This window comes from Amblyomma americanum, chromosome 11 (genome assembly GCF_052857255.1).
Source record: "Amblyomma americanum isolate KBUSLIRL-KWMA chromosome 11, ASM5285725v1, whole genome shotgun sequence".
Lineage (NCBI taxonomy): Eukaryota > Metazoa > Arthropoda > Arachnida > Ixodida > Ixodidae > Amblyomma > Amblyomma americanum.
This window is the reverse complement of record NC_135507.1, coordinates 53,784,684-54,051,344: the sequence shown is the minus strand read 5'-3', so window position 1 is coordinate 54,051,344 and position 266,661 is coordinate 53,784,684. Positions and strand designations below refer to the sequence as shown.

Genomic DNA, 266,661 nt, shown 5'->3' with positions numbered 1-266,661 from the left:
TTTTTTTCGGCGACATACTGCTGCCTTCCTGTGAGGTCAAAGAACACTTCCAGTTTATTATAGCTTTCTCAGCTTCAGGATCTCGTTTACCAACATTACTGCATCGATGATAGTTCATCATAATCACCATCATCATCATCATCATCATCAGCCTGACTGCACCCACTGCAGGGCGAAGGCCTCCCACACGTCTCTCCAATTAACCATGTCATTTGACAGCTGCGCGCACCTTATGCCTGCAAACTTCCTAATCTCATCCGCCCACCTAACCTTCTGCCACCCCCTGCTACGCTTGCCTTCTCTTGGAATCCACTCCGCTATCCTTAAGGACCAGCGGTTATCATGCCTTCGCATTACATGCCCTGCCCAAGCCCATTTCTTCCTCCTAATTTCGACTAGGATGTCATTAACCCGTGTTTGTTCCCTCACCCGCTCTGCCCGCTTCCGGTCTCTTAACGTTACACCTATCATTTTTCTTTCCACGGCTCGTTGCGTTGTCCTTAACTTAACCTGAATACTTTTCGTTAGCCCCCACGCTTCCGCCCCGTAGGTGTGTACCGGTAACTTTTCTCTTGAGCGATACAGACAAACTGCTATTCTTGATCTGAGAGAACCTGCCATATGCGCTTCACCCCATTCTTATCCTTCTAGTTATTTCCCTGTCATGATCCGGATCAGCTGTCACTGCCTGCCTCAAGTAGACGTATTCCCTTTCCACTTCCAGCACCTCACTGCCAATTGCGAGAGGCTGTTACTGGTAAAACACACAGAGCTGTGCTTAGGGAAGGATATACTATGGGCATTAAAAAGATAGCGGGACTGAAATTAGGAAACCGTCAGAAAAAGACAAAAACACAAATGGAGGTTCATTTCTAAAGGATGCGTTCCCGTTTGAGTTTTTTTTTTTTCGAAATAAGACGTTCTCAGAAAACTAAACTAAGTCAGGTTTTGCTGCAGCGCAAAGCTAATCCGAGAACTGAGAACGAAAAGTGCCCCGTAACGCCGAAAAGACCCGCGCGCTGATGCTGTGTCAAAGAATAAATGAGCCAGATTCCGCTGATGTACGGATCGCAATTAGGCAAGTCTACTTGTGAGAACCTTGTTTGTCAGTTTGTGCCTTATAGATTGGGCATAGCGTGGTTTCATTTATTTCTACCCCTGCGCTAGTTTCTTATGTACTGGGAATGATATAAAGAGATCGGCTGAAGATCTGAACTCAGAAGACGACAATAATGATGCGATTATTAGTCCCGTCGCCAATGAAGCTTGCTTGTTGTTGTTGCTCTCCAACAGAGGGCAGCAACAACAATCAAGGATACGTTTCTTCTAGCGTGAAACTTGAAAGCGTGTAGTTTTTTTTTTTTAAGCAGGAATTACATACCCAGAAGTCCATTCCCGCATTAAAAACCGGCTTTATTATAGCGGTGCCCAGTGTGGGATGTCTTCGCTTTTTGCGACGCCATCATAGTTGACATTCAAAACTAGACCACTCAGCAATAACTTGAAGCGCGTACCGTCGGCAGACAAGATATTGTCGTGTCCCGAATGTGCACATGGGCTATGAATGACGCAGTACATTCTAAACAGAACGGAGCAAGAATAGAGAGTGCGCTAAAAATAATTAAAATGATAAAAAGGTTAAGAGGGAGGAAGGGAATAAAGGGGAAGGGAGAGGGTAAATGAGGATAAAAGGGAGTGCCCTAAAGGACATCTTACTTCCTTTACTTCCATTTAAGCGTATTCATGGAGTCGAATGTGAAGACCCGGGTGCGCGTTTCGCCAGCGTGGTCAGCCTTTGCACTCTGTAAGCAGAAAAGAGTAAAAAAATGGCTGTGGTTTAGCTCTGGTTAAGCGTGGAGTGACGCGATAGCCACAGCTGGCCAAGTGGAACTCGCTCAGTCGAATTGCAAAGCCAGTCTTTCGCCGCTCCGTTTCGCTGGGCGTTCCTTCTTCAGCTTCGTCCCTGGACGTGGATTCACGCTCTCCCGCCCCCCCCCCCCTCTCTACACCCCGCCCCCCCCACCCCACTCGGTTTCACCGGCGCTTTGGGCTTTCCGCCCAGTGATCAAGGCTTCCGTATGGAAGCCGAAACGTCTTTGTTTTTAAACAACAATCTTTTGGTCGGCGTTCCTTTTTCTTCAGTCACGCGCCGCCGGTAGCTGCTGCGCACCGCGTGGCCAATCACGCACCACGTGACCACTTGGCGGCGCCGCCACGCTGAAGGCTCAAAATGCTAGCGCAATGTAGCTATCGCTACAAAAGGGAGTAAACTGTCCACTATAGCGCACACCCTTTTATGAAAGAGAGAGTGCTAGAGGACAGCGTACACCCCTTTATACTCCCATATAGGTAGGTGTATTCGTGTTTATAGTGAAGCCAGTGCCGCTGTGTTGGCCTCTGTTCACCGCGATGCGTCAGCACACGCATGGAGTATTGTCAGGTCGGCTTGCTGGGTGGTGCTCTCGCATGATGCTCGGGTCGTCCGTTGCGCAGCGTGCCGCTGGCGCTGCGCCTTGGCACGTGCCGTCCGCTGCTCAGTCATCAGTACATCCTCCCACTCATGAATGTGCTTGTGGATCGTGACACAATCCAGGGCTTAACCGTCCTCTGTCAGGAGGTTTCATCCTCGTGCCATGAGCTCGAGATCGTCCGGCGCGTCCACCATGTGGACCCTATCGTTTATTCCAGAAAAAAAAAGGGGGGGGGGGGGGGTCCCTGCGCACCGGTAGAGCTTCTCCACTTTCGTATGACATGGGAGCCCCGTGATAATGCGCAGGGCTGCTTACTTCAACCCTTCCAGTTGCTGCGTCGGACGCTTCGTTAGATGGGAGCAAAGTGCCCCTTAGGTCACCTAGGCCACTTACCACTCAAATGACCAGGCTGATTGCCAGGTCTTCCAGTGTGCCGACGATCGATAGGCCTCAGCCCGTGAATAACGAAACGAATTAGGGCAGAGATTTCTACTCGCACGATGCCTTTAGCCAGAAAGCGTCGCATCCAGATGAAGCACTCAATCCATTGGATAATTAGTTAGCCGACAGCAGTGCCTAGCTTGTGGTGACTCTTTGTCTATCGTGTGACTCAAGCGCATAGAATGATCATTGCCATCGCTGCAGCATTATTATAAGCTCCTGACCGACACCTCCCAGATAAACACCACCAGGCATGCTTGAGAGGCGCTGTCAGGACAGGGCATTGGAAAAGAGAGGAACAAATAAATATTAGAGAGGACACTTGAGCTCCACCTTAAGGGTATGACGCGGTAGCGTAGCGGGTTAATTAGGCTTTCCATTCTGAACACTCGACACCTTTGAGCGCATTTTTCATTTTCTTCAATTGTTTCAATTAATTGATCAAGCTTTGGCTTTCCATTCTGAGCACTTTGACACCACTGAACCCCTTTTTTAATTTTTAAAAATTTATTTAATTGCTCAATTAATTACAATGATTTCATGAACTACTCATTGCCTATCACACACCAATCATCAATGACTAGAACAACAACTACCACGATAAGATTTTTTTACGCAGCCCCCGATTATTTCCGACACGCGGTGCCGACGACGCCGACGGCTTTACGATCGAACAAGCTCTATACGCTGTAGCGTAATATATGCAATCAAGAACAACAGACAACTGGGCGAGTTGATGGTGATTCATGTTCACGAACTGCAAAAAGCACGTAAAAGAGGCAGAGACGTACACAACAGAGCTCTTGTGTTATAGCAGTGCTTTTTACTTTGTACGCGCCTTTATGCCTTGCGTCTTGTCCGTGTTTTTTCGCACCGCATGAACATAAATACCTGACCAACAGAACCCAATGAAAATAAAAAGAATCCAAAGGACAGAATATCTGCGTCAATTTTATCTCGCTGCCAATTCAAGCAGTATAAAGATAACGTAATAACATACAAAATCGGATGTTTAGAAATTAAATAAAACAAAAGCACGAGGAAATGACGAGGTTGTGACAGCTTTCGGATGAACTTCAGATAGCGGAACTAAGCTGTCGCTCTTGCTGTTCCATAATAAGCACTCCTTTCGCGGAAGGCAGATCGAAGGTCACCTGGAACCACAGGTGCAGATTCCAGTTTCCGGATGCGTCGAGCAGGTTCCAGCGGGACGTCGTGCCCCATGGCATGTGGTGAGCGGCCAAGAAGCCCTTTGAGTAGACCAGGACGTCTTTTTCGTGCCAAACCGAAAAAGACGCGACTGCAGCCCCATTGTGGCTGCAGGCCAACGGCGTTGCGGGCTCGCTGTTGTAGTCATAAGCAGGCCACTCTTTGGAATTAAGGGCGAAACCACACAATTCATCTTCGGCGGCAGGGAGAAATGAGGGCTCATGGTGGTTCCAGCGGTCGCAGACGCCCCGGTGAACGATGACGCATGGGTCTTGGGACCGGTTGACGTAGGATTCTGTAGAAGCCATGCATGTTGGGCAGGCCACTTTGTTGCGGTCGGTAAACAACGGCCGGTGGGCACGATGAGCTTCGGAGCTCCATGAGATGAAGAGCGCACAGTGATGCCAGACGCAAGCCCACAGTTCCCAGTCAAGGTAGAGGAACAGGGCGACGGCGCAGACGAATGTCACCGCGGGTACAGGAGCCTCGAATCTCGGATGCCGTGTTGGCAGCTGGATTACCACGTGGGCCGGGTTGAGATCCTGCGTATGTGGAACATAAAGGGCCACAGTCACCACCCTTAAGCGAGCAGATATGTCCACTATTTTCCAATTAAGACGACAAGACCTGAACCGGAAGGAAATGCCAGGAACGTTTTGCGCCCCCCTCTCCCGCTGAGGAGAAACCTGTGCACTACTGTGCTTATGCGATCAGTATTTTCATAAAGGTCGTTAGTCACTGACGAATTGTCTCAGAGAACTTCATCTGCGCTAGTTGTTGCGCTTCTACAATTTGCGAAGCGCCACACAACAAAATTGAAACAAGAAGACACGCATGAACAAGAATTGCATTAGTCCCATCCATATGTGGCTTCTGTCATGACTTGTTTGACAAGGCATGGAAGGAAATCTCTTTTACCGCTGCAAAGACTTTGGAAGCAGGTGTTTTATTTTCAGACTATGGCTTCAAAAACCCCGTCTTTTACCCGCTTTCAAAAGGTGCCGAGCACGACTACTGACCCTATCCTCACCTGTGCGTCAGCCTCCGGCTTCCAGTGCAGTTGGGTCCAGGAAGAAACCGAAGCAGTGTTCCTAGCCATGAGGTCACCTCGGGCGCCACAGTCGTGCATCGGTAGAGCAGTACGGCACATTTCGCTCAGCTGCACACCAGGCTGCGGCTTCCTCAGCTGGCTGGTAGAGCCTCTGCTGGCCCCAGCATCCATGCATCTGTCGGAGCTGCTGGCCGTGTTGGTGAGCGAGGTCCTCGGCCTGGCGTCCACCTCGGCGATGCTCTGCAGATTGTCGTCGCTTCTCCCGGGCGTCCTTCTTCTGGGCCTTGAACTTCAGGGGCTCATGGAACTAGTCGTTCCTCGGTGTCTTCAGCTGCGTGTGTACGCTATCACAGCTTGTGCTTGCTCACGCGAGCCGCACCCTACGTTCAGCGCGTGGCTATTCTGTCCTTCGTATCAACTTCTTCACCATCGACTGGGCTGCTGAAAAAGAGGGGCTTGGAGGCGAAACGCAAAAGGCTCCCGTGTGCTGTGCGAAGTCAGTGCACATTAAAGATCCCCACGTGGCCGAAATTGTTCCGGAGCCCTCCACTATGGAACTTTTTCTTTCCTTCTTTCTTTCTTTCTTGCACACCCTCATCTATCCCTTCCCTTACGACTCGGTTTTTTTGGGGTGCCCATCGAGATATGTGAGACAGCTACTGTGTCATTTCCTTTCCTCAAAAGCCGCCGCGGTGGCTGAGTGGTTATGGCGCTCGGCTGCTGGCCCGAAAGACGCGGGTTCGATCCCGGCCGCGGCGGTCGAATTTCGACGGAGGCGAAATTCTCGAGGCCCGTGTACTGTGCGATGTCAGTGCACGTTAAAGAACCCCAGGCGGTCGAAATTTCCGGAGCCCTTCACTACGGCGTCTCTCATAGCCTGAGTTGCTTTGGGACGTTAAACCCTCATAAACCACAAACCTTTCCTCAAAAACCAATTTTGCAATTTTTATTTCTTTTATTGCGCTTTTATGGAGGCAAAACGCTAAGGCGCCTGTGTGCTGTGCGATGTCAGTGCACGTTAAAGATCCCCAGGTGGTCAAAATTATTCCTGAGCCCTCCACTACGGCACTTTTTCTTTCTTTCTTTCATTCATTCTGTCTTTCCTTCTTTCACACCCTCATCTATCCCTTCCCTTACGGCTCGGTTTGGTTCTGGTGTCCACCGAGATATGTGAGACAGCTACTGCGTCATTTCCTTTCCTCAAAAACCAATTTTGTCATTTCCTTTCCTCAAAAACCAATTTTACAATTTTTATTGCTTGGTTCAGGTGTCCAACGATATATGAGACAGATACTGCGCCATTTCCTTTCCCCCCAAAAAACCAATTATTATTATTATTATTGCTTTTATTGCGTTTTTATGGAGGCAAAACGCTAAGGCGCCCCTGTGCTTTGCGATGTCAGTGCACGTTAAAGATCCCCAGGTGGTCGAAATTATTCCGGAGCCCTCCACTACGGCACCTTTCTTCCTTTCTTCTTTCACTCCCTCCTTTATCCCTCTCCTTACGGCGCGGTTAAGGTGCCCGCCGATATATGAGACAGATACTGCACCATTTCCTTTCCCCCAGAACCAATTATTATTATTTATTATTGTTACTATTATTATTTATTTCTTGTTAAACTTCAGAACAGGTAGGCTTTGGGGGCCTTGGGCACCTGCAGGCGGCACTATAATAATAATAATTGGTTTTTGGGGAAAGGAAATGGCGCAGTATCTGTCTCATATCTTTGGACACCTGAACCGCGCCGTAAGGGAAGGGATAAAGGAGGGAGTGAAAGAAGAAAGGAAGAATGAGGTGCCGTAGTGGAGGGCTCCGGAATAATTTCGACCACCTGGGGATCTTTAACGTGCACTGACATCGCACAGCACACGGGCGCCTTAGCGTTTTTCCTCCATAAAAACGCAGCCGCCGCGGTCAGGGCCGTGAAACCTTTTGACAGTGTGAACGTGGGGTGTTCCCGGGTAGGTCCTTCGGTTTCTTGCTGTAATTTTCCACTTCACGTCGCTGTCATGCGGTTAAGCCAACTTATAACTAGCTAAAACCTATCGGCAGCGTCCGTTTGTGGCGTCCTTCCCTCGCTTTGCCGCCGAAGGCGTTACCAGAACAGTATTTGACATCTCATGAAAGGCAGTGGCTAGTTTTAACTGCATCTTGTGACAGCCTCAGTTTATTTGCAACCAGTGGATGGAAGGAATTTAATGAATGTAAGGCTACTAAGATACAATTATTTTAATTACATTTCATTCGACTGTTTACAACCTGCCCGCCTGTCTGACTATCTTTAGGGGCAAACAAACTGCAAAAAGGAATCGCAATGAACTGGAGTTCAAAATAAATTATTAATCAACTCACCGCTCTTCTCCGTGGATAACAAAGCACGATAAAACAATTCACGCAAGCCGTAAAAAGGCCTTCAATTACAGAGACAGCCACGCACTAAACTCTTCCTGCTTTAAATGCAGCGGTTAGTCATTTGTGCTCAACGAAGTTCTTAACAAACAGCGTATCGTATTTGCAGACCTTCCTCCTTAAACGCCACTGGTACTTACCGCTTGGTGTCCCGCAGGCAGCTGTATATGCATATAAGATGACAATACTAATACGCAACGTCGTATGCAGTTTCGGCATCGCCAGCCAGTGACACACCAGCCACACCTGTTCACATTCACATACGTTCTTTTCAATTCATTCGCAAGAGCGACTGCGTGCAACTTTATATGTAAAGTACCGATCCGGTGTAGCATTACGAATAGTATAATCTCATGGCTAGCTCCGGTAGTAACGAGTCTTTGGAATACCTGGTAGAAGTCCCGAGTGTTCTGAGACTCGCCGTGGTGGCTCAGTGGTTAGAGCGCTCGGCTACTGATCCGGCTCCGAGTTCCCGGGTTCGAACCCGACCGCGGCGGCTGCGTTTCTATGGAGGCAAAACGCTAAGGCGCCCGTGTGCTGTGCGCTGTCAGTGCACGTTAAAGATCCCCAGGTGGTCGAAATTATTCCGGAGCCCTCCACTACGGCACCTCTTTCTTCCTTTCTTATTTCACTCCATCCTTTATCTCTTCCCTTACGGCCCGGTCCAGGTGTCCAACGATATATGGGACAGATACTGCGCCATTTCCTCCCCCCCCCCCAAAAAAAAGAAAACAAACAACCAAATCAAGTCCCGAGTGTAATGCGCTGAGGTGAGCGCAAGCCAGATCAGGAGGACGGCGAAGAGATAGAGGCTTCGTGGTGGGTCTTGTGCCGAGGTACCGAAAGGCTCTAAGACGCGCTGTGTACTCGGGAGTCGTCCAGCTCAGCTATATAGGCCGGACAAGTGTTTGAAGCAAGCAATTACCGCTTACCTCATTCGCTGATGGCAACTCGTTACACGTGCGGTCGCTATGTGTGTAATTGGGCCGTCGGCTTCCCCACAGTCGTATTTCACTCACAGTTGTCGTAATACGCGTCCAGTACGAAGACAAGATTTTCCGCGGAGCAATTTTTTTTCGGGGATTCCTCTCCTGACCACGACATCCGACACTTGTGCCATCATGCCGCCATTATTTCTTTTGTTGCTAAATATTCGAACAAAAAAAAGCAGAGGGAAAGAAAGTAGCTTCTAAGACGGGTGGGGAGAGAGTGCGAAGGGAGAATATTGTTGGCAGCCACCTAGCGCAAATTTAGAACAAAAAATGTTCGTGTAGAGACGCGTGCCGTATCAGACGCTTCGACGGTAAGTGCGTACGGGGTATGGAGCAGTTTTATGGCCGGGAAGTCGACCAGTCAAGTGGGACGTTGTGTCACTCGCGAGAATTATCCATTGTTGATTAACTACCTTAGAGGTGGCACGGTGCCTACATTTAAGCCGAAGGTCTTCTTCTTAGCTTGGGCAGGTTTTGCAGTGTTTCGAATTTAACGCAAGACGCAGGCCTTGCTAATACTCGTCATATCAATTTTGTGACAGGGAAAATGCGCGCCTTTGTTCTTGTACTTTGGCAGTTGTCGCGAAGAGATATCAATGCATGAACATTGCATTCGATAAAAAAAAAGAAACGGCGATTCACCCATGACATCCGATAAAGATTACGCAAAGAAAGACGCAGCCAATGCGGAGTGTCGCAGATGCCCTGCATCACTCCCCTGGGTCCATGCTCGGCTGCGTGGGACGAAACATGGAGGAAGGAAAACTCAGGAGGGACCCTTGCTATAGTATTCTAGAGCACTATGCCCTCGCTATCCGAGGTGCACGCGAGAAAGTGTGCCGGAAGTCACGTGCTTTCGCAAGGACTACTGGGAGTCTTTGGCCGACCGTATTAACGCTGGGCGCAGCGGCAGCCGCCGCGGTGGCTCAGTGGTTAGGGCGCTCGACTACTGATCCGGAGTTCCCGGGTTCGAACCCGACCGCGGCGGCTGCGTTTTTATGGAGGAAAAACGCCAAGGCGCCCGTGTGCTGTGCGATGTCAGTGCACGTTAAAGATCCCCAGGTGGTCGAAATTATTCCGGAGCCCTCCACTACGGCACCTCTCTCTTCCTTTCTTCTTTCATTCCCTCCTTTATCCCATCCCTTACGGCGCGGTTCAGGTGTCCAACGATATATGAGACAGATACTGCGCCATTTCCTTTCCCCAAAAACCAATTAATAATAATAATGAAATGCCTGCTGCGCGTGCGCAGGCGCTCCGAGACTGTAGTTAAGGGTGGGGGGGGGGGAGCCGGATTAAAAAAAAAATGTGAGTAACCGCCTCTCCTGAGTTCTTTAATTTCCTTCCTCCTTGGGACCCGCCGCGGTGGCTCAGTGGTTAGGGCGCTCGACTACTGATCCGGAGTTCCTGGGTTCGAACCCGACCGCGGCGGCTGCGTTTTTATGGAGGAAAAACGCTAAGGCGCCCGTGTGCTGTGCGATGTCAGTGCACGTTAAAGATCCCCAGGTGGTCGAAATTATTCCGGAGCCCTCCACTACGGCACCTCTTCTTCCTTTCTTCTTTCACTCCCTCCTTTACCCTTCCCCTACGGCGCGGTTCAGGTGTCCAACGATATATGAGACAGATACTGCGCCATTTCCTTTCCCCCAAAACCAATTATTATTATTCTTCCTCCTTGGGGCGAAATGACCATGGGAGACATACACATGCCTTTCCCGGGAACCTTCGCTTTGTTGTGCGAAAGTCAACGCGACGCCCAAGGAATGGGCTATGTGTGCGGGGTGGTCACTTGATAGGGCCCCCATGGAGTGGCATCCGTGCGGGGTAACCCTGCCACCTTGTTCTATAGACCTCTTTATGGCCGGCTTCAGGGACGCTGCTTAACTAGTACTACTACAAGGCGACTACGACGATAAATATGCTTTGCACACGACGTCGAGTTTCTCATACATACCTAGAGGGAAAACTCCGATGCTGCCGGTCATCCACCATAGGCATGCCGGGAAGATGTGGTTTCATATTTGGCTTGGCTATAGTTGTCCCGAGAATGTGGATTCACCCGTAAAATTAAAACTCTTTCCGAGGAAAACTTTGAAGGAAGGCTGAAGGAATGAAGGAATGAAAGGGGATCGGGGGTATGATAATACATCGCACCACCGGAAACGGCGCAGACAGTGGAGCGCACAGCCTGCAGTACGCCATTTCAAGAACTTTAATGCATGTACAAACTACGCTTAAACAATGCACCCAGGGACAGTAATACTTTCGCGTTCCCACACGTAAGCAGTTTTAAATGTCTCTGCCTAATTTTTTTATTGCCCTCGATCATGGCTTATTCTTTGGCTTTACCCATTGAATTCGTGAAAACGACCCACTGTTCTTTTTGAGTGAAAACGAAGAAGCCGATAGAAATTTTGTCGTAATCTCCTATGGAAATTTCTTTGTTTATTTTTTCTTTATTGTCCGGCTTTGGACCATAACATTTAACCAAAAACACTCAACAAAAAACGCACAAAACGCTATGTACATACGACACTTGTTTATGCCACTATACCTCGATTCTTGGCCGATCCCCCAGTGTGGGTATGTGCCATCTTTTGATAGGCTAACAACAACAACAACCTTGGCCAATCCCCCCATGTGCTTATGTGCTATGCCTTAAGAGGACGAAGAAGAAGAAAAACCGACGCGTGCCACGCGCAAACGCATGAAGTGTTCCATCGGGGCGAGAAGCCACCGTGACCTGTATTCCAGCGTTAAGATGGACAACTCCTCTGCGACCACCCCTGCTCCTGCTGAGAACCTAGCCAGCGCAGCAACTTCGAAAGCATCAAGGTTCCTGGACGCTGTCATCCTGCAAGAGCAGCCGCCTCAAGCACCACCGCCCGATCGGCTGGCGTCCACCTTGCCAGAGAACAGGAGGCAGCAGCCTGGACAAAAGCTCCGAAGTGACTGGATCGTACCTGAAGGAGGCGACACACGAGGTAGTGAGGCTGAATTCGTACCAACGTCCGCATCAGCAAGTGGCCTTCCTTTTCACTGTGCCTCAAGCAACCTGCACCAGGAAAGACAAGTCGCGGGACAGGCTCTAGACCCTGCTGCGAGCGCCGATGCGTTCTGCGGACCATCAGTGGTCGCCTTACCGACTTCAGCGCCTTCTCCCACTGTCACAGTCCATCCAGCCACATCTAGCACTGATGCCAGCTCGTCGGCCATGACGCCAACTGATGGTCGGGCCTTCTCTGAGCCATCATTAGTTCTTAGCCAGCCGAGTGGCAATGCCAACAAAGTCGAGTACCCTTTCGAAGAAGCTTCAGCCATCAGCACACGCAACCTCGGTCCTTCTGCTGAACAGCTCCTGGTAGAGGACACTTCGGCCGCTGGACTTCCCACGGAGCGGGGCACCAGCGACGAAAAGGCGCACCAGGTACATCTTGACAGCCCTTTGGGCTCTTCGATGGAGTCCGTGGCAGGCGGTGCTACCACGTCGCCCACTAGGGAAGAAGACAGCTCGCTGCGGCTTCCGGTGATACGCAGCGCTCGTTTACGAAGAAAAGTCCGGGCACAAGCTCAAGGACAAAACACCCTATCCGAAGGTGACGGCGCCGACATCGAAGCGCTGATAAAAACACTCAGACGCGAATCCGCTTCCAGGCCTACATCGGGCCGGCGTGTTTCCGAGTCTCGCACTCAGATGTCCTCTCCAGGGACAGAGGTTCCCAGAGGCCCGAACGAAAGCTCAAACAGTGGGGCTACAGGCCAGACAGCTGGACAATGTACCGCTACTGAAAAGGTCAAAGCGCTAACAAACAAGCTTAGCAATGCAACTGCTCCAGAGCCTACGCAGAGCCGACGTGATGAAAAGTATGACGCTGAGACTTCCTCGGAAGGGACACAGATCCCCACAGGGCCGGACGAAAGCTCGACTAGTGGGACTGCAAGACTGAGAGCTGGAAAGCCTGCCATTGCTTTAACACCGGACGAGGCACGTACAGCAGGTCATGCAATATCCCAGGTGAGCAAGTTGAATATGGGACATGCTGTTGGAAAGGACCAGGCCTCACTCAAGACGACAAAGCAGGACTTGGAGGAACAGAATGGCTTGCCTGGTTCGATGGCTTGTTCCAAGCTCCGTACGCCGGTACCGAAGTTACCAGGACCAATGGTCCGTACCGAAGAACCCGTGGAGCAAGACAGCGACGAGGATGGAGGAAGCGATGGTAGTGACAGTAGCACGTCTACCTCCAGTTCCTGGATCACCGTCGAGGACTCTGACGACGAATGGATATGCGAAAAGTGCCGAGGTGACGAAACTTGCGGGGCGGGGTGCTCTACAGCGGAGCGAGGAACCCTTGGGAGCCACATGAGTGATCAGCGGACGCAGTGTCTGGAGTCTTCATGTCCATTTGGTGGGAACAGGCCTTGCCGAAGTGCTCCGATGCCACAGCATTACTGTAGCCAAATGGGCCCAGTGGATCGAGCCTTCGACCAAAGTGTGAAGCTGTCGTCCAAGCAGCGGCTCGAACGAGCCTCAAAGTTTGACAAAACTGAACCACCTCCGATGCTTGCTATCGCCTTACTGATTTCCGCCTCCTGCTTCCTTTTTCTGCTGAGGTAAACATCTCTGGTTTTTCTGGCAGCAGTGATAAATAAAAAGCGTTTGTCATCTTCGTCAACATGTCTAAGTGACCTTTGTTCTCACTTGGCTTACTTATTTGTTAATTTCAGTGACAATTCCTATTTCAGCTGAATGATCATCTCACTCAAGTGTAGCCGCATATATCTTCGAAGTAGCTAAATTTGGCTGCCACTGCTCTTATTTCTGCACCTCATTTATTATTCACGTATCGGAACTTTCACACAGCAGTGCCTAGCGATAGAAAAAATTCCAAATTATCATGTGCGGTACGATGTAAGCGCACGTTAAGGAACCCCAGTTGATCAGAATTAGTCCAGAGTCAATTCGCGACGGCGTTTTTCAGTCTTTGCACACATTTGGGTCGCTAAAACTCCCACGCAATACCAAAACTTTGAAATTTGAAAAGTGGTTTTTGAGGAAAGGAAATGGCGCAGTGTCTCTCTCACATCTCGGCGGACCCCTGAACCTCGCTGTAAGGGAAGGGATAAAGGAGGGGGTGAGAAAAGAAAGGAAGAAATAGGTGCGTAGTGGAGCGCTCACTCCAAAACTTCCAAATTTTCCTTTTTTTTTGTCACGGACATAAGTCAGCACAGAAAAAAGTCGCCACCTGCCATATGACTACAGCAGTTTCTCTCACGTCCCCATAAGCCCATATGTTGAGCCAGAGAGAGAGAGAAAAACATTTATTGAAATCTCATTGAGATTAGCGGTGGGCCGTCGTCTTCATCGTTGACGTCTGGCCTCTTCGCAAGGTCGGACCCCTATTCCAGGGCTTCGCTGAGTCTTGCTGCTTCGCATGCGTGCTGCACAAGGGCCCTTTTGGCTGTGAGCTCGCTGCTGGTTAGCAGACCCTGCCATTGCTACGCACTCGGGCTTTTGAGTTTGTGGAATGCATAATTGCGTTTGCACTCCCATGTAATGTGGTATAGCGTGGGGGTTGCCCCGCACCACGGGCATGTGACCCTGAATTGTGTAGGGTACATTTTGTGTAGAATGTATAGGTTGAAGAATGTTCCTGTTTGCAGTCTCCGCCAGTTCACTGCTTCTTGTTGTGTTAATGAGTTGTGTGGCGGAGGGTACTTGAGCCTCTGTCCTCTGTAGCAATTTAGCAGCTCCGCATATACTGGCTCCACTATGGTAGGGTTCTCTAGGGTCTCCAACAGCTCAGCTCGGAACGTGATCTCGCAAACTAATCTGTCCACCTGTGAGTTTCCCTCTATCCCCGTGTGTGCCGGTATCCAGAGTATCTTGTGGGTTACTTTTTGGCTAGGGGGCCCTGTTTCGAGGAGGATTCTTAGGGCCGCCTTGCAGACTCTACCTTGCGCGTAGTTCCTGCATGTGGATTTCGAGTCTGTTAATATGATCAGTGATTTGTTTCTCCGATAGCCTTCGGCCGCCGCTAGTGCAACGGCGACTTCCTCCCCCTCTGATCCAACGTTCACAAGGGTAGAAACTTGGGCGAGTCGGTAACGGTGATCCATGGAAAGTGAGAGTAGCGCAAAACGGGACAAAGGGACAGAGAAAGACAGACACAACACAGGCGCTGTGTTGTGTCTGTCTTTCTCTGTCCCTTTGTCCCGTTTTGCGCTACTCTCACTTTCCATGGACCAACGTTCATTTCACGGTGCCAATAGGCCTGCTTTGCCTCAGTCGTGTCACAATCAGTTGTGCGAACAAATTGGCACTTTGGAATTTTTTATGGCCCCGCCGCGGTGGCTCAGTGGTTAGGGCGCTCGACTACTGATCCGGAGTTCCCGGGTTCGAACCCGACCGCGGCGGCTGCGTTTTTATGGAGGAAAAACGCTAAGGCGCCCGTGTGCTGTGCGATGTCAGTGCACCTTAAAGATCCCTAGGTGGTCGAAATTATTCCGGAGCCCTCCACTACGGCACCTTTCTTCTTTCACTCCATCCCTTATCCCTTCCCTTACTGCGCGGTTCAGGTGTCCAACGATGTATGAGACAGATACTGCGCCATTTCCTTTCCCCCCAAAACCAATTATTATTATTTTTTATGGCGGTCATGATTAAAAAATTGGCGGTGGTTTAGCTCTGGTTAAACCTGGAGTGACACGATAGCTACAGCTGTCTGAGTGGTACTTGGTCACGTGACCAACCACGCGACGAAACACGTGATCAGCCACTGCGACGCGCCTCCGGCAGCTGCTCCACACCACGTGACCAACCACGTGACAGCGTGGCGGCGCCGCCACGCTGAAGGCTCGAAATGCTACAGTAATGTAGCTATCGCTACAAAATGCAGCAAATGAAAGCCCACACTGGCCAAAGCTCCCGCGACGCGAAACGTAGAGGCGTCTTTCTTAACACAATGAGCGCGGCACGCCACAGGACACGATGCTCTTGCCTCGTCTCTTCACACCTGGCAATGGCGTGTCTGCCTGCCACTCTCAGTAGCATCGGCCGCATAAAAGGCATGCCGTTTACGATGACGGGCTCGGATGGAGACGTACTTACTCGTACATGCTTCTCTGGATGGTCTTCTTGTTGTGGCTGTGTCGGTCGAGCCATTGTAGGGCGCTTTAGTGGTTGTGGTGGCTGTGGTCCTGGGCCCTGGCTTGGATGTCGTGTCGGCTGTGCCTGATTTTGCACTGAGGTCTGCGTTACTCTTGCAAGGTCACCCCGTGACAGTCAGCTCATCCAACCAGTGCATCGAACAGCACATCCTAACAGCGTAATTCCGCCACGAGCCGGCATAACTGGAATGGCCTTCTGGCGCTCATCGGTGATCCTGCACGCTTCAGGTAGGTATAAGAACTTTATCGGTGAACTAAGTAAGCGAGAGCGTTACGGGAGGTTTGGTTGGCTTCGTACTCAATCCCGGTTGGCGGCCATCAGTCCATGACTTCTGGCGACCTTTTCCGTCCATTCCACCAGCCTCTTCTATGAGGCCGGCTCTGAGCTAGAGACCGCGATCCCCCAACCTTCCAGGTCTGTGAGGTTCCAGCAAGATGCTCGTTGGAGTTCTCGGCATACGAAGAGTATACTGCCATCGAAGAAGCTGTCTCAACATAGCCATGTTTACCACAAGCCTGTTACCGTTTACTGCTGCGCACACGCACAACCCTAATGTAATGCCCTTCATCACGACCTTATAGATGTATCTATAGATGAATAAATTGTGCGGACTGGGAGTAATGCAGGTGAGCCGTGCGTTGCTTGGATTCTTTTACGGAGGTGCTTTCTGCGCAAATAAGCGTTCCTGATAATTTGTTGGAGTCACTGTTGTTGGACTGTCATTGTTCACTAAAGGGAGGGGTGCACCTCGTCACAGTGTAACCAGTACGGACAGAAACGATGCAAGGAGTTCATGACGGCGATTTGAATTGAACATGTGGGACATCTCCTGGGCCGATTATGGTACTGCCGGCATCGCAGATACTCCAAAGCGAGCGGCTGCTCCGGTCGGCATCTGTAGATGGCTCGACGATACAACAAGAATCGGGGAACGTGGACTCCGGCGAAGGTGCCCGGGACCGACGACAAGTGGTCAGTCATCCGTGCTGTGAGAATATCCGTATGGAAATGTTCAAGTATTGTCCATGAGGGTTTCTTGCGAATGTCCGGGTTCAGTGCCATGTAATACCCCGTGGCAGGAAGCGTGGGCGCCGTAATACGGATTAATTCACAGCAGGCATCGCGTATCCGGAGCGAATTCACGGCACGTTCCCTTCTCTTCTGGCCACCTGCAAGCCCGTCCGAGGATCTTGGGCACGCTGGATCCAACCGTGTTTCTTTTCCTCCTTCTTAATTGTTAATCCTTTCGGGGCCTCTCTGCCCTACTAACCACCTTTGTCCAGCCGTCATTTGTGCCTTTTTTCTTCTTCTAATTGGTGTTTCCTTAATTTTCTCTTGGACGTTGAACCCTTTCATTTTACTTTCAATTGGTTTTGCCTTCGATAACATCTAGTTCTGTGCAAGCGTCCTCTAATATTTATATATTTTTTTGTTTTTTTTAGTGCATGTCTTGAGAGTTTTACAATAAGGGGCTGAGAGGCTATGGGCTGCAGTTTCAAAGGGGTCGGTTATGGAGGTGTTCTGTCTGTATATGATGCAGAGGGTGAGCGAAACGGCTTCTTGGGAAGCGAGGTTCGCTGTCATCACTATCGCGGATGGAAGTGCGGGCGAGTTGGTTGCTCTTAGTAGCGTGGTCACACAGCACCAAAACGACATCACAAAAGGGAGATCACAGCGCTGTGTGTATCCCGTTTTCTCCCTTTAGTGATGTCGTTTTAGCGCTGTGACTATGTTAGCTCTAACGCCTTGACCAGTTCACACGAGCGGGCCACCACCACCAGTGTCCTACCACGACGGGTAGGGCACTGGTGTTCGTCTTGTGGGATTGCGCTCTCGTCCTACGCTTCTAGGTAATCCCCGCGGTCCATGTTTTCAAGGTATTCATCACTCACTTCGGCTTCCCTACCAGCGATCACCAGACATGCCACACACTACTGTAATCGAATCCAACTTTAAAAAAAAGCAGTTGGTAACAATAGGCAACGAGAGTCTAACCGGCTGCCTTGCTAACAATTTATTATTATTTTTAATTTATTTTCTTAATCACTCGAATACAAACCCCACAGTGTCCATCTCGTGCGTGCGTTATGTTAAGGATTTCATTTGGGCTAGTTGGTTGTAGCAGTGAAACATATTGACTAGCGCAAACACAGACAGGGACCAAAGTAAGAGTAAGAGACAGGAAACACGTTGCAAGTATAGCGTGTGTCCTGTCTCTTACTTTGGTCCGTCTGTGTTTGCGCTAGTCAATATGTTTAAGTGCGTTATGCATTTGCCGTTTTATTCCAGTGTTTCTTAGTTTTGTTTTCTTGTCTCTTCCCCAGCAATAATTTCATTTTCGTCCATGAAAAAATTCCCCTGAAAAACTCGCTGTGCGCCCCAATTCTTGACCTATCTCCCTGTGTGGGCATGTGCCATTGTATGAGAATAACAACAACAACAACGGTCCGCAACATCCTGTATTACTGCGCTGTCCAATCACAACTGTGAACAAAGTCAGCTCTTTAATATTTAACTCCATCAAACAAGCCAGAAGCTTTAAAATTCTGAAACTAATAATTTCGTCTCCTCGTTAGCTTCCTGTTTAGTTAACCAGAAAAGGCTTGAAGAACTGCCTAATTTTATCACCGAGAAATCCTGTTCGGAGGACCTGAATGTGGGCGAACTTCACTGCGGTCTTGGTATGCATTCTAATATAAAAGAAAGTGACAGGTCCCAGTACGGTCCTATATCCGGCAAGTCGGGGAAGAGGACGAAGCGGTCGTTCTTGTGCCATATTACTTGAGGAGAAGAAGAAGAAGAAAGAGAAAGAAGTGGCTGATCATGCAAGCCGAGGCACGCGCTAGCGCCTGAGCTGGCAGTAATAGTGTTCCATCGAGGCAGGAAGCGACGACGACCTGCAGCTCGGCGTACCGACGGCTGTTCAGCTTCCGCAATTACGGACATGGAGGCGGGACCCTACCGCGGCGTTCCCCAAGGTTTTCCTGATTATGGTTCAACACCAGCATGCGACCGTACCGCCCGCCCGACTCCTGATCAACTCCATAGTCCTCGGAAATATTCCCAAGATCCAGAAGGTGCGGACACAGCTCGACCGCTGGTCTGTTGTAGTGCGGTCGGCAGTCTCCAGCAGCTCGAGTCGTCCCAGAGTTCCATCATCAGCCTATACTCTGGTTACACTCCTGAAACTACGCTGGACTATCTGTCGACCACAAGCAACGAATGCATCGAAATGGGAGACCCTGAAGATGAAAGCTGCTCAGGCGATGCGATGCAGTCGGCTTCCCAGGTCAACTCAAGCTTGGAGTACCCTGTAGAAGCACACAGCGTCCATCGGGACACTAGTCTTTACACGGCCGCCCCTTCCAGTCTTCAGACCAGCTGGCGGAATCAGCAAGGCGGGATGCCCTGGAACGACGCGGTACCCCCTCTGACCGAACGCAACGCCACAGCCGGGCACGCGACGAACCCGCCACTGGCGGCGCAAAGAAGTGACACTGCAGCTTCCTTCCACCAGGGCTGCTCCGATCGCAGTGGCGCAAATCGGCGACACCACTGTGAGCCGTGGCGCTTAGAAGAGCTTCCTGGCTATGAAGAACGTGTCCTCACGGATGCCGAGAACTGGAGCCATATCCTGCCGGAGGATTGGGAGCACCGACGGAAGGCGTGGCTGTTCCGGCAGCGACTGTTGGAAGAGATGGGGCTTCCCAAAGAGGTCAAGTTGAACGAGATGACCCGACTTCTGCACGCGCGGCACGATGACGTGGCGCTGCACCTTGCGTTCGAGCAGGAGAGGGAGCAGAAGGCGATAGCCAAGGCCGTAGACGTCATGCAGTGGCTCGCCGATGTGAAACCTCCAGATGTGGCCAATGCAGGGGCCCAGGTACGCGCACCGTAATGCACCTGTTGACTGCCACACCTCTAACGATAAGCAGAGTTCTGCTGTTGCTAAATTTATTCACCATGCTTTGTCTTGAAAGTTCACTTCCATGACTCTGGAGCACTGCAGAAGACCAGCAGTCATTACTAATTATGCCCAAGCGTGTAGGTCTTACTACAGTTTGTTGCACGCTAGTTTGCACAATGATCCAGGGCGGGTAGCAATTCCGTAGGCGTACACAGATGAAAGATGTCAGTCGTAAAACATTTTTCTTTCGCATGCGTCTGCTAGCGCTGTTACCGCTCATCTCGTAAGTGTTTGCCCGGACATGCAATGTCCACCAAATTAGTCATCAGGAACCGATCCCTGAGCGCCGCCGTGTGGCGCTATTAAAACTAACAAGCACTTGTCTCACATTTCTGAGGTCCCTATCCTGGGCCAGCCTTCGTAGAAGAACGGGTAGCTAACAACGCCATATATCTGCACAGAACTCGACAATATTGGTCACTCAAATATAGATATACGGGAAAAACAAGGCTCTAGATTTACGCGCAAAGAATATCATGACTCCACTGTTTTCTCTGCACCTATACAGGGCCCCAACAGGATCAGATCCCGAAGAAGACATGGCTTTCGCTGCAGATGACGATGCTGAGGTTCCACCAATTCCGCCTCCCAGGCTTCGGCGGTACAAGAAGGCGCCGGTTACCGACTCCGGCTTAAACCAGAAGAAATCGCAGCGATGGACTGATAGGCGCCAAGCCTCCTGGAGCAAAGTCCTACCATGGCTTGAGGCGTTGTTACCGCCGGAGACTGGCAGTGACCCGCTCTCCGGCAGTTTCATACCGCAGTGAGCGGGCCGCTGCATGTACTGCAGACTTAAACTAATCTGCAGCGGCATTGGGCATCCAGGACTGCGCACTGTTCAAGTACGACGCCCACACAAACGTAGTGGGAGTGCTGCAGAGCTGCACTCCAGGCTACGCTCCCGTGGGGTGCTCTTGCGATAAATCATCTTGGTACCACGTCTTTCCTTTGGATTGTTGTCAGTGCGTGCCGCGCCGTATGCAGCGATGAGAGGAGGATGCAGCTTCAGCGCATTCATGACTGAACAGAACATGAGGATGGTGGAAGTGGTGCATGGGGATTGACTTTCCAGGACACTGCACCAGGTGCCGCTGACCTTATGTAGCGACGCCTGTGCATGTTATTGGCATAGTGTTTGGGTGATTGTTGTGTGCGTGTGTTGTGTCTATTATTTGTCGCATTTTTTTCCTTTTCTATTTTGTAGTAATTGTCCGCAATTCTTGGGCCGCCAAGAATAATAAAAGTGGTAGTTTTAGCGCTGTCAGTGTTTAGTATTACCTCGATTAAGTGAAGCAAGGGCACGCGGGGGTGCTTTTTAAAAACCGAATCGAATTCGAATGGTGTAGTTAAAAACAGTGGAATACGGATCGAATAGTAAAAGAACCGAATCGAATATTAATAGCATATTCGACTATTCGCTACATATTAATACAAAACTGCAAAGTGCTAGTGCCGTGCTATGAAATAAAGCTGTAGGTGATGATAGGCGCAACACTGATGTTCACTAGGGGGCACCCAACAGTATGCTGTGTTTTTCATTCAAGACTGCTTGCAAATTTTGAAAACAGGCTTTTTGATTTAGAAGAGCGCTCTCTTCGGCACTGCACTGAAAGCCGTCGTGTGCATCAGACTAAACCTAATACGAACTATCAGGCCGGTTAACTAATATTCAAGGAGTGTAGACACCTTTAAACGTTGTATGCGTGGTTTCTGCTTTGTAATGAGGCGTAAGGCTTTAACACACCAGTCCAAAATCCGATTTTCCAGTTTGTTTACAGAATAGAACCACATTAATTCAAAATTTCGGCGTAGAAAGTTGGTTCGTATCAACAGCAGTTTGCATTGAGGTGGTGACGTTCTCCACGGATTAACATACGGTTTTTGGACACATGATCTTGAGTTCGTGCCGTTGCCGGATGTCTTCCGCCACACAAATTAGAATTATACTTACGGTGCGAGGAAATGAGAAACGAGTCGTCTCTTCATCGCGAACAGAATGAGCGAAGCACGTGGGAAGCACTCGGCAACACCCACGCGCAGCCCTAAAAAGTATTTGCGCTGCAGCGACGACAGGAATGTCATTCGAAAAATCTGTAAATCTGATATATACGTTACTTATGGGGAGGGGGACGGTACAAACTTCTGAATGGTTGAGAAGACTAACTCTAGTAGTTAAAAGACAACCTATTTAAAGGAGTCACCATAATCATCATCAGCCTGACTACGCCCATTGCAGGACAAAAGCCTCTCCCGTATCTCTCCAATTAACCCTGTCCTATGCCAGCTGCACTCACCCTATGCCCGCAAACTTCTCAATCTAATCCGCTCACCTAACTTTCTGCCATCTCCTGCTACGGTTCCCTTCCCTTGGAATCCAGTCTGTTACCCTTAAGGACCATCGGTTATCTTGCCTTCGCATTACACATGCCCTGCCCAAGCCTATTTCTTGTTCCATTCAACACTAGGATGTAATTTGCCCGTGTTCGATCCCTGGCCCACTCTGCCCACTTCCTGTCTCTTAAACTTACGCTTATCATTAATCTTTCCATAGCTCGCTGCGTTGTCCTTAAGTTGAACCCTATTCGTTACCCTCCACGTTTCTGCTGCCCCATAGGTAAATGCCGGTAAGATACAGCTGTTCATGCTTTTCTTTTGAGAGAGAGAGTAAAAAATATTTATTTATACGGCACATGCCCGTGTCCCTGTTCTTGTGCGAGAGGGACTTAAGGTTCCTCCCCCAAGGCGGTGAGCAGGTGCTGCAGTAGGTTTCCCCATGAAGAGGCCGCTTTGCCGAGGCGGGCAACCCAGCGCTGCTACCTTGGTGTGTTGGAGAGAGTCGGCGACGTCGCGTGGTGTTGGCTCTTGGGCAGTTCCAGTATGCGTGATGCTTCGATGCTAGCAAAATGTAAAAAAGCCCGCGTGCCACGCCATCTCGGTGCACGTTAAAGAAACACTGGAGGTCGAAAATGGTTCGAAGGCCTCCGCTACAGCGCCTCTCTCTGCTTTCCAGCCAGCTCCCTCCATCATCTCTTCGTTCGTGGCACAGTTGAGCTGTCCACCGAACAGTGAGACAGTCGCTGTGACTTTCCTCGAAACAATGCATCACATTTATTTTGGCATGCGTCGCTGAACGAATGCGTGCACCTTTAAGTGCAGATGCGGGAAAGTTGCATATATACATACGAAAATAATGTGGTTATTTGTAGGTATTATTTAAAACGTCATATAGACCCTGTTCCTTTTGGAGGCGAGTATCTTGCCGTCTGATGCGCTGATCGGGCGGTATTATTTTCTGAATGCGTGTATTGGCTGGCTAAAAAAAAAGGAACTCCAGCGCACCGATCATCCCAGCGATACAAATCCGTTTATAACAGTAATGCATTCGAACATATCGATACCTCCAAACACAACGCGAAATTTTAGGCCTGGCTATACACAGTACCATAAGCTCCCAACCAACGATTGACAGACTTGCCACACACTACTTTAATAGAATCCAACTTCGAAAAAAAAAAACAGCAGTTGCTAACAGTAGGCAACGGGAATCTAATCGGCTGACTTGCTAACATATATATTTTCATTATTTATATTATTTATTACCACCAGACTACAAACCCCACAGTGTCTGTCATCTGCATGCATTATAGACATGTCCCGTTTTATTTCGGAGTTTCTTATTTTTGTTTACTTTCCTCTTCCCCAGCCATCATTTTCATCCATGAAAAAAATTCATCTGATAAGCTCGCTGTGCACTCCAATTCTTGGGCGACTCCCTGTGTGGGTATGAGTCATTTTGTGACGATAACAACGGTCCGCTTTATCCTGTGTTACTGCTCTGGCCAATCACAACTGAGAATAAAACCAGTTCTTTATATATTTTACTGTATCAAACATGCCAAAAGCTTCGAAATCCTGAAACTGATAATTTCTTCTCGTGATTAGCTTCCTGTATAGTTAACAAGAAAACCTTGAGCAACTGTCTATTTTTTGCCACCGAGAAATTCTATTCGGCGGTCCTGAAAGAAAGTGATAGGTCCCTATACCTGAGTCCTGGCCTATCGGGCAAGTCGGTGAAGACGACGAAGCGGTCGTTCTGAAAAAGAAAGAAGTGCCTGATCATCCAAGCTGCGGCGCGCGCTGGCATCTGAGCTGGCACCGTCGCGTTCCATCGAGGCAGGAAGCGACGACGACCTGCAGCTCGGCGTACCGACTGCTGTGCAGCTTCCGCAACTCCGGACATGGAGGCGGGACCCTACTGCGGCGCTTCCCAAGATTTTCCTTATTTTGATTCAATACCAGCATGGGAGCGTAGCGCTCGCCCGACTCCTGTTCAACTCCATAGTCCTTGGAAATATTCCCAACAACCAGAAGGTGCGGACACAGCTCGTCCGCTGGTCTGTTCTAGTGCGGTCAGCAGTTTCCAGCAGCTCGAGTCGTCTCACAGTTCCATCCCCAGCCTCTACTCTGGTTACACTCCTGAAACTACGCTGGACTATCTGTCGACCACAAGCAACCATCGAAATGGGAAACCCTGATGATGAAAGCTGCTCAGGCGATGCGATGCAGTCGGCTTCCCAGGTCAACTCAAGCTTCGAGTACCCTGTAGAAGCACACAGCGTCCATCGGGACACTAGTCTTTACACGGCCGCCCCTTCCAGTCTCCAGACCAGCTGGCGGAATCAGCAAAGCGGGATGCCCTGGAATGACGCGGTACCCCCTCTGACCGAACACAACGCCACAGCCGGGCACGCGACGAACCCGCCACTGGCGGAGCAAAGAAGTGGCACTGCAGCTTTCTTCCACCAGGGCTGCTCCGATCGCAGTGGCGCAAATCGGCGACACCACTGTGAGCCGTGGCGCTTGGAAAAGCTTCCTGGCTATGAAGAACGTGTCCTCACGGATGCCGAGAACTGGAGCCACATCCTGCCGGAGGATTGGCAGCACTGACGGAAGGAGTGGCTGTTCCGGCAGCAACTGCTGGAACAGATGTGGCTTCCCAAAGAGGTCAAGTTGGACGAGATGACCCGGCTTCTGCACGCGCGGCACGATGACGAGGCGCTGCACCTTGCGTTCGAGCAGAAGAGGGGGCAGAAGGCGACAGCCAAGGCCGTAGACGTTGTGCAGTGGCTCGCCGACGTGAAACCTCCAGATGTGGCCAATGCAGAGGCACAGGTATACGCGCGCCGTAATGCACCTATTGACTGCCACACCTCTAACGATAAGCAGAGAGTTCTGCTGTTGCTAAATTCCTTCACCATGCTTTGTCTTCAAAGTACACTTCCATGACTCTGGAGCACTGCAGAAGACCAGCAGTCATTACTAATTATGCCCAAGCGTGTAGGTCTTACTACAGTTTGTTGCACGCTAGTTTGCACAATGATGCAGGGCGGGTAGCAATTCCGTAGGCGTACAGATGGAAGATGTCAGTCGTAAAACATTTTTCTTTCGTCTGCAAGCGCTGTTACTGCTCATCTCGTAAGTGCTTGCCCAGACACGCAACATCCTCCAAATTAGTCATCAGGAACTGATCCCTGAGCGCTGCCGTGTGGCGCTATTAAAACTAACAAGCACTTGTCTCACATTTGTGAGGTCACTTTCCTGGCCCAGCCTTCGTAGAAGAATGGGTTCCTAACAACGCCCTATCTGCACAGAGCTCGAGAATATTTGTCACTCAAATACAGATATAAGGAAAGAACAATGGTCTAGTTCTACGCCTAAAGAATATCATAACTCCACTGTTTTCTCTACTTATACAGACCCCAACGGGATCGGATCCCGAAGAAAACATGGATTTCGCTGCAGATGACGAGGCTGAGCTTCCACCAATTCCACCTCCCAGACTTCGGCGCTACAAGAAGGCGCCGGTTGCCGACTCCGGCTTAGACCAGAAGCAATCGCAGCGGTGGACTGATCGGCGCCAGGCCTCTCGGAGCAAAGTCCTGCCATGGCTTGAGGCGTTGTTACCGCCGGAAACTGGCAGTGACCCCCGCTACAGCGGTTCCCGTCTGCAATGAACAGGCCGCTGCATGTGCAGCAGACTCAGACTAATGGGCAGCGGCGCGGGCATCCAGGACTGCGCACTGTTCAAGCACGACGCCCACACAAACACAGCGGGAGTGCTGCAGAGCTGCACGCCATGCTACGGTTCCGTGCGGTGCTCTTGAGGTACATTCGGCTCTGCACCACGTTTTGCCGTTGGACTCATCAGTGCGGACCGCGCCGTGTGCAGCGATGAGAGGAGGATGCAGTTTCAGCGCATTCAGATGAAATCAGAACATGAGGATGGTGGAAGTGGTGCATGGGGATTGACTTTCCAGGCCACTGCACCAGGTGCTGCTGACCCTATTGTTTCACCTCTTAGTGGCAGTGTTTGGGTGGTTGCAGTGTGGCTGTTGTTTGTCGTATAGTTTTTTATCTTCTCTATTTTGTAGTAACTGCCCCGAATTCTTGGGCGGTAAAGATTAATAAAAGTAGTAGTTTAAGCATAGTCAGTGCTTTGTATTACGTCGATTAGGTGAAGCAAGGGCACACGAGGTGTGCTTTTTAAGAACCGAATCGAATACGAATGGTGTAGTTAAGAAATGTGCAATACGGATCGAACAGTGGAAGAACCGAATTGAATCTGAAGAGAATATATGATTATTCTCTACATATTAATGGAAAACTGCAAAGTGCTAGTGTCGTGCTATAAATTAAAGCTGTAGGTGACTGCAGACACAACACTGATGTCCACTAGGGGACACCCAATAGTATACTGGGTATTTCATTTAAGACTGCATGCAAATTTTGGAAATAGGCTTTTTCAATTTGAAGAGTGCTCTCTACGGCATAGCACTGAAAGCCGTGGTGTGCATCAGACTAATCCTAATACGAATTAACAGGCCAGTTAACTAATATTAAAGGAGTATAGACACCTATCCTTCAGGTACATGCTGTTTTTTTTAATGAGGCGTATAAGGCTAACACACCTGTCAACATTAATTTGTGGCAGTATGTTTAATTCAATACAGCGCAGGTTGGCTCAATTGGCACACCATCCCCACCACTTACTAGAATTGACAAATGCTTTCAATTTAATTTTCGCTTTGCACGTGTTCCCAGGACTTTGTGCCAGAGGTCCAAACCTGAGGATAGCTGCAGAAATGATCTGTTGCTGGATGTTTGTAGAGGCAAGCTTGGAAAAGCAGTTGCCCTTCAAGACTATAGAAGGATACAACTTAAAAAAACAGCGGTTTATAACACTGTGCCACGATCCGCAGAGTACTGTATTACTTGACAAGCCAGTCACAAAAGCAAACGAAATTGGCTTTTTGCTTGACTTTATTAAACAAGCCAGGTATCAAAATTCTAGATCTTATAACTTTTTTTTCTCGTGATTAGCATCTTGTTTAGGTGAGAAAAGAGGTTTAACAATGGACATTTTTGTCGTGGAGGAATTCTGTGCGCCCGTCCTAAATGTGGGTGGAGCTTCACTGCAGGCTTAAGTTGTGTCCGACTATAAAGGTAAATATCTACGGTGTCTCAATCTTATTCCTTCCTTTCATAGCGTGGTCATGCCAGGAAAAGCGAGAGCTTTTCGTTCGAGAATGAACATGCACCTACAAAGCTGGCATTAAAGCTCACTGCAAGCACGCAGCCGTGGTGTGCCTTGATGTAAATGGTCACGAAGCTGCTTCCATAACTACAACAGTCGACTGTGCACCTAGTCGTCTGCTAGCCTTGGCGTCACCATCAAATTACAGCCTGCTGCTTGCTGCCGACACCAACGGCCGCCAAAATCTCGAACCGCTTTAAGAATTTTCAAACAGAAAATCTCAATAATTGTTGCCATGAACCAGCCCTAGAAAATCGTCGTTTTACATGTCGAAAAATAGTCGTTGCACATATATGAACAGATGATTTATGAATATGTGCTGAAAGGCTGCTCATAGAGCTTGCCTCTACCGCTTCAGATTAAAGTTGTGGCGCCACTAAGTTAGCCACCTCCTCCTTTCAAGAATGAACAGTCATCATTTCATTTAAACTATTGTCAAATATCTCAGACCTACAGAGGGGGGCTGCCATATTTCTGCATTACAGCTGCACTTCCAATTCTGAGAGTGCAAGCCAAGAACTCATGCGGCACTAGGCTGGCACTTATGCAAATGAAGAAGCGAGTGCAGCAGGCACATGCTGCACTGGCAAGACGAATGCGAAAGTGCTCCACTCCTTGAACTGGTGCAGTTAGTGCTGCCACATCGATTAAAAAAATTATAAATATCAATGCGATTGACGCCACAGAGTATGCTTTAGCACTAGTATTACACAGAGCTGACGCTATCGCTGATGCATTTAGACCGCACGACCACCATGTCTTCCCTCTCTCCACGTTCCGAGGCTTTAGATGGACGAACAGATTTTTCCAACATGCTAATGCATTAAAATTTTGAATATTTGCACATTGCTAGTTACAGCTCCTTATATATATATATGACTGAAGCCTCTTGATTTGCTGTTACTGTTATGCCACTGTTGTAAGATTTTATTGGAGATTTTTAGTCTGCTGGTGCACGGCAGTTGCTATGGCATAAAGACCGCGGGATAAAATCCGTGCAGGTCCAATTTCGATCTATGCGTTATGCAGGAGCGCTTGTGTGCTGTTTGCTGCCAAAAATTCCTTAAGACTCATTGGGGACAGCGGTTATGTTGCAAAAGGATCCGCTGCTGCTTTGCGGGTACGGTGTACCCTCCCGTCGCTGCCTTGGGAAACTATTTCTCCGCCTGGTCAAAGCAGAGAGTGGCCGCTATGGGCTTGCAGCGCATGCAGTATGGCAGCTAAGACTAATCTTGGTTTCGGGCATGCTTCGAAATATAACCCTTTGTATTGCCTTTCAGTGCCGGCAGACAAGCACGGGGCACATTTCAACCCAGTTTGTACGTGTGCTGCTAGCTCTGGAGTTGTCATTTGATGAGAGCTGGATCAAGGAACAGTTTGGGTTAGCACTGCTCACAGTTCGGCTCGTGCAAGTTGTTGCCTGGACGCCTAGGTGCTTCTCCTCAATACTTGTATGCATATTGCAACCATGCGAACGACAAGTGACAAAGAAAGAAAGACAGGATGGAGCTACGCTTCTCAGACATGCCTGAAATATTCATTTTTGACATAAATACGTCCAGGTTCTAGAGAACAAAATGAGTGCTACATGTTCACCTGCATCGACATAATAGGCTTACGTGTGAATCAATGCGCACCTGCAGACAATCCGCACGTGGTTTCAACATATTTGGCCCAATTTCTCTAGCACCATGTGTAAAGTTGAGAATTGTTCTAGAATTATTACCTTGCTCTTTCTAAGCCACGGGGCCACAATTTCTAACAATTTTTACGCAAAACTTACATACACCACTTTTCAAAGGGTTAACCAGCAGGTTACACAAAGCTGCTTGCTGATGGCCCTTTCTTTGCTCTTGAAGGCCACATTTCAATATATACGAATTTCATCACGAGAACTATTAGAGATAAGTGGTGACAAATATGCTGCACCTATTTAAGGCTATTGCGAGGCATGAAAATCATTTGCCTTTACTGACATTTCGAAGCATGAGAGTTTCGAGTTAACGAGCACTTCCAGTATGTGCATGTGTCTTACTGTGCTTGTGTTCTTTCTTCTTCGGCCAGGAAGCCTCATGCAAAAATCAAAACATGTTGAAACATTACTTTTTATTTAAAATGCTCTCACACACTGTAATACACCACATATGCATCCAACACTCAGTCCGTGCTGAAAACACAACGTTGAAAGATGTGACTAAGGAAAGAATGGTGAGGGTTCACAAATGGGCACATGAACAAATGTAAAGGAATGTCATGAGAACTCTAATAAAATGAAAGTGAGAGGAAAAGATCAGACTTCTTTACGAACTGGCTCAGACTACCGGGTCAGCACAAAATATCAGTGCACTAAATGCATGATGGGAGTCCTTTAATCACGCCATTATGGTTTTTGATTGCAGGATGTATGCTTCCCTGCAGGGTTGAATGTAGTCATGCCTATAATGCCCATGTTATCTGAACCAACTTTTCTTACTGAAGATACTTGGCAAAGGAATGTCCATATCACTTGTAGAAGTATTCTGTCAAGGTGGTAGAATGAAAACATTCTCTATTCTCTTAAAAACATAACTTAAAGAAAAGAAAGGTTTGATGAAAAAAATTCAGTTCAGGATTTCAGGACTCCTCGAGTGACAAATTATAAAAAAAAAGGTGCATGCTACACCTGAGGCACCCACTCACGACTGGCAGTGGTTTAGGATGTCATGTAAGTCTCGGTTAACAGCAACTAAGCATAGAAAGATTCTCTCAGGAACTTAGGCAGTGGTCACATTTACTGCTGGTGCCTAACAACAATACTAAGAGTCAAATGAGTTTTATGACCACTGTATGCACACAGCCTGGGTGTCCAAACAAGACAATTTTCTTTGCAAAGTGCAACAACAACAAATGTGTGTGCTGCAAGAGAGATTGAACCACATGAAATGTTTAGTCTTCCTTCAAGCCACTGCTGAGGAACCAAATTTAACGGCATTTCACTAATTGCTACAACAATGACGAGGCCTACCGATGATTGGAAACAACTTTTGGATGACAAAATGAAGCAAGTATGTTATGCGAATAACTTATTTGGTAACTGACTCACTGAATCATTCACAGCATGTTTGCTCTAATAAGAGCAGTACCAAACATGATATGAATGATTCAGTTTGGCCTCAAAAATGCCAGTCAAGGCATTGCAAAACCAGTGCCAAACTAAAGCTAGCATTTTCTTGTAGGGCATACTTTAGTCTACATGCACATACACACACACACGCATGCAACAAAAAAAACTACTTGGCTCGTGGATTGCCATTCTGTATGGCTTTCCGTAAGCTTTTGAATCTGGTGGTGAAGCATAAAAGTTTAAAGAAAATGACCTTAGAAATCGTCTTTTCAGCCAAAAGCATCTAATATCACTAAGTCTGCTATTATGGCAATACCTGAATGTGGTTACAAAGCAAGAGTTATAACTGCGTGCAATGCTGGGAGTTATAGTGCACTGTTGAGGCATCTTAATAAAACGAGGTATAAGGCAAGCTGGTGCATAGCTGGAACAAAATAAAATGCTAGAAGACTGCGCACAGTCAAGAAAACATTGCAGGTAATGCATTTCCTGTTGTTTTCTTGACTGTATACCATCTTTTAGCACTTCATCTTGATCTAACAATGTTGAGGCACTTTGACATTTCCATATGATGCTAAGCCAAGCAGGGTGAGGCACAAATGGTTTGTGCTGAAAAAAGCATGCACTCTGCAGTTGCCCTCCCAAGTGGTGACTGGAGTGGCCGCTGGAGTGACCACTTCAATGCAACACAGCAGTCAGAATCGCATAACAGCGTCACTGAGATACCTCATACTTGGCCCTGCTAGTACACGCAGTAACAGTGCAGAAATGCGCTCTGAATTCATTCAGATCCAGTAGGCTAGTGGCGAAACCTCTTTAAGCTGTTCACAACCAGTGCAAAACCTTATTCAAACCGTAATGATAACCATTCCTGCTCTGCAGCCTGAACAGCAGGTGTAAACTCTGCACTCAGAACAGGGTCAACTGAAACATGTGACTGGGATGTTTGTGATTATAGTCAAGACATTTTGGGAGCAACTTGTTCACTTGTCACCTTAAAGGTAGCAAGTGCCCATGTTAGTGTTTTCTGTGCTTAGAAAAAAGAAAAAAAGCAGCTCTCTCAAAAAACTATCCTTCAAGCCTGCCATTCAAGCAGGGTCTTTGTGCTAAAGGAGAGCAAAACTTGCAGGTGAGATGCAGTTAAGCGTCCAACCTTTCCACTTTGTTCTGCAGTGTAATGGACAATTCTTTTTTAGCGTTCGGAATCAAACATTGATGTGACAACGTCGAAACTGTTGACAGAGTCCACTCAGCTAAATGCTACAGCAAGAGAGATGGCATTTCATAGAAAAAAAAGAGGAGCAGGTTAATGTAAGGTATGAAAGTGAGCATGCACACTCGTACTAGTGATGGTCGCAGGAACAGATAACACACCACAGCTATGATCATTCAAACTTAAATTCTACACTCCTTTCCAAACATCAGTAGTTACTTGAAACTTTGCAGGGAAAAAAATCTCTTCAAGGTAACAGTCTTACTCTCCGTGAACATGAAACAAATACTACGCTGATGCAGGAACTAAGTAAGCTCTCTTTAATGTGCACAAAAACAAACACACTTCTGTGTCCGCAGGGGTCCTGGAGAACATGACTTCACTTAACAGTGAACTACGCCTATAATAGCAAGCAGCAGAACAGGAGCTGAACAGTCTTTCATATGTCTCTCATTTGCATCAGCTCAGAATACAAAATCATTACAAATGTGGTGCTGGGCTCCAACTAAACATGATAATGCAAGTAATGCGTGAACACCTTCTGAGCCCCTTCATTCTATGAGAAAGGCAAGGAATCTGCAGACATCTTGTGCGGGACAATTTGGCAAAATCCGGCAAAAAAAAAAGCTACATCTTAAATGTTCCAGCGGAGTCAGTTCCTCCCCAGAATATAAAGCAAGAGATCGCTACTCTTGTGGCAGTGGTTTTTGTATATGGCACAAAAATGAAACCAGAGTTTCTTGAACATCTCTGACGGTGAAAGTTGCGAGCATGTGACTACGGGAAAAAGTATGTGAGCAATAATCTCCAGGAGAGGCGTACAGTACCATTACTGAGATCAGTGGTCATTTAAGCACTTGCGCTGTGTCCTCATAAGAGTTATCGGATAGGATAAAAGAATAAATCGGTGCAGTCTCGGACAGCTGGAAAATACAGGGCACTCTCTTCATGGAAACGGTGTATGTTATGTTAAATTCTTAAGATAAGCTGAACAGGTTAGAGCAAAGTCTATTGCTTGGCTTTTCCCACTCACAAATGGAAATGAAAAATGGGTACAAGCCAGCAAACTTGCACATATCGCTGGCGTGAACTCTCATTGTGCGCCAGCAGCATAACTGAACGAGTTTCGACATGCAGATGTATTGGCAACTTAGTGAAGCAATGGCAGCCTTGGATACAGCATACACCGAGGAAAATTAGCTTCTTCAACAAAACGGGCAGGAACGTGAAGTCTGTGAGTAGCAGTCCGCAAACATTGGACAGATAGCCCCACACCCAATGTGACAAAAAAAGGCGCAGTCACAGAAAAGCTTAAAAACCCACAAAAGCTGACCACACCTGGTCACTGAGAAATTCATACAAATAATTTTGTCCTGGAGTACTTTACATACATTTGTGTTAGCCTAATTACTGAATTAATAATAACCTCTTTGTGCTTTCACAGATTCAATTATGCTGAGCACTCTGATGAACTCTGGTAAGCACTGATGAGCTGAACAGATTGACACCATTTCATTTTTCAATGGGGAGTACTGTATGCTTCGTGCATAGAGTACACTTCGTGTTGAGATGAAAACGCAGCGATGCTGCTGTCTGATGAGAAGGCAATGCCGCTTTTGTACCACGTTCCATGCTAGCTGGATGGCGGACAATGAACAGCCTCAGAGTGTTGCAAAATTCTTTACTAATACCAATATTTCTGCATAAGCAAGTGCCATGGAAGTGAAAAGACTGCTGTCCTAGTCTGAACCGTATAAAAACACCACAAAAGAAAGGGTAGGCCTGTAAAACAAAAGAAGATGCAACGTATTTTAGAGCACGGGTTGCCGAATACCACTTTCTATTGCGACACCTTGCAGACAAGGTATAGTCTTTGAGCATGCACTTGAGACTGCCCCAACATGAGAAAGATGTTGCAGTAACCTGTGGGAGACACAAAGTGGCAACTCTGGCGCAGGCACACAAACTTTCAGTCTGTACTGCCAGAAGCTAAGAGCGGGTGGCGTCAGTCGCGAACCTTGATGCCCCAGATGCTGGTCCGCCGAATGCCAGTTGTCGGGCGAGCAACGGTCGAGAAGAGCTGCTTGTTGATGTCCAGCTGTGGTAGCCTCTTGCGGACTGCCTGGAGTGCGTTGTCACCCAACACGCCAAAGAGCTCGAGCTGCTGGAGCGACTCCATTTTGGACAGCGCGCTGCAGGGCAAGTAATGGGGTCAGGTACAGTGTACCCTTGAGCAGAATTTTGGGTGACTACAGTCGACCAAAACTCTAGAACGAAGCGGCAGACACTCCTCAAAGGAGGCCCTCTACCCAGTGGCACTGACCTGCTTTCGGGACGCTGCAGTCCACTACTTGTTACTATACTGGACCCTATGCAAAAGGTGCAATGGGCACACACCACGGTAATTCAATCCCAAGAACGGCAAACACCCAAAAGCCCAAAGTGAGCTTTCTGACAGCCATCTGCATGACAAAGTGGCAGATGTAACTCTGCATCAAGAAGCGTGCTCGTAGGTTCCAAAAAAGGCCTAGTGACTCACGCAAAAGCCCTTTTGACGCATCGCATTCCAAGGAATATATTTTTAAACTGCCTCCAATAAAAGAATGGCGCTAAAAGTGTATAAGATACCTGTCTTCGGAAGAAATAAAAATACAGCTGACTGTCAATAATTTCAACTTGAAGAGAACTGACAACTGTTGTGAATACAGGGACTTCAAATCAACGGGAGCCTTTCTAATACGCTTGGTGTTGACAGGACCAAAGTGCCAGTTTCAGTGAGCCAGCTTTTCAAATCAAGTGAGCATAAAATCGATAGTAGTGAAGTCCATAGTATGTTTGATAAATTTTTAATATAATATCTTGTGGCAGAATGTAGTCTTAATATATCATGTTTTCACACATCACAGAGAGCCAAAATTTGAAATAATGCTGACTATTCTTTCTCTGTACACAAAGAAAAAAAACTTCGAAAGTATGGATTTCTGAAAACAGAGCAGTGATCCAGCATTATTTATCCCTTCTGGTGCTAAAGAGTATCCAATAAGAGAAATATTTCTGAATTTTCAGGTTACTGTAAGGAGTATGCCAAGAATTTACAGCAAAAATTCCCCACCTGCTCCATGAATTCAGCATGTGTTTTCTGGCACTCTGTGTCCCATTTAAGGTAAGCAAGGCTCATGGAAAATTTTTTTTTTTGCGTGCAAACAGATGGCAACATAGATACTAAATGACCATTTTGGTAAGTTTCAGAAAAAAATGGGTACTCATATATCTGCACAGCGACTTTATTCCTGTAATAGGAAGTCATTATGCAAGGAAATTGGCACATTTTATTACCTTTAAAGCATTCGTGCTTGCAAAACAAACAAACAAAACAAGCACTCACTGAAGCCATATCAGAGCTATCATAAATATGCGAAGTTGTCTGCATTAAACACCACTTTATGTGTGTTTCGCACGCCTGGTCTTAACACATTTTATTACATCCACATCAGAGAAGAGTGTCCCTTGTACACGAGGATTTCAAGTGTCAAGGTCACATCCACAAACATGGACACAAAACCAGAACGGTTGTATGCAAATTTTGACAAAGCTGCAAGAGTCAAAATAAAGAATGCCACAGCCAAGCCCATGCTAATACTGGACTACATACTACTACAGGAATGCATTGAATGCGGCGAGACACAGTGACTACGTCCACATTTTTCTCTGAGGGGGCTCTGATACAAGTCCAAGTATTTTATCGAGGCTATCTTCTATCATCTATTACTTTCCTTTTATTCCTTCCAATCTCAGCTCTGTGCCCACCAGATTGTGAGAAAACAGACCACCACGGCAGGTGGCAGTTCAAATTAACAATTGGTCACAAGCAGTAGCTTGGGAAGAGCAACCTAGGCCACACAAGCCCCATCGTTGGCAGCATTTGCCATCGCAAGGCGCTAGCGCATTACTTAAAGGTATATGTACTAGTTGAGTGTTCTGCAAAACTTTTCTTTTTGGGAGGGGGGTTCCATGAACAAATAGCTTAAGTCACAAACATAGCCTCAAATTAAGCCCACGGAAATAAAAATACCCAAGGACTCTGCTGCCGCGGTATGAAGCGCCCCTACCACCTGCTCCGGTGGAAGCGCACGCTTCACTTCTTTCCTTGTGGTGTGTCGGTGACCACACTTCCCCTTTCTTGAAGGTCTTGTGTATGCCCCACTCCCCAGGTTTGCAATCCCGCGACATCCACGAACCTACACTTTTACATGTGATCTGCGGGACGCCATCGTGCTTTGCTGCAAGTGTTGTTCGGTTCGAGAGCAAACCACACATTTTCGAAGATCACTCCGAGTATTGCTACGTATTACTCCGCTGATGGTTGACCCCTCCTCTCTGCACTCAGTTAAAAAACAACCAACGCGAGAAATGCCTGTCAGCCAGTCGCGTGGCGAGAGCTCCCTTCATCCGGCAACGGTGTGTCGATGCCACCGAGCTCTGGCCCGTGTAACCATTCGCCCGTAATTAAACTGGTGGGTCAGACATCCTTGACTCTTTAGAGTGGCCTTCCGAGGAACATCTCTGTTGTTGTGTTGAGTTTAGTGGTGCATAAGCAACTAAGGCTATCATGCGCCAAGCTCAAGGTATAAGAAATTGTTTTCTGTAAATTTTTACAAAGGTATAAAAAATACTGGGGTGTAGAAAGCCTAAAAGGTTATACCCTTCCGCCCAGTATTGAGAGAAAAACAAGATTCACAAATGGCCAATATTAAAGGTTTCAAAGGAGGCTGGGTAACCTCATCAGCCGCCCTTGGCTGGGCAAGGACTGGAGGCCCCCAACCAAACAAAATAAAAAACCTCCGCCCTTCTCTCAGGAATGAGAAAGTGGCTGAGATGCATCAGGCAAAGTACTGGGTCATGTTTTACATGTTTTTAAGAACACCAGCTTCTGTTAAAAATCTAAAAACGCAGGACATGTCCACAATTGCATTTTCACCTAAGAGCAGTGATGGATGAAAAGAGATGCATTGGTTATAAAACGAAGAAAAACACTGTTTCCGTAGCTTTTGCAGTTTCGAACATGAAATTAAAATGTGACTGACTAAGTTCATCTCCACATGTACAAACTGGTTTGTCTTCTTTTGTTAGCAGGAAGTTGTGAGTAATGTGTGTGTGGCCTATACGGAGGCGGCAGATAATGACTTCGTTGAAACGTTTCTGATGCACACATGACTTCCATTCACCGAGCACTGGTTTTATTAAGTATAGCTTGTTATTTACTTCGCTGTCCCAAGTGGACTGCCAAATTTTCCTTGCCTTACATTGTAGTAATTTCATGCAGTCTTTATAGGGCACATCTGCATTCTTTATTTGCTTGCCACAAGCTTGAGCAGCACACAAACCTGCTCTTTCATTGCCCTTTATGCCGACGTGACTTGGTACCCAGCAGTCTTATGTTTTGTCCTTGAGCTAGGGCTGTTTCAATGTTGTGCATGAGGTCGCCAAGCAACGAAGTTATTGCATTTCTAGAATGAAGGGCTGTGAGCACACTTAGCAAGTCTGTGTAAATAATACTGTCGCTGAGGTTCTCATTCACTATTTTTTCTATGGCTACACAGATAGCGTAACATTCTGCAGTGCAGATGGAAGCACACTGTGGAAGTTTTACTATTTTATTCCAATTCCCCTGTACCACTGCACTTCCAACGTAAGCGTCTGTTTTTGAACCGTCTGTATAAAAAGCTGCGTAATTACTGTACTTTTAAGTGCGAGGAATTCTTGTATTATATGTTCTTGCAGAATTTGTTTTTTTTTACGCAAGTGTGTAAGAGTGAGATCACAGATGTCCGGAAAGTTGTACCATGACGGAAGTGGGCCTCGCCTTGGAGCAATGCTTGGCAATATCTCTAGTACGCCGAGATTCTGGCACATGTCTTCAAATCGTAAGAGCAGTGGACGGGTAGCTTGCGGTTTATTGTTAAAGAGTACTCTAGATGGGCACTCTGTAGTGATGGGGTAACAAATATGTTTGAGCAGTGAATGGATTTTCAAAATGCACGAGCATGTGAGCATGGCTCTTCTGTCTGTAAGTGACAGCTCGTTGGTTTCAACATAAAGACTGTTTATAGGTGACGTCCTGTAAGCACCAGTTGAAAGGCGTAAACCTAAATTGTGCACTGAGTCGAGTCGTTTCAAATACGATGGTCTTGCTGAAACATATACTATACTGCCATAGTCTAAGCAGGATCGTACCACAGAGCAATAAATTTTTAGAAGGCTTGCCCTGTCAGAACCCCAGTGTTTATGTGAAAGGACTTTGAGTATTTTCAGTGATCGGGAAGTTTTTTTTTTTTTTTAATGCATTAATATGAGGCAGGAAAGTGAGCTTTTTGTCAAATGTTATGCCTAAAAATTTGTGCTCATTTTTTACGGGCAACTCGGTGTCGTTCAGATGTAGGGTCGGATCTCCCTGTAATCCTCATTTTAATGAGAACAGAATTGCCACTGATTTCTGTGGGGAAAACCGGAAACCATTTTTATCTGCCCATGCTGCTAGTTTATTTATTGTCAATTGTATTTGTCTTTCACACGTTGATACATTGGAGGATGTGCAAGCTTCTGCAGGTCATCTACATAAGGTGAATACATAACAGACCTCGGTATTATTTTGCTAAGAGAATTCACTTTTACAATAAAAAGAGTTGTGCATACACCCTTGAGGTACTCCATTTTCTTGAATAAAATTCCCCAAGAAGGCTGAGCCTAGGCGGACATTAAATGAACGGTTAGACAAAAAGTCTTTAATGGAGTGCAGCATTCTGCCACGGATGCCGAGCTAAGCTAAGTCCTGAAGAATACCGAACCTCCAGGTGTATCGTATGCTTTTTTGTAAATCGAAAAAAACGGCAAGACAGTGTTGTTTGTGGATAAAAGGTTCTCTGACAGTATCCCTTTTTAAAACCACATTGATGGATATCAAAAAGTTCGCAGGATTGCAGGACAAAAGTTAATCTTATATTCAGGACACTTTCAAAAGATTTGGCGAGGCAACTGGTAAGGGCTATGGGTCTATAACTGCTAGGAGACGTTGGGGGTTTATTTGGTTTAAGAAACGGTACAATTATTGCTTTTTTCCAGGCTTCAGGTAGTTTTCCTGATATCCAAACTGCGTTAAAGAATCTTAAAAGTGCTTCTACGGCAGGCTCAGAAAGATGGGCAAGCATTGCATAGTGTATTTGGTAAGGTCCTGGAACGTCCCCCCCCCTCCCCCCCGCCCCCGGACTGTGTTAAGGGATCGGTGGGGAGTCATGGAGACAGTGATGTCCCCTGTGGAAGCAATGCTGGACAGTTTCGAGCGCTGGATGCTCTCGTGCAATTCAAGGAGTAGGTCGCCGCTGGCCATTTTTGATACCTTGTAGCCAGGGCCCAAGGTATCTGTTAAGCATTTGGACACAAGAAATGGCGATATTATTCGGGCTTGCTTTTGTTCGCATTCACTGTGGATAACAAGAAACTTTGAAAATGTTTTTTTCTTTTTAAGGAAAAAATCTGCTTCGTTCCGCCCTCTTTTTAGAGAGTGATCAGGTTTGGAAAAGGGGGGAGCCATAAAAAAATGTAGTTATTTGGTCATGGTGCCAGCCACCCACCATGGAGTCCAACAAGGGGACAGGACAGGAACTTGAACGCAAGTTCTGCCCACGCCAGCTGTACACCTCAACTATAACGAAATATGGCTCAACTCAGGGTGGTCGGCCACACAAGGTTAACCCTCGCCACCAGGAAAAAAGGAAAAACCAAGAAGTGAGTAGGAGATAGGAGAGTTGTGAGAAAGAGGTAGGAAAGCGAAAGATGGAGGGGAGCACAAGAGAAGGCGACTGTCGATTTCCTCTGGTCGGGTCAGGCCGGAGGTGCCGTCTACAGGAAGCTGGGCCATAAGTGGTGTGTTGCCTCCGCCGAGGGGCCTTAAAGGTCCAAACGCTCGGCATCGGCTCAACCAACAGGATCCCCTTTTCCCTGGACACGGCGATGCCACGCATGGCAAGGCGTAGGTGCTTGGGTCCGTGGTGATGCACTGTTCACCATCATCCCCCTGAGGGGATGCCCCTGCGGATGCTCGGGAACCCATGGTGTCGCCACCCACCAACGCCCGTAAGTTGCAGACGCCCCCCTACGGGGACCTCGTTTGTTGCTAACTGGCGTTTATTGTTTCTGTAGCAATAAATGCCGCTTGTGTCAGCACATCAGCACACTGTCGTATTCCTTTGTTCTCAAGGGCATGGCCTGCGCGCTGTGGCACTAGCGATCGTGGGGTGGGGCGGGGGCCTGACTGTCAGGTGCAGATGAGCAGATACATACATATCCCTCCCGCCAATTTGAAAACCCCGCAGCACTTAAGACTGCCTCATTCACTGCTGCCTTGCTATGGCATAAACTGACATCAAAACTAAAAACATCTAAAAAATCACAGTGTTTATTCAAGGATTTCATGAAGGGCTAAAGCCTATCACATTCTCCTGCATAGACAAAACCCTTGCAGCTTTTGCTGGGCAATGCTAAGTAAACGTGCATATGGATCATGCAGCAGTAAAGACTATGAAGAGGACAACTTGTGGATGACGTCCAATTGAATTGATCAGCAGATGATGTAAGATGAGATCACAGCTTCGGCCAAATGGGCACGCAGAAGCCAGCTGGACAGGCTGCCTACACATTCCAACACCCAGGCTCAAGGCAGAATTCCACTGGGTGTCGTGGAGCGGCTGTTTTCTTGAGGAAGTACCTTCGAGACCTCCTATGTGGTGGGAAAGACAGATCAGCGAGCATCTCTGAAAAATCTCCACGGTTTGTTGAAATTAAGTTCTTCAAAATGCTGATAGGTGGCTTCGCCTCTGAAGAATGAACCTCTCTAAAGAGCTGTGGCGTGACAGTTTACACAAGTTCAAATTGAAACCAACATAGTCCGACTGTACAGGGTCCCTTAAAAGGGCAACTGAAGCGGTTTTAGAAGTCGATGAGTTTAATAGGGCCGAACATGTGAAAAATGCTGGTAAAGCCTGCGAAACCGTATTGCGCTAGCATTTGAAATGGTGGCGTAATCACCAAATAAAGCGGCATCAGCGTTCAGGCTTCTCTGAGGTGCACAGCGACAGGCAGAGGCCCTGCTAATGACGTCACGTACGACGGCGCTAGGCTTCCAGCGAAGAAACAATTGTTTGATGAAAGAAAACCAATGCCATGAAAAGTGAAGCTCACGAAGGATTGTTTGGCGGCTTCGGACGACGCACAGCAGTGTGCAGGCGAAGACAGGAGACAACTGAAATTCCGGCGACAATGACGTCACTATGAGTTTCCCCGCATCCTTTAACGCACTATTTTAAATACTAGCGCAAAAACACTTTGCACGCTTTACCTAGAAGCTTCCTAGATTCAAATTTTTCAATAACCTTGAATTCTCAAAAAAACCATTTTCAGCTTTAAGCCTGGACTCCATGTACGCGAAGGCGACGGCGGCAAGCGACGAGCGACGCCATCGCGCAAAACAAAATGCATGCGTCGCTTGCCGTGTCGCTCGGATCTGCACTCACAGAAAAGTTCGCTCGTCGCCCGGAAGTCCCCGACGCGACTGGCCAATCAGAGCCCCCCAAAGCCGTTTCCGGTTTGTCTACGGTTTTACACGGGTACATCTCATGAAACCAGCCCGTCGTCTTGGTCATCGCCACCGTCGAGAAAATATTTGGTTTTGTAGCTGAGAGGCAGACCCGCATGATTTAAATAATTAAAACAATCTACTTGTTGGGTGTGGAGGGCTAACAGCATTCGGAGTGGGCTACGCGAGTGGGCGTACTGCAGGGAGAGATGCGTGTCGAGCCACGGGTACCGGCGTTCGATCCACCGTGCCCGCTGCGCTCCAACTGTGCAGAAACAATCAGGGCGCACATTCTCACTGGTAAATTATAGTTTGCTCACTTACAACCAGATTGCGGTGACAGTTTATGGGAGTGTTTTTACTAAGCCGGAGTGCACAGGCATCGAACGAAAGCACACCTCCCCCGTGAACCCGTGATGCGACTTCGTCTTCGCAAGCACGCCGTTGGTTATCTCCACTGCCGCTACATCGCTGCCGTAGAGGAAATATTCCTTTGGCCCTGACTATGAGGCGCACTCACAAAATTTTAAGAGAGAGAACAGGTTACGGGCGTGTTTCTAAGCCTCAGTGCGCAAAGCACGGAGTCTGCTGCGCACGTCGCGGGTTTGCGTCGCCTGCCGCCTTCGCTTGCATGGAGGTTGCCCACAAGCGACGGATCGAGCGTAGCCGTGCCGCCTTGTCGCGTCGCTCGCTCTTTCACGCACATGGAGTCCAGGCTTTAAGGGGAGATGCGGGGCTTGAAATGAACATTCTTAAAATTCAAGATATCGCAATGAAATTAGGTGCGTATGTGCATTTCTTTTTCCTGTTTTCAAAACTATAATTAGTTTTAGTACATCTCAAATAGTTCCCATATTATAGAAAATAACTTGTCTAATTAGTTTAATTCTTACGGGTCCTTAGGACCCTTCCTACATTTTTTTGGTTTTGCTTGAAAGAAGGCTGTAGCCAAATACCTGCTATCTGGAGCTATGCTAACTATATTGTTGTTGAAGCACATCATCATATGAAAATAATAAATTTTGTCCAAGCACCATAATTCTGAAGCATACCGTATTTACAAGATTGTAAGTTGACTCGAATACAAGTCGACCCCCCACATCACATTTCTGAAAAAAAAAAAAAAAAAAAACTTGGAGGTACTTTACCCTTGGCCTTTATTAACACAACGCGATAGCACTATCCTGTGGTCTCCGCTTATTGCCAGCTGCTATCGGTTGCCGCACGCGGGAGTGCCCGTGGGCACATTCCAAAACGAAAATGTATTAGTCAAACCTGAATATAACGAAATTGAAAAAAGTTCGCAATTTTTCGTTATATCCAGGTTTTCGTTACATGCAGTTTTGGGTTAAGACTGGTAAGGATAAGGCCAGAACGAAATAAAAATGCGATAGATATCAATTCAAGTGAACTCACCATTCAAAGAATTTATTTAATAGGCAAAAACTGCGTAATTTTCGCTTGCTGTTTTTGTCCGATCGAAGCCACTACTTGGCGCTCCAATAAAACTAAGGCATCCAGGGCTGCTTCATCGTCATGCGAGCCGACGAAACACCGCAGAACGTCCACCACGTCCATCAGTTCCCTCGCGATGGGCATAGCGCAAAACGTATCAGGCTCTGACAAACTGTCACCTTTAACGGTTTCAACAAGTGCCGCATCGGTCATCTCTTCCGTAGCCATGGCGCCGTTGTCCACGAACAAAAAGTCGCACAGGTCGACACCGTCGGGCACCCCACCGTTCATGCGTAGTTCATCCCACGCTTCTGCGACCTCGGGTGGGCTTGAAGGTTTGTCTTCAGTGACTGTAGCTTGAATGGCCTTATTTACCTGAGCTTTGGCGATCACTTGTGATCCGATCTCTTGCCACGACGAAGCAAGAATTTTGACTGCTTGGTAGATATCCACTTTCGTCGGCCGTTCAAGGCATATGTCCAGGAGCATCTTTTGTATCAATCGACGGCGGTAACAGCATTTAAAGCTGTTAATAACCCCTTTGTCTAAGGGTTGTACTAGAGAAGTGCAGTTAAGTGGCGAATACTGCAGCTCGACGTTCGAAAGCTGTAGGCCTTCCACATGGTGCGTGGAGCAGTTGTCAAGCAGCACACAAATACTGCGACCTTGTCGCTTGACATCTTGGTTGAGCTCCTTCAGCCAGTCGGAAAAAATTGCCCGCAACGTCCAAGCTTTGGAGTTTGCCACATATTTTACTGGCATCCGCCTTGTTCCTTTAAAACATCTGGGCCGGGCATTGCGGCCAATAACCAATGGGATTCGCTTGTCGCTGCCATCAGTGTTGGAGCAAAGCAAAACTGTCACGCGCAGTTTACTTTGCTTTCCACTGCGGCAGTCTTCTCCTTTTAGTGACAATGTGCGGCTTGGTAACAGTTGATAAAACACGGCCGTCTCATCAGTATTATAAATGTCGGCAGCTTCATAGCGGCTGAAAATGCCGGTAAGCTTCTCGGCAACCCACGAGGCAGCAGCATCGCTGTCTGCGGAGGCAGGCTCGCCAGATACCGCTTTTCCGACGACACTGTGCCGGCTTTTAAATCCTTGTAGCCAGCCGTTACTCGCTTTGAAGTCGTCGTGGCCCAGGATGCAAGCAAAATCTATGGCTTTCTGCTGCAAAATCGCGTACGTTTTGTGCTCGTCTGTCCAAAAACCATGCGAACATGGCGTTGTCCACATCAGCATACGTCGACGTCTTCGGTCTTTTCTTCTGGGCACTTGTGCCCGACTCCATCACACTGCGGATGCTTTGTTCTGCAGCTGGCTGGTATACTGAAGCGGGCAGCGACATCCTTCTTTTTTTCGCCGGCGGTAACCGCATTCAAAATCGAGAGCTTATCTTCAAGCGACAAAACTTTGTGTTTCCTCACAGCGGAACTCATCGTAACGAACCGACACCGTAAACACACACCAGCACATGCACGTCAACACGCTGACGAAGAAGGCTTACCATAAATGCGCCGCAACACCACGAAGAATTTGTCACAGTAGTGCCGCCTAGTGTCAAGCTACAAAATGAAAGCTTAAAAGTTGCTTCATGTAAACGCCGGCTACAGACGATACCCTCCCAGAATACAGGGGCCTATATGGGGGGCGCCGTTCAAGCGCCATCCAATTTTTGTTCCCGGTAAGAACGATTCACTCATCCTTGCTGGAAACCTTGATGCGTTTGTCCAGCAGCAAATTACGAGTTCATTTCCAGGCACACGCTCGATTCAAATTCGTGACTACATCGAAACGAACTCCGTGATCGCCGTCTTATACCCCTGTCACACGGCGAATTTCAATGGCCATCGAGTCGAGGGTCTTTGAAATTCTCAATCGCCATCGTACTCGAAGGAGTTGTGTCGCTGCTACACGGCAAATCTCAATGGCCACTGAAATGGTTCTCGTGTCTCACGCCAAGCTTATATGGCGCCACAATCGCTACTTTGGATTTTGCAAAAATAAAAATATTTGATGAATGTATACTAAATGCTGAAATACACGCATACGCGCATTGCAAGTACGCACGTACGCGACGGACAGATGCAGACACTGCTGCAATCATTCAAATACAAGAGGAGCCAAAACCAAGCCAGTCCAACTGCGTCGCAGCGCTGCTTCGTCAGGCCTAAGACCTGGGAAATAGCCTTGATATCCGAAAAACAATAGCTATTTGTCTCTTTAAACTTTATGCGAGGGTAAGAATGGGCAAATCGAAGGCGAATACAACAGCTTAGAACACGATATTGTTTTGAGGGATTAGCGACGAAGCTGTTATCGTTGTGAAGCGGGCGGGCAGGGCGCCGCCATGCTTTCAACGCTATGTATGCAAGCAACGCAAAGACCGCAACGCAAAATTAATGCGCGTAATGCGCTTAAAACCAGTCTGATACAATTTTATAATTATTGTACAGACTGCTTGCGTTAAAGTTTAGGCGAATAATGTTTGTTCATGCTTTTGTACCCTGAATGTGTCGTGTACGAAAGTGCGCTTGGCGCCGCACGAAGCAATGCTAGCAACCTTGGGCAGTGCTCCAAGGCCCCCGAAATCTCGATGGAGTTCCGCGCTGCTCCGTTGACTCAATAGACTATTGATTCGATGCCCATTGAAACTGCCCGTGTAGCAGCGCTCGATCGCCTTTGAGTCAATAGACTATCGGTTCGAGGGGCTTTGAAATGCCCGTGTGACAGGGGCATAGCACGAGGCGTGTTCGGCTATGGCGATAGCCTAGGGGTCTCGTGCAACATCCTGTGAAGCTGATCAGTTCGCGCCGCCGTGGGTTCGACTTCCAGTTGTGGATGTGATTCCTTTTCCGAATCTTATTTTCTACTAGGCACATTTTGACCTTGGCTAGGCCGAAGGTCAAATTCAGACAGCGTGGTGTTGAGTGCATCCAGTAGAACTATCACTCTAAAAGAGCACAAAGGCATGCAGTGCCCCCTGGAAAAGACCAAATTCAATAAACAATGACTGGCCGTATAGTGAAGCAGTTGGGTGCAGCATGCTTGGTCTCAAAATGAAGCGGGTGAAGGAAAGGTGGGCGCTGGAGCATGCATGGATTTAGGATCTCAGGGAACCCAAAAAGAACTTCAAGAAGCTCAATGATTATGTGGAACCCAATTTGAAGGTCTACGCATCAGAATGGGAGTTGTACTCCATGCTGTATGTATACTACACCAAGTCTCCAAATTTAAAATTTTTTTCCTGAAGCAGCATGCCAGCAACTCCAGTTAAGAAATAGCTAATGTTAGTGACGTGCACCAGCACTTTCAAACCAGAGCACATGAAAACAAATGGAGGAACTTGGCTTCTGCAGCATAACGCAACATTTGTTTGCAACTTGCGATTCACTGCCTCATGAAAGCTGTGGGAACTTTCGTTTGTGCTACTCAGTCAAAACATGGCAATCACCAAAGCAACACTCACAGGAAGGTGGTGGGCACGATGTTGTAGCAACGGCTGAGGCCCAGGTGTTGGAGGTCAGGGAGGCCTTTGATGATGGCGTGTATGGCCTCGCAACTGATCTCAGCGGCATCGCTAAGGTCCAGCTCGACAAGCTGTGGACACCGCTTCACGAGTGCCAACACGTCTGAAAGCACGGAAAAAAATAAATAATTAAGGAGGGCACTTAAAACTACTTACGTACTTTGGATGCGAAAGCATTGTTTTTGTTATATTTTATTTAATTTTTTATCTTCCTTCCTCATGATGCACATACTCATTATCATACAGTCATTAGGCACCACATACAATAGGTTCCGCTTTGTTCACCAAGAACCAACGCAGTTCTATGACCTGTGGGTAGCATGCTCGCCTCGCAGTCTTAAAGTCCTGGGTTCAATTCCCCGCACCTTAGGAAAAAATTTCTTTTCTTTGACTTCACGGTGAAGTTATCCGAGATTTTTCATGACACTTTCGTGGTCAATGATGACAACACCGATTTTCGTTCTCAATGAGACATAAAAACGTTTTGCATTAATAAAAGGAGGGGCATGATTAAGACATGAATACTGCATGGCTATGTAAAAAAAGAAAAGCATTGTATCTCCAATAAATCTTGCAATTTTTCTTATTTTTTCGACACGTTAACCCCGTTGTCGTTGGCGGAAATCCTCTGAACACTTCTAGCGGACACTTTTTTAGTGAATTTATACTGAAGCTAAATGAAGTGCAGCTGCTTAAATCTGAATTTATTTATGTGAGGGCATGACATGTTCCCAAGAACAAACTCTTGCAAACTACTATAGGCCATTTATCAAAATCCAGAAAATTAAGCCCCGCACCAAAATGCATGTTTTCCAAGGTATAAAATAAATTAGTCTTCATTTAAACCAGCACTTGCATGATTACGGCTGGAATAACGAATACAGCAGTTTCACACGACCAAGGTTTCTGCAGGTTGCACGCGCAACTTCCCTCCAACTATTTTGTAGCGATAGCTACATTACGGTAGCATTCCGAGCCTTCGGCGTGGCTGCGGCCGCCACGCTGTCACGTGACGCGGAGCAGCTGCCGGCGCCGTGGCTGATTGCATGGTTCGTCACATGATCAAGTTCCACTCGGCCAGCTGTAGCTATCGCGTCACTCCAGGTTTAAGCAGAGCTAAACCACCGCCAATTTTTCCCCCTTCAGCTACCCTTAAAGTTTGACCACAATCCCTAAAGCCTGATGAATCTGCATGAGGATGGGTAAAACTCACGATCATTCCGCAGTTGCGTCGAGCATCCAGCAATGTTGAGCTCACGGAGTTTGGGCGTCACTGTGCGCACGAAGGCATCTAGACACGCTTTGGTCATTCCAGCCCACGAGAGGTTCCAGGAGGTCAGACTGGCAAAAAGTAAAAAAAAAAAAAGGTTTTAACAGCCAACACTTTGTCCAGTATTATGGCAGCTGTGATCGTTACTGTAACTTCTACTAGAAAGGAAAAGAATAAAAAAATTGGCTGACGACTGTACGTTTCTCAGTAGTGGAAATTTTGAGCGCAGCTGCTGCAGGATTTGAACCGCAGGCGGTGCAACCAAATGATGGTGCGCGCCATTCTGGCGCCATCTCTGAGTGAGCAGTGCCACAACAGGCACTCCTCGCGACACGCTCAGTGGAGGATACCGTGCCGATGGTGTCACTGGCAAGCAGACAACGACGCATGCTACTTTAGTGCCGTGGGTCGCCGCTGTGCGAATTGCCTTCATGCTACTGCCGTACTTCCCTGCTCCACTTTCTTCCTTGCACTCCGCATTTGGTTACGCCACTAAACCAGGAAACGACCGCCTCAGAGCTGTGCTCCAAAATGCAAGCAAAAGCATCTTGGACAGCACAACTCTATAACCAGCAGCTTAGGACAGCTGAATGCAAATCCACTGTGTATGCTACCGTGTATGCTACCGAGTTAAAGAAGGATGCAGGTTTGGAGCTGAAAGTACTTATTTTTTGGGTACAGAGCAATGAAATTTGACGTGTTTATTGGGAAGTCCACTGAACACCTAAATACAGTAGCAGACCGATAATTCAGACTCGTGCGATATTTCGGACCTTGCTGAGGAACCGTCACGCACCTCATATGAACGTGTACCTTTTCACGATCAATATTTCGGACTTTGTGGAGTCCAAAAGTTCCATTCTTCGGACTAAGATAGTCACCAGCAGTATTGTGGAGATCGTTTTTCAACTGAAGATTCGTTTTTTTTTGTTTACGTGAGCAGGCATCGGTGTAGCAACTAACCGTTTCTCCGCCGCTGTTATAGAGGTCATACGCTTTACCCCCCTGGCTATTGTCAAAGGCGCCATCTTGGATTTAAACAGAGTCAATCAGACGGGCTGGCTCGGATAGGCTTGGCTGTTTGTCCTTCATGGCAGTCACATGAGACAATGGCACGTCCATCATTGCCATTGAGATTGCCTTAATAACGTGCGCAATCGCGTTGAAAACGGGGCAGCTGCAGCATCCGTCGTGGCTTGGACGGCGTAACCCATGGTGCTGGGGAGGTGGGGCGGGAACCAGCTTGAATGCGGACCAGGTATTTATTTATCTCTGTACCCTCAAGGCCCGAGGGCATCGCAGAGGAGGGGCATACAAAATCGCAGGTGCATTTCTTGAAGGTGTCAGCATTAGTTACGGTGGCGATGAATGCAGGGAGGTGGTTCCACTCGTTGCAGGTGTGGAGAATAAACTAATTCAGATGCGTACTGATGCTGCATGGCGGGACCCCTACGTTAAACTGATTATTGATCCGGGATGATACATAGGATGGTGTCACCCCTAGGGTGGGTGGCAGGTAGGCAAGCAATTGGTGTGTAAGAGATGTTATTGTAAATTTTATGGAACAGAAAAAACCGGAAGACCTTGCTTTGGGGAACAAGGTCAGGAAAATTAAGGACGATTTTCACAGAAGATGTATCGGCAGTTCTTGAGTAGTTCGGCAGAATAAAGCGGGCGGCATGGTTCTGAGTGGATTCAATACCCAGTGTGCTAATCAGGCAATGACAAACCTTTCGAAAAGATCGCATGATTCTAACAGGTGGCAGCTATTTCCACGAAACTGACTTACAGGCACAATCCCGCAGCATTTTCCAGATCAAGGTGCTTACAGAAACGAAAATTCTCTCTTTGCAGAAATTTAACTTGCACTGAAGCAGCGAGTCAATTTTCTACCCGCTTTTGTACATGCGCTCTTGGCAGCACCGCAACGGCACTGAGGAGGGCTACCACAACCATCGTAGCTGACAAGGTGTGCAGGCAAGAGGTAACAGTACCTGGTGCATCCCTTGCAGATGTGTGCAATGCCTGTGGGTGTGATTCCCATCGTCACGCACATGTTGAGGGTCTCTAGGTCCCGGTTGGCACCAATAAACCTGAAACGAGGAGACGTTCGCCGCACTTTACTCTCCCTGCATGCCTGTGTAAGGCGGCAGCACCACTAACATAAAAAAAATGTGCTGTAACAATAAGCATGCAGAGAAAAAAAAAAGCGAAATGAAAGAAAGCTTTCCAGTTACTTAAACAGCATTGAAAAAAGACAGAAAGTAAGGTTTACTGAAACGACCTGAATATGGCGCAAATTGCAGTGACTCCCACATATGCACACAAAATTCGTGCTACAGTATAGTTTGATGGCAGCAACCTAAACTTCACAAAGGCTCTCCCAGTACTGCAGTCACTGCAAGACAAGATTAAGGGGGGACCCTGGTCTTTGAATAAAGAAATTTTTTTTTGTGCAGATTCTAAATATGTCATTTAATTTCATGTGGAACAAGTCACTGTGCACTTGAGCAATATGTTGGGCAAGTCTTCTGGAGAGAGCTGACTTGCTGAAATGCATGCCATTTGTTTGTGTTGACATCAAGGAATGCAATATGGGTAAAATTATCATCCTGCCTATCGTAGAAGTTGAGTTGTAGGGGTTTTGAGGTGCCCACTTCAGAAATAGAAAGAAAAAATTGGAGGGGCACATAAGCTCCGCGTCAAGGGTATGATGTGATAGTGTAGTGGGTTAATTCCCATATAGTACCCAGAATTCGTCATTCTCTCCTAAACATTCATAGAGCCCTGGGAGTCCTCACACCACTCCTGGTGCAGTGGTTAAGCGATGCGCCACTGCCCTGCGATGGCAGGTGTTGTCACCGCTGGGCTTGTGTGACCCAGGCTGCATTTCCCATGTGAACAATCATTAACTTGACTGCCACGGTCGGCAGGTTGTGATGACGCCACAAAGTCACATAACCTAGGTGGCCCACCTGCCTCCTAGGTTGCTTCTCTGGGGATTTTTCGTGAATTTTTCACTCACAGTCAACGACGCCAACGATGCTGGATTTTCTGTGACATGAGCTGCTTAATGCTATTGTATTAAAAGCTTGTATCCCTGTTTCCTGAGTGGCAACTTTACAAATTTATAACTCAAGTTCTACGATGGGCAGGATGATAATTTTACCGTTACTACATTCCTTGATGTCACGCAAATATAATGCCATGCATTTGAGCAAGCTTCCTGCAGCAAAATTTCTTAAAAGCTCTCTCCAAAAGATTGCATAAAATATTGCGTAACTGCATAAGGACTTGTTTTACATGACATTAAATGACTTTCGAAACAGCACAAAAAAATACATGGTCCCAAAACTTTGCATAACTGAGACTTCATTATTAATTTTTCAATGACCATTGTCCCCGTTAAACCGTTCAACTGCAGCTTCACCATGACTGAACAGAACTTTCCACACTACAGACCACTACAATTTTTAAGCACTAAAATATATATAAAAAAACAAAACAAAAGGGAGATCAAAGCAGTATAGAGCCAGCCAGGTCCACCGGTTACCTGCAGATGTAGTCATCCAGTGCGCACTGCTCGAGGCTGAGTTTCTTGAGCTGGGTGCACTGTGCGAACAGCTGACACAGGGAAGGCTTGCTGATGTTGGCCATGCTGAGGTCTAGGTATTGAAGCTTGCACACGACCGAGCTGTAAAAGAAGCAAGGTTTATGGGGGTTTAACGTCCCAAAGCGACTCGGGCTATGAGGGACGCCGTAGTGAAGGGCTCCGGGAATTTCGACCCCCTGGGGTTCTTTAGCGCGCACTGACATCGCACAGTACACGGGCCTCTAGAGTTTCGCCTCCACTGAATTTAGACTGCCAAAGAAAGAAGGGAGGCTAGGGTCACAAACAAAACGAAAGGCATGGCAACTGTCCCACTATGGGCTCACAAGTGGCAGAGATGGGTCAATAAAGCTTTGTAGGGGGCTAATTGGTCGTACATATTGAGGCTGGGGAGCGCTACAACCAAGACAAGGGGACAACACCACATAAGAACACAACGCATTTATGCGCTCGTGTCTCGTGGTGTTCTTAAGTGGTGTTGTCCCCTTGTCTTGGTTGTAGCGCTCCCCAGTCTCAGTAGGTAGAGGTGGGAGACTGCTCTCAAGGACCAGCAAGGGCTAAGAAGCTTGCAACATGACTCGCACCAATGTTCATAGAAATGCCGGGGCACAGCAATGACTCCATTCGTGGGCATGCTTTTCCTTGTAGTTGACGAGAACAGAGCATTTGCACATTTAGAGTTTGCCTTCAAACGTGCCTAAAAAAAAGAGAGAGAAAGGAAAGGAAACCACACACTGTTCCCCGTCGCCAGTATCTTGGACTTTTAAGGATGCTCTCACTGTAACTGCGGCCTGTTTGACACCCTTTTTGAAGATACTGCCATAACGATTACTAAGACCAAATGCAGATTATCAAGCCTACCACTGAATGCTTCAAACACCTTGCATTTGACAGAACATGGCAGCAGAGACGTGGCAACTTATACAAATGCCCAAGCCTACAGCAAAACCATGTTGCTTCGTGCAAAAGTCTGGGTACTGCTAAGAGAGATGGTCTGAACACATTATCGGAACAAGCGCAAAGAGGTTCCGACAATGTTGAACCAACTCACCTAAGCTTCCACATTGCCCAGAAAACACTGTCCTGTTTGGTTAATTAAACAAACCTTCAGGTATATTTCATGCAAGGAACATGTTAGAGAATGTGCATCCTGATCAGTATGCAAAAGAAACATTTGAGTTGCCAGTATTACCTCTTATCAGCTGGACAGGACATCAGTGGTGTATCACTGAAGATGGGACTTTTGACCTGAAAGTATCACACAACCACACTACATTAAGCTACCACTACATCACTGCTCAAGTCTGCAGACAACGAGGCTGACACTTTGTAAAGCAGACATGATATCACTGATGTCATACTGCAGATTCTGAGAATGCTCAGTCAGGTACTGCTTGCCCTGTACCCTGAACTTTTAAGAACTCCGCGCTCTAGAAGTCCTAAAGCAACTCTGACCCCCCAGGGAAGTAATTTATCGCTGGCATCAGGTCTGTCCCAGGCCATCCCGCTATCTGCCTTTGTCGAGCACAAAGATCTGAGCCTCCTTTGATCTCCCTTGATCTGCTCAAACCAGTTAGCTTCTAAGGCTGCTAAGGGGGACAGGGGTCTTTGGGCCTGAGAAATTGTGAAAAAATATATTTTTAGGAAATAGTAACTTCAAAATCTGTAACCCATATTCTGCCTATGAATAAGTTTTTCATTAGCTGGATGAAGTACTGTAATTCAATTTTTAACTACAGTTTATACCTCAACTCTTTATTTCTCCTCATTTTATCAAAACAAATTTTTTGCTTTTTGCAAGTTCACAAGGAAAATAACGACATCTAGAGCAGCGAATGCTGTGAGCATATTCTCAATTTATGCTAGCAAATTTTTTTGTCCACTCTAATTTAGAGTGTGTCAACCAGTCCTATCAACAGTGAACTTCAATGAGCTGCAAAATACCTAATATTGGCTTAATCTGAAAGTACTTCCAACAATACATTCCTTGCACTTCATTCTATCTGTAGTCAGATACAGCTCAAGAATGAAGTTGCAAGCATTTCTCAAAAGAAGTCCTCCAGCTAATGGTGTAGGATGATTGTCATGACGTCGCAGTTTACCTGCTATCATGAAATCGTGGGTGCCCGACAGGTGCATCCATGAAATGGGATTATAACCACGATGTCATGACAAGCATTTCATGCCATTGGCTGAACAGCCTCCTTTCAGGAATACTTGCTGCTTCATTCTTGAGCCATAGGAGACTATAGTCACATGTTAATAGTAGTTTTCCTGTGTTTTTTCCCTTTTGCCTTTGCAAACAATGGAATGCACATGTGTAATGACCTGAGAAATAACTGATGTAGTGAAAAAGTGATTGCACATCTTAAATCAGCACAGGAAACTGAATAAGCCTGTACAGTTTCATTATATTTTGCCTCAAAAATAACAAATATAGTTCCAAGACCCCATCCGACCTTAATAGTGCACATCATTTATAGAGTGCAGGGCATGCATGTTTCACTGGCGAATTGAGAACAGGTGTTCTTGAATCCACCAAGTGTGCACTGAGTCAACAAGGCAGATGTGCGCTCACTCAGAACGCAAAAAAAAAAAAATCTACGAGCCACTGACTAATGTAACTATGCCGATACAGCCTGCTCTATAAACATTGCTTTATACAGTAAAAGCTCGTTAATTCGAACTCGAAGGTGACCAGAAAATTGTTATAATTAAGCGAAGTTCGAATTACCGAATGGGCGCTAGAGTGAGTGGTTATAGCGACCCGCTGCACGGGCAGAATCGAAAGCAGTCACATCTAGACGCGCTATCGCGAACTAGGCGCTACTACACGTTTGTGGCGGGTGATTCTGAGAATTAAATTCATGTTGTTCTATTGGCAAATGAAATAAATTGATCGGCCAGTTATGCGCCAGGAACAAGTACTGGAATGCATCGGCGTGAGCAGCGAGCTTCAGTGCTAGAATATAGGATGCTATTTATGCTCCAAAACATGTTTAATAACGGGGAAGTGTTGTCAAAAATAAAAAGTAATCAGTGGTGTGCATTCGCTTCCGTTTCTTCTGCCGAGATTCCATCAGCATCATCTGCAGCTTGCCCAAGAGCTCCAGCACAACGTCCAAATCCTCAATAGCAGAGAAGTAGCGCGCCGCAACATCGAGCACCGATGCTACTTGACATGCACTTGGCGGTGGCATAGGCTTGTCGCCGCAGTCGGACTCATCCCTGTCGGCTGTGCTCACCGCACGTGAGCCCGGTGTTGTCTGCGGACAGCATGTAGCTTCAATTATATTGGCGTCACTTAAGGGCTGTAACGTCTCTACACTGCTGTCCATGTAGCTCACGGCACCAACAAAACGCATCATGGCGCCCGAACCGCCATACTGCGTTGTGTACACCATGAGATCGCGACCCAGCGACCGCGGCACAACGAAAACCAGGAACAACTTGCGCTGAAGCATCGGTGGTGCGGGTTTGGAAACCTGCTTCAGCATACACCAGAGCACGGGCTCCGCCAGCCTCATGTGCTCAGCTTTTTTCCTTTCCATTATTTTACATCTGTAGTAAATTCGCAGCACGTTGTACTCGCTATGGGTCAATTTCTATTTACGACGAACGGTGTCAGCCAGGCACTCCTAGTTCGAATTATCAGGAGTTTTCCCCGATTGAAATACCCAGGGCTGTGCCGGGACCCGGGCGTTTGTTCGAATTAACCGAGTTCGCATTAACGAGCTTTTACTGTATCACCACCTGCACATGCCTTATGCTATCAGAAATGACAGCTGAAGGCAAAGAAACTTAGCTCGGAAGCTGCTGTGCAAAGTCAATGCAACCGAAGAGTAGACAACCCTAATAGGTGTCATTTCTGCTGAGTGAATCTGCAAGCATGCTCCCAAACACATGACACAACAGCAGCACTCACATCAGCTGTGGCTAGCCTGAGGACAGTCACTCCTCGCCTAAGCACGGTTCCGAGCACACCGGGGCCCAAGTGTTTCTTGCCAAGGTCAAGCCGCCGCCAGAGGCTTTCGTCGAACCTACATTTCAAGAGACAGGGCATGGTGCTTGGTAGAAACCCAGGTGACCCAAGCTACAAGACATCACATTTGTCCCTGCTCTCGTGTGCCCCTAAAAGGTGTCTTAAGTTAAGAATAGCCACTTTGAAAGGAGTCCTCAAATGTATTCCTTCTATGCTATGGTATCTTGATGGCTTTGCCTCTGCTGTGAGCAATGCTGGCATGTGTGCTCCATGGCTCACTTCCAAGACGTTGCAAACACAGTCAGCCACTGGAATCCCTGTGGTCTGCAGGCCGTAGCTAGAACATTCAGGTGTCATTTGTTAGTTAAAGGTGTATTTACACTTGCGAGTTGTGGAGGGCGAGTGACCAGCTGCGATTTGCGACCAAGGAGAGGCTCAGCAGTACTGATGATGTTCACATTAGAAAGTGTGGCCTGTGGGTTGCTTTCCCAAACGACCTCGTTTGGAGTGAGAGTTGCTGGTGCTGACATTGCTGGCAATGGGAAGCTGAATGTACGACAAGCTCCGCGTCACTTCTAAGGAGTCACTGATTGGGTTAGCATCTTGGCGATTCAATCGCAAGGCTCGAAAACTGAGCCCAGTGTGACATTCAGCAAACTTCACTTTTTGACCAAGCCAACCACTTCCAACTGTCATTTCTCAGCCAAAACGATCACGCAACCTCTATGACTCGTAAGAGCACTCAGCGTTCGCTCTGAAGTGGCGCTCACGCTAGCTCCATCCATCGGCGGCAGACACGGCCACAGTTGACAAGCACCGACTTGGGCAGCCACTTGAACACCTCCAGAATGGTTTCATCCGATAAATCCATGAACGGGTCTGCAAGTACCACGGAGACAAAAAGGCTCAATCGGCGCCCACAGAGCTTGTTAAATTCCTTGTTCTTAAGAGCTTGTTAGGCCTCCGAAACCCCTTCCACTACATCTGAGGTCTGCAAGTGTGCTTTCAGACCTCAGACGAAGAAGTCGCAGGTTTGTCATCGATCGCATGCCATCCAATTCCTGGTACTAGTTAAAAAAAACTAGGGACCCTGAAGACAGTGAAGTTCTGTGAAATAAGCTGCGACATGAAGCAAGAATTTAATCACAGTAACATAGCAAGCATGCACTACTTTTACCACACTTCATGAAGTTAAAAGCAAGACATACAAGCTGCCATGTTTAATAACTGTTCTATGGGAGTTTTCTAATTCACTCATTCAGAGTACAGCTGAAACAAGGCCTCATATCAACACCTAAGCAACCCCACTCATGTAAAGGACATGAGGCTTGACAACCTGCAAGAAGTATATATTTTATCATGCGGGCAAATTTTTCCGTGTTTGCAACATTATGTAATGGATGCCAGTGCAAAAGACATAACATACACATCTTGGCTGTATATTCGTGCAATACTCAGTGCTCAAAGCTAAGCTGAGGACTTGTATCAAGTTTCAAAGCAAACAGGCTGTGATGAGCAGACAAAACATTTGAACTGCAGTGTGGCTGCCATGAGATGAACTGCACAGCTGTGTTCCATTGTGACAACGGGTTTCACTGAACAAGCATAGACATCGTTTCACCCACCTTCACCATCGCTGTTTTCCTGCTTGCGGCGCTTATGTAGTGTGAAGTCATCTGCGCCTGTCCTTGATAGTGGCGTGCCTGACAACACAGATGGCATATCCTGCTTCTGTCCCTGAAAGAGGAACAATACGGTGAGTGTGCAGAGACTTGCAGGGCGTTGATAATTTTCTGTAAATAACAATTAAATATAATTAAATAATAGGGCCATTGAAGAACTGCAGTAAAAGTAAAAATTCAATAATTTGAAAAGTAGAGGCAGTAGCATGATGCAGTTTTTCACAAAAATTCAAGACAATTTTTTAAAAACAAATTTTTTCATGTTAAATGTTTGCTAATTTGAACTTAAAGGGACCTCGAAATGATTTCGTTGGGCATATTATAGTGCAACAGACCTGTAGAAGTTACCTATGCAGGTACTCGAGTTAAACTTAAAACTCTGCATAGACCCCATAATTTAGAAAATTTTTTTAGAAAATTGCTGCTCGCAATAGCTCACAACAAATTAGGTAGATACCTCACTGCCATGTCACCACCCCAGTGATGTCAGTAGGCACGGTAAATTTATTTGGTGAAAGACTGCACAATGGTTGTCTGGTTTTGAGATGGAAACAGCGCAACAGCGACTGTTTTTCACATTTCCATCAACGCTCTGTTGTGCGCACATTGTCAGGTGTGTCTGAGCAGAGTAGCTCCAAAATGATAAGGGCCTCCATGGCATCCTTCAGGGTGTGACACAGCAGTGGTGGAGTCCCCTCGCAAGCAGCTGGATCGCATATGAGGAAGTTCCATCGCACAAAGAACGAACAGCATGTGACGAGCACGCAGCTTTAACGCACTAGAAGAATCGTGCTGATGGAATCTGGAGAAATGTGCAATGACACCAATCAGCGTCCTAAACGAAGCGCAGCTGGGCTCGGTGGGCTGGCCGACGTAAAGCCGATAGCTGCTGTTGCCGTGGGTTGGCGCGAAGACCTGGAAAGTGAAATCGAAACTCAGCGGTCATTAATATTCTCCGAGGAGGCCGTAATTTTTCGTCACGCCCGCCGTGGCGCACACGTCAGCAGTGTGTGGGGCTATTTTCACAATCGCTTGCCATGCCAGTCGTACCTGCACATGGTCTGCTCTCTGGAAGCTGTTCGGATTAACCAGTATGGGATGTGTAGTGTCCAAATTGGCGAGCATCCTAGGCTATAAACTTACATGAACATTAGCAGAAACAGCACCAGCAGCTCGAATTATCCTGATTTCCGAATTATCTGGATTTCTGAATTACCGAGGGTCAAATTAACAAGCTTTGACTGTACCACATTTTTCACTGACAGGCAGCATTTAATGCTACTGCACAAACTACCGACAGAGCTGAAGCGGCACATTTCGGTGGAAGATGTAACCATTTTGGCAGTCAAATTTTTGGTTATTAAAAAAAACTCCCAAGTTTTTTTGTGCATTTGTGCGAGCACTGCATCACGCTAGTGTCTGTACTTTTCCAACCGTCGATTTTTACTTTGTTTCTTGATTTTGGATAACCCTGTATTCTTAACACTGACTATATACCTGAACTTGAGGTTATAAATTCAGCCATGGCCATGGCATGCTATGCACAAACACCACATGTGTGTAGACATTTGTGATATGCATGACAGACCTGCAACTGTAGGCCAAACAGGATTGCATGAAGACCAACCACTATGGATACTGCATGTGACTAGCCATGCCAAACCTGACCTGACAGTAGCAATGACAAAACATCCAATGCATTGAGTTCTGCATCACATATTGGCAGTTCTTACACCTCTGAACCTCCTCTCACAAGTCACCAATTTTAATGGCTGCGAGAAGAACATAAATTTTAGCGCGGAATTTGCTTCAGTTCTGTTACATCGGCCCTTGAGAACCAATCTCCGAGTCTTAAGCCTTAACGTGCTGGACTAGAAAGGACGGTGGAAAACTGCCCAGCTCCCTTCAAGAACTAACACAGCTGAGATCCTTGGCATGCCTTCGTGCTTTGCAGTGTAAACAGAGCCAAAAACAGAGAAGTATGACAAGTTTGATGAAAACGTCAGAGCACAAAGGGAACACAATCCAGAGTTTGCCGTAACTGCCAACACATAACCAAGATAAAAAATTCATTAATTACCAAAAATTCTGAAACTTATCAACTGAAAGAAACCCCACGGCCACAGGATGATGAAGATGAATGACAAAGGCCGGTGCGGTCACACGGCGACTGTGTCGTTCACCTTCATCGTCCCGTGTCTCATGTGTTTCCTTCTGTCATGTCAAACCAATTAGCCCATAGCAGTACCTTAACGAACTGAAGTTTATTGTCCTCGACTTGAGGTCCTAAGAGGCCGCACACTGCACATTTCTCCGTACTGAGCCAGTTAAAGTAACCTGCTTTCTCACTATGCCATAATGATCGATGTGCACCATTACATTACAGCAGAAAAATGCCTCCCCATGTAGCTGCAGAGCAGCCCGAGCATAACGAAACCTACCAAACTGCTCTTTACTAAGCCTTGAGTGCTCAGAGGTTTTTTTTGATGAAGTATTTATAAAGTGTGTTATTATAAAATGACGTTTAAAAGCCCACAGACAGACTTCTTAACTAGCTACCCACACGAATGGCCAGGACAGCAAACTACATATGGATACAACTCGCGAACGATGTGGTAAATGCCCCTCAAATGAGGCCTTCTAACCAGCGGCATCAATCTATTGGCATGACATAGCAGCACTTGCTAGCATAGCAGATGGTTAGCAGGTGCAGGGTATTGAACTTGACGTCACGATAATGAGTTAATGCCATGGGTTTGATTGAGGGGCACTTGGCACTTCAGTCGCACCCCACTGTAAATGCGCATTGTATAGAACACTATTCTCTCCCAAGAACCAAACATCATCATCAGCCAAACTACATCCTCTGCAGGACAAAGGTGGATCCTTATTCCCATATCCCCTCGAATTAACCGTTCCGTGCGAGTTATGGCCACCTTATCCCCATAAACTTCCCAGCCTCATCCGCCCACCTGACTTGACTGCCCCTGCTACGCTTGCCTTCTCTTGAAATCTAGTCAGTTACCCTTAACAACTATTGGTTATCTTTACATTACATGCCCTGCCCATGCCCATTCCTTCTTGAGTTCAACTAGGATATCAATAACCCAAGTTTGTTCCCTAACCCACTCTGCTCTCTTCGTCTCTTAATGTTACACCTATCATCTTCCTTTACATAGCTTGCTGCATTGTCTTCATTAAGTTCAACCATTTTTGACAGTTCAATAGCCACCCCATTTCCACGCCATAGGTGAGTACCTATAATATATACTTTTCTTTTAAGGGATCACTGACCACCCAAGCGTATGTGACAAATGCACTCCATCCCATTCTTCATTTCCTGTTATTTCACTCACATGGTCCGAATCTGCGGTCACTAGGTGCACTTAGCCGATTTATCCCTTTCCACTCCTAATGCTTTCAATGCCTATTGTTTTAGATCCAACATTCTGCTTTGCATGTCCAGGTCCTTGAGTGATCATTATTTGCAATTTGGCCCCTGCGTTAATTAGCAAGGGAATGTCACCAGCAAGTCAGAGATTGCTAAAGTATTCTCCATTAACTTTTCTCCCGAACTCTTCACAATCAAGTTCTGTGGATTGAACCAAACATGGGCCAATTAAATTGGCAAACCGAGCTAAATTTAATTTTTCAAGGGTATAGCTACGGGTTAGACTTTAAATTCCTTATTTGGCTGACTTCTTTCGGCGTGTCTTACTTTTTATGAATGAATTAGTTTTTTTTCTCAACAATAAAATGTGGCACTCCTGCGTGGTCAAAAGTTGCCGACCATTTCTCTAGACCCATTTGTCAGCCTGATCGTTTGATTTACCAATTGAAGTAAAAATGGTTGTACTTAGAGCTGTGCTTGTAGAAAGAAATGCTATTGCCATCCATTTAAAGAAAGGAACGCAAGTTATATGGTGGAACCATAAGGCAAAAACATAAGTGGAAGTTCACTTCTAAAAGCAATGTTTTCATGCGAATGTTGGTAAACTTTGGTGAAAGTGATGAAACTGCAACCGTCAAGGTGGACAGCCCACAACACTTTTTGTAGGCGTTTGTGCATGTTTTCGCGTCAGTGTTCTTATATGCAGTGAAGGATCTTACTCAACTAAGCAACTGCCCTAAGCAGGTGATGGCAGTTAACAGGGCTTCGCCAGCAGGCAAAGTTTCGTAAGGAGGTGAAGTTATTTTCTGGTCGATGATGATTGATGGTGTTATGCTCGATGTTCCAGTGGAGTTCCCTGACGATTCGGTGACCCAACAACACAATGTAGGAATGGACTTCTTCAGACAAAGTACAGTACAGTGTGGTTCCTCGTTCTCTGGACAGGCGCCAGTGTCAAGCTTGACCCTGTCCACTCCCTCCTCTGTCATTCCAGCACGAGCAGAGTCGAGTCTTCCTTTTTGGCACCAAAAAGCCCCCATGCCAGTAGAACGCCAGTACCCACAAGGTTGTCACGCGATGTGCTACTGTGTTGCCACATTTCACACCCCTCTCCAAACCCGAGGGGTCTGCATGTCTGCTCTGCCTCGCGAGAAGGGAGCAACCTTGCAAGGCCATGACTTTTCGCAGTCCGCTAACAGTCATTCCTGCAGTTTACAGCCATTGTTTTCAAACAAACACATTCTAATTGCACCGAGGGGGGGGGGGGGGGGGGGGGTTGTACAACAGCTCCTAGCAAAACTGTGAAAGAAAGCACTGAGCTAACGGTGGCCCGGGCCCAAGCTGCTTTATGACCCTCAGCACAAGGGCTGGTAAACTTGAGTGCTGGAGCTTCCTGGTCTACAGGGACATGTAATTAAGCGAAGTAATACCTGAAAATGCACAACTGTGCTACTTAATCCATGGGTGCCACTGTCTCTCCCTGCCCGCATCTTCTGTAATCTTAACTTTCTCTTGTCTGAGTGCCACTCCTATCAACAGCCAGCTAGGTGTGGCACATGTAGTAATAAATACTATCCTTTTCAGTTAAAACCAAAGAGTCCAACTCTTAGGTAGAGCCTGTATTTATAAAGATATACAACAGCGATGGAAAGCTTCCTGGCTTTGACTATTAATTAAAGAGTAATACCCCTGTCACACGGGACTTCTTCTCGGCCTTTGCCGTAAAGTTGTCTTATTGCACTAAAGGAGGAAAACCGAAAAGGAGCAGCGACGCTGCTACACGGCAAATCCAAAGGAGCTAGAACGCGGCCTCCGTGAATGCCAAAAGTCACCGCTGTGTATGAAGCGGCGCTAGTAACATTATTAAATTAAAGCAGACGGTAGCACTTCAGCTAAGAGTGCATTCGTTTATGTTGGAAAAAGTAGCTATCACGATAATAAACGAGCGTTCTGACGGTGAGAAACGGATATTTTGAAACAAAGTTTTTTTTTTTTCCATCGTTCTCGGTCCGACCACGGTAGGCGCACTTTTCCGTTCGGCTCCTCGTGTTCGAGAAGCGTGCTTTGTTGCTTGTGACTTTGTGCACACAAGCAAACTCAAAACACGCACACAACAAAGAGCAAACGAAGAAAAAACAGCAAAGCGAGATGTGCAAGCACGTGTGTCGATGCGGCTGCTGAAAAGCGTTCAAGTCCATTCTTAGCAGTGTGGATGTCTTTAGTCATAGCCTCCTCTACGGTTAAGTGCACTGTAACGCAAAATTAACCATTGAATAAGATAAATTAGATATTGTTTACGGTTTCAAAACTAAAAATTGCGTCAATTTTTTATTCTTTGAGGTCACTAGCTGGCGCTGCCGTCTGGGTTGCTCCTTTAAGCAACTTTAAGGCCGCTGACGGCCGCCTTTATTGCTACGGAACTTTATTGCAAAGGTATCGACGCTTTGCCGTGTAGATGTGCGTCACGCGCCTTTGGGGCAAAGGACCTTAATTTCTAAGGCCTTACAAGTGCCCGTGTGACAGGGGTATAACACTGGCAAAGAATCAGCATTATCCCATAAGCCAAAGCATGTGGACTGAATGTCAGTGGGAAAATTTAGGCCACTTGCCACTGGTCAAGGCATGAAAAAAGAAGTGAATTTGACTGGCGGTACACAAACAACTGAAAGACTGCATACACGGGGCTGAAAGCATGCATAACTTTATGATCAATGTGCAAGCCATTGCATATCTGAATGGAACGGCTCTGCGTCGATGAAGTTTGCTCTCTTAATGAAGTTATGGGGATTAAAAACAACACGCAGGCATTTATACCTAGATGTGGAGCACAGAAAATTACGATTTTGCTACAAGAAGCTCTATGATGCGTTGGTGCAGAATAGTTTGTCATGTCAGAAGGCTATCGTGTATAAAAATTACAGAACCTGAGACTGTCGCCACTGCTGCCGACACCAAATGGAACTGCAAATGCAATGAACATGTAGACTGAACATGAAAATGCTTTGAACATGTACTCTCGTCAGCTTCATGAAAGGGAATGCACGAGCGCATGGCAGATAGCCTTGTGGCGATATGTGGCTACTGCTTTAAGAAGCAAAGCATAAAGGGAGATGCAAATCTCTGTATGCTAGAAGCAGACAGAACTTTTCTAGTATGTTGAAAAAAAACAAGAAAAAACATCTGTGTTTTGCCACAAAGAAGGGTCTAAAACAGTCTGCCATGCACTTGTGCGTACCCTTTCATAAAGCTAATGACAGTAAAGTATTGCAAAAATTATTGAGCTGAAGGGGTCTTCTCAGTGAAACTCAGTAGCACCCCCGGGAGTCAGAGTTTTGAAGGACTGAAAACAAGGATTCCCCTCGCATTTGGGAGATATTTAAAACACTGGTGATGCAGAATGAACCAGCCAACACAGCCCAGAAATAAACCCAATGGGCTGTGGTATTTTTGCATGTTGTGTCTTATACAGGTGGCAAAACTGTCATTAGTGGCATTGCCGTGAAGGCCACTTCCAAGACTGCAGGTGATCACAGAGAATTGTGCACAGTCAGACATCTCAGCTACTGAGCCAACTGCACAGTGCACCTACCTTGCTACACATGCGTGATACTCGTGGTGGCGATGGCGGACTCTCAGGGGCCAAGCTAGGCTGTGGAGATTCATCATCCAGGTAAGCAATACCCATGTCCTCAAGGACGTCACTTGGGACGCGACAGTCAACGCCCCACTTATCACGTGACGAGCCGTCATCACTGTCGTCTATGACAATTGCATTCTCAATGTCCGTCTCGGCACTTGCTGCGGTTTCAGAGTGCTTGGTGTTGCGTCGGAGCCGCTTGCCAGGTGGCTGGTTCGTTGAGATGTCCTGCAGTGGGCTGCGCTTTTTGCTGTTTTAAATGCAGAAAACAAAACAAAGAAAAACTTGGGAAGGGAAAGTGAGTGAAAAAAAAAAAGCAGGAAACACCAAGAGAGAATGATGAGCAACAAGACAACATGCACACCTTGTTTGAGTCTTGTTTAATGAGAATGCGATATGGAGCATGATTAGGCCTATTAAAAGCAAGTATAAATAAAAGCAGACAGATATGATAGTGGCACACGCCATAAGCCCTTAAATTAAAGTCGAGATGTGCGTGACCAAGAAAAAAATTGCACAGTTAACAATTAAAAACCGGTTAGAGAGTTGGGCGAACAATGTCTTTTGCAGCTCGCTCAGAAGTACTCTGGCACCTTTACGTCTGCGAAGTTTTGTAGTACGATGCTACAGAACCTGACGCATGCGCACTTGCGGAACATACGACCTACGAAACATCGCAAGAAGAAAAGAGCACTAGAGTGCAACGCACTTGGAAACCCGACATTACAACGGACAGTTAGCCCTTACATTGAAAACAAAGACCGTCTTCTGGAAAACTTTATTCTTTCATACAAAGATAAAAACAGCCCACAGTTGAGCCACTACAAAGTCGCTTGCTTGCAGCGCGCGTTTTTTTTTTAAGGAAAAAAAAAAGACGGCGAGTTAAAACTTGCGCCAGCAACGCAAAATGCACGAACGATGCAGCAGGCATGTTCGAGTGACGACCGTTGCTGTTATTTTTCCCTGGAAGGAAGCACTCATGGTGGCTACGATGTGAGAAACAAACAAACAAGGAAAATATAACTGAAGTGCATGCCACAGAAGGCCAGAAAATTTTTAAGGATGGGCTCTGACCAGAGGTGCGCACGAAACGGTTGAAGCAGCGCCCGGATCCGGCACGGATTTTGTAAGTTTTTCGCCGAGGTAAAACGGGCTTAGCGACAGAACTGCGCCACGATAATAAGTGCTACAGACGCATGAAATGACCACTGTTTGATTCTTTACCAAGCACTCACGATGGAAAAAAAAAATCTTATATGAAAAATTCCGTCCAGCTGGGCACAAACGGTGCCAACGTTGCGAGGGTGTTCAAAGTGCGTTTGGGCTAACAATATTGGCACTACGTCCATCGGATGGCAGTTTGGGCTCTGACAGATGTATAAATGCATGGTTAATTCACTACACTACGTGCGATGCGCACATATGGCGGCAAAAATTAATTTCTGATAAATTGGCGCCCGGCGTTATTGGCGCGCTTGGGAGTTTTGGCGGGGTGATAAGCGGTGCACAGATTCGGCAGCACACTACATAAAAACTGATGTTGAGGCAAGAATAACTCTCCCTGAAAAATATTTAGCGCCTCGAGCAAAGATTTGACTGCCAGTGCAAAATACAAAATAAAATAAGGGGGTCAAAGAATCAGTGTGCAATGCATAGGGGTACTGCACCTCAACGGCAGCAGCTCGGACCCTCGGCATCGACTGACATAAGGTCCGAGCACCGGTAGGACGAATTTGAGCGTCCTTAGGAGAAAATTATTAAGTGTGCGAAGTGTCGTGTGGGAATAATAACTCAACCACACGTGAAACATGCACTCAGCGGAATGCCGTGCCCTGCAAAGCACGGATTCGACCCAGAAGGAAAATATTGAAGCCAAATGCTACGTCGAACATTAAGTGCACATAAATTCTACTTACCTGCCCTTAATGGAGAAATCCAAGGGAACCACTTTGTGATCCATATTGAGCGCGCCTAAGTAAGAAATTTATTTTTGCCGCCACCACCACGATAATGCAAGCAACGAGCGCACACCAAGCTGCACCTGCCTACACTGCCGGTCTACCCACCGCCCGGTCGGCCCCGTGCCCCGTGAACAAAAACGAGGGACCGTTATGCTGGCAACGCTGAACCGAATCGAAGCACGCGATTGGTCGTTCAGGAGGCTACTGCACTAAATGGATAAATAAGTACAGTACTTATGTTTCAAAATGTTTGAATTGGAGCCATCAAGTGAGTAAAAATTCAATAATTATGTATAATTTTAAACGCGGTCTTCTACATTTATTTCAACACGAGCTGTGTAAACAAAAATCAAAATAAATACACGTAAAGCCTAAATTGTTCAAGGTTTTGCTGGGCCCTTGCCTGGTTCCGGTAAAGTGAACTTTAGTTCCGGTTCATGCGACGCACATGCTGGCGCCGCTGGCGCATGGCGGTGCGGTAGCTGCTGCGCGGTGCTTGCGTGCGCTTGCTATCTTCATCTTCGGTACAAGTGTTTCGTGCATTACTTGCGTTGAAGCTTTCGATCGCTGAGTCTGAGAAAGTGTTGTGACCTCATCTGAGTATTTTTAATAGCAAGACTGAGCTAGGTGAGCTATTTTTGGCATCGCGTGCGGATTCTGCGCGGCGTGCCCGGGTCGTTCACTTGCGGTGCCCTTTCGCTGAACAGCATCGATACTAGAAGTCTCTCACGCACGCTCCTTAGTCGATCACTGTGCGTGTGTGTCATTTTTTATTTGTCTAGTGAATGGCATGTAGGCAGTGCCAGGACGTAGCAGTGGTTTGCAATGGCCTTATTAACGCTCGTGACCAACACTTCACCTTCAGGAAGGAGAGCGTGCGTTTTCGGATGCTCCGCGTGATACACAGCTACCTGAACTTTGTGGAAAACGGTTTTGCTGGTTCTCCTTATGCCACTGCCAGCCAAGGACGCATCGTGACTAGCTACTGATCTCTTCGCAGTTGTGAACGTTCTTTTTTTTTTTTTTTGCTGTGTTGCGTCGACCTTGTTTCATTTGTGAAGTTTCAAGCTGACGCTGAGAGCGCAAGTCAGCCTCTCGCGCATGCAGGTAACGTTACCGTTGAGGTAACCTGCGCTCGTGCTTTAGTTTGTAGTACGCCCTCTTCAGTCACTAACTGCATCATTGGCGGATGGGAAGCTTTTCCAAGATTTTTACATTTTTGGAAGGAGATTGCCCAAGAAAAATTTTCATTTTCATCCTCAGTTGATGAAACATGCCGTTTCGATCGAGATCTCATTTGCATACCTCGGCAAATTCACGAGTGCTCACTCAGACTCACTCACAACTTTTGTCAGCCTACGGGCGCACTCAAACTCATGCTTACAGAGGCTCGGGCTCACTCGAACTCTTGAACTTAAACTCATTTAGGTTCACAACTCACTTGGGCTCTCAGACTCATCGCTCATCCGGGGTCAGCTTCTCATGGCGACTCATGTCTCAGTCAGACCCACGACTCAACTAGGTTCACTCACTCATTTCACCTGACGACTCATCTAGGCTCACTCACTCATTTCATCTCACGACTCACCTGAGTGCTCATTTCAACTCATCTGGGCTCACTCATTTTGACTCAACTCATCCGCGCTCAGTTATTCGAGCTCAGTCGCATCTTTCAACTCATGACTCACTCGGGCTCATTTTGGCTCTGTACTCCTATGCGCTCACACATCGGACAGATGAAGCAATTTATGCCCAACGGCCCATGTTACATGCCTAAAATGTCATAAAGTCGTTAAAAACTAGGTGATGCAATTAACATTTAACTGCAGCTAGCCTGTAGTCAGGCCTAACTGAGAGGCCTAGAGACCTCTAGCTGCTGCTCGCGGGACGTAATGATGTGAGGCCGCTGCATGTGTTCGCCAACCAATTAAACAGTAAAGGAGGAAGTAGGACAACTGCGACACAGCAAGCCACAGCTAATATCCAATGCGACTAGGCATGGCGACTAACCAACTTTTGTGCTTTTTAGTAATATTCTGGAGACAGAAATCACATTGCATGAAATAATGAAAATTTCTCTATATCATCAACTCCACCATAAGCATATTCAGTATTACGCTTGTGCAGAAAACTAGTTTATGAATGCTACAAACTTGTGCCCGATCGCCATCATGGATTCACTTGGGATCATGGGATTGTTGAACCTCACATCATGAACTTGTTTGGCTTGATAGTCCCACACTGTACAGGGCTGACCAGAAGGACTCGGATCACAACCTCACTGTGAGCCCACTCTCACCACTACTACATCATGATCTGAATGTGAGCCCGGACTCACTCACGACTCGGATCATGATCTGAAATGAGCCGGCGTGAGTCAGCTCATTTGACCATACCAATGCTCAGCGCTGATCTCAGGGTCCCATGTTATACTACCTTTGATTTAGTTTGGTCCCATGAAGTCGTTATTTAAACAAGTCAGCACATTTTAGCAATCTTAAAGAGCTCATGCTTGTAAAACAAGTGAACAAAAACGCACTCACTAAGTCATACAAGAAGGACCTGGAAATTCAGAGGTGCCTTCATAACGATCATCTCTGGTCATTTAAAATACCCAGTTTTAGATGGTTTTGTGCAAGACTTAGATTTTATTGCATTGAAATTTGTGGTCCTTGTACCTGTTCAGAGTGGGTCTATAAATGTAGGCGCAGCGCTTGCGCAGGGTATCGGCGTATAATCTTTTAGAAGCCAGAAATTAGTTTGGTACCTCTTAATTTCATATTGGGAAAGTAGTGTTTTGGAGCTACACATTAATAAAAATGCTGCACAAGCACGCACAGTGCTCATTATGCAGGGCTTATTGAAAAGGCTGAACATTACCGAACACTCTGTGTATTCTTGTGATTTAGTTAAGCCATCGCATGTGAGGTGTGAGGCCTTGTAATTGCATTACAGTCACCAGCTGTAAATGGATGAATCATTTCATGGTCTTATTAACTGGTTCAGAGCAATTTGTGCACATTATGACCCTTATGGCCGAGAAAAAAAAAGTAAATGGGTGATTCTCCTTGACCATAGATCACAGCACACCTGGGTACAGTGCCACAAGCTCAGTGCCTGGATAATTGTGCGCGAGCGTTGCAAATGTGTTTGTGTTTTTTAAGTAGTGTGCTTAGCTCTTCCGTGTCCTCCTTTCTCTCTATCGCTACCCTCTATACTTCACCTCACCATCCTCTCCCTTTCCCTTTTATTTCTGCCAGCCGCAGCTGAAGTTATTAAGATATTAGATAGCAATAGCTGCAGCCGGCAGCATCACTTCCTTTCGTTATGTTTGCTTTAATAAACGACTGCTACGTATTGTCACGTAGTGGTGATGGCAGTCGAAGCAGCGATGAAGACGGACAAAAGGGTCTTCTAAAAGAAAACTGTTTATTGGGCTGACTTGCACCCAAAATGGACTGAATCACTCGGCGGCGGCAAAGCGACAAGCGTGCTCGGCCGTCGTCGAACAGAATGCCCACCGCTGTCGGCCATGCTCAATTTAAAGCTGATAGCGAACTTTCGAGATAAAGTGTGCAAAGTTACTAGAACATTCCGGAACAACGTACAATCAGCTCTGCCTGGCTGCGATCAGTTGAGATAAATCTAGTCGCGTCTTTCGTTGCAAACAAAGCGATAAAGTGGTGTGGCGGCAGATTTGAAAAACGAACAAACACTGCAAATATTCGCGGCACTATACAACTACCACTAGTAGCTGCCAATTTTTGTTGATGCAGGCTTGGTTGCCGCTTGCTCTGTGACAGCTACACCAAGATGGGCGCCTCTGCATCACACCCGAGAGAAGTGACCGGGCCACTGGGGACGGTGACAGTCCACACGCGGTCCGAATCGCAGCAGCAGCAGTCGCCACCATCCGAGTGCCCCATGCATGGCCTGTGCAACGAAATCACTGGCCAGCCTTCGAAAGAGCAGCCGCAGCAGCCGCCATACCAGACCGAGTGTCCCATGAGTGTGGCAGCATCTGGTGAAGAGATCAACCCGGCCAACATGGTTGGTAGAAATGTTCCTCGTGTGCACCTGCCGCTGATGTTGTGTTCTGGATGCTGGTTTTTCTCCACTGTGCATTTTTCGTGTTCTGCTGATGAACGACTATGCTGATTAGGAGGAATGTTGAAAGGAATGTTGACTTGATAGCTCATGCCAGAGTTGAACTGAAAATTGTTCCAGTGGGCTCCAAGTGTAGCAGTTGTGTTTTGTCATTGTTTGTATGAGGCTCTGTGTTGTTCATGTAGTGCCAGTTTTTGTCTGCACCAGCCTTGTATTTTTGTTGTGGCAGGTGTACTATGTTATCATTCTGCCTCTTGCGACGCAGATGCAGTATCTCGTGTTTGTTCACTCAATACAGCTAGTGTGCTTCTGAAGCGTAATGTTCATGTGCAAGGAATGAGCTACAGTGCTCGGGAATGCTTGTAGCCAATGGATATGGTGTTCTTGGCTAGCATATCGCAGGTGCAGTTGTAGATCACAGGGAGAGCCTTACACTGGACCTAATTTGAGGGGTGATGAGGGTGAACTATTCTTTGGCAAGGCTCAGTCTAAAGGGGCTATGAAACGTAATTTGAGGGCCATGAATAAACCCTGCCATTGATTAGATAACGTGCCGGCAAACTTCTCAACCAAATCGCATAGCGGGTGGCCCTCATTTTTGCTCCCAAAATTTTTATAATTTACCGTGCCTTTTCAAAAGCTTGCCCTCATTTTAGCCCTCTATGATCGCATTTTCACTCCTGCCACGTTATGACAGAGGAATGGTAGTTGTTGTTAGCTAAGCAGGATACATTAAGCGTCATGTATGGTAGGTACCAACTCAAGTTGGGCCGCAAAGATAGCACATACATCAAGCCCGGTGAGCTGTACACTGAAACTCACAGTAATAAGATTACTTGCACTAGAGAAGACGATATAAAACTTGTACAAAAAGAGGACCCTGGGCGCCGCCAAATTGGGCACTGGGCTGTGCTCGTAGCACAGGAAAGGGTTGGGGATGAAGCTCCCCCACGTTCTCCGCACAACCCAGAAACCTGGCTTTCCTGAAGGTCATGAAAAGGTCTATATTTAAAGTACAATCTCCTGGTGGAGTTTCATGAGCGCCCGGAGATGCTGGCAGCAATGCTTGGCCTGCTAGTGCATTTGGAAAGACAAGGGAAAAAGGAAATTTTTGAAAACTGGGAGAGGAATTTTTTTATTGCTGGTAAGTCTGAGGACACATAATTTCTCTCCAAAAATTATTGTGGGATAGGTGGTTCCACAAGAACTTGCGCACAACATTGCACTTATTTTGATGCTGTTTAAATGTGTCCCGTGGTCCCTTTTAAAAGTGCTTGCTAACTCCTATAATAGTTGGTGTGTAAGAGATAACGTTATAGAACAGCTTTACAATTGCGTCATCATGGGGAGCGTTCAAAATGTGGTAGTGTGATGTAGACCTCATTTCTTTAGCCACTCATGAAATCTTTTGCAAGCTGTGCTATAATTTCAGTCAGTGCTGCACAGATCTTTTTTTTTTAAATAACTGCACAGAACAAGGTGATTACATGCTAATTGGAGTTGCTGGGGAAACAGTACAGCTTAGTGTTGTAAATTCTGGTTCTTAAAAATCTTTCCTTTTAATTTCTATATTCTGATGCCTACAAGAAATTGACTTATCTGTAGAGCCTAAAGCATTCGAGCCTAAAAGCTCGAATGACCCTACGTCATTAGGCTGAGTGCTTCTGATCATTAAAGCATGATCAAGAAGAGGTGGCGCGAATGTTTATCTCTTGGGCTGATTGAGAGAGTTCCACCGCGGTGGATCACAACACAGGTGTCAGTGTGATGTAGTAATCGGGTACACGTCGCACTAATCCACCCATGCTGAGAGTGGGCATAATTCGTGCCGAGTCACTTAAAATCAGGTGCAAAGATGGGTTGTGCAAAAGGAACATTCACATGAGAGAAGACGGGACATGTGAATCCTTACGCTACAATGAACCAACTTGCCCAACAACTCATCTTGATGAATTAAAATCAGGCGATTTTAATGCTCTGTTTTATTTTTTTTTGCAACAAAGCATGTAGTCCTTTTTTAGTGACTGATGATGTATACTGCTATCATTATCAGCCTCAGGAAGTAAACTGTTGTTTACTTCAAACACCGCAGTTGTGGCCTAGTGGTTGAGCATCTGCCCCTCATGCGGAAGGTGTGGGGTTCGATCCCTAGTGCCGCCATGTGCCCATTGGTGATCCGATGGGTACAAGCTTCCCCCTGGCCTGGTGCTCGGCATCTTTAGGGTAAAATGCTTGGAAAATGGGTCTTTGACCCCACCTTGAGCAAACGAAAAACACCTTGTGCCATGGCACTCTTTGGCCACAGATGCCCTTGCACCATAAAAATTCACCATCATCATACTTCAAAGATGAACTGAACCAAATGCATTGCTAGGCTGTGTTATCTTCTTTGATTGTAGCATTTGTTACAAGAGAGGCATTAGTCATTTCATGATGTAAACTGTCTTTGATTGGAGCACTTGCTATGAGAGTGCAATTAGTTGTTTGATGATGTTTTCACATAACAAAGTAATTCCTTTAATTTTTTTTGCTATCCTCTATATTTACGCCTTTCATTACTTTCATATGAAAAGAAAGCATAGACTTTTCACCCTTCTGTGGGATGAAGCAGTGACATTCATAGGTGTACATCGCCTTGTTCCCCTTTCTGTCCGTAAGTACCCCCTTGGAACACATGAATGCTGATGGCTTGTTCTCTAGATCCTAGTCCAAATATGTCTGGCCCATGTGGATGGCGGTCTTTCTGACCAACAGGAAAGCGCATAAGTCTTCATTTACAACTTACTAGGCGAATGGCACTCCTCTAACTCCAGAGAAAATCCATTGTAGAGTCACGTAGGTAAGAACCACTTAAGAAATTAAAGCAAACATATTACGAGAGGGCTGTCTGTGCCCTTGCATGTTCAGTCTTTTGGTGCTTTGATATGTATTTAAAAGCTTGGTGTTGTAATACTCAGCTGTGGTCATTAAAAATTTCTGCCACTTTCTTCCCGGCTGATAGATGCCCAGCCCCAACCAGCAGCCCGCACCCGACCAGCCGTTCCCGCTGCCAACGGACCGGCAGCGGTCGCGCATCCCCAAGGCAGGGGGTGCTGAGGGCGAGACGTGGGAGTACCCGTCGCAGCAGATGTTCTGGAATGCCATGCTGCGCAAGGGCTGGAAGTGGCGTGAGGCCGACCTGCGGCCCGAGGATATGGCGCACATCATCCGCATCCACAATGCCAACAATGACTACGCCTGGGAGGAAGTGCTCAAGTGGGAGGCACTGCATGCAAAGTAAGGAGTGGCCTCTCTGGTAATGTGCAGGTCTGGTGAGGGAAGGTTTTGAGGTTTAGGCTTGTTTATGCCGAAAGGGGTTGTAAGGTACACCTGCTTTCCAAGGTGTAGTGCCTGAAATGACAAGGGACTCTCGTTCACCGTCCATTTCCTTTTTCAACATTATTACAACTGCTTGCTCACCTTTCTATTTATTTTATTGCATCACCATCCTTTGTAATCTGTCTATTTATTCAGGGCCTTAATCTTTGGGTGGAGAATTTTAAAAATTTCCTCAACTACAGCATCCCTCATAGCCTGAGTCGCTTTGGGACATTTAACTCCACAAAACCAATTCAAGCCTCTTTGCAAACACTACCCTTTTTGTGACCAGATATTCACTTCACTTCACTTCACTTTATTACCTTGAAGGCCCCCGGGATTGGGGGTGTTACATAAGGGGTGGGTTACATGTATAAAACATATTTAATAAACAAAGAAAACACGTAAGGTACATAAATTATTCACTGTTAAATATAGTCTCTAAACAATTCACAAATGTTGTTGGACAGGTGATTGCGGCGATGTCGTGTGGAAGGCTGTTCCAGTCCGTGGCTGAACGTGGAAAGAATGACGATGCAAATGTAGTAGTGCGCGTACGAGGCCGGGCAACTTGAAGAGGATGACCAATGCGGGGGGAAATACGTGCCGGCGGATTGATGTAGGGCGGATGGTCTATGTTAATTGAGAAATTATTTTCATTGGGCTACTACTAAATGGATTGTTCAGAAAAATGAAAAAACTGGTGACCACTGCAGGTGTTGTTCATAGAAATACGAGCCAGGCAGCTAATTTGACAGGTAGGGCCACCTGCCGGCATCAGCCTTGCAACTTACCCACCTGCTGAATCGAGGGCTCTTTGTGTCAGTGGCTCCATTACTTGTCAAATTCGCCGATTATGAAAGTGTTGCATGCCAAGTGTTGTGCCAGGACTTGAATATCTTTGAACTTCTGATATGTGGCTCACTAAGTGTTCATGAAGCAGAACAGATTGCACATGTGTGTGTACAGTCGAGCCCACATATAACAAACTTTCACTTATAACGAACGAGACCTACGCGACCATCAAAATATACATTGTTTCAGTGGCACAAAATCACACGTATAACGAACGTCATTAAGCCCTGCTGATCGGTTACAGCGAACGGACGGCGTAAACCCGGCGCCGCGATGCGAGATAACCTGACTCCGACCCCTTTGTGTGCCCGGCGCGCGGCATGTTTCCTTGAGCCTCATCCCAGGCAAACTGCCCGCCGCTCTGAAGCGAGCTACCCTTTCCGCGCCGACACACCTTCCCCGCCCCTCCTCGCAACTCCGCTCCCCTCTCCTCACTCTCTTGCAAATCCGTGCGTGGCCTCCGCGATCAGCCGCGCCGCAGCATGTGCCGATCACGGAGGCCACGCTCCGTGAAGCAGGCTTTCCGTGAGAGCCAAGAGGTGGCTGTACTGACGCTGACGGACGGCCCTCATTGGTCTCTCCGCTGGCCCTGTGCATCTGTATCTTTAGCTTGATTGGCTTGATTGGCGCCTGTGCACATTGCATGTCTGCCACGTCATGCGCTTTTGTCAATCTTGTTGTCTATCATGTTGCGGTGCGGTCGTTTCGTTGGCTTCGTTCAAATCTCGGGCCCTGGTTGTAATTCGGGATGGCGGACGGGAACACCGTGCCCATTTGCCATTGTAATCAGCGGTAGAGGTGATGAAAGCGGCCAGGGCGAAGGTGATGGCCACTGGAGTGTGGAACTGCTTCCGCAACACCGGTTTCGTCCACACGGTGTCTGATGCCGAGCCTGATGCTTCGGAAGATGACCTGCCCGGCGGCGGTTTATGGCAGCGCATCGTCGACTTCGACATACGTAGTCATGTCATTGGTTGTAATGATTTTATTTCTGTCGTTGACGACACTGATACCGCGGAACCGTGCACGGACGAGGGCATCGTTTCTGAATTGCATGACGAGAGTGACGTGGAGGAATCGGATGAGGGTGAAACTTCGGAGCCAGCACCCATAAGCGCGCCTGTAGCAATGGGCTACATAGAGAGCCTCAGACAACTTGTCCATGCCAAGGGCCTCGGCGATAGCACGCTTCTGCTTTAAATAAACTGGAAACCTCCCTCATCGGATCTGCGCCGCAAAAACAGACATCCATCACGGACTTTTTCTAAAAAAAAAAAAAAATTGTGTTTTGACAAGCAGTTGCCTTTTAAAGCTTTGGTCCACTTACTACGAACTTCGGGATATAACGAACGGATGCCGCGTGACACTCATGTTCGTTATAAGTGGGCTCGACTGTTTTTGAGCTAAAAGCTGCTAGCTTTCTGAGGAAGGACCTCTGAGCTTTTCCTCATATGAAGCAAAGACGCGCCACTTGTGTTAGTTAAGGAAAACTGGCGCCTGTGGCATGCAGTGCTCTGTCAACTGCTTTACAGTGGTCATGGGTGTGGATCCATCATAAGAAAACTTACTTTTCTCTATGCTTTCTATTGCTTTTGGTGACTGTTGACTTCTTTCCCATTCGCATCCTAATGAGTTTCTTGTCTCCTTACTCTTGTATGCTAAGTCGATGTGAGGCACTGTGCAGATGCATTCAGACAGCTGATAAATGTGCCCAGAAGTACAGGACATGCACCATGTTGCTTGACACATTGGCTGTGTCATGGGTCACTAGTGGGCCACATTGTGTATGAAGCTGTACAGACAGAAATACTGAGTTGGGCGGTGAAGCTATGGAAAAGTTCAATAAGACGTCCCTAATTCTGTGGCAGCTTTGAAGACAGTCAGTCACTTCTGTTTGGTGAAGTAAATTACTAACAATTGCTCAGTCTGGTGTAGGAACTTGCTTACATACCTAATGGTTTAACCCCTTACATGCTGTCACCACTTCGCGCACTTCAGCGTGCGCTCCCAGACACCCTTAGAGCGTTGGGGGGTAGCGGTCTCGGTCACAAAGGAGATGCCCTCAACTCAGTGTTGCAAGCTCAGCCGGAGACCAGCTACCAAGTAACAAGGGGGTTGGTAGTTTGGTGCCCAGCTTTCGCCGGTCGCAAGCCAGAGAATGGGTCGGAGCCAAAGGTTCACAAAACAAAAGAATGTTTATACAGCGAATAGACAATACAGAGGATTTCACAATCACTCGAAGGAGCACATATGAAGTGATTTACAAATACAATGCAACTCGTGCAAAGTAACAATAGAGAGAGATAACAATTCAACAAAATCTTTGCACCTAAAGTGCACTAACACTGAGAGAGACAAACAAGCAAAGCACAATTTGTTCACCGGGCACTGCGACAGTCCGATGACCTGATGAGCACGACAGGGCCGATCCGCAGACTGGTGCACGTAGCCTCGCCGGTCCGTGGCTGGGCGAGTGGTGTTCTCCCGGGAGTCGAGTTGGCGCGCTTCTTGGAAGCTTAAACGGTGGCTCGGGCTAACAGACAGCGTTTGAAGCCCCTAATTTATAGGCGCAGTCTGCGTCTGTTTGTTCATCGTGTCAAGGCAGGCGCGCACATACACGCAGTTTCAACTCCGCAAGCTCCTTCTCCTTCTCGCGCCGGGCGCGTGACCCCACTGGTCGAGCACGGAGACCACCTTCGAGAAATTTCTGGTTCCTTCTTCGATGCGAATACGCCAGCGCGAGAGCGAATGGGAGAGGGTATCACATTAGTGCTGTCAAGGTCGTGCCCTCTCCTTCGACGATGAGTAGAAACTACTCAGACATTCTAGAGAAATCGACGCCGCAGGTGGCTATGTTTACTTTGGTGCTGCGCTGCCGAGCTGAGTGGAAAGGGCAGCAGCACAGGCAAAGTTACGCGCTCTCCAGGGTTCCTTCCTTTCTGTTTCTTTTTCTTGTTTTATTTTACAGTGCGCGGGCGCGATTGCTTACGCACAGCGTCGTCTTTTTTTTTTAAAATGCGCCGAATTTTGTGACACTGCCCCTTCCTTTAAGAATATTGTGTAACAATAATCACAAAACACAAAATTCGTGCGCACATGCTTGCGCTCACAAAGTCAATGGTGAATGCCAAAATACATCACTACAATGATGTCTGCCCGCACATCACACTTGACAACCATCAAGATTCACTTCAATGCATGCCGCAACTCAGCAACACATTAACACAACACTTCAAGTTCGAGGCATGCTTGCGCCTATACTTCCAGATTCGGCCTACATGGGCTCGGAACAAGACTGTTTCCTTCAAGCTTTTTGTCGCATTTTTGTTTCTCTTTCGCACGCGACTCTGGCTTTTTCTTTTGTCGTGAGCTCTGCTCTTCTTTCGCCTTTTACGGAGGCTTCTCTTCCGAACGCGGTTCTGACTCTGCTGCCTGCTCGTACCCCTGTGAGTGTTTCTGCTCGGACTTGAGCTCTTCCTCTTTTCCTGCGGTTAGCGCGTCTGTTGCGAACAGATTTTACGGCAGTTCACTCATGACGGCTTCGCTTCTCGTTGTTTCCTTCCCGGATTGCGCTCTTGGGTTTGCGCTTGCGCCTCCGGAGCGAGCCCTTGCTAAACGCTGGGCTGGTTCATCTGAACTTTTTTCTCACTTTGTTGCGATGTTCGTGCAGCTCTCTTGCAACCGACTGTGCTGTCTTCAGCTTGGTTCGCTTTTGTCCTGGTTTCTTCCTGACCTTTCTCTGAGGTCTGTCCTGTTCGACTTCGACTGCATCTGTGTCGTCTGTGCACGATTCATTTCTCTTGCTTTTTACTTTCTTCCAAGATGTACTATGGGGCACGCCCGGTTCATTTTCATTTTCATCGTCCGAGATGGGGTCTTGCGATGAAGCCACTGGTTCAGCTCCTTTTAGTTCTTTGAGCACTGAACTTTCTTCCTGAGTTCCTCTTTTGAGCTCGTCACTTTCAGTGCACTTGTGCTTCATTCCTCGCACTGCACTTTCACCTTTCTCACAGGCCAAATTTTCATGACCTTCCTCAATGGGACGTCTCCTCGCTGCTTGAGGGTTGACTCGGAGCAGATTCTGGTTCTTCACTGAGGGTGCTCTCCTCAGCGGCAAGTGCACCGGAGCTTTCGCCCTCTTTGACATTCGACCACTCTGCCTCATGATCGCTACGTGCAGCACTCTCACTTCTCGGTGAAGCTCCTGCTGTCTTCCTCAACGTCAGGTGCCTTCCTTGAGGTCCCCTCTGACTCAAGTGTCAGGTTGGCCTGCTGCTCCCTGCCTACTTCCTCGGTGTCAGCTGCACTCTCAATTCTTTGAGGAAGCGACACTCCGGTCTGATCGTCACTCTCTTTAATCTCAGCTGTAGGAACCCGCTGTTCCACAACAACACTCTCACTAGTGGAGCTAGTTGCAACCTCTTCCGTGGTTGCCGACAAATCAGATTCGTTTGTGTTCCACCCGGCCGCGCCGGAGATAATCTCCACTGGCTCTCTGACGTTGTTCAAACGCCGAACCTCAGCAAGCTTCCTCGCAAGGATTGCATACTCTCTTTGAAACTCCCTTTCTCGCTCCAAGGCGAGCCTCGCCGCTTCTTCTCGTCTCCTCTGCCATTCTCTCTCTCTTCCTTCTCGTTCCCTTTGTCTCTCTTTCTCAGCGGCTTCTCTAGCATGCTGCCTTTCTCTCTCGCTTTCCTTTTCAGCCCTCTCTCCCTCCTTTTCGGCTTCTTCGCGAGCCTTCTGTCTTCCTTTTTCAGCCTTCTCTCTCTCCTGGTTCACCCACTTCCGTAGTTCAGCCCCGGACATCCCCATCTGGATTCCAACCTCAACTAGCTCCTTCAAGTTCATTTTCGGATACTGAACTTCTCAAGGCAAGGACTACCTCAACACGGTGAACCTCAATAACCGCTTCAGCGCGGCTCCTCACAATATCGCTCTGCTCTGAGACATGGCTCGCGCGTTTGTATCATCTGCAGTGAAAAGGGGGGTTGGTCATAACATCCGAATTTCTGCCCATTGCAAACAGTGCACTCAGGCCAGGGCATTATACGAATTCACATCTCGAATTGTTATCAACTAGGATCATATCGTAGAGATTCTACTGTAGTATCGAGGAATGCCTTGCTCTGAAAGCTAGCTGAATCTCAAGGAGTACCTTTCAGGCCTTTGGTTTCCAGAGTTGTAGGGTATGCTTGCTGAGCTGTTGTATGAATGCTCTGAGCTTTGTGTTTGGAATGCAGGGAGTGCTGCACGCCCCGGCTGAAGAAGTTCGGAGGCAAGGCCACCGACTACTCTCCTCGGGCACGGATACGCAGTTGGCTCGGGTGAGTCTGGTTTCAGGGGATATTTGAGCGGGCCTCGGCAATGCAGATGCTTCAGAGGTGGAAGACGTACAGTCGGGGACAAAAGTCTTCGGACTATGTGATCCGCAAACGAAGCCAATAGCTATATTATTAGCCGCTGGGTGGAGTCCACGTTTGTGGAGATGATAAAGGAGGATTTCAGATTTCATCTTCACAAGTGTGGTCTTCAACTGGCTGCTAATAATTGAGCTGTCGGCTTCATTTGTGGATCACATGTTGCAGAGATTTTTGCCTCTGACTGCACTATGAGCTGTGCCACATAAGGCCCATACTGTGTTGAACATGTTTCATAAACGTGCTTCTTTTGCTGTTTCGTCTTTTGGGAAAGAGATTTCTGCTGAAAGTTGCATTCACACATCAGTTAAAGTGAGAGCCTTTAATTAAGAAAGGGACAATGTCCCTCTGTTAGGTTCAGTGGGATCTCTTAACCATCTACCTTTGTTTGTTTTACCTGCTGCATGCATACCTCTGCAAAATATCGAGCACTCACTCAGGCTCACTCACAAAAGTTCGGTCAACCTATGGGCTCACTCAAACTCAGGCTTACACAGTCTCGGGCTCACTTGAACTCATGAAGTCAGACTCATTTAGGCTGTCAGCTTATGTGGACTCATCCTGACTCGTGACTCATCCGTGGGCAGCCATTTTGTTATGACTCACAACTCATTTTGGCTCGCTCACTCATTTAGACTCGCTACTCACCCAGACTCACCCACTCCTTCCAACTCAGGACTCGTTTGGGCCCACTCCGTCATTTCGACTCGAAACATACATTTGCTCACTGAGGTGTCCAAGTAGCATGTGCCTGAGAAGACCGAGATGCGCAACGAAGGACCCTCGCCCCCTTTTCAGCGCCATGGTGAAACTCTGACAAGGCTGCCGACATATTCCCAAATGGCTGATTACTGCACCCGCATGAACTAGCAATAGGGAAGAGACAAAACGCCATCTTTTCACTCCTGTGGCGTCCTCTTCGGTCCCCCACCGACGTTGCCAAGGTGCCTCACCTTCAAGCATGCTTGGTTGTGCCAGTAAATCGTTCCTTCGCTTTGGTGCCAGCAAACATACAAAAAAAACTAGGCGCACGCCATTGTCCCGAAAACACAGACCGTGATCTGTTCCTGAGCCCAGATACACTCACAACACGGATCATGATCTGAATGTTAGTCCTAACTTACCTCTCAGATAATGATCTGAATATGAGCCTGAGTAAGCTCTAGTGATGACTCATGAGTGAATTTGCTGACCTAGCCTGCATGAGGCCATTTCAGGCAAAACTTCGGTGTTCTGCTTGTGGGGTTTTCTGCACAGGTCGTCCTGAGTATTTCTAGTACTTTTGAGCTGAAAAAACAAGTTTTGCGGAGTGGGGAGTTTACTTACTTGCAGAAAGAACTTCGTGCTGGCTAGTTTATTTTTTGTTTTAAATAGTTTTTGGACTAGACTCTTTTAACAAATACCTCATCAGTTATTTCATGGCTCTGTGCACTGCTTATTAGCCTCAAAGCTAATAACGGGGCCATTTGGCTCATCGTTATGCGAACGTATGCGCTAAAAGCGACACAAGAAGACGATACACACACGACACAAGCGCAAACTAACAACTGTTTATTCCTTACGGAAGACGCGTTTATATACGCAGCGTCAGATGTTATGAAATGCAACCTTCCCGCCATCAAACACGTGACCATCACCACGACCCAGCGTCTGCATTTATCATATCAGTTTCATTTTTTGTAAGTGCAATAGAAGGAGTTGTTAGCCTCAGCCTTTTTTGAGGACAGCAACGAAATTTCTGCCGCCAGCTGTGTTCTCTCTGCCTTTGTAATGCATGGTTTTGTGAACACCATTGAAGCACGGTTGCTCCATGTCCTGTCAGCATCAGATGAAACGCCAACAAGACAGTTGAAAGAGGAACAGTAAAACGAGAAGGTTTTTGGTCATGGAGACTGAATAGTAGCGCACTTTATTTTCACTTTGATGTTGTGAAGACTACTGTGTGCAAGTGTTACTGGAACCTGCCTGTGTCTCTGCTTCAGGATCTAATATCTTTAAATTTATACTGTCGTGTCACAGCTATCTTGCTTGCATTTCATTTGTTGCTGACAGCACAACCAAAAATATTTTCAATGTATGGTTCGCTTCCAAAGTCCCCCTTTTTGTTTGCTTCTCGAGGTTTCATTCGATGGAGAGCAGTTGTTTCATACTGGGTGTCATTGTCTTGTGCGTAGCGGTACACAGTATATGAGGGCAGTTGAAAGAAAGGCAAGTAGGTTGCGTACCCATTGGGTACTTTTTGAAAATACATAATTATGTAGCCAGGACACTACGTTCAGTGCCCTTTACTCAGTTTTGAAGTGAGGTTCAGGCTTGTGTAAAAACACCTTCAGCAACACCTTCGGAAGTGGCCTCAGTACCGAGAATTGTTTCCTCGGCCAGGGTGTCCGATATGTAAACACGAGGACATTGAGGCCGACATCCATCACTTGCTGTGGGACTGCCCAGCTCTCAAGCCTACTAGGATCCGGCACCTGATGGTAGCAGGCCTTTCACCAAGCAACTCTGCTTCATACATTGCCTGGACGCAAGGACCATACCATCGCTCTCTACTGGACTTCATCAAATCAGCTAGCATTTTTTCATTCATTTAATCTATACTACATCGTTCATCACACCTTCACCCATCATTGATGCCCTGGGGCAATAAATTTCGCTTAAAAAAAAACACACACACATTCGTCCTCGTGGCTCTGAATAGCACCATGGTTTGGGCAGACATTTAGAAGGTGCACAAAACAGCACTTTGTAATTCTGCTCAATCTGGTGGAAATGTTTAAGGGAAACTGATGACAGCTCGATTTAATTTCTGTTCTTGGCATATAAATAAATTTTGTGGCTCTTTCTGGCTGTGTTGCTGTAGGTCTTGAAGCAAAAATGCATTTAGTATTGGTGAGAAAATTTAATTTAAAAATTTTCTTAACACTAGATCCAACTGGCATCTACACTGAAAAGGACTCCATGATCATGGTTTTGAAGTGGATGGTGGTGTAGCCCAACCTTTGGGGCACGCTCAACAAAAAAAAAAAAAGTTTTCGCCCTTTTCTCATAGAAAATTTCTTGCTGACGGGAAGCAGTCACCTCAAAAATATATCCACCCCTGCCCCGAGGCTGAAAATTTCTGGAGTGCGTAGGGGAGTCTCATTCTTAGCCCCGTGTGCCTTGGTAGGTGCTTAGTACTTTAAAGTGCCCAACTATACCGCTCAAAAGTAGACCCTGTGGCCTGGGAACTTTTGACCGACCGTGTACACATTCTAGGCCTGCAGAGTTGTTGCAGTCCGAGGATGTCTTTCTTACTTACAGGTCATAAAGTGCTCCAGCTGCACCAGCCGCAAATAAAGGAGTGCACTTTCCTCAAAGACTGTACCTGTGTGTTTCGGTGATACATTTTTGCAACTTCGGTTCCATTCAGCTCACGTTTTGTAATGTTCATTTCATTGTTTCGCAGATACGAGCTGCCATTTGACAGGCACGACTGGATCGTTGACCGGTGTGGCAAGGAGGTCCGCTACATCATCGACTACTATGATGGTGGCCTAGTCGACGCTGAATCCAGTCGTTTTGCGCTCCTCGATGTGCGGCCCGCCTTCGACTCCTTTGAGAACGTCTGGGACCGCATGAAGGTTGCATGGTGGCGGTGGACTGTAGCAAGCAAGCAGGAATCCAGTTCTGAGCCGACTACAAGCCAACAGGGTGCTGCGGCTAGCCAATAGGACTGTTAATGTAGGGGAGACACAGGCAATCTTGTATCTGGCAGTGATAGTTATGCAAGTCTGGTGAAGCTATATGAACGAATTTCAACCCATATCCGAACAGATTCAATTAATTTGTGCTGATAAGGCAGTTCTGCTTCAGTATTAGACATGGCTTGTTGCATCTTGGACCTGCTTATGTTATCAACAATAACTTGTGTCATTTTGTCGTAAGTCATGTGCATAGGGATGTGCTCAGCAGTGCACACTAATTGTGGAATGCTAAATTAATTCGATAGAAAGATTCTTGTTCGTGCTTGTATAGGTTTTCACCTAGTCTGCTTCTTCACTTGATATAGTCATTGTGAGCCTTGCGTTTTCAAGCTCGGCACTAACCTGGCTTCCCAGTTTTTGCTTTGCTGAAACATCATTGTGGCAGGGAATGACACATATGCAGTCGCTGGCCCTGTGTGTTATTGCAAAACTTGCGAAATTTCGTGGTAGAAATCTGTGAGATGCTTGTTGGCAGAGAAATCAAATGCGAAGGGTGGGTTGACTACATAAGCGGCATTAACCGGTGTGACATGGTTTTGCTTTCAGTTCAATACTTAGCAGTGACTGATTTTTGATGTCTGCCTGTCCTCGAAAACCATTGTTATAAGGAGAAAGCGATGATAGGTGTATGCTGAAACACCTTTAATGGCCATTGGATGTCCATGTTGTAAACGCTTTACTGTATACATGCAACCATGGCCTTCACCATGTTGCATTCATGGCGTTGGGCCTCTGGAAGGCAAAGCTAATGGCTTACATGATGTAGCCTACGTACACATGCACCAACCATGTTGAAAACTTTGCATTGGAAGGAGGTACACATTCTTGCAACCTGTCATGCTGGACAGCCTGTGCTGTGTAATGATCAGAAGGTGTGCGCACCCTGATGTAGGAAGTGGTAATGGGCAAAGCAAGAACCAAAAATATATGCAGGAAACTGAACAAAAACTTGAGCTCGAGCTCTTCTCTTTTCTTTTTAACCATTTACATGAGAAGCCACGTCTTCGTCGCTGCATGATTGATGAGACCTGTGAATTTTGCTTGCGGAAAATTGTGTTAAAACTACACGGTAAAGTCTAGATGTGTTCATATCCAATGCTTCATTCTGAAATCCTATTGCGAGCATGTTTCCTGTTGTCATTACTCTGCACTGGCTATTGTCATTGTCTAAGGCAACTTTGAGCAATCCATTTTGACCTCTAAAGGAAGCTTGGAGAGCTAGCTTGCATTATATTTTTAAAAAATTATTCTCTTGTGTTAAATTTTTTACTGTGTCACATTTATTCTGACTTGGCAGCATCTCACTCTAATACTAAGTTGTATGCTATTCAAGCAGCTGTGCAAGTTTCTGAGGTTTCGAAGTTGCCGTGATGACTGCCTTGCATGCACAGTTTGCCCTTGCTTAAGCTTGCACAACGGTAATAAAACAGACATTTGAACTGACTGACTCAAGTTCCTACCTTACTGCCCTTGCTTGGTTGCCTTATCGTGAAGATCAGCATTTTGTAGCCATGTAGACGTATGCTTCATGTGAGGCTGTATATATATCAACATGTAGTTGGATTGCTGCTTTTGTCACATTTTTGCTGATACTCTTTCAATATGGCCATTTTCAGAGAAGTGCATCTTGTTAGAAAATGTGCTGCATTCATGTCGACTGCACTATTATTATCAGGAACATTATTGGACATCTGCATTGAGATCTGGAATGTTATTGGACACTTGTTTCTAGTCGGCAATGATTGTGTTCTGCTCAATGTCAGGAAAATTAAAGAACAGTTCAAGATAATCAGTCTTGTGTTGTGTGTTCATGCATGATTTTCTCAGCTTTGATGTGTGCATTGTAACCTTCGTTCAGTGGTTCACGGCAAGAAATGCTTTGCTGATGTTGTGTGCACTGGTGAATGTGGTGTCAGTGATCGGAGGCGTTAGGGGTGCAGAGGTGGTTGGAATATGGGCTAGGAAAGGGCTCAAGCTGTAGGTGTTGCAACCAATTGCAGATTGTGTGTTGCTTTATTAATATGCACAGGTGATCACTGGGAAATGTTGCATCATGTGATTGCAGTAGTTGATTCATGTGTGCTGCTGATGCTTCTGCAGCATGGTTTTCTCGAAGAGCAGTGTTGAAATTTTCATGTTTGGAAATGTCAAGCTGAATCCATATTGGGGACGTGAGTTTTACCCGTGGTGTTCTCTCTGGTCTTGCAGAGATGCCCGTTCTTTCTTTATATGGATTGTAGATGGCTGCAGTGAACAATGTGAGCTGCATAGATTCAGGGACGAATTGAAGGGGGGTATTAAAGTTAGAAAATTTAACATAGGAAATCTGTGCTGAACCTAATTTTTTGGATGAAAAAGTCCAAGAAATATATGGTTAAATGGACCTCCCCCCTCCCCAACCACCCACTTCAAGAGTGACCCGTAAATCTGTCCCTGTTAAGATTTGATGCTCATAACTGCCAAGTAACAAAATTGGTTAATCATTTCGTTAACTGTCGTGCATATCTTTGTCTACTTGGCTGTGATCCAAACTGCCAGCAAAAGGTATGCGCTCAAATACTCGGCTATTGTATTTTGATGTGACTACCCCCAATTCGCTTTAATGGGCGAAAAAACAGCATTTATAGGAGAAAATTGAAATCTACCTTACAGTGATGGTTTACAAGCTATGCATGGTTGTGCATCTTAGCTTGGCTTTAGATTCGCGACTTCATAACTTCCCAATGGGCATTGAATCTCCCTTGGACGTCCTGAGGACGTTCAGGATGTCTGCAGGACGTCGAAGGGACGTGTAGTGCCTATAGGGTTCACTTCCAGTGTGCATTTCCTACATGAGGCTTGAGTTATGAACCCCGGCTTCAAAACTAATTGGTGCTCGCATTATCTGTGGTGATGGGGATACACGCTTCAGCTAGATTTATACAGGACTAATTTAGCGTTAATCCCCCTGGGGTGGTGTACCAAAATCCTTTTTTTCTTGTGGTTAAGTGCTTTATTCAAAGCTCGGCTGGACAGTAAGGGATAAAAAGAAAAATGCCTAGTCTTTGCCAACCTTTCATTATGAAGAGTGACACATGTTCCTTGTCATGTCCCGCGGTTGCGTCAAGGTATGAGCGGTAATGGCTGGAAAGAGCCAAAGCGAACTGTAATGCAGACCGCGCCGCTGATAGTGCACTGCGGCAAGACCAGTTTCCGCGCCGCCCTTCAGTTTTCTCGTGTTTTTTTTTCATCCCCGCGATCGGCGTAACGGCGACACGCCCGCGGACACGCTCGTTCCGTTCGGACGGACCCGGAATCGTACTCGCTTCTGGCGCGCGGGCGTGAGGTTGATCACCTGCCGGAGCGCGCGCGGGGCTGGCGGCTGTAGCGCGCCCTGAACGCCAGGGGTCGCCACCGTTTGTTTAGTCACGCATCGCACGCCCGGCCGCCTACCGCTGCCTCCTCTCTTGTTTTCACGGCAACGCCAGCAACGCGCTCGCTGTAGTACGTCGTGCCTGTTTCGCGAGTGACAACGCCCGTTTAGCGCCTCAAACCGCTGTTCGCACGAGCTGCAAGCCGCAACGCCGCTTTCCGACAGCTGCTCCACTCGCCGACAGCGCGTCCGCGGCAGTCAGCGACTCTAGCAGCGGTACTCTCTCGCTCCGTGCAGTGGTGTCCGCCATATTGTGTGACGGGTTGACCGACGACCGAAAAAATAGAGAAGCCATTCGCCCCCTCCTCTCCCGCGCGCCGCAGCAACCACTTGCTGCATGCCATCCGAGTGCGACATACGACGTCGGCCGAAGTTTTAAATGAATTGTGTCGCTATTATGAACGGGTGAGTACTGCTTCAGCATTCATTACGGGGTCCGTATTGACGCCGCGACCAGTGTCTCCGTGCGCCTGAGCGGTGACAACCCGCCTCTGGCCAGCTTGCTTGACCGGAGGGTGGAAAAAGGCCTAGCTGGAACGCGTAGTGGGTGCCCCGAGTATTGGTTTCTTTCTTTTTGTTTCGCTGTGTGGCCGCTTGTCGCGACGGTCAAGGGGCAACAACACGCACACGTTTGCCGGACCGCGACGTAGGCGCCTGGCGAGTGTGTCCGACCAGCGCGTGCGACGGCCCGAGGACGCGCGCGGACAGAGCTGCCGAAGAGAACGGCACTTGTCTCGTGAGGCGCGCGTTCCGTAGCACAAGCGCTGTAGCCTGGGGCTGTCCGTCGTTCGGGCTCTCGGGAGTGCATGAACCCCGTCTGTGACACCCTTTTCTGTATTTTTCCGTCGAAGCTAGAGTTGCGGCGGATGTCGGGTTCCCGGCGTGGTTGCTGAACGAAGTGGCACCTTTCAGATTCGAGGAAAATGCTGGTTCGCGCCAGCGAACGCTGGTACCCGTGTGACTGCGGGCCTCGGGATTTCAGCGCTTCGCACATTTAAAAAGCCAATTCTCTGCAGTCGACTGTTATCAGCGAACCGTTCATGTCACAAGCATACGTGGATTAACTCTGCCGCAGCTTTAATCGTTTAATGACGTGGCTGCGCTAACCTCTACACAAGTAGATCGTCAAGCGAGGAGCGTAGGAAATGGATGGCTTTCAGTCGCGCCGCCGTTGATTCATCGCTTTTCTTTTTGGCCGCACGTGTGCTTTCTCCCCGCGGGGCACCTTTTATTCATTTTCATCGTTTCGGGCAGAAAATGCCGCCACTCGCATCGACTCAACGCCGCAGAAAAAGCGCCGAGACTGCTCCAGTAACGTTGAAATGGGAGCACACGTTGCGGCTTCGATCATTGCGCGCCGCTTGGCGACCAACAGGTGGTTGAGAAACTCGGCGTGCGACGCTTGAAACGCGGCGCAGTGGCGCGCGGCCTCGCGGATTTTTTATACACGTCGTCTTCAGTGTTTTAATTGTTCCGAACGCACGCGCTCAGTGTGGCGTTTTTGTTTTTAAACTTCGTCTGTGCGGCGTCCATGTTGTGCTCTCGAAACCTTGCAGCGACGCTGCGCCTAGGTCTCGTGTCTTGAAGACGTTTGTTTGCAGAGTTCGTCGTCGTTTTTTGGGGGTTAGCAAATTTGGGTGCCGCGTTCTCAGGTTCTTCGGGTGGGGGAATTGTTTCTCGCCGCGCTTTCCCGGGTGTATGGCTCACTGCCGAGCCGAGCCTGTCGTGACGCCGGGCTTCGGCGTGACCGTGCGCCGTCCCACTTATTGATCGTGGGGAAGGAACTGCCGATATGTCGGACACGCCAAGTGGCACTGCGTGCTGGTGACGACGGGGCAAGCCGGGAACTCCGTGGCGAGTAAGTTTGGCCGGCTGGAGTGTCACAACCGCCGAGCGAGGCCAAATGCCACGCTCTCACGGCATGCGTTGTATCATAAAAGCGAGGCCTCTCGGTCAGGCATAAGCGTGTGTGGCAGCCGAATGTTGCATAAGGGCTGCACTTTTTGGCATTGCAGCTCCGCGTCAAGTGCTGTCTTTTTTTTTTCATTTATGTTCTTTCCCGGCGAGCGCTTCGGCACAATCAGGCAGCCGCACGTTTTTGCCGCTTGTGAGCGAATTGTGCGCCCTTGGTCAAAAGTCGTGTGACGACATGGCTAGCTTTTGAGCAGTGTCATGGAACACAAATGGCACCTCTCAAGCTTTTAATCTATTTGATGTGAAAGGGGCCGGTCAGCCTCATTTTTCAAGGCCTAGATCTTAGGGGGTTTCATTACGGTTCCACTACATGACAGAGGAAACCGTATGGGCCGTGGACTTTTCAGGGAGAGTGTACAATTGTCCACAGACCTGTCTAAAGTGCTCGAGCCGCACGCTGGGGAATACACCTGCGTCATTGGCAAGTGGCCTAGAGCTTGAAGCGAGATCTTTATCGTGCACGAACATTCACATGGATTGTGTTTAGCTCCTTACGTCTTCAAATGCTATATTTGGCCTGCCAGGCTGCGGTGCTTGTCATAAATGCCTAACAGAGAATGCCGCTTATGAGATTACTTCAGGTGGACCCATCTTTGAAATTATGCAGAGGATTGATTCAGCGGAAGGGGCAGTGCAAGTGGTAGTTTGAGCATCCATGCGAATGCCAGTCGTTTGAAACTGTGCACTTAGCTATCACAGTCATGAATGGCGTAGTTCACAAATTGGGGACATCAAAAGTAGAATAGACTGAGGAAGTTGTTTCTTGCCTACCCTCCTTTCACTGACTCGGAACAGTCATTAAATGACTGACTGGTAGGATGTATGTGTGAACTGTGTATTATGACATTGTCCTGCAAGTGCAAATGGAAAACTTAATATACCTGGGTAAAAGTCACCAGTCCCATCATGCCCTACTGCATCTGTGAACTAATATCTTGCACACAAAAACATATCGTTCAAGCTAGGGCTGACTCGGAATGGCTACCATTGATCTGTCATTGTGCATTCCCAAGCGCAAACCAATGGGCCGAACAATGTTCATTTGTAATGTTGGAATGGGCAAGTGAATGTAAACTCTCGTTGCAGCTGTTTTGGGCTATCCTATTTTTCGTTCATATCCAGAACATCATGTTTCAGCTGCCTACGGTGCGTAACGTATCGGAGCCAAATGTATGGAATTTAGTTATTTTTTCCCACTGTTATTTGAGGCTTGGTGGCACAGATGTGCAGTGCTGTTGTTTCTGAGGATGCATGCCACATTCAGTTAAACTACCAGGAATTGGGTGTGGCCGCTACTACCAAAAAAAAAGTAAAGTATACAACAGCTGTAACTTACCGCTGCTCACTTATGCGGCAGAAACGAGGAGGATAACGAAAAGGGCTCAACTTAAGGACAATGCAGCAAGCTATGGAAAGGAAACAAACGTCGGTTAATGACATCCTAGTCTAAATCAAGAGGAGGAAATGGGCTTGGGCAGGGCGTGTAATGCGAAGGCAAGGTAACTGCTCGTCCCTAAGGGTAACGGACTGGATTGCGAGAGAAGGCAAGCATAGCAGGGGGCAGCAGAAAGTTAGGTGGCCAGAAGAGGTTTAATAGGATTTCGGGGATAGGGTGGCCGCAGCTGGCACAGGACAGGGTTAATTGGAAAGATATGGGAGAGGACTACAAAAGTGCAATTGTGGCAAGCTTAGGCTTGGTGTAGTGCCTGTTATATTATGCAAAGGCTAGAATTAGAATGTCTCATCATAAAGCAAAGTTATGCCTGCGGTTGCGGGCGCAGTTGGAATGTCAGTGAAGACCTTCACTTTTCTGAGACTTCAGAATTCATCTTTACTTTGGCTTGGGTTGGATTTCTTTCTCTGCTTCTGAATACTTTGCTGAGCGGGTAATCTTCGTCTCTCAGTTCTATAAAAGAACCTTTTCGAAAAGGAAGCTTGCATTCTATGTCTGTGTTAAGATTCTCTTTCACAATGGTTGACGACCGGCTTCCCTTGCATCTACTCATAGTAGCTGCATGTTTTGAGATGCGCTTAATGTTTAATGGCTTGGTGTCGGCATCGAAGTAACAACATTCAGTAACTGCAGTGACAGCCAAATGGCTTGAGAGTCCACTTTGTGTGTGGGTTATGCCCAGTGCTGCTGGATACCCCACTGGTTTTCAACTCGCTACAAGCTTTCTCTTGGCCTAGTGCTCAGCTTGTGGAAATGATTTAATTACCTTGTGCGGAATGACATGTTAGCCGTTGTGTGTCACGTTACTGCAGACTTTACTCAAATTAGAAGTCTGCAATTTGTACAGGTACCACGCCAGGTTCCGTCCATAGTCACTGCGTGCCATCTCTTCCAGAGACTACGGCACAAAGCCGATCCTATGTGCATGCAGGAGGCCCCTGCTCAGTGCGTAGAAATGACTTTGGAAGGGAAAGCCCTGGCACTTTTTGGCCAAGCCGCCATTGTGCGGTTGAAATTAGATTATCAAATCTCTTCGTGGGTAGTGCAACTACTCAGTGACATAGCCACTTGTCTGCAGAGCTAGAACTTTTCGCAGAGATAGTCACAACTGCTTCAATACCTTGCAGAATGCCTTGTGGGTTAGCTTGGCTGAGTGTGCCGCATCTTTTTTGCTATGTTTTTCAAAATGTATTGCTAACCTGGCCGCAAGGGGTCGACACTCACTTGCAGTGGGACGAACGAAATTGCTACTTTGGCGACACTGCATGCTAGCTTGTTGTAGTTAATTTCTGTCATGTGCTTAACACCTTTTGGGCCTCGGACAAGCCTCTTCACTAGTGCAGGGTTTAACAGCAGTGGATTATTGGAGAGGTCAAGGGACTCGCAATGCTTTGCTATTTGAAGATTAGATTTTCCTGCAGTTCAGTTGTTAGCAGAAGCCTAGCGGCTTTTTGCCAATGCATTTTGCCCTCTTAAAATCTGCTCACTTCATCTTGGTTAGTGTTATTTGACGGTTGCCAAATTTCTCCGAGTGCAAGTGGTTTTCAAAGAAATATTCAGTTGGTGCGTAGGGTTTCTTCAAGCTTTTACCTTGGTGTCTATCCAAGTGCATGGGTTTATAGAGCAGATTGAATAAATACGAGACTCAAATGGCGAAACTGTGGAGCTGGCGTGCAGAAGAGAGTGCAAACATCACTTTCGTCTGCTTTCCCACACACTCTAGTGAGGTAAACAGCTTGGCAAAGGTCATGCTGCTGCACATTAAGAGCTCCTACTGCCTTATCGCATGGTGCTAAAAGCAGGCACACGAGGGGGACATGAAACACTCACATTAAGACACGACCCAGCCATGTGTGCTACCATGATATCATTTTGGCAGGGCTGGTTTTATACCATGAGGCACTGGCTGAGCCTGAGGGAATAAAGAATGGAAAGGATCGACAAAGGGGGAACAGGTGCAATACCTAATCGAAGGCAGGAAGGTTGAAATTTGCTGTAAACTAACGGTGGAGGAGAGGAAAAGGAGGAGTCTTTTGTGCACACTCCAGCATCCTCCTGCATACAGTCTTTGTCAAAAAAGTACCATCAGCATCAAGTGAAACGTGAACTTCAGAATGGGGATATAATATCAGGGAGGAGTAATACTAGAGCAGTTGATTTTCTAGTCGGAAGGCGTAGAGACTGCTCTCTGTGAGTGTTACTAGGCCACGTCACTAGTTCCTCTCCAACTGCTAATATTTTTAGTGGGCTCGTGTTTTACTTGTTTTGTTGGTGCTGATGGTGCTCCCAGTCTGTGAATGCTAGCAATGCAAAGCAGACCCCACTGGACGACTCGCAAGCCAAAAACTCAGTGGGGTGTCTGTCTAACATAAGGTGTAGAGAATAGAGATTAATGCTTCCTGCTCCAGCTACTGTGCATAGTGCGGAGGAATTAAAAGAAGGGTTGGTAATCTCAACTTCAGTTCACTGCTTATTCAGCACACAAGCATATTGTGTTTGAGCAGGCCAAGTCTGAGTGTTACATAAGGCGTAGAGCATGGCGATTAATGCTTCCTGCTGCAGGTACTAGAGAAATTGAAAGGAGGGTTGGTAATCTCTTCTTCAGTTCACTGCTTATTCAGCACATATTTTGTTTCTGCAGGTAAACTTCTCTGTAGAGTGGCTGCACTGAACTTTGGACCTATGTGTGCAGCACATTGTATAAAATCGTCAGCTTGCATCTCCAGTCTGTTCTCCTGTCGCTTTCGTTTTTCCCCTACTGTGCATTATTAGCAGGCCTGTGGCCAACATCTTCACCTTATCTACTGTTCAAACTTCATGCTGAAAAAGAAAGTTTGAGGTGTGTTGATGAGGCACCTCTACATTCAAAACTTCCACTTTGCTTGGCTTATCTCACTCAAATTTTATGTCACTGTTTTCTTCATTGTAGTTTCCACTTACACATAGAATATTGAGTATTTTCTATTCACTTGCTGTTATTACAAGCTGTAGCTGCTCTCGAATTGAGGGACTTAAGCTGGGCAGTAGCCTACCTGTTCCTGGACAGCCTTTTGAGTAGGAGTACAAGCATTTAAACTGCGGATTTATTTCTGCTGAGCATGACCTGGTGGAACAACATTTTTGTAGTCAGTGTTTGTAGTGTAAAAGCATGCAGGGGCAGATTGTGGATGTGCGCTGTCCCGTGTGTCATTGTGCTTGGGACACGTTATTTTGGTGTTGGGGAAGCCCATTGTTCCCTGGCTTGCTGGGCACACAATACCGGACGCCTTTTGTGCGCTCTTGTCATATCCGCGTTTGGCAACATTTGTCATTGGCATGGTTGGCCGACTCTGTTCATGTGGTGCTCAGATGCACCACTACGGATCCTTCACGCCTGCCCGGCTATATGTGTCATTGCATTCGATTTGTTTTTCTTGGGGTGACAGCGTCGCCATTGTTCAGTCGCACGCATTTGTGCAGGGTTTGTGTAGTGGAACCAGCTGTGTTGTCAGATGTGTTTGTAAGCTATTTGTCAGCTGATCTCTTGTCCCGGAAGTACGAAAGTTTGGGGTTTTACTGCACGTGCCCAGCTGCTTCCAGGTGGCATTCTGCCTTAATTGCTGTTTTTACGTACAAACTTTCGTGATGTTCAAGATTTATTCAAAGTACATGAAATGCTGCTTAGGTTAATGAAGAGACATTGGTGTATAAAGACCCCGAAGTTAGTGCTGCAGTTGGGACCTTTTGGAACGAACTGCAAAGAAAAAGAAAACCATCTGTGCATATCAGCACAGAAATGCTACAGCTTGAAATAGCTAAACAAAGTGCAAAGAGATAACAGGGTTCCCAGCATATCAATGAAAACAGCAGTATTTGTAGATTAAGGGAAGAAAAAACAAAATATGGCAGGACCAAAAAAAATTAATAGCATGTCACTGTTAGAACTAAACAAGAGAATCTCATGACAGGGAGTGAATGTCAGGTGAAGTTTGTGGGGCATGAGTGAATCGTTGTGCACAAGACTGAAGGCAGCATGGCATGCTGCATGCGTTCCCAAACATGGCACTCTTCTTCATGTGTCAGAAATGCTGTGGCAGCTGCAGTCGTTGCGACCACTTGGTTCGCGGCCGTATCTGCGGCATAGAGATAGGTTTCCAATGTACACTGAGGCCAGCCATAGATTGTGTGTTTCTGTAGCACTTTCTGCTTTTTGCTAAACCTATGCTTCTGCCCATTAAAATCTTTTCATGGGATTTCAGTCCATCGGCATGGAAATTTTCTTCTTGAAAAACTCGCTCCTTAAAGACACTGTACTGACCATTTTTTACGTCATTGGTATGCGGGCTAGTTGTGTGCCAGACAACTAGGCAAGAAAAGCACATTTATGACGTGCTTGTGTGTTCCAAGAGAGGAAGTTAAAGATGCAGCATTCCATCATGGGACGGGTTTAATGTTCAGTACCACTGACATGTGCGTCCTGCTTTCCAAATGGAATGCTTTCAAGATCCTCTTAGCTTTGCTGAACTTGAAAGGAGTTTCTGCTAGTCGGTAGTTTGGTCACCATTGGAAGATTCAATAATGGTACACTAAACATTTGTGGTGCTACCATTTTTACAGACGTCGTTTTGTGAAAGTGCCTGGGTCACAAATTAACCTGCTGCTTTAATTTAAGATGAAAAAAAAATTTCGGTTTAGTTTTTTCTTAAGTAGTCTTAATTACTTTTAAAGCTAACTTTATATTTTCGACAAGTTGTAGGTGTGCCGGTACTCCTCTAAGCAAGCAAATATTGGGGGTTTCTTTTCGCTGAGGCACAGTTTTGCTAGTGGCACTGGTTTTGTGTCCAGGTTATATTGTCATGTAGTGGTCACGGCACTAAGAGGCACCTTGAAATTTATTTTGCGGGTCCAACATAATTTAGAATTTAGTCATTTGTTTGCAGCTGCACAGATTTATCATACGGCAGCAGGAATGCTCATGTCACTTCGGATATAAATAGTACTGTCATGCCCTGTTATTATGGCCCTCGTTACTATGGATGACTCGAATTATGGACAGTTTTGCTGTGGACCAAACTTTTGCGATGTACTTACACCTCGTTAATATGGAACGCTGTCCGGACAATGGGCAGGAGGAACATGCATGAAGCCCATTGGGGACAATGCATCTTTGTCCCTTTAATGGGGAAAGCGATGAGAACAAATCCCAAGCGCCTGTGCGAGATGTTCCGGCCCTTGTATTTTGAGTCCAGAACAGCAGCGGAAGATAGTGCGAAAGTGCAAATGCCATAGTAAGGGCCTTTTTGTGTGTGTGGTTTCAAGCCTTACAGCGGCAAGGTACCTGGTCGATGCAACCTTATACCGTTTGCAGTGTTGCATCAAAGGCTGCGAAAAAAAATTATTTTTGTTCGCTGCGTTGAAAACCGCATTCATACAGCTATCAGCCAAGTGGGTACAGGGTTCTTGGGATGTGAACAGTCGCAGTAGGAGATACTTCATCATACCAATAGGCTCCGTAATGCATCTCCGTATCACTAGGCACTCCAAATGTGCAAAAACCTGGACCACATGATTTTAAATATAATGGCGACCCGAACAGTCTCCTGTAGCTTCTATTATTCCCCGATTTCCACTTCACTGCCTGTCAGTGAGCAGGAAGCAGTCTGTAATCATTTCTTTTTTGTTTTTCTTGATGATTCGTTATTGCGAACGACTCTTTATGGGGATTTTTGCACGGGAAACAAAGCGTCCATATTGACGAGACACGGCTGTTGCATCGGAGAAATGGAACGCGCCAGTGGTAACAGAAGAGGGAGTGGCAGCCTTGTAGGCAACATTAGGCCAAAACGTGGGCAAGTGAGCGTCAAGGAGCTGAGGAGAGCTCACGGCTCTACCTTGAGTCGATGATTATTCAAACCACAGTGCATACTATCAATCGCAATGGCGGGAATTTTCCGCCTATATATGTGAGATTCCTGGGATCGTATATACGCCGTATATAAGAGGCACCGCCACAACGTTTTGCCTCATTGTGAACAGGGCTCCCGTGTGGGAGCCAAAACGTCATTCCATCATTATTTTTGGTCAGTGCGACTTACTATCATGTACCATCCCGACCCGACGGGATTCCGTCAGAGCCTTGACTACAATCCATTCAGTTGTTGTTCTCTAAAAATTAGTTTTTTGGCTCTCTCTGGGTACATTTGTCTGGGGTCTGGAAGGGAAAGACCCATTTATGGCTGAGAAAAGTTAATTTAAAAATTTTTCCGTCACTCAATTCAGGACATCAGCCGATGGTGGCGACATGTGTATTTCATTTCTTTTTGTCCGTTTCTAGCTTGTAAAAGCTTAGTTTCCATTGATTGGTATCTGTTGTTAGATTGCTGTGATCTGTTGATACAGGCCAACTTCAGTGTCCCTTTAAAGGACGGTGGAGATAAGCTAGAGGAACTTGCAGGCCTGTGTACTTGATGTCTGATCACCTCAAGTGCACGATAAGCATGAAACAGTGCAAGTACAATAATCCACAAGAAAAGCAACGTTGGAGGCTTGCAGAATTGTAGACCAGTCAGCTTTGTGTCTTAGTGCAATTAGGAAGATTATTGCGAATAGACTAAGCAATATCAGTCCTTTAGGCTATACGAACAGTTTGAGTACAAGGTTACTTTCATGTGAAATTTTTAGCTGGTTTACTGCTACATCCACACTGCCTTTTGTGCAGCGTAGCCTGTCATGACAACTTGCGAATATAATCTATTTAGCCATTTCGGTCTCATTTATATTGACTGAACAGTGTTAGCAATTTTGAAGGTGTTTTGCCTCTTTATTGTTGCACTGTGTGAAGTGCAGCTGTGGCATAACAGACTTTGAAACAGCTCTCGGAGAAGCCATCTGTTTCATTGGTGTGGCTGTCTTTTGTTGGATTGCTAGCTCTATCGAAGCTGTGGCGCGTCTCCATCATTTGAATGTCTCCATTTTGTGGGCTCCCTTATCTACTCTCCTTATGTCGGCCACTTGTGCCATAGAGCTCTCATTCGAATTTGCTGCGGTGTAGGAGATAACCTCTGATAATTACTTTTTTTTTTTCCTGTGGATTTGTTGGACTTACCGTGGGCTGACAAAGGCTTTGCATAAGGCTCCAGGCAACCTGCTCATTGCAGATAGTGTGCGCTGGAAGTGCGGAAACAGGTGGTTATCTTCACACAAGAGAGTCCGCTTATTGCGTTTGGCCTGGATTGCGATAATGTGCTAGGTGATAAGACTCTTCCGGCACTCTTGTGCTTGCCGACAAGTGCTGCCATCTCGGGGAGGCGTCGCTCGTACTGGCTGTAGCAGGCGTTGCAGTTGTTAAAATGCAGCACCACAGCGTGCATAATGAGGCTCTTGAGGTCTGCAGGTGGCTTGCTTAGAGTGCCGTTCGGCTCTGGAGTGGGTGCATATTGTGCCCCATGTACGGTTTTGTCTTCTCGTGGCTGTGTGGTGTGAGTCTCACCCTCCTTTGCCATTCACTGTGAAAGTATTTTACTGGTGGTCATCTACTTGTAGGGACTGGTGTTGCAGTTCAATAAATTCGCCAGTGCCTTAACGTCTCGGTAACATATTTACTACTATGTGGAATTTGTCAGTTGCTTTGGCTTTGTCGGTCATTGCAAATATTTTTGAAAGGCTGCCAACCTTTTTAAGTAAATACGCATGATTTCTAGTTGCTTGAGAGCAAATACTCATTCTGGAGCTGGCTTTCATTGCAATCCGTGGCCACATGAACAAGTGATACACTGTTGAAGTGTAGCATTTTCTTGTAAAAGCTAACAAAACTTTTATGAGCAGTTGCCCACTGTTCTCATGCAGTTGCTTTTGCTCAGGATAAAATTAGTTAATAATGTTACGGGAGGTTTTCTTGTGGCTGTTTGCTTTGAGGGGTGACAGGTGTCTGACGCTTGGTTGCGGGCCTTGAGAATCCTTTTTTTTTGTGCTTTCATTGTCTTCAGAACTATTTCTTTGCATTTTCCTGTCACAAGAAATAATCCTCTCCTTTTCTGTGCACCCTTGCCCCCGTCATCTGTTGCATACTTGCCTCTGCATTGTTGGTCGGCTTTGGCTTGTGCTTGTCTTGACTAATCTTTTTCCCTTTTTCTCTCTTTTCTTTGCAGTGAAGTCAGCAAGGACTTATTACGAGTGAGTAGACTCTTTTTTTCCCCTTCTTGCTTGCGTGCCTGGCTCTGCAAAGTCTGCTTTGGGTGGGGAAGGTTCTCTGATCTGCGTTTTCAGTTGACGGCCCAGCAGACCCTCGATGAGGCCATAATCATAGCAGTTACAGGGGCTACAAGCTCTTTTCCTGAGAATTTAATTTCTTTATTGCAGCCAAGTAGTTGGGCCTCTCCATCACCTCGCCATTTGTTTGGTACGGAAAGCAGTTTTTTTTAAACTGTGGAATGCGCTGTCCAAGAAACAAGGTTTCGCACAGACTCTCGTTTCATGACTGGGTCGGCGGCGTGTGACAAGACCACTCGGGTTTCTTTTCAGTCATTTTGGTGTTCCTTGTGCTTTGTTCTTCATTCTATGTTTTTCTTCCAGCCGCAAAATATTTTGTTTTATTATGGTGCGAAGGTTTTTTTTTTGGTCTACAAGGCCTGGCCATTCGTGTTGCTTCCCCTAAAGTCATCACTTGTAGTGTGGAAAGTACATTCTGTGTAAGCATGGGTTTTTCACATCTGTGATACTTACACCAAAAAATGTTCAGGTTTTGGTGCAATCTGTGCAGTTGACTTCATTGCTGGGTAATCTCCTCATCTAGATTCACACCATGTTAAGGTTTATTGTGCCGTTAATACCTTTCTGAGCACTACCAGAGGCCACAAAGAGTATCTGTTTTGTTTACTTCTTGAGGTGACCTTTATTGTCGGACTACTGTAGAGGGCGCTGTTTGCGAGAGGTCTGGAAAACAGGGATGCTGACGAAATCGGCACTGTGAACATACAGGATCTTTAACCAGGAAATTGCCAAAGAAAATATCTATGATAATTGTAGGGGAAGCTCTTTGTTGTTTGAAGCCAGGACGGGAGTTTTGCGGACTGAGACATATAGAGTCAAGTACCACGAGATAGACACGTGCGTTGCGTGCGGAGAGGAGGAGGAAACGGCTGAACACTGGATACTTTCATGTAAAGGGTTTCACCCTACAGTGAAAAGCAGCGGGGCTGGTTTATCCAAGGCATTGGGGTTTAAGGACAGTGAAGGGAAAGTAGACTTTAAGCGGGTAGAAGTAACCAAGCAAAGGTTATCTGATTGGTGGCTAAAATCAGGCCAAGAGTAAAATTTTATAAGTCATGGCTAGGTGGCTTGAGCCACAGTCCGATTTTAAGGGTTCAGTCTTATCCATCCATTCAGATCAATTACTGGTGTTTTCAAAGATTAAATGTCCTTGATAATTGTTCCAACCTTGTGGTCATTCCCACTTTGTTCTCCCGGTGACCACTGAGTAGGTGTTTTTGTTCGGAGTGCCGGAAAAAAGAATTTAAGCTGTCAAGTTCAAGGAAACTTGTATGGCTGTACCTGGGGGGGGGGGGGGGGGGGGCGCTATTCATAGCAAGTATTTTCTTGAATGAAGCCTGCAGTTCCCTGGGTAAATTGTCGCCACACACTGAGCAGCAAATAACTCTCACAGTAGTTCCTGCACTTGTGAGCTTGTTATGTTAGAAACTTCCTGGAAATAATTCCTCCAGCAAAGAACAAAAAATCTTTTTTTTTTGCTGGATGGTATGGAAATATTATTGCCACTCTGTACTGTACTCGAGGAACAGTCTCAAGAGATAACTGTGTTATGACGAGCCTTGTACGTCTTATGCGTTAATTTCCATTTTTATGCGTTGAAAAGTTGTCTCGTTCTAAGCAGAAACTTTTACCAGAGGGAAGCACGAGTCCCTGATCATAGGTGTGTATTGATGTTTTCATTGAGCGTAAAGGAAAGTCATGTTGTCTACAGGCGGGAAAAAATATTATGGCAGAGACGCTGAATAGAGTTGCATAGCCTGGATTAAGCTGTGGATCTGTTGACAAAATAGCAAGTTCTTTAATTTACTGTGAGGGTTCTTCCTTGCCTATAGTTGTAGTCATATGTGAACACAGTTTGCCGGAGTTGCGTTCTCAACCTGGCTGCTGGACAGGCCTGTGTACAGCAAGTGTTTGCGAACATTCATGAAACATTCATCATCACTTCGTTTCGTCTGCAGTCAGAACTGTTATACTGCTTGGGAAGCACTGCTGTTTGGTGGCCTTTCTTGTGGTCCGTATTCTGATGTGCTGAGGGTGGAAGCTTACTGGGTTGGTTGCATGCGGCCATGCTGGAAGGTGTTTTGCATAGGTTTGAGCACAGCTTGTGGGGTACAGTATCGTACTTCTCACGTGTATAAAATGGAAGGAGAAAGTTTATTGTTTGTGCCGTCTGTGCACTTGGAAGAACGGCTAATGATGGCATGCATCTCATTTGATCAGGTTACAGGAGAGAGGGGGGGGGGGGGGGGGGGCAGTTAGTGTGTGGTTCTGGCCGATGTCCGGCATGGTCATCACTAACCTACTTCTCTGTGAGGGGCAGTTCTCGAGCTCACCTTTCTTTTTTTTTTTTTGCCATTGTTACCATCACTGTTGATGCAGGAGACATTCTATGCCGGTACTGTATACAGGTGAGGGTGGATATCTTGTTGGACACGGGTGTTCCGGGACCGTTTTGCTGCAATGATTTTATTTTTATTAATGAATGATTTGCGGGCAACTCTCTAGGTGTTATAGACTGGCGAACTTAGGTCTCCTGTGTATTGTTTGTGAGTAGTGTCGTTCCTTGCTTGAAAGTGAACGTCTGGTGGAAACTTCGCCATTAGTTGACCACGAAGGGTGGCTCTGCTGGTACTGCCAGAGGGAATGTATGGCTTGATGTTGGTGTTAAGCGAAGAAAAAAAAAGTAGGCTTCACGTGGAGGGTGTTCAAGTTTGTCTAGAATGAGGGAAATGGCTTTACGTGAAAGCTTGGTAGCGACATTTCTCGATTTTTCGAAGATTCCGCTAAAACCGGTGTTTGATGTCACACCGATCTGGCGCCGCCAAGGTTGGCCAGGCTGGCTGCCTTTCTGCGCTGGGCTGTGTTGATGCGCTACCTTGTTTCACTTTCATCCCCTCTGTTTCACGAGGACCTAGGTGTCGTCCACCTTTCCCCGAGTGCATCAACAATGGAACACGGTCCCTTGCCGGGAGTGAATTTGGCAATACGGTCAATGTGGAAAAGTTGTCAAGTTTTGAGGATGCATGTGTGTCTCTCACAAGTCTGGGCGAGTAGATGCGGCATTGCTCTGGCACTGTGCCGAAGCGGTCCTTTGCAGGGAGTGAATGCCGCTGAAGCTTTGGACGTGGCGACCCGATGGTGGGTTAGTTGTAAAATTTTGAGGACGCGTGTGACAGTCTTGGTGAGTTGATGCGATCGGATTTGAAAACTGTTGCGCAACAAAGGACACGTACGTGAGGACCCTGACTTACTTCCTTGGGCAGCTGTAGCATGGTCTGTGGCAGCCTTTGCCGGAGCTCGACGATGCGCGGTGATTAGAGAGTTTTAGTTTCACGTAGGTAGAGCACTTACGGGTGACTAGTGCGCATGCGCAGAACGCAAAGGGTATGCGCGAGTCTCATATAAAAAGAGTAAAATTTCATAAGTCGTGCCTAGGTGGCTTGAGCCACCGCCCGATTTAAACGGTTCAGCCGTATCCATCCATCCACCCATCCATCCGGCGTCTGTCGCGCGATTATTTGCAACTAAAAGGGTTAGGAATGACATGTGCGTATGCTACGTAGACTTCTCACGTTTGCGTACGTGAACTCTGTATGTACGGGAAACTAAAACTCTCTATTGAAGGGCGGGCAACAAGCGGGACTAGTTTACTGCCGGGCCGCTGTCTGCGGCGACCTTGAGAGAGCGCGGTCACCGTAGCCTGGGGTTTTGAAACGAGCAGTAGGCCACTGGGAGAGCGGCGGCTTCCGTGCCCGCCCGCCCCCTTGTCGATGAAGACGTAACGGGAAAAGTGCACGGGGCTCCGGGGGCGCCCTACCCCGGGTAGACGTTAACATGGAGCACGGGCGGGCACACGTCGGAACACACGCTCTCTGGACTGTTGCGGACAGGTGCAGAGAACTTGAGCTGCGGATTCTTGCACCGTGCCTTGCGCCAGGTTCTGCCAGGTTCGGGAGCAGCGAGAGAGAAGGGGGGGGGGGAGGGGGAAGTACCCAGAGATCACTGGACTTCGCCACGTTGCTTGCTGACCTGTTGCGGGCCACTGAACCTGGAGCAAGGCGCGGTGCCGAGAAGCGGCAGCTCTCTGCACCTCTCCGCAACCGTCCAGAGAGCGTGTGTTCCGACGTGTGACCGCATTGCACTGTAGACCATGTACGAGAGCGCACGAACCAAGACATATGCAGAAAACTCAAGCACTCCGCGTCCCTGTCTTCGTTCGTGTGCGCCCGTGCGTGGTCTGCAATGCCTCGCCTGTTCTTCGACACCCCCGCCGGACTTGACTTGCGGTTGAGCTTTGATCGCCAAGAACCTCCTTGGCCCGACGGCAAAGGCAGGCGCTGGGCAAGGCTCCCCTCCTCCTCCTCCTGGGAAGCGGTAGTCTTAGCGCCCTGCGCAATTACGCAACACAAATTGTGCGCCCCGCGCAACACGCTTCCTCCTCCCGTGGGCCCGCGCGATGCTCTGCTGCCTCTTGGGCGGCGAGAAGGCCTCGCCTGGCGGGGGGGCGCACGTGCTGCTTGGGCGAAAATGGCGGCGGGAGGGCGCCGACCCCTGCAGTCTCGGGGTGCGGCTATTCGAGTGGCGCTGCTGCTCCGGCGATGGCCTTAACGGGTACTTCGTTGGGTGTCGTAACCTGACTCCCTGAAACCTCGGGGCCAGGGCAGTTCTGGTCCTTTGCCGACATGTGCGCCCAAGGAGTGGTCGCTTTATCTGGAGGATCTCTCTGGTCACGTGCTCCTTGTAGTTGGCGTTAGTGACGCAGGCAGCAACATAGCCGACTGTTTGCCACACACACTGCTGTCCGGATAGACATCCCGCGTGCGATGAAATGCTACGGCCACCTTCGGTCATCTTTTCGATCGACCGCAGGGGGGAGGCGAGTATTTGGGTAAATGTATTCGTTTCCGCGATCTCAGCGTGAGAAGCGACGATGTCATATGTGCTGCGGGCCCCGACTGGTTAGCTCGCAGCTCCGAGCAGCGGCTGCAGTGGCTGCAGCTTGAGGCGGTAGCGTGCGCACTCGCCGTTAGCCTACTGGCAGCAAAGAACTCCAACCGTATCGGGGAAGTCCTTGATTGCGTGGCTAGCCGTCGGCGCCTTTGGTGCCGTCGCTGGTGTGCCTGTGTCGTCGTGCGCCTACCTTTACCGCGCTATCGTATAGGACACGCCAGCCGGCCGCTTGTGTGACGCATCTTCCGTCGTTCGGTCTCAGAACTAATGTTTATGAGGAAGGGGGAGACACGGTAACCTGCCTCAGTCGGGATGGGCATCCGCGAAGGCCGGAAAGGAGGCAGATAATTTCGATAGCGCGGGGTTCCTTTAGTCAGACCAAGCGTCTCGCAGCGAACAGAGTTGTCTCCGAGTAGAGTGCCGGTACATTCGAGGCACTGTGCCTCGAGTACAGTGCCGGCCCGATGGCCCATGGAGCGCACGCGAGTAGTACACCTACCTGCACGCTCGCTGCCTTCGCAGGCAGGTGCGTGCGGCGGCATCATCGCCCCACCGCCGTCGTATACGTATGGCCCGGTTTGATTCGCATCCTGTGCGCGTTTCCGCTCGGCGCCCGATCGACGGCCTGTTCGGTGCCCGATCGCTGCCTCCCATTTCGCTTGCCAAGCCGGCGGTGACGCCAACTGCGTCGCGTTCTCCCCCCGCCCCCGCGCTTCCTTCCCAACTGCGCTACGGTTTTCCCAGTCTTTTACCTCCCTTCTTCGTTGTCGCCAGCCATTCTGAGCACGGCACGTGGCTGCCCGTTAGACGCTCCGGAGATGCCCTTGGACGCTTCGTCGAGCGTCTCTTTCGCGAAGTGCCAAGCACGAGTGCAGAGCCGCAAGCCTGTGAGGGTCATAGCGGATTGCATGTTGTATAGTGTGTGGGCGTTCATATTCGAAGTTAATAGAGAGAGAAATATTTATTGTCACCAGTCAGAACCGCGCCGCAGAAGTCTTCGTCCGCAGCGTGTCTGTCCGTCGGCCGGGACCCCGAAGGTCACGGCACCAGACAGAGCTTGACTGATGATTTCACTTGGCACTGTACTGTTGGGGTGGTGTAGTGAGGCCTCCCAGGTTTCTATCGTGTGTGTGTGTGTGCCGTCGTACAATGCTTCGCAAGTCCACGCCCTGTGTACCATATGCGCTAGCTTATTGCAAAAACATTGCGGCTTGGAAAACTTTCCGGCGTATACCTTATTAAAGAGAGTGAAGGTTTTCATCTCGGTTCGTACGCGCCCACTCCTGTAACACGCCTCGCCCTGTTTCGAGCTTTCCAGTTCCACTGTTTAGTTGGCTCAATTCGGTGTTATCCGGGAGCGTGTACCGCTAGCCTTTGGGAGGTCTGTGTGTAGCTCTGCGTTCCTGTTGATGTGGCGTCTACTGTGTGCCACCCTCCCGTTGCGGCAACGGGACTGTCGTAACCGGCCCTTACGGCTTCTCCGTAATTGATGCTCAGGCAACGCTGTGCTGCCGTTGAAGGAGACGGCGCCAGTGCTTCCTTCTCTTGTCCGCGAAGTGTATGACGTCATCTTGGCCAGGTGATGCACCCAACTAAGCGCGGAGCTCGCGTGCTCTCTCTCTCTCCGTCGTGACTGGACTAATGCTACGTTTCTGACCTCCACCATTAATAGCCAGCAGGACGGGGCTAGTTGCCGCTGCTCCGTGCAACAGCGTGCCCGCGGTGTGCTCAAGACGTTCATTGGTGCTTGTCTTGAGCCTTTAGCCTCGCTGGTTCGCCCTTACATCCGGCTCCGTCGAATCTACGCGCGACATGACGGTGTGGTTTGCTCTAAACTTCGCACGTGTCCGGCAACTTGCTAAGGTGTAGTGGTTGAAGCTGCGAGGAAGGCGGTGGCTTCCACTGCTGTGCCCTCCCCCCTTGCACGTGGGTCGCAGGTCTGTCTGGAAGCCTACGGCTCGCGATCTCAGCTTCGCCACTCCGCTGCGAAAGAGCTGCCTGCGGGACGGTGGGTAGCGTTTTGTAATCTTATTTCCCCCCCTTTTTTTTCCTCCTTGGTGCATACACAACGGAGACTTCCTCTGGGGGGAAAAACCGGCTGCCTGCCTGCGAGCGCCGTTACTCGCAGGCGGATGCAAGCAGGCGCGGCGTTTCCGGTGCATTTGATGGGCTCACTGGCCTTGCCGGCCACGCCGGCTGTAGTGGGGGTGTTCCACCTCGAGGCCAACGTCGTAAGCTTTCTGCGTGCAGTAGCGTCGCTCACCCGCGCACGTTGCCTCCTGTAGCGGCAGTTAGCGCCTGCTGGTCTTGAGCGCCCCAACCTGGGTTGTATTCTCGGTGGCGAAAACGGAAATTGGTTGTGACGAAAAGGAAGTCTCCGGTTCCTTACAGACGTTTCTTTAGTCAGTCTATAGGTTGTCTATAGACTTACGTATACAGTCTGTAGACTCTTTCGACACACCCTATAGAACAGTCTGTATGCAATACAAAACCTGTAGACAGTCTACAGGCAATCGCTAGATTTATGGCCATACACTTTTAGTAGACCTTTGTCTATAGACTACGAGTAGACAAACGTAATTATCTATAGGAAGCCAGCACTATTAGAGGTCTGTAGACCATTTTTGTATGGGGTAACTGGCTCGCTCCCTCGATGGGCACCTGAACCCGCGTCGTGGGGGAAGGGCGGCGAATGAAAGGAGAACGAGAGAAAAAGAGGGGCCGTAGCGGCATCCGTTGAAAGGCGCCTCCGGGGCCCGGATTTTATACCACGCGCGGCGGGCGCAGGAGCCGAACGCCGCAACCACCGAGCCAACGCGGCTAGTCTTGACTGACAGGCAGGCGAACGCCGCCGACGGCGGAACCGAAATGGCCGCTGCGGGACTGCGGCTCCTTTCATTCCGTGGTGCCGTGAGTGGGCATCGTTGGCCAAGCGCTTTAGCGGCCTGAGTGAGACGACCACCAAAAGCAGGCCTGCTGAGGGCCACCCTGCCGCGCCTAGTGGACGGGCGAAATGGACGTCGTGCGCCGGCAGCGGAGCGTCGACGAGGTCGGCTTTGGTGGAAGCGTAAACCGTGCTCCTCCATGTGCACGCGACCAGGAGTCGTGCCGCGGCTGCCGCTTTCATGTGCCCGCAGCACGCGAGGCGCAGTTTGTGTGTGTGTGTGTGTGTGTGTGCGTGTGTGTGTGTGTGATAGAGCGCGATTGCCACCGACTGCCATTCCTCCTCCCCCGCTCTCGTCTTCCCTGTGTGCTTGCATTGTGTCATTGCTCCTCCCCGCGGCGTCCCTGGCGCCATCCATCGACGCGGGCCCTCCTCCGTGCCGGTGGCGTCCGCCTGGCTCGCCCGGAATCCAATTGTGCGTCGCGTGGCCTTGATTGGCAGCGGCGCCTGCGAGTCGCGACGGGCGGCTCGCGCTCCGCGGCGGACTGTTGGCTGCGGGTCACTTTGGACGGCCAGCTGTCGAGCGGAGGGGGAAAGGATGGCTAGCTATTCCGTGCTGCGATGCCTGGATTAGCGGATTCATTCGTGGGGGCGTTGTATCGTTGCGATTCCCCTTGAAGGGAAATTTTAAGTTTGCCTGTGTCGATGATTTCTCGCGTTTCAGCGACAAGGGCGCCACCATCGCAGAAGGCTGAGCTTGTATAATACCTCTGTCACACGGGCATTTCGAAGGCCCTCGAACCGATAGCCCATCGACTCAAAGGCGATCGAGTCAACGGAGCAGCGCGGAACTCCATCGAGATTTCGAGCGCTGCCCAAGGTTGCTGGCGTTGCTTCGAGCGGCGCCAAGCGCACTTTCGTACACGACACATTCACGGTACAAAAGCACTAAGAAACATTATTCGCCTAAACATTTAATGCAAGCAGTCTGGCACAATTTTAAAATTATTTTACAGACTGGTTTTAAGCGCATTAATTTTGCGTTGCGGTCTTTGTGTTGCTTGCGTACTTAGCGTTGACATGGCGGCGCCCTGCCCGCCCGATTCACAGCGATAACAGCTTCGTCGCTAATCCTCAAAGCAATATCGTGTTCTAAGCTGTTGTATTCGCCTTCGATTTGGCCATTCTTACCCTCGCACAAAGTTTCAAGAGACAACTAGCTATTGTTTTTCAGATATCAAGGCGATTTCCCAGGTCTTAGGCCTGACGAAGCAGCGCTCCGACGCAGTTGGACCGGCTTGGTTTTGGCTCGTCTTGTATTAGAGTGGCCACAGCAGTGTCTGCATCTGTCTGTCGCGTACGTGCAATTAAAAAGGTTTTAAACGACATGCGCATATGCGTGTATTTCAGCATTTAGTATACATTTATCAAATATTTTTGTTATTTCTGCAAAATCCAAAGTAGCGATTGTGGCGCCACACATCCGTGGCGTAAGACACGAGAACCATTTCAATGGGCATTGAGATTTGCCGTGCAGCAGCGACACAAGTCCTTCGAGTTCGATGGCTATTGAGAATTTCGAAGACCCACGACTCGATGGCCATTGAAACTCGCCGTGTGACAGGGGTATAAGACGGCGATCACGGAGTCCGTTTCGATGTAGTCGTCACGAATTTGAATCGAGCGTGTGCCTGTAAATGAACTCTTAATTTGCTGCTGGACAAACGCATCAAGGTTTCCAGCAAGGATGAGTGAATCGTTTTTACCGGGTACAAAAATTGGAGGGCGCTTTAACGGAGCTCCCATATAGGCCCCTGTATTCTGGGAGGGTATCGTCTGTAGCCGCGTTTACACGCACGCGACAGAAGTCGACTCCAGTCCGCTTTTTGAGGGAAAGAGCAGGCTCTGAGAAGGTAAGGCTTGACTCGTCCTCGATCTACTCTTCTTCCTCGACGTTTCTGCACTTTCCCACAAAAAGGGGATTGGAGTCGACTTCTGTCGCATTCGTGTAAACGCGGCCTATGCTTGTAAACGTATGGGGTTGGACTCCCGCTGGGGCCCAGCCTCCTGTTTGTCCAAGTTGGGCGCCCGCGCAGGATGTTAGAACAGGCGTAGGGACTGACATTTGACCTCGTGCGCATCTGTGCCACACGAAGTACGAAGAGTAATGAGCGGACACTGGAAAATCGGAGAAAAAAAGTAGCGGCGAAATTGATTTCGCGCGTTAATAAAAAACGACAATAAAAGGCCCAGTGAGGCGACCAGAGTGCGCCGACCCGCTGGTCTTTGCCGAGAGCACGTCTGGCGGCAGGCTGAGCTGTTGTGTTCGGCGGCTGCAGGAATTCGGCCCAGCCACGGGCCCAGCACCCTGCACCGACGGCCCACACAAGCGAACGGGGCCGCCGGTGGACGTATACTGGAGCTGAACTGCGATCACGTGTTCTTTACCGTATATAGTGGACAGGAGAGCGGTGGAGGTTGCTCATTAGCAGCAGCCGATGTCCTATACAGCCGTACGACTACGGCGGAAAGCTATGCGACTTTCGCACCAACCTCCGCTTTTGAAATTTCGTCTTGTTCCGGGAATCCCACTTACAAAGGTTTCTTTAGACAGTCTATAGACCGTTTATACACTCCCGTCTATAAAGTCTATAGACTCTCTATAGAGAAACCCTAGAGAACAGTCTATAGGCAATGCAAATCATATAGACTGTCTATCGACAATCTATAGATTTATCGCCATTCACCTTTAGTTCTCTTTTTTTCTATAGACTATGAATAGACAAATTTCTATAGGAAGGCGAAGAGTCTACAAGAAGTCTATGGACTGTCTATAGACCATTTTCATAAGGGCTAACCCGGGACCACCGGTCTTTCTGGGGGGCAAGAAAAGTGGGCCCCGCCCTCGCCGCTTGGATTAGCGCCGCGGGGCGGCTCGTCCGTGGCGTGGCCAGAGGCCGAACTGGACTCGTCGGTCGTCCGCGGTATCTTTTCGTCGACGCAGCTCGCGTGCATAGTGAATATACGCGGCGACAGCGAGTGAGCGCGATGATGAGTTCGTCTCGCGTATTCGGGCCGCGTTAATTAAATGGGTCGCCATGCATGGTCCCCGAGATTGGGCGCCTGTTGCGGGTGGCTGGGCGTTTATATGAGCCGCGCACGCGTTAGCTGCGGCATGAAGCGGCGCCCCTTGTGTCTCGGTCGCGTGCGCGGGGGGGTTTGACAGAGGGAGTCGTGCCGGCCGCGAACGCCAACGTCGCGCATAACTCGGGTAGGGAGGGCCCCGGTCTGATTTCACTCGATTTATGCACACACGCACACACACACTGTGGATAATAGCCGGCGAATCCCCGCGGGCAATTCATTGAGCGAGCCGCCTTAACGCGTGTGTATGAGAAAAGACCGGCGCGGCCTGTCTTTACGCTCAATCTCGGTGGGCGGTGTCCCGGTTTCCATATATGCGCCTGCAGTAAGGGGGGGGGGGGGGGGGGTTGTAAGATGCGTGCTGCGTGTGAGCCGACTGGTGCTTTATGTCGGGCTCCGCTGTCACCAGTCCAGCAAGGTCCGCTGGGGAACAGAGGTGACGGAGTCCTCTCCCCAGTGCCCCTGATAGTTCTTTGCCCGCTGCGCCTACCTTATCACCGCCGATGACCTGATATCATCTGCCCACGTGACTGTCTCGCCCACTGCTACGCGTTGCCGTAACTAGTTAGGCAGAAACATATTTTCTAGCGCTTAGTGAACACAAGGGACAAGAACACAAATACACAGGACGTACGCTAGCGTACGTCCTGTGTATTTGTGTTCTTGTCCCTTGTGTTCACTAAGCGCTAGCTAGCGTACGTCCTGTGTATTTGTGTTCTTGTCCCTTGTGTTCACTAAGCGCTAGAAAATATGTGTTACCGTAACTGTTAGGAACCACCGGTTGCTTGTCCTCTCTCTGCATTACGTCGAACTGCCCATCTCGGTTCGGATTCCCGCTCTGCTATCTTCCTGTTCCTCTGTGGTACACCTGTTTTCCTTTCCGTAGGTTACGGCGCTGTGCTCAGTGGAATGCCGAGCCAAGTGCGTACCCGTGGCCTTATGTTGCAGGTAGCCGGTGTTATTGCATGGACGCACTTAATTCACCCATGACGTCGCCGTTTCGTTGTTGAGTCGACAGAGGATCTGAATCTTTTCGTCCCCAGATGGAGCCGGGACGGTGACTCTGCCCGTGTTTTTCAGGAGAGGGATGCCACGCGTTCGCCATCTTTCTATGGCGCGAGCGCGCACTTTCCGTGTTTTGTTTCTGCATTGCCGGCGCGAAGCGGTTGTTCGACTTCATTCGCATTAGCGCGACATAAGGTTTTTTTTTTTTTAAACTCTCCTCGTCGAAGAAGTGAGGACAAGTGTGGTTTTTCGATACAAAATAGTTCGTTTGCGGCGGGGCGCCGTCGATTTCCCCCCTTCCTTTTTTTCATTATACCCTCGTTCCACGTATGCGTACCAGCCAACCCAACGGACCCAGCCTTCTAGCCCCGTGTTGATGATGCGCTGCCTGCGGCGGATCGGATACCACTGTATGTATAACCGCGGCCAGGACTCCGGGGGCGGGGAGCTGCTCCGTGCGAGGCCCGGATCGGTGCCTGAGAACAGCGTCTGTCGTCGGTGTACACTCAGCTCGTTTCCTGCTTATTTTCCCTTTCCCACCGCGCAGCGACGTAAACTGAAAAGACTAGACAACGGTTCTCAGAGGAGGACGTTGACGTCGCTTCTCTGCTCTTCGTTTCCGCCGAGTTCTGGAATCGACTCGTATCGGTTTTAAACTTGGCAGATTCGCCGGAGGCGTCCCCTATCTCCGCCGATAGCAATCCGGAGCGAGTGGCTAGGTAATTTTTCCTTCTCTCTTCCTTTTCTTTGCTTCTCGGCCCCAATAAAGTGGAGTGCGCACAGTTGTCGCCAACACAACTTCTCGAGGCATGCCCAGAGTTCCGGCGTTGGCGGTGTGGTCCTGTCGAGCCCATTCGCAATCTCTCGCTTGAGCCCCGTGGTGGAGGAAGCAGGAAAGGCGGTCGAAAGAAGCCCCGCCGTGTTTCAATCGATTACCGAAACGTCTCTCTCTCGTCACGGCGTCTTCAGCGGCCGCCGCTTTCTACCAGCCGCCTCGAGCTTTTGACTCTTTTTTTTCTCTCTCTCTCCTACGACGAACAGGGAAGAGACTGGCACTCGCTGTGAAGCGCCCGTCCACGAGGAGAGGCGAAAAAAGCGCGCACACAAATAGACGCAGATTTTAGGCGCATACGAGGCGGTCATCATCGTGGCTCCGTCCGTGTAATCGAGCTCCCGACGTGGCCTGATATGCGTGCGGCGGCCGCCTCTTTGTGGATGCTGGCCGTCGGCTGTTTTGTTTCCCTGTTGTGCGCCTCGGCTCTGTGGATTTCATCCTTGAGCGGCGTTGTAGCGCTAGAGCGGTGACAGCTCCGTAGCCGGCTGTGCAAATGGGCATTCCTCCACTTTCTGTCAGCGCCCCGTGTTTGTGGGATATCGTGTGGGTTGGCCTCGGCAGTGAGCACCGGGACAGACTGCACTAGGGCGCGCCAGTGGCCCAGTCTTAAGTGCAAACTCCCAAGGACCCTTCCTGGTCGCTCTTGGCGTAGGCCAGAACGGGCGTCGGAAAGGATCATGCATCTCCATGTTCCTGGTGCTGGCTCGCTTCCCCCTCTTGAGCCGACGGAGAGAATTTCAAGCCGTGGAGAGAACGGGTTGGGGGGGGGGGGGGGGGGGGTGCTGAAAGGACAGCTTAAACCGCGAAGTTCGGGGAATCTGAAAGAGCTGGAAGCCATGAAGAAGAGTCACCGAGAGCCCCGCGATTCTCCGATTGTTTGAAAACCGGACCCCCTTTTCCAACGCGAGCGCTCGCGCTCGCGCCCGTGCGCCGGCGCCGATGTCTAGCACGGACAGATATCGGCGCCTCGCCGAGGTTCGCTGGCGTCTCTTGCAGTGCGCATGCGCCGAACGGTGTCCAGCGTACGCCAAGGGCGCCGACCCTGGGTCCTTGGAGTTGGCGCTTTAACGCCTCCCTGAGTGTTGCTGCACCGGCATAGCAACCCCCTTTACGCGGCTCGAGTTTCCGAGTGTTACCACGTGCTCTGTCTGCATTCGCGCGTGCCCAACCGAGAACTGAGAAGCGCCTACGGCGCGCGCGATTATGCCTTCCTGGGGCCTGTTTCGGTCGGAGGCGCAGCGGCGTGCCGAGTTTTGGCTTCCCTTCATGTACAGCCTACCCCGCCGCCGACGCGCACTGCCTATGCGGACGCTGCCGAGATTGCGCAGTGCACACCGCGCGGGTTGTGGCGGCATGCGCGGATCCTCATGTCCTCGTCCTCAAGTTTCTCCGAGCGGTGGAGTGACTGCGGTGTTTGCCTTGCTTTGCGAGGCCGCAGTTCTCCAGGAAGAGAAGCGCAGAGGGAGCGAGGATGGCGACTTGAGACAAAGTAGAACTTGTACGCAGAATGTGTTTAGACTTCCCGAACAGGTGAGGAAACCTGACGGCTGGAAGGAGGCCCAGGGTGAGCCGGTTCCTCCTGCCTCGCCGATGGCTGGCGGCGACAGGTCGGCGGTGTCGTTCACCTCTCTGGGTGACCGGCTCTAGAAAGGTTGCTGGATAGGACTCGCAGGTGGGGCCGTGGGCTAAGCTGGGCGTTCGTGACGAATGAACTGATTAGGGAAACGATTTCACGAGTGTCAGGTGCAGGTGCATATCTGGCCTGTGATCTTGCCCGCATTGCCTCGCGGACTGCTTTGTTGGAAATTAGGTACCCTGGCGCAACACTCCAGCTCTGAAGATTGCAGGCGTGAGGCCCCGCTAGCCTCTTTCAGGCGACCAGGACCGTGGTGTTGGACTAAAGTTTCCCGTTTTCACCCCCAAAGTTTTCGTAGGGCGCCTTAACTGCGCTCAGAGCACAGAGGTCTTTGCCTCGACATTCCTCGCCTCCCCCCACCCCCGCCGGCATCCATTGGCCGCCACTCGTGGGGCGCGTGTGCCTAGTTGCGGCTTCTTTCTATGCGCGGGTCTCGCCGGATGCGCCTTGTGAACTCCGCCGATACCCTCCTTTTGTGCGCCCCGGAGAAGAAGCTCGCGCGCGCGCTCAGAGGCTTTCGCCTAGGAAGGGGGACTCCCCCCCCCCCTCCCTCTTTTTCTTCTTTCATTCCTTTCTGTCCCGCTGCTGCTGGCTTTGTTCCTCACGTCGGCCCTCTCTTGTTGCACCCGTGCGCGGTTCTCGGATTGCTTCTCTGTCGTTCGTAGTCGTCGCTGTCTGCTGCTGCGTCCGCACCGCGCATTCAGTGGGGACGCGTCGGCCGGCCGACCGTGTGCGTGCTACCAGGCGGACTCCGGGACGTCGCGGACGACAGGGAGATGTACCTGCCGTCGGCCAAGTTCGCCGTCACGGCCTCGGGCGCCCTCGTGCCCGTTGTCCCTCGCCGCACCGTCTGTCCCTCGGTAACCGTGCCTTGCTTTTTCTGTGTTTTCAGTGCCGCTTCGAAGGAGGAGGCGCCCTCCAACCAGTGTCGTTGGTGGTCAGTTGCTTTGTACATACCTGCTGGCCACGTGCAGTACCACGCTAGCAGGTGCGCAAGTCGTCCGACCGCAAAGCCATCGGTTGGAGGATCCTCCTTGGAAGCGGCGTTTGCCGTTTCGTTCTCGAAGTTGTGTCCCACTGTACGGTCTCACTGCCTGGGGCCTGCGTGAGCGCCTTGTTGACCCTGACCTGGTTAACTCTGCCCCTCTCCGTCCCAGGACTTTCCTCGTCATTGGTTTGTATGTAGGTGCGTGCGCACGAATCGGCTCGCAGGGCACGTACTGTTTCCAAGCATTGCGCACGTGCCGCAGGTGCACTGGTCTCTGCGGGACGTCGTTCTTTCCGTGGCGGTTGCCCTCCTGGAACCGCTGCGGTCGAGCTTGTCGGTTGGCTTCCTTGTTTGCTGTTGGGCCGAGTTTGCCAGCCCGCCCCCCGCTTGCGCAATATGGCGTTCTTCCTCAGACCTAAGTGCCCCTCGGTCTAGAAAGCGTAATCGGTTCGACGGAAGTGTAGGGTCTTGGACGCACAAAAATGCACCTTTGTACACAATAGACGGAGCAGTGCGCCGTTATGACCCTCTGATGCATACGGGCCTCTATGAGGATACGCCCTACTACAAAATTCGTCTGATGATACATTTTTTAGGGCAACTGCGCGAGAGGCGTGGTCGAAATGGAGGGAAACGGGACGAAGGCTGCCCTTTCGTCCACGTGTTTCGTGCTGTTTTCCCCACTTTCGCAATCGCTTGTTGCGTGCCACTGGCCGCATGGATCATCATTCATTGGTAGTTCCATTCATAAAATCTTTATTGACAAGGATGGCTCAAGGCCTACGCGGGGGAAAAGGGGAAGGGTAGACACGTCACCTCATATCAGCAGAGGCCCGCGTGCATGAGAGTTTAGATAGATCGGTGCACGCTTGTGGTCGTTGAACGGCGTGGTCTCGGAAGCGTCATTGATTGGGGCTCGAAACTTCCCCTGCCGCGCAAAAAAAAAAGACGCAGGCGGTAACGTGTGAGGACTGTTTTGGGCGGCACGCTCAAAGGCCACCAAGCAAAGCTATCTCTTTGTCATTGAGAGTGGCTGACGGTTTGCTAACACACCTCGGCTCATGACTGATGTGGAAAGCTTCCATTACTTTTCGCGTGGTCTGATCGCAGTGCGTGTAAAGGCGCTTTTGTGCTACGCCATGCAGCTGTGATTTTTTCTTTTTTCATTACTTCACACTTTTCGCAGTGGCTTACCAAGTATGAAAGTTCCTTTTTATTGTGTAGATTATGTCTGTGCTCCTGCCACCTTTTATTTAAGCAGCGTCCCGTCTGCCCGATCCACCGGGCTCCGCAGGAGAGTGCAGTTTGGTATACAACCCCTTTGCGACAAGCTTGTCTCTGTGCCTTTTTTTTTTCGATGGTTCCCTCTCCCTTTGGATCGCCGGGCATAACTGCTTTAGTTTGATGGGAGCTGATATAGCTACATTTACTCCATATTGCCCAGTCCAGAGTTGTTGCCTGTCGTCGCAGTCATTCCGCTGGGTGAGGGAGTGGGTGGGCCTTTCTCCAGTTGCGTTCTGCGCATGCGCACATCATCGTCCGCCACTCTGGAGGGCCGGCCTTGCAGAATGGCGAACGAGAGAGCACGCGGACTGCTTCTCGGGCGTCCTTGAGTAACGCTGTCAACGTACTTCCCTACAGGCGTGTACGGATCGGCCACCTACTCTGGCTTGGCGAAGCCAGCACTGCTCCCAGCTATTCCCGAAAGTAAAAGCAAGAGATGAAGGGATTTTTTTCCCCATCGTGTTCGTTTTCCGGAAGGCAAATTTGAAGTTGCCGCTGGCAACCGCTGCAGGGGCGCGCTGCTCGAAAGAGGTCGGGCTATGTCTTATCGGGTGTCCACCCGTTGTAAAGGGTCTGGCCACGACGTCATCATCATCGTCGTAAGAAAAGGGTAGTCACTTGAAAAAGTAGCCTATGCAAATCTTGTCCAATGTCTCTAAAAGAAAGTAGTCGCTGGAAAAGAAATCCAGTGGCTCCAGAAAAAGGCCCATTCCTTGGCCCAAGTTCTTGACCACGTGTCACTCTGTTGCCAGGGTCCACTTTTTCCAGCGTAAGCACTGCGAGTTCGGGGCAACTACCGCCACTCAGCGACCCTCCTCGCCTTGACAAAGCAAAAAAGGGGGGGGGGGGGGCGGTGCGTCATGGTCTAGGCCTCCACCTGCCCATCAGCTTCACCTGAGCACGTGCTTCGGTTGACGTCGGCTGTCCGATGGGGGAGAAGAAAGAAGAAAAAAGAAAGTGTTCCTCCGCAGGCAGGATGTGATGCGCGTGTATCCGTGACGGATGGGGAATTTCCCCGGTCGCAGGAGAAGAGAGCTGATCGGCAGAAGCGGACGGGGTCCTCGCGTTTCGGGATGGTGGTGTCTGGTGGCATCCGTTCGTGTCCATACCTGGCATTCCATCCGCTCTGTTCCCTCCTCCTGAGGCCGCTCCGTTTTCCGCCGCGCGAGCCCTTTGTTTCCCATGGGAGGCGGCGCCGTTACCAGAGATGTCCGCGTAGTAGTATGAGTGAGGGAGAGGAGGTGCGAATGTACGTGCGAACCCGCTCGTTTCGCGTTGCTCGGCCCCGAAGTCTCACACGTGTCTGCATTGTCTGTGGGGAGCAGTATAATTTTAGTGTAGCGTTACTGCTTAGCGCTGGGGCGTACTGCTACCGCCGGCGACGCACGCGCTGTTCGTGGGCGGTGGTAGCGGTGCGCGGTGACGCTATGCTAAATGGCTAGTATTCCCAACCATCGGGAGAAACCGCTCTCATGAATGTCTCCTCCGGACAGCGGCGGACTACGGAGAAAATTGGGAGGAGGTCACTTGCTTGTGGCTGTGCTTCGGTGTTTCCCCTGCTCGAAAGGCTGCTGTGACGGATTTGAAAAAAAAAAAGTGCATTCGAACGGGGCGAAGCAGGTGAAATCGCCAAGGTCAAGGCGGTTGATAACACAGAACGCGGCTCTTTGAAAATTGAAAAGAACGCGCGCAGTAGGTTTTTTTTTATGCGTGCGCGTGTGTGTGTGGATAACACGTTGGCAAAGACAGCCCACGCTGTCCGCACAGAACCTTTCCTCGGTCGTGTTTTCTGCAGTGCTGGCTGTCAGCAGCGGCTGTCTACACGGAAGTCGATTCGCTTGGCGTTTTGCGGGCGGTGGCCTCCTTCCAGGCGACGCACCAATGGCATCGCCATAAGCCTATAGGTTCACTGGATAACAAGCCGTATCCCCGTACCATTCCTTAACCTCATCCGCCCACACGTCTTTCTGATGCGCCCTGCTAGGCTTGCCTTTTCGTGGTTTCCAGTCCGTTACCGTTAACCTAAAAAAAAAAAGATTCAAATTGCGAGAAATCACTGCGTCGCCTAATTGTCATCACGCGATGAGTGCGCGTTAGCGTTACGTCTCTTCACCTTTCCTGATGAGCTACGGCTGCCAGCAGCGTATCGCAATTAATGAGCGAAAGCTGATTGGCCTCTCCACCCTTGCACGGTAGGCGCCCGCCGGGCAGCTCTCGTTGGCAAGTATGTTGCACTGGCCTTGGATATCCGTACTGGTGGTTTCTTTGCGAAAACTACCCGCGGTAGCAATGGCCGCAATTTCAGTTGTTTTGCACGTGATCAGGCTCATAACAGCCTCGTTTGCATTGGTGCGAGTGGCCTCTTCGTCATTAGTGGAGGAGCATCCGCAGCCGCCGAAGGCAGAGCGTGTACGCGCAGCACCGGCGGCGGCGCTGCTCCAATTAGCGGGGCCGGGCACGGCCCGACGAGGCATTGTCGTGCGCTATCGTGCGCCGGTCGGAGAGCGATCCGCGTGTCGTCCGCGGCCTTCGCGAGCCGGGCGTCTGATCGAGGGCGACCCGTCTGTCACGCGCCGACGCCGCCGCCCGGCCCGATGCGCGTGGAGACAGGGTCCCCTTCTAGGCCCGGGCCTGGCGATGGTCAGCTTGGACAGGATAAGAAGTGCGTCGTTGTCTTGACGGCGCGCAAGGCGTCTGGAGGTTGTGTTCTGTCTCCGAGAGGGCCGGCGAGGGTGGCCTGGTTTCAGCTGCGCGAGCGGCCTTCTCTGCTCTGAACGGTGTCGTCGTTGTATTGAGGCGGGAAGTTCCTTTTGGCCCTAGTTGGAGTCTCATTCCCGGTTAAAGGGAGAAAAGCGATGGCGAAAATAGTGGAACGAGAAATATCCTGTACCTGCGGAGCATCACCAGGCTGAAACCAATCAAAGAATGAACAGGGCGCATTCGGCCAAAATGGAATTTGGTAGAAAGAGCAAATTGGAAAAATAAAATGATGGGCACGGTAACTGAAACGGTGTTCTAAGGGCGCAGCGAGCGCAGAGCGGTCGAATTTCGATGGAGGCGAAATTCTAGAGGCCCGTGTACTGTGCGATGTCTGAGCACGTTAAAGAACCCCAGGTGGTCGAAATTTACGGAGCCCTCCACGACGGCGTCCCTCATAGCCTGAGTCGCTTTGGGACGTTAAGCACCCATAAACCGAACCAAACATGCTCATCTAATGCTTCCCATGGGTACCCTCACCGCATCGGTGGCCTAGTCATAGCTGCGCGGTTCGATGCCCAGTGCCGCCGGGTACCCACGGGTGATGGTGCAAGCTTCCCCATGGCCTGGTGCTCGGTTTATTCTGGGTGAAATGCTTGGATAAATGGGTCTCTGACCCCACCTTGAGCAGTCGGAAACACCTTGTGCCATGGCGCTCTTCGGCCGCAGAGGCCCTTGCGCCATAAAAATCCGTCACCACCAATGGTACCCTCCCTGCCCATAGGAGAAGCGTGGAAAGGGCGCGTGGACATGCGGAGGGCTGCGCCAACCGCGATTGCGTTATTCACGTAGGTCTCACAGAGGGGGCGATTAGTTTCAGTAGTCGGCTAGTGGGGTTGCATTCCGGGAATACTCTGACAAGATAATTTTACGGGGTTTCGGGGAATTTAAGAACGGAAATTGTCGCGCGTTTTTTTTCTCTCCAATTAACTCGGCGGAGTTTTGAAGCTGTTGCATGAAAAAAAAAGGGGGGGGGGGGGAGGGGGCTGAAATTGGAATTTTGGACCTATTTAGCGAATTTTCGGTTACAAGATGCACCATCGTTCTACGTGCCCACCGCTGCCACTTTCCCGCCCCGGGCGTGGGATTTCCTTAGCGACATGTAAATACCGGAGTGACTGCTTGGGATGATGTCGTTTGTGTCTTCCGGACGCAAGTGGGAAGCGCTTTGCTTGCCCCTCGTGTCGTCGCGGTTCGCCTCGGACCGTGTTTCCCCAGCACGGTGGCCCGTCCCATTTCGTAGCCGTGTCCGATCTCCTTCGGAAGAGGGCGAACCCAAGCAAGGCGCCCACTTCCGGGATGATGTTCGCTGCCCGTTTTCGTTCGACGCGTCTTCGGTCGGTGGAGACGGCTTCCTCCTCAGTTTCCTCGTTCGCGATGCGCGGTGGTGGCCACGTATAATAAGTAGTCGCACTCTCTCGAGTCCCGCATGTCGAAAGCCTGCGCAGGTTGGGTTTGGCCGGCTTTCTCTCGTGGTTTTTTTTTTCTTTTTTCAGTACGGTGCGGCCGTTAATGGAGATGCTTGTAAGGTAACCCGCGTCGCGCACCGGCGCCCACGTCGGTGGAATTAGGGGGTGGGGGGCGAGAATGCACGGGCGTTCTGGCCAGTTGGGAAGACGTGAGGTGTGTGCCCGAACTGGACGTGGCGCAGTGGCAACCACACACCTCCCTGTATCGGTTGACTTTTCTTCTTCTTTTCTCTCTCTATTGTGCGGGTTTTTCGACGGTTACACGCGCCCGGCAGCGTAACCGGGTGCTGCCGCGTTCGCGTGGGAGAACCCTTTCCAGGGCTCGGCGTACCGCATGCATGCCAATGTGGCCTGGCCGCAGCGTGCTCTACGGGGGTTGTCCGTCACGGCATCGCGATGAGTCGCCTGTGTGCCCTTTGTGTTTTTTTTTGCGCGCGCGTTCGGCTCTTGGTTCCCTATTTCGTCCGTCCCGCACTGCTCCCCCCTCGCCTTTGTTTCTCCCGCGTCGCATCGAGCGTCCATTGGAGCGTGCCTCCCGGCGCGTGCGCTGCGTCCCCAATTGATGTGCGCCCGTGCATCGTAGTGGTCCCGCGTTCCCGTGCCTTTTCCCCTGAATGGTATCCCCTATATCTGTCCCCATACGTCGGCGCCCTATCTCTGTCCTCGACCGGCGAGCCGTTTGATTTCTCCCCCCCCCCCCCCTCCCTTGTTTATCCTTATCTCTGTCGGGCGGTCGCTCTTAGCTGTCCTTATCGCTAGGCCTTGCCGCTGCGCGTCCCCTGCCTGTTCGCGCTTGCTCGCTCGCAACAGAGCAGTGTCTTGTGTTGGCTGGCAGCCCAATCCGACCTCGCGCCGGCTCTCTGGCGTCCCGGGTGGTGCGCTCGTCGTAGGTGCACCACAGCGGGGTGCCTCTCTCTGTGGGCCCACGCGCCGGTTGAGAGAAGGCGCCGCCGGAACGTGCCTCCGTGGCCGCGGGAGTCTTCTTGGTCTCCTCGTAGTCCGGCTCGCGTGTCTGTCTCCCCCGACTCGCAAGGGTGAGCAGGCCGGCGCGGGTGGTTCTGCGGACGTAGGAGGCGGGCGTACGCGCGCGGGGTGTATTGCAGCCTGTGAACTCGGCAGGCGTTGACTCAGCCGGGAGTCGTTCGGCCGCAGTCTCTGCAGATCGTGGGATCGGTCCGGGCGGGGATGGTTTCTTCACTCGCGTCTTGCATACCGCGAATCGAGGATGGTGACTTTCAGCATTCGTTTCAGCCACGAGTAGAAGAGAGGAGTAAGGAACGTGTTGGTCTGCAGCTGTCTCAAGACAGAAACTTGCCCACGAGAAAGAGCTAGGTGGGGAGGAGGATAGGGCTGTTCCATAGTTCCTAGCAAATTCGCTGAAAGTGTGCATATGCTGACCCAACATTGAACACGCCTCCCTACGAGCCCCTGTTTCTTTGTCCATTCTCTCCGTCCGCTCGCTCGTTTGGCTGCCGCCTGGCCGATTCGGGCGAATCGGCCGATCCGAGCTATGTCGTTATGTCCCTGCTGGTTTTTTTTTGTTTTTTTTTCTCCCGCGGGGATCGGGCTTGTTCCCCGAGTGGTATGCAGCTGGTTTGACTCTTCGTCCCCTTTCTATTTTCGGCGCTCGCTTATCCCGCGACAGCGGTTGTATCTGTCCTGCGCATGCGCGAGTCTTCCCCCCCCCCCCCCCGCGTCATTTTTTTGCCTGGAATTCCTGTCGAAAATTCCCGTCGAATGCCTTGCAGGTGCTCTTCCAGGAACAGGTTTTGTGCGACCGAGGGCAGCCCTGATAGAGGCCCCCTCCGGCCAATGCTGTCGACCGATTCTCCGCCTTGACATCTTTCTCCCTTGACCGATCCCCTCGGACCTGCTAGCGTGAAATCGTGAGGGGGAGGGGGATGTGGATTGATGTGGAGATGAATGTGGATTAAGCAGGGCTTGATCTGTGTACAACAGCTGTATCTTGCCGGTGCTCACCTACGGGGCAGAAACGCGGAGGCTAATGAAAAGGGTTCAACTCAAGTTAAGGACAACGCAGGGAGCCATGGCAAGAAAAAGGATAGGTGTAACGTTAAGAGACCTGAAGCGAGCAGAGTGGCCGAGGGAACAAACGCGGGTTAATGACACCCTAGTCGAAATCAAGAGGAAGAAGTGGGCTTGGGCAGGGCATGTGATGCAAAGGCAAGACAACCGCTTGTGCTTAAGAGTAACGGAGTAGATTCCAAGAGAAGGCAAGCGTAGCAGGGGGCGGCAGATAGGTTAGGTGAGCGGACGAAATTAGGAAGTTCGGAGGCATAGGGAGGGGGCAGCTGGCAAAGGATGGGGCTAATTGGAGAGACATGGGAGAGGCCTTTGCACTGCAGTGGGGGGGGGGGGGGGGGTCAGGATCATGATGATGATCGGATTAACACCAGCGGCATGAAAAACTGGTCGGCTCCATTGGCTGGAAGGGCCTCCGTTTAGAAGCATGTGCGGCTTTGTTCTTGAATTGTATCCGACTGTAGTATCATCAGACCCACGCAGATGGCGCGCGCGCTGTCCTCGCAGGCACCGGCGACAACAGAGAAGACGCGATCTGGTTCGACTGCGGCTTTTGAGCTCGGGTTAAAGGGATTACATGCAGCCGCGGCAGTGTACGGCGCGGTAGGGATGTCCAACGATGACGCACGCCTGTCTGCCCTGGCTACACGAAGCCACTACGGCTCCTGTGGGCGAAAAAACCCGTTGTAAAGGAGCTTTCTCAAAGGGTGGGATCGGAGCGTGGCGGCCTGGTCCTGCAGGCGTATTTCGCTCGTGTCGCAGGAAATGCGCTGTCCGCGTTGTAACACGATAATTTCGAAATAAAAAAAAAAGTTGTGAAGATATTGGGAATCGGAATTCAGGTCTTTCATATAGAGACGCGAGCACGCGCAGAACACGCCAAGGTGGCTCGTTGGTTCCAACTGAATAAAAGGTGGACCTATTGAATGCGTTTTGGTCTGCGATTTCGTGAAGTGTCTTTGTGTACTGATGATTGATTAACGACTTCATTTATCCCAAAGGGAAGGGGGCAGTGGGGGAGGGGGAGAGGTCCTAGGCTGGGTAGGCCTCTGCTACCCTCTTGGCCCAACCTAGGATCTTGTCCTGGAGATAGGCCCACATGATGTGATTGAGGTTGGCCGAGGGCGTTCCGTGGACTCCCTGGCAGCGCTGCGACACGCTATCGCGTTCCACTCTTAAAGGTGAAGCTTAAGCGTCCTCCATTTTTCTGGTTACCTGTTTCCTTCCTTCCAAAGGTGTGCGAGACATTAGTACACGCCGATCCCCACGTGTCAGTCGTGTGTACGTTTGGTGACTGATTGATATTTGAATTTCTTTTCTCGTGTTCAGTCACCGAAACCTAGGTCGCCTAGGGGAATGTGCTCAATCAAAGGGTAATTAGCGTAATTGTTTTATCACGGAAATAAAATTGGTTAGAAGGCGTGCTTGAAAAACAAATGCGGTCGGATCCGAACTGAAGACCTCCGAATTTCGCCTTTATTTCCTGTCTTTATAATATTGTCTTTATTTCCTGTCCATTGTTTTCTCATGCTGTTTTGGTTTGAATAGCCGAACGATTTCTGTTGCGTCTAAGGTCGCTATAGGTGGTTACACGGCGAACTAAAAAAAAAAAAACGCGACGTGGTAGGCTGCGTCTTCGCTCCTCGTAATTCCAGCTCGTGAGACACACGGTGGCGTTGCAAGGAGTTAAGACGACGAAACGGCGATTCTTTTATATCTCCCTTTGCCTCATGGCCGTCCTCGATTCGGAGAAGTTCCTCCAGGCTTGCGGTCAGCGTTGTAGCCGGCCTGCACTCTTTTGCCGTCAGTTTTTTTCTTCTTCCTTTTATTCGACACCACTGGGTCGCCTTTTATCCGGTAGGGCATAGTCCGTCAGAACGCGGCCCGTATTCCGTTCTCTGTGCGCGTTCTTCCGGGAGTTCCCCCCCTTTTGTAGTTTGCGGCCGCTTCCTCCTCCCGGAAGCAGCATCGTCGCCGACCTTGCTCCTCCGCGTGGCGTGTGTCAGCCCCTCGTCCGCCTGCCCTGTTGCTGCTGGACACTGAATGGTGCCTCCCGATCTGTGCCCTACTACTCTGTGGTGTACTTCCCTTTGTCTCCCCTCGTTTGATGACGAGCCCCCTACTTCCTTCCGGCCGTTCTCGACACCGCTGTCCCTTTCGGCAGGGCCGGAAGGATGAGCAGACCCGCGCCTCATTTTGTCTCTGCTCTTCCTCTCCGTCAGCCGGGGCGCCTGTGGTAAATGGACAAAGCCCGGCTACCGTGGTGTCTGCCTGCATTCCAGGTGCCCCCCCCCCCCCCCCCTTCTCGATTGGGTGCAGGGTTTCATCCCACCACTCATCGTTCGGCCCCAGCACTGCTGTGTCCACATCCGAGAAAATAGGACTGGAGAGGGGGGAAGTATGTAGCTGCGAACTGCTGCACCCCTTTTGTGCGCATTTTTTTTTTCTCCCCTGGGACTCTCGCGTCATTCCATCATTATCCACACTCGCTTTTGAGAAGCGCGCGCACCACGTTGATTTGCGCCGGTGCTCTGCGCTTAATCCCTCCGGGCAGGTGTTCTGCACCTGACTCTGCCGACGGCCCGAGGGTTTTTTTCCGCGCTCTCGTGTCTGTGTTTGTCCGCGTGCGCGCGCGTGGTGTATCCGGACGACGCGCGACCGGCGGACGGGGGTGACACGTGATCGCCCCCTGTGTGTGTGTGTCGTGTGTGCAGCCTTCCTTTCCTTCCTTCCTTCCTCCCCCGCATTGTTTGTTGGCGCCCTTCGTTGGCGCGCTGGTGTGCCATTCGCTCCCGTGGCGGCGATCGTCCCGCAGTCAGTCGTGTTTATTCCGCGCCGTCACCGGTTCGACGCCGATCAGGAAGCCGTGCAGGAGTACGACGACGTCATGGCGACGGAAACGGGCGACGCTGTCGACGTTGATGTTCGCCCGGATGGGACCCTCAACGTGGAGGAGGAGGAAAGGGCGCTCGATTTCTCCATCACGGCGGTTGGTGCAAGTCTTTTCTTTCCCTTATTCCGTGCACGTTGTCATCTTTTCTCTTTGCGCTACGTATGTTGCCCCTGCGCCCTATAAAAATGGTCTATTAGGCGTCTGTAGACTTCTTGTAGACTCTGCTGCCTTCCGATAGATCTACTAAAGTGTATGGCCATAAATGTATAGATTGTCTATAGACTGTCTATAGCATTTGTATTGCCTATAGACTGTTCTCTAGGATTTGTCAATGGGGAGTCTGTAGTCTTTATTCTATGGGGACTGCGGAAAATTTTTCTGTAAGTGCGTCGCCTCTACCGGTTGTCGTGCTTTGTCGCCGATTGTCTAGATCACCTGTTGTAGCATAGTAAATGTCATTTACAACTGCGCGCGTATTCTACGCTCGTCAAGACTCGCAGCGCAGAATTGGGGGTGCTCTATGCGCGCGTGAGTACAAATGGCGCGGCGCGAGGCCAGCCGTCGGCTCCCGCTTTCGAGGCATTGCCCGAGAAACGCTTCTGAATCGCGGCTGCGCACTGCATTTGTTCTACGCGGTCAGCTGTTGACCGCCCTTTTGTTTTTCGCGCGTCCATTTGCCGCGTGCCAGCTGTGCGGGTTCGCCGCACGCGCAGCTGTCTTCAGCCGCGGGAGTGCTGCTGCGCGCTCAAAACTCCCTCTCGGGTGGGTGGAAAAACGGAGAGCCGCGGGACGGGTCAGGCTTAGCACCGCTCCCAAGTCTGTGTCCACTACTACTACTACTCAGCTGCTGGCTGATGAGATCCGCCGACGCCATAGGCTGGAAGAGGGTCCTTTGACGGTGAAAAACCAGATTTTCTCCAACCAAAAACCTCTCTCACGGACCACGTGTTCACATTCTGCTCTGACAGAAGTGGTTAGCGCGAGAGGAGATTGAGTCAGTCCCCTCCATTGTATCCGTTTTGCAGGATGTGAGAAGATGGGCATGCCGCACGCCCCGTCATCTGTCTGAGGGCGCGTTCACACTTGTCAAAAAATCCTGCGAGCGAGGCGGAACCGCCGCGCCGCTGCTGTTTCTCGCTTTTCCACACACTTCCCGGCCACCACGTGACCGTTCGCGGCGTACACAGGTATGGTTAGAAGAGAGCATAAATCGATGCTATCTGTGTACCATAACCGTATGCACGCTTGCGTACGTAAACGCAGGCACATTCCCATTTTAGTTAAGCATATGCAGACTCGCAACGAAACGCCCAGCCTAGTGGCGCCATCTTGTCAGGACGGGAACTAGCACTGAACAAAACCGGCGCTCATCTTAAGCCTAGCAGCGGCAGAATAGTCACTCTAAATAAAAAACAAAGTAAATTTATCACAGGTGAGACGAAGCGATGTACCGGCGTCCGATTTCTGGCCAGTGAACGCGCTGAACAAGGCCGCAACAACGACAAATTCATTTCGAGGCGAGGAGTCCTGCGTCGAAGGGCGCCGCCATGTTTTGCCGCGGCGGCGGCGAATGCGAACAGTTTGGGTCCAGCCCGACCGCCCTCGCCGCGCCGCTTTCCGCCTCGCTCGGCGTCAAAAGCGGCCGAATCCGCTTCGCTCGCCGGGTTTTTGGACAAGTGTGAACGGGCCCTGAAGCCCGCCACGGTTTCGCCAGCTTTACAGATCGAATCGAGTGTAAAGTCAGAAGGATAGGATGGTGCATTTCGCTGGAAAGCTTTCTTGGGCGCTGTTGTCTTGAGAACTCTGTAGGCAACTTCCCTTTCATACAAAGGAGCTCTTCCCCCCTTCCTTTTCTGAGTACTTGGGGGCAACGTTTCTTGGCAGTGCAGTAGAAGCTATAGGTAGGAAAGGGAAGGAGAGGGGCTTTGGCCCCATGCCATTTCATTTATTTATTTGTCCCTAAAGGCCCGAAGGCATTACATAAGGGGGGGGGGGGGCGTACATACAGGTTGGAGGGTAGTAGCAGAGAACACAAAAGAAAGAAAGGGGGAAAAATACACGGGGTACCAAAAAAGTGTTCATTGTTCATTGTTCTGCTCCATAGCTTCCCCCCTTTCACCCCTCATGTCAGGGGGACAAAAAAAACCTGTTTGCTGCCCTTTCCTCCCTAGCCTCTGCTGCATTGCCAAGAAGAGTTGTCCTCGAGTATAACCGGTTTCGCGTGTGTTCCCCCACCGCCTTCTCCCGATTAGGGACGCCTCGGGCTCGCAGCCTTTTCTCGGTAAATTCGAGATGGTTCGTTACCTTTCTTCGGAGGGTCTCTCACCTCTCCAAATGTGGTGAATTGGCAGTGATGAGGCGGGAGGTGATGATGAAGAAATATGTTTGCAGAAGTATAAAAAAAGCGGCGGCCCGCGAAGATGCGCGCGCCAGCTCTGGCGACCACCGCTCTTGCCAATATTTCGTCTGCCGCATTTCGCTGAGTGGCGTTGAGCTCGCGCGCTGTTTTGACAAGCTGCACTGCGTTCGTTACCATGACAGAGCGATCGACTCGGCTAGCAAGACGGCCCAGGCCATTGAAGAATTGGACAAAGGGCCGCACCTGCACCATTCCATCGCAGTCATGGGTCGGGAGGAAAAACCAGTTTGACCAGCGTTGCCAAACACTTTAAAATAATCTGGCAACAGTGGTACACCTAGCGCGTCGTCTGCTCTTTTGGCCCGTCGCATCCGCTTGACGTCATCGGATCGCAGGCCAGTTTTTAGTCGCGCATGAACACGTGATGCGCGGGCAGCGGGTGAACGGACCGTCGTGTGAATCGGCCATAATTCAATGCTCGTGAATGGAGGACCTCCAGCCGATCGCGTCGGCCCCATTGGCGCCTTGCAACTTCTCCGACCGTGCTAGCAGGTGCAGACAGGTGACAATAGGTGCACACCATAGTGGTGAGGGGACCTCCTTTGTGGAGCATTTGTCGCGGCGCTTGTGGAGCATTTGTCGCTCGCCTTGTTTCTGTCCTGTCAACGTTCGCAGTGCTAGCGGCCGGCTCCCGTAGGTGGGGGCTCTGATCAGGCTACCGGATAATGATTGAATATGAGAAAGGGAAAGGCTCGGTAACTGTCGCTACCGCCTTGAGGGAAGAAGGGAGTGAAGTTGGAGAGAAGACATAGGCGCCGTGGTGGAGGCCCGCCGAGCTTGTTCAAAGCGACACTGGGCACAGCTCTGTGCAGTGTTCCTGGTAAAAAAAAAAAAGACTGCCTGGCTGTTTGTAGCTGTGCCAATGTTTGTTCGGTGCGGAGAGACGCATTTGCCAAGGGCACATTTCTGCACCTTTTTACCCGGTTCGAACTGGCGACAGCAGCACCCAAAGGAACTCCCGTTTTGGGGTAAACTCTGGTGGCGTATGCAGGCTTCGGAGATCTGGTTTAGATATCTTTGTCTCCTGTTGTCGCGGTTTTCTTGCACCGCAGTTCTGTTTTTTGTCCGTTTCTAGCTTGCCAAACCTCCGTTTTCAGCGACAGTATAAACTCTTGGCGATCGGTACATGGTGGTCCTTCGATCCAGGTCATCGAAACGCGGTCTCGGGATTTGATCCTGTGTGCTCCCTCATGTTCAGCACTAGAACGCCATGACCATGGGGCTTCAGGACCATTGAGCTGCCCGTTTAAGCAATCCGCCTCGCATGCGGGAGGTGCGGGGTTCGATCCCCTGGGCCTCCGGGCGCCCACCGGTGATACACTGGGTGCAAGCTTTCCCCGGCCCGGTGCTGGTCTTTAGGGTGAAATGCCTGGGAAATGGGTCTTTGACCTCAGCTTGAGTAGAGGAAAAAACCTTGTGCCATGGCGCTCTTTGAATGCCACAGATGCTCTTGAACCGTAATTCGTCATCATTATCACTATTGGGCTGCCGTTGTAAGGAGTTCTCTTATTTATTTTAGTGCCGCAGAGGGGAAATCAGTTTCCGGCGTCATTAGACACTTTTAGTTGGGGCGTATGCAGTAAGCTTGCGTACGCATCTCTTACTGCGTTGCGTGCGCTGTGAATAGTGTAAACACGGCACTTTTAGTTGGCCGTGCCGTAGCGTCCCTCATGAGCACGCGTAGACAGTAGCGCCATCTAGTCGCAAGACGTCAAAACACATCAACGCTCGGTTGAAGAAATTTTGATCTGTGATTACTGATAACTAGGGCGAGTGCATTGGGAGCATTTTTTTTGTTCCAAGAAGAAAAACTATACAAACCGAAGAAAACGGGAGAACTGACTAAAAGCTAGAAAACTGCTTCGCCAGGTGTCATTGCTGCGAGGAAAACTTACGCATTTAGTTAGGCCTAGGAGCTTGCAAATCGCCAAGTTATCGGAAAAACCGGGGCTTGTTATCGGTTATACCGGCACCTGTGGGCGAGAGTAGGCGAAATAAAAGCGAACCGCTATCATTTGAGCGAGCTATTGCGTAAGAGCACCCAGTGGCCACATGTATTTATTCCGAAGCGGGCGAGATTGTCGCCGCCATGTTCTCTGCGCAGCACGTAGCGTCCCACGTTGCGTACTCTACGCTATGCTTTATAGCGGACGCCTGCGCATTTGTTACCCGCAGTGTCGTTGCGTGCGCAAGCTCACTGCGTACGTCCAGCTAAAAGTGTCTATTGCCAGAGAAGGGGCTGCGCTTTCGCGAAGTCTATCTGACACACGCACGACCCACGTCGACAGGAGGCACTGGCGGTTCCGGTCGGCCGGGGGGGAACGGCGGTTGTGGGAATATCCTGCGGTTGTGGCCCGTTCCGACGTCACTGCAGCGTCCGGATGTTTACGTTCTCTGTCGTCCTCGAGCCAGCGTCTGGCTGATTTCGTTGCCACTGCGGGGCTGCTGCTGAGACTCCTAGCGAAGAAGCGTACAAACAGGAGATTGAGTCGCACTGCGTAGTGGTTTTAGTGCCTATTCAACAATAAAAATCAAAGGGCAGGAAAACATTTTCGCTAGCCCCGGCACCTGCCATCACTACGGAGGCACCTGAACTGGGGCATCGGAAATGAAGGATAGCAGGCAGAAGTGAGAAATGAAACTAAAGAGGTGAAGTGACAGTGAGAAAGGGTAGGGGGAGAGGTAACGTACACAAACACACTATTTACACAATGCATATACCCAGCACTGCGTAGCCTGCCATATTCTTTCTCCCCCTTCACGGCAATGGTGCGGCAGCGGTAGGTATATACCGCTTCATTTGTTTTCCAATTATATTCTACTTCTGTTTTTCGTGATCTTCGATACTGGCTGAAGCGGTGCCCCTCAATAGCGGGAACTGTGGCGACGAAATGAAAGGGGACTAGCTTCGTCCGCGTTTTGTCGGTGTTTACCATCTATTCGCATTCGGCACGGCGTCGGAGCCAGGTTGAGTGCCCCCGCTACTCCAAGACCATCCTTGGCCGTCTTTTTCAAGAGGCCACCCGTGACAGGCGTCTGTGACGGAGTTTGCATGCTGACAGAGTAAGAAAGCGTTACGCTACCGCTCTCTGCACGCGTAGTAGTGGTGGCGGCGTTATCGACTCCGACTCACGCGTTAGTGCAGCTCCGAATAGCGCGGCGGCAGCTGTGTCGTCTCCAGCTGCGCGCTAAGAGAATGGGGAGGGGGGGGGGGGGGGAAGGCTGTGCTCGATGCACAATGCGGTGGCTGGCCGTTGAACTCCCCCCCGGCGATTTCTGTCCGGGAAACCTGGATCCCGCGATGTCGACCCCGTTCCGTATTGCCGGAAGCGCCGGTGGGCCCGCAACTGTGCGCATCTTTCCTCTCCGGTGCGGGCATTGTGTGGTGGTGGTGGTGCTTTGAAGCACACGGTGTCCCGCTAGTCGAGGGCACAGTTCGGGCGGACGTTTGGAATGTCCTCAAAACAGCTCGTAACGCTCGATAGGTGTTTAGCGTGGGTAGCGCTCCCAACTTTGTTTTTTTTTTTTTTGGCCGTAGGAAGCTCAATCAAGTACTTGGTTATAAAACCTCAAACTTGCGCAGATCAAAGAGCACCGCTTCGCTGGAAAAAGCTAACATTTTATAGTTAGATTTCTTTTTTTAAACGCTGTTCGTGGCGCAGTTGGTGTCCGTGCCAGTAGGCGAAAACTAACCTCGTCGTGTCTGGTGAAAAGCGCGAGCGACCACGCAAAAGGAAGCCTGTGACCGCATGTGCACCAATGTTTGGGCGTCACTGGCGTTGAGCCACAGTGGCGGACCGGGTGCATCGGGGATGTGCGTATAACAATTAGTTGCCATATATACGATGTCACCGTCGGCCAACTTGCCCGGAAAATCTTTGACTGTTCATTGTGCAAGTCTGACCTTATCCCCACAGAGCTTCCTAATCGCGTCTGGCTGTACGGCTGCGCGCCCTCTGCTCCGGCTTACCTTCTCATCAGGATCCACTCTGCTCTCTCTCTCTCCTGCTCATTACGTGCCTCATGCGGGTTTTGTTTTTCTCGTTTTGATGTGCTGTGCCCCCGCCGCGTTGGCTCAGTGGTTAGGGCGCTCGGCTACTGATCCGGAGTTCCCGGGTTCGAACCGGACCGCGGCGGCTGCGTTTCTATGGAGGCAAAACGCCAAGACACCCGTGTGCTGCGCGATGTCAGTGCACATCAAAGATTTCCGGGTGGTCGAAATTATTCCGAAGCCTTCCGCTGCGGCACCTCTTTCTTCCTTTCTTCTTTCACTCCCTCCTTTATCCCTTCCCTTACGGCGCGGTTCAGGTGTCCAACGATATATGAGACAGATGCTGCGCCATTTCCTCTCCCCCCCCCCCCCCAAAAAAATTATAAGTGCTGTGCGATGCATTGCCTTGCCTCGTAATGGCTTGCTCGTGACGGCACGGGCACCAAGATGTGCTGTGTATGGAGCCAAGGTGACACACTATAGTCGGATACAGCTCAAGAACCAAGCGGCTTTTCCCCCTCAAAGGGGGACCGCCTTCCAGCCAACGGCGTCGACCGATTCTCATGACCCTGCTATAGGGTGTCAATGCAGGGAGCGGAATATCCCCTTTCATCTGCCACTCCCTGCATTGTCAGCCTACTGCTAGCTCATGAGAATCGGCCGACGCCGCTGGCTGGAAGGATGCCCTTCGGAGGGGGGGGGGGGGGAAAGGCCGCTCGGTCGTTGGGTTGTACCCGACTGTAGTGTTCCTCTCGTTATGTGTTCTGTCGCGGCCGCGTTGCCCGATGTAAAGGTCGAAAACACGAGCTCCCAGAAGGTGAGCTTGTTTTTCTCCCCGGAACAAAAAGGGCGCGCGCATTGTTCCGGAGGGGTGTAATGCTGTCTCCCACATGTACTTTGGTCGGTCGTTCTCTCGTCGAGCCGCCAGGTCGGGCCACGCTCGGCTGCCAACGGATGGCCTTGTGTGAGAACCTCCCGGCTCTTTTAAAGTCACCCTTTCGGTATTCAAGGGACGCATTCGCAAGCACAATTCGCCGCGTGGAAAGGATGCCGTCGTTTTGTTCTTCGTCCTTCGGCCTCTCGAGGCATTGCAGAACACGTATACGAGCGCACACGAACCAAGATGCAGCGCTACACGAGCGCCCTGTGTTGTCTGCGTCTTTCTCCGTCTACTGTATTGTACGTGGTCTGCAATGCAACACGAACTCGCTCATCAGCATGTGCTCTTGACGCAGCCTGCGAAGCGCCGATTTTTTTTTTTATGCCCCGAGTGACCTGTGGTCAGCAGCGCACCAGGTGTTTTAGGGAAGTAATTTTCAAAAAACGGGGTGTTTTGAGGTAAAAATATGGCGTTTTCGGCACAGTATTACCAGTGTTGGCGGACACCGGACAACCGGTGAGTCGTTTTATGCAAGCTGGTTAACTAATTCTTAATAATTAACATTTTAAGTATTGCATCTAGGCGCCTAGTTGCAATTAGAATTGTAGCCGGTCGTTAGTAATAGCCATGTCAGCTTTTAGAATTTCGAAAACGCGATTACCCTTTGCGCTGTGGCTGGACGAAATTTGGCTTTTTTTTTTTTTACTGGTTACGTGCGCTGGAAAGGTTGCTTCGCCTGCATGCTTTTCGAAAGCGCGTGTATTTTGGCGCGATGTGCCCAGATTTTTGCCGAGCCACAGCGTCGAGGGTAATCGAGTTTCCGAAGTTGTAAAACCTGATATGGCTATTACTAACGACCGGCTACAAATCTCTAATGGCAGCCAGTTGCCTAGCTGTGATAGCCACCGGAAGTCCCACCAGATTTCCGGTGTCCGCCAACACTGGTAATACTGTGCCGGAAAAGCCATATTTTTACTCTAAGACGCCTGTTTTTAAAAATTTCTGAGCTTTCGCTGAAACACCCGGTATATCTGCCGTTTGGCTTTTGCCAGGGAACCTAGACTGCATTGAAGATGTGTTTATCGAGCCTTTGCCGGACAAAGGCTATAGTCGTAACCCTAACCAATAAATTTGTGCCGTAGTCCTTCACGGGCGGCGGAAGAGACCTCGATCCGCGAAGTGGCAAATAAAGGATGGAGCCCGTGGCTTTGAATGGTCCTTTTTATGCTGTGTTTAAGCAACGAGCCATTACTTTAGGCGTGAACTTCTTGTGAGGCCGACTGCGCCGCGCCTTTGGGATGCCAGCAGCTATGCCAGTAGTGGGCTGACCTGCTATATCACAAGCATTGTCCGCCTGTCTTTACTTGGTCCGTCGTTGCTTGACAGGTTGGTTTTAAGGCTTGGCCTTCATTTTGAGAAATCACGAATGTCGTCATCGCATACGCTCGCTTAGCCATTCAGGTTGGCGAGGAAATTTTTTTTTTCTGGTTCTTGTCACATCACTTTCTCTCGCGAAATGCAGCCTTCGTGTTTTTGTTCGTTTCGTTTGCTGTTGTCGCTGTTTTAACGTTACTTTATCGGCTTCCTGAGAAAAGTACAGATAATATTTAATCATCAGCTCCGAATCCTAAAAACATATTAAAATTGCCTTCGAAGGCAGCAGTAGCTTGCGCCGTAGTTTGAAGCGAAAATACTATTACTATTAGGGGAAACGCTCAAGTTGAAGACTAATTGTGTAGCGCTTAGTACTGAAGTTTTGTAGCGAACTGTGTGAGTCTTATCAAACGCTGTCTGTATGCCTTGACTTTGAGTCGCCTTTTTTGTGTTTATTGCCCTAGTACGCTGACAAGTTGTCTGAAAACTTATCGCGTTCAGTGATTTCCGCCGATTTCACATAGGAGCTAGGCTAAGCCCCGTAGGTCACTGCAAGTAATAAGCTTGTGGAGTTTCATTCTTGTCACAGTCGCGACGCTGTGCGTTAGTCGGCGGCCTCAGTTTTTCATTCCCACCCACTGGTAGCGACGCAAACCAGTGCCGCCATCTATGTCCGCGGACGCACAAGGTTGCGTCATGGAGAACGCGTTCGGTGCTCTCCACGTCTGTCAGTGCACGCCAGTGCTCCTAGATGGCAGCACAGTATTGTGGTCTAGTTTGGAACTCTGCTGCACACCTGCCGGGCCGGGGTGCTGGGGAATGCCGGTAAACCGGGTCGGCAGTGGGGAGACGTGGTGTCTACCAGTTTTCGCGCCCTCTTATTATTATGTTCGTTTGTTTGTTTGATTTTTTGCCCGTTTGCATGCGCGACCTTGGTTCGTTCGTTTTTCGTTTCACATTCCTTGTTTTTTCTCTCTCTCCCCCCTTGTCTTTTCCAGAACGACTACAACCACGCGTTAGCGCTCAAGAGAAAGCTGGACGACGTGAGTCACTTTTTTGGAGCAGCATGCTTGCTTTCGTAGTTTGTTTACTTTCTCGCTCTTGTTTTTTCTTGCATGCGCTGCGCGGCGTTTTTGTTTTCGTTCGCGTAATAGTCGTTCACGGCTGTACTGTGCCATGCCGTGGTCAAACGGGTGCCGCGTCCGAAAAATTCGTCTGCACCACGCCACGGTGGTTACTGATTTTTGCTTCCTAGTTTCTTGCTCACACAATGGGAAACGAACAATAGGACAGCCCTTTTACGGCCTACCTTTCTGCCTCAAGGCCTCCGGAGAAGGCCTATTTATATGAAAGGCCAATCGGTGTGTTGATTGATGCCTGAGGAGCGACTACTGGTTTTTTCCTAAAATGCTAGGAATGCTAGGTGGAGCTCGCAGTCTGCGTGACTTTGGAATTTTAGCGAATCGCACTGTGCAGGCGCTCTGCAGCTGGGGACAACTCGCGAAACAAGCGGAAGGTGTGCCCCTCGAAGGAGGCCCACTTGTGGCGTCGACCGATTTTCAGGACGCCATGGTTAATCCGATTACAGCGTGGTTAAAACCCCCTTTCTTCGGCTTTTCCCTGCAACGTCGCGTTAGCAGGTAACCACGATGTCACGAGAATCGAGAAATATGGTACGTTGGAATGGGGAAAGGCCTGAGAGACGCGGGTTCGATCCCGGCCGCGGCGGTCGAATTTCGGTAGAGCCGAAATTCTAGAAGCCCGTGTATACTGTGCGATGTCAGTGCACTTTAAAAGAACCCCAGGAGGTCGAAATTTCCGGAGCCCGTCACTACTGCGTCCCCCATGACCGAGTCGCTTTGGGACGGGAAACCCCCCCCCCCCCCCCCCCCCCCATAAACCACTGTTCTGGCCTTGACTGGAGATGGCAGAACCTGCTTTGGGCGGCTAAGGGGGAGGGGAACGTGGGGATCAAATCGCGAAAATTTCAGAAAAAAAAGAAAGACATTATGGAACACCAGATTTGGTATCTTATCTGTCCTTTTAATTATATCCGGATCACGGCCCAGAAGTGAGTTTAAAACAGTTTTTGTCACTGTGTCCTTACACCTGAAAGCTCCCGGGGTGTCACGTTAGAGCGTGCAAGGGTATTAAGTAGGGCACCATGAGTCGGTCGACGCCATTGACTGGAGTTGCTCCTTGTTTCTTGAGTTGTATCCGACTATAGTATTCTTATTGCAATGGCGGGACGCTAAACCTGCAGTTTGGAGGCTACTTAGTACACGGGCAAACTTGGGTTATGAACAGGCGTATGGTATGGAGTGAGCCGAAGAAGTCTCGCCCACGTCATTCCGCCCTTGTGCAGTGTGCGGCGCACTTAATCTGGAACGGTTGAGCGCGTGGCGACACATTGCGCTCGAAGCGGCATTACCCTTTGTTGACATTCGATTTAGACGATTTAGACCTTTGGCCTCTTTGGAACACCAATCGGGGTTTGGCCAACCGTCCTTCTCATAGACCTGTTCGGGACGCTAACCATCTTTGTGTTCTCAGCGCTCATTCATTCATTCATACACCGGAGTGTACAGGAAGCCAAGGTAAAAGCCGTTCTACGACGGCCTGACGGGCCCCTGGTCCCTCACTCGCTTTTTTTCCCCCTCATTCACAGCCGAGTTTCTGCGATGTGATCGGCGACTGGTGCTTTTGCTCTGCCCTTGTGGAGCACGTAACAATAGTAATCGTCTACGTCCGGCGACCGTTACAGGGTGGTGGTTGCCGGTGCGTGCGTCTCGTGGTCGCATCGAACTCATTTCTATGCCTGAAAAGGTTGCTCGCGGCCACTTGTTCTTGGCCACGAAGCTCTTGAACATCGAAGTGTCGTCCGTGTGTGCGCACGACTGGAAAGTAATCGAAAGTAACGATAACGTTGAGTGCGGTCGCCGTGTCTCGTACTCGATGTCCGTTCCTCGTTGCGCCGTTGGTCCAGGCGACGAAACCGCAGCGGCCGATCTAGGCCTGCCTATCGATCGTTCGCAATCGAGCACGTTTCAGTGTTGAGCTCGCGTGCCCCCTTATCTCGCCCTTATCGCGTATCGAACTGTGCAGTCCTAAAGGTCGCGCCTCTCTCTCGGGCCGCGCGCTTTGGGATTCCCTCCTCGCTCACGGCCGTTGCCTCCTCCGACGTTCGTCCGTGTTCTCGTCTTCTTCGAAGTCGTGCCAGTTTCCGCGTAAAAGCTACCGTTCGAGGGAGGCGTTTACACCGGCCTGGTTGCTCGCCGGGGAATGAAGGTGCGGAGGTCGTTGACGTCACCTCGATAGCGTGGTACGGGTGTAATTGGTTGACGCGCGGGTTCCCGGAACCAGCGCTGGGCCTGCTTTCCTGGCGCTGTAGCAAGCTATCGCTGCTTTCGTACCAGCGCAGATTTGAGTTGATCGCCACCGGCGATAAACGGTCACGCGTCGTTGTTGAAATTTTCAGTTGTCTGTGGCGTATCGCGTTTTGACCATGTGAGAATGTGAAGTATCGTTTCTGTTGGCTAGCGGGTCGTGTTGGTGGGAGTCGGAAGTTATTCATGGTCTGCCAGAAGCGCGGGAAGTTCGCTCTTAACAGGATGCTCGGGACGCAGTTCCTGCCGCTTCGAATCTGCCCGCTCTTGGAAGCGCGATCGAAGCGCCCTCCGCTTCCGGTGCGCCGTGTTTCGCGCCGCTGCCACCAGGTGGAGGTAGGCGTCTCGCGATGTGCTTTGCGTTTTGCTGCTGTCGGGAACTGGGTTGTGCTACCCCGGGCATGGGTGTTACCCGCGTGGTGTGTGTCACGGGGCGCGCTTTAGTAATCACGGTGCGTTTGCGCTTTCTTGCTATCGTGAGCGCATATCCGATTATGGGGCTTTGGTTTTTTCCCTGTCGCTGCGACCGGACGTGTTGCACGGAAGGGGTTCTGTGTTGGTGCTCCGATAGTGATAACCGGCGAGGCTGTGCATGAGGCACTTGCAAGCGGTAGCAGGTATGGCGTCGAATTCAGCATGGTCAATTGAAGTGGGTCGTTATTCGTGAAGTCCACGCCCAAAACACGCGGTCCAGAAGCAGGTTGCCAGCGGGCTCAGCCTAGACCGAGTGGAGCTCGATTAGGAGATGGAGCCAGACAGTCATACTAGGAAATGATTAAACTTTGGTTGTATTAAATTTGCAAAATATAAAGCAAATTAAACATTAGGAGCCTTTTCTGCACACATTGGGAGTGTTAATGAAGAGCCTGTCGTGGTTGCCGGATGTTGGTCTTATCCGCTAAAAAAAGGGGCGAATAAGATTCTTGCGTCACTAAATGTGCCGGTCGCGAAGCACTAACCTCGTTGTCGGGTCAGTGCTTTGTTCCACCTTCGAACAATCCTAAATCCGCCTAGTGCGGTAAATCCCGATCGAGGTCCTTTTTTCTTAAGTGCCTGTTCCAGTGGTTGGATTTGAAGGTGCAGGCTCCTGTCACAAACCATCCAACCCCGGGAGGCCGAGCACCAGGTCGTGGGATGGCTTGGGTCCATTTTAGGAAACCTGTGGGCGCCAGGGCCGGCAGTGGGAGTCGAACCCACCACCTTCCGAGCCGAGGCGGGTGCTCCACCTTTTTTGCTTCTAAGACGTTGCAGCTTCCTAGCTCTGCCATTGCTAGTTTTGTTCTGGTGTAACTTTTCTGTCGTCTACTTGTCCCACGTGGCAACTCTCGGCCCTGTTGGGGCCTGGGCAGCACCAAGTGACAGTGGTGGTGGTAGTAAATACTTTACTGGATGCACTGGGGTGGGTTTTAGGGGAGAGCGGAGGGTTTCACCGCTCCCTTGCCTCGGTGGTAGTCCTTATTCCGGGACACCATTGGCGGTAGCTGCTGCCCGCACTCTTTGAACCTGAGCCGTCTGGGACTCCCATCCCTCTCTCGTTGGCTGATTTACTCTCTTTATTTGCGGATTTTTCTGGCCCATACCATATGATATGCGTCTGCCCACGTGTCACAAATTGCAGCACCCCGAAGAAATTGAGTCTGTTTTAAAATATCCTCAGTTGTATACAGGCCCTTGGCGGGCTCTGGGAACGCCTGCCTACTGAGGCACAGATGTGCTGTAATGTCCGCATATCTGGTAGGCGGATTCGGTACTTAAGTCCCGACAGAGTCTGGGAATTAAGTCGGAACTCCGGGGGAGAGACGCTCGGGCGGCTGTGTGAGCACCCTCGCTTTCTTCTATTCCCGGGTGTCCTGGCACCCATACCGATTGTTTTGTGCTCTGGATTGAGCTATATTGCGCGCCGCTTGCCAGCAAAATTTTGACAAGTGACAGTTATGGTTATCCTTAGGGAAATGCTGTTACCTCAGCTCAGTGTACTGCGCAAAAGTGCCGGCAATCGCTGAATGGCAGAGGTGCGAAAGTTGAAGTTGAAGCTGTAAGCACAACGCCTTAAGCGTGTGTGCTGAGTTGCTTCTGATCGTTGAAGGAAGTCAGATTTACGTTTTTTTCAAAATTTACCATTATCAGAGTCAGTGGGAGCGATCGTCTGCGCCGTTAGGATCGCCTTTCTATTGGGCGGCTCCTATGCTGTTGCCTGTGCGTCTGATTTTGGTCCTTTTCAAGCAAGCCATGCAAGGCGGCGTGTGCTAACACGCGTGCTGTCAACTGCATGCGATGTAGCTGCACTCCCGGTTTGAATTGTTGGGTCGCCTTGCGTCATGCGTTAGTGTTTACTTCTCACTTTGATAGCTACTAAATAGTGGTCCTCCAAAATCATTGCCGCTGTTTCGAGCACGCCGACGGTGGCGCACTCTAGCGGATCATTCATGAAATGAGTGAATCGCGAGATCCGCGGCGACGCGGCGCAGCTCTCGGAGACGGCGTTCGTTCTGTCGTTTTCTCCTTGCCCGACAGGTGGCGCTACGGGTACCGCTGAGAGGCGCGACTTCGGACGTGCCTGCAGTCGGTGTACGAGCGTAAGAAATAGAAAGCACCCATTGCGCACCACGAGGCTGATAGGAACGTCGGGATCCCGAGCCTCCGGACTAATTTGGATCCCTCGGGTAATCTCTCGCGCAGGCGCGCGTTTTTTGCATTTAGGCTCCACCGCGGGGTACAGGTGCTGACGCTATTGCGGAATGAAGGCCACTTGTTTGCTGCGATTAGATTTCGGGAGTGCAGTTCTTCCACCTTATAACGAAGAACTCGTTGTAAAGAAAGGCAAGGCAGTGCATGCTTCCCTCGGGTTTCGTACTGCGGCGTTCGCACGGGCGGGCAGCCTCGCCTCCTCCTTCCTCGAGTGAGTGCCGGGCCCGGGCGCCTGGCTTTTGTCTGTCGGGTGGCGTGACGTCAGCCGGCGGCGGTTTTGTGTTCTCCGCCGCATCGTCCCGGAATGTGCCAGCAGCCGCGCGACTCTCTCCCCCCTCCCAGTCACTCAGGCGGCGCGGCCACGGGACGGGCATTCGTGCGATGAGAGCTATCTGCTGTGCAGCTCGTCAAGCTTGAGCTGACTCGCGCAGAGAACTCGCCTCACCGGGACTTAAAAGTGTTGCGCGAGTTCATGAGTGTGTCTTAAGTGCGATTAGTCGAACGAGCTTTTGAGCGGGTTTGTTTGATACTTCAGACGTGACTACAGCTCTAGAACCGCGCTCGCGTCAGGAAAACACGCATATACCGGTGACTACTGCACTGACGACGGGCGATATCAAGAAAGCGTGCTGAATACGAGCCGTCTCACATTGCGCGCACAAAGGCGAACACAGACGGGACACACGAGCAAACTCAAAAAGAATAGGGCGTATTCGGGTCTGGATTGAAGCATCGCTCGCGCAGTTAGTGCCCCCTATTCCTTACGTAGCAAGCTTCCAGCAGTCCACGTGCGGCTAGGTCGTTTGGGTCCAGAGTGCTTGCACTGTCGCAATGCGGTGCACACTTCTTGCAAGGCCATCTCTGTTCAGCTTAGTGTTTGGCGTTCGTTGTTTGGATGCGTGCCTGCTTACAGCGGCGTGCGAGCTATTGCTTGGTTGCATCGTTTTTTTAAGGCGTCGTCGCCCATCTCAGTATCGTCAAGAGCGCGCTGCTGGCCACGTGAGCCACGCCACCTTGCGAGACTTGCGAGGCCTCTGCGCACCGGTGCGACGTCACGTGAACAATGGGGCGCTGGAAGAGCCCGTCCGAGAAGCCTCGTGCAGGCACATAGTCTCTAGATAAACGATCCAATGACTCTCTACGGGCACATCACGGTGGCTCCCATCTGGCGGTAGTGGTGTAGGGGCTAGAGTAGAGGCGTGGTGTGTGAGAGGGTTCTTCTCCGTCTTTAAGCTGGTGCTGCACCTTGCCAGGCTGGACGTGGCGTTGTGCGCGCTTGTTAACCTCTCCGTACGGGGAACGTGTGCAGCCCCAGTGGTGGTGAGAAAAGTGGGTCTCCTTTTTTCTTCAGTCAGTCCCGGGCGTCCCGCCTTTTCTCGGCCTTTGGAACTGGACTCCGTTCTGTCCCGTACTTCCTCTGCCCTCGGCAGTGTTGTGTGTTGGTTCTCATCGCGCGAGACCCTGACGGCGGTTCTGCGTGACCACACGTCGCGTGTCGTGCGCTTGCGGCCGTCTCGGGGTGGAAGAACGCACTGTTTCTTTTTCGCCCGTGGAGAGCTAGACCCTTCGCGAATCGAGCGGCTGTGCTGACGCCGTAGCGGCCACAGCGCCTGGCGCTATTCAGCTGCGCACCTTTCCCACCGCCCCGCTGGGTCGTGCACTGTCACGGCGCACTCTTCAGTGTTCGGATCGGCGCGGCAACATTATGCTGGCAGCAAAAATGTCTGGTGAGAGGGATGCAGCGCTAGCGCAGCAGCTAGCGTCGTGTGTCCTCCCCCTCCTTATGCCGCTGTGGTCCCGCGCGCACTTTTTCTCTCCCCCCTCCCCCAGCCGCCGTTCTCGTCCGACGCTGTCCTCTCGCAGCCCCTGATGGACTCCCACGGCACGGCGCCGTGTCACGGTCCGCCTTGGCCGAGGTCAATGTCAGGGCGGCCATTGTTCTTTCTGCCCCGCACGTGGCCGGCCCGCAGGGCTGCCTTTCTTCTTCTTGTGCCCTTTTCATTTCTGAGTACTTTTTTCTCCCTATCGTTCGCTTTGTAAATTTTTCCCCTTAAATCTCCGCTGGAATCTCGCTCACGCGTGGACGACGACGACGCCGCAGTGAGTCGTCGCTGCCCGCGCCAGATTGCGCCACGATCGTTTCCTCGCTTTTCTGCTTCCCCTTGTCTTTCTCGGGCTCTCTCCGTGTCGACGCATTGTGCGTGTGCGCGCGCGTCGGCCGCCGTGCTGTAGCTGCGTTCCGCTTCTTCCTTTGAGCGTCCCTTCCTCGCCGTTGTGCCCGCGACGACGACGTCGAAGCTCCCCCTCCGGATCCTCTCGCCGTTCGCTCTAGCTGGCCGCTCATTGTCTGGCCGCGCTCATTACGCTGCTTTTCTTTTTTTCTTTTCCTTCGCTCCTTCCATCGCTGGAGGAGCCGTCCCGTAGATGCGCTCGCTAGCGGCGTTCTGGGCGCCGGTAATGTTCGCTTCCCTCTCTGGGCTGCGCCCGTCCTTGCGCAGTCGTTGCTTCTCTCCTCATTCTGCACGGGTCATCCATTTGTTTGTTTTTGTCTCCGGTTGTCTTTATGGTCCTGCGCCCTTGCGTGTGTATACCTCGGGGTCGCATCGCTGGTGAGATTTTGCCGGTTCCGCCAGGGTTGCGTTGCCGGCTTTCCTGCGCTTGTTATAGTAGGGCTGGGCGCTCGAAGATTGCCCGCTCCCCGACCATTCTCACGTTTCACGGAGCGAAACGAGGGAAGAATGGCTGGCGTCTATCTCTAGTTGGGAAGCCCTGGGCCAGGGTTCGAGCCGCGCGCTTTACCGTCCGAGGTAATCGGGCGCTGGTAATCTGCCCGAAGTAATGGAACTCTCCTACCTTGCGGTCTGCGCGAGGTAATGGAAGCCCACCTGGAGTAGAGGAAAATACCTTGCGCCATGGCGTTCTTCGATCACAGATGCCCTTGCGCCATTAGAATCGGTGATCATCGAGGGCCGGTATCACAAATACAGGAGCAGCGATTACATTGCAGTTTTATTCGTGCATCACGCGACCTATATTGACCCCTGACGTCGTGGCCGTCGGTCGGCTGTCGAAACCAAAACAGGTGAGAGATGAAGTTCGATTATGTTTTTTTTAGCGCTCGCAGCCGAATACCACGTGGGGATCCGTGCATAGTAATGTGCTGCGCATCGTTACACGGACGAAAACGTAATCAGAAATTTGCTGTCCGTGCTTGTTAGTTGGGTAACCGGTAGGTTACCCAATTAACAATTTTCGCACTTTTCGTGGCAAGATGTGTGACCCACCCAACTGGCCCGCTTATCCACGGTGGTGTAGAGTGCGGTGATCGCGGTTCGATTCCATACCGACGGCGCGCAATCGGTTTCTAAAATTGCGCGCCAGCTCGGGAGCGCACTTCGACCGCCGCCGCCGCCGTTGGCTGGTTGCAGGCGTGTTTGCACAGGAAGCGGAGCCGCCTGCTCGCCTTTCCCGTGAAGGCCAGCCATCGTCGACGCCACCTGGACGCCACGTGTGGCTGCTCGGCCGCCGTATATCTCGGAATCGTCCGCGTCTGGGTGCCCCGCAAGAAAAAACTTCAAAACAAGAGGGAAGCAGGGGGGTGGGTGGTGTTTCAGCTGTCTCGCGTATGTTGAAATAACGGCTGTATTTAAGCAAAGCAGCGACTGGGTGGTGGATTCTGTTTATTTGGCGCGCTTAAACTATATAGCGTCGCAAGAAGCTGCTCAGTGCGTGCTCTGTCTTTGTGGTGTAAGCTTACTGCCCCCCTACCCCCACCCCCCGGTTAGTGTCATGTAGCATCGCCTTGTCGCAGCGCGCGAATTGATTGAAACGGTTTCCACCGTGAATGCAGATCCGTGAGCCCCTGCCGTTCCGCTTCCTCGCCCGCTGTTTCTTATTTTGGGTGGCGGGGGGGGGGGGGGGGGGTTAGTGCCCATGTAGGATCCTTCGATATCCCTGCGTATTTAAACCCATCACTGATCTCTCTAGCGAGCGTTCCCTGGCCATTGTCATGTTCCTTGCTGGGCCGTTGTATCCACCCCCCACGCTAGTACGGTTGAAGAAACGGTAGCGCGAGCTGCCCGCACCTGCTCGCAGCAGTGCAAAGGGCGGGTGTTACGACATTTCACCGTACTCGAAGTCAGCCTGGTCGCCAGGCCCGACGGCTGGCGGCCTGGCGTGTGGAGGAAGCCTTTGGAGGAGGGCAAGCGAGCTTGTGCCGGCACCTCGCCGGGCGTCGGAAGCCGGGTGCAAGCTGTGTGGGGGGTAGCATTCCGGTTGTTGTAAAAACGCGCCCTCGCAGCAGCTACTCTTCGTCGTCTCACGGTGTATACCGTGCTTGCCTCCCTGGAGCGAGGCGACGAAGCACGTAGGCAGCCAGGAGGCGCGGGTGGTCGTCCCGGGAAACCTGGAAACTTTCGTGCCCGGGACCTTGTCCGGCGATGTCTTTTCTGGCTGTACGACGGCGGGTTGTAGTGTCTTCGGGTGACTCCTCGATGCAACTGACGGAGTTCTCCGCGCAGACTCGATTCCATACGTCGCTCGCGGTGTCGGGATAATTGATAACTTGCGTGATACTAAACGCCGCGCGTAGGAAGACGCGAAGCACATCGCTCAACTCCCAGCGTAAGTTGAAGTAAACCTTTGAAGAAGCCGCTGCGGTGGCTCAGTGGTTACGGCGCTCGGCTGCTGGCCCGAAAGACGCCGGTTCGATCCCGACCGCGGCGGTCGTATTTCGATGGAGAAATTCTAGAGGCCCGTTTACTGTGCGATGTCAGTGCACGTTAAAGAACCACAGGTGGTCGAAATTCCCGGAGCCCGTCTCATCGGCGTCCCTCACAGCCTGAATGAGTTGCTTTGGGACGCTGAACCCCCATAAACCAAAGCGAACCTTTGATGTCGTTCATTGTCAGCCTTTTCCCGCTAAATTTTGATTGCGATTCTAGCGCTGTCCTGTGTGTGTGCTGCTTTCGTCATTGGTCACTTCGTGCCTGCGTTTACTTTGCCTTGCCTCTATTGGGCGTGGCGGCGTTTGGGGAACCCGGTGTCGACAGGAAGTGCGCGTTATAACCCCGGAACTAACCTTCGAACCCTCGGATGTTTATACCTCGGCATTTTACTAACTAGTCTCGAGTGAATATACAGTTGAGCCTCGTCATAAAGAAGTTGGAGGGTCGCGGCGATAACTTCGTTATGGCCCGTATTGACCCTGCTTCCGAGGGGAAATCGTTGTTTCTTCGTTATATCCGTTATTGCGTTATAACGAGGTTCGACTATAGCCGTGCCGCATTTTACGCTTTATGGGCCGGCCGGCTAGCCTCTGCGCCGCTAACCCGCACGCACAGTCGAACCTCGTTATAACGAAACTGCTTATAACGAAATAACTGATATAACGAAGGGACGCCGATTCCCCTTGTAAGCAGGGTCAATGCGGGCTATAACGAAGCTACGTCTGTACTAACTAAGGGTTTCCACAAGAGAAGCGCCACCGCCCTCGTGACGGTTCGTTGACACCGCGTCATCTCGCTGGTGTGTCTGCCCTTTGGCAGCCAGCCTGCCCGCGTTGCTCCGCGGCCGCCTCGGCTCTTGGCGAGTTGTCCGCGTACAGCACCGGCTTGCCGCCTTCTCCGACGGCGGGAGGCTGCTGCTTCTTCGGGGAACCGGTTTTTCTCCCCCGTTTTCTGCTCCGATGCTCGGCGGCGGCGTGTGGGCGGCCCGTCTGGCCAAGATGGGTGTGCATGAAACTGGCCCATTGTTTTCGGCCGAGCGAAGCGGACCAGGCGAAGGGCAATGGTGGTCGTCTCCAAGCGCCCCTCCGACGTGGCGGCGGCGCAGTCCTGCTGCGGGACCGTCGTCTCCGGGGGTTCCGCTTTTTTTCTCTCCGCCTGTTGTTCCCGGTGTTTCAACCCTCGGAGGAAACGCCGTCCCGGACCTGCGTCGATTGATAGGGCGCCCCTTATGCGCTGCAGTAACTGCGTTGCAGGTCGCTGTCTTGCGAGAGAGGGAAGGGATGCGGGGTTTCTGGCTCAGCGCTTGGCCATCGCAACGCTTTGTGAACTGGCGCGCCGTCAGTCGGTCGGTGACGTCCTTGGTCTGTCTGCGGAAGTGCGTGCCGGTTTGAACCGTGTCCTGTCATAGGGCGCAGCCCTCCCCGACAATTCTTTCCGTGCTAGAGCCGGCGGATCTCCTTTGCTGGTCAGCTGACGGCACATAAGCCGTGGCGTAACAACACGTTAGGTGGTGTTCGGGGCAGCGAGCGCGGAGCGCTTGTCTCCAATTGCCTATGTCTGATCTCCCAGTTGTTTTGAGGGCGCCCCCTTTTTTGGTTGAAGTCAGCGGATAAGTCGAGCCCAAGCTTTAGCCCCCTCACCCCCCCCCCCCCCCCCCTAGTAATCAGCTTTTTCTAAAGGCTAGGAGAGCCGTCCCTGCCGTTCTCAGCTCCCGATGGTAGTCTCGCTGCCGGTCTCCGACGTGGACTCCTGAGGCGCAGCTAGTAGTCGCGTTTACATGAGTGCGACAGAAGTCGACTCCAGTCCATTTTTTTAGGGACAGTGCGAAAACGTCGGAAAGGAGAGTAGAGGACGAGTCCCACCGTTCCTTCTCAAAACCTGCTCTTTATCTGGGAAAGCCGACTCTAGACGCATTCTGTCGCATACGTGTAAACGCGGCCAGTGTTGACCATGGTGCGTGCCCCCACCTAGTGGCCGGGCTCGTTTCGAAAGGCGCGCCTTGCAGCATAAGCCGCGTTTACATGGATGCGACAGAAGTCGACTCCAGTCCCCCTTTTGAGGGAAATAGCAGGTGTTGAGAAGGAAAGGTCTAGGCTCGTCCTACTCTACTCTCTTCCTCGGCGTTTTTGGCACTTTCGCTCAAAAAGTGTCACTGGAGTCGACTTCTGTCGCATCCATGTAAACGCGGCTATAGACGTTTCTTTCAAATACCGAGCCACGGCCGAGAGAGGGCGCGTGTTGCGCGATGGACTGCGGCGTCGTCATCCCGCAGCTTCATCCCGAGGCCCGCTGACGCGCGTCTGCCCCGTCCCGCCGTGCGTCGGGGGCCGTTGGCGCGCCGGTAACGAGTCGTGATGTGCGCGTGACACTCGGACGACGACTGCGGGAGGGGTGAAGCGGTGCGTGGAAAAGGAGGAGGAGAGCGAGAGACGGCGAGAAAAGTGGTTCCCCCCACCCCCCGTCACGCTCGGCTCGCGCTGCTGCCGCCGTCGGTTGCAGCGGCGTGCGCGGGACGCTTCTGCCTGCGACGGCCTTCGCGTTGCCCACCCGCGCTGCTGCAAAACAGCGCAGGACGGACGGAGAGAATTCGTCTCTGCGCGTCGGCGTCACGCTATGCGAACCGAATGGCGCGTTAGGGTGCACACTTTGCTCGAGCTTCGGTGCTACCCCTTACACATACGGTCGGTAGACAGTCTATACACTTCTTGTGGACTGCATTCCCTTCTTATAGATATTTGTTTTTGTCTATTCATTGTCTATATATGTACAAAGGTCTACTAAAAGTATGTAGCCATAAATCTAGAGATTGTCTATATATAGACTGTCATAGGATTTGTATTGCCTGTAGACTATTCTCTAGGGTGTGTCTATACACTCTATAGAATGTTCTCTAGGGTATGTCTATACACTTTATAGACGGAACTCTATGGACAGTCTATAGAGTTTAAGGAAATTTTGTAAGGGACCACCCCTTTTATGTATCAGGCCACGAGTCGGTGGCTCATTCCGCAGTGGTGTTCCGTTGCCATGTTCGGTAGCGGCATGCAGTGCTTGACTTTCGGACGCCGGCGTAGTCGCTCCGCTGAGGAAGGCGCGATGCGTTCGCTGAATCTGGAGGCAGGTGCATCCCTCATTGCGGATGTCGACTTGGCGTTCAACCTTACGCGAGGGAATCGGGTCGAAGTCTGAGCTTGAAACGGCTGGCAGCGTTTGTATCCGCTTAACTCGTTCCTGGAAGGGCGCGAATCGCTACGGACCCCGATGCCGAGGAGGCGACTCGACTCTACGGGTGAACCGAGCTTTGGTTCTCCTGCTGGCATTCGGACGAGTCCCTACGGGCTGCCGACCAGCGCCCGAGTCGCGTGCGGGTTTGTCTTTCGGTCTGTGTCAGCAGCCTTACCTGGCGCGAACTCAACCCGACTGGCTATCGTTTCTTTTTCTTTATGTTCACGAGCTGTGGGAACGAATTCGTGTCTTGCAAGCCAGGTCGACCCACTTTTGCCGTGTGAACCTCCCGGGATGACGGAAAATAAAATCTGAGCTTTTCGGCCTACGCTGCAGTACGGCATCGTGATGTTCCTACAGCGTTGGACGTGTCCTCGACGACGTGTTCATATATAGCTGGCCAGCGCCGCCTGTTTGCGCGTGCCTGTACACTGCTCTGGCCTCCACGTCCGGCCAGGCGGCGACTGCTGCCTGGCTCAGGTCTTCTTTTTCATATGTGTGTATTTTTTCCGGTGCTAGTGTGCGAAGAATGCGCCGTGTCCACCGGCCGTGGCTAACGATGCGCGTCCATGTTGGGCCTCTGGTGGAGCGTGTCGTCTCCCGGGCGCCTCCTCTTTTTCTCACCGTGATGAGCCTCCTCGCTCCCCCCGAGGAAGTCGTCTCCGCTCCGCTGGCCGCTGCCTCCCTCGGGGGCCATCGTGCGAAATTCGGCCGCGCTTGCGTTGCTTTGCCGCCGCCGCGTTCTCAGGTTTTGCCGTGGGACGCTGTCACCACCGCCCAGCACGTGTTCAGTCCTCCGCGAAGATGGCGCGGTCTCCTGTCGTATCGGACGGGCGAATTGAGCGGCGCGTCTGTCTTGCGCGCAGTGCTGCCACCGTGGCTTACCTTAACACAGCCGTGATTTGACTTGATTTAGGGGGTTTAACGTCCCAAAGCGACTCCGGCTATGAGGGACGTTGTAGTGGAGGGCTCCTCAGATTTCGACTGACCTGGGGTTCTTTAACGTGCACTGACATCGCGCAGTACACGGGCCTCCGGAATTTCGCCTCCATCGAAATTCGACCGCCGTGGCCGGGATCGAACCCGCGTCTTTCGGGTCGGCAGCCGAATGCCATAACCACTCAGCCACCGCGGCGCTTCGGCAGTGCGCTTTCCCAGCGCGAGCGTTTTGGTTCGAGCTTCCCAAACCTCTCACCTCGCCCGACTGGTTCGCACCTATGCAAACCCCGACGAACGAAGCGGGAGCACTGTCCAGAAAGAGTCGGTCGCGTGGACTGTGAACTTTTGACGCGCGCTGCGTTTCCGTAGCCCGTGTTACCTGCGATGCATTCCCTGGGCTTTCGCGCCCCGCCCAATTTGCCGGACGCAGCGGTCGCCGTGGATAGCACTCATGGCAGTGCGTCGTTGCGCGCGCGAGCAGGGAGAGAGGGGGGAGAGGGAGAGACCTTGACCACGACCGTTCACCCTTCTCGTCGGGCGTTTTTTCCCAGCCCTTTCTCACCGCGCTATCGGGCGCGCGCTTTGTTTCGGACGGACTGCTTGCTGCCTCCCCCGTCCTCCCCCTGACCGTATCGCCAGTGGGCATCGGGCACTCGCTGGCTTCTCCGCGCGCATCGCGAACTCCTCTCCGGCGCGCTGTTGGAAGGCAGGCAGTTCTGGATTTTTCTTTTTACGCTAGGCACTGCTCCGCCCAGTTCCACGTTGAAGCTGCGAATTTGCTCGCGGGCAACAACGTGGTTTGAGCCATCCGTCGTCGCGCGCACGTGAGCGTCGGGTCTCCTTGTCCTCTGAAGATCGGAACGTGTCCGGTGATTATGAGCGGGTTTATTAACAAGAAAAAAAGAAGGAAAAGGTGGTGTTAGCCGCGTTATGTGCCGTCGAAACCGGAAGTACGTGACCTGCGCCTAGCGGAAATGAGACAGGGAGGGGTAAAATAGAGATGAGGGATATAAAGAAAGGAGTAGGCTGGTACTATATAGACTACAGAAAGAATACGGGACAAGCGCCTGTCCCGTCTTCTTTTTTTGTCCCTGTTCCTGCGCTGTTTTTGTTCAAGTGTGTACAAACTCGCCGTTTTACCGATGTACAAAATATGAAAACCTACGTAGGGTATGGTGCATGGTTCATTCCCGCAGTGCTCCCTTGCAATTGGGTAGGCAGTCCGTAGAGAGTCTAAACATGATTGGCCGAGTGGCTAGGGTGCTGTGCTGCTGTCCCCGGGGACGCAGGTTCGAACCTCGGTTGTGTTGGCTACACGTGCACGTCGGAGGACCCCAGATGGTTGAAGGGAATTTCAAGCCCTCCGCTACGGCGTCACTCATGGCTGACGACCCGTACAGGATCTCGTGAGGCGAACGCACATGCCAAGCGAACTGGCTAACCGCGCGTTGAGTTCTTAAAAGGATGCCGTTCGAGATGCGTGGTACAGTGTGTGTGGGTGTGCTCGCCGCAGTATACCCTCGCGGAGATGGCGGGCGGGACCGCACGCTGCGTGGGAGTCGGCAGCAGCTGTGACGTTCCCACCTGTCGGGGGTCAGTCACAAAATCTACGGGTCCTGCTGAAGCGAGGAGAAATGAGCCAACAAGGCGGTAACCCGGCAAAACATTATTTATTCTTCTCTGCCTGAAGGCGAAACTGGTGGTCCGCTCACCGCTGGCTTTCAGGAGCCTCTGGTTGTAGTTCCGGCAGATCGGGGCTCCACTCCAATCGTCTCGCGTCGGCGGGCCGCGGCTGCTTCGGCTCTCCCGGGCTCTGCCTCTCTTCCCGGCGTCTCTCGGCTGGCGGTGCTGTGACGGGTCGAGGCCATAGGACTCTTGGGCGGTTCGGCTGGCGGTCAGTTTGCTACGGACGCTTTAGTCCGGCTTCGCTGACTATAGACCAGCGCGACATCTTGCGTCCGTTCGCCTCGCCCGTCTCTGCTCGACTTCCTTCCTTTGTCTCCCTGGCCCCGCCGCGTCTCTCCGGAGATTCCCTTTCTCTCTCTCTCTCTCTCTAGGTAATCCTCGCCCAACGGTTTTTCGTCGTCGCTGCTCACACTGCGGATCAAAGGCACCCGCCAAACTTCTAGGAATCCGCGGCTGTTACAACGCGAAGGCCGATGGCGCCGTTGGGGATGGGTCGAAGGGGATCAGGTGTCCCTCGGAGGGCGAAGCTTCTCTGCAGTCAGTCCGTCCGGCGCCAGCCGCCGACCTCCTCCGCCACCTCGAACCATTACGCAGCCCGTCGTGTCCGCTGCTAGTAAGGTCGCCTGTCGGCCTGCACACACAAACGCTCAAACGAACCCGTCTTCGCGCGCCGGTGGGAAGTCTGCGGCTGCGTAGGGCACCGCGCGCAGCCTCTCCTCTTTAGCCGTCTGGCGGTCTTTGCACATCTGTCTTCTGCATCGCCCGCCGCCGTCTTCGCTGACATGTCTGGGTCGATAAATTTGAAGGCAGGGAAAATGTCTTGGGCACTGGTCGCCGGGTTAGTTCTTTTCAGCAATGCCGGGGCCTCCCTTATGCGGCCCTTCACAACCCCCTCTTCTTACAAAGAAATTTTCTACGAAAATTTTACATTCACGTCACTCTCACAGCACACTGTTCGTAACAGAGTTCTCAACACCATCTTTCATAGCACCACGTTATGAATGGGCCAGTAACTCCATCAGGCAGATCAAATTAATATGACCAAACAAAACAACAAATCCAGGTCCGCTCTTATTGTAAATCACCAGTCATTCACGCATGACAGCTCAGGGACAAAATTTTGCTACTAAGACGAGAATGTGTAGCCAGTCAGTCATTCTCATTGTTCAATGGTCGCAGCAACTCACAGACCCCCCCTAACGTCATGCTGCTCACGAAAATGTTACGTAAGATCAGGAGGTGGTCCATGCAATTCTTTCACCCTCGGTGTCTTTCTCCACTGGCAGTTTCTACAGTGTTCTGCCACATCCTGTCTCAGTCCATGCCAGAAATAGCCTTTGCTAACTGCCCGACGGGTCTTTTGAAAGCCTAAATGTCCTCCGCCTTCCATATCATGGCATAACCTCACAACTTCCCTTCTCATTTGCAAAGGGACAACAGCTCTGTCTGCGGCCCCGTGCACTTTGTCTCTGTAACGGAGTACACCACAAGAGTCCAAATGATAAAAACCCGACTCTTTCCCTTCTGAGCTGTTGCACACGTGTATCAATTTTAGGACAGACGGATCTTTCCTTTGCTCCTTGTACAGTCGGGTTCGCTCACTCGCAGGGGGAACATCGATTACTCTGGCGTCCGCCGCGCTGCTAAGCGCATCTGCATGGCGATTGCTCTCCCTTGCCTCGCTCAGCCGTTCTGCTTTGCCCGCGCATAGGCTCACTACCGCTTCTGAACGCCCTCGCTCGTGATGGCCGTCAGTAGAGGTTCTATTTCTTTCCTCAACAGCTTCACGGCTGCCCTCGCCTTCTTCCGTACGCCGCCCATAACAGGCCGTGTGATCTGGAATGCGCCCGCGCGATACCTGACGCATACGACAACAACGTGAGGTATGCCCGGACCTACCGCACGAGAAGCACACGCCTGATTCGACGCGTCGATTGAATTTTCCCGTCTGCCTGGATGGAGGCTCTTCACGTATCCTAATGCTCTTTACGAGCAGCTTCTCCAGCCGATCTAGACGTTCACTAAGCTCACTCATCTCTTCCCCGCTTTCTACACGTCGGACAATAGCGGTGTTCGTGCGGGTCGCTACCTCTAACAGCTCTTCTCTAGACGCTACCTCCACAGCCTCTTCGAATGTCTTGGGATCATGTGACAGAGCAAATCTCCTCACCGGATCGCGGAGCCCATTCAGAAAAATAGAGGTCAGCTGTTCCTTAAGGATTTCGCGTCTCACTTCACTTTTCGACGCCTCATCACCATCAACGTCCCCGAAGGCCTCCACACCGAGCTTACGCAGTCGGCTCGCGAACGAGCGCACATTCTCACCCGCGTTCTGCCTTCCGCTCAGAAACTTCTCAAACTTCTTGTACGCCGGCTCAGTATCAAATCGTTTCAGCGCGAGCGCTTTAAACGATCTATACGAAGTCACGCCGGCCACCTCCTCATCCAACCACGCAAAGTCTAGAGCCGCCCCGACCATCTTACACCGCGCCATCCCGATTAACTGTTTCTCCTGCCATCCGCCCAGATTACCAACCTGCTCTAAAATTTGGAGAAAATCTCTTAATTTGGGACCATTGTCGTCCCCCGTGTATGATGGAATGACAGCTCCCAACAGAATCTGATTTGCTCCTATCACCCCTTCGTGAAGGATCAGTGATTCCTGTAGCGACATGTTGGCCCCTTTCTCCTCGGGTACGAGGGTGAATGGTCTCGCACCACAACTTCAGCAAAATCCCACCGCTGCCACCACTTGTGACGTTCCCACCTGTCGGGGGTCAGTCTCAAAATCTACGGGTCCTGCTGAAGCGAGGAGAAATGAGCCAACAAGGCGGTAACCCGGCAAAACATTATTTATTCTTCTCTGCCTGAAGGCGAAACTGGTGGTCCGCTCACCGCTGGCTTTCAGGAGCCTCTGGTTGTAGTTCCGGCAGATCGGGGCTCCACTCCAATCGTCTCGCGTCGGCGGGCCGCGGCTGCTTCGGCTCTCCCGGGCTCTGCCTCTCTTCCCGGCGTCTCTCGGCTGGCGGTGCTGTGACGGGTCGAGGCCATAGGACTCTTGGGCGGTTCGGCTGGCGGTCAGTTTGCTACGGACGCTGAAGTCCGGCTTCGCTGACTATAGACCAGCGCGACATCTTGCGTCCGTTCGCCTCGCCCGTCTCTGCTCGACTTCCTTCCTTTGTCTCCCTGGCCCCGCCGCGTCTCTCCGGAGATTCCCTTTCTCTCTCTCTCTCTCTCTCTCTCTAGGTAATCCTCGCCCAACGGTTTTTCGTCGTCGCTGCTCACACTGCGGATCAAAGGCACCCGCCAAACTTCTAGGAATCCGCGGCTGTTACAACGCGAAGGCCGATGGCGCCGTTGGGGATGGGTCGAAGGGGATCAGGTGTCCCTCGGAGGGCGAAGCTTCTCTGCAGTCAGTCCGTCCGGCGCCAGCCGCCGACCTCCTCCGCCACCTCGAACCATTACGCAGCCCGTCGTGTCCGCTGCTAGTAAGGTCGCCTGTCGGCCTGCACACACAAACGCTCAAACGAACCCGTCTTCGCGCGCCGGTGGGAAGTCTGCGGCTGCGTAGGGCACCGCGCGCAGCCTCTCCTCTTTAGCCGTCTGGCGGTCTTTGCACATCTGTCTTCTGCATCGCCCGCCGCCGTCTTCGCTGACATGTCTGGGTCGATAAATTTGAAGGCAGGGAAAATGTCTTGGGCACTGGTCGCCGGGTTAGTTCTTTTCAGCAATGCCGGGGCCTCCCTTATGCGGCCCTTCACACAGCGTCGGCGCACTGCACGGCCCCGTGTCGGCATCTCGTAGTCCTGCTCAGTATGCGTGCGCTGCTGCTGGAAGGATTAGAGGGGCGATGTGGCCGTGACTGGACTGTTGTGAACGGGGCCCGATGATGTCGTGCTGTGGGCAGCAGCGCCGACAGATAACTGCATGGCCTCTCATTGAGTCTCTGTTGCAGCTGCTGTGTTTTGTGTTCGTACTACCCTTAAGGTAATTAATAAAGGAGGTCCCAGTACAGTGTTTGCTTTGATAGTGGGACCTCTGTATGCGTAGTTTTAACGCGATAGCGTTCAAGGCCCAGTTACCCGGAAAATCTCTCATCGGCGTGGTGAGGGAAAAAGTCACGGGCGTGACTCTGGCAGGTGGGGCCCAGAGAGCAACCCAGGAGGCAGGTGAGTCACGTAGGTGACGAGACCTTGCGGCGTCATCACAACCTGCCCACCGCCGCAGGTGGCAGTTAAGTTGATGGCTGGTCGCTCGGGAAGAGCAACCAGGACCGCACAAGGCCCACCACTGGGAGCACCCGCCATATCAGGGCAGATGGCGCATCGCTGCGTCAGGGAGGGGTACGAGGACTCCCAGGGATCTATGAATGCAAAGTAGAGAATGACCTTCAGCATTTATGGGAATTAACGCATTACGCTAACGCGTCATACCCGTTAGGCGGAGCTTAAGTGTTCCCTCCAGTTTTTTTTTTTTTTTACCCTGTTGTGTAACACGAAGCCTGATTTCTGACGAGGCGATTCGAAGACACGGGCTCTGTAGATCTCTGTGCGCACAATCGGGGGCGCACGTTGTGGGACTTCTCAGCCTGGCGGCGTGGCAGTTCGCGCATCGACATGGCAGCCAGGGTCGGATATGGATGTAATAGTCGGCGGTGAAGCTGTCCGCCAGGCGGGATGATTCCTCCGTCACAATAAGCAGTCCGCTGTTAACGGGGCACTGAGAGCGACGCCATCCTGGCATAGTTGATTGTTCACAGTGAAAATTGGTTCCCCTGGCACTCTCTGGGTGGGCAGCTGAACGTTTTGTCCGGCAGCAGTAGCAAATCGCTCTGCTGATACAACAGGCCCAACGTCAGTCGTTCCTCAGTGTCTCCTTTGTGAAGGTTTTCTCACTGCTTGCGTCCTCCGCGCGGTTTCTCTGGGACGGGTACAAACATGGCGGCAAAGCGTTGTCCGAGCTGCGTCGCCTTGTGCAGCATTGCACGTGTAGTAGGGGTACGGGCTGACCAGCCAATTTGATAGCACCCCCTTCTTCCTCTGTTCAGCCCCTGCATGCCTTTGACGTCCTCGGACAAGGCCCCGTTTGGCGAAGTGGGGGGGAGGAATTTCCCTGCCATTTTGCAAAAAAATGCCGGCCCATGTGTCGACCGCGGCCCGCAGCTGGGCGCCAGTATCGTGCCTCGCCCATGCGGTGCCCTGGAGCTGTTCCTCCGCCGTTTTGTTTACCCTGAGGCTCGCCCTTCAATCTCCTCTCTCGGTGTGCTCGGTTGGGCGCAACCGATCTCCGCCGCCGCGTATGGCCGGGGCCGTGGTCCGATCGGGGTATTTCGGGGCTTTCCCAAAAGGGCGGGGGATGGAGCCCAACTCTTGGTCCCTGTCTATCGCTTATATTTTGTTGCCTCTGTCGTTAGCCCAGACGCGTGTCTCGAGATCCCTTTCCGGCCCAAGCATAAAAGCGCGCCTGCCGGGGCCGTGCCGGCGGCCAGGCCCAGGGGCCGCCTGGCTTTCGTCTTCCCCGTGGCGGGGTGTTCTTGTAGTGGAGGGCCACGTGGCTTTGCGCTGGCCGCTGTTCCCCCCTCGGCCGTTTCCTCTGGGCTGGTTGTTTGTCCTGAAGCTAACCGAGGTTTGTCGGGAGAAAAAAACATCGTGGCGTATGCCTCGTGTGTTGGTGTGGTCTGCTTAGGGACCGTGGATTGACCTCCGAACTGCCTGTGATGGCTTGCTTGCACAAATCGCGTGAATGCGCCCCATAGCGGTTTCATAGACGACTAGGATGCGGCCGGCCAATGATATCCGGATATTTTCAAGCAATGGGAGGGGAATTTCGCCTCACTTTGATGACTATAGCTCAGAGCGAGGTCGCCCGGGAAGCTTTTCGACGGAGGCCCGAGTGAAATAACTGCGTATACCCTTATATGCGGGGTACGTCGGAGACTTAATGCCGAAAGTTGGACGAAGTGGCTAACGTTAGTGATGTGAAATACAACGCGAAGGAATAGTGTAGCGCTTGTATGCGTCGTCTTGTCCGTCTTTCGTGCTTCCTTTTGCGCTATATCTTGCATCATGTAGTCTTTGCAAAAAGTATGCATGCAGCCCCCGGAGCCTGCTTCTGAGCCCTGCAGTGCGGCGGCTGTTGCATACTCGGGGACGCTATTCTCACGTAGGCGGGAAGAACTCAAGTTCTCAACCCTGTCAAGCTTTGGACTGCCACAAGTGCTTAGAGCCTCGCTGCACGGCTTGGAAGCAAACGTATATTTTTGACAAAGACTGTACTTTGGAGGACCCCGCGTGATGGAAATCAGTCCGAAGCTCCAGACTGTACGGCGTGGCTCAGGGGTCCAGTCGTCCCGCCGCGTTCCTTCCCCCGCTGCTGCACTGCGCGCCTACTGTGTTTGTTTTGACTGCCGACACCGGCGGCGCTGGTTTTGGTGCCTGGACCCGTGCTCACTGCGTTTTTTTTTTGTTGCGAGGGCGCGTGCTCGCCGTGCACGACCCTCCCCCCCCTCATCTGGTTCGGAGCCCGTGACGTGTGTTTACACGGCGGGGCCCCCTCGGGGCAGATGAGGGCGGTTTGTTTTTCCACCCCTCCCTGCGTTGCCAACGGGGAACACTGCGGCGCGCAAGCTTAAAAGGGCTGCCCAGCGGGCGCCAGATTGGCCCGCCGTTGCTTCTTCTTTCTTGACGTGGCTGGCACGCGGAGCGGACCCCAGTGCGGTCTTTTGTCTCGTCGCCACGGTTTATTCTCCGCGGGGCCGACGGAGTCGCGCTTTCTCACCGCGCTGTGGGCGCACGTGCGCCGTCTGGAGCCAGATTCGTGTAGCCGGGGCGGCGGCAGTCTTCGACATGTTGGAAATCTAGATGTTTTATTTTAATAGTAGGGTACACATTAAGGAAACAGCAGTTGGTAAGTCACACTGGCCACGATCAACGGCCGTCAGCCGGGCCGCATGCGTCGTGGACCAACACCACAGTAGCGTTTGGATCGTGAGTAGGGTCGTGCGGAGACCCGGGAGGCCTGCGGGCCTCGAATTCTCTTGTGGAATAAAGTTTTTCCATCCATCCGCTGACCGGTTAAACAGTGAAGAAAATCGACTTTTTGGTGTTTGCCTCTATCAGACAAGCGAGAGGCAGCAAGTCTCGAGCTTGTAATTTCGTCTCGTGGTTGCCTTCTTGTTTAGACAACTCGAAAAGCTTTAACAACGGTTTACTTTCCGTCACGGGGTGATTCTGTGGCGCTGGTGCTAATGTCCCCATGCGAGCAAGGTCAGTGTGATAGCAGTGCTGCAGGCAGTCGTTTGCGCCTTTGCCTCGGATTTCTCGACCGGAGACAGCGAAGTTGTAGATTGTTGTCATCGTGTTTCAAAGGGAAGGAAATGTTTTGAGCAAACTTTATAACAGTGGGAATCTTTGTTTTCAACACAGGGTGCAGATTTTTAAAACCTATAGCGTTGGACCCGCGGTAGCCCGAGCCGTCTGGTGCGCCCCGAAACCAAGAAAACCCGAACGACGCTGTGCAGCTGTGACACACCTTCACGGCGCGAAAGATTGGTCGCGTTCAAATTCCCCTGGCTCGCATTCGTGTTCATCGTTCGAACAGGAATTACTGGATCCCGTGTGCCTCGAGCGCCGGCACCTTATCAGCTTTCGTGTTTAATTTAGTCACTACGGGTCCTAGTGTCCAGGGAGTCGAGTAATCTTCGCACAAACTTTTTTTCTTTTACTTAAAGGTGACGCCACGTCTTTTTCAAACCGGTCGCAGCAGTATTCTTACAACGTAGTCGGGACACCGATGTGAGGAGTTGGCGGTCAGGAGTAAAAAGGACGCCAGAGTTGCGTTTTTGGCTGATCTGTGTGCGCTCAGCGCTGCAAGGTGCCCCCGAGTAACGAACCAAGCTCTCCCAAGGAGGCTTTCCGTGCGGCGGCGAAAGAAGCCTGTTGCTACCGAGAACGCTGACTTACGGTCGCGTCCCGCTGGTAATGCGCAGGCGACTTGCGCTGAATTTCAGCCCTGTATATAAAAAAAGCGTTGCAGAGGGAATCCCTGCTAGCGCGCAGTTGGCGAAGCCCATTGTGACCGGAAACCGCGGTCGTGTCGCCCGGACTTCTACGTAGCACTGATAATCAGCCTCCGCCGCTTGGAGCATGTGTGTTCCGTGCACGGGAAAGGGGAAATTTTGAGGCGAAACCGTGTCCTGCCCTGCGGATGAGAGGAATATTACCTCCAAAGGGAGCCGCTCAATCGCTGATTACGTGTGACAGTGTGCAGCATAGCGGCTCCCCATGGACTCTCACCCATGCCCTAAATATCCTTGCATGCATGCACTGGCTCGCGGTTCGACTCCCGGCCGATGGCTGGCGCAGGTTGTCACTAGCTGTTTGAAAAATGGTTCACTAGCTGTTTGAAAAATGGTTTTTGGAGGGAAGGAAATGACGCAGTGACTGTCTCGCATATCTCGGTGGACATCCGAACCGCGCCGCAAGGGAAGGGACGGACGGACGAACCGTGCCGTAAGGAAAGGGACGGGCGGAAAAACCATTTGAGAGTCAATCAATTGGAGGGTCGCAGGACTTTGTCCTCTTCCCTCTCGCTAGGCCTCATTCCAAAGCTTGGTTGACGATGTTTCTTTGGACTTCTGGGTCTGGGTTGTGCATCAGAGCCTCCCACGAGTCTGATGTGCGTGTGTTGTCTTTGTAACGTGGGCACGTACACACCATCTGTACCATGGTCGCACATCCGTCACAGTGTGTACATCTAGCACTGAATTGCCCTGGATATGCTTTGCTATAAATCCATGGGCTTGGAAATACCCCGACCTGGAGTTTCCGCCAAGCTGTCTCCTCCTTTTTACCAAGTTTGCTGCCAGCGTGCGGATATTCCTTTCTACTCAATCTGCACTACTGCGCGATTTCACGATAGGCGAGCATCCTATCATTCTCTGTTGGGGATAAAGCAGGGAGTGGGTATCTGGGTATCTATAACATGCACTGACGTCGCACAGTACACGGGCGCCCTTTTTTCCCCCCGTTTCGCCCCAATCGAAACGCGGGCCGCCGCGGTCGGGCTCGAGCCCGGGTACTCCGGCTCAGTTAGCCGAGCGCACTAACCACTGAGCCACCGCGGCGTGTTCACTAGCAGTTCTGCGCTAGATATGACGCAGAGTCGAACGCGATCTGTCACGCATTAGTACTGCGACAATTCAGGGGCCTACAGTCTTTCTTGTCCCCCAGAAATCGCCGCCTCACCGAGTGTCAGCGACGCAACAACGCCGGGAAAACACCGCAATGGTCTCCATTTGCTTTCGCGTAAAAATTTAGAGGTTAAGAGTCAGTAGCTTTCCTTGCCGTGTAGTGTCGTCGGTGGGAGGAGGGACGCTTGTTTCAGGAAGGCTAAATATAAGTGTGGCGTTTCTGTCCGTTGCCTTTCGACAAAGGGGGGAAAAAAAGAAAAAAAAACGGATGAATGAAGCGCGCTCACGTGCCCTCCGCGGAGATTTCGTCCAGGAAATGAAAGCGCGGTCACTGACTTGGCTATTCGCGTTTGTGCTCTTTTTTCAATTTTTTATTCGGGGTGTCTTCTTCGGAAAAGGGCTCCGCGGACGGATAGATGCTTTTTTTTTTCCTTTTTTCCTCGGCGGTTCTTGGCTCATTCTCAAAAAGCGGCGGGTCGCGTTAAAAGGGCGTGCTGTGGAGAGAGCCGTTTCTCGAGAAGTTATCTGACAAGGGCGCCGCGGTTCGTTCCGTCAATCTCTGGCGCCTACGCCTTCCTGAGATTAATCGGTCGCGCCGGTGGCGAAGTTGCCTCCTCTTTGGAGGGTTCCGAAGGTTTCCATATGAGGAGTCCCATAAGTCTGTACGCTACCATATGTATTATATACAGTCGATATAGGCTATATGGAAAGCACGTATGGAATCTTACGGACTGTACATGACCTAGTCATGTACATTGTACGGAAATTGTATGGAGTTATGTTGAATGCATATCGACTCCGTACAAAAAAAAAACGAATTTCTATATATTATGGACTCTATATTCCCATAATTTCATACGAGCGGCTCATATGGAACGTTTCTATAGGGGAAATATCTGGTCTGTTCAGACAAGGTGGGGGAGCTGACTTTCACGCTGGTCAGGATTTCTCAAGATGTGGTTATTGAAGAAAGGGGTGCCCTGAGCTCCGACCTGTGACTGACGTGGTTTGCTAAGTGAGTAATTAGTAAGACGAACGGTATTGCAATGGTTCATTTTTGATTGGTTTGTATGGGTTATCGTGAGTCCGGTCGGCTTTTGCAGGCTTTATTTTATTGCGAATTTGAGTGACGTAAGTAAGCCTGTTGAGGTGCGTCAGCAGCCTTCTTAAGATAGCGGTTGACTCGGTGACTGCTTTATAAAAGAGGCTATAGCAAGCTTAGTATGGCGGTGCCAGCTTGCGAAGAGTCGTGATATGCATCAGTCCTGGCGTCACTATGTGTAACACTGTCGTCAGCATGTGGTATCTATTTCAAGATGAAATACATTGCCTGTAGCACGGCCCACTCTGTGTCCTAACATTCAGCCGAAAATCTCAAATGGGCTCTGCGGTGTTTCTTAGCGTTACCGGTGGCGTCCGACGAGCCGGGAGATCCTCTTCCATTTTATTTTGGTACCTGCGGTGGGCTTAGTTCTTCGTTGGACATTTTGTTGTTCGCTTTCACCTTCGTCGACGGTAATTTTTCGAAGCTGGTCTTACTCCTTGCAGCTTGCGGTTTTAAACGGGCGAAGTGACCGGTGATGGTTCCGTGCTGTAAGGAGTACTTGCCGTGCTACCGTTTTCTCGTGCAACCAGTCTCCTGAAGTGTTATCTTTTGTCACTCGTCACAGAGTGCGTTTCACACAGCGCGATCCCGAAAGATCTCTTTGGCGGCTGCTGAAAGCAAGACTGATTATGAGCCAATATCTATTTCTCCAATGATTCTCTCGGCCTTGAACGCGAGGAGATGAAGGAACGAAAGTCAAGCTCGATCCGAGAAGGATCCCGAAGCGGATCGCGGGTCCCTTTAAAAGCGACTGCGCAAAAGAACGCTTCAAGAGAAAAAGAAAGGGTGGCGAACAATGATTGCTACGTGAAAACGCCTTCCAGACGCGGAGAGACGCCGAACGATAAAACGAAGGGAGATCTGTGGAAAGGGGGCGGGAATCCATAGCCCCCTCCCCAGTGCTGGAATGGCCCTTGTAATTAGGGCTGCTCCGTTGGGGGAAAGGGGGGGGGGGCGGTAGCCGCGCTTTTGTTGGCTCCAGATGCGACTGTCTCGTCACGCACGCGGGCGCAAAACACGACTGGACGCATCATCGTGTCGAGGCGTCTCCGTGACTCGTCGGCGCTGATGGAAGAATGACCGACCGGGCCGCACTGTCGCTCGCCTGCCACGCCGCTCCGACGGCAACAAGTGCCATTGGAGACCGAGCGCGGTTTCTCCTCCGGAGCGCTGCCGGCGAAACAGGCTTGCCCCCTCTCCGCACTGATGGTGCTCTCTTCGCATTCCTGGACCCGGCTTGTTTGGTTTCTTTGGGAGCCAGTGGCAGCGTGTGGAGCGGAACGGGACGAGTCTGCCGAGCTGAGGAAGCAGAAGAAAAAAAAGAAACCCCGGCGCGAAGAAGCAAAGAGCGCCGCTGCCAGCCCGGCGAAGGGGGGGGAAGGAGGGAGGCATCGTCGAGAGAAGCCGTCATTTCGCGGCGGCTTCAAGGTTGTGCGCCCCTCCGCCGAGCCATTGCGGCCTTTGAATGGCGGCGGCTGAGGAGGAGGAGGGGAACGCAGCCGCCGACGCCATGCAACGCGGCTTCGCCGCTCGAGAGAAGGCGGCGGTCCCGCGCCGCGATAACGACGGCAAGAAAAAGAATCGGTCGTCCCCTCTTGGCCGGCACGAAGTAATCGACGCTGGCGCGCATAGTTCCGCGCCGGACGCCGCCGCATCGTGCCCCTCTCGCGCGCGCGCGCGCTTGTTGCAGCAGCAGCAGCGCTCGCGGCCGCCATTTTTTTTTTTGCTTTCGTTTCTGGCGAATAGTCTGCGCGTCACGTGACGGCCGATGCGCTCGACGCTCGTCCAATGGCGCGGCTCGCCGGAGCGTGTTCCTGCGTGCGCTGCTCTTCTCCCGTGATGGAGAAAGCGTGACTCTCTTCGAGATGCGAGGAGGAGGCGGAAGAAGAGGGTGAGGCTGTTCCGAGGAAGGGGCGCGAGGCACCTGTCGTCGAGGCTAGTGGAGCGCCATTTCGCCCCTCTTTTGCGTTACCCCCGCGTCATTCCTTTCCTCTTTCTTGTTTATTTCGTCGGGGGGAAGGGGAGCTCGGCGAGTCCTCGCCACGCGGCGCTCGCGCCGCAGCTACCCTCTAGACCGGACGCGCTCCGCGCGGGCGCACACTTTCGTCTGCTCGGCTCCGTTCCTCCTGCCGCGCGCCAGCCAAGCACTTAGCTGCTCTGGCGGCTCTTTTTTTTTCCACCCCCTTCTGTCGCTGTCACACTTGTTTCTCCTAGGTCACCCCCACTCCTTTAAGCCAACCTCTCTCGGTCACAAGCTCAGTCCGACACCTTCGGACTCCTTTCTTTCCTGTCCCTGTCCGCCGCCATTTCTTTTTCTATCCGCGGTCGTTTCCTCGGCGCCGGTTGTCACTCCCCGACCCTGCACAGCCCTGGAACTCGGGCGGGAGCCCTCCCCTCCTCAGTGGTCCCTGGCGCGTGGTTCCTTCACGTGTTGCGGCTTGTCAAGTGTGCGTTGCCTTCGGCAGCTACGTCGGTGTTTCCACCCTTTTTTCCCCGCCGTCCTACACCTTCGTGAGATTTCGCACCGCACTCGTCGTGAGGACCGACGTTGGACTTGCACCCCCGCGGCCTGAAGCGAACAAGCTTTTTTTCTCCACTCAAGGTTCGGATTATCTACTTCAGAGCAGCGAACACTCCCGTCACCCACCGACGTTTTTATCGTATACCTCGTCGAGCAGAGAGAGCGCCTTCGACTCCGTCCACCCATTTTCGAGTCGACGGTGTGCGACCTCGCTGCAATAAGTGATCCCGGTGTTTCTCCTGTTGTCCGCGTGTGGTGTGTGTTTTGTCTGTGTTTTTTGTGGTATTTATTGGCATCGCGAGAGTGAGATACTTTTTTTGTCACAAGGTGCGGTCTACTTGCAGACTCCAGTCAGTTCTGCGTCCGGAACGTTCCGACGTGTTGTTGTGAAAAGGAGCTCCGATCCACTCCCCTGCCTTGAGGTGCTCGAAGTTGAAGAAAAAGGGTCCACCCCCGGTGACCTTGAACGCTCCAGGTGTGCCGAGACGCTTATTCGGAGCTCAAGTTCCCCGCCTTTCAATTCCCGCATACCTCGTTCCAGCTTGCTTGTGTGCACTCCAGGTCCCTGCGTTTAGGGCGAAAGGAAAGTTTGCTCCAGAAAAAGAGCTAAGCAGATTCGTTGGCTGGCTGTTTCGCTGTTGTCGAGGTCTGTCTGCGGAAAGAATCGTCCCGCCCTCACTCAACCCTTTGGCTCGGAGGAAGAGCCCTAAAGCAGCTGAAGACACTCATCGGGAGGATTGAACGGAGCAGACGTGTGGGCGTCTATGTGCCTGCACCCGCTGTGGATTCTGGTCTTCTGAGAACGACTGCGACAGATCGGAGGGCGACTTTTTTCCGCGAGTGCTGCGCGGGTGTGTGCGTGAGCGTGCGGCGCCGGTGGTGGTGCTGGTGAATACGTATAGCAAATAGAAACGGAGTTGGTAGGTGAGGGGGCATTCCCTTTCTGGTGCAACTACCTTGCTGCCAACCCTTCTGCGAAAGTGTGGAGAGAGTGGGAACGCAAAGTTAGCAGCAAAAATGGTGAGTTCCACGGGGCTTTTTTCTTTTTCTTATCGTGGCTGGTGGAGCTCCTTCACCTGCCCTCTCCCTTTGTCTTGTGCCTGCCGTCGTCTCGCTTCTGTTATGTTGCGTTTGCCCTTTTGCTCGACACCGCGTGGCTGTTGACCGGGTTTGCTTGATCGCGTGCTGCTGCTGCCCGCACCATCACCTGCTGCGTGCGGCGGCGACTCTCTCTCTCTCTCTCTCCCTAGGCTGTTCCTCCCCCCCCCCCCCCCCTCCACGCCGCCTGGAAAAGGCGGTCATTGTGCTGTCTGCCGTCCCGTCGTTGCGTTTCCCGCCGGCCTCCCGTGTCATTACGCTATCGCGTCATTTCTGGCGGAACGTGGTGGCCGTGTCGTCGCCGGTGTTGTACCTTTCTTGAGAGAATTCTTGGGGTTTGGTTTGGCCGGGTTTATCGCTGTCGACGAGAGCTTCCGTACCCTCTCTAGTGCATTGTGAATTCCTATTGTTAGCAAACGAAGTTATCGCATCCTGTCGACTGCGCCATGTTAGCATCCTGTCGACTGCGCCATGTTAGCTCTGACATTTTTTATGTTTCTAATTATTTATTGGTAAAGTGCCGGTGGCTATTAGTAGCCTTGCGATTCCTGGAGGGCGGGTGGCTTCCTGTCGTCGTTGCGTATTTCTCCTGTCCGCCGCCGTGACCCTCGGGAACTGCTCTCACGAGAGATCGGGAGCGGCGTCGCTGCGATAAGCCGAGGAGGAAAAGAATGCGTGCCGTTTGGCGCCGGTCGTTGGCGCGCTTGCGGGGGCTTTTCACCGCCAAAGGGAGGGGAGGGGGGGGGGGGGGGGGGAGCGGCAGTCTGACTTTCGTACGTAACACGCCGCGGTTTCTCGAGGTCGTGGGATCGAGCCGACCGCGTAGCGCAACCCTGAAAGCAAACTGGGTACGAAACTGGGGGGACGGTACGGTACGGAAGCCTACGATGGCCGAAGTCTCACTCGGATGCTGCCACAGTGTGGTAATCGCGTTGTTGATTCCGAGACTCGTGTCTCGGGACTCGCAATGAGATGTCTGCTTTTCGGCGTGTGTTCCCTGGTGCAAAGCTCGCTTTCTGCTGTAGGACGGGTGCTCTATGAAACTGGACATGCAATGCAGCATTGTAAAGGTGCTGTTGGCTTATGGCCCAAGCCGCTGGGGCATTACTAAGGGAAATAAAGTTGTCGTCTAGACAAAGCGTTACTATTCAACCGGACCAAAGTAGTCCTCCTCCAAAGACCTCTTCGGACGGAAGACGAAAACGTTCCAAGCGTGGTCCAGGAAGCGAGTGCGGCTCACTACCAGTCGTTCCTACTGAGAAAATTTGCCGTGGGGCTGCCTTGTCTGCGTCTTTTTCCACGCTTGTTCCATAATCATGATGTCCTAGAGCCTGTGGTAAGCAAGAGGCGCAAACGGTGTATCGTGCTGGTTTTGCGTGAGCCCAGTTCACCGCCGTGTCTGACACCGCGGGCTTCCGGATAGGTTGCTTAATGACAGGGAAACCGCGAAACCCCACACGCACAACACCACAGCGTGCAGCGAGTTGTAATGATGCGCGCGGCGTTATATATTATGCGTGTCCGGAGCGGTGGGAATTGCGACGCCGACAGTTCATTAGCATGCTCCGGCCGCAGAATCCTCGCGTCCGGTTTGCTGCCCAGGATCCTGCTCTTTGCTTTTTCCAGGGGGAGGAGGGGTGCTTCTGCTGTTTGCGTTCGCACGGATCGCATTCATTCTTGGGAGTCTGTTTTCCCGGAGGCGGTTGATGTCGGAAGGACGCGATCTGTGTCCGTCGAGCGCCGTGCGTGCTCTGCTGTTGCTCGTACGATTGCGGGTCGCTGCTGTTGCCCAAAAGCACCTCGTAGACTGTTACCATTGGATCGCTGTTGAACCATTGAACAGCTAGCTACCAGTGGATCGATTGAAAACTGTGCCGCCAGATTTATCTTTTCCGTTTACCCCCCGCGATACAAGCGTCACTAATCTGGAAGTTAAAGCCGGTCTTTCAAGTTATCTTGAGACTGCGTGTTTCGCGTTCAATCATGCCTTATGACCTAGCAGTACAGCCATAGCGCGAATTCATCGGACCTCCAAGCCACATCACCCACCCATGCCGTTTATCCGGCACATGCCCGAACAACTTTTTTTTTTTTTGTAAAGGCTACCGTCGAGTGTTACGATCTTCCCACAGACTTCATGCTTCACTCTGGCCCCAGCCACTTCAGAACTTTCATGGAGCGACTTTTCTGTTAATTCATGTCGAACCCACCCCTCATGTAAAACCTCACCTCCATGGGGGGGTCTTTAAGGTATTGGGAATAAACGCTTTGGAGTACATGCGGGGTGTTGAGGCAGGGACATGGATAGCCTCGGGTATGTGAAGCAGGGCCGGATCCTTGCCTGTGTGAAAAGCGGCAGGCTGGGTCGAAATGTGGGAAAAAGGTTTTCATCGCTGGAAAAAGCGCAGATCGGCGCTACGGAAACGAGCAGTCTTGGAACGTGGCCGGTTCGAACACTTGTGACGGTATTTGCGCGGGGTGATGGCGGCGCAGCTTCGACGAATGTCAATCTTCTATAACGTGAACCTAGCGCTGTGTGTTTGTCATTCGGAGGCGCTCCTGCGCACGCGGCTTATGTATAACCGGGGTGAAGACCGGGAAAACCCGGCCGGGGAGGAGAGGGATCGGGGGAGTACCTGTTTCGCTAGTACGCGCTGGCTCGGCGTGGTCGTTACCCCAGGGAGATGCCTGTCGGTTGTTGGGCGACGTTAGACGCTGCCGCGCGTTTGGATCGGCTCAGTGGGCAGCACCGTGCCTCAGAGGATGCTTTGCAGCGCACCGCCGAATGATGTGGCGGGAGTTGGCGCTTTCGACGTTGTTGCGAGGAGGGGTGTTGTGCGCCGCTGGTTGGAAGGAAGCCGAGCAGTGTTTGTTCAGAATGGGGACGCCGGAATTACTGCCTGGTGGTGGAAAGACAAAAGCTCAGTAGTCGACTGCAACTCAAGAACTAAGCGGCAGGTGCCCCTCGAAGGAGGCCCTCCAGCCAATGGCGCCGACCGAGTTTCATGGCGCCGCGGTTAATCCGATGAAGCCGTGGTAACCCCATTCAGCCGGCGCCCCCTGCGATTTCACGCGAAAATGGGATTGGGCATGGGGGTGATGGTGGGGAGTGTTGGTCGACGCCACTTGCTGGAGGGTTCCTTTGTGGGGCATTTGTCGATTCGTTCTTGTCCTTTTTCCGATTGACAGTGTCAAATTGTACTACCAAAGGTATCTAGCACAACTTGGTGTAGCTCGCGTGGAATATTGGGGACAGCAATGGAAGAAGGGACGGCTGGATACGAAAGAACGCGGTGCCTGTATTTCTTCAGTAATCTCCGATGTCTGGACCATTGTTCTGTTTTGCGGAATATTCGACTCGATCATCACACAGACGGTATATCGGCCTTCTGAACTCATCGGTCATCAGTCACCCGGGGCCCTTCATTACGCTTACCCACATGGCCCCACGTGACGTGCACCTTCGCAGTATCTGATCGTGTCAAGCTTAGGAAGTTTCCCGAGGCTTGACGCGTGACAGCAACAGTTGGAGATCGCCCGGAGGCCTTTGTCTTTCAGCGGACTCCAGCACTGCCGGTGTCGGCGTGTGCCCATTGCCTCCGAGCGGAGGCTGCAGGCAACGGCCGACTTTTGAAGCGCGCCCGTGTGTCGCTACATGCAGCTGCTGCCTTGTTTTCCAGAATTGTCGCGGCGGCGCCCGCGTGTGTAATCTGTTCCGCGAACCTCCCTCGTTGGCCTATTCGAATTCCGCCCTCGTGGCCGCCTTGCGTGTCATTCTGCCTGCCGTCTCGCCTCGCCGACGGCGGCCGCCATCTTGGACGCTTTCTTTCTCCCTCGCCGCCGATTCGGCGAATCTCTCCCTCCTGGGGAGAGGAGGGATGGAGGAGGGGTTGACTTGGCTCCCTGGCGGGCAGGAGGGCGCGGCTGCTTTTATTTTCACTTTTCTTCTTGGCTGCTTTGAAAAGTGCATCGCACCGCGGGCCTGTGCCGAGGTGGCGGCGGGGCGGAGGAGGGGGAAAGGCGGCTGACGTTGAGTGGCCTTGGCCGAGGTTAAAGTGCTTTCCTGTCTGTGCTGCGCCGAGGCGCGGCCGCCCGCGAACCGAGGCGAGCGGAGCCATAGCTGGCCTTCTCTCCGTGTACCCTCCCCCCCCCCGGTTCTGTACCTTTTTCTGTTTGGTTGTTTTCCTTTCCGCGGCGGCCCATCGTTCTGCTCCGCGGGCGGGGGCCGAGCCGAGCGACCTGCCTGCAGGCGGCCCGTGCGCGCTCTCGTCGTGGTCTGTTGCGCCATCTCTCCCCCTCCCCCGTCTGCCGCGGCGTCTTATACCTCCTCGCTCGTTCCTTTAATTGGCCCTATTCTTGTCCCTGCCGCGTGCATTCTTCTGTACTGTTTAATTCAACGCTCGTCGGACGTCGCCCATTCACGGGACGCCGCATCGTTCGGTCGGTTGTGCGTTGGCCGGGACTGGTCGCACGCGCGTCATCAGGTTGTCCGGATGGTCCTGCCCGATTTTCTCGATGCTAGCGATTTGTTAGGAGCGGCCGTTTTTAGGTAGCGTCTTGCAGGTGCGGGCGAACGTCGTTCGTCGGTGGCAGCGCGGTGGTTTCCTGCTTTGGGTGGGCGCTGTGGGACGACTCCCCGCGGGGCGATGTGTTAGTGCTTTCTCCCGGTCGACTGGTGAGGAGAGTACGCGTCCGACTGCGAACCATCGGGAGCTAATTGAAGCTTACACGCCTCGCTCGAATGTTGGTCCACGGGTGCGCGTTAACGTGGTACCAACCGTGGTACTTGTTGCTCATCTCATAACGAAAACTTGCAAGTGACGAAAGCAGCACGTACACTCTTGGTCAAAGGTTTTAAGGCCACAGCGTTCCGCTGCAGAAAATGAATGCTCCTATAGAATGCTCCGTATAGCGGATAATTGAAAGCACAACTCAAGCAGAAAGCTTCTTTACGGCAAGAAGAAACTTTCTGCAAGCATTTCAAGGTCGTTCGCTCCTCAATAATGCCGCAATGGCTCTGTCACGCGGCCGAAGCGAAAAGCCTTTGGCCATAAGACTTTTGACCAGGACTGTACGTTGGAAGACGCAATTGAAAATTGCTTCCTGGGGGAAAGGAAATGGCGCAGTATCTGTCTCATATATCGTTGGACACCTGAACCGCGCCGTAAGGGAAGGGATAAAGGAGGGAGTGAAAGAAGAAAGGAAGAGAGAGGTGCCGTAGTGGAGGTCTCCGCAATAATCTCGACCACCTGGGGATCTGTAACGTGCACTGACATCGCACATCCCACGGGCGCCTTTGCGTTTCGCCTCCATAGGAACGCGGCCGCCGCGGTCGGATTCGAACCCGGGTACTCGGATCCGGCTCAGTAGCTGAGCGGCCTAACCGCTGAGCCACCGCGGCGGGTGCGGAAGACGCACCCGTGCCAGCTTTGGTTCGTGTGTGCGCTCCCTATTATGCTGTCTACTAACTGGCCTTCGTTCACCTGTTTCTGCTGCGCTCGGTTAGTCTGCAGTAGTGGCGGAGACCACCGCGAATGGACTGGCTCGATGGAAGAGCGCTGCTATCTGAGAGAGTCGAGGGGGAACGCGTGCAACAGCTGCGTGTACTGTGCGGTCCGACTTCCGGCGGTGTGGCTGGGCGGCGCTCGCTGCCGGGGCAGAATCGGGTTTCCGAACGGATTGCCGTGCCCGGCGTCAGGACGGTGGCTCGATTTCTGCCGGAGGGCGGTTAGTGTTGTGTGCCCTGGCGCAGCAGCGCTGCAAAAGCAGCGATTCCACTGTTGCGCCAATGTGACCGCGTACTGTGAAACCGTGATGAAAACTGGGAGATGATGCCAAACTTCTCGAAATTGGACCAACTGTTACGAGGACGTGCAGGCAGGTCTCGGAGTACTAAGGGGGGAGGGCAGTCAGTGTAGGTTGAGAGATTGTGCGCAGGCGGGAGGCGGCAGGGGAATGAAAAGAACCCACACTTGCGCATCGTAATTGGGTGTCCGGGGGCAGCGGACACGAGGTAATCGTGTCGGTTCGTAAATGGGGCAAAAGGCGCGGGGCAAAAAGATTTCTCGTGCTTCCGTGCACTACCCGCCGTAGCATAGTCGGGCCGCCGTACCGCAGATACGGTAACGCGTTGCCGTCGCTACCGTTGTCAGTTTTGACTAGTCATATTCGCAGTACGGTAGCAATTGCCATGCTTACGGTGCGGTGATTCGGATCATACACCTCCATCGTACCGTGTTGCGGTTACCGGATTACCGGGAGCCCGCCCACCACCGATGCGCACGTGCCGATTCGTCCCGACGAGGCAGGCGTCCGCGCAGCTGAAAGGTAACCGAGCACGGGTACTCCGGTGAAACTGTACACGGTATGGCTAAAGGTGTCGTGAGCAGTGCCGTACCACAGCCGGCCCAGCATCGTGACTGGTTGGAAATCGGGATTCCTCACCCGTGCCTCGCGAAGGAGAAAGGAAGCTCGTGAATTATCATTTGGGGGTTTCTCCATCTTTTTTCCTCTTCCGCGCCCGTATGGTCTTTTATTCGCAGACCTCTGGCGAATAGCGTACTCGGAGGTGTTGTTGCTAGGCCTCTTCACAGGTGACTCGGGTCGACGCTGGCCGGACGGGCAAAGAAAGTAACGCGAAAGGGGTCGTCTCATTAGCATGGAGTCGTCAACCGCCACTTCCAGTGAAAAGCGCTTCCATTTTCTTTCGCTGATTCACCTGCAACGCGTGCGGTCCCTTTGATGGCTTTGCGTTCAGTGCGGAGGAAAAGAATAAATTTGGTTCTTAAATGCGCCATCAGCTTCCTCTCGCTGTCGTACCTGTACGTTCTCTGTCAGGCCACCAACGTTTTTTGGGTTCTCGGGGAAAAGTGCACGCGGAGATTCATCCTCGTGTTTTTATATTTATAACGGAAGGGAATGTTTTAACGAACTGGGCAGGGGGAAGAAATGTTTTAACGTTAACGCAACCCATAATTTAACCACATGTTTGGCTCTCGAGAACCTTAGCTTCGCATCTCCGTAAAAGACGCGACACTCCGCGGCACTGTCTTCCCTGTGGGCGTTGCCCGTCCTGAAAGAACCTTTCTTCGGTCGCGGAGAGCTGCGCTTTGCGATCCGTCACGTGCGGTCGCTTTTCCTCCGCGGACTGTTCCCGACTCCTGGAAGGCGATTTGGCGCGCTTTTGTGGTGTACCCCCTTTTTTTGCAGGCGCGAACGCGATTTGACGCGCTTTCTCGGCGTCCAGTGGGGGAGGTGGTGATCGCGTTTCACCGTGCTCCTCTCTGACGCGCATCGCCGCCGACCCTCCGGAGAACCGTGTCAGGGTCCTGCACCCCGTTCTCTCTCAGAAGCTCCCTAGCCCCCCCCCGCATTTTTTTTCTTTTTCTAGAGATGGTCTCTTCGTGTTGTTCCGCTTCGCGCGCGTGACGGAGTTGCAAAAAGCCAGCCCGCCAGCTTGCGGCGGTGGTGACACGGTTCTCGCTGCTCGAAGGTGCCCGCTGTGCACTGTTTCAAGGCGAAAGGTTGTGCGCGGGCTTTTCTCTGCCGCCTTCCCGCTTGTCGTAGCGGCGGCGCGTGCGTGCCTGCACTACTACTAGTATCTGGGTCGCCGCTCAGGAATGCGAGGACGGCCTTTGTCCCTTTTTATTCGTCCGCGCGCTCGCCGCCGGGATTTCCTTCTCGTGTGGCCGCTTTTCCATTGTCGAGGGGGGTCGCGGGCACCGAAGGATGGACGCTTGGTGCGGCGGCGGCGTCTTTGGAGTATTTGAAGCGCTTGCCCCGGTTTTTCGGGGATAGGTCGTCCGTGTATAACACCCCCCCCCCCCCCCCCCACACACACACACACACACACTCCCCACGGAATCACCGCGTTTCGAGAACAATCAGAGGCCCTCGAGGAAAATGGTACCGACACCGAACGCATACGCCTCGGCAGACCCCCGCATGGGCATTGAATTCTCCCAAATGGCTGCAGCTTCACGAGCGCGCCTGCTTTTACACAGTGGCGCTCTTGAACTGCATGCTGCCCTGTGCGGAAAGAGCCGGGAGAGAACTCGTAATCGCTGGCGCCGACCGTCGTCGTAGTGACGAATGGAGGGCGACCACAGCCGCAACCGAGCGTAGTTTAGGAATCGGCCGCTGGGCGTCTTTCAGTGGTGCGCGAGGCGTGTAAATACTATGCTGTTGGTAGTAGTAGTAGTAGGGATCTGCTTCGCTACTGCTGCGCTGTGTTCGGCCTTCCTGCCTGACCCTTCATCTGTTTTCTTCCCGACTATATATAATATATATATATATATAAAATCTGCGGCGGGGGTTACCCTTTCACCGTGAATAGCGAGAGTGCCGATGGCCGGCGGTGGTACAGCGCTGGAGACGAAACGAAACGGAACCGGAAGCTGAAGCGCAGGGTAGCGCACGCTGCTCGTGCGCTTTTTCAACGCGCTCGAGGGATGCGCCCGTCTGTCCGCTGCACCCGTAGCGATTTCCTTCCTCGGCGGTGTGTCCGCCGCGCGGAGCGAGTGGGCCTGGGCACCGAGACACGAGGGTGCAGCGCGGATCCGCGTCACGTAGCCCGTTGGTCGGGGAGCTCGCGTAGCACTTTGCGAAGACCTCGGCGCTGCTCTTGGACCAGAGAAGAAGAGTAGCGCGGCGCCCACGGAGGGGGCAGCGTGGGCGCCGGGCTTCTGGCGTGGCCTCGCGAAGTGGGCGCGGCACCACATGGCGCAGGCGGTCTGGTGGTGGTGCGGCGCGCGTGCGTGTGTGCACGCATCCGGATGTGGCGCGCGCACTCTTCTCGGCGCTGGGTGGGGAGCGGCTGGCCACGAGGAGGGGCCGTGATGCCACCCCAGACTGGAGGAGGCGGTCAGTCTTTCGGAAAGGGGAAGCAGGCTTGGTGTGCTCGTATATCTAGGGGCGTAGTAATGCTGATGCAGCCGATTGCACGTACTCTCGGAGCTGTCCGGGATGGTCTAGACGGCGTGAGTGTTCGTTGTGCTTATCGCCTGACCGAAGGGAAGCGGTGGCTCTACTACTCGCCATCGAGCGCGTAGCACGCTGGCGCGCCGATTACGTAGCCCGCGCTAGCGTGGATGTACAGTATGGTCCACTGTTAAAGTGAACATGCGGTCGCGTGTCGTTGGCTTTCCGCGAGGCGCTGCTGCGGGAAAGCCGGAAGGAATGCCGAGCTGATATGGACCGGAGTTTTTTTCGGCATTCTGTCCCCTTGCAGGGATCTCATTTTTCACACAACGCATCGATTACCTCTTCTCGCTGCTGAATTGGCTTTTTTTCTATTCTGTGGTCGCGTTTCGTGCGAAATAAGGAACATTTTGTCCGGACTAGATCATCTACGTGCCTTGGTTCATACGCCACTCAACGTGTACAGTACACGTTGAGTGGCATAGTGAACCAAGTCACCGCGGCGCGGTTTGTGGACTCTCATAATTTCATTTTAACTGGGGAAGGAGCCTTTGTCGGGTTTTCTGTCGCATTCATGTAAACGCGGCTTCCCTGGCCGCGTTTACATGAATGCGACAGAAGTCGACTCCAGTACCCATTCTGAGGGAACGAGTTAGGTTTTGAGAAGAAAAGGCTCGACTCGTCCTCTACTCTCTTACACGTTTTTGCACTTCACCTCAAAGAGGGGACTGGAGTCTACTTATGTCCATTCATGTAAACGCGGCTTCTGGCTCGGCGGCCGCCCGCGGGCTTTACCTTTGTGTGTATGTGTGCTCACGGCGACCTCCGACCCGGCCTGGATGCAGCTGTCGTGCTGCTCTAGTGACGCGCTTCTTCATCATGGGCGCTGTGCTTGCGCAAGCCGCATTCCTCCCGACTGGCTGGAGGGGGGGATTAGCGGGCCGGCCGCGTTTCGGGGTCGCCTCCGCCGAACGGACGAGCGCCTTGGGACGACGTAACGGGGACGCGCTCGCTTTCGAAGTTCGCTGTCTGTGTCGCTTGACCGGCTCGCGTTTCCTGCCCGCGTGCAGGGTGCCCCCAGTGGAGAGCGATTGCGCTGCTCGCTCCGGAGACGAGGCGACTCGTTTTTCCTTGCATTTCTTTTTTTTTTTACGGGAAAGCTTCGGGTGACCGGTCGCGGGACGGGTAGTCTTGCGGTCTTTTTTTCTTTTTTCGGCGACTAGCGGTACTCCGTTTCGTACATCATCGGGTGCAACGCGGTCAAAGTTGGCGCTCCTGTTGGCGCTGTCTGCATCCGCGATCAGGAAGTTGTGCGTTCCTTGTGGAGATGCGAGATTAGTAAATGCTTTGCCTGTACGCTTACCCCATGACACATTTGTCGTGAGCTCGATGAAATGCGCTCCTATCGCCGACGACACGCTTTCTCGTGCCTTACACCACTCGGCCACGGAATAAGCGCGGAGTAACACGGCTCCCTTTATTTTTCCGTGCGGACTACTTCCGTATCTTTCACAGCGTTGCACCTGATGCGTGAAACGTAGTGCGTCCCGTTTCTCCCACCTCCTCAGGTGTATCCGTTTCGGACATGGGGCTGGTACCATTCTCTGGTAGTTCTTCCGCCACAGCTGTAGAAATGAGCCCGACTTTATTCCCTAATGGTTCACTTGGCATAGTGCTAATCAACAGGAGCTGCTTCGTACTGACTTGTCAGCTTCAATTTCTAGAGGCGTAACGCAACACAACGTCTGCGTAGTACAGCCGTATTTCTCCGTTTTAATAAACCGGTATAGCGAAGACGAGGCTGTTTGCAAACTGCCGGCCTTTCGAAGGCTATCCAAGACAGTGGCGTACCGCAGCGGTGGCCTAGTGGTTGGACATCCACCTCGCATGCGGGAGGTGCGGGGTTCGATCCCCAGTGCCACCGGGCACCCACCGGGGATGCAATGGGTGCAAGCTTTTCCCTGCCTTGTACTCGGCTTTAGGGCGAAATGCTTGGGAAATGGGTCTTTGACCGCACCTTGAGAAGAAAAATATCTTGTGCCATGGCGCTAGTTGGCCTCAGATGCCCTTGTGCCATAAAAATTCGCCACCACCGAGACATAGCGGCGTCCTGGGTTGTTATGGCTGCAGAAAGGCTGCCTGCTTGGTACAGAGAAATTACTGATCGATTAGCGTTTTCCCGCGATAGGGGGATTTTACCGTATCAAGATCCTGCTGTTCTACTGCACGCATCCTTCTATTTGGTTTCGTCGGACTAGTGCCAACTGTGAGGACCCGTGACCCTGTCCAGCTCCCACGCGACAGCCTTTGACGTCGTGTTTACTGTGACGGCAAACGAAGTCCGATTCGTTTTTTTTTTCTTTTTCAATTTGAACTTGAACCGGCTTCGGCGGACCGCCGGTGTCGTTACACCTCCGGGCGCGCTTGGGGTCACGTGCGTGCGTACCGGTCGTTGCGGCGCGTGGATTGAGCGAACAGCAAGAGATGCGGCACGTGGCCGGCGTGCTGCGAATCAATTTGCGATAGTGGCGCGGTCTCCCTTCCTGGTACCCCTTTTGTCGGCGCTGCCCCCACATGCATTATGAACAAGGCGGGCCCGTGTTTGTCGGCGGCCGGCTGTTTGTTCCCTTCCTCGGTCCGTTGCGCGTGCGTAGGTGGTCGGGTCTCCGCGGTTGCCGTGGTGTCGGGAGCCGCGTCTCCCGACCTTTTCTTGCTCCATCGATTTTTTTTCCCGCTCCGCCGGGGGAAAAACGGTGGCTGCTTCGCGCTCCCCATTCTCTCTTCCCCATTTGGGTGGGGGCTATGCCGATTGAGGTACAGGTACCTGTATACTGTTTGTCGCGGGGCTTAAAGGACTATAGACACCTAATTTTATTGCGCTTTTTGTTCAGTCAAAGAAATGCGTTACATGGATTTTACCGGGTTGTATTTGCCTAGAACCGCTCAGTAATTTTTAAGTTTCGGTTTAATCGACCGAACGATGCCTGTGACGTGTAATTGATGTTTAGGTCACGTGATCCACTAAAAAAAAACTGGTATAATTGCCGATATGTAGTTTTCATTCACATTTGCTCCAGCCTCTTCCAAGACCTGGAATGGCAAAAAATTACCCGTCAGCGATTATATAACTTTTTTCTAGTGGATCACGTGACCGAGGCAACTTGACGTCACAGTCGTCGTTCGATGAAACCGAGACGACAGCACGAGAGAAGAAATTAAGTCATAAATTTAGCGGTCGTACACGAATACCACAGGGTGCTCCGTGTATGCGAATGTCGTAACGCATCGTTTGACAGCAGAAAACACGCAAGCAACAATTTGGTGTCTTATAGTCCTTTAACGTCCCAAATGTGCACGTTGCTTTTAAAGGTACACCGAAGGGAAGTTGCGAACTGAGCAAGTAGCTCCGACCGGGTGTTACGCGGCAACGGTACCGCCGTTATTTTAATGGGGCCGAAATGCGTCGTCGGTCATAGAATTCGGCCGTGAGGTGGAGGGAAGTGACGTCACTACCGGTACAGGCATCGACAGCTGCTGAATGCTGTCGCACTGCCGGCACACACTAGTTTTAGGTGGTTGGTTGGTAGCGACGTTATTATTGGAACTGCTTCAGTGGATCAGGTGGGGGTGGACGGGCCGCTTCTAGATCACCAGGCGTTGTTGGGCCGCGGCGACCTTCCAAGGCCCAGTCCACGGTGCGAAGCTGTGGCTCCGGTTGTGAGCAGCGCAGTGCGGAACGGCAGACTGGGTGCTCGCGTATATGTTTCTTCTGATTATGAGACTCTCGACAATCTTGGCTGTGCTCCCCGCGCTACTTTAGCCGTACTTCGATGGTATAACTGCTCTGGTGACGGCGAAATTGCGTTGCACGAGGAAGCGATAAGCCAATGGTGGCTTATCGTGAAACATTCACGTCACCAGGCGCAATTGCAGGACAGTTATCTTTGGCGCAATTTTTTTTGTCTTATTCAACTTCTGTTTTCGGTAAAAATGACGCTAACCTATTAGTTTATCATTCTTCCTTAGTGTCTCTTCGACACGTGCACTGGCATTGCGCAGCACACTCGAGTCCCTTGCGCTAAGCCTCCGTCGAAACGTGGCCGGGATTCGATACCGCTACCTTGGACTCAGCAGTTGGAATCGCTATGGCCACTGAGTACGCGTGCCGCCTGAACCGGACCACTGTGCTGTGGTGTTTTTGTAGCGATAGCTACATTGCGGTAGCATTTCGAGCCTTCAGCGTGGCTGCGCCGCCACGCTGTCACGTGGTGCGGGGCAGCTGCCGGCGGCGCCGTGGCTGCTCACGTGACCGAGTTCCACTCGGCCAGCTGTACATATCGCGTCACTCCAGGTTTAACCAGAGCTAAAGCACTGCCAATTTTTTGTTTTTGCTTCTCCGTTTGGCTGCGACGCATATCGCCAAGGATATCTATACATTAGTGTTCCTAGTGTTCACTAGGAACATGTGTTCCTGCGGGAGGTTGTTCTGCACAACTTCGCCGCTCCGACTGGATGCGTTGGCGGCCGCCACGGGCCTTGGCGACAGACTTCTCAGCCGACAGCGCAGCCGGGTGTCCACGGCGTCGAGGATCCCTTTTAGACACTTCTTTTTAGACACTTTTTTTATAGGCTGCCGTGCCTGAGACCAAAGGCACTGCAGAAACCTGGGCGTTTCTCTCAACCGCTCGTCGCCACCTGCTCCTACTCGCACTGTGGAAGCTGTGCCAGGGGCTCCATCAAGGCGTCTCGTGCAGCCCGCGTATATAGCGATGCCGTCCTCCGGAGTAGACGTTTAGGCATCGTCGACGTCGCAAAGGGAACAGAGACAGCGACGCAGTGCCTCAGCTCCCACCGGTGGCTGCTCGGAGGTGGCGTTGCCGACGCGCATCGCGAAGCCCGGCCGGGAGCCATCCCCGTGGGCACCCGGATGCACCCGCAACACCTAGGCACTGGTACACCGCTGAGCCCGGCAGAAGTGACTGCTTCGGCGCTCTTCGCAGTGCGTCCACCACACACAGTGCGCCTCCCTCGTAGAAGTCGGTCCTGCTTACCATTACTGAGGCCGTCGTTCCATCGAGCTGCGCATTTGTCAGTGCCGCTGGTCGGTGAGGCGAGATTCTTGTGTGGTCGCCGGATCCCCTCACCGTTGCCGTCAGCCATTGATCGGGTTCGGTTGACACGGCATGCTGTATTTGTCGCTCCGGCGGCAGTCTTTGCGGGAGCGTCGGCCGGGGCACATGAGAGCGGTGAGGTTCGCAGGCTGTCTCCACACTTTGCGCCGACCTTCGTGACAAATGCTGTTTCCGGCCGCGACAGACGCCGCAGCGTGAGGAAAGAGTCAGCATCTTGTGCGGTGCGCGCAGGGGGCGACCACGGAGCGCGTCGACGCGCAAGACAGCGGAAGGCCCGCGCCCGACCAGAAGCTCCTGGAGTTGGTGCGCTTGAGGCGTCGCGCCGAGCGACGCGCCAATCGGACGGGGCAGGCCAACGACTGGACAGTGTACAATCGCCTGGACACTGCCATCCACCGACACAAGAACAAATTGAACCGCCGCAGCGCGGCGACGCTGCCACCATCGCCGTCGCCACCACTGCCAGCACCATCGTCGCCATCGTCATCCCTGTCGCCGCAATCGCCGCCGCCGTCATCCCAGCCGCCACAGTCGCCGCAATCGCCGTCGCCGCCACCCAGGGTACGTTGGCGGACAGCCTGAGTGCTATGTGCTACGTCCTCCGCCACTGTCCCCGGCACATCTGAACGACGGGCCCGTATTTGATCGAACAGTTCGTCGGCGTCGAGCCAAGGCTTTTAAAGAGGCGCTCCAGCGTTTTGTCTGAGGGACTCCCTCTCCGCGAGATGGTCGCGTCGTTGCCTCCTCCACATCTTTTCCGGCATTCGGTATATTCTCGTGTTCTCCCGAGGGGATATGTCGCATGGCGTAGTTTTCGCGGCGTTTGTGCGGCGGCTCGTCGCAGGCGCGTTTCCGGCAGCTGTCGAGTGACGGCTCGCTGAAGTGGTGACGCCCCTTTGGCCAGCGAGACCGGAAGATCACTCGATTGCGTCATCGGTAAAGCGCGCAGTTGCTGCTGCCAGTATGTGAATCAGGCGTCTTCGTGGGCTGTCGCCGCAGCCATTATGAGCCGGTGTCAACGTCGCGAACTTCGCTGACCGGTCTGCGTAAATCCTCGCCGTTCTCCGCGGCCCTCTGTCGGCGGCTTTTTTGCTAAGGTACATAAGCAACTCCCTGCGAGTTCCCTATCGCAAGCGGACGTTTTTGGATGGGGGCGAACGTGCCGCCGGCGCTGCCTATAGTGATCGAGCGGTGCCAATCGAGCCGAGGCGGCAATGGTTCGATCAGATCGATGCCGTATGCCACGGCGTCGCGTGGCGGATGCGTGTCCTGCCGGCGGCACATCGAACGCGTGCGTCGCGTAGTGCATTCGTTGTGGCTGCGTTCGCGGTTCAGCCCCGAAGCGTAGCCTTGCAAAGGTATCGTAAAATTGCTTGTTGGCGAAAGGAAATGACGCAGTATCTGTCTCATATATCGTTGGGCACTTGAACCGCGCCGTAAGGGAAGGCATAAAGGAGAGAGTGAAAGAAGACAGGAAGAAAGAGGTGCCGTACTAGAGGGCTCCTGAATAATTTCGACCACCTGGGGATCTTTAACGTGCACTGACATCGCACAGCACACGGGCGCCTTAGCGTTTTGCCTCCATAAAAACGCAGCCGCCGCGGTCGGGTTCGAACCCGGAAACTCGGGATCAGTAGCCGAGCGCCCTGACCACTGAGCCACCGTGGCGGGGTTGCCAGGTGCATTTACGGCCTCCTTCCCTGCTTTCTCATCTTTCCTTACGTTCGTATGTATGCCCACCTCCGGGACGGAGGAATCGGAAGAAAATCGCCTTGTACCCTGTGGGCTGTGCTTTGGCGTGAGCGGCCCGCCCTGTGCGCCGGCTTTTTGCTGGGATCGCGCGTCCGCCAGACGGGGCTCCTCCGAGCCTTGACGCCTGCTTACTGGATGGTGCAGTAGCGTCGCAGTTGGCAACCTTCCCGGGTTTCCTCAGCGGTCGGGGCTCGTGGTAATTTCGATACCGGACCGTGGCACACGTCCTCGCTGCGTGGGCTACCTGTCGACGAGTGCGGAGAGACTTTGCGAACACAAAGCACCATGGGAACTGACATATCTAAAATGCCGTACACACGCACGACTCTCCGGACACGCGAAAGGGCTGCAGTTTTTTCAAGGCAATGCGTCGTCCCATCGTCCGCTGGGCTGCATATGTGCTCGGCAGGTGAGATATACCTGGGGAGATGTGAAATACCTGTAAGCCCCCCGCGCCCAGTCATCTCACCGTTTTGCCCTCTGTAGCGCCATTGCATTTCCTGTTGTCCTCGGTCAGCCTGGCCCTGGCTTCGCCAATTTGCGTTTCTCTTCCCCTTGATATCCAGTCTGTTGCCAACCCTAGTTTTGTGCCCGTATAGCTGGACTCCGGTACCCCTTCGATATCTAGGTAAGAATAGGCACCTTTAGCACAGCCCTGCGGCCGAAACGAGAGCGCATTGCCGTTTCCGCCATTGCCGTGCTTGCCAAGCCGCATTTTCCACGTGTTAGAAGTTACCATGGTTTACATCTTTGTCGTACAACGGTGCTAAAGCTCTCGGAACATCAGTTACTCCGTTTTTGTCTACGTGCCCCTGGAATAAAACTGAGCGCGAGTGCGGGGGAAAACTTGCATCGCGTCGAGCTGTACCAACTGTTGCTCATGTACTTACACAGTATTGTGTGTATTTATCCTGACTTCCAGAACTTTTCCCGCCTCAACGGCTGGCTCGTTAGCGGTGAAACTCTTCAGAAAGCTTGTGTATTGCGGTGACTTCACAAGAGAGTGTCGTGTAGTTGTGACCGTCGCCTGACCGCATTGTCCTGTTTTGCGCATTTACTTGCGTGGCCGTTGCGAATTGTGACCTTTCGCGTCCCTTTCCGCGTGACCCGACTCCTGTCGCACTCTCATGTAAACGCGACAGGAGTCGACTCGAATCCACTCTTGGAGGGAGAGTGCAAAAAACGGTCGAAGAAGAGAGTTGAGGACCAGTCGCGCCTTTCCCTGTCAAAATTCGCTTTCCAAAAGTCGACTCAGTCGCATTCATGTAAACGCCCGAGGCGTTTTGAATCGCTTTTTTTCCGGAGTGGAGGTGGGTCTTTCGCTCACGTCGCTTACTGCCGGCGTTCGCTATGGTCGCGGCGCTGTGGTGGTACACCGCCTCGACTCGGCGTCGGCCAAATTGGTAGTTTCACTCAATTCCCCTCCACCGCTTCCAATTCCTTGGCCGCCAGTTCGTCGCTTTAAAAAGAGGTCTCCGGGGGTCGTGTAGAGCGAGTGGCGCTCGCGCGCCCCCGTGTCGGCGTGCCTCATCCGTTTGCGCTTCGTCAGCGCCGCTAATTGAATTGGCGTCGCTTAACTTAAGGAGGGACCCGTCGGGCTCCGTCTCTTAAGACTGTTGCTGGGCCTGCCTCTCGAGAGTCGCTGCCGCTGAGCAGTTGTCTCCGCGAGTCTCTTCTTCCTGCGGCCGCTTCGTTGCGTCTTCGCAGTACCCACAACCTCAAGTGCCGCGCCACGTACGAAGTCGCTCTCTAGGGGTTTCTCTCTCAAAAGGGGGACGTCTCGAGCGCGGGTCGCCGGGTCAGTGCGCAAAAGCTGCCCAGAAGCAGGATGCTGGCGCTTGTTTTTTTTTTTCCCCCGGCGGGCCCATAAACGACCCGCAGCAGCAGCTCGTGGAATGTGCGAAGCCGCTCGCACTGCTTGCGAGGAAGTGGCCGACGTTCGAGACAGACGTTGAGGCTGAATCGCGGGGCGTAATATTGCGTCCCGGGGCCTCGCGCATGCGTCTCCTTCGTCCGAGCGGCGGCGGTCAAGAAAGACTGGCGCGGTCACGATCTTCGTGCCTTTCCTTTTGAGCGTGAAACGCTTTCGGTTATCGTTTCTCTCTCTCTCTCAGCCAGCCCCAGCGGGCGTTGCGCACGCTGGACGTTATCCGGTCGCATTTGTGCGGCTGCATTTCCGTGCCACGATGGGGGTGAGGAGGGGGGGGGGGGGGGATTCATCTCCGTGGCCTCCGTGCGTATACGCGAAACGAAGAAAGATGGGGAATGTTCGCAGAGCCGGGTTAGATGTTCAGCTCCGCGGTGCATTGCCCGCAGAACGGCGGCCCAGTTTCGGGCGGTCGGGTCACATTCTGTCACGAGGGCCGTGTTTGCAGTCACGGGGATATAAGAACGCTGTTTGAATGGAAACTGGAGAGGTTTGGTCAAGTCCAAATGCCCGCAGTAGTTACCGGGAAGCTATTTTGGCCGGGTGCCCAATGGATATATCCAGGTCGTGAGGATAGATTAGATGAGGGTAAGAATAGCAACTTGCGCACACGCCTCGGAAGGAAGAGCCTGAGCGCTGTGTTCTTTCCGGTGTTGACCAGTTGGTCTGAAGAATTAGTTAGGAAACAGCTCAGCGATCCGTGGGCGAGGAAAACAGCAGGTCTAACCTGAGCGTTGACGGCTGTATGTCCTTGTAAACAACTGGGTGGAATTCAAGGGAGGAGGAGGAAGGGAAAACTTTATTGTACTTTGCGGATTTGGGGCATCCTAAGAGATGTTCTCTCTTGGGCTGTATCCCCAGGAGTCTTCTCTGTAGACGTCGTCCCGCTTCTAATGGTCGGCTGCCCTCAGTCCAGGGCTCTGCTGGCCACTGCCGCCCGTTGAGCTCGCTGTACCAAACCTTGTTGGTCTTCACAGCGGTCCCTCGACAGCAGTCTCTCCCATTGCTCCGCTCTGGGGTTTTGTATTTTGGGGACCACGTCTATGCTTTGACTGGCCTATGGGTTGTGGTGTAGGGTGGGTTTTTCGTCGCGCCAGGCACATTTGTCCGCGTGTATTTGGTAGGGTGCATTTTGTTTAGTACGCGTTGGCTTGGGTGAGAACCTGTCTGCGATTGTCTCCAAGTGACAGCTTCCTCTCTGTTGAGAGATTGGTGTGGCGAGGGATGTCGGATTCTTCGGCTTCTGTGGTCGGGTGATCGAAATGTTCCGGTGCCCCTACACTATGGCGTCCCTCATAGCCTGAGTCACTTCGGAACGTGAAACCCCCTTAAACCAAACCAAGCGTAGCAGCATCAAAAAGAAATCCAAGTATAAATTACTCCGCGGTCGTAGCTGAATACCGCATGGATGAGCCGCGTATCCGATATTCCAACATGGTTTGAAATAAAAAAAAAAGGAGGGGGGCTAAGATTAACTTAAAAAACTCATAGGGGGTCGTCTAAACCAATCCGCAGCTCTCTCTCTCTACGGCTTGGGGATGTTGTTAACCGCTTAGTTCGCAATTTATTTCACTCTGGTTTCTAGCGTAGTCGGCTTTCCTCGTGGCGGTGATAAGGAGGTTGATTGTGCAAATCTCATTACCTCGGGATGCTGTAGCAACGAGACGAATATGTCGGCGAGGTGTTACGAAACCGTTACGAAATCATTGCTTGTTTACGAAAGTGGTTTACGAAACCTGCGCAAAAGCCCGTTGAGAGCGGTCCCTGCCACGTCCAGCTGCCGGCCCAATTACCGAGGCATTTTCCCTCGTATTTATAACCCCCCGCCTCCCCCCCACGAGTGTGTCGTCGCGACCGCACTTTGCCTCGTCGGTTTTTTTCCCATCTCGTCGGCGACGTGTCTCGGATGGGGGGTCCGCCTCTGCTGCGGGGTTCGCGGAATAACAAAACCGCGGCGAACGGTCGCGCAACGCCGAAAGAAGACGAGCATTCGCGCAAAGTGAAAGCCGGGCACAGCACGCCGCAACCGAACGACAAAGCAGGGGTGGCGGCGGAACTTGGAGGAGCTTCCTTCTCGGCGTGTCGCCCAGCGTGACGTCGCTGCGAGAGAAAAAGGGTTGTGTCGTCAGAGCGCATGTCGGTGACGCGCTCCCGTTTTGACATTTGGGGAGGACGGGTCAGTAAAAAAAAAAAATAGTGCCCGCGCGCTTCCTCTATGTTACGCGGGTTTTTTTTTTTTTTGCGGAAGCCCCGAAGAGAAACAAATGAGCGCGCGGCGCATTCTTTGCCGTCTCGTTTGACGAGCCGTGCTCTCCGGGCAGCAGCGGAGGACGGATGACTGGCTTGTGTCTGTGTGCTGCGGAGTGAAGCCTTCCGTCGCGTTGGCACCGATCTCCTGCCGGGTGCGGAGAGGGTCTGTCGGCGCCTCTCTGGCGGAGTAGTTGTAGTATAGGGGACCGGTACCTGCCTGCCTCCCGTGTGGCAATACGGCAGCCTTCCCCATGCCGCAGGTGTTTTCTCTCTGGTTGCCCCGAGGTTGCGTTCGCCGAGACGCGGTCTCGGGCACTGACTCGAGGGGCGTGGCCCGGAAGGGAGACGTCGGCAGCGGCAGAGCAGCGTGTCAATCGCTGGCGACGGCAGTAACTGCTGATAATGAGAATTAAATTTCGTGCGCTAGCACTGATCGTCAACCTGACTACTCCCACTGCAGGGCGGTCTCTCCAATTAACCGTGTCCTTTGCCAGCTGCGGCCACCATCACCCCGCGAACTTCTTAACCTCATCTTCACACCTAACCTTCTGCCGCCCCTGCTACGCTTGCCTTCTCATGGAATCCACTCCGTCATCCTTAAGGATCAGCGGTTATCTTGCATTCGCATTACATGCCCCCCCCCCCCCCCCCCCCCCCCAATCTAAACCCGAATCTGATTTCACCGCCTCTGGCAGGTAGGTATGGTGGTCAGGTGGCAACCTGCCAGCATGCTTTATGGCAAAGTATGCAAAACAATGTCTGGCCGCGAGTGGGTTTCGAACCCGCAGCGTCGCGAGCAGATCAGCTTCGCTGGCCATCGTATTAGACCACTACGTCATCGCCGCCCCCGATCACCGTTCATGTGTTCGTTTAGGGCTCTCCAACACCTTTAAGGGTGCTTTGGGTGTCGTCGTATTCGTCAACTTCCACCCGTGCGCAATGGATCCAAAACTCACCGCAGTCGCCTTGCCCCCTTACAACCGAAGCCGGAACCGAAGTGCGTGCGCACTTGTCCCAACCGCGCATGATTATTCGTCATTTTCCTTTTTGTTTTCCGCCTGTCTGACAACCGGCGGAGTACGTCAAATTTTCGACCAGTGGCTGGTCCGGAGCCGCGTTGAAGCTCTGCTCGTCGAACAAGTTATCCGGGCATCTCTCTCTCTGCATATTCCGCAGTGCGGAAGTTGAGTTGGCCTGCATATGATTGTCCTTGCCGAGGTCAGGAATAGGAAATGGGCTCGTATCACGGAGAGCGGATAAGACAGTTCCTCGGGGTAATGGAGTCTGTCAGGCGAGCGGATGAGGGGAAGTAAGATGGCTGCAGCTGGCGCAGGGCTAATTGGAGAGGTATTCTCCAGCAGCAGTTTCCGTCCCCCCCCCCCCCTTTTTTTTTTGTCATCGAGAAGAGCATGTTTCGCTGTAGATTATTGCCGATCAGGCGGGATGAGTGCCTCTGGCCGACCTCTCCCCGCCTTTGGCTTCGAAGGCGGGGCTGACTCAAGTGCGGCGGAATTCGGGCAGCCGCCGGTGTGCTGCGAAGCGGCGTGGTGGACGTGTCGAACATGGACAGCCGGCCCCGTCGTACTGGTGGCTGTTCGCCCGCAGCGCAGCCTGTCCTTGGCTGCGCTGGCGGCGTGGCTTCCGCTCGCCGCCGCCGCACGCGTGTTTGGCGCGCGCGCACCGCACCGTGCGTTGTCGTCCACTGTTTATTATTTTTTGATAGGCTAAGAGGAGGCCACCGCATCGTAGTAGCCGCAGCTTCTCTGTTGGGCGACGTGTCTTTGCTGCGTCCGACATAATTTGTCGCACCAAATCCGGGCGTCTTGCCAAGCCCTGCGCGCGGGCGCGTTCGTGCTTGGGCTACGCTGTATACACTACGCGTCTGCCGCACTCACTCCCAGTGACCTCCTGCGCCGCAGCCGAGAGCGGTGGCTGGCGTCGTTGTCGCGCTTTTCTGCTTTTTCCCCCGTCTTTCCGTCGCTGGTCGCGAGCCGTCACCGGGGCTATTTCTGACGCCGAACGTCGCCTCGCTCGCAGCGGTGCACAGCTGCTGGCGGCGTAGAGGGAGAGCGCGCGCGCGATTAGCTCTTGCGCAAGCGGAGTCATTCCCTTCCCGAGGGCTTCGGGACAAAAGAAAAAAATGGAGAGACAAGGTCGCTATCGCCGCCCGACCGCGTTCCGCCGACCGCGTTTTTCTGTCTCAGCTGCGCCGCCGCCATGTTGTTGCCTCCGCCTTTTCTCTCTCTTTTCGCCGAGGAGACGGATAGCGTGTTGCCCCGAAGGCACGCGCGCTGACCGGTGATGTGAGCGTCGCGTCGCCGCGTGTGACAGCGTGTCCCTGTGGACGGACGGGTCTGGGCGCCCGCGAAAAATGCGACCGGGGTGGGTAAACATTTTCGAGGTTCGAAGCTGTCTGTCACCCACGTGCTAGTTTTTGTGTCGAGTCGAGGAGGCTTTCTCGATGTTCTCGGAGGTACAGAATCGTCACTATTGCCCGTTCCACAAGTGTGGTATTTCAACCTGGTGAAAGAGGCTAGGTGATGTGGCACAGGAGCATTGCAGGCAGTAGTGACGAGCTGCTACAATTAGTAGTCGGGTGCGTTCAAGCTCGAGCCGAAAAGGGGGCTACAAGGTATACGTAGCAGTATGCTCCAGAGTAATTTCCATTCGTGAGGGTTTTATAGCTCGCTGCACTGTAGGTACACAGGTGTTCACCTGCGACCCTGCCATTGAAATGTGCTGGTACAGTCAAGTTCTAGCCCTAAGCAGAGAACTGGCACAATGCACTGAAAGAGCCTTTGAAACTGTCCTTATTGTCCGGCTTGGATCACACTGTGCTCTTGATTGAATTCCTGACACCAGTAACTACACAGTGGCATAGTTGAATAGTGGCATTGCTGTCCATTTTTTCTTGGCCCTCTTCTGTGCTGCTGCACTAGCTTGTAGTTGTATAAATAACTTGTGTCACCATTTACATGCAAGTCTGGCTCGTGTGCGACCCCTAAAATGCGTGCATTTCAGGGTCTGGTGGGCGACCTTTACTCTTCTTTGGTCTCCTCGTCACTTTGTAGCCGCCGTTCTGTATCAACACATGCACTTGCTTCTTTGCTGATACACCCACCTATCTGTCGTGGAGGTTTTGACCTCTCCTTTCAACACCACTGGGGTGATAAGCGTGGAAGTGGGCACCTGCACTTGAATGGCTGACGCAGCAGGACATGGGCACTTGAAGGAATTCAGGTATTGCGATTGCGGCTGTGCCTTCTTACAAGAGCGGTCCGCTTGAGACTAGATTGCACTCTTCTTTCCCTTTTCACTGCTCTGGTGTGGCTGTGGAATGAAACAAGAGGTCAGAAAAAAAAAGCACCCGGGTTCGAACCCGACTGCGGCGGCTGCATTTTTATGAAGGAAAAACGCTAAGGCGCCGTGTGCTGTGCGGTCAAAGATCCCCAGGTGGTGGAAATTATTCCGGAGCCCTCCACTACTGCACCTCCTTCTTCCTTTCTTCTTTCACTCCCTCCCTTGCCCCTTCCCTTACGGCGCCATTCAGGTGTCCAAAGATATATGAGACAGGTACTGCGCCATTTCCTTTCCCCCAAAACCAATTATTATTATTATTAAAAAAAAGCACCTAGTCTCGCATGTTGCTATGCAGATATGAGGTTTCTTCCACCTTGATCTCTCGCTTCTTATCACTGAACTGCATGGCTTTTACACGTCCACTTGAGCAGAGTTTGCTAAGTGTTGTTGGAGTTACTTGCTGCGTTAATGAGCTGTTGCTTTGGCTTCTCCAAGAATATCATTACCTCCGTTTGTGCATTGATATCGGGACTATTCGCGGTCAGTTAGTAGAGAAGGATTGTGATAGAAGAGGGAACCATGGTTGTGATTAAAGCCACTCTCTGACGTAGCTGCCATATGTGCTGGAATTCTGTCGCGTGCAAGAAGGGCCTGCCATGTCTGGTTGGTTATCGTAGTTCTAAGCAGCTGCCCATTTGTTTGTAGTAGTTCTCAAGTCTAGACACCAAAGAACAGGTTGGTACAGTAGTTGGAGCTATGCATTTTTTGTATGGGATATGTTTTTGAGGTAATCTTCCTGGAGTGTGTTCTGTTTTCAGTTCCTGTGATGCCAGATAGCTTTTTTTTTTTTTGCTGGAAGGGTATGGTTGATGTGCTGTGAATCTTAAAAAGTTGCGGTTCTTGAACTTAGCACTGGTTGTGGTACCACTGGCATTAGGTGCAGCTTGCTTGTTCTGTCTAGTGCTTGTTTTGAAGAGCGTGAATTACGATAGCTGTAGTGACATGATTTGAAGCTGCCAAGCTTGAACTGCGTCATTTTCGGTGCTGCTGACCCATTGTCGTGCAGACCTGGCACCTTGTGTGCCTGCCAGCACTCACTTCGCTTTTATGGTTACTATGAAAAATTAAGTAAAGTTTCTCAGTTCGGTCTATCCTAATGCTCTGAAAATGATTTAGGGAATGTTTTTATCCTCTGGGTGAAATGTTCGATTTTTTTGCTCGTAAAGACACTCTAGTTGTAATAAGAGCAGTTACTCATTAGCATCCACCCAAGCGCAGCCACACGGCTACAAAGGAGAGCTATACAGCTTCCACAGAAGCTTCGTAGTTAAAGAAAAAAATTATTACAGATCTACTCCACATTGGAGGTCTCCCCTCAATCTCTAGTTCTCAGGCTTTGCAGTTTTGTTCTTGTGTCGTTTGTGCCACATTGAAACGTCCAGCACCAGCAATAATTTGTTGCACTATGGTGTTCCCTCTTTCTCTGCAAGCAGCACCGCTGTAGCCTCTGTAGACGCAGCTTTTGTGTGCGAGCTCTGCTACCTGTGGGCCTAGAGCGGGGAGCTTAACCACCCCTCTCGCTTTCCTTGTCTTTGTAGCGTGGATCAGACGAGCTGCTGACGCAGACCAACGCCGTGAGCAATGGGACCATCATGAGCCCACAGAACAACCACAGCGACAACAACAATGACGCTAAAAAGGTGAAGGGCTTTACAATTGCTTTCTCCTGTTTTGGTCATCTTAGCGGTATTTTTTTGTACCCTTGTGAATGCTGCATGTTGCAAGATGCTGCACCATGTGTTTGTTATTGCCCAGGAGTCATATGATTTTTGTTGCCATGGTACAAGTCCTGTCAGAAGGGAACTGGATGCAGTTGTGATGTGAAAGTGCACTGATGCGCAATCTTCAAAATGCATCTTCTCTAAGCGTGCATAAAATGTGTTGCATTTGCTCATCACAAGTTCAGTGACTGTAGAAAGTTACACAAGTTGAGCAAAGCGTAACATTGTGGGAGGGGGGCAGCTGTTCAGTGCCCGGCACAGCTCTTAACCAAGCGCATTGAATGAGGTTTAAGCATGTTAAGTAAATAAGAAGATTGAGTATATTGGTTTGTCAGAGTAGTTTCAAGCTCATTCATTATGGCATAAAGTAGAGGGAAAGCAGGGTCAGTTATGCATTCAAATGTACAACCAGGCTGTTTACTATAGGGCCTGCAGTGCTGCCTCTAGCAGAAATATTGCAGCATGTATTGTGTCTTAGTATTGTAGTATTTCTTTACAGCCATGATGCTGTTGTCCCCTTTGCATTGCTGTGCTAGACAGGCAGGTGTAGTTGCAATGGGTGATGTTCTTTGTACAGGTGCAAAAGTGAGCTGCAGCATTCGGCCAGTTCCCAATGGCTGTTCATTTCGCAGGCACAAGCAGCTTAGTTTTAGAACTTTTCTGCCTCAAGAGTTTGCAAATATTTCCCACCGTGTGAGAGCATTTCCGACAAGGGAAATGGTCGTTTACTTGCTGTAGAAACTTTATTCACTGCTTCCACTGCTACGTCAATCAAGGTCTGCTCTGCCATCCTGATAAAAAAAAACACCAAAACTGGTCCAATGTATGCTATAAGCAATGCCTTCGGCGGTGGTGACGCCAGGCCTTCTTGGTAGGTTTAGAGTGGGGTGCAACTCAAACCATGTGTCACACATTTAAGCTGCAAGAGAGTCCGCAGTGGTAGAAATCGGAGAAAGAAAAGAAAATGGTACGAGAAAGGACATTTTGTTCATCCACACACAGCATGATGAGCCACCACCACTGCACTCGCCAGGGCTACGGGTGGTACCGAACAGCATTTGGCAGCTCTATAGATAACCAGGGGAATGCTGGCATCGATGCCAGGCACCAGAATTTTGGTTACGGTGGTCACACCATCTGCAGAGCACGTTTGCGCATGTCTCTTCATGTGCCTCAATTATCAACTAAGTTCATCGCTGCTTGCCAGCGCAGCTTACCCAAAGGCAGTTCACATTCATTGCAGTTCAGTGCAGAATGTACTGCACATAGCTTAAGTTGTGCTTTCTGACACACTGACTTCTTATCATCCTACTTAGGTGAACCCTCTGGTTTGCTTTTGGTCAAGCATTTAAACTGTAGCATTTCTGAGAGTTGAGTACCTATGCTGGCATGTTAGTTCTCTGGTAAATTTTGGGATCACCAAGAGATGAACAATGCCACGGAACCAGCACACTGTTTATACATGCTGTAGTCTTGGGAGGCTGCATCCAAAATCAGTCTCCAGTCAGTGGTGCTGATCTGGTGCGTCGTTAGCCCACATCAGGAATCTTAGATGCAAATTTTGGGACTGCGAGAAATTTTCTAATGAACTATGATTTTGTGTGGGCTGAGATGGAATTTTTTAGGGTTTAATTAGGGGTGTGCAAATATTGAAATTTGCGAATAACGGATATGAAGAAAAAATGGCTTCAAGTATAGTCAAATAAATATGAGGAATGAAAAAACAATCTCAAAATTACAGTAAGCGAATGTTGTCCTTTATTTTTTGTAGCAATAGTGCATGGTGTTTGCAACTAACATCAAATGAAACTGGACTGACTTAGCACCATTAAAAAGAGAAAAAGAAAAGACACCTGATTGTTCAGTGTAACAGTGCAACTTGGAATGTGGTCGTGGAAAATGAGGGCAACTAAAGATGGCATGTTGGGAGTCGTATTTAAAACCTCATACATTCATTAATTTGACTTCAGGAAGTGAAAGAAATGCCAGAGTTATCCGTTGGTAGAGCTACCCCCCCCCCCCTCCCTCTTAAACAAAATGAGTTACTGTTGAAAATGAGGTGAGGCCTTGTGAGGAAGCTCCTCACACACAATGCAAACAAAGAGCCCATGATGAGCGCATAGTTCCAGCATGCTGGGTGAATAGGAAATAAGCGAGGGAACACATATTGGAACAGCGAGACTGCTTCTAAAAGAAAAGGCAAGGCAAAGCCTGTGTACAGAAAAAGCAAGAGAGGGCGACACCGCTCTGGAAAGTCTTTTACTCTGGCCATCTTTGAGCCTTTATAAACTACAGCAGCTGGTGTCACCCATTGCTGCGTAAGGGCATTTCGATGGAGATGAAATGTCGGAGGCCCATGTACTGCGCACTGTTGATCCATGTTAAAGAACCACAGGTGATCGAAATCATTCGGAGCCCTCCACTACGGCACCCCTTATTGCAGTGAACAGAGTTTAGAGAATGCAATATAATAAATTGGGCCGATTGTGGCACATGTTTTGGAGGTGTGTACAGCATGGTTGGTTGTTATTGGGTAGCATGGAAGTTTGTGTGGCACACGACAAACAGCTGTACAAATGTCCTGCCTTGTCGCAATTAGATTTTTGTGTATGCTTGCCAAAAAGCAGTTTGTTTTATCAATTAGTAGTGAACCGTGCCGGTCTCATCCAGCAGTCTGGTATGAAATAGTCAGGAGCATGTGCACACCTCTGAGATGTGGTAAGAATGAATTTGCAGTGCCTAGGCACTGCAAATTGATTCCTACCACATCTTGGCACTGCGAATTCATTCCTACCACATCTCACACAGATGTGCGCATGGTCCCGACTATTTCATACCAGACTGCTGGATGGGACTGGCACGATGCACTGCTCACGCTAATAATAATTGCTACCAGTCAGATTCAGCGCTTGATAGACTGTGCTTGATGCCCACGTTCGTGGGAGCAGGAAATGTAACCTTTGTATGTTGGGCATTTTTGTTCTGTAATGTGGCTTTCAACAGCAATTTTATTTGTTATAGATTTCGATGATTTTTTTCCAAAGAACTTTTTTTTTCTGCAAATTTTTTTCTAACCTGCAGATATTGTAAAACCTGCGGACTTGAACAAATTAAGAAGACTGGTTCAGCATTCACTGAATTTCTGAATGCATGCTATGCATGATGAAAAATTTTTTTCCCCAAAACACATACAAAGCAGCTGGCATAGACATGTCTTAATTTAAATACGGAATGTCACACCAAAAACCTTCAATTTATCAAAATCAAAAATCGAGATTGCCATTGTATGTGGTAGAGTTTTGTGAATGCAACAAAAAACTGGATCAAAACAGGCAAAGCAGTTGTGAGGAAATCAGCTCCACGAAGATGAGCATCTAATAAGAAAACCAGGAAGGAGCAGAACAATTCTCAGAGCTTTTCCACAGTACGCAGTGCCGCCACGGTTCGTGAAACAATTTTTCTCAGAGTACTTATCTTGAAACGTAGGAGCAGCATAGAAAATGAGGCATATAAGTGGATGCAGGGATGTATCCAAGGGGGACCCTAGGCCCACCGCCGCCCCTCCCGTGGGAAGATTTCTGGCTACTTGCCTGCCTCAGCGGACGCACTTATTTTGAAAACAGATTTCTTTGGCCATTTTTTAAGATTTGAAAGCTGTGTCCACCCACTAAGGTGAGAGGTCACTTTTCCAGGAAAAAAAAAATTCAATAACCGATAAAAACAAACTTAGCGGTCTCTCTTAAGAAGGACATTGTTTTGACCAGATAAAATGTCGAAACAGGTTTTAAAAATTTTAAATGCAATCTGATGCCAGCAGTCCCAACTTAAATTTATTTCATCGCAAGTCAAATTTCTTTTGCTGTTCTACACATGAAGACAGGAGCTGTGTAGGCTACAAAAATAATTGTGGTACCATCAATTGTCATTGTGCAATAGGGTAATAACCAAAAACAATGGTTTTCGTACAGGCACCTTTTGAGAAAAACTATTTATTGTGGTTCATTGTGGTATTGTGGTAAGTGTACAAAGTTTCACTAAAAAGATCTTGTACAGGGATAAAGTTCAAATTTCTTGCGTAAGGAGGAAGTTTGAGAAAAATGAGAAAGATTAGGAATAACTACAAATGCAAAAAAAAACAACGGTCCAAGACGGTTGAATTCCACCGTATTTCTAGCTCAGCTCCTTCTTAGTCTTACATTTTCTAGATTTTGCTTGTGTGGCCGCTCACTTTTTTTCCTGGTGTTTTTTGTAGCATCGGTAGACAAAAAAAGGAAGATTTCTAGATATACTACAGGTCACCTGTCAGGCAAGCTTTCTGTGGGTGCGGACCAGGTTTGATCCTAACGTGCTTCAAAATATCGACCTACATCTGTGACCATTGTTGAAACGGCACATGCCATGATACAAACCAAAGTTCATTGTTTGTATCGGGACATCCAATGTGTTCCAAGACATTTTGCAGCACTTTTGTGAGCAATTTAGTTATCATATGCAAAAGAAATTGATATAGCTGGTAAGAAGCAGTTACTTAAGAAAAAGTAGGGAATAATGAGAAAATTCGGTTTTTATTAAGCTGGAAAACTTTGTTCAGGTCTCTTGAAATGGGCAGGGGGTTGCAACTTTGGCTGTATCATTGTAACAGTGTTAACTAGAGACATAATTTTTGGTGTAGTTCATTCAAGAATGAATCTGCATTTATTTTGACGAAAGAAATTTTGAAAAATTGAATTTTGTCAAAAATATGGCTTTTTCATACCTCAATGCACCTGAGGAGCGCACTCAGTTCATGTGCCATCATGCTGCTGATTTTCATGGTATTTGGTGAACTTCTTGCCAGGTGTTTCTTTTTTTATTTCTGGAGCCCTGTTTCTGACCGAGGCCAAACAAGTTGTTACCGTAATGCTGTGAGCCACAAGTGGTGATTGTGTATAGAGACGTCTGTGGTTTGAGTTTGGAGACTTTGGCTGATTAAGTGATTAATAGGACAGCAGTGCTAAGCATGGAGTCCGTGCTATGTGCCTGAGTTTTTTTTTTTTTTCTTTGATGGTGGTGGCAACGCAGGTGAAGCTGGACACGGGTGGCAAAGTGGTGGTCGGAGCGGGCAAGCCGTCACGGGTGGTGCACATCCGCAACATCCCCAACGATGCGACAGACACGGACATTGTGCACCTGGGTGTGCCCTTTGGCAAGGTGACCAATGTGCTGCAGCTCAAGGGCAAGAACCAGGCCTTCCTAGAGATGGCTGATGAGGGTTCGGCCGTTGCCATGGTCGACTACTTCGGCAAGGCCTCACCGACTGTGCGCGGCCGCGTTGTCTACGTCCAGTTCTCCAACCACCGCGAGCTCAAGACAGACGGGGTCCACGGATCTGTGGTGGGTGTCGGAAGAAACCACTGGCTCACACTTTCAGTGCATTTTCAAGAAAGTCTTGCTTTAGTGATGCAGGAGTCTGCAAACTTCTTATTGAGAGACTGGACATAGTGAACAAAATGCCAAGGAAGATCTGAGTACTGCTCTCCATTGTTTACCGTCATTTTGTTCACTGCATCCAGGTTCATTTTCGCAGAGTGATGATCATTGTTGCTCCTTGTTGTTGTTCCTGGAGGTCCGTTGACTCTGACACATTGTCATGAGCGGAAGGGAGACACTTTCTTCATACTGTGCACATTACATAGGCCGGTGTGACCGATCAAATGCACATCCAAACTCACAGAGTAGAGAGAAACAGCTGAATCAGGCCTGTGCCAAGCCAGGTATCTCTTCCTTCCTAACTCATGTACAAGTCAAATCTGCACCATTGGAGCCTCCGTCAGCCTGTCTAGCTCGTCCCACTGCTGCCACTCCAACTCCTCAAGCTGTCCCTCGGGGTGTGCCTAACTGTTTGAATGTCTTCTGTGGCCTCTGTTCTTTTCTTGTAAAACTATGCAGCGCCTGAAATTTACTCCAGCGCTTTTTCTCAAGCACATGCATTGTGCCTATTTCACACCAATTTCTCGCTTCTAGGCAATCTTGTCTTCCTGCTGTTTTTAGCCGCCGCGGTGGCTGAGTGATTATGGTGGTCGGCTGCTGGCCCGAAAGACGCGGGTTCGATCACGGCCGCGGCGGTTGAATTTCTATGAAGGCAAAATTCTAGAAGCCCGTGTACTGTGTGATGTCGGTGCATGGTAAAAAACCCCGGGTGGTCGAAATTCCCGGAGCCCTTCACTACGGCGTCTCTTATAGCCTGAGTCGCTTTGGGACGTTAAACCCCCATAAACCCAAACCCTCTTCCTGCTGTTTTCCACACAACTCAAGCATTGCAAGTGCAAGACACAATAACTAAACAACAAAACAAATGTGTGTGCCACTTCCAGCAACCAGGAGTCAAAATACATAGGCCGTAGCTCCAGGGTGGCACTAAGGCCTGCCAGTCCTAAGCAGAGTGAACAGGTCATTAGCACCCTTCGAGCCCATCATGAATGCTTGCAGATGCTCCCAGTGGGCAGTCAGTCCACCAGCAGCCCTTCCCAAGAGCTTTGCTCCTCAAATTTTCACAGTGCGTTGTTGGGAACCCTGCAACGCCATGGCTCGAAAAAGCCATACAACTCTGACACCAACAGCATGTGGTGCGTTACTGAGGCTCCTCGACCTACTCGGATTTAGCATTGCAGTAAAAAAATCGGTTTTTGAGGAGAGGAAATGGTGCAGTAATTGTTTTGCGCCTCAGTGGACACCTGAACCACAGTGCCTTAAGCGAAAGGAAGAAGTTGAGAGTGGAAGCAGAAAAAGAGAAAGGTGCCATAGTAGAGGGCTCTGGAATAATTTCCACCACCTGGGGATCTTTAACATGCACTGACATCACACAGCACATGGGCGCCTTTGCGTTTCGCAGTCCCTTGTCAGAAATCATGCGCTGCTGCAGTCAATGTCTTGCTTTGTCCAAGCTTAATTAAATGTGTCATACCGAAGTTTGTTTCAGTAATGCAATTTCATTAAACATTCACTCATAATTGACAGCATCACTTAATCGTCCTCAGTCTTTTTCCCTTCGCCATGTACTTTCAATTGTCTAACTATATTGCGAGGAAACAATTTTGGGCATGGCAAATCAATTGTAGTGTGTGGAAACAGTGGCGAAAAATTGCATGTTCAACTGTAATTACTGACTGAGGGGCTAAATATAACTAGAGGATGCCATTGCCTCCCTTTTGCCTAAACTTCTTGTGCGGCAGAGGTGTGTTCAACATTGATGAGGTCTGCTTTTTCCGCCCTCTGTGTAAGGTTGCGCAGGCCAACCAGGGTGGTGAGGGTGGTGGCAGCAACACTGTGCTGCGCGTCGTGGTGGACAACCAGATCTACCCAGTTACTCTGGACCTGCTGCACAGCATATTCAGCCGTGCTGGCAAGGTCCTCAAGATTGTCACCTTCACAAAGAGCAGTGAGTGTTTCTCTCTTTTGCAGAGAGTCTCATCCCCGATTCCGCACATCTCCTGCCTTCTACTGTTTCACTTGGCTGGGGGAGGGGTGCTGCTTGAGGCATATCCTGCACTTTCAGCTGCAAAGGTAGTAAGGTAGCATTAACTGTCAGCTGTATTTCACTGTGGACAGCGGCGCGGCATTGCCTTGATTGCAAGCATAATACGTAATGGCAAAACACCTATTCAGCTTTTCGCAGCACAAAGCCATGTCGGCCTGCATCCTTCTGGTTAGGGACACGACTTTCATCGATCTGATCTCGCAGTATAATGTAAGGTTTCAGAATCTCCTCCTCCTCCAGCAAGTCTGTGTTAGGTTATGGTGTGGAACCTTGTCTCTGACTTTATGTATGCTCCTGCGAATCGACTCTTGGACCATATACCATTGTCCACCTCAATCTGCCCACCCACCCTCCCTTTTTTTTTTCTCAATCTGCTGAAGTGCAAGCTGTGCATCTGCTTTCTCTGGGTTTGCTGAACCTGTTTCTGTCTTTCTCTCTCTCTCTCTCTGTTCATTCTAGATTCATTCCAGGCCCTCATTCAGTTCAGTGATGTCATGGGTGCCCAGGCAGCAAAGCTGGTGAGTATGCACCAGCCTTGTTTCTTCCCCTCTGAACGAGAAGGTCCAGTGCAGGTGTCGGTAGCATGGCACTGCAGCCACCTGGTGTTCCTGTCGCGAAAGCGTGTATAAAGCTCAGCTGCTTGCTGCTTCCTGATTTCTTCTAAGTGGGGGCATGGGTCTTTGAGCTATTTGGTTTTCATTTACAGACCAAAATTCGCGAAGTTGCCGACTTGTTCAGTTTGTTTTTTGCTGATTTCAAATATGCAGTTAACTTGCTTGTATGCTAGTTAGTTCCTGAGATGTTAAGAATCTCTTGCTCTTGTCTGCTCAGATAATAGAAAAGAAAATGCTAATCAGAAATTTATTTTCAATTTATGAGAAGATGTACTACAATGTGTAAGGAATGCAATGGTGGAAGCAGTTTTTTAATTGAACCAATAGTATGTTTAGTAGCCCATTGAACTTGGTGCTCACAACAAAGTGACAAAGAAGAGACACAAGGGGAAATAGAAAAAATTAAAAAAATCTGCTACCAGCATTGCATCCCTAATACCTTCAGCTTTATCCCGCAGAAAGAACAGCAGCTCTGGCTGTCTGAAGTGCCCAGATATCCCTTAAGCAGGCTGATTGGCAAGCTAATGTTCCCAATATTCTAAAATAATTTCATAACTTGAAGCCAGACCCTTTTAGGTGTGATGTTAGTTTATAGTTGTGGAAATTTTCTGCATTATGTGACGTCATTAGCTGATCACAAGTCTGTAAAAATATTTCTAATTGCTGCAACAGAGGGACCAGTAACAGGGCCAAATGCTAGTTACAAGTTTTGTCTCGTCTTTTATAGCCTGTTTATTATGGATCAGACAGAAATGCTTATTGTTAGAAACAACGTAAGCCTGCGATAAAACTCCACTCCTAATCGTGCCTGCCACACACTACCCTGCTGCAACACTGAAGTACATTAGGACATTGCGAATTCAAAAGTTGTGTCGCGTAAAATGTTTGAATAAACCACTTTTCAAATAGTCTCAGATCAAAGCAAGATGAAAAGGGGAAGCGCGAAACGCTGTTCAACTGCTTGCAGCACTTCACAGTCGCTACCATTGCACTAAAAAAACCTGTGGTCAAAGTTTAACGATGAATTTCTCCTACAGAGGGAGCACGTTAGGGCATATAGTTGTTGCTTCACTGCAGATCGCCCGGAATTTTTGTCACAATGGTTCCGATGTGTGCGGAACATGGGTGCAGCACACATTTCTGTCTCTAACTCTGTTATTGGCAAAGCTCTGCGCCATTTGCCAGCGCTTTCATACTTTGACATTCTCTGTATGCACAAAGGTGCCGGCCAATGTGGGATAGGTCAAGTTTTTGGGACAATGTAGCTCTTAAGCTGCATGTGCGGGGCAAAAGGATCAACAAGAAAAGTGGGTGCGCAGTCTATCCAGCAAGTCTGGGCATGGCATGTTTTTTGTATCGATGAGTTTGGCCTTCTGTGAACGGCACAAGCTATGTGTCGGCATCAGCACAGTGAGTGTTGAACTCGGGTGTTTCCGATTTTATGGCTAACTTGGCGATTCCCAAATTGCACTCCACGTCTTTGAATTAACCGAGCCAGTGCAAGCTGCCAGCTCAAATCGTTGAGTAAAGTTTACAGTACAAAATGCAGGACCGCAGAAATTTTATGGAATATGGGGTTTCAGGTTAACGGAAATCGAATTATTGGGGTTTTACTGTAGTGTGGTGTTTAAAGTTTCTCTTACTATGTAACAAGCTAATTTCAAGACAGACTTATAAGCTCGAATGTTCCTTTCGTTCACTACTGCAGTTGTTCAGCAAAGTAATATATCACAGGCTGTGGCCATGTTGTTTTGTTGTGTTCTGCTATAGATGCAGCGCTCCAAAAATGTTGGTATAAAATAACAATCATTTCTGTTCAGTGTATTCTCTTTTGCCACACTCATTAGCTTGCGGGCAGAGTGAAGCAAGTTCAGCACTCTGGACCTTGTGAGTTGACATCTTGTGGGGGCTTTGTTGCAGGCCCTGGATGGCCAGAGCATCTACAACGCATGCTGCACGCTTCGCATCGAGTACTCCAAGCTCACTAACCTCAATGTTAAGTACAACAACGACAAGAGTCGCGACTTCACCAACCCCACCCTGCCCACAGGGGACCCTGCCCTCGACATCGGGCTTGCTGGTGAGCTGTCTGTTTCCCTCTGGTCTTCCCTTTGCTGTTCTTGGCTGGCATCGTGCCCAGGCTGCCCTGCAACAGGGCCCTCTGGTTTAACTCTGTTGAAAAGTTTGGCCACTGAAGCACACTCATTGCTCACCAGGAGGAGGGGGATGTACAGGTGTGTCATGCCAATAACCTGAGCGGACAAACGGGTGTGGTGCCAGTAACCTGAGGGGAGGAACAGTTGTTATGCCAGTACCCTGAGGTGACAGATGGGTGCTCATGCCAGTAATCGGAAGGGACAAACGGGTCTCATGCCAGTAACTTGAGGTGACAAACAGGTGTTGGTGCCAGTAACCTGAGGAATAGGCGCTGCATTTTTGCGAGTAGGTCAGTCTTGCATTTCATCAATCCTGAATGGCACCGTTAAGAGGTCAGGGACGAGCACAATGGATGTCATAACAGAACTATTGCTAACATTTAGCCTGATACTGTACTTGTTTGGGAGGGCTGGCACCATTTGTTGTTGCTGGATCCACTGTCTCGTTTTGCATTCTCATGTTCGTTCCCATGCTCCTTGTTGGAGGCATGAAGCTAGATTTTTTTCCCCTTTATTTGGGAAAGTCAGCTGTGTGGAAGCTATTGCTTTCTTTTGCCATTGCTGCCTGGTGTCTACAAACAAGCATACATGTGTTCTTTCCAAAAAGTGTGATAAAGCATGGGAGGGATGCGCAGTTACACACCACACGTGCACACAGGACCTGCTCCTCCTGACAGTGTACTGGAGCCGCTACTAACTTTAGGCAATCAGAATTTTGTCCTTCGCATTATACCATTCGAGGTGCTGAAGGCAAGGAACTTTGCTGAATGACCAGGTTCTTATGTGTAAGGAATAGTCTGGTTTTTGCGACAGGAGTAATACCACATGTAGTAAAAATGTTACTTATATGCCAGCGTTTACTTCACTCAGACAACGGAGTGCAATGCATACGCTTATTGACGTGTGTTATTATTATCTGAGAAATCGGCTGTTTTTTTATCATTCAGTTCATAAACATGGAGACAAATGCACGGGAAGAATTGACAAATGCTATTCATTCAGTGCATTACAGTGCTTGCAGCATGATGCTGGGAGTAAAGCTGCGTGTGCTTTCAGTGGCCTGTTACTGTTTATCTTAGCTTCGTACTTTGCAGTGTTGCTCTTTTGACCGATATTTGCCATCTTCCTTGTGCGCTGCCTTTGTTTTCTTTCGTTGGTTCCCTTTTGTGCGTTCAGTCACCGTCCTGTTTTATTTTGGTATGTTGGGTTGCTCAAGTAAGTAGGACCAAGCATCTGTGTACTGGGGTCGTTGTAGGCTGCAAGACTAGAATGGCAGCCGTTCTCTTGTTTGGCTTAGAAAATGCTGTTTGTCTAGGTTAGTGCAATTCGCTGTGTTTGAATGGCAAGAGTTGGATATTGAAGTTGAGTGGTGAAAAACCTCTGTGACTACCAATTTGCTGATGACATCACGTTGCTAAGTAACTCGAGAGGAATTGCATGAATGACCATTTAGTAAGGAAGTAAATTATAGTTGCATCTTGCCAGTACTCACTCATGAGGCAAAAAGTTGGCAATTAGGTGAAAGACCTGGAAATCAAATTGCCAGAGTGTGCGGCCAGCTACAGAATGTAACATTAGGAGACAGAGCAGTGTGTATTAGGATGTGAACTTTAGTTCATTGAATTTTAGCTGAGATCAAGGAGAGATAAATGGTTCAAACATTAAAGGTTATTCTGAATCTGAGAACACGTGGTCTTCCAATGACAACAGTGTGGATCCCAAGGAAAGGGAGAAGCAGCAGTTGTGTCGGAGAGCTAGGTGGACAGAGGAAGTAGAGAATTGGTGTAGCTAGAATTCTAGGTAACAGTTGCTTTTTTTTTTTCGTTTTGAGCTTCTGATGCACAGCTGTCTTCTAACCTTTGTCCTACTTACTTGGCAAGTGCTATTTTGTTTTGTTTAAGCATGTGCAGTTTCTTTGTCCGTGTGTCTGTGCATTGTTTGGTTTCGTTTTCTTTGGTTACTGTTATTTATGCATTCAAAACTGATGCTGTGGTTGAAAGGACAAGGGCTGTGGGAGGAGTGGTAGGTTGAACTGGGTGGGGCGCCTCTGTGCCAAGCTGTGTGTTCTTGCCCGTTTTGCTCTCGTGGCCATCCTCTAATTGAGTGCTTGTGAGCATTGAATGCTTGCTCTGCCCATTTCTTTTAATTTGCTTCTTTTGTAGTTAGCTTCTCATTAACCGCCTGTCTGCGAAGTTTTGAGGGCCGTCCTTGCAAATAATGCTTCTCGTCATGTCCTTCTCTGGATTGCCGATATGCGTAGTTGGAAGACGGGGAACCAGGTCTCGGACAGGGGGTGACTGGAAAACCAAGAGGGCACTGCGGAGTCAGTTTTAGTGGTTGGGTTGCACTGGGTGTCAAGTTAAGGCTGGGCGGATGTAGACATCTCGCACTGCGGAGGTTAGAAAATGGGACGGCTGGGTGCGTGGCCCAGCATTATTCGAAGCTTAGAAGCTTTGCCTGCTGTTTATGAAAGTATGTCATTTCTGATTTATGCAAAATCTGGGGAAGGCGTTCTATTGGTACACTTAGTGCGGGCACGGTGATGGGTCCAGCTTTTAGTAGCGCAGCAGCATTTCTGCACAGGGTATTTGGGGGAACCTCGCACACAATTTTTGCACCCATTTCTCTCGCGGATGAAGTCTGGTAGTCCGACTGCTCCCGTGGGGCCCAGAACGATGGTCGAGGTGGCGCAGTGAAAGTGGTGGGGGGCTCCCCGCTTTGTTTGGTTATCCGGCCAGCCCCTCCCACAAACCCTCTCCGCTCTACCACCAGCAACATTACTAAAGATGAGGCAGTGCACATAGTATAAGTAGTGTCTCAACAGAGGTTGAGAGGTGCCGACACCGTTTCCCCGGTGTGCTGCGTCCTGCCTGACCCATCATCCTGTTGCCCCTCTCCCTTTGCCCCCCCTCCCTCCTTCCCCACTCTTTTTGGAAATTGGCACACGGAAACGAAAAAGGTTCGTTGGGTATACTGGCCTCCCCGTTTGCTGCCGCCGGCCCGGGCCTGACCTCCCCACTAACCGCTGCCTATGCCGCCAGCGCCACAGCAGGTAGGACAGCTCTCCTTCCCTCCCTCCCACGCACACTCTCCCCCACTCTGCACTGCTGCGCGCCCCCTCTTGACTCGGGCTTCTCTCCTCCAAGCCCGTTCTGTTCTTGGCGCTTGCGTTTCGACCTTTTAATTAACGCTGGCATCAACATGAGGGCCCCCTGCACACCTAGAGCCTGGTCTCATGCATTCTTTTACACTTGGATATTATAATTCTTTTTCCTCTGTCCCTCAGTTGTGTGTCTGCTGAGGCATACTCTCCTAGAGACAGCTGGAATCGGGAGTTGCCGTTTCCTTTGTAATGGAGGTTGGGGCGAGGGGTCACAGCCTGAAGGGGGCTGGCTGCTTGTGTACTGTGCACCTCAGGAAGCAGTGGGTGGATGCTTTTACTTGTTTTTTTTTTCTCTCTCATGCATGGACACTGGGTGCACCTTGCAGCTTTCATGGCAGGTGTTATTTTATCCTCTCTTTTGCTTGAGTAATGTGTGTGTGTCCTTGGCCTCATGGCAAGTGTGAGACAGGTTATAATGAAGCTGCCATCCGGAGATTGCACACTGAAAGAAAAAAGATTGCTGTCAGGTTTACACTGATGTTGAATTCCAATGGCAGATCCGGATCAAGTTTTTCTGCTCTCTTGGGAGCAATCGTATTCCAATGGCAAAATGGGAGTGCGAGTTGTCTGTTCCAATGGCAGATCGGGATCAGACGTCTATCCCGGATCGCTCCGTGGAGCAGCGATATTTGCTCCGCCGAAATCGGCAGATTTGACCGGAACCCCGCGCGACGTTTTAGTTTCCCGCGTCTGCTTCCAGCCGCTGCCTTCCTGTCGTCGCTACGCGGTGATCCGGGCAACGTACAAGCAGTATTTTTGACTTTTTTAAAAATTGAATTCTCCCAAATGTAATTATTTTTCGTTTTGTTCGCGTCCGCACAAGTTAAAACAAAAATTTTCTTAACAGGATGTCAATTCCACTGCGGTCAATTCTTTGTGACCGCTTTTTAGACCAAAATCGTTGACCTGTTTGAACCTCCCGCGCTTTCTGACGTCAGACGACGCGTACTTTCTAAGCCTAGCAGCTCTGTAAATAAGGAAGCAATCTGAAAATTTGGCGCGTTTCATTACTAGAATTTTGTGGTGCGGGCATCATCACACAAAGCGAAAGCTTCGTGCGCTTTTTGTTTGCCGTGAACGTGAGAGACAGAGTGGCGGCAAGGACGAATCGCTGGTGAAGCGAGAGGCCGCGCTTCGATGGGCGCCGCCATGTTGCCTGAACTTGGAGCTATCCTTGCGCTGAAGTGCCCCCGCGGGAGCGCATGCATTCCATTGGCAAAATGGGAGGGAGTGATCTCCGCCTGAACTACGCTCTCCGTTTGTGATCCGGCGGAGCGCTCTCGATCTGCCATTGGAATTCAACATGAGATGTTGCTTTGGGCAACATGAGAAAAAGCAACATTTTTCAGTTACCTTTGTGGATAGCAGGTGAGCAGTGTGTTGTGGTGCAATATTGTGTAGCAAAACTGCTTCACGTGATTGTAGGTACAGTTTACGTCAGGAAAACCGTGCACTGTAGTAGAAGCATTTGCACTATACCAGTTGTTGCCTAGGAATTACAGTACACCTAAGCAATGTTTAGTTAAAGGTAAAGTACATTTTCTAATTTTTATACTAATGCAGTTTGGACCAATAAGCAATGTGTCGGAGGTTGGCAATACTTGGGGAGAAAGTGCAGAACTGGGACCTTTGGGCAGAGGAGGTGGAGACAGGAATGACATTTGGATCATTGTAATCCCCCAGTGTTTTAGTTTGCTACAGAACCTGTCTTTTATCTAAGCTTTGCGGTCTGGAACTGATGAAGCTTGCGCCTCTGCCGAGATTAACAAGCTCTTTCCTTAGCTTTTTGTAGTCGCTAGCTGTTTGATGGAATCCTGCAGTTTTGCTACTGGAAGCTAGAGTAGGGTTTGGCTGGGCTTTCTGCTTATTGCATCTGTCATCCTGTGTCTGATGCATCCTCTGCGATGCCTGCTGGGTGTAACGAATTACAGTAGAATCTCGATAAACGGAAATCGGTTAAACGGAACTACCGCTTAAACGGAACAAACGCCTCGCGATTGGTTGGTTTTGTATTAAGCCAATGTAAAAAAAATCTCGTTAATCGGAACTCAAATTTTGCGACCACCGCGTTAACGGAACCGAAAAACTCGACACCGCAACTAGTTGGACAAGCGCAGTGCCATCGCGGTACGCATCAATGCTCCCCTCCTTCTCCTCCCCGCGTCACCACTCCGGTTTCCGTCTCCGGCGGATTCCGGTTTGCTCGTACACTGTCCTCCGCATCGCTCGCTCGCGTTCACGGCGGTTGTGTTCAGTTAGGCCTAAGCCCTAGAGCCCTAGAGCTTTTGTTCGGTCCGATGGCAGCGCAAAAACGACCGCACAATGCACTTGCGTTGGGAAGGAAGATGAAGATCATCAACGACTTCGAGAGTGGTGGCTTCACGAAAACGGCGCTAGCGACGAAGTACGCCGTCCCCAAAACCAGCCTAACAAGAATTCTTCAGGACAAGGACAAGCTGCGGGAGGCGTTCGAGACGTCACGCTTTGGTCCTCATAGAAAACGACTGCGAGCGGCTGACCACGAAGACTTGGAGAAATGCCTGGTGCTTTGGCTGCGCAGAGCCCGCAGTGAAAACATCCCAATCAGCGGGTCACTAATTCGTGCAAAAGCGGAAGAATTTGTTCTTCACCTCGGCATCGAGGGTTTCTCGTGCAGCGAGGGGTGGCTGACCCGGTTTAAAGAGCGCAATGGACTGGTGTTTCGTGCTGTTTCAGGGGAAGCTGCCGCTGCTGACGCGACGGCATGCGGAGACTGGCGAGAAAGACGGCTGCCCGAGATTCTGGAGGAATACGATCCAGAGAACATCTACAATGTAGATGAGACTGCACTCTTTTACAAGTTGCTCCCCTCAAAATCGCTATCATTTAGAGGAGAGAAATGCACCGGAGGGAAACTGAGCAAGGACAGGCTGACCGTCCTTATCGGTGCCAACATGACGGGCAGCGATAAGTTGAAGCCGCTAGTGATCGGCAAATCGAAGCATCCTCGTTGCTTCAAAAACGTCGCAACCTTGCCCGTTTCATACCAGGCCAATGGCAAGGCGTGGATGACGCAAGCCATTTTTAGTGAGTGGATTTATCGCGAGGATGCGCGCTTCTCTCGCAACAAGCGGAAAGTTTTGTTCCTGGTGGATAACTGCCCTGGACACGAAACTGTGCCAGGTTTGAAGTCCATACAGCTGGAATTCCTGCCAGCGAACACCAGAGCACTGCTGCAGCCTATGGATCAGGGTGTGATTCAAGCGCTCAAGTCGCGCTTCCGCAAAAATCTTCTTAAAGGCCGTTTCACATGATGCGATTGTTGCCGCAGCGCAGTGCGATTTCTGCCGCTGTGCGACAGAAATGCGCGTCGTTCTCGTCGCAGGGCCACTGCGACAGACTTTCAACAAGTTGGTCGCACTGTCGCAGCGTCGGTGCGGTCACAGCGATGGCCACAGTAGTCAGCCAATAGGAGTTCAGCGACATGACAGGAAAATCTCGAAAACGTCTTATTGAACTTAATAATACATCACGACTCAGTATTATTACTCATGATTACGAAATCAACGCCTGCCATGATGTTTGACATTTATTGCAGCCGAAGAATTTTCGTCCACTGAAAGGCCGCACCGACAGAAATCGTTGGCATGTGAAACGGCGGCTGCGATTACCGTTGCAACGGCAGTGCGACCGGGCCGTAATTTTTCGTTTTAGGAGGATGCTCTTATGCATGGACCAGGGGAAGGAGTACAAGGTAGATGTACTGCGTGCCGTTTACCTCCTGGATGATGCTTGGCGGCAGGTTAGTGCAACCACCATTGCCAGCTGCTTCAGGCATGTGGGATTTGCCGCAACCACAGAAAAACCCAGCACACAGAGTGAGCCTGATCACGACGCAGCCGAGGAAGATTTGCTACTAGAGAATTGTGCTGCGATGGGCATTCAACTTGATGAATATGTCCAGATTGACAGCGATGTGGCAACATGCCCAGAAAATACCGTGCACAGCATTATAGCTGATGTCTGCCCCCCTGATGAAAGTGAAGACGAGGAGGAAGAGCTTGAAAACGAGACCGCTGACTCTGATCCTGTGGTGACACCTGCGCAGGCGGAATCGGCAGTCCAAATGCTGAAGAGTTTCTTCCAACGAGAAGAAGGTTCGGAAGTGTTTCTGCACAGCCTGTCAAGTATGGTTGATGCCATTAACAAAAAACGGCTGCGAGAGCTCAAACAAGCAAATATAAAATCCTTTTTCACTAGCCAATAAGTGGTAATTCCCACTCTTTTGACATTTTTTTTTTAAATTTCAGTACTAGTACTACTGGAACAAAAATTCACTGCTTATTTTTCTCTAATAAAGTTTGTTCTCATAGTGTACCGTTCTCCTTATTACCTAGATTTCGCAAATTGAGATCCGCTGAGACTGCCAACTGCGCGCGCGCGCGCCAGCCGCGTAGGGTTCACGCGGAAGCGGATTGCGCAATGCTGAACCTATTCTCTTTTTAAACGAAACTCCTGATAAACGGAACATATTTTCCCGGTCCCTTGAGGTTCCGTTTAACGAGAGCCCACTGTAGTTGAATAGTCGTAGGGAACAATGAACGATTTATCCCATAGGTAAGCATACATATGGCCCCAGTTTTTTTTGGTTTTTTTTTGCCGTGCCTTGTAGCTAGTTAGTCCAGACACAAACACTAATTTGGTGTTGCGTTTCATCTCTAGGGCACTGCCCTCTCTGCCCAAGGTAGGTTCAGGCCATGCTGTTTTGCCCTTGGGGCACTGTTTTGTGAAACGATGTAAACTCTGGGCTTTTGCTGATGCATTGCTCACGTTTCCCTCTGACCATGCGCATACTTACTTCACCGGTGCATCGCCAACTGTTGGCGAGGGTGTCCAAGTGGCTCATGCTCTGTCGCCGCTTTTTTTTTCCCTCCTCTTTCTCTTCCCATTTCCTCACCCTGTTCAATGCTGCTTTCTCTAAAAAAAATAATAAAACAAAAGGAGACCAATTTGACAAGAAGCAGGGTAGGTAACTGTGCTCTGTGTTGTGCCAGTGTGCTTCAACTCCTGTTGTGCTCAGTAACTCCCATTGGGCTCAGATTCTAACTTGCTGCACTCGGTATTCTGCATTCGTGCTTGAGCTGCTGTGTTCCTCCTGCTCGCTTTTGCTTGAATAGTTGAGGGACAGCGTTTTTGTATGTGTTCCCTTGTATTTATTACATGCAGTGCATTGAAGGTAGCGTTGTTAACGTGGCATTGAGACGGACACCTTGGCTGTGCGCAAAGCAAATGAGTGTACCTTTCAAATGCAGTATTATGAAAGGAAAATCTAGAACACAGTGCCTCAGTTGATTAATGCACCAGATTTAAATAAGTTCAAAAGCTCGCTCCTTTTAGCAGGTGCGGATAGGTGAAAAGTGGGCTAACATCTATTTGTTGGCGTGGCTCAGGTGCCATTCCTGGGCACCATACTCTTTCAAGTAGGCACGAAATATTGAATTTGGTTGTGCTTTTAGTGTCATCATATGTGTTTATGGTGTTGGCAGCGCATTGGAAACGGGTGTGGGAAGGATAGTGTGTCACCAATGTCTCACCAAAGCAAGCACCAAGCAAGCAAAAACGTTTTATTTTCATCAATATATCCTTGTCTGGAGCCTTTTTTACTGTCAGATTATTTTTTTATGGCCGTGACGAAGACTAAACTTTTTTTTTTTTTACTGAACAGGCAAAATAAACATGTTGCCTTTTACATTGAGAAATCTTTCGCGGTCCTTATTATCACTATTGTTGTTTTGTGTGTTGAGAGAAGCAAACTCGGTGTTTCCAAAGTTATGGATATTGTGTTGAGCATCATGATGTCCTTGGCATACCGTATTTACTTGAATGTAACACGACGGGTGACTTTACGCGCTGCCCAGCAGGAAAAAATAAAACCACGAATGTAATGCGAGGCTTAAGGATGCAAAACGAAATACCTTTAATAAACATTGCGGCCAACATGCTTACACATCTTTCTCGCTTTCGGCGGCCAAGTTCTTGAGACGGAGGCCTCCCTTTTGCTATCAAAGCTTCCCGGTAACTTCTGCCGCATCTATGTTGTTCACCATAGAGAGAATCTATTCCTCTTCATGAACGTTTGGGCCCACCCACGAGATGATCTGAACTGCCCATCTCCCGAGCAACGTCTCTAACTTTCCAACGGATCAGCTCGACATTGACCCCCCATGAGACTGTTGCGCTGCTCGATAATAAAGTCCTCCGCCACTTTTTTCTCCAGCTCGGCGTGATGGCCGTGGCGAGGCCCACGAAATCCTTTGCGGTCGGGCTCACATTTAAAAAGCCCGTCCCGCTGCAGCCGTCATCCGCGGATGGTTGACTCGTTGAGGTCAAGTCTTCGTGCTGCCGCAGAATTCCCGACCTCTTCAGCTAAGAGGATTGCTTTTCTCTTAAAACGAGCGTCGCACAACGCATTGGCATCGTGTGCATTGAACCGCAAGCGGCGCCACAAGAACACGACGCGTTGAGAGCGAGGTCGCAACGAACACAAAAAAATGACTGAAAAAAAAAAAATGACCGAGAACAACGCATTGACTTTGGATGGATGAGGAATTTGCTTCCGTGGTACCCAGCGTAAGATCGCAAAACTGCGGAAACCGAAACCAAGCTGACTGCTTTGAAATGGCTGCACCGCGGCACTGCTTTAGGCCAACCAAAGTGCGGTATTCAATTATAACGCGTGGGTAGAGTTTAAGGGGAAACTATCAGGAAAGAAACTCTCATTGCATTCCAGTAAATACAGTAGTTTTTCATTATAATGTGTTGCGAGCGGTAACTTCAAACTAACGTTCCTCACCGTAGGATCGCTTGGCACAGGACAGCATCACTTAGCATTGCAGTGCTTTTGCTTTAGGCATTTTGCTCCTTGTCAGCATAGCTTACAAGGTTGGCCAGGGTGGTGCAAACTGTTGGGGTCATTAGTGCTGATGCCATTGTGAATATGTGCTACAGGGCCATTGTGGCAGGAAAAAGTGGTGCTGTTGCCTTTGAAGGGACTCTGAGGACAAATTGAGGCTGACCTGTATCGAAAGATTACTGTGTTCTAATCGGAGAATATGCTCACTAAAGGTGCAACTTTTTTTGAGCAAGAAGGGGTCAAAAATTGATATTGCAGTTTGTCAAGGCAGCTTTCTTTTTTGTGCGAGGATCCGTGAGCCTACACCACACCGCTGCTCACTTCTGAATAGTGGTAATGGGTCCTTAACGTCGCTAGTTTGAAGTGGCGGGAAATTTTTAAAACCAATTTTCTTGTCAATTGCCTTTTACTGCCATACGAACGTCAACATAGACAAAGGGGGCCTTGTAATCAATTTTTCCTAAGAGCAAAAGCTCTTTACCGCAGGAAGACAGTAATTTTCAGGATGGTTGTTTTATTTGGCCATAGATTTAAGAGTTTTGCTTTATTGCAGCACATTAATAAAGCCCCGTTTTTGATGACATGAAAAAAAAACTGCATATTTTACACAGAGGAAAAAAATTTGGACTGGCAAAATTTCTGGGACTCATACAAAATTGACAAAAAAAAAATGTGTTTAGCAAGAAAATATGGGAATCAAAATCATAAATTATACGTTTTAGATTTTGCTAGGTTAGAAACGAGTATTCAAATTTGCAGAAATCTTTATGCTGAACCTTCCAGTCGGTACGCAAAAGGAAAGTCAAGTGTCTGTGCGAAGCGCTTTGCACGACATCTCAGTGGTCCGATTCCAGGCTACTCCGGAGAAAACGTGATCTGCTTTGCTGCTGGTGGCAGGGAATCGGTCAGAACATGTCCAGTGCACTCGGAGAGCGTTGGAATGCTGTGCACAACGAAATGGCTGTTATCTGCCTGGGGGGTGCTAAATCTCATTCATTGTAGCGTGAACAGGGACACGACTGTGGTGTGCATTACAGTAAGCAGTTCCTTTGCTTTGTTTGCATTTGCAGCCTTGTCCATTTCTGGCAGATCTTGCTTTTCCCTTTCTTGTCTTTTACTTTTGTGGGCACTGACGACGCAGCTGCTGCTTCAACTGATACTGCTGTTGCTACTTTGCAGTGGCTGTCCCTTTGTTGCAGCTTAAAACAACTTCTGACCCACGTTTGTAAGCTCTTTAAGGGTCCCCGGACCAGGACGAATTTTTATGTAACTATGAAGTTTCGGAGAAAACTGTATAGCTTTCCTGTGTAGCTCTACGTCTGCGCTTGGGTGGATGCCAATGAGTAATTACTCCCTTATTACTCTTTAAGGGTTTGTCAAAATGATGCCTTTCTCTTGTCATTTGTATATTGGCCAGTGCAGTCGCAGGGGCAGCCTTCACCAAGAATATGTATATATATATATCTTGGGCTTCACTTCTGAGTCGTGCAGTGGGGGTTCTTGTCATGCCTAAGGAAGCTGTTAGCTTGGTAGGGGTGTGTGAGAATCAGGGCTTCTCTCGCATTTAAGAGATTCAGAGTGCAAGCGATGCAAGACGGCTGGCTGCACTGCATGGCCCAGCAGCAAACCCAGTGGAAAGTTTATTTTTGGTAAAGGCCGCAGAACTAAAATGAAACTCCATCACTGGCCAGCAGACTTGCCTGAGGAGTAAGGATCAATGCGTTTGGGAAGGCAGTGTGATGTCGTATGATTGGCCCACCATCAGGGGTGCACCATAAGACAGCATTGGGCATGCCCTGGTAGCTTTCAGCATGCTGGCAGGGTCTGTTAGGGGCCCTTTAATAAAGAGCAAGTGCGGAAGCGATGTTCTCAAGGGGCCAGCCCGGCAGGTGGCGGTTGTAGTGTCTGATAGCGCAGCACTAGCTTACGTTAGTCGTCACCTGAATTCAGGTGTACCTCCTCGAAAGCTTTTGCCTGATGTATGTGAAACTTCAGAGGTGTGGCATTTGCCATCCCATTGGAGGCTGGTGCTAGCGGCGTCAAGTGCACGCCACCTGACGAAGTGCGCATGTGTGCAGGGCTGCCCTTGGGTGGCTTTGCCCTGTCACCGTCTGCTCCAGCTACAGCTCTGGGCATGGCCGGCATCCGGCTTCCTGGACAGGCCACCACCAGCTGTGTGCTGCTGGTGTCTAACCTCAACGAACAGGTACGTCTCGCTTCTTGCCCCCGTACTATCTTTTTCCCACTGGCTGTGGTCTTCTTCCTTGGTGCTGGTGGGCACCTGCCGCTCTGCTTTGGGCTGTCCCTGCTGTCCCTCGCATGCTGCATTGCTTCCCTGCCTTTCATCTTTTTCCTAGTCTCTTCCGTACTGCTCCTTTTTTTTTTTTTTGCTTTTGCAGGTGAGGCAAAGGTCTGTTATTCCCCCATTAGGTTTTGCGTAGTCCTTGACCGTACTGCAGTCTGGGAAGAGAAGTTCTCATTTGACTTGTATGTTTTGAAGACTTAATACATTTTTATTTTGTGGCCTTACTGCAAAATTTCTCAATCTTTACTTGTAGAGACCCGGACTTATGACTTTTTTTGCTTGGTGTGTGTGACATATATGTTGATGCGTGCCTTAAGCTTGGTGTGTGTGACATATATGTTGATGCGTGCCTTAAAAAATGTCTAAACTCAAACAGTAACGAGTCTTTGGGGTGAAACGATTTGCTTTGAGCAATTGCAGTATGGTTATGGAAGTTGGGGGTTTTAAAGCATGCGTGGATTTACGTGCACGGCGAACCTGAAAAGAATTCTGTCTGAGAACCTGCTGAGTGTTGTAAGGTAGAATAAATGATGGTTTGTCTGGTGCAAAATTTGAAGCATGGTGGCAAAGGCAGCTCTAAAGTAGTGCACACAGAGTTCTTTGCTGTGTTGGCTTGGTGATATTTTTTTTTTCCCCCATTTAAGCTTTAGCCTTAAAAAAATTGTGGTTTCTTTTCACGGTGTTGTCGTGAGCAGCCAGCACCGCCCCCTCTCTGTGTCTGCACTGCATAGATGCTGCAACTGTCGTGCCAGCTGGTGAACGCAGCAGAATTAGTCTTCAGGCAGCAGCTTGATGTATGCTCTGGGGTGGTGGACATTTCCCTGTTCAAAATGAATGCCACTGCAAGAGTGGCATGACACATGTTTACTGCAGGTGCCTCAGTGCAGAGTTACGTGTTCCCTGAGCAGATCGTCCTGTGCGATCGGTACACATTTAGACTGTTTCGTTAATTTTTTTATAGGTGATTGGCATGGAGGGAGAATCACTGTTGCAGTGTGTTTAATGGGACAGGGTTTTTAGGAGGGCGGGATTCGTAGGGTTTGTACGGGGGGGTAGGGTTTTCATACGGGCCACCAAGTTCATACAGGAGGGGGACAGGGTTCGTACAGGGGCTGGGTATGTGTGGTGTCATGTTTCGCAAGGGTGTGAGGTTTCTATGGGGTAGGATTTGTCGACCGATGCACGATACTGATGGATCAAGGTGTTGTGGCTACCTGGTTGGTAGGTCACCAACCACTAGCAGGTCTTGTACAGCAGGACAATACCCATGTTGTCTGCCTTTTGTTGTTTGCCATTCTGTCATCACTAGGCATTCATATTGTGTAAACATTTGCTGCTGCTGCTGCAGCAGCCATAGAAACTGCTTTACATGCTTGGCAATGTTGTAGCCACTAAATATAGGCACGAATAAACAGCTAGAAGCTGGTCTTTAGCTGCTGGCATAATTTTCAGCCTCTCTGTCAATTTACGTTACACAAGTTAACAGGCAGTCATGCTGCTAGTACTTCAGCAGTTGTGATCTGGTACACATCTTGTAATTGCTTCACAGGAAAGTAAACATGACAGTATAAAACAGTAATTTGCTTCCACGAGTCTGTGGCTGCTTTCTCAAATGCAGAAGATTTTCATTGGCTCCAGTTTTTCTGTGGCTGACAACTTGCTCAATGAATACATGCATGGCTTCCCATGTGTATGCGGTGCTCTGGTGTGCTGGCCTTTTTTCGTTTTCATTGTGCCTTCATCAAGCTGCCTTTTTTTTTTGTTAGCCCTATATCAGCTTTGTTGTTTTGTAATTACCTCACATGCTTTCTCTTTCGACATTATTCTTTCTTCTTTTTTTAATCTCATCTTTTCGTTTCAGCCACACCCTGCCTCCGGCTTTGAGTTTCAATCTTTCCCGCCTGCTGTTGCTCTCTTTGCATTTGTGCTTTGGTGTTCACCGATCTGTCGGGCTTTTTGCATGCTGCAGTGGGCAAGGACGACGTAGATGTTTTTCTTGCAGTGTAGCTCACTTGAGGGCCACCTTTTATTTGTTTGCTGCTGGTTGCATTGTTGAAGTAGTTTTCTTTCGACCGCAGTTATGTCATCTGCCTAGGAAAGTTGCTTAAGGTATTGCAGGAAATTGATAGTGGCTACTTGAGCATGGCTGATATATGCAGAGTTGATTCAGGGGGCCAGATTTCATGTTGCCTTTGCATGGCTGCTGCTTTTTAATTATTTACTGTTTTGAAGATCAGGTGTGCCAGTGACAAATGATTCTCTTCCAGTTTTTTTTTTCGGTGTATGTGTCTTTGCATGCTGGCAAATGCCCGTCAGGGAGGCGCACATTGCAGCTTCCTTTTTTTTCTCCTGCCCTTGTCTGAAGGCCAGTGTGCAATGAAAATTCTCTGTATTTGATTTCACTCTTATCATCATCATCTGCTCATCAGTTGATAGATCTCAGCGAAGTTGGGAAAGTGGCGCGTCTGAATGAGAGAGGGCCAGTGGAATGAAATGAAGAATGGAATCATTGGTGGAGTACAGCGTCCAGGGCATGCATGCGTTTGACCTGGAGGGTCTAGGACTTGAGTCGCCGTAATATCCAGAGGAGCTGATGTATTCTTGAACTGGCTTACTGGAAGAGTGCAGCAAATTCATGGACGGTGGTGTGTAGAGGTTCGGACACAGCAAGGTGGCACCAGAACTACCATTTCCACAGTTAGAGTGCCCTTGGTAAGGCCCACACATCTTGTGATGGTGTGCCATTTAATGAGGCACACAACTTGAATTTGGCTGGTTCTTCTTTTCTGGGGGTTTTGTGTGCCCTCGCTAGCTGAGGTTCGTTTCCATGCAGTTTTAGAGCTGGCACTGAGTAGAGGTGAGCATGGTGTGCTTTCTGAGAATATGTAAGTACTATGGAATATGTAGGTACTATGATGCCCCCTAAGAGGGAACGGGGCAGTTTATGGGATATACTGGGTGTTAGCAGGAAAACATTTGATTGCGTTCCACTTTTTTGATATGCTGTCATGTAGGAAAATGCACAGAGAAATAATGTTGGGTGGGGATAAACTGTTATTGGTGAGGTTAATACTGCAACACTGAAGCTTCATTCCATGGGCAGCATGCAAGTACAGAAGCCTGAATTCCTGGTTCACGTTAATTGGCCACAGTTGATCCTGGCCCATTAGCATGAGAACCAAAAAACTGACTGCCATTGTTCTTCTGTTTAGGGACACTTTCTTATTCTTTATTTCTCATACCACTGTAGAGTTTGTGTGAAAGATGCAGTTGACAGCTACAGTCGACGACCGAAAATTCGGACGCCTGATTTTTCGGACATGCTTGATTATTCAGACTTCGTGGCACCGCGACATGGCCCATAGAGGCAATGTATAAGAGTGCCTGAGATTTCGGACACGCTGCAACTGACTGCTTGATTTTTAGGACCTCGTTTGCACTCGCCGCCAGTACCCAAGCCGCTAAATATTGTGTACAGTGGGACCTTATTAATTCAAACTGCAGAAGAGATCAAAAAATTAATAAAATAAAACTAAATTCAAGTTTTAAGGGGGCCTCTTGCGATACTTGAAAAGCAGTCAGATTTCGCGAAACTCATCTGTTCCGAGTCTTTCATTTTGAATACGGAAAGAGGTAGCAGCGAGGCGCGTGGGAGGCATACGCCTTCACAGAGACTGTGAGGGCGGGAGGAAATGATGGTGCATTTTAAAGGTAGGTCAGCGTACCCGCAGCAAAACGCAACGAAACCCTGGCTTTTCTATCGTAAAACCACAATTAATTGGCGTTTAGATGGTAGGCAAGATGCCCCTCATTATACGCAAGCCACCGCAGAGTGCATATCGCCAAATACGGTGCAGATTTTGGCTCTAGTCGCTAGGCCTAATGGTGGAGGCCAACGCCGATGGAGCACTTGCTTCGGCCGTCTCTCGGTGCTTAATGTTTCGCCATCTTCGCGTTCTCGTTCTGGGCTCATCGTACTGCGGGCGCAATGCAGTTCCCGCAGCGGCGTGTTCGCTTTCCCGTTTAGACTTTGTCCCAACCCGTACATTCATCGGCGACATGCCGAGGGCAGCACAGCCAGGCCGAGCTCGTGAAAGCAGTCGCCGCCCGTCGTCTGTGCACGTGACGCGCGGCAAAATTTAGTCATTAGGAGCTTTAGAATGTGCGCATCACAACTGAATTCTTCCTCCATCATAATGGCAATAAGTTCGTGATTTTTTCGGTGAAATTTGATTTTCGGACTGCCAGATTTTTCGGTCGTTTTCGTGGTCCCCGGAGGGTCCGAAAAATCGGCCGTCGACTGTAGTTCATCTGCCAGCACTTGCCTGTAACGTAGCTTGGCGACTCCACTGAGAGTATAAGCCATGAAGAAAAGAGTTAGTGAAGAGGCATTGGTTCTGAATGTGTTTTGACATGAGAAGATGGGAGTTGCAGGGCTGGTGATATATCAGATGTGCCTTACCTCTGATTTAATTTGTCGCTATGCACATGGAGCACGAGAGTGCACAAAAGTAATGCAGCACAGCTCTGCACTCTCATTTTCATCTACTGGTGTGTATTGTACTGCGCTGATCACACTTTGTGGAAGCGCTTGTGCACAAAGTTCTGTGGCTCGCGCAGTGCGACTGTGAACCAGCTGCGTGGGCCGCAGTACCACCTGCTCAAGTGTTTCCACCAAGTGTTGTTGACCCTGTACACGCCTCGCAATGCACCACTGAGCGCAACAGGAACTTGTTAGCAGCCCTTGTACTCTGTCGCCACCTTGGAGCGGTGCTCCACACTCTGCTTACTGTTCTGATTATTCCGGCTGTCTCTGGCGTGGACTGCACGGCACTCTGCCTAGCTGCACTGTCACAGCCGCATGCTCTCGATTCACTGCCGCCACCACTCTTGCTCGCTGCTCCCGCTGCCGCCGTCACCGCCGCTTGCCCATACGGCTGTTGTTTGCCACAGTTGTTTTTTCCTTGACTAAGTTTTTTCTCTCCTTTCTTTTGTGCTGAGCGTTTGTTTGGTTTTTATGCCTTTTTCCAGTTTTTTGACCCATTGTTTTGTTTCTTTTTTCCCCTTCCATTTCTTCACTCTTTTTACGCTGTCTCTGCTGTCTCTTTCTCACTGTTTCTCTCTTTCTCTCTCTCTCTCTCTCTCTCTCTCCTTCTGTCTCCTTCCCTCCACTTTTCTACCCCTCCTCCTACTTCTCTCCGCCGTTCCCATATTCCCTGCTGGCCTTTCTTACATGAACCTGCAATCGCTTGTCACTCTACTCCCCAACTGACGTTGGTCATTTCCTTCGGCTCTACGCCAACCCGTATTGCTGCATGTGTCCAATCCTGCTACTCGTCCCGTTTCGCATGCCTTTTCTTCATTTGTGCTCGAACCTATGGCCTTTGCTTTTGCCATGGGTCATTGCCTTATTTTTGTTGTCTTCGTGTGTCCCTTTCTCTTTTTTGTCTTCTGTGCCTTAATGACTGTGCATATCTTGCATGGCTTCCTTTCTTTCTGAAACCTTCCCTGTTGCCTTCGTGGGGAATAATGTTCTTGATCTTTATCTCTATACTTTCGTTTTTCTTGTTCATTGAACCTCTGTCACTTGTCTATTTTTGTTCCCTTTCATGCTTTAAAAAAAAAATGTGACCGTCCTTTTCTTGCTTATTCTTCATCTTTGCATCCCCTTTTCCCTATTTTAAACATATCCTTCTTGTGCTGGCACTGCACTCTTGCCTACGTCTGCACATACAATTCGACCAACCTGTCTTCGTGTTGAAAATTTTCTGCCTGCCTTTCCCTTTTTTTGCCCCCTTGAACCATGCCCGGTTCTGCCCTCTCTCTTTGCTCACCACTTGTTCTTTCCCTAATTCCCTCAAACATGTTTCTTCTTCCCTTCTGCCATTTTCTTCTACCTTTCCTCACCTGCTCTCTCTCTCTCTTTCTGCTTCTCTTTCCTCATCCCTCACCTCTTCTCTCTCTCTGTCTCTAAAAAATAAAAAAAAATATCTGAAATCGCCATCACCACTGCTGCCTCCTGTTGGCTGTCGTGCGGACCGCGCTCTCTCTTGTGGTGGGGACTTGGCCCGACCCACCGACCACCACCACCAACCACCACCACCTCCCCCTCCGTCCGTGGGTGCCCTCTGGCCGCACACACCCTCTTCTGCTGGGCCGCCTCTTCTTGAAAATCCTCCTCCTCCTCGTTTTTAGATGGTCACGCCCGACGCTCTCTTTACCCTTTTTGGTACGTTCTCTCTTTGTTTTTTCTCCTCTTATTATTTTTTCTTTTTCTCAGTGCACACTTGCTAATTGTTTTTCTTTTTTGTCATTCCGTTGTGCTCATAGTCATCTCTTTTATTTGTTTCACTTTGTAACCTCCTGTTTGTATTTACTTTTCCTGTGCATTTCTGTCACATATTCTTTTTTATTTTGCTGTGCTGGACTACACACACACACTTGCGCACGCACACACGCCCGTGGCCCGTTTTGTCTATGAGGTTGCTGCGAGCATTCTGGCCCTGTTTTCTTTACCACGTGAATTGCTTTTAATCACACTTAATTGTTTCCATTTTGCCTCCTTGCTTGTTTTATTTGCTGGGTTCGCCGCTAACTTCTTTTATTTTTCCCGCACTCTAGTTTTTCACTGTGTGTGTGTGTGTGTTTGCTCTGTGTGTGTGCGGTCGTCCTCTCTTTAATTTCTTCCACCAGTAGCAGACAGGAGGCTTCTTTTGGTTGAGTTTTTCTTGCCTTTTCATTACTTTTCCGTGTCTCCACAGGTGATTCTTATGAAGCCGTCATCCTTTGCGTTAAATGCCATAGTCGAGATCAAGAGTAGCCATTGTGGACAAGCACCTTGGCAACATACCATGAGTAGCTTGTGCAGGACCTGTAATACTAGCACAGTTATTCTAGTCGTTAAGTGTCCAACTCCCAACTTGGTTGTGAGACTTAACGAAAGCATTGTTGGGGAATTTCTAAACAGTCTCAAATGCGCCCACTGTTTTGCTGTGGCACAGTGTTCTGATGAGATGCATTGGCCTGACTATTAGGTCTGACTTCTTTGCATTCAGATTGTCTGACTAGTCGGGTAAAGCCTTGGGTAACTATTGTGAGTTATAGCAGCCTACTTGCTCTAATATTTTAGGTAGGTTCATAAATATTAGTCAGACGTTAGAGATAGGATGACCCTGGCAGTGACTTTATTACAGGACTACCTCTACAGAGGAAGTTACTTAGCGTAAAAATCGTTTGCCATGGGTTGTAGTTGAAAATGATTTTGTTCAGCAGCTGGCGGATGGGAATATTGGCTAGTTAGGGGTATGAGACTCGTGTTGGCTGCCGAGTAGGTGCCTTCAAGAATGGGCTAACATTTATGGCTGGGTGGATTTAAGGGGAGAGGGTGAGAACTACTCTTGGCTATGTTGACTGCAGATGTGGCAAATGTTATGACAGCTAGAGGTCACCAGGAGTGAGGTTGACTCATGTGTGCTTCATTTTCTTCCATCTTTTGTGTTGGTAGTGTTGTACAAACACTGCACTAGCAAAAAATTGTCTGTCTGTATGAAGGAATCATGCTTTTTTAACCAGCGACCAGCAGATGTTACGCTTGCCGAGGCAGATCAGGTGGGTCAGCACGTCGCCCAGGCGCTTGTTCAGAAATGGCTGCTTTCAAGCAGGCATGATGCCTTTTTTTTTTTTTTCTGCAGCAAAACGGAGGGCATTTCATTAGCAGGAACTTTTAAGCAGCTTGAAATGAGGACAGCGAAGAGACGAGAAATGACAGGACATCGCTTGTCCTCTCGTTTCCGTGTTCACTATCCTTAGCTAAATTGCAGTGATTGAAGTTTAAAGATCAGTAACTCCTCACCGTGACCAAGATATTGCGTAACAGGGTTTGTGAATCCTCTGTGCTGCATTTTCACCTCTGGCCTGCAGCTTTTATTAACTTGCCACTGCAAATCAAAGGAGATGCTGTTGACCGGGGATATGCGAAGGTGCTTTGGAGCTGGGCTAGATTTGGCTCGAGGTCCTTTATATGCCTTTCAAAAGAGGTCCTTCCTGAATTGCTTTCATGCTGGCTTGCAGCAAATTTTGGGTCATGATAGTTCTCTTTTCTTTCTTTAATGCCTTGTATATCGCCGTGTCTTATTTGACACATTTAGTTGGCCATATGCAGTCAGGTTACAGGTAACAAATATGCAGAAGGTATGCATTCAGCAGCATCTTGCCTGCGTACGCATGCTACAAACGATACATACATAGGGTTCTGTGTACAAGATATCGATGCATCGCTCATATGCTTCGAACAAAACTGCAATGGCGCCACTGCATTCTGTGATGTCGTAGCTTCCTCTAAATAGTGTTCACTTTTACTCGGATTCTCTTGCCCACACTAGCCCTTGTTTCCTTTTATCATTCAACCATTTTCAAGCCGTGAAGCCTAACTATACGTGCTGTACGTTGTTGTCACGGGAACAACACCCGATGTAGCAGTTCTCCAGTTCTGTCAGCATCTACAGTTTTCTCTCTCTTCATGGTTTTTCTTAAGACAAAAGGCTGGCAATGCATTTGCCATGATTCTCATAAAAAATCTGGGAAAAAAGTTCAGCCAGTTTTTTCCAGAAAATTCGTCCATAACTTGGGATGGGAGTTCCTTGCGTGGTAAAAGAAGGTGCAATAGATTTTTTTTGGGAGGGTCAGAATTTCATATGCTGCGTCCATCTGCCCGCCCGTCCATCATCAACAAAAGCATGCAGTTAGATTGATTCAACTCGCCGCTGCTCAGCATTGATCAGTTCGAAAGGTGCGGTCCGATGTTTTTGTGATAGCTGGCCAACCATGGTAAGGTAAAGCAGTCATGCTGAACACTGGCCCTGAAAGTTGGATGCGCGTTTTTTATGAGAGTTTAAAAAAAAACAACTCTCGGGGCAGTTATGAGTGTAATACGAATGTTTAAGCCTTAGCTGCGGAGAGGGGCTAGGGATTTTCACTCCCGATCTCCAGCTTTCCAAATAGCTTGGTGGTCTGAAGGTTCTGCTTCCTCGACAGCAGTTTAGTGTTTAAACTGCTACGCTTCTCCTCAGTGCTCAAGCGCTGGCTGGTTTTCTGAGTATACAGTAGCACCGCCGGGCGCTCATTAGTGTTCTGAGCAAGCCGGCGCAGCCGGCGCTTCTGACAAGGGTGCACAACAAAGACGTGATTGTATCGGCACATAGCATCTTGCCACGCTGCCAAAGTCTGCATTGTGGACGGCGCAAAAACTGAGGAGCGTGCTACGAAAAGCTGTTGTGGACGCAAACTTACTGCATATGCCCAGCTAAAAGTCTTTTTGGAAGCCAGGGCTTGCGGCAACATGCCCCATTAGTTTTGCCTTGTACAATCTAATAGCCTTGCTGCCTGGAGTAGTTCTGGGCTTCTCAACTAAATTTGTGGCGAGCATCCTTGCTCATTTATTTTGTAAGTTCCAATTATAGCAGAGAGATTGATGGTCTTGTATTTTGTACTGGTGAGGAAAAAGAATGTTTACTGGTTATTTAAGAAAGACTGGAATCTTTCCTTTCTAAGCCACCGAACAATGGAGATTCAGGAAAAGCAAGTTTGGCATCTGCTTTTTGTCTAAATGTAGGGCAATTACTATGTGCCTGTGATTGTGGGGCATAGCTAGTATGAAAGTAGGATTCTTCACATCAACCCATGCATGTCAGTAGCCGCAACAGCATAACATAGGTGTTCAGTGTTTTTCGGTGCATGGAGTTGCAAATTTATCAAATAGCCATGGAGCATTGTCACCTGGGGAGCTGATGTTCTTTTTTAGCAGTGAATATGCAGCACACTTTCCTGAAATTTTTTTAGCAGAGCTTCATGAAGGCTGCTGTGTTCTTGACACACACATGGTGGCAGATGCATGTGCACAAGGCATCACTTTTGTATTATTGGCCACACAGAACCATTTATGACTTGGTCAAGCCCACCATACCAAACGAGTTGCCTCGTTGGTTTGGTCTTCTAAGTAAATTAAATACTATCTTCAAGGTTGACTCCCGTGGAAAAAACTTCAGTGAAGTTTGTGTGGCTGGCAACACTGATGCTTCCATATTCATGGTTACTGGGTGTTGATATCTGGCCGGTTCAGATCAGCTGCGGCCAACATATTTTTCGTGGTCTGCCGCCTTGCAACACTGGCGGTAGATATTTATCGCTTGTTCATTGGGAGTTCATTCACTGTGGGTTGGCCTTAATTGTGGCCAGCTTGTTGCAGTACATGTCATGACATGCCGTGCCTTGAAGATTGTTAACGAATCTTGTGACGCCGAGCTTTGTCACTGCAAAAGCATGGATGCAGTGATGTATTGGTTGTAGTAAGGAGCACTACTGTGGGTCGGTGCCTTGCATACCCAAATGAGGTCAGAGGCTAGTGACCCCTCCTATCATTTTGAAGCTTGCCACCTCAGTTTTTGTTCTATTTTTGCTGTAATGACTGGCATTGACTATTGCAACATAGGACACATGACAGGCCACTCCAGGAAGCATTGCTCATGTTTATTTCCTGCGGTCCGGGAAAGAAGCTTTCTATAATTGGTTGTTGAAAAAGTTAAGCAGGGGCTTTTGATGCTAAGCTTTGTGCACCGAGGCAGTCTCAACTTCACTACATTTACAACTGTACACTTTTTGTTTGCATGGACGGGCAATGCTGGCCTTCTGCATCTTGAGATGCTGTAATGTGGGGGAGTAATTAATGATAATCCATTTCGGTGGATGTGGAAGATACTGGAGGGACTCGCCTTTTCCAGGACTGATGTTGGTATCAAGTAAACCAATTTGCCTCACTTCATGGGATTGAACCTCTCTCAGTGGCTCAGCGGCTGTGGCATTTGGCTGCTGATCCCAGCATCGCGGCATAGATCACGGCTATGGTGGCCGTACTTCAATGGAGGCGAAATAGAAAATATGCCAGTGTGATGTCGGCACATGTTAAAGAATCCCAGCTGATCTAAATTAAATTTAGTCCTAGGAACTCCACTATGGTGCCTCTCCTAGCCCCTGTGTCGCTTTGGGATGTTAAACCTCCTAATTCACAAATTGCTTCTTGCGATTGCCCTGGGCTGTTGTAAAGGTCTTTTGCAAAGGGTTGTAAAGGATGCTGACATGGCTCTTTCCGGGGTGCATTTCTTCTGAAATGGATAGCAGCTGGAAATAGACAGCCAAGGAAGTGCGATAGTTGCTCTAATGTGCGGTGCCAATTTGGCAGGGAAAAGTGTGCGAGGTCCAGACTGAGGAAGGTCACTGCGTTGCTTTGATATCAGCTGTTCGGGGTCTGATGCTGCAGCCTTACACCGGGGAAAGAAGCCTTGGCAGTGGTGTTCCAAGGTTAATTCTGTGGCTTCTCTCAACAGGGAATGAAATTTGAGACTGTTGTATAAGCAGTCACCAATGCAGTGGGGGCCATTTCTCTAGGTACCAAAGTAAATGAGGGAAGAATACATGCTTGCGTGATGATTTCGAGGTGCAGGAATGTAGTCATTTAAACCAGTTTGAAAACTAAAAATTTCACAAGAGCAGCAGCTTGCACTAGACAAGGTGCGACTCATTGTCATTTTATCTATGATGATGGCCAAGGATGATTAATCGAGGGCCCAAAAAATGGCCTACGTCTGAGATAAAGTTATGGAAAAGGTTTGCAGGTTCAGAGTAAACAGTCTGGCACATAACATATTGTGTGCTAAAGGTCTTTGTACAGGTCACGTTCTTTTTTAATTAAGCCTTCCAGGGCATACGTGTGGAGTGGAGTAACTTACTCACAGGGTTTGAAGCAGAAGCATGTCTACAATCCATGCAGGCATGATGCACAGCTGAAAGCTCCAATTAACACTAAGTTCATTTTCCCAGAAAAGAGAGCGATATTTATGCCGAGGGGTTTCCCTTACAGTGCAAAGATGGTATACATACTTCTGTTGTACTCTGCTACCGTGGCATGCGTAGGGGTCTGTGCATTCACCTGTGCATTCACCTCAGCATGCTACAACATGAAGCAGTCTACCCAATAGTGCATTTTCACACGCAAATTGTCCATCAACATAACATCTTTATTGTAGAGCGCAATGTTTTTGTGATGTCTGGGCATAGAACAAAGGATGCTAGTGGTCTGTGTCAAATGAAGCACTAGCAAGATAACTGAAATGCGGACAGCAAAGCAAAAGGTTTTAGCTTGGGGAGGACTGAATCCTGGTGCAGTTGGTTTTCACTTTAGACAGTGTCAAGACTACTCTTTTAAAGTATTAGGTGACCCCACCTGTAAATTTCCAGTGATTAATACCTTCACGTTTATGAATTGCCATATCAGTGGTCCGGTTCACGTTTCATTTGATGCTGACATTATGATCAGTCTACCAGACTGATGAACGTTTTGGGCCCTTTACTCACTGACACACAGTTTGTTGAAGGATGTAACACCTTCTGCAGATGGGTACCATACCACCCGTAGCTCACGTGGGGCATGTTTTAGTGAAGGAAAAAGAAAATAATAGTGTGCAGGTCAGTGGTATCGGTGTGGTGGGATGGCCTCCCAAGATTTGAATCCTGGCAAGCTTTCATTTCAGGCTACGTTCGTGCTACTAAATTTTCTGTAACTTTTAAGTCAAGATTGAATTATTGGAGTGAATATTATTAGATTTTAATTACATTATTCACGCACCCCTGAAAAAAATCCTTATCTCTGATTTCAGGGTCTAGCAGGTGGAATTAAACGTCTTCCGTAGGATAGAGCAAGCTCTGGGATGTTCAGTCAATTTCAAAATTTCCCATCTGTTTAGTGAACCAAATGTGAGGCTTTATGGAAGTATGGTGCCTATCCCAGTTCGGCCTGTTTTCTTTTGCATCGCGACTAGTTGCCTGTCATGGTGTAGACGTTTTAATCCAGGGTGCCGCCATATTGCTCACTGGCCAGCTTTTTACACCCGGTGCTACCGTGCGCTTCCTGGGTGTTATTGTTCGCTAATCTGCCATGCGCTAGCTGCACGCTGCGGTTCAGTGAGCAAAATGGTGACACCTTGGTTGGGAAGTCTACGTGGAGGACACTCGGCGCTCGCGCCCTGTGATCAGAAACTTGAGATGTAGAGTGAGGCGCCTCATGGTGCGTGTGTGCTTGCCTGCTTCTCTCTCCCACCCTGCCAGGTGTGTACGGCGACGTGATCAGGGTCAAGATCCTCTTCAACAAGAAGGATAGCGCACTCATCCAAATGGCTGAGCCTCAGCAGGCACAGCTGGGTGAGTACTTGCTTGCACTTCCTTGCTGTTGTGGGGGTGCTTACTCTTGGAGGTGGGACCGAGTGGTGCCAGCGGAGGACCTTTCGGCTCGTAAAAAGTGTGAGAGGAGAGGGAAAAGGCACGAAAACTCTAAAATTCAGATTTTGACGACAGATGACTCAGCTTCCAGGAATCGCATTTTTTTAAAAAAATGTCGCTAACGCACATAAGTGAAGCTGCATGCTTTAACATCCCAAGCATACCACAACTTTATTGAGAGCCCCTCTAAGGTAAGGCTTTTCAGTTGTGCAGCAGTGGTAATGTGCACAGGTGATCCTTTCATAGGTTTGCAGTAGCTTCCTCTCGTAGCAAGTAGGCAGCATCTTGTTTTGACTGCAGCAAACTCATTGAAGCTGGTATAAATGCGGTAAGAGCTGCCTGCAGAAATCTGCGTGCTCTCCGCATGCATTCTTTGTACAAAGTCCCAGCACTGCAACAGCGCTCATAGCTGTTTTTTTTTTCTTTCCCTCTTGTATTTGGTGTGCAGCCATGAGCCACCTGGACAAGATCAAGGTGTATGGGAAGCCTGTGCGGGTGACGCCGTCCAAGCACCACATAGTGCAGCTGCCCAAGGATGGGCAGCCAGACGCGGGCCTCACCAAGGACTACATCAACTCGCCCCTGCACCGCTTCAAGAAGCCCGGCTCCAAGAACTACCAGAACATCTACCCGCCCTCGGCCACCCTGCACCTCTCCAACATCCCGTGAGAATGGGGTCGTATACTTATGGTGGCACTGCTTGTGCGTGTGTTCGCATGCACACGCATGCGATGCAGCATACTTTGTTGTGCACGCAGTTCAGTTTTGGAGGAAGAGGGACCACATTGAATAGCCGAGACCCAAGTTGAGGGATTTTGCAGGCAGTTGGGGGGGGGGGGGTTAAGGTGGTTGCACAAAACACAGATGCCGTACCCAAGCTCTCCCAGGATAGGGGAGACTTGGAGCATAAGGACATAGCTAGAAAAGTTGCGGTGACACTGTTCAGTGGGCAGAACCGACATGGGCATTGTTGCACATTAGAGTTTCTCTCGCTGCATTGTCGGGGTAGGCAGTGTACACCTTGCTTTGCAGTGGCCCAGCTGGCTTACTGTGGGGCACTTTTAGGGGCGTTGTGTGTGAGTAGATTTGCAGTTTGGACTTTTCAGAAATGGAGGGGGCAGTGCAAGTGACATACCGTATAAACGCGTGTAAGGGCCGCACTTTTTTTCCCAGATTCGGGGGGCAAATTTCGAGGTGCGGCCCATACACGCGATTTTCGAAAAAAAAAAAAAAATTTTTTTCAAGTGAAAGCAAAACCAATCTGGAATGCGCGGCATTTATTTACCGTTCAGGCATCACTCACGGAGTCTTCAGACTCCGAGCTGGTGCTGTGTTGAGGTAAATGTTCAGCCCACAGAAAGTCGTCTTCGGTCCCGTGTAAACTGTTTGAAATTCCGGCCACTTTGAAACTCCAGGTTACAATGTCGGTCGACATGGAATTCCACGCGGACAAAATCCATCCAAGCACAGTCGCGAGCGGTGCCCTCTTAAGCCGCCCTGTCGGCGTCTCGTCGTGATTGCCATTGGCCATCCATTCCGAATACTACCTTCGAAATTCAACCTTAAAAGGCCGATTGACACTTACATCCAGGGGTTGCAGCATGCCGGTGAGGCCGCCCGGTATCACGGCCATGTCTGTGCGGATACCGCGCAGGCGTTCCTTAAGCCTACCCTTGAAGTGACCGCGGAAGCTGTCCAAGACGAGGAGCGATTGTTGGGCCAGCATGGCGCCTGGGCGCTTCTCCCAAACGCTTTTTACCCAGTCGAGCACAAGCTCATCGTCCATCCAGCCCTTTTCTTGGGCGCGAACTACAATTCCCTTGGGGAAAACACCTTTAGGAATCGTTTTTCTTTTCAGGATGACATAGGGGGGCAGCAGGGGCAGCTTCCGCCCGTCTGCGGTGACGCACAGCATAACGGTACACCGTTGGCGCTCCGCGCCGGTTGTCCGCACGAAAACACTCTTCTTTCGTTTCAGTTCAACTGTGCAGCTCTCGGGACAGTCGAACCACACGGGGGTCTGGTCGGCGTTCGCTATCTGCGAAAATATATAGTTGTGCTCACGACGTAGACTGATGACATACTTCTGAAAGCTGAGCACCTTGTCGGTGTAGTCGGGGGGGCAGCCGCTGACACAGCGTGGTCCTTTGCCGAAATGATAGGCCCTTCCTCTTCAGTAATCTTCGTACCCAGCCGGCACTAGCCTTGAAGTCCTCGTGCGGTATGCTTTTAGCACGCGCCAAGGCTTGTGCCCACACGCGCAGCATGTCCGTTGTCAACGCGTAGCCGTTGTTCCGCACTTCCATTGAATAGCATAGCAGCTCTTCTTCTAGCTCAGGAAATTTGCATGGCTTGCCTCGGAAAGCGCGCTTTTTGGAGCTAGTATTCTTCAATGCATCCCTTTGTCCGCACCACTGTCGGACACACTTCTCGTCCACGTCAAATTTTCTGCCCGCGGCACGCTTGCCGTGTTCGAGAGCGAACTCCACTACTTTCAGTTTAAAGCCCGCCGTGTAGCTGTTGAGGTGCTTGCCCATCGTGCAACAGTGACAATGCTCGGAGGCAGTTCATGAAAAAGTGAAGAACGACAGCGCACGAGAGCAACAAGTATGTCGAGCGACCACGCTAACACAACCACCAAAAAACGCATGCTTTGACAGCCAGAACAGAACAAAGTTAGACCTGGCGATACCGATGCCGATACGGATAGCGGAAGTACAGTAGCAGAAGCTCGCGGCAGAAGAAAAGATGATGATGACCCGCGGACTCGGGCGCCATCCATGGGCGGCACCTGGAAGCTCCTGTGCGCATGTATTTCGAAGGCTATTCTTGCGCGTTTCCTGGAAAGTTTGGGTGCGGCCCTTACACAGATTTTTTTTTTTTTTTTTTCAAATATTTCCTTTGGGAATACGGGGTGCGGCCCTTACACGTGTTTATACGGTAGCTTCTCAAGCCTGTACCGTATGTGTGCCTGTGCTGCATGAAACGCTCATTCGTAGGATATTTTTGGGAAGAGAAGGCAGATGACAGCTGATGGTCCAACAGGCATTGGTGGTGTGATTCATGCTTTTATTATTTTTTTTCTGTCTTGTGCAGGCCTGCCGTGTCCGAAGAACAGATTCGAGAGGCGTTCACACAAACGGGTGGCACCGTGGTTGCGTTCAAGTTCTTCCCGTGAGTCACCATCCCATTTTGGAGGTGTACTTGATGGCTGCCCTGTGTTCTAATGTGTATCAAATGCGTGCTGTGCATTCAACTCTCCTTCCTCATCAAAAACTGTAGTGTCGTTTTGTTATAATTTTTTCTGAAGTGCAACATTTTCCTCACAGCTGTTGTGTTGCTGTGCAGTTTTGGTGGTATCATTCAGCTTCTATTTACTGCTTCAGTAAATTCACACACAGCTGTTCAAGCTTTGAGCTCTTTGGTAGCTTGTACAGAGTAAAAAAGTTTCGGAAATGCTATGGCACTGTTTATACGGTGTCCTTGCACTGCTTGGTCAGTTGTGCATGATGCTTCTGTCAGGCACATCTCATCTCCTACTGATAAATTATTGAAAGCAGATCGCATAGGCTAAGACCGAAACCCCACTGAGCACTGCTCTGGCGTGATATCTGACACCAGTAGTGTGTTGCCTAATGTCGCTGGTTGCTTTTCCAGTGCTGCATGAGATGTAGTGAGACAGAGGACCGTGACCTGTGCAGTGCCCAATGTTAACTTTGGCTAGGTGTAATGAACTGCGGCTTCGCTCAAATGGTTCCTCACACCTGATGTGGCTTTTTGCACAGCGCTGCGTGTGGCATGTGGTGAGACGGGTACCATGATGTTCGCAGTCGTTACTTCCTGATGCCAGTATGGGATTTTACGCAGTGCTGCATTGGGATCTAGAGGCAGCTTACTGTGAGATATGCAGTGCTCCTTCCCGGCCAAATGTAATAAGTGGCTGTTGTGTTCTAATGCTGCTTGGGCTATCGGTGGCCGCATTTTCTGTTTCCGAAATAGTGCCATCCTCGTTTTTCACGTCGGACACCTCTTCAATGCAGAGTCATTTTTGTGCTTTCTTTTTGCAGGAAGGACAGAAAAATGGCACTCATCCAGATGGGCTCCGTTGAAGAAGCAGTCACAGCCCTCATTGTGAGTTTGTTTGCACTTGCCGGTCTGGGCCGTCTCGGGGTAGCCGCTTGTTTGCCTTAGTGCCACGGTTGCCTCTTCTTTTTCTCAGAAAATGCACAACTACCAGCTGAGTGACTCCAATCACCTGCGGGTCTCCTTCTCCAAGTCGACCATCTGAGCCGGTGCGTGCCCTCCTCCCTCCGCAGCCCCTCAAGTTGTGCGGAGGGCGGAGTGCCACCACCGGACTGATCGGGCGAGGAAGAGGCCGGCGCTGCCAAGAGAGGGCAACAGCGGCAAAATGGGACCCGAAAATGAGAAGCATGTGACGCAACGGAGAAAGGCGCAGCAGACATTGCCAGGGCAGGGGCAAAGGCACTGTCTAGTTTCACAAAGGACCACGGTGTATGTACATCATTCCTGCAGGCCTGCGCTGGTCGTGATGTCGTCGCATGGGGCATCAGACGGGATGCCAGATGCGGCGGGGTAAATCTGCACGGGAAAGGGGTGTAATTTTTGTTTGATTTCCTTGCGACGGACTGAAGGGTTGAAGGCAGCACCCAGTCTGTCGCGTAGCTTAGCCCAGCTTGAAGGGACACGCTGGGCTGTGACCGCGGGGCAGATTTTGTTTCAAGTGGACTGAAGCTCCATTTCCACTGCCCTTTCCTTTGTTCTCCTCCACATCATTGATACATTTTGCCCATTGTTGCTTCTTCTCTAAGAAGGGATTGGGATCTGCGGCGGGTCTGCAGACTTCCCGTTTTTCAGCTTTTTGTTTTTCACTGACATTTTAAATCTGAAAGCAAAATTCTAGGGGCGAAGGAAGTACATGTAGTGGGGATGATTTTCCTCTCCACACATGACTGCACTCCCCTATGGCCCCCTGTAACTCTGCTTCTGAGTGTCTCTCAATCCCTCTTTCTCGCACTCCGATTTGCATGTGGATTGACTGGTCATGAAAAATCTGCACTCCAAAGCAGCAGCTAAGCTAGCAAGACCACCGTTTTTTTTGTAGCCCCGCTTCAAATGCGCTCTACACTTTTCAGTGCCCCCTTCGTCACGGGTTCTCCTGCGGCTGTCCATCATTCTTGGTTTACCAGCCTCTAGAAATCTTGCAGGCAGTCATGTTCTGAAGAACATGGATGGGCTCTTGCCGAGTATGCATGGTGAACCAAGATTAGGGGTGCAACTGCAGTTGAAAAGGCTCAGCTCCAGTAACGTAGTTGTTGGGGCTATGTTCTCAGATTAAATGCGGTCTGGTTATTGCCCTGGATGGGGTAAAAAGCACTGGTTCCTGCTGACCCTAGAATGCGGCCTCATCAGCAGCAGTAGCAGTCCCTACTAAAAACAGATGTTCACCTCCTCCATCTTTGCTTTCTTCCTCGCATCTTGGGGCTCTTGTAAGCGATTTGGGTACTTGTGAACAACTGGCCTGTGTTTCTCACAGGCTGTTTCCTTAACATGGCTAGGCTAGCTTTGGAGCTGCAGTGTAGGCAGAAGAGCAGGGCCAAGGTCCTGGCCCACGCATGTTTTTGTACTGTGCCTCTGCTGGCACCCCCTGTTGTCCCTGCAAAACTTCGGTGCGAGCGCAGAGCTTTGGGGGGTTGAGGGATGACTTCATTCGGGACCCTTGCAAGCTACTTTTTACGTTCTTCCCCAAATGGCTCCTGCACATTTATCAAGTTGGTTTGTTGGAGCAGCAGTACATCCCCTGCCCATCTGTGTGGTGCACTGTTCTTAATCTGGACACCTTTGTTTTTGTTTATTTCGTTTTTCATTTCTGATCCCATGCAGTGCAGGAAAAAAAAGCCGTTGCTGTTGCAGTGTGGTGTGCTGGGCTTTTGTTCCGTATCTATTCTCAACTTTGGGATGTGTCGATGTGCATAACCAAGATGACGGGACCTGCAGCGCACCTCGCCAGATCCAAGGCTTGCTCGGGTTCCCGGCTGGTGTGCAACCTTTGTGAAGTTCCTTATTCCCTTTGCCTTCTTTCTTTGCCCTATTTGCAGTCCACTCGGGTTGTGTGGGAAGGTCCTGGCCGCACTACGAAAGTGCCAGCCTGTGGGTCTCACTCTTCCTCCTCCGCATTTTGCTTTTCATATATTATTGCTTTTCTTTCATTGCCAGGGGGCAGTGGACACCTTCACTTTCACTCTGCCTTTGTTGTACCTTTTTCCTCCTTGCTGCTGTTGTGTTGTGCCCTGGCTTTTGTTCTTCTGGGGACCAATCCATAGGCCTCACGCCATTCACTCCAGCCTCTGCCTGTAACCTTTTCTTGTAATCCCGCTTTCGTTTTCTAGGCTCGTTTTCATCAAATTAAAGGCAGGCCTTCAAAGTGTGTTTGCAGTCTTCCCAGTTTTTGAATTCCGCACCAGCTTTCTGCATTTTACTACTCTGGGCAAATCACGTTTCGAGCTGAGTGTGGCTTGTCTTCGCTCCTTGTCGCAGTGTGTTACCCAGTTGTATTGAAGTAAGGTAAAGTGTTTGCTAAAGTACACTAAGCAACAATTGTTGCACACAGTGCTGCAAGTGGTCAGTGCCCAGATTGATGGGTCTGCCCATGTTTGGAAGTTTTGTGCCTCCGTAAACAGCCGCTTGGCCCATTACTTCGGCCTTGCAGAAAGAACTGTGTTCGCTGGCTACTCTTTCACTGTGCTCTCCCCAAACTCCCCCTCGGTTCAAAACACGCAAGAGCAACGGCTTTGCAGCTTCTAAATAGTGTTCTAGCATTCCAGGATTTTGTTTTTGTTTTGTTCCCCCCCCCACCAAGCAGTGCTTCCCTCCCACTACTCTTGCTGCATTGGTTTGTGGGCCAGTTCTTACGATTTGGAAGTGCATTTTCTTGTGGCCAGTTTTTTTTTTTTCACATGTATGCTTCTTTGATTATTTTTTTTTGTTCTCTAGTATCTTTGGTGGTTGTGTTTATGTATTATCTGCCTGTTTATGTTTGCACTGCTCCGCCTCCCTCCCCTATGCCTAACTTTGGCCCAGGCAGATCTGACTTGAACAAAAATAACACCCTCAGATCATCAGTTTTCTTCCCCTTGTGTATTTTTTTTTTTTCATTTTGTTCTTGGCCATTTGGCATCATTGCCTCCTGTTTTCTGAAATTTTGGGAGGATCCATGTGTTTATTTTTTTTTTTTATTGAAGTGAAGAAGTATTTTGGTCAATAAAATGTTGATTCCATCTTTTAAGATGCCGCTGCAAAGCTTTTTTTCTAGCTAATATTACCTACAATTTGCTTCACTTAATTTTTTTGTCTTCTTTGCCTGGAGTATTGCACTTCTTTTGCTGCCCCTTTTGCTGTGACTTCGGGACTGCATCTTGTCAGGGCACGTCACACAGAGCAAAACCAATAGCACTAGTTACAAGCGACCAAGCTCACTTAGTTAATTTGTAGCACATGCATGAATACATGCACATTTTGTCTGGAAGCTTCCCGTTATGCTGAAGCAGCAAAGTCGGTAATCAAAATTGAGTGCATCAAGCACAGTAGTGTCGTTCTTATGCGGTCTGATATGTTATAATGCTTTTATAAGTTTTTCAAGATAAAGTTGGTCCCTTATTTGTGTTTTAACAGTCTTCAGGAAGGTCTTTATATGGGACATTTAATTCCTAGCCATGCTGCTGAAAGTACCTTGGTTAAGTCGGGCCTGGCATACTTTTGCGCTGTTATTAGGGTTGTATAAGTGTTAATGGGCAAGAATGCAAACTTGGATCTTTCTACTGTTTACTTATTGCTTCTAGTACTTGAGCAAGTGGTGCAGAGCATGAGCTAGAGTGATGTGCACCTTTTTCCTACACCGATTGCAACAATATGCCCCGTGCAATTGTTGACATGACCACTACAGTTATACATGGATGTGTACATTTTAATGGTCGCAGTGGTTGCTCGATTTTTTTTTTTTTTCTGTACAATAGTGCACACTTTGTTATCCTTTGTATTCAGGCTAGGTCAGTGAATAAGTCATGGACTATGACGTCGTGGGTGAGAATTACTAAGTGGTGATTAGGGACGCACCTAATGTACCCTCTGTCTAGAACCTTGACTGCTTCACAAGCCACTTTGTTTCCCCATTTATTGGCTCCCCTCAGTGCCCCAAAGAATTGCGCGCAGTCACCTGCAAGCTCAAGACAAAGCGGGATTCCTTGGGTACCTTGCAACGCTCACTGATTGCAAATGGAGTGCTTTCACTAATGGCACTGAGACTGGCACCATGCTTTACATTGTGTACTCCATGCCTAGGAGAACGGCTTGGACTCTTTTAGGGCCAGTCACATGAGTGCAGAACGGCTAGCAAATCAAAGGTGATGTTTTAGTGCAAATGGCGTTGACCCCTCATCACTGTCTGGTGCAATCCGCACGTACGTCGGAAGAATTACCACGCGCCATCGAGCTTGGGACAAGCGCACATCAAGACATGTGATACATCAAGTAGTCTAGAATCTAAAAGCCACGAACAAGATCACTATTTTGACGGGGGCAGACTTCCTGCTCCGTTCTCTAGTGAGAATTGTTTCAGGGAGTGCACATTCAGTGCATACCTGGCACGTTTCCAAAAGACATTTCTATTTATGTGCAAATGTCGTTACACAGGGTGCCTGTTCAATGTTGGCTTCCGCTCTGCACTGGCGGTCTTGCACAGAGCTTGACTTATGGGTACCGAGATGTGTAGCCTGCTGGGACTTGGAAGTTTTGACCAGCACACTGTATAAAGAACCTGTTGAATCTGCAAATGTGCCTTGAAGGATAGCCTCCAGGCTGTGGCATCTGCCTATATTATACTCTTGACATCTGGGTCAATTCACTTGCACTGAGGAGGTGCAGGGCAGTTGACCCCGATGTCATGGCGATTGGCGCCATTAGCTAAAGGGCAACCTTTAAGGCTCATTCACAGATTCTTTATCAAGTTGTATCCGACTATAGTGGCATTTCAAAACTGCACTGAAGAGTGTATTTCATCACTAGTACACACAACAGTCACTGATCGGCTAGCATCTTGTGTGCATCTGTTTTGAGTGCCCAAGCTGCCGCGTAGTTCAGGATGCAGTGGCACCCTGTGCCTAGAACTCTGTGCATTGCAGTTTCGCTGTGCCTTTTGAAACGTGTTCCTTCATTTCAAGGTGAATTTCTCAAAGGACGAATGTTTGCGTATGCTTCCTTTGTTTGGCACACATGGTCCTAGCGGCAAGCAGATATCACGCCACCATGCTTTACACGGCACATTTCGAGGAGTCTTTGCACTACATATCACATAGCACACAAGGAACGAACAACTCTGAAATCCCCTGCCCGCATTATCGAGTGGCCCTTGTGCCATCAGTGAGCACTGTTATACAGGCACTTGTATCACCATTATACCGTATACACCAGCGCGTAAGACACATGTCTATTTTTTATCAACAGTTTCTATAGCATCTATAGACTTCGGACAAGTAAAACTTGCTGCCAGCTATTGTCGTGGCCGTCTAGCTTTTCGTGCATTATTCCTGAGCTTAGTGGCAAATTAAGTCCCTCCTTTGAAGCCACTCTTGCACTGTGTCGGGTTTTGGTATGTTCTGCGGGTTGTGTTGTGTACTTCCAGTGGCTTACAAGTCTCATCCTGGTATACTCACGTGGAAACGCCAGTTTTTGGATTTAGCATTGATGTTTTTGCAGTTCTGCTGGAATTTGTGAAATAATGGTGCATTTTTATTGCTGTTGTCTGCTGACGGGTTTATTTAGGGGCCACTAGGTCGCGATTGCCAAAGCAATCGGCATCGTATGCAGAAGTAAATCTTTTCAGTCATTCATGGGGGTGATCACTGTTGCCCCGCTTTTTGCCTGCATTTGGCACTGTCATTATTTTTTTTTGCATTTCTTGCCAACCCTAATGACTATCATATTGAGAGGCACATGTCTATTTGTGTAAAAAAAATTAAATATTGAATAGCTGTGCAAGTTCTGACTTCAAGCAGGGCTTGCTGTTTTGACCACATGTAGTTAGTGTAGTTGCAAAAAAATATATTACAGCTCTGCATGTACTGAGGAAAACTTGGGGGCATTTGAAATGATTGCAGGTACAGGCCAAGACGTCACTTGGGATATGTGTTCATTTTTTGGGAGCTTTGTCATTCCATTTCTCCCATCGGTGCACATTCTACATGTCTGGATTTTTTATGTTTGCGTGCACTCCAGATGACACTATATAACAGCACAGCACACGCCGCTGGAGACCTTTGTATGTTGAAACAGGGTAGCCCTGTTCATCGAAAAGTCTATAGACTACAGAGGTGTGTACGAGGACACCTCTACGTTAATTTCTTTTTGGGGTCCTTGCACTAGTGTTTACGTGATGGAATCAAAGTAATGCAAAATCTAGAATAGGATGCCTTGAAACCTTCCCCCTTCCCATACCTGCCAGCGCCCTCTGTACATTTTTCTTCTTTGCCTGTTGTACTGGCATTTCCTTCGGAATGCGTTTCCCTCTTGCTGCTATATGCAGCATCATTTCTCAGTCATCTTGCTGCGCTGTACATCTGATGATGCTTTCTGGGACCTTGTTCTCTGCCTGGGAACTATCCAGCTAGCCGAGCAACACGAAACTGGCTCGATCCTTTACTGAACATTTTTCAGTCCGTCTGTTGAAGCAAGCACCTCTGGGAGCTTTGCTAAAGGAGGCCATGTATTTAATCTGCTTGCTTAATCGGCAGAGCATGGCGCTCGAAATTGGTGACAGTTAACTGGAATGGTATTGCTATTTCTCAAGACCTCTGCAGTTTTATTTCATGCAAAGTATTGCTGCTGCTACTATCTGGCATTACCATAAGGCAGCAGTGTGTAGCTGTAAGAAAATTCAACCTATTCTGGAGCTTTCGTTCCTCTGAAACTGCACCAAGATGAGAGTTCAGCGAGGACGTTGTTTCGTGCGGCTCGAGCCGGCCTTGCTGTCTTTTTTTTCCCCGCACTTTTCCGATGAGTGTTTTTTCAGTTTTATTCCTTGCTGCTATTTTTCGCACTGCATTCTTCCTGTGCCATTCGCAACTACTTGTGTCCTGTGTGTTCCGCTGCTACTACTATTATACCACTGCTACTGGGGTGTTAAACGAGCCTATATATGTGTGTACATATACTCTCCTTTCTGCACTGTATTACTCCTTTTTGCTATGTATCTTGTCTTTTTATTCTGTGGTGGGTTACATTAAACGAGAAAGAAAAGTCTTGTTTTCTCGAAACTCTCTCATCTGTCTCTTTTTCTCGTTACTTTTCTCTCATGCTTGCTCTTTGCACTATCAGATGCCACGAGAACTCTGGCCAGTCTGCTTCCGTCCTCCTTGTATGCCTTTCCATAAAATTACCAGATGCGCTAATTTCAACACCAGTGTTGTGCTGTGATGTTACTGATGTACAAGGGTGTGTCAGAACAGGGCCACAGCACTGCAAACAAGGTGATTAGTGGGTGCTGTTAGGCGCTAGATCAGACGAGGGAAGGGTCACCTAACCTGCAGGGGCAATATCGAATCGTATTTATACGATTGTAAGTCGACCTATTCTAAATTTGAAAAATATGAAGTGGGGAGTCGACTTAAAATCGAAACCAAAGCATCGCACCATAAAGGCGAGACAAACGGGATACCAGGCATGCTACAGCGTGGTTGCATTTTTTGCTGCGCGGCTCCTTCGCATCGCTCTTGGCGCTGGCCTTGAGCAGCGGCTGTGCCAACGCCCAGAACCAACATCCCCACCCCGCGCGAGGCGGCCGATGGTGGCTGTCTATAAGCAGCAAACCAGCACCAGCCCACTCCCCTCACGCGGCCGCAGATTGCGTCTGCTGATAAGCGGCGGCGGCCCGATAGCGCATTCGCGTTCTACTCTTAATAGGCTTCGGCCAAGTTTTTAAAATTTCAACCGCGCACACGGCGCTCAAGCGAGCGTCGATAGTTGATGGAAGGTCCGCTGTTCCAATTGCGGCGGCACCGGGAATTGTCGATAGCCGATGGAAGAGCCGAAGCCGCTCACGCGTAGTTTCCTGGCTCTGACGCACATGTCTACTGCCGGCCGTGTATCACAAGCTTTCAATATAGTGCTTCGTCATTTGTGCCCGGGGTCCGGTAAGCGACCGGCGCTCGTTCACGGCTGCACTCAAGATGGCTGTCGTCCTTTACGCCGAAGAAACGAACAAGTGAGCTCCGGGCCGCAAGTTACGTTCGCAACGGGTGGTTCAGGTGTGGCAGCTGCAGCGAGGCAAAATTTTTAGCATTTCCACGCGATGTGATGTGGCTGGTTGCGAAGGGCGGGATTTCGCTGCATGACGATGTTTGAACGACGAGCTGTGGAACCGCAGCAGCGATCATGATGGCAGCGCTAGTGAGGATGATGGCACAAGTGTGGCGAGATGGACATTTTCGTTTTGGAGTGTGCCCACGGGCGCACCCGCGCGGGGCTGGCGATAAGGGGAGGCTTTTTTTTAATGTGGTGGGGGTCGACTTACAATCGTGTAAATACGGTAGTATACTCTTGCTGCAGCTGTGCTCATTGGACCACGTGACGATGCCAGAATAAATCTTAACCTAATGTGGTGCTGCTGAAACTGCCTGCACATTCAGTTTGCTGAGATCTATTCCTTTGCTCCGTAAGAAATTGTTAAATGTGTGTTCGTGGGCCATTAGGTTCGATTGTTCGGAGTTTAACGTCCCAAAGCGACTGAGCCATTAGGTTCGATTGTTTGGAGTTTAACGTCCCAAAGCGACTGAGCCACCGCAGCGGCACCTCGGTTCGAGGATGCGCTCATACTAGTCCCTTGCTCTCGTGAAGCACCTGCTTCCACCTGCGGCGCTTTTCTGCAGACCAATGTAGGAACATTTGCGGATGACTCCGCGAGGTGTGGAAAATAAAACGACGTAAAAAAATTGCCGAAGTTCGACACGGCTGAACCTAGCAGACGAGCGAAATCAAAGCCGGGGGTATTTATAGCAAATGGTGTGACGTCACTTCTACTTATTACGGCGGAGGTTTGGCGGGGCGGTCGGCGCAGCTCGGCTGGAGCTGTGGATAGTCACGTGGTGCGACGTCATGCGTGTGAAGCCTGATTCACGGTTAAACGGCCATGTCCATGGCCTTGAAAGTTGCAACTCGGAGAGTGGAGCAGATTGGGTCAACTCTCGGGACTGCCCTAAAGGCCATGGATCACATATGATCCAAGGATTTCGATGCTATCCTAGGATTGTTTGAACAATTTCTAATGTTTTTTGTAGCGATAGCTACATTACGGTAGCATTTCGAGCCTTCAGCATGGCGGCGGCGCCACCGCCATGTGGTGCGGAGCAGCTGCTGCTGCCGGCGAAACCGAGCTGCCACAGCTGTGCGCATGCGCCGTGTCAAGTGGGACGAAGGTGAAGAGGGAACTCCCAGCGAAACGGAGCGGCGAAAGACTGACTTTGCAATTCAACTCAGCAAGTTCCACTCGGCTAGCTGTAGCTATCGCGTCACTCCAGGTTTAACCAGAGCTAAACCACTGCCAAGGGGCATGGATAGAGCAAGAGACTGAGAACGGAGTGGCTTTGATGAGAAGTTTAGTAGTGTGTGAGGAGTCGGGTGGTTGGGTAAGTAGTGGGGGAATGGCGGCAGCAGCCGGAGTACGACAGGGTTAATTGCAGATCAGTGGGTAAGACCTCTTCCTGCAATGGATGCAGCTGGGCTGCTGCTGACAAATACACAGGACTTCGAGGCCACGGAATCTGCGCGGTGGCACAGAACCTCGGGATTTTCTCCAGATACTCTCCATCCCACTTGGAATGACTGGGGCATTCCAGTTGAAGCACACAAATTGAAGCATAAGTGGCAGCGTAAAGCGTGCCACAGGCGAGCATGCGCGACAGTACTATGATCGTACAGCCAAAGTGATCCGTATACAGGGTTTTCACCTAGGACTTTACAAATCTATAAATATAGGCTCTTCGGGTTAGAAGAGCGCTTTTTCGGCATAGCATTGTCAGCGGTGTAGTGCAGAATACAGCGAAGACGTTCTAAGTAGCAGGATGGTTAACTAATATTGAATAGTTGACTTATAAAAGATTATTGTTAGGCTCCTTATTGGGAAGCGTGTAGGCCACTCCAAGTAATGTCTATATCAATTTTTAAGTTCTATAAATGCTGTTACCTTAAGCGGTATGGCCCAACAAATTTTGTCTATTTCGACGCGTTGCGTTGACTTGTTGCGTTGCCTGCAAGGTTCTCGAAAGCGCGTGACTTCCGGCACAGGGCGTGTCACGAGTTTTCCTTCCTCCATGGTCCCACAGCTACAGGCTGGCGGAACAGCAGAACCACGGCCTTAAATGTGGGGGACTGTCCCGCCGAAATTGGGACGTCTGTTCACATTACGGTAAACAAGTACTCGGACCTGTGAATCCGCGGCTCCTGTAAGAAAGGTCGACAATTCCTGCATACGGAATCTAATACTGCAGGAGTATACGCTTGGCAAAGCAGCACGCAATGGAATGGCGCACCGCAGTCCACGTGCTGCGGCAGAAGATGCCAAGAAGATAAATCAACGAGACGTGTGCACAACGCTTTGTCGCTTTATTCTTTTTCGCGTCGTCTTTTCAGGTGTAGCTTGAATGTGGACACACTTGTGGTCGGACCTCAGAGAGACCTTGAATTAACCGCACTTGTTAAATTTGGTTGATTCACTACATGTTGATCATCTTGGCGTACCTATTCAGTGTGTTACAAAAATAAACGTTTGACGTGCCTTCTAACCTATGTTGTGTCTGCAGCCTGCTTACAGTTATCCCAGCCTCACAGCGAAATTGCTGTGCAACACACGCGTCCTGTGCGGGCGCGCTAGAAATATGCTTTACAGAAGAGAAAAAGGAAATTACAAAAAGTGATTAAAAGCGCAGAAAGTTGCTCTGTATTTCTGGCGGTTGGTAAAATCAGCTCGTTTCACATTGCTGGGAATTTCGGACATTTGAATTGATAAGCAGAGATCAAATCTTAGCAATTTTATCGTCGGTTCGCACTTTTAACGCTTACACTTTATTAACTGTTGAATCTGGGCGCTTCTTGCACAGTTCCACGTTTTAGGTGCCTCTGATGTAGTTACATAAACAGCCTATTTTTACTAACAACACTTGTGCTGAAGCCAAACTTGGGATAATTTGATGCCCACCGACACTAACAGCGTTAGTTTCAGACAGTGCTAGAATTATCTACGCTAGTGCATAATCAAGAGGCAGAGCAAAGAGGAATTGGTCGGAATGTGCGCGTTGCCGGTAGTGCCTCGACTGTACCTCATATACACACATGTATCATACACATAACAGTCGCAAAGGAAGAACGGGTAAAAAGGAAGAAAAACTAGAAAATATATCTGTATCCTTTCATACAAGTCGGAGTTGCATGCAATAATATTACAAGGCGCCAGCGAGTTGAGGTTGTGCTTTTGTAGGTTTCTTCAAATTAATTTACCTGGGGCGCGAAAAATCGTCATGCTCAACATCGTGTTATAACCCGACCACTCTGACCACAGCAGTTCCGAAACTCGCTTAAAAACTGAGATGATCCCTGCGGTGGATAACAGATAATCGCGACACCTATCGGTTGAAAAACCAACTGTTGCGCGTCCTGCAGCTTTTGTTTCTTGTTAGAGTTGTGTATCATGCAGCGCTACAGGTGGCGGGACAGTCTGTTTAATTTTGGCCCAGTCATAGCGCAACATTTTGCTTGAGCAGTTTCGCGACAGTTAAGGGCAGTTACGCAACTGTTATCGTTACGGAATCGTCAGCCAGTGGGAGCGCAGTATGGCGGCGTCACGCAACTCCTCCACTCCCAGCAAAGCGCTTTCCTTTACGCGCTGTCTAAGCGGCCTTCCGTTCGCTTTCCACGCGAGGTCGACGGCTCTCTAAATGCCATCACTTGGAAGAACAACAAAAATCAGGCCGACACGACTCCAGGGGCGACAGCGAGAAGAAAGTGTGTCAAGACTAAGGCGGCCGCTGCTGGCGCCAGGAGTTCTGTCAACAACCGTCGTTTTTAATTGGCGATGTTTCAACACGGGACATCATAACAACCACGAGGGTCCCATTTTTCGCGAAACCCCTTTGTTCTCTCCTTCGGTGCGCCCCTCTCCCGGAGTCCTCAACCGCGCCGTCGAGGCAGCTTCGCGAAAGGGGCGATGTATGTATGGCACGGCCGACTACTGCACAGCGGTTGACCGCCTCCCCCCTCTGGGTGGTGGTGGCATGGCCCCCGCAAGTGGCAACGGTGAGGGGGGCGGGGGCACGCGCGTCGGCGTGTCCTCTCAGGGGCTCGAGGAGCCGACCTCGAACTCGCAGCTGCCTCCGGTGAACAGGGTCTTGGCCACGTTGGGCTGCAGGAAGGTGCCTTCGCCGCAGAACACGAACCTGCGCGCACGCGGAGAGAGGGTCGACGTGGATGAACAGGAGCATAGAGGGGTTTGACAGGAGTCCCCGCTCTATTGTCTGGTGGAGCGGGAAGGCTAAATGGAGATTCGACACACACCCTAAACACGATTGCACCTATATGAGAGTAAAAGGGGACTAAACGCCTCTACAACTCCCGTTTATAAAAAAAAATCGCACTCTAAACAGAAAGGAGTAAAAAGAGTTAGCTGTCCTCTAGCGCGCTCCCCTTTTAGAAAAAAGTCATACTCTAAACAAAAAAGGAGTAAAAAAGAGAGTAAGCTGTCAACTTACTCTCTTTTTTACTCCTTTTTTGTTTCGAGTATGACTTTTTTCTAAAAGAGCGCGCTAAAGGGCAGCTTACTCTTTTTACTCCTTTCTGTTCAGAGTGTGACTTTTTTTATAAACGGGAGTTATAGAGGGCAGTTCACCCTTTACAAGCTAGCCTCCAACTTGATTTGCACATATAAGCTATATGCAAAGAGAAATCGTACGACACCACCCGGTACGCTGTACGACAAAAAGGTTGCGTCACAGTTTTAATACGAATGTTTTCGGGAGAACTGGCTCAATGTGGAGGTCGGGTAGTGGCGAGTATATATAGAAGAACGAAATGTATAGGATTGTCTGAAGTGGATGTGCTCGGATTGCTGTGTATGCCATACGTCCACTTGATGACGTCACCCTATTTTTCTTGTCATCGGTGAGTACACATACACGCCACCAGCTTTTCTCGTACTGGCACTAGTAATGCTTTCGCATTAAAAAAAAACAGCCTATCTGGTCGTCTGGAGTACAGGTGCAAGCATGAAATGCATTGCAGGGAAGGCACTAGTACATTCCAGGCCGGTTAACTTCGGTTCCTCCGCTGATTCGACGCGTCAAGCGGCAATGTTACAAGACAGTTTTAGCTGTGCGTACGCAGGTGCTTGCGTACGCAAAGAGCTACGGCGCGGCGTGCGTTACGCTGTCCGCTCCGAAGTATAGTTTTAGCTGGCCGAGCCGTAGCGTCCTCAGGCTCACGTAGCGCCATCTAGTGACAAGACGTAAAAGCACATCAACGCTCGGTTGAAGAAAATTTCATCCGTAATTACTGATAACTAGTGTGAGTGCATTGTGAGCCTTTTTTTGTTCCAAGAAGAAAAACTATGCAAACCGAAGAAAATGTAAGATCTGGCTAAAAGCCAGAAAACTGCTTCGCCAGGTGTCGTTGCTACGAGGATTTATATGATACGAGGCTTTATATGATAAGTATGGAAAGAAGGCTACAAGGAAGCAATCTAGGTTGTGATCTGTCATACACATTAGGCGGAAAGGTTGTTGAGCAACGACTACCGGGTTTAATGTATGCGGACGATATTGTACTGTTAGCAGATAGCCAGGAAGATTTGCAAACTTTGGTGAATTGCTGTGGAGACGAAGGAGACAGTCTAGGTTTCAGTTTTAGCGCAACTAAGTCAGGTGTGATGGTTTTCAACAGCACAACTGATCAGGAGCTTACAATACAAGGCCACGAAATACCCCGAGTGTCTGAATACAAATATCTTGGGGTACGGGTAAACGACGGGCATATGTACACGGAAAAGCACGAACATTCTCTCATAGCAAAAGGGCGAAGGGATGCCGGGATAATGAAACATAGGGCATTGTGTGGGTACAACAGGTATGAAGTCCTCAGAGGTATTTGGAAAGGAATAATGGTGCCGGGGCTTACTTTCGGGAATGCGGTTCTATGCTTAAGGGCTGAAGTTCAGTCGCGATTAGAAGTAAATCAGAGAACCGTCGGAAGATTAGCACTAGGCGCCCACGGGAAAACCACAAACGAGGCAGTACAGGGGGATATGGGCTGGGCAACGTTCGAAGCACGAGAAGCTCAGAGTAAAGTACTATACGAAGAACGCCTGAGGAAATTGGCTGATAACCGGTGGGCAGCTAAGGTATTTAAATACCTGTACAGAAAGAGCGTTGACACACAGTGGCGGAAACGAACTAAAAAGCTGGCCAGTAAGTTTGCCAGACACGAGGAAGGAGAAAGAAAGAGCATTAAACGACTGGTTAAAAACGTCGAAGGTAAAAATTGGATAGATGCAATGGAAAAGAAACAGTGTAGAACTATATCGATGCTGGAAAAGGTAGATCAGGAAGGAAATGTTTTATGATAACTCGGCAGCGCCCTCCTCTTTGAAGCTAGGTCAGGGTGTCTTAGAACGCGCAGCTACAGAAAAAAATTAACGAAGAAGATGACACATGTGCTGCGTGTGGTAAATCTGTAGAAACAATAGAACACCTCATCCTAAAATGCGATGGTATCCATCCCGATGTCGATGCAGGCACAGTCACTCTTTCAGAGGCCTTAGGGTTTAGAGATAACAATAGTCATGTAAATAAATCTGCGGTGGAAATTAGCAAAAAGCGATTGGAGGATTGGTGGTACAAAAGCAGAGAGGTGACATAAGTTTTAAAGTGTAGGAAGACGTTTTTGAAAGGAAATGGCGAATTGTATTAACAACTTACAGCAGAGTAAACAAAAATAAAGGAAAAAAAACTGAGCATAGTGGCAACAACCACTGCCCCGTTTCAAAGGGGATACTCCTACCTTCCATCCATCCATCCATCCATCCACACTGCATATAGTTAGGCCAACGAGCTTGAAAATCACCAAATTATCCAAAAAACAGGGGCTAGTTATCGCTCATACCGCTGCGTGTGGGCAAGAGTAGGCGAAACAAAAGCGAACCGCTACCATTTGAGCGAGCTACTGCGTCGAAGAATCCAGCGGCGACATGTATTTATTCCGAAGTGGGCGAGTAGGGCGCCGCCATCTTGTCAACGTTAGCGTACGCAAGCCATACAAGCACCGCAACGCAAAGTCCGCTGGCTAGCGTACGCACGCAAGACGCAGGGCTTGCGCTTGCGTTCTGCGCATGCGCACTACCGTCCCCGCAAACTCCTTGCGTACGCTGAACCGTTGCGTACGCACAGCTAAATCTGTCTACTGAGCCAGGAATAGTGCGCTAGCGTTCGTTCGAGTGAACGCAACATGGATCTGTGACACTGACTGTTTAGCGGTGCTAAGCACTCTTCTAATGCGAAGGCATTTCTTGGCTCATGAGTGACGTGACCGGAAGCTGTGGACGGAAGTTGTGGACAGAGCGTGTCCGCACGAACTGAATGAAAGCGCAGTCGTAGCGTCATTGTGCGTCACTCGCTGAAACTCCCTCTTTCAATGTACTGCGCTGGTCCAGCAGATGGCGCGCGTAGGCGGGATGGCGGAGGCGTATGAGGGAGAAGGACGCGCAGTACGAGAAATGCTTTCGCATTACTGCACCTAAGCAGACTTAAGTGCATCCCTGGAATTTTTTATAGACGCGCCGCGTCTATTCACTGTTTAGCCCTGAAGCAAGGACGCACATCGCATGTTACCCGAGAAATCTTTGCTTCGCCGTCATATGACTCCTTCGAAGGCAAACACTGCGTGCGCACGGAAAGTTTCGAGTTCTCCTCAGGCACGGCTTCGTGTTCTCCCCCCTGTTTACCGCAGTTCCTGGACGATGTTCTTTTATACTTGCCGGAAACGGTAGCTAAAATCACTTCATGTTTAATAACCCACGTTTACGCACAAAACGTCGGCGACCGTCCAGCTGCGTGCTAGGTAGGATGCTTAGCTCTGGGAACTACTTTGTAGACACGCTGTTACCTTGGAACTGGTCGCGCAGTTTTAGGACTGGTCAGATCGAGATGCGGTCAGTCGAACTCTCTGAATCGATGTGGGCCAGGTGTCTGGGTGGCGTTCTTTTTTAGCCATAGAGGCGCGTTCGGCTCCATTCTCGGGATTTTATGCAAGCTCAGTGGCGGCGACTCGAGCGCTTCTTTTTCTCGAGAGTCTACCTCGCGTATCGTTCCAGGCTGAAACATACCACTCCCTGCGCTGGCTATGGAGTTAAGCAACCCCCAGCCGGTTCTTGCTGTACTGTCTTTGAGCGCACAGACGCGGCGCATGTGCATAAATACCGTTCGCGAGGCGTGACTGCGCGTGCGGAGAACGCCGTGGCGGCGCTGTGTGCTCGCCTGCCCCGTCGGGACCAATCAGCGCGTACATAGTGGCGCCCCGCAGTAGCGGATCACGGTAACGATCAAGCTATGCTATAACTCTCAAATTACATAAGCGGTTAATGTAGGTAATTGTGCCAGTATACTGATAGCCCCTATGTGCTTCTCAGTCGTGGTCATTTGAGGCAGTGCCATCCATTGGCAATAGGACCAGAGTAAACGAGTTAGTTGAAACGGCGCATGCGCCGTTCTCAAAGGTCCGTTCCTGTCCCGCAGAGATGAGGATGATAACTCGTCACTCCTACTAAGTGCTCATCATGTGGTGACGCAGAAACGATTGGACACCTCCTTATGGCCTGCCCCGCTTACCACCAGAGAGAATCGCGTCCTTTTGTACGTACCGCAACCTGGGACTCCCTACCGACACAGGAACCCAAATACCCTACCCCAACAAACAACGACTTCAGGCCCTGCAAAGCCTTGTAAATTTCCTGAACATCACGGGCCTGTCTACAGTGCATCAGGCTATATCCGGCTTTCACCCTTGCCCCAAGTGCTTCTAGCCAATTCCCAACCCTCACTTCCCACCCTTACTCCCAATCCCTTCTTCCGGTTGCTGTGCAGTGTTCCCCTAGAGGGCAGCCAAATATCGCACCCGTAACACCAACCATCCGACCCAGCCGACAGAGCTGGATACAGCGTCCTGTGTATACACGCGAGCTTACTTCTCTCCTGTGGCCAGGTTGCGCACTTGGACGTAGTCTATCCAGAGGCGGGGCAGATCGAAACCCGGGGTGACGGCGCCGTTCTGCGGCTGCTGCTGCTGTGCGTACACCTGGTTCTGGTCCGGGTAGAAGACCTGGTCCGGCCGCCACTCCAGGTCCAGCCGGATGATGCGGCCCAGGTCCCCGGCGGTCACCAGGAACTCGGACTTCTTGCCCGAGTTGAAGTCGTCGTATTTCCTGCGAGCACACGTGTCCAGCCGGAGGGGAGTGATGCACTGTCTTCTCGGTGCCAGGCATCGCGTGCAGATTTTTAATAGTATACGACTTATAACATCTGAACAAACTTTAAGGAGACCTTCAGGACGTGTTCACTAAGTGCACGTAGTTATTTCAGACCTCGATTAGTCTTTGGCTGTGAGCCTAATTTGCAAAAAAAATGTGTGCGAAGCATGAAGATATGGGCAATAAAATGTCTGAAGAAAGTAAAAACAAAAACTAAGAGAAGTAAGTGAAAGGACGGTCCCGTGCACCTGGAGCATGTCCTTGGACCCTGGAGGAACGCGGCTTCGGGTGTGCGCGGAAGAAAAGCATTTGTAGTGTTTTTAAGAGACATGAATTTGGTGGACATTCTTTGACAATCATGCGTGTGTGTGTGTGTGTGTCTGCCTGTGAGTGTGCTTCATTTCACCCTCCCCCGCGGGCACAGCACGCCATCTCGAGCTGGGAGGACTGGGAGGTCCTGCTTATGTCTGCAGACCCGACATCGCAGCTTGCTGCGGTGACTCGGGCTGCCGACGTCATGTCCCGGCATGACCTACTTGATGCAGTGCGGGACCGCGCAGTGGCCCAGGGACCCAGCTTGGTCTAAAACTCACTTGCTGAATAAAGTTTTTCTGTCTGTCTGTCATTTCACCATTCACCCTTCCTTTTTCTCTTTTCCTCTTTTTTCACAATCCTCTTCTTTTCTTTCACCCTCACCTGGAGTAGCATGCCTGGCCAACAACCAGGCAGACCTCTGCTGTTTCATTAAAGTTCTCCTCCTCATCCTCACTTGCTTAGCTGATCCGAAGTATCAGGTGTTCTAACACTTAAAGCGGTTTATTTCACAATAGGCCGGATTGATCGACAACTCGAGGCGGGAACAGAGTTAGTCCACTGTGTCTAATGGAATCTAGGTGGAGTAAATTTGTAATAGAGTAAGTACTCATTCGCCATTATACAATGGATTAACACCGTTCCCGCTTCGAGTTGTTGATTAATTCGGCCTCGTCCTGCCATCTGCTAGCCTTCCGGGTTAGCTCAGTCATCGCCCCTGAAGGCGCTGGTTCCTGCGCCATTTCCTTTCCCCCCAAAACCAATTATTATTATTATTATCCACGTTCGAACCTCGTACAAGGACGAATTTTTCTTCAACTACTGAGCTCCTGTGAAAGCTGCATAGATTTTCTCTGTACTTGGGTGGATGCTGATGAGTAATTGCTCTCTTATTGGAAATTTACTCCGCCTATGGGAAATATTCCCCCAAATACATTAGACAAACGCGATAGCTGCAACTACTGTCACAATGGTTCAGGCTGCAAGCAAGCCTCGCGGTCATAATAATAATGTGGCATCCCACAGTTTTGCAAGTGAAACTATGGTGCTACAGAGGTTCGCGATCTGCGCAGTTACAGGATACGATGACGAATCGGTATACCGAGTAGCCCAATACTAATTTTTCCTCGATTTCATGAATGAATTGCTCTGTCTGCCACTAACGAAAGAGGAAATCGGTGCCCCGCTTTCAGTACAACGTCGTTGAGCATCACTTTCCGACTCCACCGCGCATGCAGGACCCGGATAACGGCTGCTCATGCACTAGTGCATGTCCTCGTTAAGTGTTATTCACCGAGAGCGTTTGATGAAGTACATCACTTTCTGTCTCAAAAGTAGCTACCTTTAAACTCAGCAGAATCAGCCACGGAAGAATTTTGTGTGAGATGCATGGTTCTGGTGGAAGGAGTAGAACAATCCTCCAACTGTCTTTGTCAGTCGAAGGACTGCGCCAGCTGTTCTGCTGCTTGCTGAAGCAGAGGTGAATGCGAAATTTCACTCTTGCAGTCTAGACGGAGTAAACAGCTGCTAAAAAAGGTGTAGAGAGCCTCTTTCACTTCTTCCATGTGGCCTGCAACGGTCCTGATCCCTGCCTTAGCCAGACTGAACAAGGATTTTCACTTTTCTTGAAATTGAGACTAGTCTATAGACTGTCTACAGGCTTCTTGTAGACTCTGTTGCCTTCCTATAGATATTTCGTTTTGTCTAATAATTGTCTATAGACTTTCTATCGAAAAAGTCTACTAAAAGTGTATGACCATAAATTTATCGATTGCCAATAGGCTGTCTAAGTATTTGTACTGTATATAGACTGTTCTATAGGATGTCTATAGACTTTACAGACAAATGTCTATGGACAGTCTGTAGACTGTCTAAAGAAAGGGTAGACTGCTGCATTAAAGGGGTAAAGAGCTCCAAGAGAGTATTAAAAAGATTCCCCAGGCGGTCGAAATTATTACGGAGCACTCCACTACGGCACCATTTTTTCTTTTATTCTCTCAGTCTTATCCCTTTCCTTACGCCGCGGTTCAGGTGTCCGCCGAGATGGGAGACAGATACTGCGCCATTTCCTTTCCTCCCAAAACCAATTTTCATTTTTTGTCACTTCCATATGACCTTTGTAGTTTTTAGAGTGAATAGTCGGGGCCATATATTGGTAGCGGAACGCAGCAGTCTGACAGGGGCTACTGCTTTACAGTTTCACTGATTCTGTCCCGTGTCTGAAGCTGCGACCAGCAGATGCAGAGAAAGGAGTCTGAATGACGTCGTGTATGGTTGTATACGGGGATCACGGCCTGTCACAGCGGACGCTGTAGTGCCCGAAGGGCGGCGCTTGCTGCGTGGAGGCCGGTATAACCATAGGCGCACCTGATGACGACGTTGGCGAGCGACGCCTCCGGTCTGGACCCTTGCAGGTGGACGTAGAGGTTACCGCGGTTTCCGTGCTGTTTTCGGGTCTCCTCCGTGCTTGCCACGCCGATCTGCACGTGGTACTGGTTGCCTGCACCACGTAAGGCGAGGAAAGAGAAATGAGAAGGCGCAGTATCCATGCAGTGGGAGCAGGAAGCATACAGGTACAAATGAACGGCACAGATAGGTAATTTTTCCTAAACGACGCATTGTTTTTCGTAAATGCATAGTTAAAACAAACACCAAGACTGTATATGTGGAAGCCATGATGTAAGTTGTCGGTCAGCCGATTTTAGAAAACCGTAACCTTAGAGGCGATTCTTCTATTTGGCATGACCTCACTTACATGAAACAAAAGATGTGCCATGTTTCGTGTAATTTGCGTATTTTCCATCACATATTACAGTAGTGGACGTCCTTGCGGGTTATTTCATCAGCCTTTTCATTGCTTAAAATGCTATAGAGTGTCTTGGAACCATTGGACTAGATTGACTACAGTTCGTGTTCCATCTACTCTCACCGGCCGAAACAAACTACTAACAAGTTCTGAAATAATTAGTAGCCTGCGATATTCCACCTCTGTTTATATCGCTACTTAATTATTTGACGTTCGCAATCATTTGCTTATATCGCGGTTCTTTAAACTTTGTTTTCCCGATTTCTGGTATCGTCTTCCATGTTTTCACGATTTCTGGTATCATCTTCCATGCGAGCTTCAGAAAGATAACGTTTCCAGCAGGAGGCCGCTTACATCGGTATTCAACTGCTCTACTCATGCTTCTAAAATAAAAGAAGGAACGTTTTACTTCCTGTACACAAAATCCAAATGCGGGCCGGCATGAACCGTCGCAGGAATCGAAATACTATAGCTTCCAACTCAGGATGTCAATAACTTAGAGGTACCAAGAAGCTCAATAGTCATCATCATCATCAGTTTGACTAAACCCAGGGCAAAGGCCTCTCCCATGTCTCTCCAATTAACCCTGTCGTTTGCCAGCTGCGCCCGCCCTATGCCTGCAAACTTCCTAATCTCAACCGCCCACCTAACTTTCTGCCGCCACCTGCTACGCCTGCCTTCTCTTGGAATCCACTCCGTTACCCTTAAGGAGCAGCGGTTGTCTCGCTTTCGCATCACATGCTCTGCCCAAGCCCATTTTGTCCTCTTGATTTCGACTAGGATGTCATTAACCCGCGTTTGTTTGCAATGTCATCAGCGAATCGCAGATTATTTAGGTATTCCACATTAACTCTTATCCCCAACTGTTCCCAATTCAGGCCTCGGAATACCTCCTGTGACAAATAGCCTATAGGATAAGTCAGAACTGAGAACTTTTAATCTCGTAACTCTATACTCGACGCAAGGATGACTCACTCAGAATAGAAATATTAGATAACAATTTTTCTTGTCTACCACGTGTACTGTGAGCATTGACTACTTGCTGCGCAAGGTGGTTCAAGCCACCGCCGCGATTGAAAGGGGACGCCGATAAAATCCATTTTCTCTCTGTATACCACATCCACAATGCAACTGCTACGCCCCCAAGTTCGCGCACGAGTTCTACGGTTCCCATGGAGAAAACAGAGCCACGGCGGCGTCACTCACGGCAGTAGGGCGTAGTGGAGGCCGCCGTGAGGAACATCCGCACGCTGCGGGTCTCGTCGGCGAAGCGGCGCCAGTCGACGGCCCGGTAGCCCATGGGCGCGCATTGCATGCCGTCGGCGCCGCAACCCAACCCGCAGGCGCCCGCCGTGAAGTTAGCGTAGCTGTCGCACGCGAAGCCGTAGAAGGGGCAGTCGCTGTTCACCGACTCGGTGAAGTACTGCTGGGAGCGCTGGTCGTTGCACGTCACGTAGCGCCGGACACCTGGTCATCGGGGAGGGTGGCACAAGCACGGCACGGGAGGCAGGACGAGGGGGAAAACAGGGATTCAGAAGGGCTCACGTTGGGTTGTAGTGGATGGGAAGTGGGGAACGAAGATGAGTGTCGTAGACGGGGTGGGAAGGAGGGGCAGGATGACGTAGGGAAGGGACGTTGGGTTGTAGTGGATGGGAAGTGGATGGGAAAGTGGGGAACGACAGTGAGTTCCGTAAAGGGGGAGGGGTGGACATGATGACGTAGGGAGGGGACGTTGTGGCGTGTATGGCAGTGGGGGTGGTGTAATGGGGGAAAAGAAAGCGGCATATTGCGTGGGTAGGTTTAAATGTGAAATGTAAGAGAGTATGAAGGGATCCGGTGACCCGTTAGGTACGGGCCAGTCGGAGAAGAGAAGAGAGTGGCCATGGCGTGGGAGACAGAAATCAATGGACGCGTGGTAGGAAAAGGGACAGTAGGGAAGAAATGAGGTTTGTCGGTGTATCAAGAGGGAGGAGAGTCGGTTAGAACATTAGAACACCAGAATGGGATAAAAAGGAGGAGATTAAACCAATGGGGAAAATGAATACAAGTTTCAGGAGACGCGGGGGACAGGTGGTTAGAACGTTAGAACGGCAGGACGGGATAAAAGGGAGGAAATGAAACCGATGGGGAAAATCCAAGTTTTAGGGAGAAATGTGAGTTGAACAAAGTCCCAAATCAGGAAACCCGATGTATGTATTAGAAGGAGTGTAGAGAAGGTCCAGTTGAAATGATCGAAGTATCGAGGCCACAACACAGGACACAGTGAGCGTAGATGCAGGGAGAGACACAAACGAGGAGGACATGGTGAGCACAAAGGGCAGACACGAAAGGGAACACAGATCCCGTACGCGAAACGCACGGGTAAACAACAAAGGCACAAAGGGTAGGCATCCACGTGTAGGTTCAGGGCAGTGCAGGGCAGGGCAGCGCAGTGTAGTGCGTGCAGCGTGCAGACGCGGGTGAGGAGGAGGGAGAAAACGGAGTGCAGGGAGACATGGTGGGTCACAGAGGAAGAGCGGGAAAGGTGAGAGAGGGAAAAAGATAGTAAAATATAACAAGGGTGCTGCAGATTTACTGGCTTCGCTGTGCATGTTTGTGGGGTTAGGCACAGATTGGCAATGAAAAAGAAAACTTCTCTCGTTGTCGATGTTCTCTCTGGCGCATTTATGTCGAAGCGTTTAACACCCTTCTTCACCTCATCAGGGAAGAAAAAGAAAATTATTGCGTAAGTGACTCAAAACAAGAGTTTTGAAGCACGGTGGCCGGTGTTTGCTATGAATTGTGCCGGATTCTCATTTCTTGCTGGAGCAGGGTGTTACTTTGCGATGTATTTTATCTAAATAGAGCAACAGCTGAATTAAGGGTTACGATTCTCCTGCTGAGAGACTAGACGGATAGCTTGCTGCAGCGCAAGCTCAAAGTGCCTGCATCACTGAACGAGATGTAAAGGCGAACCGACTCCGCCCATGAGACGTGATCCCATGAAGACATGAGGCGCAGTGTTGTGGTGCTGTGAAGGCTTAAAAAAATGCATGAAGGGTTTGCCTTGCAATTTGCCCAAGGAAAGGTCTGGTGCGTGGCATAAGTAAGGCATTAGGGCTATAGGCTGAGAGTGCATTCTTTCTGTGCGTGCCAATTAATTGATCAATTTTTGGTGACCGAAGGACGTTTCTGTTGCTCTATAATTACAGTGGTTGCCAGGTGACATAAGCCAGTCGCCAGGATGCAGTGTTAATGTGAAAAAGAAATTCTTGACGTATTCTGAGCAAAAGGTTTGAAAATTGCGATAAAAATTCGTAGACAAGAATACCTATTCTTCAGCAGTAATTTACTAATCTCACTTCATATGAAATCTCATAGCTTGTGCATATCGTTTTTTTTTTCTTGAAGGAGGAGTGTCGCAAGCAAATGCACTTGCTGAATCCCCCCTCCCTCGGGAACGCAACATGATATACTCGATGGCGAACAGCCACTAGTGAGCAAATTAGTTGTACCCTTAAGGTCTTGACTGCCTTGAGGTAATGACTACAAAGCTACTATGAACAAACTGGTCCATTCTTCCTTGATCCCGAAGAGCACATGACTTCAGAGCAATGTTAGCACGATTGCTCCGTGGTAATTTTACTCTATCACGTGTGAGAGCGCCTGTCAGAGCTCTGCGCGGATCCGAGATAATATAAGCGAGCTTTAGCTCTGCCTTATGTAAACACGGTAACTACGGCGACTGCTACCGTACGGAAAATGTGGCTCGGTAAGCCTTGCAACGGTAGCAACGGCAACGGGTTACCGTATTTTCCGTTCGGTCGCTAAAACTGTCTATAGTCGAGCTATCTGGAGGCAAAAAGCCCTGTAATCGAGCTTGCCCTTGAAAGCTAACAAAATAAAATACATCGTTGCGTTCAGGCAACTCTCCTCATGAGCAGAGTGAATGGAAGTAAGACTCTTCACTAATATTTCAAGATTCGGAGATTCTGATCCTTCTCTGCGTTTCTCTATATCGACAGAAAAACCGGACGACGTCCGGATACGTCCCTATAAATGGGAATGCGGCAACACAGTGCTGAGGCAAACACATTTCGACGCGTGCACACAGAAACAGGCTCCAGGCCCCACTCTCGTTACCGTCGCATCCCTGCTGGAAATGGGCCGTGTCTGAGAGGGCGTGCAGCGTTCGAGAGTGAGTGTGAGCAGCGAAAGCAGCAGCAGAAGCAGCAGCAGCCTACCGTGGACCCAACCGTCGTTCCTGAGGAACTCCTGACCTGGTTCTTGGCAGTCCAGGGGAAGGCCGCCGTTCGGGTAGAAGTCCAGGTGGCCGTAGTCCTGGACCGTCGGTCGGTCTGCGAACAGGAAGGGAGTGAATGGATTACAGGCTGGAGCGTTCGCTCATTGGCCAACCGGATCGCCGCTTTGTTCAGAGGGAAAAGCGCCCGACCTGCCCGACTCTTTTTAGCGCGATAGCGTTAAAGGCCCCGTTCACCAGAAAATCCGGTGTCGGCGTTGTCGGCATCGGCGTTATGAGGGAAAAATTCACGAGCATGACTGTGGAAGGTGGTGCCCAGAGAGCAACGTAGGAGGCAGGTGGGCCACCTAGGCCACGTGACCTTGCGGATTCATCATAACCTTCCTACCGGATAGTGAGCAAACTTCTCACCGTGGCAGGTGGTATAGTTAAATTAATGGCCGGTAGCTCGGGAAGAGCAACCTTGGCCGCCCAAGTCCCACCGCTGGGAGCACCTGCCATCGCTGGGCAGTGGCGCATCGCTTAACCGCCGCACCACTGCGCCAGGAGGGGTATGAGGACTCCCGGTGATCTACGAATGTAGAGAATGACCAACTCTGCATACATGTGCATTAACCCACTAAAGCTATCGCGTCATACCTTAAGGCGGAGCTTAAGTGTCTGCTCCGCTGCTTATGCAAATTTGAGAGAGTCGGGAGTTTTAGCATAGTGGATACGAACTATTACATAAGCGTACGCCAGATAAGCGGACGCGTGCTGCGCACGCACAGTGCCTTCACCTGGCACCTTCACCGCCAGTGCGCGTGCACGTGCGCAGGATGCATGCGGTAATCCGGCATATATACATCTGTGCTAAATTCACGGCTGTGTCTTATCCGGTCGTGTTGCCCTGTCCACTCCCCCCAACCCTTTCAATTCACCCTCTCTTGCAGTATCTGGCAGTGGTATACTAATGTACACATTAGTATACTATACTAATGTATAGACATTAGTATACTAATGTATACTTGTACAATGCATCACTTGAAACAAGAAAGCACGCAAGCAAAAATTTGTTATTTATACTCCTTTAACTTGCTGCACTAGACCTTCGGATACCATGAGGCACCTCGCTGGCTGTTTGCAAATCCGGCATCTTGAGACTCGTCCCCACCATCGGGGACAGCGCGCAGAAATGCCCACATATTGTTGTAGCCGAAATTCCTCCGATCATCAACCACATATGCCCGGGCGTTCGAATTTCACCACGGATGACGTTCGCTGTCAAAACGTGTCACAATGTAAGAGAGAGAGGGGGGTTCATTTACAAGTGCATGCAGAGCTCGGCCTAACTGATGATTATCTGGCCTGCTACTGAAACACGGAAAACATTGCACGAAAACATCGCATTCATGAAAAACACTGCATCTGTTAAGAGCCACGATGAATTTGTTCGCAAATTCTCTCTTCCAAGCCCACAAGGACGGGATTTGAAGGCGCAGGCTCCTTTCGCAATCCATGCAACCCTATAGCAAGCCGAACACCAGGCCAGGCCATAGCTTGTACCCATTTTGAGGAAACCGGTGGGCAACCGACCGGCAGCGGCAGTCGAACCCACCACCTCCCGAAGCCGAGGCGGGTGCTCAACAACGAGGCCACGGCTGCGGTTTCTACCGCACGAGGCGGATTTAGGGTTGCAATTGACGGCGGGACTTATCTCTGATCCGTCAAGGCAACGCTTTGGTCTAAGACCCTTTTCCTAAGCTTCTCACCCCAGAATAGCCGAGCACCAGGCCGGGGGAAACCTTGTACCCATTAGAAAACCGGTGGGTCCCCGGCAGTACTGGGGATCGAAGCCGGCACCTCCTGAATGCGAGAAGAATGCTCTACCGCAATGTGAACTGTATGAGGAATTGGTTGTTTTAATTCATGCATATCATTTGTTTTATTCATGTCTTGTATTCCTACTCCTCTATGTAATGCCCCCTGGGGCCTTTAGGGTATATGAACAAACACATACCCTGGTTATGTTAGAAGGGGAAAAGGGGAAGAAAGAGCGATATGATGCAGGCCGATGGGGACAGAAGAGAAGGGCGAATGTACTGATGTAGAGCGGCAATTCTGGCTACTTGGTTCATTGATTAAAAGGCAAAGCTGCGCAATAGACTAGGACGACAGAAGGAAATACAACAAACGCGCTCACTTTTCTTAGTGCAAATATATACACGAGCACATCAGCACTTGCGTGCTGCTACGGGCTAGCTGGTTTGGCACGACATGACCTTTCCACCATATCAGCACTTCTCCGGATCACAGCCGTGGTTCGAAACCTGTGCTGCTTTCAGTCAGTCAAAGGAAGCTTTATTTCATAATTCAAAAAAAAATTGTACAAAATATTTGGACCGATAGCCTACATGGCTAGTGTCCGGTCCAATACAAATCAAGTCATTTAGGCATTTAGGCAACCACATAAATATGTAAAGTGAGAAAAAAATGAAAACAGCGAATTAACACAGCAAAAGCATCCAGTGTGCGATCGCATGCAAAAACAAGGCATTTTGGCAAACGTACAAGGAAGGTATACACCGGCATTTTAAGAAACAAACACAAAAAGGAAATCACATGATTACTTGATTATGCAAGAAATATAATTTAGAAGATAGTTTAAAATTTCTTTAAAATTTCTTTAAAGGCGACGTTTCGCCTCCGCAGTATTAGGTCCGCTGGTGTCGAAACCCGCCACGGAAGCGGCCAACAACCGCCTTTCGCACTCGTAAAAAGGGCAAAACCGCGGTAACACGTATCGCCTTTGCCAGAAGTAACCAGACAGCGTGGTTTGCATCTCAGTCACATAGCGGAGTATTATATGCTCTAAAACTCTGTCAGGTAAGGAAGAACACTTGTCCTTACATTTCAAGACCTTTTGATCTTCAGGGAAACAGTAAGGGCTCTACTACGCAAGTGAGAAGTAAACCACGCTGAGTGGTTACTTTTCGCAATGACGTTAGGGTCTTCAGAACCTGACATGATGCACAGCTTCCAGTTTGCGTGACGAATCAGATGGAGGTAACAGAAAAGACAGGGATAAGGTAACCGCAGCTGGCACAGGATTGGGTTGAAAATTGGTTTTTGAGGGAAGGAAATGTCGCAGTAATGTCAAACATCTGGAATTGTAATTGTAATTGTAATTGGTTTTTGGGGAAAGGAAATGGCACAGTATCTGCCTCATATATCGTTGGACACCTGAACCGCGCCGTAAGGGAAGGGATAAAGGAGAGAGTGAAAGAAGAAAGGTAGAAAGAGGTGCCGTAGTGGAGGGCTCCGGAATAATTTCGACCACCTGGGGATTTGTAACGTGCACTGACATCGCACAGCACACGGGCGCCTTAGCGTTTTTCCTCCATAAAAACGCAGCCGCCGCGGTCGGGTTCGAACCGGGGAACTCCGGATCAGTAGCCGAGCGCCCTAACTAACCACTGAGGCACCGCGGCGGGGCAAACATCTCAGAGGAAACGCTAACCGCATCTAAGGGTAGGGAGGAAGGTGGTAGTGAAAGAAGAAAGAGAGAAGGAGGTGCCGTAGTGCAGGGCTCCGGAATAATTTCGACCACCTGGGGATCTTCAAACGTGCAGTGAAATCTCGCAGACCGGCAGTGGGCAGAGTGGGCGAGAGAACAAACATGGGTTAATGACATCTTAGTCGAAATCAAGAGGAAGAAATGGGCTTGGGCAGGGCATGTAATGAGAGGGCAATATAACCGCTGGTCCTTAATCAGCCTCGTCTCTCCTGAGGCTGCCACGAGTTTACCTTTTCAAACGATATCTGAAAGCTTGTCTGTTCGCAGTGTTACCTTATTTGCTTCGTGTTCTTCTATGGGTAACGGAGTGGATTCCAAGAAAAGCGTAGCAGGGGGCGGCAGAAGGTTAGGTGGGAGGATGAGGTTAAGAAGTTCGCGGGGACATGGTGGCCGCAGCTGGCAAAGGACAGGGTTAATTAATTGGAGAGACATGGGAGAGGCCTTTGCCCTCCAGTGGGCGTAGTCAGGCTGATGATGACGATGGTGACATCGCACAGCACACGGGCGCTTTTGCGTTTCGCCTGCACTGAAACGCGGCCGCCTAGACCGGTTCGACCCCGGAAACTACGGCTCAGTAGCCGAGCGCCCTAACCACTGAGCCAGTGCTGCGGGTAAATTGGAGGCCTTTGCGCTGCACTGATGATGATTAAAAGAAAGGACAAAAGAAGACGAAAGGACAGGCGTTTGGCACGGAATAGAGAGGAGTCGTGAGGGAAGGGGGGGGGGGGGGGCGCCGCCGTTTCGACCAGCGCCATCTCGTAACACCTCGAAGAAAGAGAGAGCGAGCGAGGATCAAGGAAGGAGAAAACGAAAAGAGAGTTGCGGTGGGAACAGAGATTAGGGGCCGAAGCGAGACCGTTGGGCAACAGCCGTGGGCGCACCGAACGGCCCTGACACGCCCCGTGCAATCTACACGGAGACAAAAAGTAACAAGGAATAATTACCAAAGAGCTCGCGGAATGCAGGAAAAAGAAGAAAAAAACGGTGATCAAGCGCGGCTGTCGCGAAATGCCCCCAAGTGCTGTCGCGCATTGAGGACTAAATTTCAAGGCAATGTATGCGCATTTCGTCCCCCCCCCCCCCCCCCTGGACTCTGGGGTTGCGTGGAATGAAATAAAAATATTCGTGGAAAATGTTGCCTGTATGTTCTGTCGCACTTGCTCTTTCTTTGCTTTTAAACCGTATTTTTTTAATGCATTAAAACAGTTTCTTTTTAATTTGAGCCACGGCAGACTTGGTAGACTGCGCTCACTGGCACGGCGCCAGAGGCTCAGCGGGTGGTGTAGCGGACTAGCCCTGGAGGCCGCGTCGGTCGACAAAAACAAAGTGGCACATCTTGTCACCATGGGTGTCGCATACGCGGCCTCTCTACCGTGTGTCGGCGTGTGCTGTGTTGAAACGCCATGCACGGACTTAATCACATGTGCTTTGGATCCACAAGCTCACTACGCATTCTGTAGCCCTCTCCGTATCTCGGACATCTTTCTTCCAGGCTTATCTAAGTATGCTACGGGAAAATGTGCACCCCTTTCGTTAGTTGCCTTATCTACAGTCCAGCGTTTTTTTTTTCCTTGCGCTCACTGATAGTGCGACTGTCAGTGGTATAGTTTCGCTGGACTGTTCGGCAACAGGCAGCAGGTCTTCCCTCACATTACGCACTGATGAATATGGGCTCTGGGCGACATCGTCCACTTGATGGGTAGTGAAGGACTTTGGCACGGGCTCTCTTGCACGCACGCGCCATTCAGTGGTCGGTATGGGTTTGTGCCATTATTTCAGTCGGGAGCTTGAACTACTACCGGTGCGGCTCTGATGGTAAAGCCACGGGCTCACGGCAGTCGATTCCTCAAGCGTGGTGCGGTCACGAGTCGACTGCGCTGGTCTGCATGACGACTGCATAGCCACAGAAAGCTGTTCATGAGTGGTTCGTGCTCTTACCTACTAGAACTGCAGAATGATGGATTAGCTCAGCTGCATTCATTGGCTCAGTAGTGTCGTTACGTGCACTCTTCATCATCACTCCCAGGACCACCTGGTTTGCTTTTCGGCACCTGGTGTAGTACTAAATGGCACTCCCGTAGCCCTAATCTCAGAGTAAAGCTGAGATTTGGGAGAGTTGGTAAGCATTCATGGTGAGTGATCAGCGCAACAAAGGCGGGACAAAGGTAAGACAAGTGCTCTTATCTAACCCTAATCTCGGCAGGGTGAAGAGGAGCTTCACCTTCAATTTGAAAGACTTTTTGGTCACTTGAGGCTCTGTAAAGATCCACTATATATATACGGCTGGAAATCGAGCCCTAATGTGGAATGAGAATTTTCGACTGAGAGGTATGATTGCGAAGGTGCCACGAAGGGGGCGAGTGATATCGTACACCCTACAGGAACTACGCGCGCGCATACCTGAAAGTGTATACGAACTATTGCATTCTTAGTGAGCGAAGTGTTGACCCGCCCACAGAGAAACAACAACGAGCTCACAGAATGAAGTGCAAATACCAGCTGGTCTATTCCTCTCAAGCAACTTCTGGACAAGAAGGATGTTTTCACCGGCTCACCATCGCTCTCACTGAGCGGGCTGTCGCAGGCAAATAAGTCCAATAGATAAACATGCACATCCGCATCCGGGATAGCCGTCTCGTCTGAGATGCGAGAAAAAAACGCACTTTTCCGGCAACAAACCAGTATATAGCTGCACTTGTGAAAACTCGTCGTTTCTTTGTTTTATTCAAAACTTAACTCATTGTGAAACCATACTAACTTTTACGAACAACAAGTAGCCTCTAGCTTTCCTTTCTTGCGCTTGAAAGCAACCTTAAGTTCACAGAACACCATGGGTATAGCGCTGATTTTATTTTCGCTTTCTCCGGCTCCCTTATCTCACTCGAGATCTATAGTCATGTGCCTCTCTTTGTCACCGCCTCGACGCCGGGGCCTTTTCTGGCGGTGAGGAATTTCTTTTGTTTGCTACAGCGACCCATGCGTTCCGCCTCTAATGAAGACATTGTGTCGAGCGCCTCGTGGCGGAAGTCAACAGGCCTCCGCTTTTGTCTCCCGTATGCTTCACGTGTGCCGCTTTCCTTTTGCTCCGAAACGGACACTGCGTATCGGTGGACCGGGACAATAGGAACTCTGGTTGGCGTCTCCGCCCGAACTTTCTCGACCGAGGCGGAAACAACTTCCGCAGAGCTACGTTTTCTCATGCACGTCAGGGCCGCACGGTAGAGGCTCATCCGGCCGCGGAGCGCATCTTCTGCCGAGCAAACAGGCAAGGCGGTACGCAGGTTGCAGAGCACGTCCCTTGCTTAAAAAGGCCGGTTCCATTCCTGTTTGGCCTCGTAGGCTGTGTTGAGTCGGGTCAACCAGGCTATTATACCGCTGTTCGCCGCCCACGAGGATGGCACCATGGGGGTAGCAGCCACCCTCCGCGCCAACAAGTCTACGGAGGCTGAGGGTGCGGCCATCGCCTTGTCTTTCGTACATGCTACACAAGATCCCTACAACACTGATCTGCACCGACTCCCAAGCTGCGTACCGTCACTATCAGCAAAGCATTATCACACCAACCGCCCGACGAATTCTTGCATCAGGACACGCGTTTACCCGAGAGATAACACTCAGGTTGGTTACTGGGCATGCCTCGATCCCCGGTAATCAGCGCGTTTTTGCGCTGGCTCGAGGACTATCCACCCGGATCCCTGAAGGTCGGACACCCAAAGCCACGCAGGAAACCTCGTGGTCTCTACTCACATACCACCAAATCACCACCCATTACAAAAACAGCCGCTTCACCCTCCCACCACCTCAAAGTACAGTGCGGTTTGGCGTGTCAACTGCAGACAAAGTGCTATACGTCTCACCTTGCCTCCTTCATTGCTGCCTCTCGGCCTTGACCCGCGCACTCTGCTCAGCATGTGGGGTGGCCAAGGCCACCCCCATGCACTACCTGTGTGAATGCCCCCAACCCATAGCAGTTCCCCCCGTCCCCAATCCATCTCCCTCCTCATGGATGGCCGCTCTGCGAGCTGTTTAACCAGGTGGCCAAACTTGTCTATAGTGGACGGAGCTCTCCGTGAGGCCCAGGACAGTGGACTCCTTTGCTTTTTTTGCCCCTAAAATATAAAGTTGTTCCTCCCTCTCCTCCATTTTGGCTGCGTGGAGGGGCAGCGTGCCGATTCTCTCCCCTTGGTGATGACCTCACTTTTGTTGAACACATACGCTACCTCTTGTCGCACAGCAAACGAATTTTTTGTTTTACCAGAATACCTACTTCAGAAACTTTTTTCCACTGTTCAATGAGAAGAGAGGTAGAAAAAGTGCTGGAAAATTAACGAGATTTATCTCCACTTGTCTGCCGTTCAATGGCAGATATGAAGAAAGCCAGCAGTCACAGAAAGCGAGGAAAGCGTAGGGTAGTGTTTCTATATACATATACTTTTGTTTAGTCTCAGTAAAGGAGAAATTAAAAGTGTAATTATTTTACAGACTAAAGATAGTTTATTAGAATGCAGAAGAAAAAAAAACACATGTCGCCGGTGGGATCGGAAGCCACGACCTCCGAATGTAGCGTACGGTGCTCTAGCAGCTGAGCTACGGTGACGACTGTCCAATCTCGTACATTCGCGGGTACTTGTTTTGCGTCTAATCTAACCTTGAGAGTGTACACCAACGCAACCCTCGTCCATAGCGGCGGACGTAGTACGTCCTGCATTACCGCGAAGGCCACGTGGAACCTGATCGGCCGGTGAGGGCGGAAGATGTGAGAGAACCCTCATACGCTACCTATGGCAGCAAGGCTGCCAGAACCGAGGCCCTCGCTAAGCTGTTGAATAGACAAGGGTCGGGCAGTGAGGGGCTCGTTGTAACACGACGAGCCCCTCATTCCCCGACCCTTGCCTCCTCTACACTGAGGGAGGGGAATTCAGGACACAAAAGATCGTCACGCATCTGGACCGGTATTGACCAGATGACTTGCAGAATGTGTCCAATGTGCAATCTTACGTTATGGCGCTCGGCTACTGATCCGGAGTTCCCGGGTTCGAACCCGACCGCGGCGGCTGCGTTTCTACGGAGGCAATACGCTAAGGCGCCCGTGTGCTGTGCGATGTCAGTGCACGTTAAAGATCCCCAGGTGGTCGAAATTATTCCGGAGCCCTCCACTACGGCACCTCTTCCTACTTTCTTCTTTCACTCCCTCCTTTATCCCTTCCCTTACGGCGCGGTTCAGGTGTCCAACGATATATGAGACAGATACTGCGCCATTTCCTTTCCCCCAAAACCAACTATTATTATTATTACGGTGAGGGGGGTGGGGTGGGGCGGAGGGCGCTCTGTTTCATACTAAAGAACCGAGAAGTTGATGTAGGTGCACTGAAGGCTAGAATCAGCGTGCCAACTTCTTTTTCGTTTCCCAAGGGAAAGCTGCGTGGCTGTGCCGCATATCGCTTGTAGACGCCGAAAAAAGCCACAGTAGTTTTTATTTTTTTTTTTGGGGGGGGGGGGGGGGGGAGGCGGGGGATTAGTTGGTAATAAAACACAGCAAAGGTTACACATACCGAGATAATCCAAGACACAAGAGAGAGAGACACACTTCCCGCCTCCCTTTTTATTTGTTCGTCCCATGGTATGTAACCCTTTCCGAAAAACTATTTTTCAGGTGGATTCCGGCATAGTGCCCCTCCCAACCGCCGCGAATGCCTTGTTTCCATCAACGTCGCCAGTCGCACCCACGCGCGCGTACGGTGTGGCACGTGGGAGCTATAAATACAACTGGGCCGGCGCCACGCGTTGATGTCAGTGCCCGCGCGATACGTGTTTCCCGAGGTACTAGTTCCGCCTCAGCTACGGCATCCAAAGTCCCCCCCCCCCCTACCCCCCCCCCTACCCCCCCCCCACAACCCCCTCATAAACCCCTGGGTGGCGTCCGCACAGTGCACACGCTATGCCACGTGCTTGTAATTCGCCACTGTCCAACTCCGCGCCACTTCGTCCGTACCACAGGCAAAGCGCTTTTGAGCCTGCGGATGCCGCGGGAGCCGAGCCAAGGGAGGGTGTTGGCCAAGACACTCTGCACGCAAGCCCGCGGCTACCCAGCTTCGGTCTTGGCAAACGCCTCGTCTTTCTTCGCCGGACACTGGTCGCTTCCTCTTCGATAAGAGCCCAGCATGCGTCGCGTCAGCAACCAGAAATGAAAGGCTGTCCGGTGAGAAGCATTTCCTGCAGCGGACTCATAGTGCGCGCACAATTACTCCGTCTTCGCGAGCAAGGCCCACGCCACGAATGCGTGGTGCCTGGTGAATACGAAATATGGCTCCCCCTAGTTGGCTGGGTGGGAGGGAGGTCATTGAAAAAGAAGACGACCCGTGGTCATCCGTGCATGCCGCGAGTGGCCACGCGGTGGCGCACTATGTTATCACACAGGCACGTCGCCATCGTCGTGCGCGTCGTCAGGGTGGCGCGCAGGTCTCGGCTCAGCCGTGGTTCTTCGCTCGTTGCCCGTTTTCTTGTCACTACCTGGTTTTCTTATAAGGCCTTGCAGTTTACGCGCACGGTTAGTATGCGGAAGTTCGCGGCTAGGTACCTCCAGTGCTGCTGGGTACACAGCGCGGTTTTGAAATACGTACGACCCTTTTCCTGGACTGGTGCTCAGCTTTCTCTGCTGTGAAGAGGCTTGAAGAATAGATTTGTGACCCAGCCTCGTGCAGACCAATCTAGCTAGCCGCGGCCCTCTCGGGTCAAGCTGTCGTTGATTGATTGAAATAAAAGCATCATCATCATGTTTTCTCATGTGTCTCAGCTATCGAAAAAGAGTGGCTGCAAAACAGCAAAGTTTTGTGAGGAAAACCTTGGTTTACACTCAAATCGGCTCCGTGAGGGAACGAATGAAAGAGGGAGTGAAAGTTTGCACAGATAAAGAGAAGCCGTAGTGAATAATAATAATCAATAATTGGTTTTTCTGAGAAAGGAAATGGCGCAGTATCTCTCTCATATATCGTTGGACACCTGAACCGCGTCGTAAGGGAAGGGATAAAGGAGGGAGTGAAAGAAGAAAGAAAGAAAGAGGTGCCGTAGTGGAGGGCTCCGGAATAATTTCGACGGCTGCGTGACAATTTCGACCACCCTTGCAGTCATATTGCACACAGCATAGCAGCATGTCCAGCTGTCATGGACATTCAACAACTAGCGCCATCTGTTGGCCGCAAGTCGCGAACACCGCGTAACTCTAAGGCTTTTTATAAACTTGTCATTTTCAGAAAAATAGAGAGTCGCTAGAGATTCTGCACGGACACAGTGATAATGATAGCCGACTCTTCCTTTTTGCTGCCAGGTCTGACCTGTAAAACGCTCCTTGCGCTCACACTATTTCCGACGGCCATATAAAATCAATGAGATGTATCGAACACTAGAAATTTCCGCGGTGGATATATGGGCGGATGGAAGATAGTAGCGTCCCCTTTGAAACTAGGTTGTGGCAGTTACCACCATGCTCGGCTTTTTTTCTGTACTTTATTTACCTTTTTTTTAAGTTCACCATTTTAAGTGCGTTTTTAGTCCTACACTTCTAACCTTATGTCACTTCTCTGCTTTTGAGCCACCAATCTTCCAATCGCTTTTTGCTAACTTCCACCCCAGATGCATGACCGCTGTTATCTCTAAACGCTGGGCCTCAGGGAGAGTGACTGTGTCTGCACCGACATCCGGATGGATACCATCACATTCGAGTATAAGGTGTTCAACTGTTTCTACACATTTACCACATGTCGCACATGTGTCATTATCTTCGTTAAATTTCTGTCTGGAGCTGCGCGTTCTAAGACACCCTCCTGATCTAGCTTCAAAGAGTAGCGCACTGCCTCTTGACTTATCGTGGAACTATTCCTTCCTGATCTGCCTTTCCCAATTTCGATATATTTCTACGCTTTGCTTCTTTTCCATTCAATTAATCGAGTTTTTACCTTCCGTGTTTTTGACCTGTCGCTTAAAGCTCTTCATTTCTGCGTTCTTGTGTCCTGCATAATTACTGGTTAGTTTCCTAGCCCTTCGCCATTGTGAGTGTACGCTCTTTCAGTTTAAGTATTTAACTACCTTAGGTGACTACCTGTTATCGCCCAATTTCCTCAGACGATCTTCATATAATATTTTATTATATTTTGTGTCTTCAGCGCCACGCGGTGCGTGGTGGCAGTCGTGCGAACTAAAACGAAATGTGATCCCGCCATCTAGCGTTCAGCAGCCGTAACACTGAACACTGAGCCACCACGGCGGCCTGCTTATTGCACCGAACACAGCGAGCATCAACCCTTCCCGAAAACATTTAAGAAAGGAAGACCTTACAGTGCATCTGTGCTCTCCTCTAGGACGTGCATTGGTGCTCAACTAGCAGTGTAGAGATGAATTAATAACTGGTTTTGGGGCGAAAGGAAATGGCGCAGTATCTGTCTCATATATCGTGGACACCTGAACCGCGCCGTAAGGGAAGGGATAAAGGAGGGAGTGAAAGAAGAAAGGAAGAAGGAGGTGCCGTAGTGGAGGGCTCCGGAATAATTTCGACCACCTGGGGATATTTAACGTGCACTGACATCGCACAGCACACGGGCGCCTTAGCGTTTTTCCTCCATAAAAACGCAGCCGCCGCGGTCGGGTTCGAACCCGAGAGAGATGAACTGCAAAAGTTGTTTTCCTATATACTGCACGCAGAACACGACTGCATTTGCCTTTACCGCATAACCTGGTATGTACAATTTCCCTATCGTCCATGACGCAAAAGGGATGTAGTATTCCGCGAAGGTTCGTTTTGTCCTGACGACGTGGAGAAAGGGAATGGGGTACCTTAAAAAACTTTCGCAGCGACTCTAGCGCCCCCCCCCCTCTCTCTCTCTCTCTCTCCGAAGTCTGGCCAACGCTCTGTGACGTCTTGTGGCGCCCCGTGCCGGGTCGCGAGGGCACTATCGATGCAAATGATGTCGACGACGCTGTTGCTGCCTACGCTTGGCGAGGGAGCGATTTGCATGCGTGCGACATTTTTACGATAGCCTGGTCTTTTTTCCGGTATAGTCAGGTTACGCTGGTTTCCATCCACTTTTTGCATAACCCCCATTCTTTTTCCAAGTGATCTCGAAAGAGGGCAGGGTCTGGCGATTCTGTTTCTTGTCACGATTCGTCCAAAGAACAGGAAGAAAGTGGTTGGAGATAACAAAATAAGCCGGTAGGAGAGTGCTGCTTACTCGTCCAGAGTGCTTCCGTAGATGTCGTTGATATAAAAGGGTGTGCGACGTGCGCAATCTGCACCCGACGCATACTAAACGACCGACGCGTGTGTGCTTACTTTTTCAGTGCACTCGTGGGCTGCTGGCAGATGAACGTTGAATTTCTGTACGCACGCACCCCGGCGCTGAAAAGTGGATTTTCCGGACTTGAGGGCACCGCCAGTGTTCCAGTTCTTGCCGCCGCGTGAAGAAATCTACATACGCTTGGTCGCTTTTGAGAGATTGCGGACTTACGCGAATTCTTATGGGAAACCGTAAAGCCGACGAAAACCTGGCACTGGTCCATCGTAATTCTGGTTGTAAGCTCGTAATGGAAATTCCGAGACTTTCGCTCTTTCCCGGGAGGAGGAAGTGATAGCGATAACTAGTATAACACCCTTCCACGTGTCTTTGACCAGAGCGTACCCAGCAATTCTGGACAAAAGCAGTTT

General features: G+C 50.1%; 5 protein-coding genes across 30 annotated transcripts in view; 2 read left to right on the top strand and 3 right to left on the bottom strand.

Moving 5' to 3' along the window:
• Window positions 1-3,988: 3,988 nt before the first annotated feature.
• On the bottom strand, window positions 3,989-5,436 carry LOC144110799 (uncharacterized). The gene is made up of 2 exons (XM_077643892.1): window positions 5,152-5,436; window positions 3,989-4,663 (listed from the first exon to the last, which is right to left on the bottom strand). The coding sequence occupies exons 1-2, from the start codon at window positions 5,341-5,343 to the stop codon at window positions 3,989-3,991; spliced, it is 867 nt and encodes a 288-aa protein (XP_077500018.1). The 5' UTR covers window positions 5,344-5,436.
• Window positions 5,437-29,395: 23,959 nt separating this feature from the next.
• On the bottom strand, window positions 29,396-65,911 carry LOC144110433 (S-phase kinase-associated protein 2-like). Of its 5 annotated transcripts, none has more exons than XR_013309835.1 (12): window positions 65,723-65,911; window positions 63,759-64,056; window positions 56,722-56,833; window positions 55,867-55,975; window positions 55,040-55,154; window positions 52,307-52,362; window positions 51,058-51,198; window positions 49,499-49,597; window positions 47,448-47,575; window positions 46,175-46,337; window positions 31,312-33,814; window positions 29,396-31,252 (listed from the first exon to the last, which is right to left on the bottom strand). XR_013309835.1 is itself a non-coding variant. In XM_077643330.1 (11 exons), exons 1-11 carry the CDS (start codon window positions 65,764-65,766, stop codon window positions 33,628-33,630), a joined length of 1,452 nt encoding a protein of 483 aa, XP_077499456.1. In that variant the 5' UTR covers window positions 65,767-65,911; the 3' UTR covers window positions 29,396-33,627. The 5 variants fall into 5 exon arrangements, 3 of the variants coding, with proteins under 3 accessions (XP_077499456.1, XP_077499457.1, XP_077499458.1); XR_013309836.1 differs by lacking the exon at window positions 65,723-65,911 and adding an exon at window positions 64,171-64,438; XM_077643330.1 differs by having other exon boundaries at window positions 29,396-33,814.
• Window positions 65,912-66,218: 307 nt separating this feature from the next.
• Cchl (Cytochrome c heme lyase) lies at window positions 66,219-85,041 on the top strand. Of its 4 annotated transcripts, none has more exons than XM_077643325.1 (5): window positions 66,219-66,394; window positions 69,544-69,817; window positions 72,876-73,150; window positions 79,327-79,410; window positions 82,952-85,041. In XM_077643325.1, exons 2-5 carry the CDS (start codon window positions 69,581-69,583, stop codon window positions 83,214-83,216), a joined length of 861 nt encoding a protein of 286 aa, XP_077499451.1. In that variant the 5' UTR covers window positions 66,219-66,394; window positions 69,544-69,580; the 3' UTR covers window positions 83,217-85,041. The 4 variants fall into 4 exon arrangements, with proteins under 4 accessions (XP_077499451.1, XP_077499452.1, XP_077499453.1 ...); XM_077643326.1 differs by having other exon boundaries at window positions 66,227-66,394; window positions 69,571-69,817; XM_077643327.1 differs by having other exon boundaries at window positions 66,235-68,139.
• Window positions 85,042-86,641: 1,600 nt separating this feature from the next.
• heph (polypyrimidine tract-binding protein 1 heph) lies at window positions 86,642-231,788 on the top strand. 18 transcript variants are annotated; one of them, XM_077643429.1, is made up of 16 exons: window positions 86,642-87,066; window positions 98,215-98,239; window positions 133,886-133,930; window positions 188,331-188,432; window positions 193,575-193,886; window positions 195,774-195,930; window positions 196,489-196,547; window positions 198,564-198,723; window positions 201,759-201,851; window positions 210,933-211,060; window positions 217,355-217,388; window positions 224,315-224,407; window positions 224,934-225,150; window positions 227,582-227,659; window positions 228,553-228,616; window positions 228,705-231,788. In XM_077643429.1, exons 1-16 carry the CDS (start codon window positions 87,041-87,043, stop codon window positions 228,771-228,773), a joined length of 1,662 nt encoding a protein of 553 aa, XP_077499555.1. In that variant the 5' UTR covers window positions 86,642-87,040; the 3' UTR covers window positions 228,774-231,788. The 18 variants fall into 18 exon arrangements, with proteins under 18 accessions (XP_077499555.1, XP_077499557.1, XP_077499563.1 ...); XM_077643431.1 differs by having other exon boundaries at window positions 86,683-87,066; window positions 195,783-195,930; XM_077643439.1 differs by lacking the exon at window positions 86,642-87,066 and adding an exon at window positions 87,287-88,519 and having other exon boundaries at window positions 195,783-195,930.
• A 7,343-nt stretch (window positions 231,789-239,131) lies between these two features.
• The window catches only part of LOC144110489 (pancreatic triacylglycerol lipase-like), a 102,743-nt gene continuing 75,213 nt past the window's right edge, over window positions 239,132-266,661 (bottom strand). Inside the window, exons 6-10 of one of the 2 annotated variants that reach the window (XM_077643425.1) lie at window positions 253,395-253,508; window positions 250,378-250,638; window positions 248,733-248,865; window positions 245,772-246,008; window positions 239,132-240,978 (exon numbers count right to left, since the gene is read on the bottom strand). In XM_077643425.1, the coding sequence (XP_077499551.1) occupies window positions 240,876-240,978; window positions 245,772-246,008; window positions 248,733-248,865; window positions 250,378-250,638; window positions 253,395-253,508 (848 nt within the window). In that variant the 3' untranslated portion in view covers window positions 239,132-240,875. The remainder of the gene's footprint in view (window positions 240,979-245,771; window positions 246,009-248,732; window positions 248,866-250,377; window positions 250,639-253,394; window positions 253,509-266,661) is intronic. The other variant, XM_077643426.1, reaches the window with a different exon arrangement.

Bases quoted from the DNA above. Each gene is read 5' to 3' on its own strand.
- LOC144110433 (XM_077643331.1), bottom strand. From the start codon at position 64,274: ATGGCGTGTGCCACTATCATATCTGTCTGCTTTTATTTATACTTGCTT. The intron at 55,155-55,866 runs GTGAGCGCCACT...CTTGAAATGTAG, and splicing joins CGCCGATGGATGGAGCTAGC to GTTCGACGAAAGCCTCTGGC. The intron at 33,815-46,174 runs GTGAGTGTTGCT...CTTGCCCTGCAG, and splicing joins ATCGTGCCCACCACCTTCCT to CGCGCTGTCCAAAATGGAGT.
- heph (XM_077643427.1), top strand. From the start codon at position 124,218: ATGGCGACGGAAACGGGCGACGCTGTCGACGTTGATGTTCGCCCGGAT. The intron at 124,320-133,885 runs GTTGGTGCAAGT...TGTCTTTTCCAG, and splicing joins TCGATTTCTCCATCACGGCG to AACGACTACAACCACGCGTT. The intron at 227,660-228,552 runs GTGAGTCACCAT...TTCTTTTTGCAG, and splicing joins GTTGCGTTCAAGTTCTTCCC to GAAGGACAGAAAAATGGCAC.
- Cchl (XM_077643325.1), top strand. From the start codon at position 69,581: ATGGGCGCCTCTGCATCACACCCGAGAGAAGTGACCGGGCCACTGGGG. The intron at 69,818-72,875 runs GTTGGTAGAAAT...CCCGGCTGATAG, and splicing joins AGATCAACCCGGCCAACATG to ATGCCCAGCCCCAACCAGCA. The intron at 79,411-82,951 runs GTGAGTCTGGTT...ATTGTTTCGCAG, and splicing joins CGGATACGCAGTTGGCTCGG to ATACGAGCTGCCATTTGACA.
- LOC144110799 (XM_077643892.1), bottom strand. From the start codon at position 5,343: ATGGATGCTGGGGCCAGCAGAGGCTCTACCAGCCAGCTGAGGAAGCCG. The intron at 4,664-5,151 runs GTGAGGATAGGG...CCACATACGCAG, and splicing joins AGCCGGAGGCTGACGCACAG to GATCTCAACCCGGCCCACGT.